Source organism: Dipodomys merriami, unplaced genomic scaffold (assembly GCF_024711535.1).
Source record: "Dipodomys merriami isolate MVZ:Mamm:240054 unplaced genomic scaffold, mDipMer1.0.p SCAF_54, whole genome shotgun sequence".
Classification (NCBI taxonomy): domain Eukaryota; kingdom Metazoa; phylum Chordata; class Mammalia; order Rodentia; family Heteromyidae; genus Dipodomys; species Dipodomys merriami.
The window spans coordinates 609,843-887,033 of NW_027206113.1; positions in this window are offsets into that span (position 1 = coordinate 609,843).

Consider the following 277,191-nt stretch of genomic DNA (forward strand, 5'->3'; position numbering starts at 1 on the left):
GCGAGATTCAATGGAGGGTCCGGCCAAAGGTGATGCCTACCATGGGCCTCCCGTACCTTTGGACACAGTCACAGCCACGAGGTTCCAGAGTGTCAATGGTCCTGATACCACCAAGGATGTGCAGAGGTGCTACCGACACGTGGTGCCCACTATGGACCCCAGCAAAAGAAGAAACCAGGCACCTCTGTGCCAAGATCCAACCACTGAAGCAGGAAAAGTCAGACTTGCAGGATCAATGGAAGAAAGAGAGGGAGAAGATAGCCCAGGTGAATGCAGCACCTAAAATGGAGCTAGAGATCCACAAGGCACCCATACAGAGGTTGGTTTCTGCAGAAAGCAATTTACAATGTGCACCCGCCTGCGTGCAGCAGGTGGTCAATGACACAGAAAGGGAGCACGAAGCTCTCACCAGCTGCCTGCAGGCCGCAGAGCAGTGCGTGGCAGAGCTGGAGATGTCGGCTTCTGTGGTTACTGATCACAGAATGAGACTGAAATGTTCTTTGAACAGCTGCATGAGGTGACCCTTCTGCTCAAGGAAGGCGAGAAGCTTCGATGACCTGGAGCAAGTGAACTCAAAGATACAGGAGAAGCTAGACGTGCTCTGGACAACAGGGAGAAAGGAATCTGCAAGTTCCAACAAGCACTGGTAGGGCATGAGGAACTGAAGAGACTACTAGACAATGTGAGCTGACTGGTGAGCACAGTGAATCTAGAGAGAGACACCTTCACAGAAGACCTGAGCATTGAGAGGTCCACGTGGAAGGAGGAGGCCCGGCAGCTGACCCAGCGGGTGAACCAACTGACCGAGGAGAAGGAGCGAGGGTCGAGGCAGATGTTCAGCGTAGAGAACACTGGAAGAGCCATGGCCCATCTCAGGCTGAGTGGCAGTTGCAGGCCCAGGCCTACTGCACACAGATGGAGTTGAAAAACCTGGAGGAATAACTTCACATCCAGGTCCAGGAAAACCAGAGGTTCCATCTCCAGAATGCAGAGCAGCAGGAACAATTGTGCAGACTGGAGGAGAAGGCCAAGGATTGGCAGGAGACCCCCGAGACCCCATGATGTGCATATGTGTGTGACAGACAGCTGGAGAAACAGCTGTCCCTGCTGTGGGAGGCTCTCCACAGGGTGAGCAGTGAGGAGGAGAAGCTCGCTAGCATCCTGGACACAGAGCAGCCGGTGAAGAAACACCTGCGGGAACAGCTGGTCCACACAGAGGAGAAGAGAGAGAATGGAAAGAAGTGGCTGAGAGAGAAAGAAAGCCAAGCATCTCAGGACCAGCAGGACAGTCCCTGGCCCTGCTGAAGGAGCTCAGAGCCATCTATGAGTGCCACATCTCCACCAATTAGCGGCTGAGCTCCGAGAAGGAGGCCCTGCAACAGCACATAGAGAGGCAGACCTAACTCCTGGAGCAGCTGAAGAAAGTGCACAGCCCGACCAACTGGGGAGACCAGGTAGTGCCCTCAAAGTGGCAGGACACTCTCAAGTGCCTGAAAGTAATCAGACCACAGGAGGAGTGGCTGCAGGCCCAGCTGAGCTTCCTGGCATTCCCTGGGGAAGCAGAAGTCTAAAACCCTGGAGAAGCAAAAGGTGAGGAGTCGACTCCCCCCCACGTGACCATTGCAGAGGATAGAGACATTCCCCAAACTGAGAGGGACATGGATTTGTGAGCACGCATAGTGGCTGAAATCCACAGGGGGAAACTCCTGCAGCAGGAGTGGCAGGCCTGCTGCAGGCACCAGGTTCACCTGGCAGCTCAGTGCCAGAGAAAGCTCGAGCCACAGGCCCTCCATCACATGAGCTGGCACCACAGCTGTGTGGGGATGGGAAGTGGGACACGTGGGTGTCCAAGAAGAAAATATACTTTGTCCACGACCTACCTGATAAGATGGACTTCCATAGTCCAGCGGGTGATCTTCAACATAGATGCAGCCAGCTGTCGGCACACATCACACTGTTGAGGAGTCCCTCATGGCATGTAAAGAGCAGATGTTCATTCTGGCTGAGCTGTGTCAGAAGAAACCTGAGCATGTGTACTATCTGTCCTAGGAGAAGATGGAGAAATGGAGAGCCGGCTGTGGGAGCCGTTGTCACTCGTCACAGGGGAAGACATGTACAACGGGCTCCAGATGCCAGCACAAGCTGAGCCTCCTGTCACTGCCGCCGCTTTGAATGACTCTAGGCTCCAGGGCAGGCGAAATGAGGGAGGAGCAGAAAGGTTTTAAAGAATTGCCACTTCAACACAGTGTGGAAACTACCAGAAGGGATATCAAGATTCTCAACCCCATAGAGGACTCCCCCACAAAGCACATCCTGCCGCAGCTGCCCCACATCCAGAGCCACCCACAGCTCACGGGCTCAGGTGAGGAACGGTCCTTCCCTTTCTTCTGTAGACTGATGTAGATGATGACTATGTGACATCATGATTCTCCAAAGCCTCAGCAGCCACCATAAGTAGGTGGCCAGGTGGCCTTTTCTCAAGCCTCCATCTGCTGGGTCATGGGAAGGGTAAACTGCGGGTCGGGTAGGGCAAAGGCTGCTGGAAGGTGACCTATATTCAAGGGACATCTAATGGTCTATTGGTGGCCAGGGAAGAGGCCCATGCTATGCTTATCACAAAGAAGAAATTGTTTTCAAAGGGAAAACAAGCCTCCAATAAAGATTTGTTCTTCCAGTCCTGGAGCTTGAACTCAGGTCCTGGTCACTGTCCCTGAGCTCTTTCTCTCATGGCTAGCACTCTACCACTTGAACCACAGGGCCACTTCTTGTTTTCTGATGGTTCATCGATGATAAGAGTCTCACACACTTTCCTGCTCAGGCTGGCTTTGAACCGTGATCCTCCAGATCTCAGCTTCCAGATTAGCTAGGATGACAAGCATGAGCCACCAGTGTCCAGCATTTGATACCTTTTGAAGGCATCTTGGCCAGTCTGCAAAAGGAGACCTAAAGGGCCTGGATAGACCTTGACCCAGTCAAGGAGCTGGATGGGGGAAGGCTGACCTTCTAGCCATTCTGTTCCCCAAAATTAAAGATGCCATGCGGTGTTGGATGCATCAAACACCTAGGCCAATAACCACCAGACTCAGTAGGGAAAAGGTAGAGAATACCCAAAGATTTCAGTGTAGATATCTTTGATTTTGCATGCATGTGGTGTGTGTGCATGTGTGTGTGTGTGTGTGTGTGAACTCAGGGCCAAGGCTCTATCCCTGAGTTTTCTTGCTCAAGGCTAGTGCTCTGCCACTTGAGCCACAGCCCCACTTGCTTTTCGATGGTTAATTGTAGGTAAGTCTCAAGGACTTTCCTGTCCACGGTGGCTTCAAAGCATGATGGGATCCCCAGGGAAACAAGAGTAAATACAACTGATACAATCCCTATGGTGGACAACTCCTGCCTCCTGATGGCTAGAGGTGGAACATGCGTCCCTCTGCCATCATGGAGGACTATCGTCCTCTAGAGTTCAATTTGGGGAAGTGACCAGGGACAACCTGACATTCGCTCACCCTGAGTGATGATTCCACAACAGATCTGTTCCACCCTAGGTGAAGAGAGCTCCAGGAGGCCCTGCTCCCAGGGGCACAAGGAAGTGAGAAGTCAGCTCCCGGCCCAGCTAAGAGCCTTTGCCCATGGACACCCCAACTTGGCCTTCCTGATTACCATAAGGCCTGTCAAAGAACAACCCCCAAAAAACAAACCAAAATTGGATCTGTGAATCAAAGTGGTAGAGCTCTAGCATTGAACCAAAGAGTTCAGGGACAGGGGCCCCAAGTTTTTAGTTCAAGACCCCCAGCTGACCTTCCCCCATAAAACACACATTAGCTAAATGTGAACAAGTAGGATTTGTGAAGTGTTTCTGAATAATGATGATACTGCAGAAAGCACCCTAATTCTAATGACAGCTGAACTTGTGACATACAGGTATGTGCTGAGTCCTTCACAGGGTGCTGTTTTCTGAGTCTATCCCACATAGGGTGTTTTTTCTTAGTGTTCAAAAACCATTCTGTGTGCTGAGTCATCCCAAAGGGTGCTATGTTCTGAGTCCTTGAGAAGAGTGGGCTGTGCTGGATTTTTCAAAGGGTGCTGTGTGCTGAGTCCATTACACAATGTACTTTATGCTGAGTCCTTCAAAAGTGTGGTATGCTAATTCATAACAAATGGTGCTATGTGCTGACCCCTTGAGAAGGGAGGGACAGGTGATTTTTTTCAATGGGTGCTGTGGGCCCAGTCCTTTACACAGGGTACTTTTGCTGAGTGCTTCAAAGAGGGCTGTGTGCTGAGTTACCTCAATGGGTGCAATGTGCTGCATCCTTGAGAAGAGAGGATGAGGTGAATGCTATATGCCGAGTCCTGTAGACAGTTCTCTGTACTGTCTTTCAAATATTGGTGTGTGTTGAGTTCTTCCACAAGGTGGTATGTGCTGAGTCCTTCAAAACTGTGCTATGTGCTGAGTTTTTCAAAGGGTGCTGTGCACTGAGTGTTTTACACAGGGGGCTACATACTCAGCCCTTCAAAGGGTGGTGTGTATGGAGACTTATCACAGGATGCTATGTGCTGAGTCCTGGGAAAGAGTGCTACGTGCTGAGTTTTTCAAAGTGTGCCATGCACTGAGTCCTATACACTGCATGCTATGGATTCCCTCCTTCAAAGGGTGCTGTGTGCTGAGTCATCCCAAAGGCTATTATATGCTAAGTCCTTCAAAGGGCACATTGTGCTGAGTCTTTTACTCAGGGTGCTTTGTGATGTTTTTTGAAGTATGCTGTGTGCTGAGTCATCCAAAAGGGTGCTATGTTCTGCGTCCTTGAGAGGTAGTTTTCCCCAACAATCTCTCTCAGTCTCTCAGTCTCTCAGTCTCTGTCTCTGTCTCTGTCTCTGTCTCTGTCTCTGTCTCTGTCTCTGTCTCTGTCTCTCTCTCTCTCTCTCTCTCTCTCTCTCTCTCTCTCTCTCTCTCTCTCTCTCTCTCACTGTGTCACTGTGCACATGTTTGATATGTGGAGTGGAGAGGCTTGGAGGAGAGTCTCCTCTTGTCGTGGGGCTGAGGGGAGATTCGATCCCCTGAGCAAGTGCTAGGGTTGGTGGGGAGTGCTGAGCTGAGGTGAGGCTGTAATTCCCATGGCCTGGAAGCCTTAGGGCCCAGTCAGGGCTGCTCTTGTGGGCAAGGGTAGGGGGTGGAGCCAAGAGGAAGAGGGGACTGGGCCAAGGGGAGGAGGAGGCAGGGCCCAGGGGCCTCACTGTGGAGGCAGCAGTGGCCAGGGTCTCACAGGGGCAGGTGCGCATGCGCAGAGGGTGTGAGGCGGCACGCGAGAGAAGTGGAGCTAGAGAGAGAGCGGAGAGTAGAGAGGACAGGCACGAGGGGAAGTGGCTTCACATGCTCTGTTCGTGGATGAATAGAAAAATAGCCAAAATGAGAAAAAGGCAACAAATGTACAGCCAAGAAGAATGTCGTTAGAATAAAGGTAGAGGCAATAAAGGTGCAGCCAAGTGTATAGGAAGCCTTGAACCAACACCCCCTTCCTGCAGGCATGCTTCCATGAAGCTTATGCTTTGTCTGGCGTGAACTCTCACACAGATTCAGCAGGAGGTGACATGGAATTTCTTCCTTTTTTATTTTTTACTTGAAGCTCATGAATGTCTTGGTGCACAGAAGAGACAAATCTAAAGATCATCCAGAAAATGACTGGAAATATAAGAATAAGTATTGCGTGAATTGATCTGACAATGGTAATTATAATTATTATATGAATCCAATCCAGAGGATTGAGGGCCTCCACGTTATGCTTAAATAACGCTGCCAAAGATTGTAAATTTTTTACATCTGAATGAGCTTTACTAACTGCTGTAATTTTGTCCTGTAAAGCCTCCATAACATTAGAGATATCTTTATCTATCCAAACTCCTAACAAATGATTTTTGGTGGCATTCCAATTAAAAGAAAAGTTATATTTTAGAGCAGTAACACAGATATATTTAAAACTAACCTGACATTTAACTGAGAGTTGTGTTTTTAAATTTTGAACTTCCTGACCTATAGACAGAACCACTTCCTCCAGAGCATTTATTTTCATTTCTAACTTTTTATCTATAATTTATTTTTTTACTAGGGCTAATGAAACATTTTTGCTTAAATCAGTAACAAAATGAGCAGTGTTTACTTCATTTACTAAGGCTGCTGTAGAAATCGCTAAAGAGCTAATTATTGTTATTAAAGCACTTATTCCTAAAATCAAGGCCGCAACAAAGCGTTTTGGCTGCAACATAATATCCAGAGTTTTCAACATTTGTAAAGCAGAATTTTTAAACCAAGGGTCATTTTATAGATCTACACGTAACATTACATACGAAGGTCTTTTTAAAATAAAAATTACAGAATATGTTTTACCCAGAGAAGAAGTAAGACAATTAGTAAAAATAAAATCCTTACAGCTAATATAATAAGATTTTCCTTGCTTAATAATGATTAAATTATCTAGTTTTCCAGCTAAAATTCCCATAGGATAACCCACACATGCTCTTACCCCAATTGCAGTTCTCTTAGTTTCTTTGGGCTTTTTCAGTAAAATCATGTTTTTTGCTGCAAAAAGTCTGAACAAATCCAGCTGAATGCCCGTCTTATTGTGAAAGGGAGAGTGACTCACCAAAATGGAAGCTACCCACCCTGGAGTGAGCCATTTTTTCAGGGGTTCCTCGTGCATATCAGGAGCATAGCCATTAAACTTTGATGAATTATGTTTTAAGTAGGAGGCATAATCATAATCGGGGTTAGCAATGGAAAAATCAAAAATACTATCTGGTGCCCAATGGGGTTGTAAAAAAGAGGCCTTTTGAAATCCACATTCCCACCATTTTGGTGAGGTAATTAATGCATCCCCAAATTGATCCTTGTCATGATATTTTTGTAGGCAGTTACCTAAATGTATATACCTCTTGGGAATGAAAAAGGATTCATTATAAGTATGAAAGCCTAATATCATCATGCCAATTTCCCACATCAATCTTTTTTGAACTTTTATCATTGGATTGAAAAAGGGCATCAGTAAAAAAAGTTCTATAGTTTATAGGCGAACACCCAGGGAGATTTTCTCCTGATAGCGTTATACAAATTGGAGTGGTATCTGTCATTCCTTCATAATTAATTGTTTGAGAAGTCATATGAGAATTAGAATAGTCCTCCAAACCCCCTAGCAGGTCACTATTATTTGTCATTACTTGTATTATATCTTCATCCCTCCCATCCCACGGGATATAGAAGATGAGGATTAGGTACATATGCCCAGTATTGTTCTCCTGAAACAGAGACTGACTGCACAGCAATAATGGCAAGCATAGCAAGAAACATATTTTCAACAGTGCTAGTCTTTCCCATAGAAACCACAATCTCCTCCGCAGAATGGGTGAGCTTCTTAATTTGTTCCCAGGTTGGTGGTTGAGCTTCTTTTGTTGTCTTTGCCTGTTGAGAAGAAAGGTGAAAACTTTTGAGTTTCTGCATCGTTTTCTTCATTTGCATCTTCTGGGTTTTTTTTTGTTTTTTGTTTTTTTTTTTTTGCTGGGTTTCTCTTATTTTTGTAGGGGCACACGAGTCGGTTGAGATTCCAGATGGGTGACTCGGCATCCTGTGGAAACACACATGTATACCCTCTTCCCGAGGTGATTAATACATCAGGCCCTTTCCAGGTGCCTGTGAGCAAATCTTTCCTTTTAACTTTTGGCTGAACTTTAAATCCAATTTCGCTCCAATGTTTTTGCATAAGTCTAAGTTTTTGGTCATTAGTATTAAGGTGACTAATTACAAATAAAGCATGATGGTTTCTCTAGTTAATAAGTCAGCCATCATATTTCCAAATGAAAGAGGTGGGAAACCACCATCTATTCCCTATAATGTAAGCTGGACCAAACTTAGTCATAACTGTTGTGGGAATCTTTCTTTTCCTTTTATTATCAGAGGTCCCTTTTTCTATAACTCTCTGTGCTTTTGGGATAAATCCTTCTGGTTTAGTTTAATCCATTAATTCTGTCTATTGTAACATATCTGGAAATTTTATATTTCTATATTTACTATGAGGGAGCCGCAAAACTGCTTTTGAATTTGCAGGAGTTTCTGGAGGCAGCGTCCCATCAGATGATATATTGATTGGGGAATTGTCCACATCTAATCTTTGGTCCTAGTCTTTATTATTTAGAGAAGCCGTCTCTATTGGACTGGAAAGAAACAACATGCTCTGTTCCCTGATCAATAGAAAAATAGCCAAAACAAGAATAAAGACAGCAAATGTACAGCCAAGAAGAATATAGTAAGAATAAAGGTAGAGGCAATAAAGGTGCAGCCAAGTGTATAGGAAGCCTTGAACCAACACCCCCTTCTGCAGGAATGCTTCCATGAAGCTTATGCTTTGCCTGGCATGATCTCTCAGGGAGACTCAGAAGGAGGTAATGTGGCAGATGGGGTCTGCTCTTAATCATGCAATAGATGTGGGATAATGAAACAAAACATGATTCTCTTTCATCATTACCCAATCTCCATGATGAAGGGAATCCTTCACTCTATTCAGTTTTGCAGCTGGGGAAAATGAGGCATGGAGAAGCCAGGTGATCTACTCATGACCCCCAGCGCACAGGAAGCTTGGCCTGACTTCTCTGCCATGCTCCCTAGGACAGTGGGTGCTATGCAGTCCACTTCTTATGGTGGGAAATCCACTGCTTGTCAGTCGTGGGGCTTGAACTCTGGGCCAGGACACTGTACCCAAGCTCCTCAGATCAAGGCTAGTGCTCTAGCACATGAGCCACAGAATCACTTCCGGTTTTCTGGTGGTTCTTTGAGGATAAGAGTCTCACAGACATTCCTGCCTGGGCCAGCTCTGAACCATGATCTTCATATCTCAGCCTCCTGTGTAGTTAGGATTATAGGCCTGAGCCACGGGCACCCGGCATTAAGTGTAATTTTGGCCTTATTTCTCTCTCTGTCTCTCTCCCACACAGGAACTGGTTGAATGGGTGTTGGAGGAGGTGGCCCAGCATCCCTATCTGGCTGGAACCCAAGGTGGTCCTTTCATTCTGGATGTGGGCTGTGGGTCAGGAGCTGTGTCCATCACCCTGTTGAACCAGCTTCATGAGGTAAGCCCCTCTGTGCACTGGGTGGACCATGATGGTTATGCATTGTCCATCCCATGAGTCCTTCCCCAAATCCCTCTGCAAGACCATTGAAAGAAATTGGATGAGGAGGCATTGTCCCCCTGCCCAGCACTATCCTGGGCCTCTGACCTTCACCCTCACCTATCTGGTCAGACCCTGGTTATAAGACAATGAAAACACTCAGTGTCTACTATCCTTTGCTAGTGTGTGTCATTTCAGTTAGGGGGGCGGACTGCAGAAGAAAGACCCTAGACCTGAAACCTCTCGGGGGACGTTTGTTCTTGTGACAGAGCCCAGTCATTGCTGTGGATAAGGAGGAAGCCACCATCAGACTGACCCAGAACAATGCTCAAAGATAGGCAGGCTGTTAAAGTATCAAACACACTCATGTCTGCTTCCCACTCCCAACTATGGGGTGCAGTGTGGGTGGCTCAGCCCTGGGCATAAGGGATTATAAATGGATGGTGGCAGTCAGGAGCTGGTGGCTCCTGCCCATCATCATGGCTATTTGGGAAGCTGAGGTCTGATGGTCGTGACTCAGAGCCAACCCGGGCAGGAGAGTCCGTGAGATTCTTATCTCCCAAGAACAACCTCTCCCTCAAAGCCCACACACACAAAAAGGCAGATTTGGTGTTGTGGCTCAAGTGTTAGAGCCTCAACCTTGAACAAAAGAAGCTCAGAGATAACCTGAATCCAAGCCCTAGGACTCACAAAATAATAATAAAATAAATGAACTGTGTATACCTTTTATCTGACGACCAAGACAGATGGATTCAGTCTTCTCGCTGGTTCCTGTAGCCAAAGGTAAGGGGCTTCCCTTGATGTTCCCCAAAACTTCTCTTTCTCTCCTTTATCTGTCCAGGTTCAGTTGCAGGGCATAATTCGGATCATCCCCCTGGATTTGACCTTAGGTACCCTCCCCCATTCGCCTTCCTTGGGGTGACTATCCTGGATGCACTCCCTGCTGGAAAGATGAGGTACCAGAGAGATGGGGGTAGGTATCCCCGACAAACTCCCACATACCCACACCCACACCCCCACACACACCACTAGGCTTACTCAGACTAGCCTTTTCCAAAGACCCTTTATCTCCTTGGATTAACTGACCTAGGAGAGGATCTTGATCCCCTGAAACTGATTATTTTAACTTGGGCTTGCTAGTTGAAACGGGAGCAAAAAAATAAAAGCCTTTGTTGCCCATCACCCGGGGCTAAGGCTCACACTGTCATCCTAGCTACTCAGGAGACTGAGATCTGAGGATCACAGTTTGAAGCCAACCATAAGCTAGAAAGCCTGTGAGACTCTACTTTCCATGGAACCACCAAAAAGCCTGAAGTGGAGCTCTGGCTCAAGTGGTAGAGCCCCAACCTTGAGCACGAAAATTCAGAGACAGCTCCCAGATCCTGAGTTCAACCCCACACAAGGAAATGGCCCCGTCTTCTTGCCCACAGACTGCCTGAGCTTCGAGGGCCCTATCTCGGAGTGTGTAAAACACCTGTCCCTGGGTGGTGTATCAGTGCCTTCTGAAATCCGGTGGTGGAAGCGAGCCCTTCCCCTTTGTGCATTCTCAACCCAAACTGGACGGAAGGCACCATGTGATAAGGCCAGAAGCCTGCAGAGCAGAGAGGTTCCAGCTCTGCCAAGGTGATCAGAATGGGCTTTTAGAGGCATCACTTGAAAAGAGGGTCTTGCTTAACAAGGAGGAGCTGACAGGAAGCACAGAGAGCAAAGTTGCAGCAGATGATGGACAACATAGCAGAGCGTGTTCATTTCCAGCCAGGACTGTTGGTGAGAAATACAGTAGAGATGTGCGAGACTGTCTGGAGACAGGCCCGATGGGTCACAGAAGAACAGCTATGCAGGGCTGGGATTGTGTCTTAGAGGTAGAGGGCTTGCCTAGCATGCAGGAAACCTTGGGTTTGATTCCTAGGTCCTGCATACACAGAAAATGTCAGCAGTGGCACCGTGGCTCAGGTGGAAGTGCTCACCTGGAGCCAAAGAAACTCGGGGATACCACCCAGGCCCCAAGGCCAACCCCAAGGGCTGTCAACATAAAACAGCTCTACAAGGGACCTTGGTGACCAGTGGATGGCTATGTCCTGTAACTCTTAATAGATCATGCATGCTTTGTGTTTCCTTCTTTGACAGAAGTGAGCTAGACACTCCTTCTGCCCTGGACACCCCGGGACGCATTATCAGCAACCCTCCCAACATCTTCCACTGGGACATGGAACAGCTGGCCCCAGAAATTCTCAGGTACTGGTTGGTTGGGGCAGGGGGATACAGGGAAGGCCCCAGAACTCCTAATGGGTCTGATCTGCCCTGGACGACCAGGCCATCCATAGGAGGCAAATGGTAGCTTAGACAGGGCTAGTGATGTGGAGGGGGCCCTTTAATGCCCATGGCCCCACCCAGATTCTGAGCCTTCCTTTGCTGTCCCTGAGGGAGGGAGAGGGGTGTTTAGGTGGTAGCGTCTAGAGGAGGACTAGCTGGAAATTCTGAAGGACTAGACACCTTTGGCCATGTGCTGGTGGCTCACACACCTGTCATCCCATGCCTGTCATCCTGGCCACTCGGAAGGCTGAGATCCAGAGGATCTCATTTCCCAGACCAGGCAGGAATGTCCCACCAGAGCCTCATCTCCAATCTACAACTGGCAGTTGTACTGTGGCTCAAGTGGTAGAGCACTGGCCTTAAGGAAAATTAGAATTCAGGGACAGTACCGAAGCCCCGAGTTCAAACCCCGCAACCAAAAATCAAAGAAAGGAAGGAAGAAAGAAAGACAACCCTTCCTTGCTTGCAAGAGATGTTGAAGTAGTGAGGTTGCTGTGGTTGGGAGACCAGGTGCTGGCCTCACTGTACAGACATTTCTAAGAACTCCCCAGGTTTGGCCCAGTGTGAAACCACAGTAGGATGGGTGGTGCCTTACCAAGAACTCCATAGGTCGTGGCCTGTGGCAGGCAGGGAATGGGTGAATGGGAGCAGGGGTGGGATATTAGGGTCAATTATATGCTCTCCATCCATGGAAGAATGGTTTTGGATGCTGGTGTCAAAGCCTGAACTGAAGGGTTGCATGTGGTTTGTGGCCTGACCAGATGGGTTTTCCCTGGGTCTAAGAAGGTGGCTGAAGCCAGGCGCCGTTGGTGGCTCACACTGTGTCATCCTAGATACTCAGGAGGTTGAGATCTGATTGATGATCGTGGTTCAAAGCCAGCTTGGGAAGGAAAATCTGTGAGACTTTATCTCCAGTGAACCACCAAAAAGCCAGAAGTGGCACTGTGACTCTAGTGGTAGAGGGCCCACCTACAGCTGAAGAGCTGAGGGATTGTGCACAGGCCCAGAGTTCAAACCCCATGACAGACAACCAAAAATAAGGTAGCTGAGATTTCTGCATAGTGGTGTGTACATTTAGGAAATTCCAGGCTGTGTTATGAGCCATTCCAGATGTGTGAGAGGCCATGAATTTTGTCTACAGTTGGTCTGAGGATAGTAGTGCCATCTTCTTGGGGGTGGGATGTTCAGGTTGCTCAGGGACTTCTGAGGCCTTGGGCTACGTGTGCGTGTGTGTGTGTGTGTGTGTGTGTGTGTGTGTGTGTGTGTGTGTGTGTGTGTGTGTGTGTTTCCCTCTTCTTTCTCTGTCCACATCCTGGGTCCCTGTTTGACTCTTTCTGCCTCAGATGGTGCCCCTCTTCCATGCCGACCTTGTCCTTTGCAAGGTCAACATTGAGTCCTAAATTGCCAGAGGCCTGCATTTCAGCTTTACTTTGAGACCCAAGTCTGGCCTGTCCAAATCTTTGGGTACCTCCAGGGGATTCTGGGCCAGCAGGGCCGGCTGGCATAGGCTCTCCCCTACCTCTGGGGGTCCTTAGTCCTGCGATGACCTGTTCTTTTTCTCAGCTGCGCCTCTGGCTGCATGTCCTCTCGTCAGGCTGGCAGTGGAATGGAGGAAAGGGGGTTTCTGGTGGCTCTGGCCAACTTGAGCTTGATAGCTGACTGAAGGCTGCCCAAGCAAGGAGGGTCCGGGGATACATGGGAGGTGAGGCCAAAGTGGCTTGGAAGTATCCGTTGGTGTCTAGGAAATGTCAACGTAACTTTTCGCAGGAAAGTCTCTCTTCCTGCCCCAGCTTGGCCTATCAGGTCGTTCTAGACAATTCTGGATGCCCAGAATACAGAGGCACAGACTTTAGATTCTACATACAGGGAACTGGGGCATGAGAAACTGGTATGGCCAATACCTCAATGTTCTGGGGCATTAGCCTTGACCTGGCTATGCTCCTCTTGTTAAAAGTTCTCTTAATCCAGTGCTGGCCACACACCAGCCACTTGTGGCAGTGCTATGAAAGTGGTATGAATGGAAGTGAGATCAAGGGTGACCGAAATCTGGATTTATGGCCTGATTGGGGGTGAGGTGGAGACAAAGGATGTCTGTAAAAAGAATCTTAGAGCTGGAACTCAGGGTCTAGACATTTTCCCTGAGCTTCCTTTGTTCAAAGCTAAACATATGCCACTTGAACCACAGCTCACTTTTCATCTTTTTTAGTAGTTTACTGGAGAGAAGTGTCTCACATACTTTCCTGCCTGGGCTGGCTTCAAGCTGCCATCCTAAGAGCTCAACATCGTAAGTAGGTAGGATTGCTGGTATGAACCATTGGGACCTGCTAAGGATGTTGTTGTGTGTGCTTTTTTGTGCATGAGTGTGTGTGTATGTGTGTGTTCGTGTGTCTACCAAGGCTTGAACTCAGAGCCTATGTGGTATCCTTTAGCTTGTTTGCACAAGTTTGGTGCTCTACCACTTGCACTACAGCACACATCAGCAACCAGCAGCCTCTGACTGTGTCTGGGCCATAGTAGTAAGTTCCATGGGACCTGCCCCTCCATCCGTGCACAGGACCACAGGACCAAGGGAAATGTCACTATGGATGCTCTTTTGTAGTCGGCCTACGACTGAAGACCTTCATTGGACCTCAAGCACTGGTGAGCCCTGGAACTCCAGGGATAGTGAATGCTACAAGCACCAGCCAGCCGGCTGTGGATTCCTGAACCCACAAGTCTTTCATGAGCCCAAGTCAACACCCACAGGAGGTGTGCCTGACAGATTTGCACTCTTGTGATATCTACGTGAGTAGGCTTTACCTGCCATGCCACCTTCTGCCCCTCCTGGCCCAGAACCGTGGTCTGAGACATTGATTTACTGCTCAGACCCACACTGCACCCATGACAGATTTCATTCTGTTGAGCCAGACAATGACCTCCATGCCTCAAGTCTGGACACTTTTCTGATAATGTGGCTCAATCTGTAGGCAAAAGCCTCCAAATGGGCTGCTCTCATGACTTGTAGGATACCTAGACATTGGGAGAAACTCAGGGGCCCACTGGAAAATACTCTGCTTAGAGCCACAAAGTGAGATCCAAGCAGGCCAGGTGTTGGTCATGGGTTGCTGTCACCTAGCTTCAGCTTACCACTTGAGCCAGAGGACCACTTCCAGGTTTCTGGAGTTTCAGAGTTCCCAGACTTTCCTGCCTGGGCTGGCTTTGAACCGCGACCCTCACATCTCAGCCTCCTGAGGAGCTAGGAGGACAGGCATGAGCCACCAGTGCCTAGCTGACTTGGCCTTTCACAACAGTGGACTAGGAGCTCCTGAAAGCTTTTCTTTATTTTTTTTGCCAGAACTGGCCTTGAAATCAGGGCTGGGCTCCGGTCTCCTAACCTTTTCCCTCCAGGTTGGCACTTTACCACTTGAGCCATAGCGCAATTTCTGGCTTTTGGTAGTTCACTGGCAAGAAGAGTCTCACTAAGTTTCCTCCTCTGAGCTGGCTTTGACCCACGATCTCTGAACCCAGTCTCCTGAGTAGCTAGGATTTACAGGAGTTGAACCGCTGTTAACATTGGGCTAGAAGCTTTTCTTAAGCAAGAGTTCTTCCCTGCGTTTGCCCTGACTCTTCAATGCAAAGGATGCCTGAGTGTCAGGAGCTGTGAAAAATAGGCTTCCAGCCACAAGAAATGTCGGGGATCCATGGTGAAAAGTCAAGCTAATCTTCCCCCGGGCCTCATTCTGGGAACCCATCCTCTTCCCTACCAGTGACTCAAGTACAAACCTTGACCCAGACTCGCATGTCCTGCCAGATTTGTCTGAAGCCACAGAACCTCCATTCCACCCACACCACCTGCTCTACACCACACCTCAGGACCTTTTCCCATGTTGTACCTTCTGCATGAGGCTCTCTATCCTGTTTCCTGCCTTAGAACTTCTGTGGAATTTTGGCACTGGTAATATCACTGGTTGGAGCAAGTCTTCCCTTCCTTTTTCCCTCGAGAGATGGAAATTGTGCAGGTTAACTGGCAAATGCTCTATCTTGGTGTGTGTGTGTGTGTGTGTGTGTGTGTGTGTGTGTGTCTGTGTGTGTGTGTGTGTGTGTGTGTGTGTGTGTGTGTGTGTGTCTGTGTCTGTGTCTGTGTCTGTGTGTCTGTGCCAGTCCTGGGGTTTGAATTCATGGCCTGGACACTATCCCTGAGCTTTTGTGCTCAAAGCTAGCACTCTACTCCTTGAATCCCAACTCTACTTCTGGCTTTTTGGGTGTTTAATTGGACAAAATTGTTTCATATAGGCTTTCCTGCTTGTAATTGTGATCTTCAGAATTTAGCCTCCTGAGTAGCTGAGATTACTGAGGTCAGCCACAAGCACCTGCCCTCTACCTCTTTCCTCTAACCTTGGCCCTCCTGAGTCCCAGATGAATATGTCTCACCAGGCTCCCTTTTATTTTTTGCCATTGTTGGGGCATGAACTCAGGGTCTGGGCAGGTTCCTTAGCTTCTTTTGCTCAAGGCTAGTCACAGTGCCACGTTTGGCTTTTTCTGTTTCTGTGGTACTGAGGAATTGAACCCAGGGCTTCGTGCATACTAGGTAATCACTCTACCACTAAGCCATATTCGAAGCCCAAGGCAGACTTGTAACAGGAGTTATGAGGGTGGGATTTATTGGCTTACCCTTTGGCATAGAAATCGCTGACTATTTCATAACTTTGCTAAGATTTGGGACCAGTCAATGACTCGGCAATGAGGAATGATGAATGAGTGAGAGCCACCAGGCCCTAGAAGCCTAGGCTCACATCCCACAGAGGGATGGAGAATATAGATCCAAAAACTTGGATCACTCCTGGAGGCAGTGGCAGGCTGCTAGGTGTCCCAATGGGACACCTCAGCTAGAACATAATGCATCCATTGCACACACCAGCCCAGGCAAAGCCTTCGGGGATTCAGTTATTAAATGACAGAGGGATGCTTTGTTCAAGCTGCCGGCTGATACTTAGTACTCTCTGAGGGCTTGTCCCAGCCGGCCCAGGTTGGGGCGGCTGGGTATGGGCAACCTGCTGAATGCCCATCATCCATACATCATCCATCCATACACAGAGACATGGAGTTACTGCTCCCTTTTTTTGAGGGGGGGTACAGTTGTGGGGTTTAACTATGAGCCTAGCTCCTTTTGCTCAGGGGAAGCACTCTGCAACTTGAGCTACAGCCCCACTCATGGAGTTATTTTTTTCATGTGATCTCTTAGAAATAAGAGTGTTGCCAACTTTCCTGCCCTGGCTGAATTCAAATTGGCATTCACTACATCTCAGCTTCCTGAGGAGCTAGGATTACAGACAGAAGCCGCTGACACCTGGGTTTCTTTTCTTCTTGTTCTTTTTTTAATCGTGGCAATCTGAAATCTTCAAGGTGTCATTCCAATGGTTTGCATTCGAAGTAAACTACCCAGTCCTGGAGATCAAATGCTAGGACTGCTACCCACAAATGGAGGGAGATCCTGACAAACTCATTCCTATTTTTGTGAATGCTAATGGAATGTTATAAAAAAAATAATTACATTTGCAGTTAATGCATGATTCTATTTTAGAATGCCACGCAAATATTATTGGATTTATGTCTTCCATTCTAGCACCATAATATGATTCCTGAAATGGAAGGATATTGACTAATTTTTAATTAATGTTTTTATAAGTATTCTACCATGATACTTCATTAAATAGTGGCATAATGTAATAACTAATTATTGGTAATAATATACATAATTGAAAATCCTCACATTCCCTATTTCTCTCTCTCTTTCTCTCTCTCTATACACACACACACACACACACACACACACACACACACACACACACACACATACATATTTATTCATGAAGAAGCCAATTTGACAAATTTTTGTCTTTTCTGTGAAAGTACGATGTATAATCCATATGCAAATATAATCTAGATGAAATGATGTAATAAATGAAGTGTTATATGTATAATACATAAGGGTATTAACAATAAGGGTAATAATAAATAAGGGTAATAAACTTTATACACATTAAACCCATGTATGTAAATAGATCTCATATAAGAATATTATGCTGAGGCTTTAATTCAAACCCTGGGAACTGGTCTGAATTTCTTGTCTTTAAAGTCAGTGAGCTTCCCCTTTACCCACAATGCTACAGAGTTACCCAGACCCTGAGTTCAATCCCAGGCCTGCCAGAACAATGATGCAAATTGCACGCCAGAGCCTTATTATTTATTTATTTACTTACTTACTTATTTGCCAAGCACGGGGCTTGAACTTAGGTCTTGGCAACTCTTCCACAGCCAACCCTGGGTTCCTAGGACCAGAGTTCAAATCTCAGAGCTGGCAAAAATAATAAGGAAAAGGATAAAATTGAGAAGTTCAAGAAAGTGGTTTTACTCTTTTTTCCTTTGAATTGTAACCATCCTGGGTCTAAATGACAAGGCCCAGAAAGTACACATGATCTTGGACTGGGGATTTGCATTAATGATGTGGAGAATGAAGGAAGGAGAATGGACTGGAAGAAGTAGAAGAAGGGCCTTCAAATCTGACAGAGAGTCAAAAACCTACTCCCTAAGACCAGAGAGTAGGGTTTTTCTACCCTGTTCCTCCCCTCTCCCCCATGAAACTGGCTCTCTATTCTTAACGTAAAGATACACTGAGGCTCCCTTCACCTGAGGGAAAAAGGTTAATTAGTCATTGTTTGAAGAGGCTGAGAAAAGCCTGACCCTGTTGTAACTCTAGCAAATGTTTGAGGTTTCCTTTTGCAGGCTATGCCTGGAATGAATAAAGTGGTTTTACAGCTCACTTCACTGTTGAGTTTGTACATTCTGCCTCCTAATCCTGCAGGCCTAGGTCTCTTCACCTAGCCCGGCTTTTGAAATTGTTTTTTGTCCTTCAAATTCAGTGTTACACTGGAGTTCTTCCTGCTAACAGGGCTAAGGCTTGGATCCTGAGAACTTCATTTGAACCCAGGATGGGAAAATAATATTTCTTTCCTGTTTCTATAGCTTGAGAACTCTAAGAACATTTAGAGTGCAAGTAACCTCTCATCACCAAGGGAAACACAGGAAGCTCTTGAACATCTGACCTTTCAGAAGTGGAAGTCAGAGTGTCGTAGACTTTCCTGCCCTGGCTGGCTTCACCCTGTGATCCTGACACCTCAGTCTCCTGAGCTAGAGTGATGGGCCTGAGCTACTGGTGCTGTGCTAGCTTCAGAACTGTAATGACATTGACAATATAAGTCAAGTGCTTATCACAAAGGGCTTGGGGAGCATATTATGCCTTTCAACATTGGACCTTTCAGAACCCAGTAGGACACAAGGTTATAATGTTAGAGTCTGAGAGGCTGGGCATATGGATCTGCTATACTTGAACCTTGAGCCCTGACTCCAACTCTGGTGTATATCAATGTTCATTTTCCAGAAAATCTTCTCATAGTTAGCAAATAGAAAAAGTACTTTGATTATCCCTCACTCTTTTTCCAGTTGTTTTTTTCATACTGAAGCCTGGGTGCTCTCCCTGCACCCTTCAGCTCAAGGCAAACACTCTACCACTTGAGCCACAGTGCCATGTGAGGTCTTTTGGTGATTCATTGGAGATAAGAATCTAACAGGCTTTCCTTGTGTAGGCTGTCTTGGAACTGTGGTCTGAGAAGCTAGGGTTTCAAGAATTCCCCACCAGCAACTGGCCTATTGTTTTTGCCAGTCCTGTGGTTTGATCTAAGTATCTGGGTACTGTCTCTGAGCTTCTTTTTCTCAAGGCTAGCACTCTACCACTTGAGCCACTCCACAGCTTCTGGGTTTTTCTGAGTATGTGGCACTGAGGATTCAAACCCTGGCATTCATGCATGCTCAGCAAGCTCTATACCACTAAGCCACATTCACAGCCCCACCCTTACAATTTTATCCCACAACTTGCCTATCCTCAAGAAAAGGCTTCTGAGTATAAATCATCTAAAGGAATCCCTATAGTAAGTTGTCAAAAGATAACTAAGACAAAGCTCATACTTGGGAGAGACTCTAAACATGTGATGACAGTGAATAATGCCTCCATTTAATTATTTATCATGTTTCAACATTTAATAAAGTATTAATGAATAACAAGTCAATGACCTGATTTATTGTGTATAATTTTATACTAGATGTACAAAACATAATAAATATTATGTGTATAATAATACTAAATACAATAAACTATACAATGAATAAAATACATACAAAATCAATAATTATAATAATCAATATATAATATGCATGCATATGTACATATATATCATATTTTACACATGTATAGAAATATTTTTTTACATTGAAGGGCCTCAATGCAGGCCCTGGGTACTCTAGCTTGATTTTCTTTTCCTCAAGGAGAGTGAGCTTCCCCTTCACCAATAGAGTAAAGAGTTACCCAGACGATGAGCTCAAATCCCTTCAATTCCAGAAATACTGGCTCCAAGTCCAAGACAGTAACTTAAAATTTTTAATGGAAGCACTTATGTTTATTCAGTTCCATACTGAACATTAAAAAAAAAAACCAATGTAGAATTTTGTACAGTTATTCAGATATCCTTCCCTTACCCCCAAAGTGCTTCTTTGAGCACTACATTATTTATGTATGTTTTTTATTGTAAAAATGTTGTACAGAGGGGTTACAGTTACATTAACAAAGTAATGAGTACATTTCCTATTAAGCATTGTTGCTTCCTCCTTTGTTCTCCTCCTACCTGTTTGATCTTCATCTGTCCCGCGGAAGATGGATGGGGTCCGTGGAAAGGTAAGTGTGTTGCTGGCCCATTCGCCAGCCTCCTGTAGTCCCGGAGACAGATGCAGCAGGGAGTCAAGTCAAGCAGGAACTCGTTTATCACCATGCAGCAAACAATTTTTAAAGCAAAAAACCGTGTGGCATGGAAGGGGAAGAAAAGGAACCAACCAATCACTGTAGAGGTCACCCTATCATGCACCTAAGCTTTCTATACTTTCCCTGCTGTCTTTCGAGCTATTCAAGTACAGACGTCACTTTGCCTGGTTGTGGTACACAGTCAGATTTTAACATAAACAACTCCGACTCTGCCCACTCAACTGCCTCTCAGCGCCACCTTTGCTCTCCATGTACCCTACAGATTCCTCCTTTTTGTTTTAATGGCAAACCCACCTCTTGCTGAGGTTCAGGTCAGGGCACCTCTTATGAGGTTCGCCCAATTGGCACCTCCTCTTTCCGTGGTTCACCTAAAGTATGGAGTAATCTTCAGCACTGAGCTTATCATGATAGACACGGAGAGCCATGCGTTGGATCTCTTGGGCTCCATCCTTTTCGATATAACCGCAAGGCCCACATCCTGCTCATCTTCCAGTTAGTTAGTTAGTTATCCTTTTTCCCTCCTCAGTAAAGTTAATAAACGTCAGCCCCACCACAGTTAGAAATGTCTGAAGCAGTTCGATTACTTCTGGGACATATATAAAGTCACTATCTTATAAGGTTGACCTCTTTAAAGCATGGGAACAGCCTGGATATTGGGGGTACCACACATGAGGCACAGTGCATCCTCGTGGGCCCCCACACTCAGGCCATCCTTGGTAAAGGGGGTCTCAATCTCCAACATCCCAGGATCCTCTAGCCAGGTCAAAGATGTCAAAATGAAGCTCAGGTCACCAGGTCGAAGGGACAGCTTCTCTTTTGGTGCTGTTGATTTCTCCATTTGATCACTGCCCAGGTCACGCATTGAGGTTGATGTGGATTCCGTAGGGCCATTGCCAGGACTAGGAGGGTCAGGACAGCCAACAGCTGGAGTATCACCATCTGTAATTGTTAAAGAACGCAAGAGCTTCTCAAGGGCTGATTGCCCTTGGGGATGGATAGTAATTATCTTTTTAGCTTTCCCTCTTTTAAACACAAGCCTCGACCAGCATAGCCGTTTTACTTTCCTTGTTGGTTAGTTTATCATTGGGCTTCTTCCTGTATAGAAGAAATGGGTAAAACTTAAAGTTCCTGGCTGGGATCCAAATGGGGGCTGTCTCCCCTATGGGAAAAACATATCTGAATCCCCTGCCCATGATAACTAGGGGGTCCGGTCTGCTCCATTGTTGTGTCAGGGGGGTCCTTCCACCTGACTTTCACTTGAGGCTTAGGATTTAGTTGTCCCCAGTGCTTCTGAAACCTGGATTCAATTGCCCCTTTTGAAAACTTTAAAGTGTTAATGGTAAACAAAGCTATCTGTAACTATATATGGGGGTTAACTCCCATTTCTTTCTATAATTGCTTGGCCTTGGAGATTATAAGGATTTTCTGTATGAGTAACATGCCATCTGTCAAAGAACTCTGACATTGGTTTACTAACAAAACAATGTCCATTATAGCTTTAACTTGTGCTAGTAGACCCAAGGTGGCAAAGCATTGAAGAAAATGTGCTTCTGAATGTTTAGTTCTTTCTCCTGCATGTGCTGTAGCCCAACATGCTCCTGAATAGGTATCTATAGAAACAAATATATATTTAAGCTTACCAAAGGCTGGAAAATGAGTCACATCAGTTTTCCAGAGGACATTGGGTTTGAGGCCTCTGGGATTTACCCCTGGTGGTTGTAGCGGGGATACTTTTAAGAAGGGCTGGCATATTTTACGGGTATGTACTATCCTTTTGAGGTCCTTTACAGGAATCTGAGGAAATCTATGTTGAAAACCTCTCCAATTATTGTGGGTTAAATCATGTAAACGGGTGGCCTCTTGTAACATTAAAGCTTGTGGACCAGTAGCTAACTGGTCTGTCCAATTATTGCCCATGGATAAAAACCCAGGAAGTTTTGAATGCCCTCTCAAATATTGAATATGAATAGGGGCTCCCCATCCATCTAATAGGCCCTTAAGGGTGTCCAAAATGGGAAAATAGGGTTTCCATCCAGCTTAATATGTGCCTGGGGAATATGAGGGAGCAAGTTAATCATATAAACTATCAGAATACAAATTAAGGGGTTTTTGAATGTCCCGAAGGACCATAATTACGGCAAACATTTCTTTTTATTGTGCTGACCCTTGACAAGGTTGAAATCTTTGTTGGCTTGGGGTCTTTTTTTGCTCCTCAAAGGCTGCATACGCAGAGCCTGTTTTACCTCCATCAGTAAAAACAGAGAAAGCACCAGGAATAGGTGTAGGAGAAAATAGAGAAGGCATTATGAGGGAAAGTCACCATAACCTGACGGTCCATTTAGATGACCCATAATGGCAGTCAATTTGACGTAGAAACCCTTCCAGGGAGAGAGCAAGTTGAGCATTGGCTCAAGTGAGCACTCAAGGTCTGCCATCTGAAAAGGAAAAACAATGGAGTGAGGGTCAAGGCCATAAGGCCTTTGGAATTGGGTCCTTCCCTTGACAATAGCAATCGGCAAGTTGGTCTGCCTGAGAGTACACTTGAGATGTGCCCCCCAGGGGAGTGTGAACCCACTCTAATGGCTCCCCTCCTTTGACTTAAAACTGCAGAATTCAATGTAACACCTGCAAACAATGAGAGGGAAATGGGCTTAAGAATAGAATACCTTTTCAGGGAAAGTACATCCAGGGATCTTTGGAACTGTAAAAATATTGCCTGATGGCTGCTTGTAATTATAATAACTTCTTGGGGTGTCCTGTCTTTTAGTCCGGTGAATAAGGGCACAAGACTATTTTAGGGATGGTAACCCATGGAAATAGCCAATTGATTTCCCATAAAAGACTTTGAAGTTGGGTTAGGGACAGAGATGCTGGAATATCCAGCAAAGGCTTAAGGGGGCTGGCCTGAGTCAAGGTAAAGTGGGATTGGAACACCTTAAAAGGAGGTACCATTTGAATTTTATTTAGGGCTATGTTAAAACCCCCCTTTTGTAATATGGTGAGAACCTGGGCTAGAAGTCCCTCCAGGCGGCCCAGGTCTTGGTGCCCCAGAATTATGTCATCCATGTAGGCATAAGCAAGGGAGGTGTCTGAACCCAGCACAGGCCCTGAAAGTGTGGCCAAGTATTGTTAGCAAAAGGCCAGGCTATTGGCCATTCCCTGTGGCAGCAATGTCCATTCAAACCCCCGATCAGGATGGGAAAAAATTAAGAGAAGGGATGGAGAAGGCAAATTTCTTTCAGTCATCCAGATGCAAGGGGATTGAAAAAAAACTATCTTTAATATCAATTACAACCAAGGTATATTCTGAAGCGGGAGTCCAGGGCATTCCTCTTAGGGAATTCCTACTAGCTCTATCCTTTCAGTTACCTTATGTAGATCTTGGAGCATAAACCAAGCCCGGATGCTTTTTGGATAACAAATACAGGTGTGTTCCAAGGACTCACAGAAGGGAGTATGTGCCCAAGTTTTATCTGTTCCTCCAACAAAAGTTGGCATGCTACAAGTTTAGGTTTGGTCAATGGCCACTGCTCCACCCAAATATGGCTTCTTAGTTTCCACCTAATGGGAGGTACTTGGAGGACAATTGCCTTTAGGATTGGGGGTGCACCCAAGTGGGTCCCTTATGTTCTTTTCTGTACTTATGAAAGTTAAAAAATTCTTTTTCTTAACTCCCTCTAGATCCTGTTTAAGTCTTTGTGATTCTACTCCATCCAGGATATCAGCATAGGATGTTCGATGATCTGTAGTGACCACAGCATCCATTTGTCTTAGCATGTCTTGCCTAGTAAATTGGTAGTGAGGATTTTTGTCAGTAAAGGGCATATCTTTCCCTGCTCACCATATAGGCTAGTCCATTTCATAAGGGCGACCGGCACTTTGGACTGGGTTTTGCCCCCTACCCCCAATATCGGGGGCCCGTGTGCAAGCTTCCAGTCCTAGGGAACTTCTTCCTCCCTGAGTATGGTTCAATCTGCCCTCATGTCAATTAGGCAGTGAAACTGCTTTACACCTATGAAAATACTCATTTTAGGGTGGAGTCCTCCCTCAGGGGGATGGTCCAATGAGCCTGGGTCGTCTTACAGCAGAGGGGATTCTTCCTTGAGCTAACGGGACTGGAGGATGCCCTTCCCCTAGTTTAAAGGCTTCCCATCTAAATCAAATTTGGATCAACAATCCTTTTTCCAATGGTATCCCTTCCGGCACCTGCGGCAGGGTGTAGGGAGTGGTTTGGACCCCCCGGGCTGGTTGGCAGTGGGTGGAGGGCAGGGGGGATTGTTTTGAACAGTCCCGCTTAAAGGGGACCTCCTGTCTGCATTTAAAACAAGTCCCTCTCCCTGATGGCCATGGGGTTCCTTGGCCCTGGGCTGCCAGAGCCTGGGTAAAAGCCTGCAGATGTCTGAGCCTGTAAAGGTAAAGATAGTGATTGGGCCTGGGGCTTTGTGTTCCACATCCTGGGAGGCCACCACCCATGTGCTCAGGGAACACTCTCTCAATCCCACGCAAGCTGTGTGGTGGTCTGCATTCATCCCTTCCTAAACCAGTAGCTTTACAAAATGATCTCGGAGGTCCCCTGCTGGCGACTTGCGGTGAACACTCTGTTGGACTCGGTCTAAAATATCAGGTAGAAGCTCACCCAGGTTTTGTCTCACTCCTGCTATGGGGGACTTAGTGGGTCCTTCATCCAATTAGTACCACTTGGCAAGTCTGGCCTGCCTCACGTGGTCGCAGTACGGGCCAGTTATTGAGTGATGTCTGTATCTTATTTTTATATATTATATTATTACCAATTATTTGTTATAAAATTATACCTCCATTAATTAATCACATTAAGAGACTTAATAAAGTATTAATTAATCAATGACCTATATTTATTGCTTACAATCATATACTGGAACGACTAGCTAATTAGTAATTTAATTAGTACATTTCAAATATTGTATTTGTATTCCTATAGATAGGAACAAGTTTCCTAGATCTTCAGCCGTGTGCAGTCCCGGGATAGAACTTAGGGACTAGGTGTCTGGGTTGGACTCAGGCTTCACTGACAGCCTCCAGCCTTCGACCATGCAAGGTCATGTACAATTTTCAAGCCAAGTAATTGAGATCCAGGAGGGTCACAGTACTAAGGAAACAAAGGTAAAACTGTTGTATAAAACTTCCTGGTTTGTTCCTCCTCCATTTTTGTTGGTTTGATGGGTTTTTTTGTTTTTTTGTTTTTGTTTTTTTTGCAATAGCTGGGAGTTGAACTTGGGTCCTAGGATCCCTGAATCATCTGTGGGGGTAAAAGCTGCACCCAGCCTAGGATAATCATGGTTTAAGACACAATAAAATGCTTCCTTGAGCAAAAGGAGCTCAGGGAAAATGTCTAGGCTCACAGTTCAAGCCTCAGGAATTGTCACAAAAAAAGAGCCAGTAGCTCCATGTGTCTGTGAATGTATTTGTATCCGTGAACATCCAGAGTCTCGATGAAGAAAGGCACACAGATAGGAAATTTGCTTTGAATAGAAAGATTTCATAGCACAGAGAGTACTTTCAAGATGGTGCATGTTTCCTCGCTCCCCTCAATGTTCCCAGTATAGCCTGAGGGGTTCTTCATACCCCAGGCTGCTGGAGAAAGTCAGTCTCATTGTTAGAACAGACAGAGAAAAAGCCTCACTCCTGTACAGCTGTGTAACAAACAATTCATGCGGGGCAATTAGGGAGGATGTGTGTGGGCAGGCTCTGAAGATCATGAGAAAAAGGCCTCTTTGTACCCCAATATTGGGTCTTCGTCTGTCCCACAAAAGACAGAAGGGGTCCTAGGAATGGTAAGTGTGGCGCTCGCCCATTCCCCAGCCTCCCTCAGCCCGGGAGACAATCAGACAGAGCGGGGAACTAAATCCAGCAGGTAGATAAACTCTTTTATTCCATCCTGTAAGGTTTTCAGAGTGTCTGCTTTGACTTCGAGGTCTTTGATCCATTTTGGAGTTTATTATGGTGCAGGGTGATATATAAGGATCTAGCTTTAGTTTTCTACATGTAGTTAACCAATTTTGCCAGCATCATTTACTGAAGAGACTGTCTTTCTTCCATTCTATTGTTTTAGCTCCCTTATCGAAGATTAGATGGCTATAGGTCTGTAGGTTCATTTCTGGGTTTTCAATTCTATTCCTTTGGTCCTGAGGTCTGTTCTTATGCCAATACCAAGCTGTTTTGATTAGTATGGCTTTATAGTAAAGTTTGAAATTTGGTATTGATATTCTTCCAGCAGTGTTCTTTCCATTGAGGAGCGTTTTTGCTATTCGGGGTCTTTTATTGTTCCATATGAATTTTTGGATTGCCTCTTCTATTTCATTGAAGAATGAGGTTGGAATTTTGAGAAGTATTGTGTTTAATTTGTAGATAGCCTTGGGAAATATGGCCATTTCCACGATGTTAATCTTGCCAATCCAGGAGCATGGGAGGTTTTGCCATTTTCTAAGTTCTGTTTTGATTTCCTTTTTCAAGATTTTAAAGTTTTCATCATAGAGGTTCTTCACTTCTTTGGTTAATTCCTAGGTATTTTATTTTTTGTGGGGTTATTACAAATGGAGTTGCTTTCCTAATTTCAGCCCCACTTTTCTCATTGTTGGCATACAGAAAAGCCATTGATTTTGGGGGGTTAATTTTTTACCCTGCTACTTTGCCAAAGTTTTGAATCAGCTTGAGTAATTTGGGAGTGGAGTCTATGGGATTCTTTAAATACAAGATCATGTCATCTGCAAAGAGGTTTTGCTGAATAGAGACTCGGAAACCCAACAAATCAAAGAAAGGTTGAAAAAATGGGATTGCATGAAGTTGCAGAGCTTCTGCATGGCAACGGACATAGCTAGCAAGATCAATAGAAAGCCCACGCATTGGGAGAAGATCTTCACTAGCCATACAACAGACAACAGTCTCATATCTAAAATATATTCGGAACTCAAAAAATTAAATCCCCCAAAAACAAATCCTCAAAGAAACAACTGCCCAATAAATAAGTGGGCGATAGACTTGAAGAGAAACTTGTCTGAAGAAGAAAGAAAGATGGCCAATAGACAAATGAAGAAATGCTCAACATCCCTAGCCATAAACGAAATGCAAATCAAAACACCATTGAGATACCCCCTCCTCCAGTTAGAATGGCAAAAATCAAGAACTCTAACAACAACAGATGCTGGAGGGGATGTGGAAAGAAAGGAACCTTACTTCATTGTTGGTGGGAATGTAAACTTGTTCAACCACTTTGGAAAGCAGTATGGAAGTTTCTCAAATGTCTTCACATAGAGCTCCCATATGACCCAGCAATCCCACTTTCGGGCATTTACCCAAATGTTTACAAACAAGGCCAAACTAAAGCTACCAGCACAACTATGTTTATTGCAGCATTATTTACCGTAGCTGAGATATAGAACCAACCCAGATGCCCCTCAGTAGATGAATGGATCAAGAAAATGTGGTATATATACACAATGGAATTCTATGCCTCCATCAGAAAGAATGACATTGCCCCATTTGTTAGGAAATGGAAAGGCTTGGAAAAAATTATATTAAGTGAAGTAAGCCAGGTCCAAAGAAACATAGGTCCCATGCTTTCCCTTATTTGCAATATCTAGTACATGTATGAGTCAAGCAAAAAAGGTCGGATAATATGATGTTAGGAAAATGAACCCTTAGAGATGTATTTTCATGTTTTTTTTTCTTTCATGCATGTGTTTCTAACACATTTATAAGATTATCTCTTTGTTGCTTTGTATGTCCCACCCCCACAGTACAACCCCTGTTTTCACTATATTTGATGTCAGTATAACTTGTGGAGGAGATGGGAAAAACAAGTCGTTTAAATATACAGGTGAACCTGTTGCAACAATGAGAAGTCCAATTGTCACATCGAAAACTAGCTTTACAACGTTGGTGCATAATTTTATAATATAATCATACACTACAAATGTAATTGTTACTTTACAACATTCCATTTGTATGGATGTGTATCGGAATGTATTTCTTAGGATCTCCCACCATTTGTAGGTGGCAGTCCTGAGATTCGCACCCCGGGCCTAGGTTGCTGGTTTTGGCTATGGCTTCCATGATAGTCCACCAAACTTCAGTAGTACAAGGTCATGTACATTTTTTGGGCCCTGTCATTTAGACCCAGGATGGTTGCAATGCAAAGGAATAAACTATGTAAAACCGCCTTCTGGAACTTCTCAGTTGTATCCTTCTCCTTTCCCCCCAACCCCCCCGCTCTTTGTTCTTCTTTTTTTTTCGGTGTTGGGCCCAGAAATCTGAATCTGGGTGCTGTCCATCAACCCTTCAGCTCATGACTATCACTCTACCATTTGAGCCATAGCACTACCTTTTCTTTTTTTCTGCTTATGTGGTGCTGAGGAATCAAACCCAGGGTCTTGTGCATGCAAGCTAAGTACTCTATTACTGACCCACATTCCCAGCACTTCTCCTTTTTTTTTTGCGAGTCCCAAGATTTGAACTCGGGTCATAGGATCTTAGGATGGGCTGTTGGTTCAGAGGCTGCACCCCAGCCTAGGATGATAGAAGTTGAGGCAGAGTTGCCACGAGCTGAGTTCAAGCTCCAGGCCTAGCCAAAAAAAATTAAGGCCCTGGATGGAATTTGCACCATTTTTCTGGAAGGCCTGGAATTTGAACTCAGGGCCTGGGCAATTTTGTGTCACTGTGGGGCAGAGGAAGCTCACTATCATTGAATACAACAATTTCAGCCCAGTTTCCAGGGCCCAAATTCAAGCCCCAGCACTGATAAATAATATTCATATATGAGATCTATTTACATACATGGGTTTATTCCCTATGATATTTATTAACCTTATTTTTTATTTTATTTAGTATTATTACATATATAACATTTATTTCATTTATTACATCTTATCACATGGATGCATTTACATATGGGTTATACTATACATCATATTGAGAGCCAGGACTTTCACAGAGAAGGAAAAAATGTGTCAAAATGTACTTCTGACTCCACATATAAAATTTTGGCCATGCTTGGACTTGAATTCACAGCCCACAATGCCCAATTCATGAAAAGGTCAGTGTAAAAAATAAGCCCTTTGCAAACTGAGCTGCCAGCCAGTTCTGAGGACCTGAGAACAAGCCATAGTAGTGGTTGATAGATATAGATATAGAGATAGAGATAGAGATTGAGATTGATATAAAGATAGATAGATGTGTAGTTTGCTATATATGAGAGAGAGACTATGTGAGGATATTAAATTATATATATTATAAATTATTATTAAATTATACCTCCATTTAATGAAGTATCATGGTTGAATACTTATTGAAGCATTAATGTAAATGTAGTCAGTATTCCTTAATTGGGACTATCACACCGTGGTGCTAGAATGGAAGACATAATCCAATACATTTTCTGTGGCATTGTATAAGAGAATCATGAACTAACTGCAAATATAATTATTACTTTTATAACACTCCATTAAATCTTCACATGAATAGTGAAGATTTTCTCAAGATCTCCCTCCATTTGTAGGAGGCAGTCCTGGCATTCGAACTCCAGGCCTGGGTAGTTTACTTCAAAATGCAAACCATTAGAATGACACTGTGAAGATTTCAGTTTGTCACAATGAAAAAAGAACAAGGAGAAAAGAAAGCCAGGTGTCATTTGTGCCTGCCTATAATCCTAGATCTTCAGAACTCTGACAGTTAGCGAATGGCAGTTTGAATTCAGCCAGTACAGGAAAGTCGACAGCACTGTTATTTCTGTGGGATCCCAGAAATAAATAAAATGCCATGGGTGTGGCTGTGGCTCAAGGACAGAGCAATACCTTTGAGCAAAATAGCTCAGGGAATGTGCTTAGTCTAATAATACAACCCTTGAACCTGCCAAAAAAAGTAACTCCCTGTCTCCCAATATATGTATGCATGTATTTCTATCAGTGAAGGTCCAGAATCCCTAAGATGAAAGGCACCAAGCTAGGAAAATTGCTTTGAATAAAATGATTTCATAGCACAGACAATGCTTTCAAGACAGTGCATGTTCCGCGGCTCCCTGATACCAGTGTAGTCTGAGGTTTTCTTGACACCAGGTACTGCTGGAGGAAGTCTGCCTCATTGTTGGAACAAGCAGACAAAATCCTCACACCTGTACAACTCTGTAACAAACAATTCCATCTGGGCCAATTAGTGAGCAGGAGTGTGGGTGGGCTCTGAAGCCTAGGAGAAAAAAGACCCCTTTGAATCTCAAGCTATCTCTCTCCTCAGCGCTATTTTGACAAGAAGCCTCCATTTGTGCCTCCTCCTGTGGAGGGCCAAGTTCCCTGCACTTATCCTGTCTTTGTTAGACTATGTTCCAGTATTGAAATAACTTGCTACAATAAATTCAAGGGTCCTTCTGGCAGACAACAAGGGAGCTGAACCTTATAAAATGATTCATGATTGGCAACGGTATCTTCCTAGTTTCTGGAAGCTTGCTAAATCTAAGAATATGTGTAATATCACAATGCTTCCTGTCATCTAGAGCTGGTGAAGCTCATCAAGTTTTAAAACTTTTGACCTCTCCTAGTTGGTCCCTGGGTGGCTAGGTTTTGGGGTTGAACACAGGGCTTGGGTGCTGACCATGAGCTCAGAACAGAAGCTCAATGATTTACCATTTGGTGTCACAACATCACTTCTGGTATCTGTGTGTGTGTGTGTGTGTGTGTGTGTGTGTGTGTGTGTGTGTGTGTGTGTGTGTGTGTGTGTGTGTGTGTGTGTGTGTGTGCATGAATGTGTGTGTGCATACACTTGTCCTGGAGCTTGAACTCAGGACCTGAACACTGTACCTGAGCTTCTCCTGTACAAAGATAGCACTCTACCACTTTAGCCACAGAGCCACTTCAGGCTTTATTCTAGTGATGTGGTACTAAATAATCAAGCCCAAGGATTCATACATGCAAAGCACTCTACCCTAAGACACATTTCCAGCAATCCACTTCAGGTTTCTTTCTTTCTTTCCTTGTAAGTCAGAAGAATTGAAGTCTAGGCCTGGGTGCTGTCCTTGCGCTCTTCAGCTAAATACAAGTGCTCTACAACTTGAGCTACAGCACCCCTGCAGGTTTTTGTTAATTCACTGGAGAGAAGCCTCTCAAGGAATTTCATGCCCAGGCTGGCTTTGGAAAGTGATCCTCACCTCTCAGGCTTCTGAGTAGCTAGGATGATGATGTGAGTTGTTGGCACCCAGCTTCCACTTCAAGTTTCTAAGTGGTGAATAGGAGATAATAGTCTCATGGGACCTTTTGTGTCTGGCATAGTTTGGAACCGAGGTCGTCAAATATCAGCTTCCTGAGTAGGTAGGATGACAGACATCAGCTACAGATGCCTAGACTGTAACACTCTGTTGCAAAACGGTTCTTGGCTCCCCATGGTGGGGTGTTGGCCATGAGCCCAACAGAGAAAGTTCAGTGGCTAGGTCCTGAGTTCAAGGGTCAAGACCAAGAAAAATAAACCAAAACAATTGTCTTCAGGAGACAACTCACTAGAGTTAGGTACATACACAATTGGTACTGACATTGGGACATATCTGAGCCTCAAGATTCTCATCTGCACAATCATCTGACTTCTGGAGCCCTTACAAGGACCAAGTGAAAGAATTTACCTCGTGAAGGACTCAGCACACAACACCTCATGAAGGACTCATCACATAGCTGTATCCCACAAGCTGTCAGTGTTAGGGTGCTTTCCTCAGTACCACCATTCTTTCAGAAACATAACAAACCACATAAAGTTCACATCTAATGATAAAGAGGAATGGGTTTTGGGGGGGAGGTGGAGTCAACCATGGGAATTTCAGTGAAAGTTTGGGGGTATTGTCCTATGATCTTTTGCTCAAGGCTAGAACTCTACCACTGTGTGCCACAGCTCAGAATTTCACCGACTTCCTATCAGGGCTGGGTTTTAAACCCACCAGTGTCAGATGTCAGCCCCCGAGTATCTTGTATGACAAAGGTGATGGAGCCAACACTATCTGGTTCTGTGGAGCTGGGTTGCAGCCATTTACCTCTGGCTAAGTCAGGTTAGATGGTAGCTGTCAGCATCAGACTTCTGGTTTGATCTGTGATGAGGTATTTGCAGTGTTACCGTTATATAGTTGCAGTCAGAACATTCTATCTTTTTTTGGTGCCATTCCTTGATGTTGAGTAAGTGTCTAGACACAGTCCGTAAGCTTTTATGCTCAAAGTTAGTGCTCCTTTGCTTGAGCGACAGCACAACTTCTGGATTTTTCTATGCACATTGTAGTGAGGATTGAACCCAAGGCTTTGTATGTACTAGGCAAGCACTCTACCACTAAGCCCCAGTAGTGCCAGTAGTGACAAGAGTATAAACAGATCAATTGTGTAGATTGGTAGATAGATAGATAGATAGATAGATAGATAGATAGATAGATAGATAGATAGATAGATAGATAGATAGATAGATAGATAGATAGATAGATAGATTGATTGATTGATTGATAGATAGATTGATCGATAGATAGATAGATGTGTAGATATGTAGATATGCATAAAGAGAGAGGGAATGTGAGGATATTTAATTATATACATTATTACCGATTATTAGTTATGAAATTATGCCTCCATTTAATAAAGTATCCTGGTTGAATACTTATAGAAGCATTAATTAAAAATTATTCAATATCCTTCCATTATGGGAAATCACACCATGGTGCTAGAATGGCAGATATAAATCCAATAATTTTTGCGTGGCATTCTAAAATAGAATCATGAATTAACTGCAAATTTAATTATTACTTTTATAACATTCCATTAGCATTCACATGAATAGGAATGAGTTTGTCAGAATCTCCTTCCATTTGTGGGTGGCAGTCCTGGCATTCGAAATCCAAGCCTGGGTAGTTTTCTTCGAATGCAAACCATTGGAATAACACCGTGAAGATTTTCAGATTGTCATGATTATAAAAAGAACAGCAAGAAGAAAAGAATCCCAGGTGTTAGCGGCTCCTGCCTGTAATCCTAGCTCCTCAGGAGGCTGAGATGTAGAAAATGCCAATTTGAATTCAACCGGGGCAGGAAAGTCTGCGACCCTCTTATTTCTAAGAGATTATAGGAAAAAAATATGAATGGGGCTGTGGCTCAAGGGCAGAGCAATACCCTTGAGCAAAAGGAGCTCAGAGACAGGGCCTAGGCTGATAGTACAACACGGAACTGTCCCCCCCCCAAAAGGAGGCAATAACTCCATGTCTCTGTGTATGGATGGATGATGTATGGATGATGGGCATTCAGCAGGTTGCCAATGTCCAGCCCCCCAATCTGGGCGAGCTGAGACAAGCCCTGAAGAGTACTAAGTGTGAACCAGCAACTTGAAAAAAGCATCCTTGTATGTCATTTAATAACTGAAGCTTGATGTTCTGGCTGAGGTGTCCTATCGGGACTAGAAGCTGGCCACTGCCTCCAGGGAGACGACAGTTCCTAGACTGTAGTAGTTGTCAAAGTTTCTGGCACCATATTCTCTATCCCTCTGTAGGATGTGAGCCTAGACCTCTGGTGCCTAGTGGCTATCACTCATTTATCATTCCTCATTGCCTAGTCACAGGCTGCTCCCAAATCTTGGTAAAGATATGAAATAGCGATTTCTATGCCGAAAGAGGTATGCCAATAAATCCCACCCTCATAACTCCCGTTAGAAGTGAGCCTTGGGCTGTGAATGTGGCTTAGTTGTAGAGTGCTTGCCTAGCATGCACTAAATCCTCTGTTCGATTCCTGAGTACCACAGAAACAGCAAAAGCCAAAAGTCACATAGTGGCTTAAGTGATACCCTTGAGCAAAAGAAGCTCAGGAACTTGCCCAGACCCTGATTTCAAGCCACAAGACTGGCACAAAAAGATGTGAACCTGGTGAGACATTTTTTCTGGGACTCAGAGGAAGGCCGAGGTTATATGTAAGAGGTAGGGTAGAAAGCAGGTGCTGATTGCTCACTCTTGGAAGCTACTCAGGAGGCTGAGTTCTAAGGATCCCAATTGCAGGCAAGAAAGTCTATATGAGAATATTTTCTCCAATTAAACACCCCCAAAGACAGAAATAGAACTGTGGTTCAAGTAGTAAAGTGCTAGCCTTGAGCACAAAAGCGTAGGGATAGGATAGCATCCAGGCCATTAATTCAAACCCAGGAGAGGCACACACAAACACACACACACACACACACACACACACACACACACACACACACACACACACACACACCACACACCACACGCACGCACACACACACACACACACACACACACACACACACACACACACACACACACACACTCACACCAAGATAGAGCATTTGCCAGTCAGCCTGCAAAAATTCCATCTCTACCAACTGAATATAACAAAAGAGGTAGAAGGGAAGCAAAGACTTGTTCCAGGAGGTGATATATCCAGTGCCAAAATTCTACAGGAGTTCTAAGATGTGGATACACGAAAGAGAGCCTCAGGCATTAGGTACAGCATGGACAAAGGTCTTAAGGTGTGCTGTAGAGCAGGTGGTGTTTTTGGAATGAAGGCTCTGTGGCTTCAGAAAAGTCTGGTAGGACATTCAAGTCTGGGTCAAGGTTTGTACTTGAGTCACAGGGCAGAAGGTGGGGTCCTAGAATGGGGCCCAGGGGGAAGATTAGCTTGGCTTTACACCAGGGACCCCAGCCATTTCCTGTGGCTGGGAGCCTATTTTACACAGCTCCTAACCCTCAGGCATCCATTGCATGGAGGAGTCAGGGCAAGAACTCTTGCTTAAGAAAAGCTTCTAGCCCAATGCCACCAGTGGCTCAAACCCTGTAAATCCTAGCTACTCAGTAGACTGAGATAGAGATCGAGGGTCAAGCCAGATCAGGAGAGGAAAGTTAGTGAGACTCTTCTTGCAAATGAACTACAAAAAACCAGAAATGGAGCTGGGGCTCAAGTGGTAGAGTGCCAACCTTGAGGGAAAAAGTTAAGAGACCAGAGACCAGACCCTGAGTTCAAGCCCAATACTGGCACAGAAAAATAAAGAATAGCTTTCAGGAGCTCCTAGTCTACTCTGGTGAAAGGCTAGATCAGTTGGGCACCTGTGGCTCATACCTGTCCTCCTACCTCCTCAGGAGGTTGAGATGTGAGGATCACAGTTCAATTCCAGCCTAGGCAGGAAAGTCCGGGAGACTCTGATCTCCAAGGAACCTCCAGAGGACCGGACGTAGTTCTGTAGCTCAAGTGGTAAGCTTAAGAGCTGGGACAGAGCCCAGGTCCAGAGTTCAAGCCCCTTGACCAACACCTGGTCTGATTGGACCTCACTCTGTGGCTCTAGGCAAAGTAGTTTCCAGTGGGGCCCCTGAGGTTCTCCCAATGTGTAGGTGTTCTACAAGTCTTGAGTGGAGCCTGTTTGGAGGCCATCTCCTACAGAGCGGGCCACAGTACCAGAGAAAGATCGAGCCTTGGGGCATGGAGATCATCAGAATTGCATGTGTCATGGGTGCAATGTGGATCTGAGCAGTAAATCGCCATCTCAGACCAGGATTCTGGGCCAGGAGGGGCAGGAGGTGCAAGTTGTCACACCAAGTAACGTCCACTCATCCGGGTATCACAAGTGTGTGAATTTGTCAGGCACACTTTGGGCAGGTGTTGAGTTGGGCTCATGAAAGCCTTGTAGGCTTAGGAATCCACAGGCAACTGGATGCTGCTTGTAGCAGTCGCTATCCCAGGACTCCCAGCGCTCGGAGTCCTGCTTTCCTCACCAGTGCTTGGGTGCAGATTAAGATCTGCAATCGTGGGCCGACTACAAACGATCATCCCTAGTGTCCTTCCCTTGGTCCTAAGGCCCCATGCACAGAAGGAGGGGTAGGTTCTATGGAACTTACTGCCATGGCCGAGACCCCTCAGCCCAAGAAAGACTTAGTGAGAAACCACTTGATTTGGCTTGAGAGTTTACTGTGACTATGCCTCAGGACTGCCCCCAGTTCTAGCTCAGCTCATCATTACTACCTTCCTCTGTATGTGTGTGTGTTTGTGTGTGTGTGGTGTGTGTTTGTGTGTGGATGAGCAAGTATGCATCTTGGTACTAAGGCTTGAACTCAGGGCCCAGGCTCTGTCCCTCACTTTTTTCATTCAGGGCTAGCTCTCTACCACTTGAGCCACATCTTTTCTTCCAGCTTTCAGGTGGTTCTTGGGAGAGGAGAGTCTCACAGACATTTCTTGCTGCGCTTCCTCTGAATGGCAATCCTCAGATTTCAGACTCCCAAGAGCTAGGAATATGAGACATGAGCTATTAGCATTTGGCCACACTTACCTTCTTGGCTAAAACAGACTACCTCTCTCCCAGCTAAGCACCTATCTACAGCCAGGCTTCAGACGAAACATAACCTCCTCCCCTGAGGACAAAGAAATGGGATCAGTTTGACCTTTGTGGTCTCCACACAAACAGGGGGTGGTGGGAGCTGTTATGGAGGTCAGAGATCTTGGCCAGGGCAAGTAGACAGCTGTTACAATAGAAGAGAGTATGAAAAGATATCCTTGCAGCTGGATGCCAGTGGCTATAATCCTGGCTACTCAAGGCTGAAACCCGAGGATCAATCAAGATTAAAAGCTAGCCTGGGTAGACTCTTATCTCCAATAAATCACCAAAAAGATGGGAAGTGAGCTACTGTAGTTCAAGTGGTACAGCACCAACCTTGTGCAAACAAGCTAAAGGATAGCACCTAGGCTCTGAGATTAAGCCCTGGGAAACACACACACACACACACACACACACACACACACACACACACACACACACACCACCTTAGCAGGTGCCCGTGGCTCATACCAGCAATCCTAGCTACTTAAGGGGCTGAGCTCTTAGGGTGGCAACTTAAAGCCATCCCAGGCAGGAAAATATGTGAGAAACTTCTGTCTACTAAACTACTAAAAAAGATGAAAGGTGAGTTGTGGTTCAAGTGTTAGAGTTTTAGCTTTGAGCAAAGGAAGCTCAGGGACAGTGCCAAGCTCTGAGTTCCAGCTCTAAGATTGTTTTTAAGACACCCCCCCACCCCAATCCGGCCATAAATCCAGATTTTGGTCATCCTAGATCTCATTTCTGATCCTGCCACTTCCACAGCAGAAGTAACTGGTGTGTGGCCATGGGCTAAGAAGTGAACTTACACAAGTGGGGCATAGCCAGGTCAAGGTTAATGCCCCCAGTACATTGAGGTACTGGTAGATACCAGTCCCTTATCCCACAGTTACCTGGTCCTGGAATCTAAAGTCTGTGCCTCTGTATTCTGGGCATCCGAAATTGTCTAGAAGGACCTGAGAGGCCCAGCTGGGCCCAGAAGATAGACGTGCCTGTGATAAGGTACCTTGACTTTTCCTTGATACTGACCAACACTTCCAAGCCACCTTGGCTTCACCTCCCATGTAGCTCCAGGTCATCCTTGCTTGGGCAGCCTTCAGTAAGCTATCAAGCTCAATCTGGCCAGAGCCACTGGAAACCAACCTTCTCCCACTCCACTGCCAGCCTGCTGGGAGTGGGACATGCAGCCAGAGGAAAAGGACAGAACAACGCATGACTGACCCTGCCACCCCAGAGGCAGGGGAGAACATATGCCAGCTGACGCAGCTGATTCAGAATCCCCTGGAGGCGGCCAAAGATATGGACAGCCAGACTTGGGCCCCAAAGACAAGCTGGTATATGCAAGTGTCTGGCAATTTAGGACTCATTGTAGACCCTGATATGGGGCTAAATGCAAGGTTGCCATGGAGGAGGGGCACCATCCGAGTTCAGGAAGAGGCAGATAGGCACCCTGGAAGTGGACAGAGATGAGGGAAATACACACACACACACACACACACACACACACACACACACACACACACACACACACACAAGGGTAAGGCAAGGCCTCAGCAGTCCCTGATCACCTGAACATCCTAACCCCCAGAAAGACGGCTCTACAGTCCTCATATCAAATGTAGACAAAACTCAGAGTCTCTCACACATCTGGAATGGCTCATAACTTAGCATGGCACTTCCTACTGTACACACTGCTATGAAGAAAAGTCAGCCACCTTATTTTTGGTTGTCGGTCATGGGGTTTGAACTTTGGGCCTGTGTGTAGTCCCTCAGCTCTTCAGCTGAAGGTGTGCACTCTACCACTGGAGCCATAGCATCACTTCCGGTTTTCTGGTGGTTCACTGGAGATAAAGTCTCTCAGACTTTCCTGCCCAAGCTGGCTTTGAACTGTCATCCTCAGATCTCAGCCTCCTGAGTAGCTAGGATGTCATTTGTGAGCCACGGGCAGCGCCTGGCTTCAGCCACCTTCTTAGACCCAGGGGAAACCCAACTTGTCAGGCCACAAAGCACATGCAACCCTTCACTTCAGACTTTGGCACCAGCATCCAAAACCATTCTTCCTTGGATGGAGAGAATAAAATTGACACTACCCTCCCACCCCTGCTCTCATTCATCCACTCCTTACGGAAGATAGGACACAACCTCTGGAGTTCTTGGTAAGGCAATGCACACACTGCTGTGACTTCACACTGGGGCAAACCTGGGGAGTTCTTAGAAATGTCTGTACAGTGAGGCCAGCACCTGTTCTTCCAACCACAGCAACTGCACCTCTTCACCATCTCTTGCAAGCAAGGGGTGCGTTCTTTTTTTGTTTGTTTGTTTGAGGGGCTTGAAATCATGGCTTGGGTACTGTCCCCGATGATGATTTGTGCTCAAGGTCAGTGCTCTGCCACTTGAGCCATGGCACCACTTTTGGTTGGAGATTGGAGATGAGACTCTCATGGGACTTTCCTGCCTGGGCTGGGAAACAAGATCCTCTGGATCTCAGCCCCCCAAGTAGCCAGGATGACAGGTGTGAGCCACCAGAGTGGGACTTATGGTTTCTCATTCCTTAGAATTTCCAACTCATTCTCCTCTAAACACTATCACCTAGACACTCCTCTACCTCCTTCAGGCATGGCAAATGGAAGCTCAGAATTGGGGTAGGGTCATGGGTATTAAAGGTCCCCCTTCATATAGCTACCCCTCTCTAAGATCCCGTCCACCTCCTCTGGATGGCCTGGTCTTCCGGGGCAGATCAGACCCACTAGGAGTTCGGCAGCCTGCCCTGTATCCCCCTGCAGAACCCAACAAGTACCTGAGAATTTCTGGGGCCAGCTGCTCCATATCCCGGTGGAAAATGTTGGGAGGGTTGCTGATAAGTGGGTCCAGGAGTGCTCAGGACAGAAGGAGTGTCCAGATCCCCACTGTCAAAGAAGGAGACACAATGCATGGATTGATCTACTAAGAGCTACAGGGCATAGCCATCCACCTGTCACCCAGGTCCCGTGGAATGCTGTTTTATATTGACAGTCCTGGGGCTTGACCTCGTGGCCCAGGCGCTGTCCCCAAGTTACTTTTGCTCGAGGCCAGCGCTCTTCCACCGGAGGCAAGGTGCGACTTCTGGCTATATCTGTGTATGCGGAACCTAGGAATCAAAACTAGGGTTTCTTGTGTGCCACGCGAGCCCACTACTGCTAAGACACAATCCCAACCTTGGAAAGCTGTTCTTCTGTGACCCCTTGGACCTTTCTTGGCACACTCTTGCACATATTTACCGAGTTTCTCACCAGCAGCCCTGGCTGGAAATGAACACACTCTGCTATGTTGTCCTTTATTTACCGCATCTTTGCTCTCTGTGCTTCTTGTCAGATCCTCCTTGTTAAGCAATACCCCATTTCAAGTGATGTCTCTAAGAAGCCCACTCCAAAAACCCTGGCAGAGGAGGTCCTTTTCCACTCTGAAAGCTTCCGGTATTGTCATGCTCTGCCTTCCAGTTGATGTGGGTTGAGAGCGCACAAAAGGGAAGGCTTGGCTTCCACCATCCAATTACTTTCTGAAGGACAGGTGCTGTATTTAACTCAGTGACAAGGCACTCGAGGCCCAGGCAATCTGGGGGCAACAAATGGGGCCATTTCTTTGTGTGGGCTTGAACTGAGGGTCTGGGAGCTGTCTCTCTGAGTTTTTGTGCTCAAGGCTGGTACTCTATCCCTTGAGCCACAGCTCCACTTCTGGCTTTTTGGTGGTTCCATGGAGAGTAGAGTCTCACTGACTTTTCAGCCTATGGCTGGCTTCATTTTTGATCCTCAGATCTCTGCCTTTCGAGTAGCCAGGTTGTCAGGTGTGATCCTGAGCCCGTGGTGACAGGCACCAGGGCCTTTCTTTTGAGCTTTTGTTTATCTCATGTCAACTAGCTAGACCTAGTTAAAATAATCATTTACAGGGGATGAAGTTCCTCTGCTAGGTCAGTTAATCCAAGGAGATAAAGTGCCTTTGGAGAAGGTTAGTCTGAGTTGGCTAGGTGAGTGTGTGTATGTGTTTGAGTATGAGTTTCGGGGATACCTACCCACATCAGTCTGCTGTTTCATTCTCCCAGTGGTGAGTACATCCAGGATCTCCACCCCAAGGAATGTGGGTATAATAGGGTTCATAAGGTCACACCAAGTATGATGATCTGAATTCTATCCCACAACTGAAGCCAGGAGAGATAATAGAGAGAAGGAGAGGTTTAGTGGAACATCAAGGGAAGCCCCTTACCTTTGGCTACAAGTACCAGAGAGAAGACTGAATCCACCCTTTTTGGTAGTAAGATAACAGGTGCCCACTATTCATGTATTTTTTTTGTGAGTCCTAGGTATTGGATTCATGTCCTGAGCTTCTTTGACTCAAGGCTGAGGTTCTAACCCTTGAGCGACAGCACCACATCTGCCTTTTTGTGGAGGGAGAGGTGGTTTATGGGAGATTAGAATCCCTCAGACTCTCCTGCTTGGGCTGGCTCTTAGTCATAACCATCAGTTCTCAGCCTTCCAAGTAGCCAGGATGACGGGTGAGAGCCACTGGCAACAGACCGCCACCATCCCCTACGGCCAGTGCTGGGCCACCCTCACTGCACCCCCCCTTGTTGTGAGTGGGAAGCAGACATGGGTGGGTTTGATATTTCAAAAGCCTACCTGCCTTTTAGCATTGTTCTGGGTCAGTCTGATGGCGGCTTCTTCCTTATCCACAGCAATGACTTGGCTCTGTCACAAGAACAAATGTTCCCCAGGAGATGTTAGTTCTCAGGTCTTTCCTCTGCACACCGACCCCCCCTCCCCGAAACAACACACCCCAGCAAAGCGAAGTAGACAGAGTGAATTCATTTTCTTATGATCAGGGTCTGGCCAGATAGGTGGCAGTGAAGATCAGAGGCCTGGGATCTTGCTGTGCGGTTGGACAACGGAACACTTCCTCATCCACTTTCCTTTAAATGTCTTAGCAGAGGGTAGTGGGGAAGGTCTCACCAGACAGACTGACAAGGAATAACCATCACAGTCTATCCCGGGTACAGAGGGGCTTACCTCAAGGAGCTAGTTCAACAGGCTGAGCGAGACAGCTCTTAAACCACAGCCCACCTCCAGAATGAGAGGGACACTGTGAGTCACAGCCACATGGGGACCCTGGGCCACCTCCTCCAACACCCATTCAACCAGTTCCTGTGAGAGAGTGAGAGAGAGAGAAAGTCAGAAATACAATTAAGCCAGCTGCCAGTAGCACAGGCCTATAATGGTAACTACACAGGAGGCTGAGATATGAGGATCATGGTTCATAGCCAGCCCAGGCAGGAATGTCTGTGAGACTCTTATCTCCAAAGAACCACCAGAAAACCGGAAGTGGTGCTGTGGCTCAAGTGGTAGAGTGCTAGCCTTTATCTGAGGAGCTTGGAGACAGCGCCCAGGCCCAGAGTTCAAGCCCCACAACTGACAATAAGTGGATTTCCCACCACAAGAAGTGGACTGAATAGCACTCATTGTCCTACGGAGAATGGCAGAGAAGTCAGGCTGAGCTTCCTGTCAGCTGGGGGTCATGAGTAGGTCACCAGTTTCTCTGTGCCTCATTTTCTCCAGCTACAAAACTCTACAGTGAAGGATCCCCTTCCTTATTGGATAGGGTAAGGATGAAAGAGATCCATGTTTTGTTTCATAATCCCATACTTGCATCGCGATAAATAATAGGCCCCATCTGAGCCCTTTCCAGGTATCTTCCTGTCATATGCTCACATAATTGCCAAGAACTATATCTGATGACCACTCCCTCAATGCCTGGTTCTGCCCCACAGATCCCCCTGTATTGATCCCTTCTTTCCTCACAACTGTCCTGTGAGGAGACTGAGGTCAGATGGTTTAGGCACAATGTAGAGCTTCAACTGTGGTCAAGGACCTCTATGATGAAAACTTTAAAATCTTGAAAAAGGAAATCAACACAGAACTTAAAAAATGGCAAAACCTCCCATGCTCCTGGATTGGCAAGATTAACATCGTGAAAATGGCAATACTTCCCAAGGCTATCTACAAATTCAACACGATACCTATCAAAATTCCACCCTCATTCTTCAAGGAAATAGAGGAGGCAATCCAAAAATTCATATGGAACAATAAAAGAACCCGAATAGCAAAAACACTTCTCAACGGAAAGAACACTGCTGGAGGAATATCAATACCAAATTTCAAACTCTACTATAAAGCCATAGTAATCAAAACAGCTTGGTATTGGCATAAGAACAGACCTCAGGACCAATGGAATAGAATTGAAAACCCAGAAATGAACCTACAGACCTATAGCCATCTAATCTTCGATAAGGAAGCTAAAACAATAGAATGGAAGAAAGACAGCCTCTTCAGTAAATGGTGCTGGCAAAATTGGTTAACTACATGTAGAAAACTAAAGCTAGATCCTTATATATCACCCTGCACCAGAATCAACTCCAAATGGATCAAAGAGCTTGAACTCAAAGCAGACACTCTGAAAACATTACAGGATGGAATAGGAGAAACCCTAGGTCTCCTTGGCTCAGGCCGAAATTTTCTGAATAGAGACCCGGAAGCACAACAAATCAAAGAAAGGTTGGACAAATGGGATTGCATACGGTTGCAGAGCTTCTGCAGGGCAAATGACATAGCTAGCAAAATCAATAGAAAGCCCACCGATTGGGAGAAGATCTTTACTAGCCATACAATGGACAAGGGTCTCATATCTAAAATATACGTGGAACTCAAAAAATTAAACCACCCAACAACAAATCCTCAAAGAAACAACTGCCCAATAAATAAGTGGGCGAAAGACTTAAAGAGAAGCTTCTCTGAAGAAGAAAGAAGGATGGCCAATAGGCACATGAAGAAATGTTCAACATCCCTAGCCATAAAAGAAATGCAAATCAAAACAACATTGAGATATCACCTCACTCCAGGTAGAACAGCAAAAATCAAGAACTCTAACAACAACAGATGCTGGAGGGGATATGGAAAGAAAAGAACCTTACTTCATTGTTGGTGGGAATGTAAACTTGTTCAACCACTTTGGAAAGCAGTATGGAGGTTCCTCAAAAGACTTCACATAGATCTCCCCTATGATCCAGCAATCCCACTTTTGGGCATTTACCCAAATGTTTACAAACAAGACCACACTAAAGCTACCAGCACAACTATGTTTATTGCAGCATTATTTACCATAGCTAAGATATGGAACCAACCCAGATGCCCCTCAGTAGATGAATGGATCAAGAAAATGTGGTATATATACACAATCGAATTCTATGCCTCCATCAGAAAGAATGACATTTCCCCATTTGTTAGGAAATGGAAAGGCTTGGAAAAAATTATATTAAGTGAAGTAAGCCAGGCCCAAAGAAGCATAGGTCCCATGGTTTCCCTTATTTGCAATATCTAGTATAGGTATGAGTCAAGCAGAAAAGATCAGATAATGTGATGTTAGGAAAATGAACCCTTAAAGATGTATTTTAATGTTTTTGTTTCTTTCATGCATATGTTTCTAACGCATTTATAAGATTACTTCTTTGTTGCTTTGTATGTCCCTCCCCCACAGTGTAACCCCCGCTTTCACTATATTTGATGTCAGTATAACATGTGGAGGAGATGGGGGCAAACAAGTCGTTTAAGGATTCAGGTGGACCTGTTGCAACAATGAGAAGTACAAAATGTCATGTCAAAACCAGTTTTACAATGTCGGTGGGGGGTGGAGGGGGGTATAATTGGGTGGGGGAGGGGGGAGGCTGGGAAGGGAGGTGAAGGGTAAACAAAGGAGGAGGCTGCAATGCTTGGTAAGAAATGTATGCATTATCCTGCCCATGTAATTGTAGCCCCTCTGTACAGTATGTTCTCAAATAAAATAAAATAATATTAAAAAAAAAAAGAATCAGCTGCCATGGATTAAGAGTTTGGGACAATCCATCTAACCATTGACTGAGCATGGCATTATATGTCTAGTATCTCAACTACAGAGGACCAGGCATGGTGACCAATTCCTGTCACAGGAGGACCGCAATCCAGCCCAGCCTGAGCATATATTGAGTCTCTATCTCAGAAATGACCAACACAGAAAGGCTTGGCTCCTGTGGTAGAAGACCTGACTGGAAAGCCTAAGGCCTTGAGTTCAAACCCTAACATACTGAAAATAATCAGAGGCCTGGTGCCAGAGGCTCATGCCTATAATCCTAGATACTCAGGAGGCTGAGATCTGAAGATCACAGGTCACTATTTAAAATAGGGTTGGCCTCTCCCATCAGACATCATGATGAGAAGACCCAGCGTCTGACCCATGCCAATATGCTCCATACTAACGGGGCTCACATCCATACTAAGAGCTGGCCACGTTCCTTGTTGCCCTGGAGAGCCACCCCCTGTGGGCCCCACCCCCAGGTCCTCCCAATGTCCCTCTGTCACCAACCAGGCCCAAGGGAGTGAACAGTTCCAGGGCACACAAATCCCTTCATCTTATAATTTAGCAGTCCTGACTCCCCTTCAAGTCTCACCCTTCCAGGCCCCCAGACCTCAGCCATAAAGCCCATTCATCCCCCAAAGGCAGCGGTTAGAAGTTATCAAAGATTCAGGTGCTCCTTTTTACAACCCACTTCTAAACACACACACACACACACACACACACACACACACACACACACACACACACACACACACACACACACAAAGCCAGCTCAAGTGGCTCCTGTCTGTCATCCTAGTTACTTAGGAGTCTGACATCTGAGGATCACTGTTCAAAGCCAGCTCATGCAGGAAAGTCTGTGAGGCTCTTATCTACAGTGAACCACCAAATAGCCAGAGGTGGAGCTGTGGCTCAAGAGTCAGAGCACTAGCTTTGAGAACAAAACTCAGCAACAGTACCTAGGCCCTGAGTTCAAGGCCAATTTTTCTACCTCCAAACACACACAGACGCAGACACAGACAGACAGACACACACAGACACAGACACACAGACACAGACACACAGACACAGACACACACACACAGACACACACACACACACACACACACACGTATATGCCAAGGCTTCAGAAGTCCCTGAGAATGGAACCATGAACTCCCTCCATTAGGGTCACATCCTATCCTCAAGAAGCTGGCACTCCTGACTTCAGACCCACTGTAGACAAAACAATGAGCCTCTCATGTATCTGAAATGTCTCACAACCCAGCATAGAATTTCCTACCATACACACTGCTATAAAGAAAACTTAGTCACCTCTTATTTTGTTTTTGGTCATGGGGTTTGGCCTCTAGGCCATGGTACTGTCCCTCAGCTTTTCAGCTGAAGATGAGTATTCCCCAATTGAGCCACAGCACTACTTCCTGTTCTCTGGTGGTCCATTGGCCATCGAATCTCACAGACTTTCCTGCCCAAGCTGGCTTTGAACTATGGTCTTTACAGCTTTATGAGTAGCTAGGATGACAGTTGTGAGCACCGGCGGCGCCCGGCTTCAGCCACCTTTATATACCCAGAGGAATCCCAATTCGTCAGGCCATAAACTTCTTGCAAAACTTCACTTCAGACTCTGACACCCAACAACCAAATCCATCCTTCAATGGAGAGAATACAGACACAATAATCCCACCCCTGCACCCATTCACCCAATCCCTGCCTGCTACAGGCCAGGTCCTCCTGAAGCTGTGGCTTCAAACTGGGGCAAAATTGGGGAGTTCATAGAAATGTATGTACAGTGATGCCAGCACCCAGTGTCCCAACCACAACATCCGCCTACCTGCCCCCACCTCCCACACTCTTTGCAGGCAAAGATGTCTTACTTTCTTCCATTTTTTCTGTTGTGGGGCTTGAACTCTGGGCCTGGGTGCTGTCCCTGATCTCTTCAGCTCAAAGCAAGCACTCAACTACTAGAGCCACAGCACCACTTCCTGTTTTCTGTCAGTTCCTTGATGACAAGAGTCTCAGGGTCTTTCCAGACCCGGCTGGCTTTGACATATGGTCCTCAGATCTCAGCTCCTGAGTACCTAGGATGACAGCCATGAGCTACTGGCATCCAGTGAAAGATATTTTCCATGTTGTCATCCTATCCCCTCAGGAGACTGAGATCTGAGGACTGTAGTTACATGCCACCCTTGACAGCAAATTCCATGAGAACACTTTATCTCCAATTAAACACCACAAAAAAGTTGGAAGTGGAGCTGTGGCTCAAATGGTAGTGTGCTAGCTTTCAGCATCAAAGCCAAGGGATAGGACCCAGTTCCTAGATTAATGCTTTTTCTTTTTTTTTATTATTTAAATTTTATATTATTTTATTTGAGAACATACTGTACAGAGGGGTTACAATTACATTGGCAGGATAATGCATACATTTCTTACCAAGCATTGCAGCCTCCTCCTTTGTTTACCCTTCACCTCCCTTCCCAGCCTCCCCCCTCCCCCCCACCCAATCATACCCTCCTCCCCCCTCACACCGACATTGTAAAGCTTGCTTTGAGATGACATTTTGTAATTCTCCTTGTTGCAACAGGTCCACCTGAATCCTTAAACGACTTGTTTGTCCCCATCTCATCCACATGTTATACTGACATCAAATAAAGTGAAAGCGAGGGTTACACTGTGGGGGAGGGACATACAAAGCAACAAAGAAATAATCTTATAAATGCGTTAGAAACACATGCATGAAAGAAACGAAAACATTAAAATACATATTTAAGGGATCGTTTATCTAACATCACATTATCTGACCTTTTCCGCTTGACTCATACCTATATTAGATATTGCAAATAAGGGAAACCATGGGACCTATGTTTCTTTGGGCCTGGCTTACTTCACTTAATATAATTTTTTCCAAGCCTTTCCATTTCCTAACAAATGGGGAAATGTCATTCTTTCTGATGGAGGCATAGAATTCCATTGTGTATATATACCACACTTTCTTGATCCATTCATCTACTGAGGGGCATCTGGGTTGGTTCCATATCTTATCTATGGTAAATAATGCTGCAATAAACATAGTTGTGCTGGTAGCTTTAGTGTGGTCTTGTTTGTAAACATTTGGGTAAATGCCCAAAAGTGGGATTGCTGGATCATAGGGGAGATCTATGTGAAGTCTTTTGAGGAACCTCCATACTGCTTTCCAAAGTGGTTGAACATGTTTACATTCCCACCAACAATGAAGTAAGGTTCTTTTCTTTCCATATCCCCTCCAGCATCCGTTGTTGTTAGAGTTCTTGATTTTTGCTGTTCTACCTGGAGTGAGGTGTTATCTCAATGTTGTTTTGTTTTGCATTTCTTTTATTGCTAGGGATGTTGAACATTTCTTCATGTGCCTATTGGCCATCCTTCTTTCTTCTTCAGAGAAGTTTCTCTTCACGTCGTTAGCCCACTTATTTATTGGGCAGTTGTTTCTTTGAGGATTTGTTGTTGGGTGGTTTAATTTTTTGAGTTCCAAGTATATTTTAGATATGAGACCCTTGTCCGTTGTATGGCTAGTAAAGATCTTCTCCCAATCGGTGGGCTTTCTATTGATCTTGCTAGCTATGTCATTTGCCCTGCATAGGCTCTGCAACCTTATGCAATCCCATTTGTCCAACCTTTCTTTGATTTGTTGTGTTTCCCGGTCTCTATTCAGAAAATTTCGGCCTGAGCCAAGGAGACCTAGGGTTTCTCCTATTCCATCCTGTAATGTTTTCAGAGTATCTGCTTTGAGTTCAAGGTCTTTGATCCATTTGGAGTTGATTCTGGTACAGGGTGATATATAAGGATCTAGCTTTAGTTTTCTACATGTAGTTAACCAATTTTGCCAGCACCACTTACTGAAGAGGCTGTCTTTCTTCCATTCTATTGTTTTAGCTTCCTTATCGAAGATTAGATGGCTATAGGTCTGTAGGTTCATTTCTGGGTTTTCAATTCTATTCCATTGGTCCTGAGGTCTGTTCTTATGCCAATACCAAGCTGTTTTGATTACTATGGCTTTATAATAGAGTTTGAAATTTGGTATTGATATTCCTCCAGCAGTGTTCTTTCCGTTGAGAAGTGTTTTTGCTATTCGGGGTCTTTTATTGTTCCATATGAATTTTTGGATTGCCTCTTCTATTTCCTTGAAGAATGAGGGTGGAATTTTGAAAGGTGTTTCATTGAATTTGTAGATAGCCTTGGGAATATTGCCATTTTCACGATGTTAATCTTGCCAATCCTGAAACATGGGAGGTTTTGCCATTTTTTAAGTTTTGTGTTGATTTCATTTTTCAAGATTTTAAAGTTTCCATCATAGAGGTCCTTCACTTCTTTAGTTAAGTTAATTCCTAGGTATTTTATTTTTTGTGGTGCTATTACAAATGGAGTTGCTTTCCTAATTTCACCCACACTTTTCTCATTGTTGGCATACAGAAAAGCCATTGATTTTGGGGGGTTAATTTTATAACCTGCTACTTTTCCAAAGTTTTGAATCAGCTTGAGTAATTTGGGAGTGGAGTCTGAGATTCTTTAAATACAAGATCATGTCATCTGCAAAGAGGGAGAGTTTTATTTCTTCTTTCCCTATTTGGATCCCCTTTATGTCTGCATCTTGTCTTATTGCTGTAGCTAGGCATTCTAATACTAGATTGAAGAGAAGTGGAGAGAGTGGGCATCCTTGTCTTGTTCCTGAGTTAAGAGGAAATGGCTTTAGTTTTTCACCATTGAGTATAATGCTGGCTGTAGGTTTGTCATATACAGCCTTTATTGTATTGAGGAATGTTCCATGGATTCCTAATTTTTCCAAAACCTTCATCATAAAGGGGTGTTGGATCTTGTCGAATGATTTTTCTGCGTCTATTGAGATAACCATGTGGTTCTTGTTCTTGCTCCTGTTGATGTGATGAATAATATTAATTGATTTGCGTATATTGAACCAGCTTTGCATCCCTGAAATGAATCTTGTTTGATCGTGGTGTATGATTTTTTGGATGAATTGTTGAAGTCGATTGGACAAAATTTTGTTGAGAAGTTTTGCATCAATGTTCATCAAAGAAATGGGTCTATAGTTCTCTTTCTTTGATGAGTCCCTGCCTGGGTTTGGGATGAGGGTTATGATGGCTTCATAGAATGTGTTCGGTAGTGAGCTTTCTCTTTCAATTTCATTGAAGAGTTGGAGGAGAATTGGTGTGAGCTCTGCTTTGAAGGCCTTGTAAAATTCCGCTGTAAAACCATCTGGTCCTGGACTTTTCTTAGATGGGAGGTCTCTTATTGCTGTTTCTATTTCAATGCTTGATATGGGCCTGTTAAGATAGTTTAACTCATCTTGGTTTAGTTTTGGCATGTCAATATTTGCTAGGAAGAGGTCCATTTCTGTCAAGTTGTCGAACTTATTAGCATAAAGTTTTGAGAAGAATTCCCTTATAATGTTCTGAATCTTGGTTTTTTCCGTGGTGATGTTTCCATTCTTATCTCTGAGTTTATTAATTTGGGTGTGTTCTCTTCTTTTTCTGATAAGATTTGCTTAGGCTCTGTCAATTTTTTTAAGTTTTTCGAAGAACCAACACTTTGTTTTGTTGATTCTTTCTATAGTTTTTTTGGATTCTAATTCATTTAAATCTGATTTAATTTTCATTATTTCTTTCGGTCTAATGGATTGGGGTTTATCTTGCTGCTCTTTTTCAAGGAGGTTTAGATGTGTCATTAAATTGCTAGTTTCAGATCTCTCCAATTTGTTGATGTAGGAGCTCAGACCTATAAACTTGCCTCTGAGTACTGCCTTTGCTGTGTCCCAGAGGAGTTGGTAATTTGTGTGTTCATTTTTGTTGAATAGCATGAACATTTGAATTTCCTTTTTAATCTCTTCCATGACCCACTCTTGATTTAGCAGTGTGTTGTTTAGCCTCCATGTGATACCGGACTTTCTTTGGTGGCTTTTGGTGTTGAGTTCTAATTTCATTCCCTTGTGTTCAGAGAGAATGCAGGGTATAACTTCAATGTTTCTGAATTTAGACAAGTTTGCTTTGTGGCCTAGAATGTGGTCTATTTTAGAAAACGTTCCATGTGCTGCTGAGAAGAACGTGTATTCTGATGCCGCTGGGTGAAATGTTCGGTATATGTCTGTTAAGTCTAGTTGATCTATGCAGCTGTTTAGATCTGCGGATTCTCTGTTGAGTTTTTGCCGAGTTGATCTGTCTAGTGGGGAGAGTGGTGTGTTAAAATCCTCAACAATTAATGTCTTTGCATCTATATGGGATTTGAGGGAAAGTAGTGTTTCTTTGATAAATTTGGGTGCTCCATTGTTTGGCGAATAGATATTTAGAATTGTAATATCCTCCTGAAGGAGAGATCCTTTAATTAGTATGTAGCGATCTTCTTTATCTCTTCTCACGATTTTTAATTTGAAGTCTATTTTATGTGATATTAAGATTGCAACTCCCGCCTGTTTATGAGGGCCGTTTGCTTAGTAGATTTTGTTCCAGCCTTTAACATTGAAAATGTGTTTGTTTTTACGGGCAAGATGTGACTCCTGCAGGCAGCAGATAGAAGGGTCTTGGTTTTTAATCCAACTAGACAGTCTATGTCGCTTAATTGGAGAGTTCAGTCCGTTAACGTTAAGAGATAGGACTGAGAGGTATTTGGGAGTTCCTGCCATGTTATCTACCTTCTTGAGGGCTGTGAAAACTGGGTTCTTCCTATGGTTCTTGGATTCTCAGTTTGGGTGCAGTTTGTTGGCCTTTATTGTGGTCTTGTTGGTTTTCTATGTGTAGGACATCTTTAAGAATCTTTTGTAGGGCTGGTTTGGTGGAGATGTATTGTTTCAATTTTTCTTTGCTGTGGAAGGTTTTTATTTGGCCTTCAGTTATGAAGGAGAGTTTAGCTGGGTAAAGTATTCTTGGTTGATAGTTGTTTGTTTTTAAGGCATGGCATAGGTCATTCCAGGCTCTTCTTGCTTTGATTGTCTCTGCTGAGTAATCTGAGGTGATTCTAATTGGTTTCCCTTTATAGGTGATTACCCTTTTCTCCCTGACAGTTTTGAGGGTCTTTTCCTTGTTCTGAGTTGATACTGTGTGGATTATAATGTGACGGTGGAATGTCCTATTCTGGTCTGGTCTATTTGGGGTTCTAAAGGCTTCTTGTATCTGAATAGGCCTATCTTTTTGCATGTTTGGGAAGTTCTCTGCTAGGATCCTGTTAAACAAATTTCCTAGACCATTAACTGCTATTTCTAGGTGCTCCTCTAGACCCATTATCCTTAAGTTAGGCCTTCTGATGGTGTCTTCCAGGTGTTGGATAGATCTATCATATTTCTTGGACTTGTCTTGGATAGTTGTATGTTTTTTTCTCTATAATATCTAGGCTGTCTTCAATCCCTGAGATTCGATCTTCTGCATGGTCTAACCTGCTGTCAAGATTCTCTACTTTGTTTTTTATCTCTTTTCCTTCTAATTGGTCAGCTTTGACGGCTTCAAGTTCTTTGTTGAAGCTCTGTTTTAGGTCTTGTATGAATCTCTTTACTTCCTTAATTTGGTGTTCAGTGTTTGTCCTCAAATCACTTAGTTGATTGGATATGGTTTCTTTGGACTCCCATTCCTTCTGTTGGGTTCCATTCAGCATTCCCTTTGTGGTCTCCCTGACTTCCTTCAGGTCTTTGTTAATGGATTCTATGGATGCCTTTAGTGATCTTTATGTGTTCTCTACCTGGTCTCTCAATTCCTGTATTACTCTTTGTTTAGCTTCCTCACGTTCGTCGGATTCCTGAAGTTCTCTTTGAGTGTTCTCAACCTGCTCACGCCATTCCTCCCTTTCTCTTTGAGTATTCTCAAGTTGGTCACGCAAGTCCTGTATCAGTTTTTGAGTAGCTTCCTCACGCTTATGATATTCCTGTATAAACTTCTGGGATGCCTCCTCTCTCTCCCTATCACGCTCATACAGAGTCCTTTGTAAGTTGTCAAACTTCTCATTTATCAGTGTTTGTAGAGCTATTTGGGAACTCTCCTCTGGATTGTTCATTATCTGATCTGACCCCTGATTATCAAGATTGGGAATTGAGATACCCGAATTTGCCATTTTTCGTGTGTTTTTCCGGCTTACTCTGCCCATTTGAGATGAAGATAGCACCAGTTTTGTTCTAGAACACTATCTTAAGGCAACCATCAACCAAAGTTTGCATTTGTACAGTCAATAGTCTACAGATACAATGTAGTTCAACATCTATATCTATTCAACATCAAACAACTATATGTTAAAGGATTTCAAACTGCAGAAAAGAATTTGGAAAACCAGAAATTATTAGGATTAGGGAGAGATGTGGGTAATAAATAGGAATAGATTGGTGTGGGGAGGCACAGGGAGAATTAACTATGTCCTAATCACAATGAAGGAAATGGGTTGGGTAGGATGCAAGTAGAGAGAGAGAGAAAAGGAAGAGACGGAAAGGGGAATGAAAAGAGACCAGAAAAAAATAGAAACGTAAAAATTAATGTTATTGTAGAGATTAAAAGACCATCTATTTAGAGAGGAATGTGAATATGTTGTGAGAAAGGGAGGGACATAGAGGAGATGTGAAAAACTTTAAGGATGGGATAGGGAGAAGAAAAGATCAGAAGTTCAGTAGAGCTAGACAAAAAACAAAAAGATAATTAAGAAAGAAAGAAAACGAGAAAGAAGATAAGAAAAGAAAGGAAAACGCTCATTCACATATTCCTAAAATAAAAATTAGAAGAGGAGAAAAAAAAAGTTACTGGAAATCAATTATTTTTTCAGAAGAGGCAAAAATTAAACATTAATAAAAGTTTTAAAAGAGAAAAAAATTTATAGATATATAGGGTAACAAAAAACAAAAAACAAACAAAAAAAAGAATAGAAGAAGAAAAAAAAGAAAAAAATGTCCTTTGATTTTTTTGGGGGGAGGGAGGGGTGGGAAGAATCCTGTATCTCCCTTTTGTCTGTAACCAGCCTTTTGTTGGAGTCTCTGGTCAGCTTGAGGTCCTGTGGCTTGATTGGTTTCTTAAGTCGGTTTGTTGGAAGAGGCAGAAAAATGCTCTGCTTTACCCAAGATTTTGAGATCCCCCTCCCAGGTTAGTTTTCTAGGAGGGTGATCTGCTTTGAGAATCACAAAAGAGGGGGATGCAGTGGTGAGGCTAGGTTCTGGGTAGAGTTGAGGCCTTTCAACAATCAGTAGCTTTTTCCTGGGGCTGTTTTGTGCAAAAAAAAAATCTCCCAGAGCCCAGCCTGGAGCCGTTCTCAGGGATTCTGTTTTTCAATTGATTTTTGAGGCTGCTAGAGGGAGGGGCAGCCTCTGTTTCTGGTTACCCAGTGAGGGAAGCCACTCCTATGGCTGGCGCCTGAGCTGGGTGACTTTTCCCTGGATGGAGCCGAGTCTGGCAGGTCACTTTGCCGTTAAGTTCTTGTGACCTGCTAAATGACTCATTTTATTCCAAGGTCTGGGTTGGAGCTGGCAGCTCCTCCGAGCTCTGTCGGTATCCAAGATGGAGATCACCGGAGCTGGGGGGGGAGGGGTGGCCTTCCCTCCTCTGCTCCCTGAGAAGGAGTGAGGACGTCGGGCTTCTACTCACGCCGAGTCTTGAATCCTGGGTCGTCTCTGGTCTGCAAGCTGCAGCATGAAGATGTCCGCTCTTTGTTGGTTCTTGCTGGTGTTGAGTAGAATCTGCTCGTCCGCTGCGTCTGGCTCCTTTGTCCCGGACTCTCTGTGTGAGCGCTCAGGTATGGGCCCCGGCTGCGGTCCATTCATGCTTTTTCTACCCACCCAAGAAAGAGAAGCAGTTGGGAACATGGGAGCTCGAAGTTAACACATAATACTCAAGACCCCAGAACAGGCCCCATCATGCTCTGATTCTTTAGATTCTATGTCCTACATCATGACAGTCTTAGATGGGACTGACCTTGCACCTATTTAGGACATTCAAGTACAATCTCATACTGAGGATCCCCTGACCTTATCAAAGACTTAGGATCTCTCACTGTACTGCCTCAATACTGAGCAGTGAGGTGAGTTCTAATTATCCAACCACAAGATGTGGGAACGAAAGGATTTCTGGGCCAAGGGTCTCTCTCTTGGAAAGGAGCAAAGGGCTCATCCATCCCAGGAATGTTCCTAGGTGGTGAGTATCCTCAAAGAAACAACAATGCTCAGAGCCTAGTGCCTCTAGTTTTCCCACCAGCCTCTACCCAACCTTTCCCCACCTTCAGTTGGCCCTCTCTGAGTCCGAGATCTGCCATCTAGAATAAAGGCTGAGCCAGCATAGACACCCACCTCTGCCTCTGAGAATGGCAATCACAGGGTCCTAACGCCCACTCGAGGAAGACTTGGGGCACCACTGAACCCGACTCCCGTCCTCATTCCCTGTCTGTCCTGTGCCAGAGGCATGCTTAGCTCTTTCTGTGGTCGAGAAATGAACACCAGGGATCTGACCTTCAGATTGAGCGTGGAAATCCCAGTCCCCAAAGTCGTACTGCACAGACATCCTGTGGTGGATGATAGCCAGGTGGTCAACGGGCACCAGGACATTTAATTGCAATGTGGCTGGGTTAAAAGCTCTATCAGTGATGGTCTAGGTTGACAGGCGAGGTCCTGACACACCTGAACAGGGATCATCCTCCCTCTTCATCTTCTTTTTTATCCCTTGCTCCCCCCTCTTGACACTCCATCACCCCAACACCTCCCTAGCCCTTAGACATTTCCTTCTTATCTGACCAGAAAATAAACTCCTTGGGGCCGGAGATGATTGAAACCTGATGACCCACCCTGAGCCCAAGGGTCCACTCGAGGCTGCTTCTCTCTGCAGTAAGTGACCACCAGGCTTCTGGATGTCATGAAGTTGCTGAGGGGTCTGTGGCTTGGTCCTACATACTGCCTTTATGCTCTGAAACTTTCCCCACAGAGATGTGAATGGTTGGCTCCTTGATCCAGGTACTCCAAACCAAGGCTTGCAGGTTCTTCCATCTTTCTTCCTTTATTCCTTTTCTCTCTCTGTAATTCCCTCCTCTCTCTCTTTCCTTTTTTTCTCTCACTCCTGGGCCTTGAACTCAGAACCTGGGTGATGTGCCTGAGCCTTTTTACTCAAGTCTAACAGACTAAAGCTTCAGCCACACATCCACTTCTGCTGTTTTCGTTTTGTTAGTTAGTTGGACATAACAGTCTTACAGGCTTTCCTGCCCCGGGCTTAAGCCTCTATCCTCCCATCTCAGCCTCTTAGTAGCTAGGATGACAGGTATGAAGCATCAGCATCCAGCTCAAACCAAGGTTTCTTCATGTACTGTGGAACCAGCACTGGAACTTTCATTGTCTATGGACCCCCTGGAGCCTGGCTCACACTGTAACTGTTTTTTGGACAAACAAATGAGCATCTTCCTACGACAATACTACAGAAAAATCCCATCTGATACAGGTAAGCATCCTGGGGGGGGGGGAAGCCTGATGTAGCTCTCCCACAGTTCTCTGTCCTCCCTCTTCCCACCCTCCTGGTGCCACTGCACTTAACTGTTTTGGCTCCGAGGAAGTGAGCCATGATGTGCTTGCTGGATTCCGGGGCCTCTGGGATGCCTATCTTCTCAAAGATCTCTGTCCAGCGGCTGACCATCTCTGTGGCACTCAATACCCCACACAGGTGTGAACGAGGTTGCCTTGAGCTGAAGGCCTGGTTGAAGGGGCCTCCTCTTCTCCCCCTGGGGCTAGCCAGGATATTCTATCATATCCAGCCCTCAAGATTCTTGTTGCAGAGAAAGGATCCCGGGTTTCTGAATCTCGAAGAGTCCAGTGCAGATGCTGGGAATCATCTCTGGTCACAGTTGGCAGGCTGGGGATGGTGAGATCACAATCTCTGCTCCCCCCGATGTCCTCAACTCTGGTGGTCACCCTAGAGAGAGCAAGAATAGAATCAACAGCTGCCAGAGAAAGGCAGTCAAGGCATGATGTTCATAGCAGGAGACCATCTGGCTAGGGAACTCTGCCTGTGGTGCTTTGAACGTCATTGTTGGTGGCTGAAATGGTCCGTCTAATTTGACCCATAATCCCAGGTGTTAGTGGAAATTGCCAGCTTCAAGATAAAACCCTGGAGAACATGGTATTTAATTTGTCCCAATCAAAGGGTTCCAAAGTCAGCTCTCCCCTTTTCCTTCTAGACAGCCTACAGCAACAGCAGGTAACAGAAACTGGCATTCAAAAGAGTTCCTGGAAGATGGCAGAGGAGAAGCTCGAGGCTCAACAAGCTCTCGCATAGAAAGCAGTTTTAGAGTACCAGTGTACAGTCCAAAGCCAGAGAATCACACCAAGTGTGCCTTCACAGGACAGAGAGTTAGGCCAGAGAGGGAAAATCCAGGCAAGGAGACAGATCTCAGCTCCTGCCAGCAGTGGCCGCTGCTTCCGCTGTGGCGGTTGCCCTACTGCCATACCTGAAAGAGAGACAGTCCGGGATGAAAGAGCCAGATGCGGCCGGCGAGTGGATTCCACTCAACACCAGCAAGAACAGATAAGGAGCAGCCATCTTCATCCTGTAGTTCGCAGACCAGACACGACCCAGGAACCACGATTCTGTGTGAGTAGAAGCCTGACGTCTTCACTTCTTGGCAGAGAGCAGAGGAGGGAAGGCCACCCCTCCCCCCCACCAGTACCGGAGATCTCCATCTTGGATACCAACAAAGCTCGGTGGAGCTGCTAGCTCCAACTCAGGCCTTGGAATAAAAGGAGTCATTTAGCAGGTCACAAGAACTTAACAGCGTGAACTGCCAGACTCAGCTCCACCCAGGGAAAAGTCACCCAGTTCGGGTGCCACCCTAGGAGTGGCTTTCTTCACTGGGTAATCAGAGCCAGAGGCTCCACCTACCTTTAGCAGCCTCGATATCAGTAAACAGAAACTCTGAGAGTGGCTCCAGGCTGGGTTGTGTGAGTTTCTCACAAACTAGCCCCCGGGAAAAGCTACTGTTTGCTGAAAGGCCAGAACCGAGCCTCATCACAGCATCTCCAAACTTGAGGAAAAAGCCATCTCCCTCTTTTGTGATAATGAAAGCAGACCCCCTCCCATTGAACTAACCTGGGAGGAGGATAGCAAAATCCTGGGTAAAGCAGAGCATTTTTCTGCCTGTCCAAACAAACTGACTTAAGAAACCAACCGAGCCGCAGCACCACAAGCAGACCAGAGACTGCAACCAGAGGCTGATTACAGACACAAGGGAGATACAGGATTTTTCACAACCCTCCCAAAAAAATCAAAGAACTTTTTTTTTCTTCTTCTTTTTTATACCTTTTACAAAAATTGTTTTTCTTTTCTAAAATTTTTTTTAATTTTTACCTTTTTTAAAAAAATTGTTTTCTAGAAACATTTTTTCCCTATAATCTTTATTTTAGTGATACATGTGTGTGTGTTTTTCTTTCTTTTTTCTCTGTTTTTACAAATTTTTTTTTCTTTTTGTTTTTTGCTTAGCTCGACTGAACTTCTGGTCTTTTTTTTCTTTCTTCCTTATCATTCTCACCTTTTTCTCTCTTTTGTTCTTCTCTATGGGACTTAATTGTTGTTCTGCACATCCTCACATAAACCCGTAGTTGACTCTTAGACCCTATCCCCCATTGTGTACACACTTAATCCAAAAATTTATTACTCAATTCAAAACCTCTGAGACTTAAATTCCTTAATAGCAGTACTACCTCTTTATACCTATATAATCTTTTAAGTATTTTTATTTTTAAGTTTTTCACATCTCCTTTATATCCCTCCCTTTCTCTCATTATATTCATGCTCTTTGAATAATTTGTTCTCAATTCTGCATATTATTAACTTTTATTTTTCTATTTTTTCTGGTCTCTGTTTTATTCCTTTCCTTTTCTTCTTGTTTTCTCTCTCTACTTTCATCCTATCCAACCAATTTCCTGCTTTCAGACTAGGACTTAGTTAACTCTCCCTGTACCTTCCCACATCACACTATTCCTAATTTTTACCCACAATTCTCCCTAAACCTAATAATTTCTGGTTTACCAAATTCTTCTATGCGGTTCATAGCCCATTAATATATAGTTGTTTGATGTTGAATAGAGGTACCTGTTGAACTAGATTGTATCTGCAGACTATTGATTGTGCAAATTCATCCTTTGGTTGATGCTTGCCTTAAGTTAGTGTTCTAGCACAAAACTGGTGTTATTTTCATCCCAAATTGGCAGAGTAAGCTGGAAAACCACAAGAAAAATGGCAAGTACGGGTATCTCCACTCCCACTCATGATAATCAGGGGACAGAACAGATAATGAATAATCCAGAGGAGAGTTCCCAAATAGCTCTACAAACACTGCTGACAAACATGATAAATGAAAACATTGAAAACATACAAAGAACTCTGTATGAGCGTGATAGGGAGAGAGGAGAAAAACAATACGTCAATTCAGGAAAAGATTGAAAACCTACAAAAGATTTCGGTATGAGCGTGCTACAGAGAGAGAAGAGGCAATCCAAAGGTTTATACAGGAATAACATGAGTGAGAGGAACCTACTCAAAAACTGATACAGGATTTGCGTGAGCACCTTGAGAATACTCAAAGAGAAAGGCAGGAATGGAGTGAACAGTCTGACAACACTCAAAGAGAACTATAAGAATGGTATGAACAGGAGGAAGCTAATCAAAGAGTAATACAGGAATTAAGAGAGCAGGAAGAGAATACACAAAGATCACTAAAGACATTCATGGAACTCATTAACAAAGAGCTGAAGGAAGTCAGGGAGACCACAAAGGAATTCTGAATCCAAGAACCATAGGAAGAACCCAGTTTTTGCAACGCCCAAGAAGGTGGATAACATGGCAGGAACTCCCAAATACCTCACAGTCCTATATCTTAACATTAATGGACTTAACTCTCCAATTAAGCGACATAGACTGTCTAGTTTGATTAAAAACAAGATCCTTCTATCTACTGTTTTCAGGAGTCACATCTTGCCCATAAAAACAAACACAATTTCAATGTTAAATGCTGGAGAAAAATCTACCCAGCAAACGGCCCCCATAAACAGACAGGTGTTGCAATCCTAATATCAGATAAAATAGACTTCAAATTAAAATTCGTGAGAATAGATAAAGAAGGTCGCTACATACTAATTAAAGGATCTGTCCTTCAGGAGAATATTACAATTCTAAATATCTATTCGCCAAACAATGGAGCACCCAAATTTATCCAAGAAACACTACTTTCCCTCAAATCCCACATAGATCCAAAGACATTAATTGTTGGGGATTTTAACACACCACTCTCCCACACTAGATAGACCAACTTGGCAAAAACTCAACTGAGAAAAAGCAGATCTAAACACCTGCAAAGATCAACTAGATTTAACAGACATCTACCGAATATTTCACCCACCAACATCATAATGCACATTTTTCTCAGCATCACATGGAACACTTTCTAAAATAGACCACATTTTAGGCCACAAAGCAAACTTGTCCAAATTCAGAAACATTGAAGGTATACCTTGCATTCTCTCTGACCACAAGGGAATAAAATTAGAACTCAACACCAAAAGCCATCAAAGAAAGTCTGGTAACAAATGGAGGCTGAACAACACACTGCTGAATCAGGAGTGGGTCATGGAAGAGATTAGAAAGGAAATTCAAATGTTCATGCTATTCAACAAAAATGAGCACACAAATTACCAGCTCCTCTGGGACATAGCAAAGGAAGTACTCAGAGGCAAGTTTATAGCTCTGAGCTCCTACATCAACAAATTGGAGAGATATGAAACCAACAATTTAATGACATATCTGAAACTCCTTAAAAAAGAGCAGCAAGATAAACCCCAATCCAGTAGACGCAAAGAAATAATCAAAATTAAATCAGAATTAAATGAATTAGAAACCACAAAAACTACAGAAAGAATCAACAAAACAAATTTGGTTCTTCGAAAAAATTAACAAAATTGACAGACCCTTAGCAAATCTTATCAGAAAAAGAAGAGAACACACCCAAATAAATAAACTCATAGATGAGAATGGAAACATCACCATGAAAACAACCAAGATTCAGAACATTTTAAGGGAATATTTCTCAAAACATTATGCTAATAAGTTTGAGAACTTGACAGAAATGGACATTTTCCTAGCAAATATTGACATGCCAAAACTAAACCAAGATGAGTTAAACCATCTTAACAGGCCAATATCAAGCATTCAAATAGAAACAGCAATAAGAGACCTAACAGCTAAGAAAAGTCCAGGACCAGATGGTTTTACAGCGGAATTATACAAGGCCTTCAAATAGAGCTCACACCAATACTACTCCAACACTTCAATGAAATTGAAAGAGAAAGTTCACTACCACACACATTCTATGAAGCTATCATAACCCTCATCAAAAAAACAGGCAGGGACTCATCAAAGAAAGAGAACTATAGACCCATTTCTTTGATTAACATTGATGCAAAATTTCTCAACAAAATTTTGGCCAATCGACTCCAACAATTCATCCAAAAACTCATACACCACGATCAAACAGGATTCATTTCAGGGATGCACAGCTGGTTCAATATACACAAATCAATTAATATTATTCAACATATCAACAGGAAAAGGATAAGAACCACATGCTTATCAAAATAGATAAAGAAAAAGCATTCGACAAGATCCAACACCCCTTTATGATGAAGGTATTGGAAAAATTAGGAATCCATGGAACATTCCTCAATACAATAAAGGCTGTATAAGACAAACCTACAGCCAGCATTATACTCAATGGTGAAAAACTAAAGCCATTTCCTTTTAACTCAGAAACAAGACAAGGATGTATACCCTTTCCACGTCTCTTCAATTTAGTATTAGAATGACTACCTACAGCAATAAGACAAGATGCAAACATAAAGGGGATCCAAAGATGGAAAGAAGAAATAAAACTCACCATTTTTTTGCAGATGACATGATCGTGTATTTAAAGAACCCCATAGACTCCACTCCCAAATTACTCAACCTGATTCAAAACTTTGGCAAAGTAGCAGGGTATAAAATTAATCCCCCAAAACCAATGGCTTTTCTGTATGCCCACAATGAGAAAAGTGTGGCTGAAATTAGGAAAGTAACTCCATTTGTAATAGCCCCTCAAAAAATAAAATACCAAGGAATTAACTTAACCAAAGAAGTGAAGGACCTCTATGATGAAAACTTTACAATCTTGAAAAAGGAAATCAACACAGAACTTAGAAAATGGCAAAACCTCCCATGCTTCTGGATTGGAAAGATTAACATCGTGAAAATGGCAATACTTCCCAAGGCTATCTACAAATTAAATGCAATACCTATCAAAATTCCAACCTCATTCTTAAAGGAAATAGAAGGGGCAATCCAAAAATTCATTTGGAAAAATAAAAGACCCAGAATAGCAAAAATGCTCCTCAATGCAAAGAACACCGCTGGTGTAATATCAATACCAAATTTCAAATTCTACTATAAAGCCATAATAATCAAAACAGCTTGGTACTTGCATGAGAACAGACTTCAGGAGCAATGGAATAGAATTGAAAATCCAGAAATGAACCTACAGACCTATAGCCAACTAATCTTCGATAAGGGAGCTAAAATAATAGAATGGAAGAATGACAGCCTCTTCAGTAAATGGTGCTGGCAAAATTGGTTAACTGCTTGTAGAAAACTAAAGCTAGATCCTTATATATCACCCTGCACCAGAATCAACTCCAAGTGGATCAAAGACCTCAGAGTCAAAGCAGACACTCTGAAAATATTACAGGATGGAATAGGAGAAACCCTAGGTCTCCTTGGCTCAGGCCAAAATTTTCTTAATAGAGACCCGGAAACAGAACAAATGAAAGAAATTTCGGACAAATGGGATTGCATGAAGTTGCAGAGCTTCTGCATGGCAAAGGACAGAGCTAACAAGATCAATAGAAATCCCACAGATAGGGAGAAGATCTTCACTATCCACACAACGGACAAGGGTCTCATTTCTATAATATACTTGGAACTCAAAAAATTAAATCCCCCAACAACAAATCCTCAAAGAAACAACTGCCCAATAAATAAGTGGGCTAAAGACTTTAAGAGAAACTTCTCTGAAGAAGAAAGAAGGATAGCCAATAGACACATGAAGAAATGCTCAACCTCCCTAGCCATAAAAGAAATGCAAATCAAAACAACATTGACATATCACCTCACACCAGTTAGAATGGCAAAAATCAAGAACTCTAACAACAACAAATGCTGGAGTGGATGTGGACAGAAGGGCACCTTACTTCATTGTTGGTGGGAATGTAAACTTGTTCAACCACTTTGGAAAGCAGTATGGACGTTCCTCAAAAGACTTCACATAGAGCTCCCCTATGACCCAGCAATCCCACTTTTGGGCATTTACCCAAATGTTTACAAACAAGACCACACTAAAGCTACCAACACAACTATGTTTATTGTAGCATATTTACCATAGCCAAGATGTGGAACCAACCCAGATGCTCCTCAGTAGATGAATGGATCAAGAAAATATGGTATATATACACAATGGAATTCTATATATCCATCAGAAAGAATGACATTGCCCCATTTGTTAGGAAATGGAAAGGCTTGGAAAAAATTATATTAAGTGAAGTAAGCAAAGCCTAAAGAAACATAGGTCCCATGGTTTCCCTTATTTGCAATATCTAGTACATGTATGAGTCAAGCAGAAAAGGTCAGGTAATGTGATGTTAGGAAAATGAACCCTTACATATGTATTTTAATGTTTTTTTTCTTTCATGCCTTTGTTTCTAACTCATTTATAAATTTATTTTTTTGTTGTTTTGTGTGTCCCTCCCCCACAGTATAACCCCTGCTTTCACTATATTTGAGGTCGGTGCAATTTGTCGAGGAGATGGAGAAAAACAAGTCGTTAAAGGATACAGGTGGACCCGTTGCAACTATGAGAAGTAGAAGTTGTCATGTCGAAAACGAACTTTACAACTTTGGTGCGGGAGCCGGGGGGTTGGGTGGAGGGGTGGGATGAGGCTGGGAAGTGATGTGAAGGTTAAAGAAAGGAGGAGGCTGCAATGCTTGATAAGAAATGTTCTCATTATCTTGCCTATGTAATGGTAACCCCTCTGTACAGTATGTACACAAAAAATAAAAATTAAAATAAAAAGAAAAGGAACTGGCATTCAGAGAGCCCTTGCTAACTTCCACGACCTGATACCGAGCAGGCTCCACAGGGGGAATGCAAGTGCCTACCACTACCCAGCTGGAAATCGCCCAGGTGGGACACAGATTGAAGTTTGCAGGAACCCAGAGATGATTTACCACTGGTACAATGCCCCGGGAGGGAATCCATGTCACCAGTGGGGGCCCAGAGCACCCTGCCCAGATTCCCATGGACACAGTCAATGCCCTGGGTAAGGTTGCCTTCTCTTCCTTGGTCGTGGTGAACCATGTGCCATATCACACCGTTCACCACTCTCCAGTCCCTGCTAGCCTCACAGCCCCTGACCTCCTCCCCCCCCCGCATTTACTTCCTTAATTATGTTTGGCAGACACATTCCCAACCCTTGAATTAGCTCCAAATATACACACGAGAGCAGACTGTCTGGCTAGAAGAGTATGGCTGCATTCACACTTGCCTCATGAGCCTTCTGGCTGAAGACAGAAGGACAGGTGTCCATTCTGGTCTGCAATTCACACAGGCCTCCTAGGGGAGACCCACACATGCCCAGCAGCTACTGTGGGCTATAGGAAATAGGGAAGAGATAGGTGGAAAGGATCGTCTACTGAAAATTTCTCCAAAGGAGCCATGAAACGTTCAAGGAGAAAACAAAAATTATGGCTGCACTCATAATTGGCATTGATGAAAAAATTAGAATACACACACACATACATATAAAATGCTTTTGCTCTTTTTAGACACATTGACTTAAATGTTTTCATTGTTCTCCCTGTTCTCCGAACTCACACACACACACACACACACACACACACACACACACACACACACACACACACACACACACACACACACAGAGGCACACACACAGGCACACACACATAAATCCAGACCTGTGACAGAAGACTCCTCCATGCAGCAACTGTAATTTGCCAACTGATCACTCAACCTGAGCACAGACAGGTATAAGGAGAAAGATGATCTCTCTCTGCTTCTCTCTCTCCCTCTCTGTCTCTCCCTCTCCCTCCATCCCGCTCTCTCTCTCTCTCTCTCATGCATACGCACACACACACATAGACGAACACACAAATAGACCCAGCAGTGTCTCTCCTGAGTTTGTTGGTTCCTCCTCTGGGACAAGATACAAGCTGGAGCACAGTGATTCCCTTGTCAAACTAGTGGCTCCCACCCAAAGGACCACCGCTCTAATAACGCAGAACCACTCTGCCTCTCCCTTTCTCAAGGGCCAGACACTTTCCCTTGGGAAAAACCAGCATTTACTCACCATTCACCCAAATCCCAGGCCAGGATTCTGTGTGAAGGTGTCCTGAGATAGGTGGATCCTCAGAGCCAGGACTAAAAGCAAGCAGGGTGGTCACAGTGTCCCAGAGAGGTTTCTGATCTGAGGTAGGGGCAGTGTTGGGAAATGCATGGGGTCCTAAAGGCTACATACATGGACAGACTCCCTACTTCCAGCCTAGATGCTTCTGCGTGACTTGGGGGATTCTTGTGAAGGACTAGGAGAGCAGATGAACTGTGAGCCAGCAGATGTTGGGAGAGCTCTGAAATGTGATCACCCTGTGAGAACTGTTGACAGCTGATGTGGGGGGCACAAATCAGGTATATGTGTGTCAGAGGGGGTGTGTTCTTCCCAGATATTCACCTTCTATCTGACTCCAAGTGCCCTCACATAACTAGTGGGCTTTTCCGTGACCCTCCTCAGGTGAAAGGGTGACCGAGCACAGAAGACAAGGGCTCACACAGCAAGGAGGGCCTATCTTTTGCATCCAACACCCACCACCCCCAGCAAAAAGCAAAAGACCCAAGAAGGCAGGTGTGGAGGTGCTGCTCCCCACCTCTGACTAAAGCCACCATGTTCCCACCAGGGAGAGGAAGGGTGCAGATGCGCAGCTGTGTGGCTCCCACTGTTCCAGGCCAAGAGCTCTGTGGCAACCCCTCCTCACCCATTCCTGCATTACCCCATTTCCTCGTACACCGGTTACTAGTGTGGAGGTGGGATCCCGGGGTCAACACCCACTCCCACTCTCCAACCCTGGGGTACATTTGTGGCAGGGACATGATAGGCTGTGGGGCGTGGGGCACACAATAGCAGGACAGGAGAGGGGAGGAAGGAGGGGTGGGTCCATGTCAGCAGGAGATGGTCTTTTGGCAGGAGGGTTCCCAGGGTTCAGGCCCATGGGGCAGCCACTCATGTGTGCTACTGGGAGAAGCTGTAGGCAGAGGCTCCAGAGGCATGCAGGCCCAGAGTCCAAGGACCGGGATCTGAGACCTACTAGGGTCTGCAAGCAAGCCAGGGGCGTGCCATCTCTGCTGGGCGACTTCAAGAGGCACCATGGGTCTGAGCCAAAAACACCATGTTTGAAATGCGATGCTGCAGGGATTGGGCAGGCTCGCATCTGCGAAGCATGGAGGGGGCTGCACATGGCCTCTGCTCCTCCTCATCAGCCAACACTGCCCCCGCCTCAGCCACCTCCACCACCATACTCCCTGGGCAGGGACCTCAGACTCAGGCCTGCCATGGCCACCACACCTCCGAGTAGCTGCCTGTGGCAATGTCCTGCTGCACAGGCTCCACATGTTCTGTGCTTCCCGCCAGGACCTGCGCTAAGATTTGGGATGTCGCCATCCCATAAAGCTGCTTGCCTTTGTGTGTGTGCTCTCTTCGATCTGCTTTCTCTCTCTGTCTCTGTCTCTGTCTCTGTCTCTGTCTCTGTCTCTGTCTCTGTCTCTGTCTCTCTCTCTCTCTCTGCCCTCATGCCTCTCCTGGGTTGCCTTGCCCCCACGGAATGCACTCGCCCCCCGCTGTGAACACAGTGTGCCCTGGGTCCTACCCCTCCTCCCCTTGCCATGCTCCCTTCCCCTTTGCCCCCGCCCCCAACCCTGCTGCAAGCCCAGCCCTGACTGGGCCCTAAGGATTCCAGGCCACGCAATTGTAGCCTCACATCAGCTCATCACTCCTCCCTAACCCCAGTACCTGCCCGGGGGATCGAATCTCCCCTCAGCCCCACCATGGGAGGAGACTCTCTTCCTTCCCCCTCCACTCTACACACCAAGCAGGTGTACAGTGACCCGTGTGTGTGTGTGTGTGTGTGTGTGTGTGTGTGTGTGTGTGTGTGTGTGTGTGTTTGTGTGTGTGTGCTTGTTGGGGATAACTGCCTCTCAAGGAATCAGAACATAACACCCTTTGAGTTGACTCAGCACACAGCACACTTCAAAAAACAGCCCAAAGCACCCTGTGTAAAGGACTCAGTACACAGCTCCCTTTGAATGACTCAGTATATAGTATACTGTCTAGAGTACTCAGCACACAGCATCCTTTGAATGAGGGAATCCATAGCCCACAGTGTAAAGGACTCAGACCATGGCATGCTTTGAAAAACTCAAGCACACAGCACTGTTTCCCAGGGACTCAATACATAGCATCCTGTGTTAAGACACACACAGCCCCCTTTGAAGGACTGAGTACATTGCACCCTGTGTAAAGCACTCAGTGCATAGCACCCTTCAAAAAACTTAGCAGATAGCACAATTTTGAAAGACTCAGCACATGCCACAGTGTGGAAGGACTCAGTACATACCACACTGTCAAAGGTCTCAGCCCAGAGCACTATTTGCAGGACAGTACAGAGCACCCTATTTTAAGGTCTTGGCACAAAGCACTTGAAAAATTCACCTCCTCCCTCACTTCTCAAAGGCTCAGCACATAGCAGCACCCTTTGGGGTGAATTAGCACACTGCACCCTTTGAAGGACTCATCATATAGTACGTTGTGTAAGGGACTCAGCACACAGCACCCTTTAAAAAAGCCAGCATGGCCCACTCTTCTCAGGGACTCAGCACATAGCACCCTTTGGGATGACTCAGAAAACAGCACCTTTTTGAGGACTCAGCACAAAACTCCATGTGGGAAGGCCCCAGCAAACAGCACCTTGTGAAGGACTCAGCACATAGCTGTATGTCACAATTTTAGCTGTCATTAAAATTAGGGTGATTTTTTAGTATCACCATTCTTCAGAAACACTTCACAAATCCTACAACTTTACTTTAGCCAACCTGTGTTTTATGGGGGAGGGTCAGCTGGGGGTCTTGAACTCAAAGCTTGGGGGCTCTGTCCCTGATCTCTTTGGTTCAATGCTAGAGCTCTAGCACTTTTACCCACAGCTCCAATTTTGTTTTTTGGGGGTTGTTCTTTGACCGGTCTTATGGTGATCAGGAAGGCCAAGTTGGGGTGTCTGTGGGCAAAGGCTCTTAGCTCAGCCTGGAGCTGACCTCTCCCTTCCTTGTGCCCCTGGGATCCGGGACTCCTGGCGCTCTCTTAGCCTAGGGTGGAACAGACCTACTCTGGCATCAGCACCCATGGTGAGCAAAAGTCAGCTTGGCCCTGGTCACTTCCCCCAATTGAAATCTAGAGGACAATGTCACGGCCTCTCATGTTCCACGTCTGGCCAGCAGGGGGCAGGAGTTGCCCACCATGGGGATTGTACCTGTGAGTTGTGTTTACTCTTGATCCAAGCCACCTTGGACAGGAAAGTCCTTGAGACTCCCACCTACAATTAACCATCATAAAGCAAGTAGGACTGTGGCTCAAGTGGCAGAGTACTAGGCTTGACCAAGAAAACTCAGAGATAGAGCCTAAGCCCCGAGTTCACACACACACACACACACACACACACACACACACACACACACACACACACACACACCACATGCATGCAAAATCAGAGATTTCTACACTGCAATCTTTGGGTATTCTCTACCTATTCCCCACTAAGCCTGATGGCTGTTGGCCTAGGTATTTGATGCATACAACACCAACTGGCATCTTTAATTTTGGAGAACAGAATGGCTAGAAGATGAGCCTTCCCCCATCCCAGCTCCTTGATTGGGTCATGGTCTATCCAGGCCCTTTGGGACTCCTTTCACAGACTTGACAAAATGCCTTCAAAAGTCATCACAAGCTGGGCACTGGGGGCTCATACCTGTCATCCTAGATACTCAGGAAGCTGCGATCTGGAGGATCATGTTGCCAAGCCAGCTTGGGCAGGTAAGTGTGTGAGACTCTTATCTTCGATGAACTATCAGAAAACACTCAACTGGTAGACTGCCAGCTTTAACCAAAAAGAGCTCAGGGACAGTGGCCAGGCCCTGAGATCAAGCCAGAGGAATGGAAAAACAAATCTTTGTTGGAGGCTTTTCTTTCCTTTGAAAACAATTTATTGTTTGAGATAAGCACAATATGGGTCTCTTCCCTGGCCACCAATGGGCTATTAGATGTTCCTTGAATTTGGGCCACTTCCCGGCAGCCTCTGCCCTACCTGACCTTCAGTTTATCCTTCCCATCACACGGCAGATGGAGGCCTGAGCAAAGGCTGCCTGGCCACTTATTTCTGGTGGCTGACGTGGCTTTTGAGAATCAGTATGTCACATAGAGTCATCATCCACATCAGTCTACAGAAGAAAGAAAGGGAACGCTCCTTGACCAAGCCTGCCAGCTGTAGGTGGCTCCGGATGTGGGGCATCTGCTGCAGGATGTGATCCATAGGGGAGTCATCTACAGGGTCGGGAACCCAGACCTTGCCTATGGCAGTTTCCAAGCTGTCTTGAATTTGCAATTCTTCAAAACCTTTCTGCTCCTCCCTCATTTTGCCCACCCCAGAGCCTGAGGCATCTGAAGCAGCTGCAGTGGTGGAGGCTCATCCTGTGCCAGCATCTGGAGCCTTCTATCCACTCCTTCCCCTGCAAGAAGGGACAGCAGCTCCCCCAGCTCTCTTTTCTCCATCTCCTGGGAGAGCCAGCACACGCGCTTGGCTTTCTCTAGACACAGTTCATCCAGGATGAACATCTGCTCTTTACACGCCATGAGGGACTCCAAGACAGTGCAGATGTGTGCCAACAGCTGGCTGCATCAATGGTGGTGCTCATCCGCTGGACTATGGAAGTCCACGTCATCATGCAGGTCATGGATGAAGCAGATTTTGTTCTCAGATGCCCTCTGTCCCACTTCCCATCCCCACGCCTGCTCTGGTGGCAGCTAATGGGGCAGGAGGCCTGTGGTTCCAGCTCTGTCTGCCACTGAGCTGCTGTGTGGTGATCCCTGCAAAGGGGTCATGTCTCCTTCCTCTGAGATGCTCAATTTGTGGAGGTGTCACCTCCTCAACTTTTGCTTCTCCAGGCCTCACAACCTATGTTGTCAGGCAGGACAATCGCTTCCACAATAACCCGCCATTAAAAAAATTAGCCCCCTGGTTTGCAATTCGTGCCATTTTTTCTGCCAGGCCTGGTATTTGAACTCAAGTCCTGGGTAAATATGCAGCACTGTGAGAGAAAGGAATCTGACCATGCTTGAAGACAAGCAATTCAGGCCTGTTCCGTATGTCTGAATTCAAGCTTCAGGCTGGGAAAACATACTCTTTATATCCATTTTAAAAACAGGAATTATACTTCCATACAGATATTCAGTACATATTGTGTTTGGTGTAGTTATTCATTTTATTTCTGGTTTTATTCATTTATTTAGCAATTATTTTATTGACTCTGATGACACCACTACCATTTATTACATTGTTTACATCCTATCACAGCATCCAGATTTGTAGATATGATATCCATCATGCCTGACACTCAGGACTCTCCCAGAAAAGGAAAACATGTGTCATACTCGGCTTCTTACTCCAAGATTATATTTTTGGCAGTGCTTGGATCTCAAGTCAGGGCCTAGCAGGCCCAATTCATGAATGGATGAGTGTGAGCACAGCAGCCTCTAGCCAATGAAGCTGTCAGGGGTTCCCAAGTGCTGAGATCCAGCCCCAGTTTTGGCCAAAACAGTGATACATGGATAGGCAGATGGTGGTATACAAATAAATACATATTGGAAAGGAGCACCAGATCTGTTTGTCTATGATTGAATCAAACCTACTATGTTCCTACCAACTCTTAGGCATTTATTATACTGCCACTGATGGAATATTATTCTTTTCATGTTCAATAAACTATTAATTAAGATCAATCCATATGATAGGATTATTGCATCCATTTTTAGACTACACTGAAGCATGAAGTACTCTTTCAATAGGTATTCCTATGCACAGGAATTAGTCTCTTGTGATCTCCTGCCATTGGTAGGTGTCAGGACCGGGATTTGAACCCAGGGCCTATGTTGACAGGTAGGCCTATGGTTTCCCTGATAGCTCACCAGCCTTCAGCAATGGCTGGTCAGGTCCAATTGCAGCTGTGTCATTCAGAACCAGGATGGTCATCATGTAAAGATAAAAAATGTAAACCCCCAGCCCTATGCAGCTCGCCACTTTTTGTGGTATCCTACTTTTTTTTTTCTTCATGCAAGCCCTCTGGGCCTAGGATCCCAAGATCGGCTATGGGTCCAGAGGTTGTACTCCAGCCTAGGGCGATCGAAGCTGAGGCAGAGTTGCACGACCTGAGTTCAACCCCTGTGTTGGCAAAATAAAGGTTAAATTAAATAATTAATTAATCATTTAACTAAATAAAAAATAAAGCTCCCTGGTTTGGAATTTCTGCGAGTTTTCTTTCCTAGCCTGGAATTTGAACTCAGGGTCTTGGTAAACGTGTCGCAATGTGAGGGAAAGATCAGAGTTGCCACTACTTGAGATCAAACCCTGTGCAAAGCCAAAAATAAAAAATTAAGTCAATGAGATCGGCAGGGGGAGTAGATGTGGAGATGGGAGGGAAGGGATGGTATGGGGAAAACAAAGGAGGAGGCAACAATGTTCAATAGGAAATGTGCCTTGCTCATTTAATGGAATCCATCTGTATAATATTTTTACAATAAAAAAATGAAAAAAGTCATGCTCAAAGAAGCCTTTTGGGGGTAAGGGAAAAATGTCTGAATAGATGTACAAAATTCTACACTGCTTTTTCTTAATGTTCAGTATGGAACTGAATAAGCATAACTGCTTGATTTTAAAAAATTTAGTCACTGTCTTAGAACTGGAGGCAGTATTTACATCATTGCTGGAATTTGATCTCACATTCCAGGTAACTCTTTTGCACCATGGGTGAACGAAAAGCTCAGTGTCCTGGAGGAAAAGAAATTCAGGCTAGAGTTCTGAATGAAGGACCTGCAATGGAAAAAATATTTCTATATATGTGTAATATATTATATATTTACATGTGTATGTTTATTACATATTATTATTTTAATTGATTTTGTATTTATTTTATTTTATACATTTTATAGTTTATTGTATTTAGTATTATTATACACATAATATTTATTATGTTTTGTAAACTTATTAGAAAATTATACAAAATAAATTAGGTCATTGACTTGTTTTTCATTAATACTTTCTTAAGTGTTGAAACATGATACATGATTAAATGGAGGCATTAGTCACAGTCATCACGTTTAGAGTCTCTCCCAAGTGTGAGCTTTTTCTTATTTATCTTTTGACAACTTCCTAAGGGATTTCTTTAGATGATTTACACTCAGAAGCCTTTTCTTGAGGATAGGCAAGTTGCGGGATAAAATTTTAAGGGTGGGGCTGGGAATGTTGCTTAGTGGTATAGAGCTTGCTCAGCATGCATGAATGACAGGGTTTGAATCCTCAGTGCCACATACTCAGAAAAACCTAGAAGCTGTGGAGTGGTTCAAGTGGTAGAGCGCTAGCCTTGAGAAAAAGAAGCTCAGAGACAGTACCCATACCCTAAGTTCAAGCCCCAGGACTGTGCGAAACAATAGGCCAGATGCTGGTGGCTCACAACTGGATACCTAGCTTCTCAGGAGGCTGAGATCTGAAGACCACAGTTCAAATACAGCCTAGGCAAGGAAAGCCTATTAGAATCTTATCTCCAATGAACCACAAAAATACCACATGTGGCACTATGACTCAAGTGGTAGAGTGTTCACCTTGAACTGAAGGGCTCAGGGACAGTGCCCAGGTTTGAGTTCGAGACACACAACTGGAAAAAAGTGAGGGTCAATCAACTTACTTTTCCTATTTGCTGATTAGGAGAACATTCTCTGGAAATGAATGCTGATGTACACCAGAATTGGAGTCAGAGCTCCAGGTTCAAGTGTAGCAAATCCATATGCCCAGACTTTCAGACTCTAGCATTACAACATTGTGTCCTACAGGGTTCTGAAAGGTCCATTGTTGAAAGGCTTAATATGCTCCCCAAACCCTTTGTGATAATCCCTGACTTGTATTGTCAATGTCATTACAGTTATGAACCTAGCAGAGCACCAGTACTTCACACATGTCATCCTAGCAGAGGTCTCAGGATCACAGGGTGAAGCCAGCCAGGGCAGGAAAGTCTATGACACTCGGACTTCCACTGCTGAAATATCAGAAGTTCAAGAATTTCCTGTGTTTCTGTTGGTGATAAGTACTTGCACTCTAAATGTTCTTAGAGTTCTCCAGCTATAGAAGCAGGAAAGAAACATTATTGACCCATCCTGGGTTCAAATGAAGTTCTCAGGATCTGAGCCCTAGCCTTGTTAGCAGGAAGAACTCCAGGGTAACACTGTATTTGAAGGTAGAAAACAGTTACGAAAGCCCTTCTTTCCTCCTGACATCCAAAACCAGATTCATCTATCATCTTTCTATGTATCTATCTATGTATCTATGTATTTGTATCTATGTATCTATGTTTCTATGTGTCTATGTATCTACCTACCTACCTACGTACCTATCTACCTAGCTATCTCTTTGCCAGTTCTTGGGTTGAACACAAGGCCTTGGCACTCTCTGTAGCTCTATACTACTTGAGCCACAGAACCAATTCTGGCTTTTTCTGTGTATGTGCTACTGAGGAATCGAACCCAGGACTTCTTGCATGGTAGGCAATAACTCTCAGGAATCCACATTCCCATCCCCTTCATCATTTTTTGTAATGGTAGTTTTTACATAAGTATGCTACCATTTTATGTTCCCAAGTTTAATTTTCTGAATATTGATTACTTCCAAGAAACCTCATCTTCTCTTTCCCTGCCTGGTTTGTGCTCGTTCCTGCATTGGCCTCAGTATAAAATGTAAATAAAGGCTGCTGAGGGTGACCTGCTTTAGCTGGATGGCTGCACAGATTGTTCTGTATGTCTATTTGTTGCCAGTCCCAGATCTTGAACTAAGGATCTGGGCACAGTCGATGAGCTGCTTTTGCTTAAGGCTAGCCCTCTACAACTGGAGCCATACGGCCCGAATTCTGGTTTGTTGGCATTGAAGTAGGAAAGGGGGCTCAATGACTTTTCTGCCTAGGGTGACTTTGACCATGATCCTCCTATCACAGCCTTATAAGTTTCAAGGAGGAATGCTGAGAGACACTTGTGTCTGCCTTATCACTGGTCTTGCTGATGTTCTTTGACAGACAGGTGAGTTCCCTATCCTCAGGTTTAAGTGGTGGGAGCTGGAGCCCACAGTTCGAATCCTGATCCTGCCACCTTCAAATGGCAGGAGAGCCTAAGAAACTCATTCCTATCCATATGAATATCAATGGAATGTGATGTTTGTCCTGATTGAATGGGCACTCCTTGAATCATTCTAGTATAAAATCATACACAATTATATTATAGGACACTGATCGATTTTAATTAATAAATTACGAAGGATTTAAACAATCACATTCATTAAATGGAGGCAGGATGAAATACCTAAGAATTGGGCATCACATATTATAGAGATGCCACTTTTTTTCTGAATGTAGTTTAGTATATGAAACTAGGATATATTATATCTGACCAGAAAATCAATTATTTAAACATTTTTTATCAGAAATGCTTAAAGCGAATTGTAGCGGTACATCCAAATTATGTATATTTGAAGGCAATGCTTGGTTAGTTCTCTTCTCACATTCCCCATCCCCATTCCTTTCAAGAGAATAATACACATTTCAAGGAAATACTTAGAATGTTTTGGAGAAATAGGTTGACTTTAAACCAGTGAGTTACTCTATGATGCATAATGTTATTTTATATCAAGAAAAGCTAAATTCTTACTTTATCATTTTCCTTAGGCTTTATATTCAGACTTAATTTCTGATAGGTGACAAAGATATAAACATTTTTAAACAGTGGCTAAATTTAGGCTGAGGAATCTAGGTACAATGATACTCATGCAGATAGGCCTCATCAGTCATGAGACCCTGATATCCAAATGTTAACCAATGCTTATGGTGTCATGCTTATGAGATTTTGTGTATTATAAACAGTAGCTATTAGAATTTTTTTTGTAATCAACATCATTTCACGGGTTAGGAACTGGAGTGAGACATTACACTCAGAACAAAAGCATCCAAAATTAGTTACCAATTTATACATCATTTAACACAATGTCTTAAAAATAGCAAACTAAAGGTAATAATTAATTAAAAAATCAACATTTACAATAAATACAGAATCAGTATGACTGATTTATCTTTTTTATTGTGAAAATACTTTACAGAGGGGTTACAATTACATGGGCAAATAATGAATGCATTTCTTATCAAACATTGTAGCCTCCTCCTTTGTTTCACCTTCCCATCCCTTCCCATCCTCCTCCCACATCCCATTCATCCTCCCCCCACCAAATTTGTAAAGTTCATTTTCGACAAAACGACTTTTACATCTCATTGTTGAAATGGGTCCACCTGTATCCCTATTTAAACGATTTATTTTTTCCCTTCCCCTCCACAAATTATACCGACATCAAATACTGTGAAAGCAGGGGTTATACAGTGGCGAGGGACATACAAAGCAACAGAGAAATCATCTTATAAATGTGTTAAAAAACAATCGCATGAAAGAAAAAAAAAACATTTGAATATATATCTTAGGGTTCATTTCCCTAACATCAACTAATCTGACCTTTTCTGCTTGACTCAGACATATACTAGTTATCGCAAATAAGGGAAACTATAGGACATATGTTTCTTTGGGCCTGACTTACTTCACTTGCTATCATTTTTTCCAAGTTTTTCCATTTCCTAACAAATGTGCAATGCCATTCTTTCTGATGGAGGCATAAAATTCCATTGTGTATATATACCATATTTTCTTGATCCATTCATCTACTGATGGACATCTGGGTTGGTTCCATATCCTAGCTATGGTAAATAAGGCTGCAATGAACATAGTCGTGCCGGTCGGTAGCTTTAGTGTGGTCATGTTTGTGAACATTTGGGTAAATGCCCAAAAGTGGAATTGCTGGGTTATAGGGGAGCTCTATGTGGAGTCTTTTGAGGACCCTTCATACTGCTTTCCAAAGTGGTTGAACAAGTTTACACTACCACCAACAATGTAGGAAGTTTCCCTTGTGTCCACATCCCGTCCAGCATCTGTTGTTACTAGAGTTCTTGATTATAGCCATTCTAATTGGGGTGAAGTGGTATCTCAATTTTACCCCAGTTGCAATAGGGCTTACATGATGCCTTTTCTTGTTATATGTTTAGTTAGGTCTTGATATTTAGTTGTAGAAGTTATGTTCTTTCATATATTTATTTGTCAGATCAAAAAGGAAATGAATTCCTTGCCAGAGTCAGCATCCATAGAAATGTTACAGATGTATCCTGCTACTTTGCCAAAGTTTCAAATCAGCTCAAGTAACTTGGGTCTTTTTCTGGATCTAACTAAATATGTGTGCAATTTTTTCAGTACTAGAAAATTTTGACCACCTTTTATTAAACTAGTATTTTCCAGTAACTACTTCTCTCTTTTCATGAGATTTTTAATTCATTTATATCATGTGTTGAAGTTTTCCTTTAGATAACCCACATTCAGTCTTCTACAAAGTGTAATTTGGAGTAATTTAAAATTATGTAGACTCATGTACACTGCTCAGATTGTATAGTTGCATATTTTTTTCTTGTTAAATCAGTAGGAATCAGTTTTCAATATGGATATTATTGGACTTATTCATTGCATTTCTGAATTTTTAAAATATGTCATGATTTTGTTATTTTATTCTTTTAATTTTGTGCAGATCTCAATTCTCATACAGTCACATTTGTTTTAAACAATTTTATCCATTCAAGAGATTTTCTATATTAGGTTCATCTAGATGAATTTAATTACAAATAACACAACCGTATTTTTGAGACACAGTTATCTTTTTGGCTCTACTCCAAGTTAACATGTATTTGAGTTATTTGTGCTTTCAAAAAAACTGGACACAACATGTTTTTGTTCCTGGGGGAGTTCTACTTTGTTCGTTGTTTTTTCAGTTGTGGTGACTTCAACATATGTGTGCATTGTATATAAATTGTTTTAGTGTCTATATTTTGTTTCATATAACAGAAAGTACAAAAAGAATCAGTGATTGAGAACTTTTCCAAATAGAATTCTAAGAGAGACACTTGAAGCTTTGTGACAACTGGGAATTGGCAGGTCATCAAAGAGGAGGGGTTAGCAGAATAACGGAGACATTGTTTGACATGATTTTAATTCTTCCTCCTCTTGCCTCACTATTTCTAATAGTGTTACTTCAAAGTCTTTAGTGGAAAGAAAATAATTTTGTCTGTATGAACTCAGAATTTTAGGTTCAGTTGGGACACACTACACATTCATATTTCATTTTAACATGAACAATTTTCATTCCTTCGTTTAAAATCACAGATGTGAATTTATAATGCTAAAATAACATCTACTAATTTATATGAAATGGTTCACTTTCCACTATATGTAATATACACTCTAACAATAATAGTGAGTAATATAGTATGTAATAATTGAGTGGATTTTTGTGAGATACTTAGTAATAATAAAACTTATATTTGATTCTATTGAAAAACTCACAGTTACATCTAAAAGTAACTCATAGTTATGAACTAATGCTGATAAAGTAAGATTGTTTCTTGGAAAAAGCCAGAAGTTTCAATAAGCTTGTTTTTTAAAAATTGTCTTGGATCTGCGCTTTGTTGACTCATGCCTGTAATCCTAGCTACACAAAAGTCTGAGATCTGAGGATAGTGGTTGAAAGCCAGCCTGGGCAGAAAAGTCTGTGAGACTCTTATCTCCAATATAACTCTTGAAAACTAGAAATGGTACTGTGGCTCAAGTCGTATAGTGGTATCCTTGAACTGAAAAGCTGTGGGACAGTGCCAAGGCTCAGAGTTCAAGCCCCATGACCGACAAAAAAAAAGTGACATGGATTTTTACTTTATAATTTCATGATTTTTATTGTAAAAATACACACAGAGGGTTTACAATTACATGAATAAGGTAATGATTACATTTCTTATCAATCATTGTTGCCTCCTCCTTTGTTTCCCCTTCCTATCCCTTCCAATTTCCCACTTTGCACCTCGCCACCCCACGCCAAAGTTATAAAGTTTGGTTTTCGACATAATGTCTTGTACATGTCATTGTTGCAATGGGTCACCCTGTATCCCTATTTGTTTTTCCCTTCCCCTCCCAAAATTATACCAACATCAAATATACTGAAAACAGGGGTTAAACCGTGGAGTAGGAACATAAAAAACAACAGAGAAATCATCTTATAAATACACTAGAAAAAAGAAAAGAAAAACAATTTGAGTCCTTACCAAGGGGTTCATTTCGCCTAACATCAACATATGTGACCGTTTCTGCTTGTCTCAGACATAAATTAGTTATTGCAAATAAGGGAAAACATGGGACCTATATTTCTTTGGGTCTGGCTTACTTCACTTAATTTTTTCCAAGTCTTTCCATTTCCTAAAAAATGGGGAAATGCCATTATTTCTGATGGAGGCATAGAATTTCATTGTGTATATATACCAGATTTTCTTGATCCATTCATCTACTGAGGGGCATCTGGGTTGGTTCCATATCTTAGCTATGGTAAATAATGCTGCAATGAACATAGTTTTGCTGGTAGTTTTAGTATATTCTTGTTTGTGATCACTTGGGTAAATGTCAAAAGTGGGATTGCTGGGTCATCAAGGAGCTCTATGTAGAGTCTTTTGAGGAACCTCCATACTACTTTCCAAAGTGGTGGAACAAGTTTACAATCTCACCAACATCCCGTCCAGGATCTGTTATTATTAGAGTTCTTGATTATAGTCATTCTAACTAGAGTGATGTTGTATTTCAGTGTTGTTTGGGTTTGCATTTCTTTTATGTCTAGGGAGGCTGAGCATTTCTTCGTGTGTCTATTGGCGATCCTACTTTCCTCTTCGGAGAAGATTCTCTGTAAGTCTTTAGCCCACTTATTTATTGGCCAGTGGTTTCTTTGAGGATTTGTTGTTGGGAGATTTAATTTTTTGAGTTCCAGGTATATTTTAGATATGAGACCCTTGTCCCTTTTATGGCTAGTGAAGATCTTCTCCTAATCCAATGGCTTTCTATTGATCTTGCGAGCTTTGTCCCTTGACATGCAGAAGCTCTGCAATTTCATGCAATCCCATTTGTCCAACCTTTCTTTGATTTGTTGTGTTTATGGGTCTCTATTAAGAAAATTTAGTCCTGTTCCAAGGATATCTAGAGTATCTCCTATTGTGTCCTGTAATGTTTTTAGGGTGTCTGATTTGACTCCGAGGTCTTTGATCCATTTGGAATTGATTCCGGTGCAGGGTGATATATAAGGATGTAACTTTAGTTTTCTACAAGTGATTAACCAAATTTGCCAACACAGTCTACTAAAGAGGCTGTCTTTCTTCCATTCTATTTTTTAGCTCCTTTCTCCAAGATTAAGTGGCTATAGGTCTGTGTGTTCATTTTCTGGGTGTTCAATTCTATTCCATTGCTCCTGAGGTCTGTTTTTGTGCAAGTACCAAGCTATTTTGATTACTATGGTTTTGTAGTACAGTTTGAAATTTGGTATTGATATTCCTTCAGCACTGTTGTTTCTGTTGAGGATTGTTTTTGCTATTCGGGGTCTTTTATTGTTCCATATGAATTTTTGGATTGCTTCTTCTATTTCCTTGAAGAATGAGTTTGGAATATTGATAGGTATCACATTGAATTTGTAGATAGCCTTGGGAAGTATTACCATTTTCATGATGTTGATCTTTCTAATCCAGGAGCATGGGAGTTTTTTTTTTTTTTTTACCACTTTCTAAGTTCTGATTTGATTTCCTTTTAAAGTTTTCATCATAAAGATCCTTCACTTCTTTGATTAAGTTAAATCCTAGGTAATTTATTTTTTGTGAGGTATTATGAATGGAGTTGCTTGTCTAATTTCAGCCACGCTTTTCTCATTGTTGGCATACAGAAAAGTCATTGATTTCTGAGAGTTAATTTTGTACCCTGCTACTTTGCCAAAGTTTTGAATCATCATGAGTAATTGCTGAGTGGGTCCATAGGATTCTTTAAATACAAGATCATGTCATCTCAAAGAGGGAGAATTTTACTTCATCTTTCCCTATTTGGATCCCTTTTTTATTTGCATCTTTTCTTATTGCTGTAGATAGTCATTCTAATACTAGATTGAAGAGAAGTGGACAGAGTGGACATCCTTGTCTCCTTCCTAAGTTAAGAGAAAATGGCTTCAGTTTTTCACCATTAAGTATAATGCTGGCGGTAGGTTTGTCATATACAGCCTTTATTGTATTGAGGAATGTTCCCTGGATTCATAGTTTTCCCAGAGCCTTCATTATAAAGGGGTGTTGGATCTTTTCAAATGCTTTTCCTGCATCTATTGAGATAACAATGTGGTTCTTATTCTTGCTCCTATTGATGTGATGAGTTACATTAATTGATTTGCATATATTGAACCAGATTTTCATCACTGAAATAAATACTGATTGATTGTTGTGTGTGAGTTTTTGGATGAAATGTCGATGTCGATTGGCCAAAATTTTGTTGAGGTGTGTAACATCAATGTTCATCAAAGAAATGGGTTTGTAGTTCTCTTTCTTTGATGAGTCCCTGCCTCGCTTTGGGATGAGGATTATGATGGCTTAATAGAAAGATTTCTGTAGTGAACTTTCTCTGTCAATTTCATTGAAGATTTTTTGGAGTATTCGTGTGAGCTCTGGTTTGAAGGCCTTGTATTATTCCTTTTTAAATCCATCTGATCCTGGGCTTTTCTTAGATGGGAGGTTTCATATTGCTCTTTCTATTTCTATGCTTTGTATGGTCATGTTACTTGATTTATCTCATCTTGTTTGAGTTTCTGCAAGTCGATATTAGCTAGGAAAATGTCCATTTCTGCCAGGTTCTCAAACTTATTAGCATAATGGTTTGAGAAGTATTCCCTTATAATGTTCTGAATGTTGGTTGTTTCTGTGGTGATGTTTCCATTCTCATCTTTGAGCTTATTTGGTTGTCTTGTCTTCTTTGTCTGGTAAGAATTGCTAAGGGTCTATCAATTTTGTTAAATTTTTTGAAGAACCAATTCTTTGTTTTGTTGATTCTTTATATGGAATTTTTGGATTCTAATTCATTTAATTCTGATTTAACTTTCATTATTTCTTTACATTTCTTGGATTGGGGTTTATCTTTGCTGCTTTTTTTAAGGAGGTTCAGATGTCTTATTAAATTGTTGGTTTCAGATCTCTCTAATTTATTGATATAGGAAATCACAGCTATAAACTTGCCTGTCTGTACTGCCTTTGCTGTGTCCCAGAGGAGCTGGTAATTTGTGTGTTTATTTTTGTTGAATATCATGAACATTTGTATTTCCTTTCTAATTTCTTCCCTGACCCATTTGTGATTCAACAGTGTGTTGTTCAACCTCCATGTGTTACAGGAATTCATTTGTGGCTTTTGGTGTTGAGTTCTAATTTTATTCCCTTGAATGCAGTTTCTCACCCTTTACTGTGGTCTTGTTTATTTTCTATGCGTAGAACATCTTTAAATATCTTTTGTACAGCTGGTTTGGTGGAGATTTATTGTTGCAAGTTTTCTTTGCAATGGACTCTTTTTATTTGACCTTTGGTTATGAAGGAGGGTTTAGCTGGGAACAGTATTCTTGGCTGATACTTACTTATCTTTAGGGCATGGCATACATCATGCCAGGCTCTTGCTTTATTCATCTCTGCTGAGAAATCTGAGGTTATTCTAATTCTTTTCCTTTTAGAGGAGACTGATCTGTTCTCCTTGACAGATTTAAGGATCCTTTCCTTGGTCTGAATTGATCCTGTGCAGATTACAATGTGACGGTGGGATGTTCTGTTCTGGTCTGGTCTATATGGGGTTCTAATAGCTTCTTGTATCTGAATAGGCCTATATTTTTGCATGTTTGGGAAGTTCTCTGCTAGGATTCTGTTAAATAAATTTCCTAGACCATTAACTTCTGTCTCCAGGTGCTCCTCTACTCCCAGTAGCCTCACATTCGCTTTCTGATGGTGTCTTCCAAGTGTTGAATAGATCATATTTCTAGGATTTGTCTTGGATAATTGTATGTTCTTTCTCTAAAATATTCAGGCTGTCTTCAATCCCCGAGATTCGATATTCTGCATGGTGTAACTTACTGTCAAGTCTTTCTACTTTGTTTTTTATTTCTTTTCCTTCTAATTGGTCAGCTTTGATGGCTTCAAATTCTTTGTTGGAGATTTTTTTTAGATATTGTTTCAAGTTACTTCCTTAATTTGGTGTTTAGTGTTTATTTTCAAATCACTTAGTTGATTGGTTATGGTTTCCTTGGACTCCCCTTCCTTCTGTTGGGCTCCATTCATCACTCCTTTTGTGGTCTCTCTGAATTGTTTCAGCTGTCTGTTTATCAATTCCATGAATGCTTGTATTGATCTTCGTCTATTCTCATCACACTCTCTCAATTCCTGTATTACACTTTGATAAGTTTCCTCACATTCACACAATTCCTCTAACTCTCTATGACTGTTTTCAGCATTCTCATGTTATCCCTGTATTTCTCTTTAACTGATCTCAACTGGCTTATGCAATTCCTGTTTTAATCTTTAAGTAGCTCCCTAATGCTCACAAGATTCCTGTATTAATTTTTGTTTGCCTCCTCTTGCTCTCTATCATACTCACACTGATTCCTTTGCAAGTTTTCAATTATTTCATTCACCATGTTTTCCAGCAGTGTTTGTAGAGCTTTTGATAACTCTCTCTGAATTATTCATTAACTGTTCTGTCACCTGATTATCATGAGTGGGAGTTCAGACACCTGGACTTGCCATTTTTGTTGTGTTCTTCCAGCTTATTCTGCCAATTTGGTATGAAAGTAACACCAATTTTGTGCCAGAATACTATTTTAAGGTAAGCATCAACCAGAGCCCTGTAGTCGCACAATCAAAATGGCTTCAAATACAATATAGTTCAACAAATACAAGCTATTCAACATCAGACAACCATGGATTAATGGGTTACAAACAGCAAAGAAGGATTTGCAAACCAGAAATTATTAGCTTTAGGGAGAAATGTGGGGGAAAATAGGACTAGAGGGATGTGGATAGATTAAAGGAGAGTAAATTTAACCAAGTCCTAATCTCTGAGAGGGAAATGGATTGGGCAGAATGATAGAAGAGATATTTTAAAGAAAAAATGGAAAAACAAAAATTCAAATTTAAGAAGTGAAACACAATTTATGTAAGTTTAAAGAAATGATATTGAGAGAAGAAAAGAATAGGACGAGAAGAGGGGAGGAGAGAAAGGAGACATGAAAAATTAAAAAATATTTTTTATATTGGTTACTAGAAAATTATGTAGGTATAAGGAAATAAAACTCCTCGTAAAGAATTTAAGCCTAAGAGGTTGTGAATTGAGTAATAAATTTCTGTATTAATTATGTACAAAATGGGGGATAAGGTGTAATAATTGACAACAGGTATATATCTTGGGATGAGCAGAATAGCAATTAAGTCATGCAAAAAAGAAAGAGAAAATATGAAAACAATAAAAAGGACCTCTTGGTCCTTTATTAAACACACATACACACATACACCAAAAAAAAATATGAGGAAAATATTTACAGAAATTAAAATTAAAAAAAATCATAAAAGAGTTCTTTGGTTTTTTTAGTTTTTTTAGGGGGGCAGGGAATGGGAAGAACCTGTATCTCCCCTGTGTCCATAACCAGTCTATTGGTCGAGTCTCTGGTCTGTTTGTGGTGTTTGGTTTTCCTATGGCTTGATTGGTTTCTTAAGTAAGTTTGTTTGGACAGAAAATGCTCTGTGTTAGGCAGGATTTTGTGATCCTCTTCCCAGGCTAGTTCAATGGGAGGGAGATCTGTTTTGAGTATCCCAAAAGAGGGAAATGGCAATTTCCTCTAGTTTGGAGAAGCTGTGATTAGGCTAGGTTCTGGATAGATTTGAGGCCTTTCAGCAAACAGTAGCTTTCCCCTGAGGGGCTAGCTCCTGAGACATAGAGTCCAGCTTTGAGCCATTCTCAGGATTTATGTTTACTGAATTTCAATTGTTTGTCTAGGCTTCTGTACGGAGGGACAGACTCTGGCTCTGTTTACATGGTGAAGAAAGTCACTTCTCTGTGGACAGAGCTCTCTCTGCCTGGGCGGGGTGACTTTCCTGGGTGGAACTGAGCCTGGCAGGTCCCTTCTAGTTCCTGTGACTTGCAAAATGACCCTTTTGTTTTCTTCCAAGGCCTGAGTTGGAGCTACCTGCTCAGCCGGACCTTTGTCAGTATCAAAGATGGAGATCTCCAGTGGTGGTAGGGGAGAAGGCTGGCATTCCCACCTCTGCTCCCTGAGAAGGAGTGAGGATTTCAGGGTTCTACTCATGTCAGAATCTTAGTACCTGGGCACTCTCTGGTCTGCAATCTGAAGGATGAAGGTATCTGCTCCTTCTCAGTTCTTGCTGGTGTTGAGTTGAATCCCCTGTCCGCTGTGTCTGGCACCTTTGTCCTGGGATCTCTCTGTTGTAGGGATGATGGCTATGGCCGCCGCTGCTGCTGCTGCAGCCACAGCAGCCATGGCTACTAGCAAGTGCTCAGATCTGTCTCCTTGACTGGATTTTCCCTTTCTGGACACACTCTCTGTACTGTGATGGCACATTTGGTGTGATTCTCTACCCTAGGACTGTTCACTGGAACACTAAAACTGCTATCTATGAGAAAGCTTGTTTAGCTTCCAGCTTCTCCTCCACCATCTTCCTCAGAAGTCCCTTAACACTTTATTATGACATGATATTGTGACATCATATTGACATTGTGATATTACTCTACCATTCTGTTTTCACACACCTATTATGACATCACATGCTAGAAACCTCGTGGGTTTTAGGACTTCTATTTCCTTCCTTGAATTCTTTTCCTCTTTGTAAACTAGTAGCAATTGAAATCAGACATGTGATTGTAATATTATAAACTCATAATGACATCACTATTCCATGGGTGACCTCATGACCACAGTGATATCACAAACCTATTGCATCATCACATTACCATTGTGACATCACCATCACATTGTGACGTTTTAATCAGTTATGACCTCTTAGCACCTTTGAAACAGCATATGGCCTTTGTGACAAAAAAATTCAGTTGTTTACCCATATATTCATTGTGGTCTAACAATTGAGATCAGTTATACCATTGTAATATTACAAACCCTTCGAAGCAGAATCACCAGTGTGAAATCATTAACTGGTCCTCCCCTCATAACTTTGACATGATGCCCTTGTGATACATAAGCCCTTTTTGCTCTGATAATCTGTTTTTTACTTATTTCAGGTATGACATGTGATATTAGAAATGCACTCTGATATCATGAAAATTATGTCATCACTTTGTCAGATATCATGCACATTGTAATCCATTGTGACATTACATACTTATTGGGAGTTCATAACGTTTGGGCCAATGCATAACTTTGTAGATATAACAATCCCATTCTGGATTTATATTCTCATTTGAAGTTAAGGAAAATTGAAGTCTAGCATGCCATTGTGACATCATCAATCCATTGTGACATCATAAACCTATTGTGACCTCATCACCATTATCGCATCACCAACTAATTATGACATCAAAATATTATTATGACTTGATATTGTGACATCATATTGCCATTGTGATATCATTGTCCCATTGGATATTGCAAACCTATTATGACCTCATAACATTTTACAAAATTCGAGGCCTTTGACACTATTAACTTGTAAACTCGTATACTTATGTTGCATAAAACACAAGACAATCTAATAAGGCACATTGAGGATAACTTTATTTACGCTAGTAATGGGACTGCATTTACCTTGTCCTGGGCTGTACACTGATTGACAAGCCAGCCCCAAACACCAAATCTCAGACCTCCAATGGGCAGCCCTGCACATAGTTAATTAGTGTGCAAACCACCAACCCCCCAAATTATCATCTCGAAACTCCATACTTCAATAGGTAAGGCTTTTTCCTTTTCTCTTGCTCCCTCTTTCTTTATAGACATGCCCTTCATTTTCCTTTTTCCCTTCCATCACTTCCTTCTTCTCTTTAGTCCTCTCCACTATCCACAGGCCTACACTTCTCTGGCCTGGTGGCCAATTGGCATCCTTCTCCTCCTGCACTCCCTCAAATTCCTCTTCTCCCAAGTCTTTCCCCTACTGCTATCTCACCACTTCCTTCCTTCAAGGTCTTCACTTGATTTTCTCCAATTCCATTGCGCTCACCATGCAGCCTATATATAGGTTGAACCCCTCCCAGACCCAGTGGGTCTCTTGCCTAACAGTTTTCAACCATCACTTCATGAACTGCGCATTCCTCAATAACTTCTTCACAGCTCATTTGAGGATTACATCCTACCCCTCTAGCAGCATGCCCTGTCCCCTTTTGTGGCATGACCCATGCACTCCTGTGGGCCAGGACATGGGGCCACATTGATTAGTGGGTCATGCTGATTATTAGGGCTTTGCTGCTTTATACATCCCCCACTGGTTTTCATGTCAAATCAAATCCTTGATTCCTTCTTACCAAATCCTAAAAATGCCCATCTCTCCACCTAATGAACAGGCTTAAAATGTAAATTTAATTGTAATCAAGTAAATTATAGAAACACACTAGTTATTACTAATTAACACTTAGTAAGTCTTATCCTTAAGGGACCCTCTGAGTGTCTGCACAGTCCATCTTGTAGCCTTTTCTGTATATGGGTCGACTGCCTATTTCACTAGAGACTGATGGATCTAATGCTGTTTTTCGTCCTAATATAATAGGCAACAGTGAAGTTAGCACGACCAAGTAAGATCCTTGCCACTTCGGTTCCAATTCAGGGGCATGATGCAGTTTTACAAACACCAGCTGTCCAGGTAAGGAAGAGTGGGTGGAGTTTCTTTTTTTTTCTTTTTTCAACTCAATTTCTTAGTTTATTTCATTTACTTTAGGTCTAGCTTTTGAATTTAATGCTGAAGTGAGACTTGCTATAGAATACACTACATTACTCTCCCCAAAGAAATTTTCCTTCCAACTGGATTTAATTTCTTATTTTATATTTGAACTTTTTTTTATCATCATCCTAATGTTTATTTATTTTTAAACAGTTTTTATTATTATTATTATCTTTAAGTAGTTTTACAAAGAAGTTCCCATCCTACAAAACAGTACATGAATACAAGGTGTCTGACAACATTGTCACTCATCCCTCATAACCCTTCCCTTCTCAGACGTTTTGAAAAAATTGAGATAGGTGATTGCATATATTTCACATATTTCACAGTATTGTGGAATTGTGATACTTAGTAAAGTCACAAACACTTTTTAACCTTGACAAGGCAAATTATTGTTATCATGGTCTAAAGTTTGTTAATTCTATGAGCTTGACAATCCAATTTATTTTTCCCACCTCAGATGATGTTTACATTTTTTCCTTTTGCTTAGTGTAGGCTATTCCTTCTTTCCCTCTTTCCCACTCATTCCTCCCTTCCCATCACTGTGTTTGGGTTGCTTAGTTATTTTTCTTCTGTATCCAGTGCAGCTGATGGGCCACTTTGTTGTATGTTGTTCCATTTTCCACTTATTGTGTTCCTCCTCCTGGCTTCCCTCCATTGCGTGCATATTTCTACCATCTACATGGTCAAGAACATGGAGTCATTAATGGTGATACAACAAAATGAGTGGCTGTCCTTTGTTTCTCGAGTCCTGTTTACTTTGTCATACCTTATTGCATTTTGACATTAGAATCCACATATCAGGTAGACCCTGTGCCGTTTGTCTTGTTGTTCTTGGCTTACCTCACTCAAATAATTTTGTCTAGTTCCATTTATTTCCCTGCAAATGCCATCATTTGGTCCTTTTTAAAGGCTGCATAGTATTCCATTGTATATAGGTACCACTATTTTTGGATCCACTTATCAGTAGTGGCTCATCTGGGTTGTTTCCAAATCGTGGCTATTGTGAACAGTGCTGCAATAATCATTGAGGTGTGTGTCTTTGTATACTGGTTCCTGTTGTTCATAGTAGATGCCTAGGAGTGGTAGGACCAGTTCATAGTAGATGTCGATATTTAGCTTTCTGAGGTACCTCCAGACTGCTTTCCAAAGTGGTTGTATTAATATACATTACCGCCAGCAATTCAGTAATGTTTCTCTTTCTTTGCATCTCTTCCAGCATTTGTCATTGGCTAAATTTAGGATGTGGGCCATTCTGAAAGGAGTAAGTTGGTATCTCAGATTTGTTTTTATTTGCATTTCTTTTACAACCAGGGATTATGAACATTTCATCATGTGTTTCTTTGCTGTTTTTTATCTCTTCTTCTGAGAAGTATCTCTTTAGCTCCCTTGACCATTTTAAGATTGGTTTGTTAGAATTATGAAGAGTTAGTTTCTTAAGTTCATCATATATAATGGCTATTAGACCTTGTCTAATATATTGCTGGCAAATATTTATTTTATTTTGTTTTAATTGTGAAAAAACTGTACAGAGAGTTTACAATTACATGGGCAAGATAATTGCTGGTAAATATTTTTCCACAATTATTTGGCTTTCTTTCTAGTTTGGTTGCTATCTTTTTATTGCAATATTTTTATTTTATTTTATTTTATTTAAGAACATACTGTACAGAGGGGTTACAATTACATGGGCAGGATAATGCATACATTTCTTACCAAGCATTGCAGCCTCCTCCTTTGTTCATCCTTCACCTCCCTTCCCAGCCTCCCCCCTCCCCCCACCCAATCATACCCCCCTCCCCACCCACACCGACATTGTAAAGTTGGTTTTGACATGACATTTTGTACTTTTCATTGTTGCAACAGGTCCACCTGAATCCTTAAACGACTTGTTTGTCCCCATCTCCTCCACATGTTATACTGACATCAAATATAGTGAAAGCAGGGGTTACACTGTGGGGGAGGGACATACAAAGCAACAAAGAAATAATCTTGTAAATGCGTTAGAAACACATGCATGAAACAAACGAAAAAAATTAAAATACATATTTAAGGGTTCATTTTCCTAACATCACATTATCTGACTTTTTCCGCTTGACTCATACCTATACTAGATATGGCAAATAAGGGAAACCATGGGACCTATGTTTCTTTGGGCCTGGCTTACTTCACTTAATATAATTTTTTCCAAGCCTTTCCATTTCCTAACAAATGGGGCAATGTCAATCTTTCTGATGGAGGCATAGAATTCCATTGTGTATATATACCACATTTTCTTGATCCATTCATCTACTGAGGGGCATCTGGGTTGGTTCCATATCTTAGCTATGGTAAATAATGCTGCAATAAACATAGCTGTGCTGGTAGCTTAAGTGTGGTCTTGTTTGTAAACATTTGGGTAAATGCCCAAAAGTGAGATTGCTGGATCATAGGGGAGATCTATGTGAAGTCTTCTGAGGAACCTCCATACTACTTTCCAAAGTGGTTGAACAAGTTTACATTCCCACCAACAATGAAGTAAGGTTCCTTTCTGTCCACATCCCCTCCAGCATCTGTTGTTGTTAGAGTTCTTGATTTTTGCTGTTCTAACTGGAGTGAGGTGATATCTCAATGTTGTTTTGATTTGCATTTCTTTTATGGCTAGGGATGTTGAACATTTATTCATGTGTCTATTAGCCATCCTTCTTTCTTCTTCAGAGAAGCTTCTCTTTACGTCTTTCGCCCACTTATTTATTGGGCAGTTGTTTCTTTGAGGATTTGTTGTTGGGTGGTTTAATTTTTTGAGTTCCAAGTATATTTTAGATATGAGACACTTGTCCGTTGTATGGCTAGTAAAGATCGTCTCCCAATCGGTGGGCTTTCTATTGATCTTGCTAGTTATGTCCTTTGCCATGCAGAAGCTCTGCAACCGTATGCAATCCCATTTGTCCAACCTTTCTTTGATTTTTTGTGTTTCCGGGTCTCTATTCAGAAAATTTTGGCCTGAGCCAAGGAGACCTAGGGTTTCTCCTATTCCATCCTGTAATGTTTTCAGAGTGTCTGCTTTGAGTTCAAGGTCTTTGATCCATTTGGAGTTGATTCTGGTGCAGGGTGATATATAAGGATCTAGCTTTAGTTTTCTACATGTAGTCAACCAATTTTGCCAGAACCATTTACTGAAGAGGCTGTCTTTCTTCCATTCTATTGTTTTAGCTTCCTTATCGAAGATTAGATGGCTATAGGTCTGTAGGTTCATTTCTGGGTTTTCAATTCTATTCCATTGGTACTGAGGTCTGTTCTTATGCCAGTACCAAGCTGTTTTGATTACTATGGCTTCATAGTTTAGTTTGAAATTTGGTATTGATATTCCTCCAGCAGTGTTCTTTCCGTTGAAGAGTGTTTTTGCTATTCGGGGTCTTTTATTGTTCCATATGAATTTTTTGATTGCCTCTTCTATTTCCTTGAAGAATGAGGGTGGAATTTTGATAGGTATCGCATTGAATTTGTAGATAGCCTTGGGAATATTGCCATTTTCACGATGTTAATCTTGCCAATACAGGAGCATGGGAGGTTTTGCCATTTTTTAAGTTCTGTGTTGATTCCGTTTTTCAAGATTTTAAAGTTTTCATCATAGAGGTCCTTCACTTCTTTAGTTACGTTAATTCCTAGGTATTTTATTTTTGTGGGGCTATTACAAATGGAGTTGCTTTCCTAATTTCACCCACACTTTTCTCATTGTTGGCATACAGAAAAGCCATTGATTTTGGGGGGTTTATTTTATAACCTGTCACTTTGCCAAAGTTTTGAATCAGCTTGAGTAATTTGGGAGTGGAGTCTATCGGATTCTTTAAATACAAGATCATGTCATCTGCAAAGAGGGAGAGTTTTATTTCTTCTTTCCCTATTTGGATCCCCTTTATGTCTGCATCTTGTCTTATTGCTGTAGGTAGGCATTCTAAAACTAGATTGAAGAGAAGTGGAGAGTGTGGACATCCTTGTCTTGTTCCTGAGTTAAGAGGAAATGGCTTTAGTTTTTCACCATTGAGTATAATGCTGGCTGTAGGTTTGTCATATACAGCCTTTATTGTATTGAGGAATGTTCAATGGATTCCTAATTTTTCCAAAACCTTCATCATAAAGGGGTGTTGGATCTTGTCAAATGCTTTTTCTGCATCTATTGAGATTACCATGTGGTTCTTATTGTTGCTCCTGTTGATGTGATGAATAATATTAATTGATTTCCATACATTGAACCAGCTTTGCATCCCTGAAATGAATCCTGTTTGATCATGGTGTATGATTTTTTGGATGAATTGTTGAAGTCGATTGGCCAAAATTTTGTTGAGAAGTTTTGCATCAATGTTCATCACAGAAATGGGTCTATAGTTCTCTTTCTTTGATGAGTCCCTGCCTGGTTTTGGGATGAGGGTTATGATGGCTTCATAGAATGTTCTGTAGTGAGCTTTCTCTTTCAATTTCATTGAAGAGTTGGAGGAGTATTGGTGTTAGCTCTGCTTTGAAGGCCTTGTATAATTCCGCTGTAAAACCATCTGGTCCTGGACTTTTCTTAGCTGGGAGGTCTCTTATTGCTGTTTCTATTTCAATGTTTGATATGGGCCTGTTAAGCTGGTTTAACTCATCTTAGTTTAGTTTTGGCATGTCAATATTTGCTTAGAAAAGGTCCATTTCTTTCAAGTTTTGAGAAGTATTCCTTATCATGTTCTGAATCTTGGTTGTTTCCGTGGTGATGTTTCCATTCTCATCTCTGAGTTTATTAATTTGGGTGTGTTCTCTCCTTTTTCTGATAAGGTTTGCTAAGGGTCTGTCAATTTTGTTATGTTTTTCGAAGAACCAACTCTTTATTTTGTTGATACTTTCTATAGTTTTTTTGGATTCTAATTCACTTAATTCTGATTTAATTTTGATTATTTCTTTCCGTCTGCTGGATTGGGGTTTATCTTGCTGCTCTTTTTCAAGGAGGTTTAGATGTGTCATTAAATTGTTAGTTTCAGATCTCTCCAATTTGTTGATGTAGGAGCTCAGAGCTATAAACTTGCCTCTGAGTACTGCCTTTGCTGTGTCCCAGAGGAGTTGCTAATTTGTGTGTTCATTTTTGTTGAATAGCATGAACATTTGAATTTCCTTCCTAATCTCTTCCATGACCCACTAATGATTCAGCAGTGTGTTGTTCAGCCTCCATGTGATACCGGACTTTCTTTGGTGGCTTTTGGTGTTGAGTTCTAATTTTATTCCCTTGTGGTCAGAGCGAATGCAAGGTATACCTTCAATGTTTCTGAATTTGGACAAGATTGCTTTGTGGCCTAAAATGTGGTCTATTTTAGAAAACGTTTCATGTGCTGCTGAGAAGAACGTGTATTCTGATGCTGCTGGGTGAAATGTTCGGTAAATGTCTGTTAAGTCTAGTTGATCTATGCAGCTGTTTAGATCTGCGGTTTCTCTGTTGAGTTTTTGCCGAGTTGATCTGTCTAGTGGGGAGAGTGGTGTGTTAAAATCCCCAACAATTAATGTCTTTGGATCTATATGGGAATTGAGGGAAAGTAGTGTTTCTTGCATAAATTTGGGTGCTCCATTGTTTGGCGAATAGATATTTAGAATTGTAATATCCTCCTGAAGGAGAGATCCTTTAATTAGTGTGTAGCGACCTTCTTTATCTCTTCTCACGAATTTTAATTTGAAGTCTATTTTATCTGATATTAGGATTGCAACTCCTGCCTGTTTATGAGGGCCGTTTGCTTGGTAGATTTTGTTCCAGCCTTTAACATTGAAAATGTGTTTGTTTTTACGGGCAAGATGTGACTCCTGCAGGCAGCAGATTGAAGGGTCTTGTTTTTTAATCCAAGTAGACAGTCTATGTCGCATAATTGGACAGTTCAGTCCATTAACGTTAAGAGATAGGACTGAGAGGTATTTGGGAGTTCCTGCCATGTTATCCACCTTCTTGGGGGCTGTGAAAACTGGGTTCTTCCTAAGGTTCTTGGATTCTCAGTTTGGGTGCAGTTTCTTGGCCTTTGTTGCGGTCTTGTTGGTTTTCTATGTGTAGGACATCTTTAAGAATCTTTCGTAGGGCTGGTTTGGTGGGGATGCATTGTTTCAATTTTTCTTTGCTTTGGAAGGTTTTTATTTGGCCTTCAGTTATGAAGGAGAGTTTAGCTGGGTACAGTATTCTTGGTTGATAGTTGTTTGGTCTTAGGGCATGGCATAGGTCATTCCAGGCTCTTCTTGCTTTGATTTTCTCTGCTGAGAAATCTGAGGTGATTCTAATTGGTTTCCCTTTATAGGTGATTAACCTTTACTCCTTGACAGCTTTAAGGATCTTTTCCTTGGTCTGAGTTGATCCTGTGTGGATTATAATGTGTCTGTGGGATGTCCTATTCTGGTCTGGTCTATTTGGGGATCTAAAAGCTTTTTGTATCTGAATAGGCCTATCTTTTTGTATGTTTGGGAAGTTCTCTGCTAGGATCCTGTTAAACAAATTTCTTAGACCATTAACTTAATTTTCTAGGTGCTCCTCTACACCCATTTTCCTTAGATTCGGCCTTCTGATGGTGTCTTCCAGGTGTTGGATAGACCTATCATATTTCTTGGACTTGTCTTGGATGGTTGTATGTTCTTTCTCTATAATATCTAGGCTGTCTTCAATCCTTGAGATTCGATTTTCTGTACTTTCTACTTTGTTTTTTATCTCTTTTCCTTCTAATTGGTCAGCTTTTATAGCTTCAAGTTCTTTGTTGAAGCTCTGTTTTAGATCTTGTATGAATCTCTTTACTTCCTTAATTTGGTGTTCAGTGTTTGTTCTCAAATCACTTAGTTGATTGGTTAAGGTTTCCTTGGACTCCCATTCCTTCTGTTTGGTTCCATTCAGCATTCCCTTTGTGGTCTCCCTGACTTCCTTCAGCTCTTTGTTAATGGATTCCATGAATGTCTTTAGTGATCTTTGTGTATTCTCTTCCTTCTCTCTCAATTCCTGTATTACTCTTTGATAAGCTTCCTCCCGTTTTTGGGATTCCTGTAGTTCTCTTTTAGTGTTCTCAGCCTGTTCACGCCATTCCTGTCTCTTTCTTTGAGTATTCTCAAGCTGCTTATTCAAATCCTGTATCAGCTTTTGAGTAGCTTCCCTATGCTTATGATATTCCTGTAAAAACTTTTGAAATGCCTCCTCTCTCTTCCTATCACGCTCATACAGAGACCTTTGTATGCTTTCAATCTTTTGATTCATCATATTTGCCAGCATTGTTTGTAGAGCTATTTGGGAATTCTCCTCTGGATTATTCATTATCTGTTCTGTCCCCTGATTATCAGGATTGGGAATTGAGATACCCAGATTTGCCATTTTTCTTGTGTTTTTCCGGCTTACTCTGCCCATTTGAGATGAAAATAGCACCAGTTTTGTGCTAGAACACTATCTTAAGGCAAGCATCAACCCAAGTCTGAATTTGCACAGACAATAGTCTACAGATACAATCTAGTTCAACAGATACATCTATTCAACATCAAACAACTATACGTTAATGGGCTAAGAACCGCAAAGAAGAATTTGGAAGACCAGAAATTATTAGGGTTAGGGAGAGATGTGGGTAAAAAAAATAGGAATAGATTGATGTGGGGAGGCTCTGGGGGAGTTAACTAAGTCTTAATCTCAAAGCAGGAAATAGGTTGGGTAGGATGAAAGTAGAGAGAGAGAGAAAAAAAAAGAAAGGGAACGGGAAAAGAAAAGAGACCAGAAAAAATAGAAAGGTAGAAATTAATAAAATTATGTAGAATCGATAACAATCTATTTAGATAAGAACGTGAATTTATTGAGAGAAGGGGAGGGATATAAAGTAGATGTGAAAAACTTAAAAATAAAAATGCTCAAAATATTATATAGGTGTAAAGAGGTAGTACTACTATTAGGGAATTTACCTCTTAGAGGTTTTGACTTGTGTAATAAATTTGTGGATTAAGTGTTTACACAATGGGGGATAGGGTCTAATAGTCAACTACAGGTTTATCTGAGGGTGTGCAGGACAAGAATTTAGTCACATAAAGAAGAACGAAAGAGAGGAGAAATTGAAAAGTATAAGAAAGGAAGAAGAAAAAGATGAGAAGTTCAGTAGAGCTAAACAAAAAACAAAAAGATAATTTAAAAAGGGAAAAGAAAAAAAAAGGGAAAGAAGACCAAAAAAGAAAGCAAAAACGCACACTCCCGTATCCCCAAAATAAAAATTATAAGAGGAAAAGAAACTTTCTGGAAAATATTTTTTTATCAAAAAAGGCAAAGATTAAAGATTGAAAAAAGTTTTAGAAAAGAAAAAAAATTTCTTTTTATATAAGGTATCAAAAATAAAAACTAAAAAAAAAAAAGAAGAAGAAGACGAAGAAGAGAAAAAAGGGGAAAAAAAACAACAAAGAAACAAAAAACAAAAAACAAAAAAACCGAAAATTTCTTTGATTTTTTTTTTTTTGGGAGGAGTGGGAAAAATCCTGTATCTCCCTTGTATCCATAACCAGCCTCTTGTTGGAGTCTCTGGTCTGCTTGTGGTCCTGTGGCTTGTTTGGTTTCTTAAGTCAGTTTGTTCGAACAGGCAGTAAAATGCTCTGCTTTACCCAGGATTTGGCGATCCTCCTCTTAGTTCATTGGGAGACATATTTGCTTTGAGAATCACAAAAGAGGGGGATGCAGTGCTGAGGCTTGGTTCTGGTAGCTTTTCCGGGGCTGGTCTGTGAAAACCTCACAGAGCCCAGCCTGGAGCCATTCTCAGGGTTTCTGTTTACTGATTTTCAATTGCTTATCAAGGCTGCTAGACGGAGGGGCAGCCTCTGGCTCTGATTACCCAGTGAAGAAACCAACTCCTCGGGCTGGCGCCTGAGCTGGGTGACTTTTCCCTGGGTGGAGCTGAGTCTGGCAGGTCACGCCACCATTAAGTTCTTGTGACCTGCTAAATGACTCATTTTATTCCAAGGCCTGAGCTGGAGCTAGCAGGTCCTCCGAGCTTTGTCGGTATCCAAGATGGAGATCATCGGTCCTGGGGCAGGGGAGGGGTGGCCTTCCCTCCTCTGCTCACTGAAAAGGAGTGAGGACGTCAGGCTTCTACTCACGCTGAGTCTTGGTTCCTTGGTCGTCTCTGGTCTGCGAACTGCAGGATGAAGATGTCCGCTCCTTGCAGATTCTTGCTGGTGTTGAGTAGAATCCACTCCTCTGCTGCATCTGGCTCCTTCGTTCCGGACTCTCTGTTGCTCAGGTATGGCGGCTGGGCTCGCCCACCACCGCCACAGCTACCCCCGCAGCGGTGGCTGCTGGCAAGGGCTCAGAAGAGTCTCCTTGCCTGGGTTTCCTTCTCTGGCCAAATTCTCTGTCCTGTGATGATTCACTTGGTGTAATTCTCTGACTTAGGACTGTTCACTGGAACTCTAAAACTGCTTTCTAGGTGAGAGCTTACTTAGACTCCAGCTTCTCCTCCACCATCTTCGGGGCTAGAATAGACGGATGGTGTCTAACTCTCCTTACTGCCCTGTCTTTCCTTTGGGGAATATGTAGAGCATTTAGAACCTGGTCCCTGTAAAAAAATGATGATTCAAATCGCGGAGTTTCTGAGTGCTCTATCTTGTTCTTTGCATCCTGAGTTCCTAAACACTTTTGACCACACTCATAATTAAAAGGAAAAAAAATTCACCTGTTATTGGAGACAGAAGGAGGAAATTTCAATATTTCTAGGATACAGAGCAGAGCTTCTGGGGAAAGATGGGTGCTGTGAATTTCTCTTTGGAGGGGTGTCTCTTCCCTGGGGAAGGTGTAGAGCCCTCTTTCCTGGGGGCCTTAAGACTGTTCTAGGGTCCCCATATTCTGAGTACTCTATCTTATAGTTTGTAAATGGGCTCCCTAATACTGGTCACTTCCCCCAGAATTGGAAGAACAAAGTTTGGACTGTTTACTGTGGATAGTGCAAGGGTCCTTAAGCCCTGTTAACATTCAGAGCACAGTTGCCTGGGACAGAACAATGCTTTCTATTTCTCCTAAGTGGCTATTCCCGCTTTTGGGAAAAGTTGAGAGCACTCAGAACGTGGAGACCTGAAAAAAATTCTCTTTATGGTCCCCATATTCTGAGAACTCTCTCTTGTTGTGTGCATCCTGTGCTCCCAAAACCTCCTCAGCTCTCCCAATATTACAAAGAAAACTTTTGACCTATGGCTGGTGATACCGAGAGGGGCTGTGAACCATGCCAGTATGCACATAGGAGCTACTAGAGACTGAAATATGCTGTCTATTTCTCTTTGGTGGCTTGTCTCTATATTATGGTAGGTGGAGAGTATTCACAATTGAGGTGCCAAAAAACACTTCTGTTTTAATGAACCCAAATTCTCAGCGCTCTATCTTGTCGTTATCATCCTGAGCTCCTTAACACTGCTCAGCAATCCCAGAATTGCAAGGAAAAAATTCGGACTGGTTAATGGGGATAGTGTGAGGAGGTTTCAGCCTGCCTAGGATGCAGACTGAAGATGCCTGGTATAGATCGATGCTGTCTAACTCCCCTTAGTGCCCTGTGTTTCCTTTGGGGAATGTGTAGAGGATTTAGAAACAAATCACCGGAAAACAATAATGTTTTAAATTGCCGAGGTTCTGAGTGCTCTATCTTGTTCTTTGCATCCTGAGTTCCTAAACATTTTTAACCTCTCCCAGAATTAAAGGGAAAAAGAAATCACCTTTTATTGTAGACAGAATGAGGCACTTGCTATATTGGCAGGATTCAGAGAAGAGCTTCTTGTGAAAGATGGGTGCTGTGAATTTCTCTTTGGAGGACTGTCTCTTCCCTGGGGAAGGTGTAGAGCCCTTCTTCCCTAGGGGTATTAAAACTGTTCTAGGGTTCCCATATTCTGAGTACTCTATCTTATAGTTTGTACCTGGGCTCTCTAACACTGGTCACTTCTCCCAGAATTGGGAGAACAAAGTTTGTACTGTTTACTGTGGATAGTGCAATGGTCACAAAGCCCTGCTAAAATTCAGAGCACAGTTGCCTGGGACAGAAAAATGTTTTGTACTTCTCCTAGGAGGCTTGTCTCGCTTTTGGGAAAAGTAGAGAGCACTCAGAACATGGAGACCTTAAAACAATTTTTTTATGGTCCCCAAATTCTGAGAATTCTCTCTTGTTGTTTGCTTGCTGTGCTTCCAAACCGTCCACAGCTCTCCCAAAATTGCAAGGAAAAAAGATTGTCTTGCGGATGGTGACACCAAGAGGGGCTTTGAACCATGCCAGGATGCACTCAGAGGCTGCTAGAAACCGAACGATGTTGTCTATTTCTCTTCGGGGGCTGGTCTTTTCTTTTTCGAAGGTATAGAGCATTCAGAACCCAGGCGCCATAAAACAGTTTTGTTTTAAGGTCCCCACATTCTCATTGCTCTATCTTGTCGTTTTCATTCTGAGCATCCTAACACTGGTCAGCCCACCCTGAATTGCAAAGAAAAAATTCAGACTTTTCACTGTGGACAGTGTAAGGGGCTTCAAGCTATGCTAGGATGCAGACCCTGTTGCCTGTGATAGAACCATGCTCTCTATTTCTCTTAGTTGCTTGTATCTCCTTTGAGGAATTGTAGAGCCTTCAGAACTTGGGCACCATACAATATTGTTTACCTCACCGAAGTTCTGAGTGCTCCATCTTGTCGTTTACATCCTGAGATCTGAAAATTTTTTCAGCCCTCCCATTGGTAAGGAAAAAAAAGGAACCTGTGATTGTAGACACGATGTGACAATTTCTGACTTGCTAGAATGCAGACCAGAGCTTCTTCGTAAGATTAGTGCTGTCAATTTCTCTATGGAGGCATGTCCCTCCTTTGGGGAAGTAGTAAACCCTCATTGCTTGGGGGCCTTCAAACTGTTTCAAGGTCCCCAAGTTCTGAGTGCTCTATCTTTTCTTGTTTTTAAATTTATTTATTTATTCAGTTGTTCATGTATTTTCTTTGTAAAACTGTGTACAAAGCGGATACAATTACATGGGCAAGATAATGAGTACATTTTTTTGCTCTGTAACATCCTCCTTTGTTTCCCTTTCCTATCTTTTTCCATCCTCCTCTTGCCCTCCTCCACAGTCCTCCCTGCTCCCATACCCCCCACCACTCACAAACCAAAGTTGTAAAGTTCGTTTTGGAAATAAGTACTTGTACATCGCATTTTTGTAATGGTTCCAACTGTGTCCCTATTTAAACGAATTGTTTTCTCGTCCCCTCCACAAATTTTACCGACATGGAGTACAGTGAAAGCAGTGGTTATACAATGGGAGAGGGACCTACAAAGTAAAAAAGAAATGATCTTATGAATGTGTCATAAACTGTCGCTTGAAAGCAAATGAAAGCTTTTGAATACATATCTTAGGGTTCATTTCATTAATATCACCTTATCTGACTTTCTCTGCTTTACTCAAACTTTCGTTTGCATGCTGAACTCGCAAACACTGGTCAGTTCTCCCAGAATTGGAAAAAAATTTGGACTGGTTACTGTGGATTGAAAGTATAAGGGGCTTTCAATCATGTGAGGATGCAGACCGGAGTATCCTGGGTTAGAAAAATGGGGTCTATTTCAATTAAGAGTTTTGTCTTGACTTTGGGGAAGTTGTATATCATTGAGAATTTGAGCCCTGAAAATCAATTTTTTTAAGGCACCGAATTTCTGTGTTGCTCTATCTTGTCGTTTGCAACCTGTGCTTCCAAACACTATTCAGCTCTCCCAGAATTGCAAGGAGTATAATTGGACCTGTTATTTTTGACAGTATATGGAACTTTCAGTCTTGCTAGGATGTAGATTAGGGCTCAGTGGGAAAGATCGGTGCTGTCCATATATCTTTGGAGGCTTGTCTCTACATTGGGGAAGGAGTAGAGCCTCCTCACTTTGGGACCTTAAAAATGTTTTAAGGTCACCAATTTCTGAGTGCTCTATCTTGTCGTTTGCATCCTAAGCTCGCTAACACAGATCAGCTCTCCCAAAATTGGATGAAACGAATTGGACTGTGCTCTGTGGAAAGTGTGAGGGGCATTAAGCCCTGATGGATGAAGACCAGAGTTGCCTGGGTGAGAGAAATGCAGTCTATTTCTATTTATCTGCTTTTCTCTCCTTTGGGGAAGGTGTAGAGTCCGAAGATGCCTGGGATAGATCGATGGTTTCTAACTCTCCTTAGTGCTCTCTCTTTCCTTTGGGGAAGGTGTAGAGTCCGAAGATGCCTGGGATAGACCGATGCTCTCTAACTCTCCTTAGTGCCCTGTCTTTCCTTTGGGGAATGTGTAGAGCAATTAGAACCTGGTCACCGTAAAAAATAATGATTTAAATCACGGAGTTTCTGAGTGCTCTATCTTGTTCTTTGCATCCTGAGTTCCTAAACACTTTTGACCTCTCTCAGAATTAAAAGGATAAAAATTCACATGTTATTGTAGACAGAATTAGGCACTTTCAATATTGCTAGGATGCAGAGCAGAGCTTCTTGGGAAAAATGGGTGCTGTGAATTTCTCTAGGGAGGGTTGTCTCTTACTTGGGGAAGTTGTAGAACTCTCCTTCCCTGGGAGAATTAAGACAGTTCTAGGGTCCCCATATTCTGAGTACCCTATCTTATCGTTTGTACCTGGGCTCCCTAACACTGGTCAGTTCTCCCAGAATTGGAAGCACAAAGTTTGGAATGTTTACTGTGGATAGTGCAAGGGTCATTAAGACCTGCTAAAATTCAGAGCACAATTTCCTGGGACAGAACAATGTTTTCTATTTCTCCAAAGTGGCTTGTCTCGCTTTTGGGAAAAGTTGAGAAGACTTAGAACTTGTAGACTTTAAAAACATTTCTTTATGGTCCCCAAATTCTGAGAACTCTCTCTTGTTGTTTGCATTCTGTGCTCCCAAACCCTCCACAGCTCTCCCAAAATTGCAAGGAAAAAAGATTGACCTGCGGATGGTGACACCAAGAGGGGCTTTGAACCATGCCAGGATGCACACAGGGGCTGCTAGAAACCGAACGATGTTGTCTATTTCTTTTCGGGGGCTGGTCTTTTCTTTTCTGAAGGTATGGAGCATTCAGAACCCAGGCGCAATAAAACAATTTTCTTTTATGTTCCCACATTCTTAATACTCTATCTTATCTTTTTCATGCTCAGCATATAAACTCTGGTCGGCCCACCCTGAATTGCAAGTGAAAAATTCGGACTTGTTACAGTGGACAGTGTAAGGGGCTTCAAGCCCTGCTAGGATGCAGACCGTTTTTGTCTGTGAAGAAATATGCTGTCTATTTCTCTTTAGTGGCTTGTATCTCCTTTGAGGAATTGCAGAGCCTTCAGAAGTTGGGCACCACACAATATTGTTTAGTCATCAAAGGTCTGAGTGCTCTATATGTCCTTTACATCCTGAGATGACAAAAAATTTTCAGCCCTCCCAGTGGTAAGGAAAAAAACAGAACCTGTGATTGTAGACAGGATGAGACACATTCTCTCTTGCTAGGATGCAGACCAGAGCTTCCTCATAAGATTGGTGCTGTCAATTGGTCTATGGAGACGTTTCCTTCCTTTGGGGAAGGAGTAAACCCTCATTGCTTGGGGGCCTTAAAACTGTTTCAAGGTCCCCAAGTTCTGAGTGCTCCATATTTCCTTGTTTTAAAATTTATTAATTTATTTATTTCTTCATTTACTTTTTTGTGAAATGCTGTCTATTTCAATTTGGGGGCTGGTCTTTTCTTTTTCGAAGGTATAGAGCATTCTGAAACTTGGTGCCATAAAACAATTTTGTTTAAGTTCCCCACATTCTCAGTGGTCTATCGTGTCGTTTTCATCCTGAGCATCCTAACACTGGTCAGCCCATCCTGAATGGCAAGGAAAAAATACGGACTTGTTACTGTGGACAGTTTAAGGGGTTTGAAGCCCTGCTAGGATGCAGAACACTGTTGCGTGTGATAGAACCATGCTGTCTAACTCTCTTTAGTGGCTTGTATCTCCTTTGAGGAATTGTAGAGCTTTCAGAACTTGGGCACCATACAATATTGTTTACCTCACCCAAGGCCTGAGTGTTCTATCTTGTCGTTTACATCGTGAGATCTCAAAAACATTTCAGCCATCCCAGTGGTAAGGAAAAAAACGGAACCTGTGATTGTAGACAGGATGAGACACTTTCTGTCTTGCTAGAAAGCAGACCAGAGCTTCTTGGGAAGATTTCTCTATGGAGGTGTCCCTCCTTTGGGGAAGGAGTAAACCCTCATTGCTTGGGGACTTCAAACTCTTTCAATGACCCCAAGTTCTGAGTGCTCCATGTTTTCTTGGTTTTAAGTTCATTTATTTATTTATTTGTTCATTTATTTTTTGTGAAAAAAATGAACAGAGGGTTTACAATTAAATGTGCAAGATAATGCGTTCATGTTTTACAAAGTATCCTATCGTCCTTCTTTGTTTCCCCTTCCCATCTTTTCCCATTCTCCTCCTGCCTTCCCCAACAATCCTCCCCGCTCCCATACCCCCCACCACTCACAAACCAAAGTGGTAAACTTCGTTTTGGACATAACGACTTGACCATCGCATTTTTGCAATGGGTCCACCTGTATCCCTATTTAAAAGAATGTTTTCCCATCCTCTCCACAAACTATACCGATATGGAATATAGTGAAAGCAGTGGTTATATAATGGGGGAGGGAATTCCAAAGTAAAAAAGAAATGACCTTATGAATATGTCATAAACAATCGCTTGAAAGCAAATAAAAAACATTTGAATACATATCTTAGGGTTCATTTCATTAACATCACATTATCTGACTTTGCTTTACTCAAACTTTCGTTTGCATGCTGAACTCGCTAACACTGGTCAGCTCTCCCACAATTGGAAGAAAATAATTGGACAGTGTACTGTGGATGGACAGAATAAGGAGCTTTCAGCCATGCTAGGATGCAGACTGGAGAAAGTGGGTTAGAAAGATGCGGTCTATTTCTATTTAGAGGCTTGTCTCTCCTTTGGGGAAGATGTAGATCATTGAGAATTTGAGCCCTGAAAAACAATTTTGTTTTAATGCGCCGAATTTCTGTGTTACTCTAAATTGTCATTTGCATCCTGTGCTTCCAAACACATTTCAGCTCTCCCAGAATTGCAAGGAATATAATTGGACCTGTTATTGTTGACAGTGTATGGAACTTCCCGTCTTGCTAGGCTGTCAAAAAGGGCTTAGTGGGAAAGATCGATGCTTTCCATATATCTTTGGAGGCTTGTCTCTCCATTGGGGAAGGAGTAGAGCCTCCTCACTTTGGGACCTTAAATCTGCTTTTAGGTCACAATTACTCAGTGCTCTGTCTTGTCGTTTGTATCGTAAGCACAGTAACACAAGTCAGCTCTCCCAGATTTGGATGAAACAAATTGGACTGGGCTCCGTGGACAGTGTGAGGGACATTAAGCCCTGATGGATGCAGACCAGATTTGCCTGGGCGAGAAAAATGCAATCTATTTCGATTTAGCGGCTTCCCTCTCCTTTCGGGAAGGTGTAGAACACTCACAACTTGGGGACCTTAAAGGAATTGTTTTAAGGTCCACAAGTTGTGAGTGCTCTTTCTTGGTATTTGCATCCTGTGCTCCCAAAACCTCCTCAGCTCTTCCAAAATTTCAAAGAAAATTTTCACCTATGGCTGCTGATACCGAAAAGGGATGTGAATCATGCCAGGATGCACATAGGAGCTACTAGAGACCGAAATATGCTATTACTCTTTGGTGGCTTTTCACTACATTAAGGAAGGTGGAGAGTATTCACTACTGAGTTGTGAAAAAATACGTTTGTTTTAAGGTACCCAGGTTCTGAGGACTTTGTCTTATCATTTTCATCCTGAGCTCCCTAACACTGCTCTGCAATCCCAGAATTGCAAGTAAAAAATTGGGACTTGTTAATGGAGACAGTGAAAGGAGGTTTAAGCCCTGCTAGGACAAGACCGAAGATGCCAGGGATAGACCTATGCTTTCTAACTCTCCTCAGTGCCATCCCTTTCCTTTGGGGAATTTGTAGAGCATTTAGAACCTGGTCACCGTAAAACAATAATGTTTTAAATCGCCGAGGTTCTGAGTGCTCTATCTTGTTCTTTGCATCCTGAGTTCCTAAACACTTTTGACCTTTCTCAGAATTAAAAGGAAAAAAATGTCAACTGTTATTGTAGACAGAATGAGGCACTTTCCATATTGCTAGGATGCAGAGCAGAGCTTCTTGGGAAAGATGGGTGCTGTGAATTTCTCATTGGAGCGGTGTCTCTTCCTTGAGGAAGGTGTAGAGCCCTCCTTCCTTGGGGGCCTTCAGACGGTTCTAGGGTCCCCATATTCTGAGTACTCTATCTTATCGTTTGTACCTGAGCTCCCTAACACTGGTCACTTCTCCAAGAATTGGAAGAACAAAGTTTGGACTGTTTACTGTGTATAGTGCGAGGGTCATTAAGCCCTGCTAAGATTCAGAGCACAGCTGCTTGGGACAGAACAATGCTTTCTATTTCTCCTAAGTGGCTTGTCTCACATTTGGGAAAAGTTGAGAGCACTCAGAACTTGGAGACCTTAAAACAATTTTCTTTATGGTCCCCAAATTCTGAGAACTCTTTCTTATTGTTTGCATCCTGTGCTCCCAAACACTCCACAGCTCTCAAAAAATTGCAAGGAAAAAAAGATTGACCTGCGGATGTTGACACCATGAGGGGCTTTGAATCATGCCAGGATGCACACAGGGGCTGCTAGAAACTGAACAATGTTGTCTATTTCTCTTCGGGGGCTGGTCTTTTCTTTTTCGAAGGTATAGAGCATTCAGAACCTTGGCGCCATAAATCAATTTTGTTTTATGTTCCCCACATTCTCATGGCTCTATCTTGTCGTTTACATCTTCAGCATCCTTATTCTGGTCAGCTCACCATGAATTGCAAGGAAAAAATTCGGACTTGTTACTGTGGATAGTGTAAGTGGCTCCTAGCCCTGCTACGATGCAGACCACTGTTGCCGTTTATAAAACGATGCAGTCTATTTCTCTTTAGTGTCTTGTATCTCCTTTGAGGAATTGTACAGCCTGCAGAACTTGGACACCATACAATATTGTTTACCTCACCGAAGGTCTGAGTGCTCTATCTTGGCGTTTACATCCTGAGATCTTAAAAAACGTTTCAGCGCTCCCAGTGGTAAGAAAAACAAACGGAACCTGTGATTTTAGAAAGGATGTGACACTTTCGTTCCTGCTTGGATGCAGACCAGAGCTTCTTGGGAAGATTGGTGCTGTCAATTTCTCAAAGGACGCGTGTCCCTCCTTTGGGTAAGGTGTAAACTCTCATTGGTTGGCGGCCTTAAAACTATTTCAAAATCCCCAAGTTCTGAATGCTCCATATTTTTTTATTTTTAAATTTATTTATTTATTTATTTATTCATTTATTTTTTTTGTGAAAACAATGTACAGCGGGGTTACAATTACATGTGCAAGATGATGAGTACATTTTTTATAAAGTATTGTAACCTCCTCTTTGTTTCCCCTTCCCACCTTTTCCCATCCTCCTCCTGCCTTCCCCCACAGTCCTCCCCCCACCCAAACTCCCTACCACTCACAATCCAAAGTTGTGAAGTTCGTTTTTGACATACCACTTGTACATCGCATTTTTGCAATGGGTCCACGTGTAGCCCTATTTAAACGAATTGTTTTTCCCTTTCCCCTCCACAAATTATACCAACATGAAATACAGTGAAAACAGTGGTTCTACAGTGGGGGAGGCACTTACACAGTAAAAAAGAAATGATCTCATGAATGTGTCATAAACAATCGCTTGAAAGCAAGTAAAAATCTTTTGAATACATATCTTAGGGTTCATTTCATTATCATCACCTTATCTGACTTTCTTTGCTTTACTCAAACTTTCGTTTGCATGCTGAACTCGCTAACACTGGTCAGCTCTCCCACAATTGGAAGAAATTGGTTACTGTGGATGGACAGTATAAGGGGCGTTCAGCCATGCTAGGATGCAGACCGGAGTAACCTGGGTTAGAAAGATGCGGTCTATTTCTATTTAGAGGCTTGTCTCTCCTTTGGGGAAGGTGGAGATCATTGAGAATTTGAGCCCTGAAAAACTATTTTGTTTTAAGGCGCCGAATTTCTGTGTTGCTCTATCTTGTCTTTTGCACCCTGTGCTTCCAAACACATTTCAGCTCTCCCAGAATTGCAAGGAATGTATTTGGACCTGTTATTGTTGACAGTATATGGAACTTTCAGTCTTGTTAGGATGTAGATTAAGGCTTAGTGTGAAAGGTCGGTGCTGTCCATATATCTTTGGAGGATTCTCTCAACATTGGGGAAGGTGTAGATCTTCCTCACTTTGGGACCTTAAAACTGTTTTAAGGTCACCAATTTGTGAGTGCTCTATCTGGTCGTTTGAATCCTGAGATCGCTACCACAGGTCAGCTCTCCCAGAATTGGATGAAACAAATTGGACTGGGCTCTGTGGACAGTGTGAGGGGCATTAAGCCCTGATGGATGCAGACCAGAGTTACCTGGGTGAGAAAAATGCTGTCGATTTCTATTTAGCGGCTTTTCTCTCCTACTAGAGACCGAAATATGCTCTCTATTTCTCTTTGGTGGCTTGTCTCTTCATTATGGAAGGTGGAGAGTATTCACAGCTGAGGCGCCAAAAAACAGTTCTGTTTTAATGTACCCATGTTTCATCCTGAGCTCCCTAACACTGCTCAGCAATCCCAGAATTGTAAGGAAAAGATTGGGAATGGTTAATGGGGACAGTGTGAGGAGGTTTAAGCCCTGCTAGGATGCAGACCAAAGATGCCTGGGATAGACCGATGCTGTCTAACTCTCCTTAGTGGCCTGTCTTTCCTTTGGGGAATGCGTAGAGCTTTTACAACGTCGTCACCGTAAAAAAAAAATAATGTTTTAAATCGCCGAGGTTTTGAGTACTCTATCTTGTTCTTTGCATCCTGAGTTCCTAAACACTTTTGGCCTTAATCAGTATTAAAAGGAATAAAAATGTCACCTGTTATTGTAGATAGAATGAGGCACTTTCATTATTGCTGGGATGCAGAGCAGAGCTTCTTGGGAAAGATGGGTGCTGTGAATTCCTCCTTGGAGTGGTGTCTCTTCATTGGGGAAGGTGTAGACCCCTCCTTCCTTGGGGGCCTTAAGACTGTTCTAGGGTCCCCATATTCTGAGTACTCTACCTTATCGTTTGTACCTGGGCTCCCTAACACGGGTCACTTCTCCCAGAATTGGAAAAAAAATTTTGGACTGTTTACTGTGGATAGTGCAAGGGTCATTAAGCCCTGCTAAGATTCAGAGCACAGTTGCCTGGGACAGAACAATGCTTTCTATTTCTCCTAAGTGGCTTGTCTCGCTAATGGGAAAAGTTGAGAGCACTCAGAACTTGGAGACACTAAAACAATTTTCTTTATGGTCCCCAAATTCTGAGAAATCTCTCTTGTTGTTTGCATCCTGTGCTCCCAATCCCTCTAAATCTCTTCAAAAATTGCAAAGAAAAAAGATTGAACTGCGGATGGTAACACCAAGAGGGTCTTTGAATCATGCCAGGGTGCACAATGGGGCTGCTAGAAACCGAACGATGTTGTCTATTTCTCTTCGGGGGTTGGTCTTTTCTTTTGCGAATGTACAGAGCATTCAGAACCTTGGCGCCATAAAACAATTTCGTTTTAATTTCCCCACAATCTCAGTGCTCCATCTTGTCGTTTTCATCCCGAGCATCCTAACAGTGGTCAGCCCACTGTTAATTGCAAGGAAAAATTTCGGACTTGATACTGTGGACAGTGTAAAAGGCTTCAATCCCTGCTAGGATGCAGACTGCTGTTGCCTGTGATAGAACCATGCTGTCTATTTCTCTTTAGTGGCTTCTATCTCCCTGGAGTAATTGTAAAGCCTTCAGAACTTGGGCACCATACAATATTGTTTACCTCACCGATGTTATGAGTGCTCTATCTTCTCGTTTACATGCTGAGATCTCAAAAACTTTTCAGCCCTACCAGTGTTAAGAACAAAAACCGAACCTGTGATTTTAGACAGGATGAGACACTCCCTGTCTTGCTAGGATGCAGACCAGAGCTTCTTGGGAAGATTGGTGCTGTCAATTTCTTTTTGGAGGCGTTTCCCTCCTTTGAGAAAGGAGTAATTCCTTATTTCTTGGGGGCCTTAAAACAGTTTCAAGGTCCCCATGTTCTGAGTGCTCCATCTTTTCTTGTTTTTAAATTTATTAATTTATTTATTTGTTAGTTTACTTTTTTGTGAAAACAATGTAGAGAGGGGTTACAATTACATGTACAAGATGAGTATATTTTCTATAAAGTATTTTAACCTCCTTCTTTGTTTCCCCTTCCCATCTTTTCCGATCCTCCTCCTTCCCTCCCCCACAGTCCTCCCCGCTCCCATACCCCTCACCACACACAAACCAAAGTTTTAAAGTTCATTTTGGACATAACGACTTGTACATGACATTTTTGCAATGCGTCCACTTTTAGCCTTATTTAAACGAATTGTTATTCCCCTTCCCCTCCACAAATTATACCGACATGAAATACAGTGAAAGCAGTGGTTCTGAAATGGGGGAGGGACTTACAAAGTAAAAAAGAAATGACCTTATAAATGTGTCATAAACAATCGCTTGAAAGCAAATAAAAAACATTTGAATACATATCTTAGGGTTCATTTCATTAACATCACATTATCTGACTTTCTCTGCTTTACTCAAACTTTCGTTTGCATGCTGAACTCGCTAACACTGGTCAGCTCTCCCAGAATTGGAAGAAAATAATTGGACTGGTTACTGTGGATGGACAGTATAAGGGGCTTTCAGCCATGCTACGATGCAGACCGGAGTAACCTGGGTTAGAAAGATGCGGTCTATTTCTATTTAGGGGCTTGTCTCTCCTTTGGGGAAGGTGGAGATCATTGAGAATTTGAGCCCTGAAAAACTATTTTGTTTTAAAGTGCCTAATTTCTGTGTTGCTCTATCTTGTTGTTTGCATCCTGTGCTTCCGAACACATTTCTGTTCTCCCAGAATTGCAAGGAATATAATTGGACCTGTTATTGTTGACAGTATATGGAACTTTCAGTGTCCTTATGATGTAGATTAGGGCTTACTGGGAAAGGTCAGTGTTCTCCATATATCTTTGGAGGCTTGTCTCTCCATTGGGAAAGGAGTAGAGCCTCCTCACTTTGGGACCATAAAATTGTTTTAAGGTCAGCAATTTCTGAGTGCTCCATCTTGTCTATTGCATCCTGACCTCGCTACTACAGGTCAGCTCTCCCAGAATTGGAAGAAACAAATTGGACTGGGCTCTGTGAACAGTGTGAGGGCATTAAGCCCTGATGGAGGCATACCAAAGTTACCTGGGTGAGAAAAAGGCTGTCTATTTCTATTTAGTGGCTTTTCTCTCCTTTGGGGAAGGTGTAGAACACTCACAACTTGGGGACCTTAAAACAATTCTTTTAAGGTCCCCAAGTTGTGAGTGCTCTTTCTTGTTATTTGCATCCTGTGCTCCCCAAACCTCCTCAGCTCTACCAATATTTCAAAGGTAACTTTGGACCTATGGCTGGTTATACCATGAGGGGTTGTGAACCATGCCAGGATGCACCTAGGAGCTACTAGAGACCGAAATATGCTCTCTATTTCTCTTTGGTGGCTTGTCTCTTCATTATGGAAGGTGGAGAGAATTCACAGCTGAGGAGCCAAAAAACAGTTCTGTTTTAAGGTACCCAAGTTCTCAGGGCTCTATCTTGTCGTTTTCATCCTGAGCTCCCTAACACTGCTCAGCAATCCCAGAATTGCAAGGAAAAGATTGGGACTGGTTAATGTGGACAGTGTGAGGAACTTAAACCCTGCGAGGATGCAGACGGAAGATGCCTGGGATAGACCGATACTGTCTAACTCTATTTAGTGCCCAGTCTTTCCTTTGAGGAATGTGTAGAGCATTTAGAACCTGGTCACTGTAAAACAATAACGTTTTAAATCGCCGAGGTTTCTGAGTGCTCTATCTTGTTCTTTGCATCCTGAGTTCCTAAACACTTTTGACAGTAATCAGTATTAGAAGGAATAAAAATGTCACCTGTTATTTTAGACAGAATGAGGCAATTTCAGTATTGCTAGGATGCAGAGCAGAGCTTCTTGGGAAAGATGGGTGTTGTGAATTTCTCATTGGAGTGGTGTCTCTTCCTTGGGGAAGGTGTAGACCCCTCCTTCCTTGGGGGCCTTAAGACTGTTCTAGTGTCCTCATATTCTGAATGCTCTATCTTATCATTTGTACCTGTGCTCCCTAACACTGGTCACTTCTCCCAGAATTGGAAAAACAAAATTTGGACTGTTTACTGTGGATAGTGCCAGGGTCATTAAGCCCTTCTAAGATTCAGAGCACAGTTGCCTGGGACAGAACAATGCTTTCTATTTCTCCTAAGTGGCTTGTCTCGCTAATGGGAAAAGTTGAGAGCACTCAGAACTTGGAGACACTAAAACAATTTTCTTTATGGTCCCCAAATTCTGGGAAATCTCTCTTGTTTGCATCCTGTGCTCCCAAACCTTCCACAGCTCTCCAAAAATTGCAAGGAAAACAGATTGACCTGCGGATGGTGACACCAAGAGGGGATTTGTACCATGCCTGGATGCACCCAGGGGCTACTAGGAACCTAACGATATTGTCTATTTCTCTTCGGGGGCTGGTCTTTTCTTTTTCAAAGGTATAGAGCATTCAGAACCTTGGCGCCATAAAACAATTTTGTTTTAAGTTCCCCAAATTCTCAGTGCTCTATCTTGTCATTTACATCCTGAGCAATCTAACTCTGGTCAGCCCACCGTGAATTGCAAGGAAAAAATTTGGAATTGTTACTGTGGACAGTGTAACTGGCTTCAAGGCCTCCTAGGATGCAGACGGCTGTTGCCTGTGATAGAACCATGGTGTGAGGGTTACGGTTATGATTAGGGTTAGGATCAGGGTTAGTGTTTGAGTTAGGGTGGCGTTGAGGGTGACGGTTAGGGTTAGGATTAGCGTTCGAGTTAGGGTGAGCTTGAGGTTGAGGGTTAGGGTTAGGATTAGGTTTAGGGGTTGGGATTGGAATTGGGTGAGGGTGAGGGTGAGGGTTAGGTTTAGGGTTAGTGTGAGGATAAGGGTTAGGGTGAAGGTTATGGTGAGAGTGAGTGTGAGGGTTAGGGTGAGGGTTACAATTAGGGTGAGGGTTAGGGTGAGGGTTAGGGTTAGGGTGGGGGTAACCGTAATGGTGAGGTTTAAGGTTAGTGTTAGGTTTAGGCTTAGAATGAGGGTAAGTGTGAAGTTTAGGGTTAGGGTTAGGGTTTGCTTGGGTGGGAGATATTGAGGGTTAGTGTTAGGGTTAGGGTGAGGGATAAGTTTAGGTTAGTGCTAGGGTGAGGGTGATTGTTGGGGTGAGGGTGAGGGTGAGGGTTTCGGGTAGGTAAGGGTTAGGGTTAGGTTGTGGGTGAGGATTAGGGTGAGGGTGAGAGTTAGGTTGACGGTTAAGGGTTAGGGTGAGGTTTAGGGTTAGGGTGAGTGTGAGGGTTCTGGTTAGGGTGAGGGTTCCGGTGAGAGCAAGGGTTAGGATGTGGGTGAGGGTTAGGGTAAGGATTAGGGTTAGAGTTAGGGTTAGGGTTAGTGTGAGGATAAGGGTTAAGGTGAGGGTTAGGATAAGGTTTAGGGTTAGGGTTAGGGTTAGGGTGAGGTTTAGGGTTAGGGTGAAGTTTAGGGTTAGGGTTAGGGTAAGGGATCGGGTTACGGTGATGTTTAGTGTGAGGGTTAGAGTGACCATGAGGGTTAGGGTGATGGTGAGGGTTAGGGTTAGGATTAGGGTTAGAGTGAGGGTTAGGGTTATGTTTAGGGTGAGAGTGAGGGTGAGGGGTAGTGTTAGGGTTAGGGTGAGGGTTAGGTTTAGTGTGAGGGTTAGGGTTAGGGTTATGATTATTGTTAGTGTAAGGATAAGAGTTAGGGTGAGGGTTAGGATGAGGGTGAAGGTTAGGTTTAGCGATAGGGTTAGGTTGAGTTTTAGGCTGAGGTTTAGGGTTAGGGTGAGGGTTAGGGTAAGGGTTAGGATGAGTGTTAGGGTTTGGGTGATGTTTAGGGTGAGGCAGGGTGAGGGTGAAGGTTAGGGTGAGGGTGATGGTTAGGATTAAGGTTAGGGTTAAGCTTGGGCTGAGGGTGACTGTGAGGGTGAGGGTTAGGTTTAGGTTTGGGGTGAGGGTTAGTGTTAGTGTGAGGGTTAGGGTGATGGTGAGCTTGAGGGGTTAGGGTCAGGGTGAAGGTGAGGGTGAGGGTTGCGGTTGGGATTAGGGTTAGGGTGAGTTTTAGGATTAGGATTAGGGTTAGGGTGAGGGTTAGTTTTAGGATTAGGATTAGGTTAGGATTAGGGGTATTTTTAGTGCTAGGGTTAGGGTTAGGTTGAGGGTGAGGGTGAGGGTTAGCATTAGGTTTAGGGTTAGTGTTAGGGTGAGTGTGGGGGTAAGGGTTAGGGTTAGGATTAGGATTAGGGTTAGGAATAGGCTGAGGGGGAGGTGAACGGGGTTGACAGATAGGTTTAAGGTTAGAGTTAGGGTGAGGAGTAGGGTGAGGGTGAGTGATAGGGTGAGGAAGTGGGGGAGGGGGAGGGTTTCAGTTAGGTAAGGGTTAACTTTATTGTTAGGGTGTGGATTAGGTGGAGGATGAGTTTTAGTGTGAGGGTTAGGGTTAGGGCGAGGGTTGGGTTAGGGATTGAGTGAGGGTTAGGTTTTGGGTAATGATTTGGGTGAGGGTGTGGGTTAGGGTGAGGGTTAGTGTTCGGGTGAGGTTGAGGGTTAGGTGTGGGTGAGGATTAGGTTTAGGGTGAGGGTTAGGGTGACGGTGAGTTTTAGGCTGATGGTGAGGATTAGGGTTACCTTTAGCGTGAGTGTTAGGGTCAGGGTTAGGGTTAGGATGAGGGTTATTGTGAGTGGTAGGGTTAGGGTTAGGATGAGGGTTAGGGTTAGTGTGAGGGTTAGTTTTAGTGTTAGGATTAGGGTGAGGGTTCGGTTAGGGTTAGGGTTAGGGTTAGGGTGAGGGTGAGGGTTAGGGTGAGGGTGAGGTTTGGGGTTAGGTTTAGGGTTAGAGTGAGGGTGGAGGGTGAGGGTTAGGTTTAGGGTTAGGGTGAGCTCTAGGGGGAGGGTGACGGTTAGGGTGAGTGTGAGGGTTTGGGTGAGGTTGAAGGTTCGTGTGAGGGTGAGGGTGAAGGTTAGGGTGTGGGTTAGGGTTAGCGTGAAGGTTAGGGTTAGGGTTAGGGTTAGGGTTAGGGTGAGGTTAAGGGTTAGGGTGAGGTTTAGGGTTAGGGTTAGGGTGAGGCTGAGGGTGAGGGTGAGGTTTAGGGTTAAGGTTAGGGCTAGGTTTATGGTGAGGTTTAGGGTGAGTGTTAAGGTTAGGATTAGGGTAAGGCTTAGGGTTCAGTGAGGGTGAAGGCTAGGTTTAGGGTGAGGATTAGGGTGAGGGTGAGGGTTAGGGTGAGGGTTAGGGTTAGGGTGAAGGTCAGGGTTAGGGTTAGTGTGATGGATAGGGTTAGGGTGATTTTTAGGTTGAGGGTGAGGTTTAGGGTGAGGGTGAGGTTTCCTGTGAGGTTTAGGGTTAGTATAAGGTTTAGGATTAGTGTTAGGGTGAGGGGATTGGTGAGGGGTAGGGTTAGGGTGAGGATTAGGTTTAGTGTGAGGTTAGGGTTAAGTTTAGGGTTATGGTGAGCGTAAGGTATAGGGTGAGGGATAGGGTGATGGTGAGGATTAGGTTTAGGGTTAGGGTTAGGTTTAGGGTTAGGGTTATGGTGAGCGTAAGGTTTAGGGTTAGGGTTAGGGTGAGGGTTAATGTTAGGTTTAGGGTTAGGGTGAGGTTTATGGTTAGGATTAGGGTTAGGGTTAGGTTTAGGTTGAGGGTTAGGGTTAGGGTGAGGATTAGGGTTAGGGTTAGGGTTAGATTGAGGGTTAGGGTTTAGGGTTAAGGTTAGGGTTAGAGTTAGGATGACAGTTATGGTGAGGGTTAGGGTTAGGGTCAGGATTAGGGTGAGAGTTAGGATGAGGGTTAGGTTTAGGGTTAGGTTTAGGGTGAGGATGAGGATTAGGGTGAGGTTGAAGGTTGGGGTTAGCGTGAGGGTTAGGGTTAGGGTGAGCGTGAGGGTGAGGTTGAGAGTTAGGGTTAGGATTAGGTTTAGGATTAGGTTTAGACTGAGGGTGAGGTTGAGGATGTGGGTTAGTGTTAGAGTTAGGATTATTTTTAGTGTTAAGGTGAGGCCTACGGTGAGGGTGAGCCTTAGGGTGAGTGTGAGTGTGAGGGTGAGGGTTAGAGTGAGGGTGACGGTGAGGGTTAGGTGAGGGTTAGGGTTAGGGTGAGGGTTAAGGTTAGGGTGAGGGTTATGGTTAGGGTAAGGGTTAGGGTGAGACTGAGGGTGAGGGTGAGGGTTAGAGTTAGGGTTTGATTTAGGTTTAGGTTGAGGGTTAGGGTGTGGGTTTAGGGTTAGGATTAGGTTTAGGGTTAGGGTGAGGGTTAGTGTGAGCAGGAGGGTGAGGGTTAGGTTTAGGGTAAGAGTGAGGGTTAGGGCTTGGGTGAGGGTTTCAGTTAGGGTGAGGGTTGGGGTTAGGGTTTGTTTAGGGTGAGGGTGAGGGTTAGGTTTAGGATTATGGTTAGGGTTCGGTTTAGAGTTAGGGTGAGGGTGAGGGTGAGCTTTAGGTTTATATTTAGGTTTAGGGTGAGGGTTAAATTTAGGGTTAGGTTGAGGGTTAGGGTTAGGATGAGGGTTAAGATTAGGGTTAGGGTTAGGGTGAGGGTTAGGGTGAGCTTTAGGGTTAGAGTTAGTGTTAATGTGACGGTTTGGGTTAGGGTTAGGGTTAGGGTGAGTGTACGGCTTAGGGTGAGGGTAACGGGGAGGGTGAGGGTTATGGTTATGATTATGGTTAGGGTTAGGGTAATGGTTCGGTTGCGGATTAGGGTGAGGGTGAGGGTGTTAGTGTGAGAGTTAGGGTTAGGGTGAGGTTTAGGTTTAGGTTTATGGTTAGATTTAGGGTGATGTTTAGGGTGAGGGTGAGCGATAGAGTGGGAGTGAGGGTTTGGGTGAGGGTGAGGGTTAGAGTGTGGGAGAGGTTTAGGGTTAAGTTGAGAGTTAGGGTGAGGGTTAGGGTTAGGGTGATGTTGAGGATGAGGGTGAGGGTCAGGGTTAGAGGTAGGGTTAGAATGAGGTTTAGGGTGAGGGTTAGGTTTAGGTTTAAGGTGAATATGAGGGTGAGGGTTAGGGTTAAGGTTAGGGTGAGGGTGAGGGTTAGGGTTAGGTTTAGTGTGAGGGTTAGGGTTAGGGTGTGAGTTAGGGTTAGGGTGATGTTTAGGGTTGGGTTTACGGTTAGGTTTAGTGTGATGTTTAGGGTGAGAGTGAGTGTTCGGGTGAGGGTGAGGGTTAGAATGATGGTTAGGTTTAGGGTTATGGTGAGGGTTAGGGATACGGTGATGTTGAGGGGGAGGGGGAGGGTTAGGGTGACGGTGAGCTTTTGGGTGAGGGTTAGGGTTAGTGTGAGTGTTACTGTTAGGGATAGGGTGAGGGTTATGGTGAGGGGTATGGTTAGGGTTAGGGTGAGGTTTAGGCTTAGTGTGAGGTTTAGTGTTAGTTTTAGGGTTATGGTGAGGGTAAGGTTTAGGGTGAGGGTTAGTATGATGGTGAGTTTTAGGGTTAGGGTTAGTGTTAGGTTTAGGCTGAGGTTTAGGGTGTGGTTTACTGTTAGAGTTAGGGTTATGGTTAGGGTTATGTTGAGACTTAGGGTGAGGGTTAGGTTTAGGGTAAGGGTGAGGATTACGATGAGTGTTTGGGATAGGTAATTGTTAGGGTTAGGTTTAGGGTGAGGATTAGGGTGATGGTGAGGGTGAGGGTTAGAGTTATGGTGAGGGTAAGGTTTAGGGTAAAGGTTAGGGTGAGGGTTAGGTTGAGGGTTAGGTTGAGGGTTAGGGTGACGGTTAGGTAAACGGTTAGGTTTAGGGTGACGGTTAGGGTTAGTGTGAGGGTTAGGGTTATGGTGAGGGTTAGGGTTAGTGTTTGGATTAGTGTTAGGGTTAGGATTAGGGTTAAGGTTAGGTTTAGCGTGAGTGTAAGGGTTAGCTTGAGTGTTAGTGTTAGTGTTAGGGTTAGGGTGAAGGTTAGGGTTAGGGTGAGGCTGAGGGTGAGAGTGAGGTTTAGGGTTAGGATTAGGTTTAGGGTTATGGTGAGGGTGAGGGTGAGCTTCAGGTTTATGGTTAGGGTTAGGGTGAGGGTTAGGTTTAGGTTTAGGGTGAGGGTTAGGGTTAGGATGAGGGTTGGGTTAGGGTTACGGTTAGGGTGAGAGGGAGGGTGAGCTTTAGGGTTAGGGTTAGTGTTAGTGTGAGGGTTAGGGTTAGGGGTAGGGTTAGGGTGAGGGTAAGTGTTAGGGTGAGGGTAACGGGGAGATTGAGGGTTAGGGTTATGGTTAAGGTTAGGTTTAGGGTTATGGTTAGGTTGAGGATTAGGGTGAGGGTGAGAAGGGTGAGGGTGAGAGTTAGGTTTAAGGTGAGGTTTAGGGTTAGGGTTATGCTTAGGTTTAGTGTGATGTTTAGGGTGAGGGTGAGGGATAGGGTGAGAGTGAGTGTTCGGTTGAGGGTGAGGGTTACAGTGTGAGTGAGGTTTAGCATTAGGTTGAGGGTTAGGGTGAGGATTAGGTTTAGGGTTATGGGTTAGGGTTAGGGTGATGTTGAGGGTGAGGGTGAGGATTAGGGTTTGGGTTAGTGTGATGTTTAGGGTGAGGTTTAGTGTGAGGGTTAGGGTTAGGATTAGGTTTAGGGTTATGGTTAGGGTTAGGGTGAGGGTGAGGGTGAGGGTTAGGTTTAGGGTTAGGGTTAGGGTGAGGGTGCGGGTTAGGGTTATGGTGAGGGTTAGAGTTAGTGTGAGGGTAAGGGCTAGGTTTAGGGTTAGTGTTAGGGTTAGGGTGAGGGTGAGGTTTAGAGTTAAGGGTAGGGTTAGGATGAGGGTTAGGGTAAGGGTCAGGCTTAGGGTAATGGTGAGGGTTAGTGTTAGTGTTAGGGTTATGGTTAGGTTTAGGGTTTGGGTGAGTGTTAGGGCGAGGGTGAGTTTTAGGGTTAGGTTGAGGGTTAGGGTTAGGGTGAGGGTTAGGGTTAGGGTTAGGGTGAGGGTGAGTGTTATGGTTAGGATTAGGGTTAGGTTTAGGTTAAGCTAATGGTGAGGGTGAGGGTTCGTGTTAGAGTTAGGGTTATCGTTAGGGTTACAGTGAGTTCTAGAATGAGGGTGAGGTTTAGGGTGAAGGTGAGGGTGATGGTGAGTTTTTGGGATAGGTAATTTTTAGGGTGAGGTTTAGGGTGAGGATTAGGTTGAGGGTGAGGGTTAAGGTGAGGGTTTGCTTTAGGGTGAGGGTCAGGGTTAGGGTTATTTCAATGGTTAGGGTTAGGGTGATGTTTAGGTTGAGTGTGAGGTTTAGGGTGAGGGTTAGGTTTCAGGTGAGGGTTAGGGTAGTGTGAGAGTTCGGGTTAGGGTTAGGGTTTTGGTTATGGTGAGGGGTAGGGTTAGGGTTAGGGTGAGTGTTAGGGTTACTGTGTGACTTAGGGTTAGGTTTAGCGTTATGTTGAGAGTAATGTTTATGGTGAGGGTAAGGGACAGTGTGAGGTTTAGGGTTAGGGTGAGGTTTAGCTTTAGGGTTAGGGTTATGGTTATTGTAAGGTTTAGGGTTAGAGTTCGGGTGAGGGTTAGGTTTTGGGTGAGGGTTAGGGTTAGGGTGAGAGTTAGGGTTAGTGTGAGGGTTAGGGTTAGGGTTAGGGTTAGTGTAAGTTTAGGTTTTGGGATAGGGTTAGGGTTAGGTTGAGGGTGACGGTTAGGTTTAGGGTTAGGGTTAGGGTGATAGTGAGGGTTAGGTTTTGGTTTAGGGTGAGGGTTAGGATGATTGTGAGGGTTAGGGTTAGGATTTGGGTTAGGGTTAGAGTAAGGGTAAGCGTTAGGGTGAGGGTGAGGGTGAGGTTTAGGGTTATCGTTAGGTTAAAGGTGAGGGTGAGGTTTAGAGTTAGCTTTGGGTTTATGTTGAGGGTGAGGGTGAGGGTTAGTGTGAGGGTAAGGGTGAGGTTTGATGTTAGTGTGAGGGTTAGGGTGAGGGTGAGTGGCAGAGTTAGGGTAAGAGTGAGGGTGAGGTTTAGGTTAGGGTTAGTGTTAGGTTTAGCATCAGGGTTAGAGTTAGGATGAGGTTTAGCGTTAGGGTTAGGGTTATGGTGAGGCTGAGGGTAAGGGTGAGAGTTAGGGTTAGGTTTAGGTTTAGGATAAAGGTGAGGGATAATGTTAGGGTTAGGGTGAGGGTGAGGGTTAAGTTTAGGCTTAGAGTGAGGGTGAGGGTGAGAGTTAGGTTGAGGGTTAGTATTAGAGTTAGGGTTATTGTGACGGTGATGGTTAGGATTACTGTTAGGGTTAGGGTTAAGTTTAGGGTAAGGGTTAAGTTGAGGGATAGGGTGAGTTTTAGCGTTAGTGTTAGGGTTAGGTTGAGGATTAGGGTTAGGGTGAGGGTTAGGTATAGTGTTAGTGTTAGGGTGAGGGTGAGTGTGAGGGTTAGGGTTAGATTTAGGCTGAGGTTGAGGGTGAGGGTGAGGGTTAGGGTGAGGGTGAGGGTGACGGTGAGGTTTTTCGTTAGGTAAAGGTTAGGTTTACGGTTAGCATGAGGGTTAGGGTCTGGGTGATGGTTCGGGTGAGGGTTAGCGTTAGTGTGATTGTTAGGGTGAGGGTTATGGTGCGGGGTATGGTTAGGGTTAGGGTTAGGGTTAGGGTTAGTGTGAGGGTTCGGGTTAGGTTTAGGGTTATGGTGAGGGAAAGGTTTTGGGTGAGGGTTAAGGTTAGGGTGAGGTTTAGGATTAGTTTTAGCGTTAGGGTTAGGTTTAGGGTGATTGTTAGGGTGAACGTTCGGGTTAAGATTGGGGTTAGGGTTAGGGTTAGGCTTAGGTTTAGGGTTAGGGTGAGGGTGAGGGTTAGGTTTAGGGTTAGGGTGAGGGTGAGGGTGAGGGTTAGGTTTTGCTTTAGGGTGAGGGTTAGGTTTAGTGTGAGGGTTAGGACTAGGGTTTGGGTTAGGGTTAGAGTTAGGGTTAGGATGAGGGTTAGGGTGAGGGTTAGGGTTAGGTTTAGGGTGAGGGTGAAGGTGATTGTTAAGGTTATGGTTAGGGTGAGGGTGAGGGTTAGGGTTAGGGAAAGGTTGAGGGTTAGGTTTAGGGTTAGGGTGAGGTTTAGGGTTAGGATGAGGGTTAGGGTTAGGGTTAGGGTTATGGTTAGAGTGAGGGTGAGCTTTAGGGTTAGGTTAGTGTTAGTGTGATGGGTAGGTTTACGGTTAGGGTTAGGGTGAGGATAAGGGTTAGGGTGAGGGTGAGGGTGAGGGTTAGGGTAATAGTTAGGTTTAGGTTTAGGATTATGGTTAGGTTGAGGATTAAGGTGAGGGTGAGGGTGAGTGTTAGGGTGAGAGTTAGGGTTAGGGTGAGGTTTAGGGTTAGGTTGAGGGTTAGGGTGAGGGAAAGGTTTAGGGTGAAGGTTAGTGTGATGGTGAGGGTTAGGGTAAGGGCTAGGGTTAGGTTTAGGCTGAGAGTGAGGGTGAGGGAGATGGTTATTGTTAGATTTACGGGTATGGTTAGGGTCACGGTGTGGCCTAGGGTGAGGGTGAGATTTAGGGTGTGGATGAGGTTTATGATGAGGGTTTGGGATAGATAGGTAATTGTTAGGGTTAGGTTTAGGGTGAAGATTAGGGTGAGGGTGAGGGTGATGGTTAGGGTTAGGTTTCGGGTTAGGTTTAGGTTTAGAGTTATGTTGAGGGTAAGGTTTAGTGTAAGGGTTAACGTGAGGTTAGGTTGAGGGTTAGGGTTAGGGTGAGGTAAAGGGTTAGGGTTAGGGAGAGTGTTATCGTTAGGGTGAGGGTGAGGGTTAGGGTTGAGGGTTAGGTTTAGTGTTAGGGTTAGGGTTAGGGTTAGGTTTAGCCTGAGTGTAAGGTTTAGCTTGAGGGTTAGGGTTAGGGATTTTGTGAAGGTTAGGGTGAGGATGAGGGTTAGGGTTAGGTTGAGGTTTAGGGTTAGGGTGAGTGTTAGGGTTAGTTTTAGGTTTAGGGTGAGGGTTAGTGTTAGGATTAGGGTTAGGGTGGGGTGAGGGTGAGAGTTAGTGTCAGAGTTAGGGTTATCATTAGGGTTTGGGTTAGGCCTAGTTTGAGGGTGATTTTAGGGTGAGGGTGAGGGTGAGGGTGAGGTTTTGGGATAGGTAATTGTTAGGGTGAGGGTTAGGGTGAGGACTAGGGTGAGGGTGTGGGTTAAGGTGATGGTTAGCTTTAGGGTGAGGTTTAGGGTTAGGGTTATTGTAATGGTTAGGGTTAGGGTGATGTTTAGGTTTAGGGTGAGGGTTAGGGTGAGGGTTAGGTTTAGTGTGAGTGTTCAGGTTCGGGTTATAGTGAGAGTTATGGTGAGGGGTAGGGTTAGGTTTAGGGTTACTGTGAGGGTTAGTGTTAGGGTTAGGGTTATGTTGAGGGTAAGGTTTAGGGTTAGGGTTAGGGTGAGGGTTAGGTTTAGGGTGAGAGTTAGGGTTAGGGTGATTGTTAGGGTTAGTGTGAGCATTAGGGTTAGGTTTAGGTTGAGTTTTAGGCTGGGGTTGAGGGTGAGAGTGAGGGTTAGGTTTATGGTATGGGATAGGGTTAGGGTTAGGGTAAGTGTTAGGGTGAGAGTGAGAGTAAGTGTGAGGGTGAGGGTGCAAGTGAGGGTCAGTTTTTGATTTAGGCAAGGTTTAGGGTTACGGTTAGGGTGAGGGTTAGGTTTAGAGTAAGGGTAAGGGTAAGGTTGAGGGTGAGGTTGAGGGTTAGGGTTATCTTTAGGTTTAGGGTGAGGGTGAGGGATATGGTTAGGTTTAGGTTTATGGTGAGGGAGAGGGTGAGGGTTAGGGTGAGTCTGAGGTTGAGGGTTAAGGTTAGGGTGAGGGTTAGGGCGAGGGTGAGTGGTACAGTTAAGGTGAGGGTGATGGTGAGGTTTAGGTTAGGGGTAGTGATAGGGTTAGGGTGAGGGTTAGGGTTAGGGTGAGGGTTAGATTTAGGGTTAGGGTTATGGTGAGGCTAAGTGTGAGGGTTAGGTTTAGGGTTAGGGCTAGGTTTAGGATAATGGTGAGGGTTAGGTTGAGGGCTAGTGTTAGGATTAGGGTTAGGGTTAGGGTGAGGTTGAGGGTTAGGGTTATGGTTATGGTTAGGGTTAGGGTTAGGGTGAGGGTGAGGGTTAGAGTTAGGGTTAGGGTGAGAGTAAGGGTTAGTGTTAGGGTTAGGGTGAGTGGTAGGGTGAGTGTTAGGGTTAGGGTTATGGTTATGGTTAGTGTTAGGATTAAGGTTAGGGTGAGGGTTAGGCTGAGGGTGAAATTTAGGGTTAGGATTAGGTTTAGGGGTAGGGGTAGGCTGAGGGTGAGGGTGAGTATGAGGGTGAGGGATAGGGTTAGGGTTAGGGTGAGGGTGAGGGCTATGTTGAGTGTTTGGGTTAGGTTGAGGGTGAGGGTTTGGTTTAGGTAAGGGTTAAGCTTATGGTTAGGTTGAGGATTAGGTTGAGTTTAAGGGTTAGAGGGAGGGTTAGGTTTAGGGTGAGGGTTAGGGATAAGGGTTAGGATGAGGGTTAGGGTTAGGTTTACGTTGATGGTTACGGTTAGCGTTAGGGAATGGGTGAGGGGAAGGGTAGGGGGAGGGTTAGTGTTAGGGTAAGGGTTAGGGTTAGTGTGAGGGTTAGGGTGAGGGTAAGGGTTAGGATGAGGGTTAGGGAGAGTGTGTGGGTGAGGGTTAGGGTTAGGGTTAGGTTTAAGGTGAGGATTAGTGTTAGTATTAGTGTTAGTGTGAGGGTTAGGTTTAGGGTGAGTGTTAGGTTTAGGGTGAGGGTGAGGGTGAATGTTAGGGTGAGGGTAAGGTTAAGAGTGAGGGTTAGGGTGAGGGTTAGTGTTAGGTTTAGGTTTAGTGTGGGTGATTGGGTGAGGGTGAGGGTGAGGATTAGGTTTAGTTTAAGGGTTAATGTTAGGGTTAGGGTTAGGGTGAGGGTGAGGGCTAGGGTTATTGTGAAGTTTAGGGTGAGGGTGAGGGTTTGTGTTAGGTTAGGTTTAGGGTGAGGATTAGTGTGACGGTGAGGGTTAGGGGGAGTATTTGTTTGGGTCAGGGTGAGGTTAGTTAGGGTTAGGGTTAGGCTGAGGGTTAGGTTTAGGGTGAGTTTTAGGGTGAGACTGAATGTTAAGGTGAGGGTGAGATTTCGGGTGAAGGTGAGAGTTAAGATGTTTGTGAGGCTGAGGGTTAGAGTTAGGGTTACGGTGAGGTCTAGGGTTTCGCTTAGGGTTAGAGTTAGGTTGAGGTTTAGGGTTAGTTTGAGTGTAAGGGTGAGGGTGAGGGTAAGGTTTAGAGTGAGGATTAGGGTGAGGGTGCGGGTTAGGTTTAGGGTTACAGTGAGGGTTAATGTGAAGGTAAAGGTAATGGTTAGGGTGAGGGTTAGGGTGACGCTAAGTGTTAGGGTTGGGTTTAGGGGGAGGGGGAGGGGGATCATGAGGTTTAGGGTTGGGGTTATGGGAAGGGTTAGGTTTTGGTTTAGGGTTAGTGTGAGCACTAGGTTGAGGGTTTTGGTTTCTGTTAGGGTTAGTGTTAGGTTGAGGGTTAGGGTGAGGGTGAGGGTTAGGCTTAGGGTGAGGTTTAGGGTTAGGGTTAGGTTTAGTGTGAGGGCAAGTGTGAGGGTAAGGGTTAGGTTTATGGGTAGGGTGAGGATTAGGGTTAGGGTTAGGGTTAGAGTGAGGGTTAGGCTGACGGGTAGGGGTAGGGTTAGGATGGTGGATAGTTTTAGTTTGAAGGTTAGGCTTAGTGTTAGGGTTTATATTAGGGTGAAGTTAACGGTTAGGGTGAGGGATAGGGTGTGGGTGAGGGTTAGGGTTAGCATTAGGTTTAGGATGAGGATTAGGGTAAGGGATAGCGTGAGGGTTAGGGTTAGGATGAGGGTGAGGATGAGGGTTAAGGTTATGGTGAGGGTTAGGTTTAGGGTGACGCTAAGTGTTAGGGTTGGATTTAGGGGAGGGGGAGGGTGAGCATGAGGTTTAGGGTGAGTCTGAGGTTTGGGTTAGGTTTAGGATTAGGGTTAGGGTTAGGGTTAGGCTGAGGGTGAGAGTGAGTGTGAGGATGAGGGTTAGGTTTAGGGTTACCTTTAGGCTTAAGCTTAGGATTAGGTTTAGGGTTAGGCTTAGGGGGTGATGTTAGGTGAGGGTTAGGGTTAGGGTGAGAGTGAGGGTGAGGGTTAGGGTTAGGGTTAGGTTTAGGGGGAGGGTTAGGGGGAGGGCAGGGTTAGGGTTAGAATTAGGGTGAGGGGTTGGGTGATGGTTAGGGTTAGGGTTATGGTGAGGGTTAGGTTTAGTGTTATGATTAGGTAAGCGTGAGGGTTACTGTTAGTGTGTGGGTTAGGGTTAGGGTTAATGTTAGGGTAAGGGTGAGGGTAAGGGTTAGGTTTAGGTTGAGTGTTAGGGTTAGTGTGAGGGTTAGGGTTAGGGTTAGATTTAGGATTAGGGTCAGGGTAAGGGATAGGGTGTGCGTTCGGTTTAGGGTTAGGGTTAGGATGAGAGTGAGGACTAGAATTAGGGTTTGGGTTAGGGTGAGTGTTAGGGTAAGTGTTAGGGTTAGGGATAGGTTCAAGGTCAGAGTGAGGTTAAGGTTTAGTGTGAGGTTTAAGATGAGGGTGAGGGTTAGGGTTAGGGTTCGGTTGAGGGTTAGGGTGAGGGTTAAGGTTAGGGTTAGGATTAGTGTGAGGGTTAGATTTAGTGTTGGGGTTAGTGTTAGGGTGAGGTTTACGGTTTGTGTGAGGGTTAGGATTAGGGTTAATGTTAGGGTTAGGGTTAGTGTAAGTTTTAGGGTTCACGTTCGGGTGAGGTTGAGGTTTAGTGTAAGGGTTAGGGTTCGGCTTAGTTATAGGGTGAGGGTGAGGGTTAGGTGGAGGGTTAGGCTGAGGGGTAGTGTTAGGGTTAGTGTGAGGGTGAGGGTGAGGGTTTCATTTAGGTAAGTGTTCGGGTTATGGTTATTTATAGGGCGAGGATGAGGTATAGGATTAGGTTCTGGGTTACGCTGAGGTGTAGGGTTAGGGTTAGTGTGAGGATGGGGGTGAGGGTTTCGGTTAGGTAAGGGCTAGAGATTGGGTTTGATGAGTATTAGGCTGAGGGTGAGGGTAAGAGTTAGGGTTAGTGTGAGGGTTAGGGTTAGGTTGAGCATTAGGTTTAGGGTGACTGTTAGGGTGACGGTGAGCGTAAGGGTGAGGGAGAGTTTTAGGGTTATGGTTAGGGTTAGAGTGAGGTTTAGGTTTAGGTTAAGGGATAGGGTGAGTGTTAGGGTGAGGGGTTGGTTAGGGTTAAGGTGAGGGTTAGGGTTAGTGTGAGGGTTAGGGTTAGGGTTAGGGTTAGGGTAAGGTTAAGGTTTAGGATGAGGGTTACGGTGAGGGTTAGGGTTAGGGTTAGCGTAAGGTTTAGGGTGAGGGTTAGGGTGATTGTTAGGTTTAGGGTTATGTTAAGGGTTAGGGTGAGGGTGAGGGTTAGGGTTACTGTTAGGGTGAGAGTTAGGGTGAGGTTTATGGTTAGGGTTAGGTTTAGAGTGAGCATTAGGTTGAGGGTTAGTGTTAATGTCAGGGTTAGGGTTAGGGTGAAGGTTAGGGTAATGGTGAGGGTTAGGGTTAGGGTTAGGTTTAGGTTTAGGGTGAGGCTTAGTTGAGGGTAAGGGTTAGCGTGAGGCTTAGGATGAGTGTGAGGGTGAGGGCTAGGGTTAGCGTTATGTTCAGGGTTAGGGTGAGGGTAAGGTTTAGGGTGAGGGTTAAGGTGAGAGCGAGGGTTAGGGTGAGGGTTAGGTTGAGCGTTAGGGTTAATGTCAGTGTTAGGGTTAGGGTGAGCTTTAGAGTTCAGGTTCAGGTGGGGTTGAGGTTAAAGGTAACGGTTAGGGTTAGGCTTAGTTATAGGGTGAAGGTGAGGTTTAGCATTAGGTTGAGGGTTAGGCTGAGGGGTAGGGTTAGGGTTAGTGTGAGGGTGAGGGTGAGGGTTTCAGTGAGGTAAGGGTTAGGGTTAGGGTGAGGATTAGGGTGAGGGTGAGAGTTAGGTTTAGGGTTAGGGTGAGGGTTAGAGTTAAGGTGAGGGTTAAGTTTAGTGTGAGGTTTAGGATTAGGGTTAAGTTTAGGGTGAGGTTAAGGTTTAGGGTGAGGGTTAGGGTGAGGGTGAGGGATAAGGTTAGCTTAAGGGTTAGGGTGAGGTTTAAAGTGAGGGTTAGGCTTAGGGTTAGGTTAAGGGTTAGGGTGAGGGTGAGGGTTATGCTTAGGTTTAGGGTGAGGGTTAGGGTGAGGGTTAGGGTTAGGGTTAGGTTGAGGGTAAAAGTTAATGTTAGGGTTAGGGTTTTGGTGAGGGTTAGGGTGACTGTGAGGTTTAAGTTGAGGGTTAGGCTTAGGTTTAGGGTGAGGGTTAGGTGAGGGAAAGGGTTATAGTGAGGGTTAGGGTGAGTGTGACGGTGAGGGTTAGAGTTAGGGTGAGGGTTACGTTGAGGTCGAGGGTTAGGGTTTGAATTAGGGTGAGGGGTTGGATGAGAGTTATGGGAATGGGTTATGGTGAGGGTAAGGATTCGTGTTACTGTTAGGGTTAGGGTGAGAGTTAGGGTTAGTGTGTGGGGTATGGTCAGTGTTAATGTTAGGCTTAGGGTGATGGTAAGGGTTAGAGTTAGGTTGACGGTTAGGCTTAGTGTGAGTGTTAGGGTTTGGGTTAGGTTTAGGATTAATGTAAGGGTAAGGGATAGAGTGAGGGTTAATATTAGGGTGAGTGTTAGTATGAGGGTGAAGACTAGAGTTAGGGTTTGGGTTAGTGTGAGGGTTAGGGTGAGGTTTAGGTTTAGGGTTAGGTTCAGGGTCAGGGTGAGGTTAAGTTTTAGGGTGAGGGTTAGGGTGAGGGTGAGGGTTAGGGTTAGTGTTCGGTTGAGGGGTTGTGTGAGGTTTAGGGTTAGTGTTAGGGTTAGCATGAGGGTTTGGATTTGTGTTAGGGTTTGGGTTAGGGTAAGTGTTAAGTTTTTTGTGAGGGTAAGGGTTAGGGTTAATGTTAGGGTTAGGGTGCGGATAAGGGTTAGGGTTCGGGTTCGTGTGAGGTTGAGGTTTAGGGTAAGGGTTAGGGTAAAGTTAGTTATAGGGTGAGGGTGAGGGTTAGGGTTAGGTTGAGGGTTAGCTGAGGTTTAGGGTTAGGGTTAGGGTTAGGGTTTGTGTGAGGGTGAGGATGAGATTTTCGGTTAGGTATGGGTTAAGTTTAGGGTTAGGGGAAGGATTAGGGTGAGGGTGAGAGTTAGGGTTAGTGTTAGGGTGAGGGTTAGAGTTAGGTTGATGTATAGGGTGAGGCTGTGGGTTTGGTTGAGGGTTAGGTTTAGGGTGAGGGGTTGGGTTAGGGTTAAGGTGAGGGTTAGGATTAGTGTGAGGGTTAGGTTTAGGGTTAGGGTGAGAGTGAGGGTGAGGTTAAGTTTAGGATGAGGGTTAGTGTGAGGGTGAGTGTTAGGGTTGGAGTAAGGGTTAGTGTGAGGTTTAGGGTGAGGGTTAGGTTTAGGGTTAGATTAAGGTTTAGGGTGAGGGTGAGGGTTAGGGTTCGGGTTAGGTTTAGGGTGAGGGTTAGGATGAGGGTTAGGGTTAATGTCAGAGTTAATGTTAGGGTGAGGGTTAGGGTGAGGGTGAGGGTTAGGTTTAGGGTTAGGCTTAGGTTTAGTGTGAGTGTTATGTAAGGATAAGTGTTAGAGTGAGAGTTAGGGTGAGTGTGAGTGTTAGGGTTAGGGTTCTGGTTAGGGTGAGAGTTAGGGGTACGGTTAGGGTTAGGGTGGGGGTAAGGGTAATGGTTATGGTGAGGGTTAGGGTGAGGATGTTTGTGAGGGTTAGGGTTAGGGTTAGCGTGAGGTTTAGGGTGAGGGTTAGGTTTAGGTTTAGGGATAGGGTGAGAATTAGGGTGAGGGTGAGACAGGTTTGGGGTTAGGGTGAGGGTTAGGGTGACGGTGAGTGTTAGGGTGAGGGTGAGTGTTAGGGTTACAGTTAGGGTTAGGGTGACGGTTAGGGTTAGGTTTAGGGATAGGGTGAGAGTTAGGGTGAGGGGATGGTTTAGGGTTAAGGTGAGGGTTAGGGTTAGTGTGATTGTTAGGGTTAGGTTTAGGGTTAGGGTGTGGTTAAGGTTTAGGATGAGGGTTAGGGTGAGGGTGAGGGTTAGGCTTAACGTAAAAGTTATGGTGAGGCTTAACGTAAGGGTTACGGTGAGGGTTAGGGTGAGGTTTAGGTTTAGGGTTAGGTTAAGGGTTAGGGTGAGGGTGAGAGGTAGGTTAGGGTTAGGGTGAGGGTTAGGTTGAGGGTTAGGGTTAATGTCAGGATTAATGTTAGGGTGAGGGTTAGGGTGATGGTGAGGTTTAGGGGTTAGGGTTAGGCTTAGGTTTAGGGTGAGGTTTAGGTGAGGGTAAGGGTTAGAGTGATTCTTAGGGTGAGTGTGAGGGTGAGGGTTAGGATTAGGGTTATGGTGAGGCTTAAGCTTAGGGTAAGGTTTAGGGTGAGGTTTATGGTGAGGGCGAGGGTTAGGGCTAGAATTAGGGTTAGGATTTGGTTGAGGGTTAAGTTTATTGTTATGGTGAGAGTTAGGGTTAGTGTTAGGGTTAGGGTTAGGGTGACTGTTAGGGATAGTGTGTGTGCTAGGGTTAGGGTTAATGTTAGGGTTAGGTGAGGGTAAGTGTTACAGTTAGGTTGAGGGTTAGGGTTAGTGTGAGGGTTAGGGTTAGGTTTAGGAATAGCATAAGGATAAGGGATATGGTGAGGGTTAGGGTTAGGATGAGGGTTAGGAAGAGGGTGAGGTCTAGAGTTAGGGTTTGGGTTAGGGTAGGTTTAGGGTGAGGGTTAGAGTTAGGGTTAGGTTCAGGTATAGTGTGAGGTTTAAGGTTTAGGGTGAGGTTTAAGGTGATTGTGAGCGTTAAGTTTAGGGATCGGTTGAGGGGTTGGGTGAGGGTTAGGGTTAGGGTTAGGGTGAGGGTGAGGGTTAGGATTAGTGTTAGAGTTAGGGTTAGGGTGAGGGTTAGGGTTTGTGTGAGGGTTAGGTTTAGGGTTAATGTTAGGGTTAGGGTGAGGGTGAGGGTTAGGGTTCAGGTTCGGGTGAGGTTGAGGTTTAGGTTAAGGGTTAGGGTTAGGCCTAGTTATAGGTTGAGGGTGAGGGTTAGGGTTATGTTGAGGGTTAGGCTGAGGCATAGGGTTAGGGTTAGTGTGAGGGTGAGGTTGAGTGTTTCAGTTAGGTAAGGGATAGGGTTAGGGTTAGGGTGAGGATTAGGGTGAGGGTGAGAGTGAGGGTTAGTGTTAGGGTGAGCGTTAGGGTTAGGTTGATGTATAGGGTGAGGGTGTGGGTTTGGGTGAGGGTTAGTGTTAGGGTGAGTGTTAGGGTGACGGTTAGGGTTAGGGTGAAGTGAGTGTTAGGGTTACAGTTAGCATTAGGGTGAGGGAAAAGGTTAGGTTTATGGATAGGGTAAGGGTTAGGGTGAGGGGTTGTGCTAGGGTTAATGTGAGGGTTAGGGTTAGTGTGAGGGTTTGTGCTAGGTTTAAGGTTAGGGTGAGGTTAAGGTTTAGGATGAGGATTAGGTTGAGGTTGAGGGTGAGGGTTAGGCTTAGCATAAGGGTTAGGGTGAGGTTTAAGGTGAGGTTTAGGTTTAGGGTTAGGTTAAATTTTATGGTGAGTGTGAGGGTTAAGTTTAGGATTAGGGTAAGGGTTATAGTTAGGGTTAGGGTTAGGGTAAGGTTTAGGGTGAGGGTTAGGTTGAGTGTTAGGTTTAATGTCAGGGTTAGGGTTAGGGTGAGGGTTAGGGTTACGGTGAGGATTAGGGTGATGGTAAGGTTTAGGGTGAGGGTGAGTGTGAGAGCGAGGGTTAGGTTTTGAATTAGGGTGAAGGGTTGGATGAGGGTTAGGGTTAGGGTTATGGTGAGGGTTAGAATTCGAGTTAGGTTTAGGGTTAGGGTGAGGGTAAGGGTTAGAGTTAGGTTGACGGTTAGGGTTTTGGTGAGGGTTAGGCTTAGGGTTTGGTTTAGGGTTAGGGTGAGGGTAAGGGTTAGGGTGAGGGTTAGGATGAGGGTGAGGGTGAGGTTTAGGGTGAGGGTTGGGTTAGGTTGAGGGTTTCGCTGAGGTGTAGGGTTAGGGTGAGGGTGAGGTTTTGGGTGAGTGTGAGGGTACGTGTCAGGGAAAGGGTTAAGGTTTGGTTGAGGGTTAGGCTTAGGGTGAGTGTTAGGGTAATGGTGAGGGTTAGGGTGAGGGTTAGGTTTAGGGTTAGGGATAGGGTGAAGGTTAGGGTGAGTGGTTGGGTTAGGGTTAGGGTGAGGTTTAGGTTTAGTGTGAGGGATAGGGTTAGGGTTAGGGTTAGGGTTAGTTTGAGGTTAAGGTTTAGGGTGAGGTTTAGGGTGAGGATGAGGGTTAGGGTTAGCATTAGGGTTAGGGTGAGGGTTAGAGTGAGGTTTGGTTTAGGGTTAGGTTAAGGGTTAGGTTGAGGGTGCGTGTTAGGGTTTGGCTAAGGGTGTTTGTTAGGGTTAGGTTTAGGGAATGGGTGAGGATTATGTTTAGGGTGAGGTTTCAGTTGACCATGAGGGTTAGGTTTCGGGGTAAGGTTACGGTGAGTGTTAGGGTTACAGTTAGGGTTATGTTTAGATTTAGGGTGATGGTTAGGTTGAGGGTTAGGGTTAATGTTAGTTTTAGGTTTAGGGTGAGGGTTAGGGTGACGGTGGGGGTTAGGGTTAGGGTTAGGGTTAGGGTGAGGGTAAGATTTAGGGTGATGGTTAGGGTTAGGGTGAGGTTTAGGGTTAGCATTAGTTTTAGGATGAGGTTTAGGGTGAGTTTAGGTTTAGGTTTAGGTTAAGGGTTAGGGTGAGGGTGAGTGTTAGGCTTAGGCTGAGGGTGAGGGTTAAGGTTAGGGTTAGGATCTGGGTGAGGGTTATGATTAGGGTTAGTGTTAAGTTGATGGTGAGGGTTAGGGTTAGGGTTAAGATAAGGGTAAGAGTTAGGTTGATGGATATGTTTAGGGTGATGGTTAGGGTTAGCATTAGGGTTAGAATGAGGGTTAGGGTGAAGGTTAGGTTTAGGTTTACGGTTAGGGTTAGGGTGAGGGTGACGGTGAGGGTTAGAGTTAAGTTTAGGGTTTGGGTTAGGATGAGGGTCAGGGTGAGTGTGAGGTTGAGGGCCAGATTTAGGATTAGGGCTAGAGTGAGGGTTAGGCTGAGGGTGAGTGTGAGGCTGAGGGTGAGGGTTAGGGTTAGGGTTAGGGATAGGGTTAGCATGAGGGTGAGGATTAGGTTTAGGATTAGTGTTAGCTTTAAGGGTAGGCTTAGTTTGAGTTTAAGTGTGAGGGTGAGGTTTAGGGTTAGAGTGAGGTTTAGGGTTAGGGTGAGGGGTAGGGTTAGGCTTAGGTTTAGGGTGAGGGTTAGGTTTAGGGTTAGGGTGAGTGTGAGGGATAGTTTTAGGATTAGTGCTGGGTTAGGTTTAGTCTCAGGGTGAGGGTGAGTGTGAGGGTGAGGGTTAGGGTTAGGGTCAGTTTTCGGGTTAGGGTTAGGGGGAGGGTTAGGGTTAGAGTGATTTTGAGGTTGAGGGTGAGAATTAGGGTTTGGGTGAGGCTGAGGTTTAGGGTTTGTGTGAGGGTTAGGGGTAAGATGAGGTTTATTTTGACAGTGAGGGTTAGGGTGACGGTGAGGGTTAGGGTTAGAGTTAGGGTGAGGGTTAGGGTGAGGTTTAGGGTTAGGGTTAGGGTGAGGTTTAGGTTTAGGTTTAGATTTAGGATGAGAGTTAGGTTGAGTGTTAGGGTTATGTTTAGGGTGAGGGTTAGGCTGAGGGGCAGGGTTAGGTTTAGGTTGAGGGTTAGTATTAATGTGAGGGTTAGGGTTAAGTTTAGTGTTAGGGTGAGGGCTAGGGTGAGGGTGAGGGTGAGGGTGAGGGTTAGGGATCGGGTGAGGATTAGGGTTAGGTTTAGGGTTAGAGTGAGGGTTAGGCTGATGGGTAGGGTTAGGGATAGGCTGTGGGATAGGTTTAGTGTGAGGTTTAGGGTTAGGTTTAGTGTTAATATTAGGGTTAGGGTGAAGGTTAGGGTTATGGTGAAGTTTAGGTTTAGCATTTGGTTTAGGATGAGGGTTAGGGTGAGGCTAAGGTTTCAGGTTAGGGTTAGGGTGAGGGTTAGGGTGAGGGTAAGTGTTAGGGTGAGGGTGAGAGTTAGGGTAAGGATTAAGATTATGGGGAGGGTTAGGGTTAAGTTTAGGGTTAATGTGAGTGTTAGGTTAAGGGTTTTTGTTAGTTTAGGGTTAGGGTTAAGGTAAGGGTTAGGGTCATGGTGAGGGTTAGGGTTAGGGTGAGGGTTAGGGTTAATGTTAGGGTTAGGGTGAGGGTTAAGGTGAGGGTGAGGATGAGGGTTAGTGATAGGGAAAGCGTGAGGATTAGGGTTAGTTTTAGGGTTAGGCTGACGGTTAGGCTGACGGTTAGGTTTAGGGTTAGGCTGAGGGATTGGTTTAGTGTGAGTGTTAGGGTTAGGGTTAGGGTTAGGTTTACGGTTAATATTAGGGTGAGGGTAAGTGTTAGGGTGTGGGCTAGGGTTAGGGTGAAATTTAGGGTTAGCATTCGGTTTAGGATGATTGTTAGGGTGAGGTTTAGGTTTATGTTTAGTGTTAGGGTGAGGGTGAGGGTTAGGGTTAATGTTAGTGTGAGGGTTAGGGTTAGGATGAGGCTGAGGGTTGGGGTTAGTGTTAGAGTGAGGATGAGGGTGAGGGCGAGGTTTAGGGTGAATCTGAGGGTGAGGATTAGGGTTAGGCTGAGGGTGAGAGTGAGTGTTAGGGTTAGCGTTAGGTTTAGGGTGAGCATGAAGGTGAGGGTTAGTGTTATGTTTAGGGTTAGGGTTAGTGTGAGGTTTAGGATTAGAGTAAGAGTTAGGGTTAAGGTAAGTGTGAGGGTGAGGTTTAGGTTGAGAGTTAGGGTTAGGGCTAGTGTTAGGGTTAGGGTGAGGTTTAGTGTGAGGGTTAGGAGTAGGAATAGGTTGAGGTTGAGGGTTAGGGTTAGGGTTAGTTTGAGGGTTAGGGTTAGGGTTAGGGTTAGGGTTAGGATTAGGGTGAGGGTGAGGGTGAGGGTTAGGGTTGGGTTAGGGTTAGAGTTCGGATGATGGTTAGGGTTAGGGTTAGGATTAGGGTTAGGGTGAGGATTAGGCTAGGGGTGAGGATGAGTATGAGGGTTATGTTCAGGGTTCGGGTTAGGGGTAGGAGTAGGGTTAGGGTTAGGGTGAGTGTTAGGGTTAGGGTTAGAGTTAGTATGAGGGTTAGGTTGTGGGGTAGAGTTAGGGTTAGTGTGAGGGTTAGGGTTAGTGTGAGGGTTAGGTTTAGGGTTAGGGTTAGGGTGAGGGTAAGGGTTAGGGTGAGCGTTTGGACGAGGGTCAGTTATAGGGTTAGGCTTAACGTTAGTATGAGGGTAAGTGTGAGAGTGTGGGCTAGGTTTAGGGTTAGGCTGAGTGTGAAAGTGAGGGTGAGTATGAGTGGTAGGTTTAGGTTTAGGTTGAGGTTTAGGGTTAGGTTGAGGATTAGGGTTAGTTTTAGAGTGAGGGTTAGGGTTACATTGATGTTTGGGGTGAGGTTGAGTGTTTGGTTGAGAGTGAGGTTTTCGTGAGGGTGAGGTTTAGGGTGTGGGTGAGGTTTAGATTTAGTTTGAGTGTTAGGGTGACTGTGAGGTTTAGGGTGAGGGTGAGTGTTAGGGTAACGGTTTGGGTTAGTGTGAGGTTTAGGGTTAGGTATAGTGATAGAGTGAGGGCTAGGGTGCTGGGTTGGGTTAGGGTTAGGGTGAGGGTTAGGGTTAGTGTGAGGTTTAGGGTTAGGGTTAGGGTTAGGGTAAGGGCTAGGTTGAGGTTAAGGGTTAGGGTAAGGGTGAGGGTGAGGTTGAGGTTAAGGTTTTGCGTTAGGTTTAGGGTGAGGTTTAGGTTTAGGGTTAGATTAAGGGTTAGGGTGAATGTGAGGGTTAGGTTTAGGGTTAGGGTGAGGGTTAGGGTTAGGGTTAGGGTTATGGTGAGGGTAAGGGTGCGGGTTAGGTTTTGGGTTAGGGTGAGATTAAGGGTTAGGTTGAGGGATAGGGTGAGGGTGAGGGTTAGATTTAGGGTGAGGGTTAGGTTGAGGGTAAGGATTAGGGTGAGGTTTAGGTTGAGGGTTAGGGTGAGGGTTAAGGTTAGGGTGAGAGTGACGGTTATGGTTACGGTTAGGATTAGGGTGATGGTTAGGTTAAGGGTTAGGTATAGCGTGAGGGTTAGGGTGAGAGTTTGAGTTAGCGTTAGGATGAGGATTAGGGTTAGTGTGAGAGTTAAGGTGAGGGATAGGTTTAGGGTTAGGTTCACAGTGATGGTAAGCATGAGGGTGACTTTAGGGTTAGAGTAAGTGTTAGGGTGAGGGTTAGGGTTAGGGTTAGGTTTAGGGTAATGGTTAGGGTTAGTGTTAGGGTGAGAGTGAGGGTGAGGTTTAGGGTTAGGGTGAGATTTAGAGTTAGGTTTAAGGTAAGGGTGAGGGTTAGGCTGAGGGTGAGGTTTAGGGTTAGGGTGAGGTTTAGGGTTAGAGTGAGGGGAAGTGTGAGGGTTAGGGTTAGGGTTAGGCTGAGGGTTGGGGTTAGGGTTAGTGTGAGGTTGAGGTTGAGGTTTTCAGTTAGGTAAGTGTTAGGGTTAGGGTTAGGTTGAGTTTTAGGGTTCAGGTTCGGGTGAGGGTGAGGTTTAGGGTGTGGGTGAGGGTTAGGTTTAAGGTGAAGGTTAGGGTGACGGCAAGGATTAGGGTGAGGGTGACAGGGCTACGGTTAGGGTTAGGGTGAGGGTAAAGTTTAGGTTTAGAGATAGGGTGATGGTTAGGGTGAGGGGTTGGTTTAGGGTTAGGGTGAGGGTTAGGGTTAGTCTGAGAGTTAAGGTTAGGTATACTGTTAGGTTTAGGGTGAGCTTCAGTGTTAGGGTGAGGGTGAGGGTTAGGGTTAGTGTTAGGATTAGGGTGAGTCTTAGGATGAGGGTTTGGTTTAGCGTTAGGGCAAGAGTTAGGGTGAGGGTGAGGTTTAGGGTTAGGTTTAGGGTGAGGTTTAGGGTTAGGGTTAGGGTTTGGGTGAGGGTGAGGTTATTGGTTATGCTGAGAGTTAGGGTGAGGGTGAGGGTTAGGGTTGGGGATGGTGTGAGGATTAGGGGTAGGTTTAGTGTTAGGGTGATGGTTGGGCCGACGGGTGGGTTAGGGTTAGGGTAAGGGATAGGTTTAGTGTGATTGTTGGGTTTAGGGTTAGGTTTAATGTTAGGGTGAGCGTAAGGGTTAGGGTGAGGGTTAGGGTTAGGGTGAAGTTTAGGGTTAGCACTTGGTTTAGGATGAGGGTTACGGTGACGGTTAGGGTTAGGGTTAGAGTGAGGGTTAGAGTGACGGTGAGAGTTACTGAAAGGGTTAGGCTTAGGTTTAGGGTGAGGTTTAGGTGAGGGTAAGTGTTAGAGTGAGTGTTACGGTGAGTGTGAGGGTGAGGCTTAGGATTAGGATTAGGGTTAGGGTGAGGGAGAGGGTGAGGGTGACGGGTAGGGTTAGGATTAGGGTTAGGGTTAGGGTGAGGGTGAGGGTAATGGTTAGGGTGAGGGTTAGGTTCAGGGTGAGGGTTATTGTTAGGTTTAGGGTGAGGCTTAGGTTGAGGGTTAGTGTTAATGATAGGGTTAGGGTTAGGGTGAGGGTTAGGGTGACGGTCAGGGTTAGCCTTAGTGTTAGGATTAGGGTTAGGGTGAATGGTTGGGTGAGGGTTAGTGTTAGGGTTAGGGTTAGGGTTAGGGTGAGGCTTAGGGTTAGGTTGAGTGTTAGGGTGAGGGTTAGGGTGAGGATAAGCTTTAGGGTGAGGATTAAGAGGAGGGTGAGAGTTAGGGTTAGGGTGAGTGGTTGGGTGAGGTTTAGGGTTAGGTTTATCATGAGGGTTAGGGTTAGTGTTAGGGTTAAGGTTAGGGTAATGTTTAAGTTTAATGTGAGAGTTAGGGTTAGGGTAAATGTTAGGGTTAGGGTGAGGTTAAGGGTTAGGGTTAGGTTGAGAGTTAGGGTTAGTGTGAGGGTGAGGGTTAGGGTTAGTGTGAGGGTAAGGGTTAAGGTTAGGGTGAGGGTTAGGGTAAGGGTAAGGTTTAGGGTGAGGGTTAGGGTAAGGGTGAATGTTAGTGCTAGGGTTAGGGTGCAGGGTTCGGTGAGGGTTAGGGTTAAGGTTAGGGTGAGGGTGAAGTTTAGGATTAGTGTTAGTGTTAGGTTTAGGGTGAGGGTTACAGTTATTGTGAGGGTTAGTGTTAGGGTTAATGTTAGGTTTTGGGAGAGGGTAAGGGTTAGGGCGAGGGTTCGGTTGAGGGAGAGGTTTAGTGTAAGTGTTAGGGTTAGGGTTAGGAATAGGGTGAGAGTGAGGTTTAGGGTTAGGTTGACATTCGGCTGAGGGGTAAAGTTAGGTTTAGGGTGAGGGTGAGGTTGAGGGTTTCGGTTAGGTAATGGTTAGGGTTTGGGTTAGCGTGAGGATTAAGGTGAGGGTGATGGTTAGGGTGAAGTTTAGGTTTAGGGTAAGGGTTAGGGGCAGGGTTAGGGTGACGGTTTGGGTTAGGTTGATGTATAGGGTGAGAGTGAGGTTTTAAGTGAGGGTTCGGGTTCGGGTGAGGGTGAGGGTTAGTGTGTGGGTGAGGTTTAGTGTTAGGGTGAGTGTTAGGGTGACGGTGAGGGTTAGGGTGAGGGTGAGTGTTAGGGTTAGGGTAAGGGTTAAATTGAGGGTTAGGGTTAGGATTAGGGATGGGGTGAAGGTTAGGGTTTGGGGTTGGGTTACGGTTAGAGTGTGGGTTAGGGTTAGAGTTAGGGTGAGGTTAAGGTTTATGTTGGGTGTTAGGGTGAGGTTGAGGGTTAGGGTTAGCGTTAGGGTTAGGGTGAGGGTTAGGTTTAGGGTTAGGTTAAGTGTTAGGGTGAGGGTGAGTGTTACGGTTAGGGTTAGAGTTAGGGTGATGGATTGGGTTAGGGTGAGGTTCAGGGTAGTGGTTAGGGTGAGGGTTAGGGTGAGTGTGAGGGTTAGGGTTAGGTTTAGTGTGAGGGTGAGATTTAGGGTGAGGGTTAGGGTGAGCGTGAGGGTTATTGTTAGTGTTAGGGTGAGGGTGAGGGTGAGGAGAATTTTTTGGGTGAGGGTTAGGGTGAGATTGAAAGTTAGGTTTAGGGTGAGGGTTAGGTTAAGGGTTAGGGTGAGGGTTAGGTTTAGGGTTAGGTTTAGGTTGAGGGTTAGGGTTAATGTTAGGTTAAGTGTTAGGGTGATGGTGAGGGTTAGGCTTAGAGTTAGGGTTAGGGTTATGATGAGGTGTTGGGTGAGGATTAGGGTTCATGTGAGGGTGAGGCTTAAGGTTAGGGTTAGGATTAAAGTTAGGGTCAGAGTTAGGTTTAGGGTAAGGTTTATCGTGAGGGTTAGGGTGAGGGTGTGGTTGAGGGTTAGGGTTAGGGTTAGGGTGAGGGTTAGGGTTAGGGTTAAAATTAGGGCGAGGGTTAGGGTGAGTGTAAAGTTTAGGGTGAGGATTGGGGTGAGGGTGAGGGTTAGGGTGAGGTTTAGGGTTCAGGTGAGTGTTAGGGTTAGGGTTAGCCTGAGGGTTAGGGTTAGGTTGATGTATAGGTTGAGGATGAGGGTTTTCGTGAGGGTGAGGGTTCTTGTGAGGGTGAGGGTTAGCGTGTGGGTGAGGGTTAGGGTTAGGGTGAGTGTTAGGGTGATGGTGAGGGTTACGGTGACCGTGAGTGTTAGGGTTATGATTAGGGTTGGTTTGAGGTTTATGGTTAGGTTAGGTATAGGGTGAGGTTTAGGTTGTGGGGTTGTTTTAATATTAGGGTGAGGGTTAGGCTTAGATTTAGGGTTAGGGTGAGGTTATGGGTTAGGGTGAGCGTTAGGTTGAGTGTGAGGGTTAGGGTTAGCGTTAGAATTAGGGTGAGAGTTAGGGTGTTGGTTTCGGTTAGGGTTAATGTGAGTGTTAGGTTTAGGGTGAGTTTAAGGGTTAGCGTGAGGGTTAGGGTTAGCGTTAGTGTTAGGGTGAGGGTTAGGGTGAGGGTTAGGTTTAGGGTTAGATTCAGGGTTAGAGTGAGGGTGGGGGTTAGTGTTAGCGTTAGGGTTAGGGTGAGGGTTATGGTTAGGGTTAGGGTTAGGGTGAGTTTGAGGGTAATGGTTAGGGTGAGGGTTAGGGTTAGGGTGAGTTAGAAGGTAATGGTTAGGGTGAGGGTTAGGGTGAGAGTGAGGTTTAGGGTTAGGATTAAGGTTAGGGTGAGGGTTAAGTTGAGCGTTAGAGTGAGCATGAGGGTTAGGGCTAGGGTTAGGTTGAGGGTGAGGGTGAGGCTACTGGTTAGGGTGAGGGTTAGGGTGTGGTTGAAGTTTAGGTTTAGGTTGAGGGTTAAGGTGAGGTTTAGGGTTAGGGTTAGCTTTAGGGTGAGTGTTAGGTTGAGGGTTAAGATTCTTGTTAGGGTGAGGGTTAGGGTGACAGTGAGAGTTAGGCTTAGGGTTAGGTTTAGGGTTAGGGTGAGGGCTTGGGTGAGGGTTAGGGTTAGGGTGAGGGTGAGGCTTAGGTTTAGGGTTAGGGTTAAAGTTAGTGTGAGGGTTAGGGTGAGGGTAAGATTTAGGGTGAGGGATAAGGTGAGGATGAGGGTTAGGGTTAGGGTTAAGGTGAGGGTTTGGGTGAGGGTAATGGTTAGGATTATGGTGAGGGTTACGGTTAGCGTTAGGGTTAGGGTTAGGTTGAGGGTTAGGGTTAGTGTGAGGTTTAGGGTTAGCGTTAATGTTAGGGTTAGGTTGAGGTTAAGGGTTAGGGTGAGGGTTAGGATGAGGGTGAGGGTTAGGGTTAGGGTTAGGGTTAGGGTGAGGGTTAGGCTTAGGTTGAGGGTTATGCTGAGGGGTGGGGTTAGTGTGAAGGTGAGGGTTAGTGTTAGTGTGAGGTTTAGGGTTAGGGTTAATGTTAGGGTTAGGGTTAGGATGAGGGTAAGGGCTAGGGTGAGGGTTCGGGTGAGAGTTAGGGTTAGGATTAGGTTTAGGGTTAGGGTGAGGGTGAGGGTTAGGATTAGGGTTAAATTGAGGGTTAGGGTTAGGGTGAGGGTGACGGTTATGGTTTGGATTAGGATTAATGTTAGGGTTAGCATTAGGCTTAGGGTAAGTGTGAGGGTGAGGGTGAGGTTTAGGGTTAGGCTGAGGTTTAGGGTTAATGTTAGGGTGAGGGTTAGGGTTAAGGTTATGTTTAGGGCAAGGTTTAGGTTTAGTGTGAGGGTGATTGTGAGGGTGAGGGTGAGGGTTTGGTTGAGAACGAGGGTTCGGTTGAGGGTGACAGTTAGCCTGTGGGTGATGGTTAGGGTTAGGGTGAGGGTGAGTTTTAGGGTTACGGTTAGGATTAGGGTTATGGTTAGTGAAAGGGCGAGGGTTAGGGTGTGGTGTTGCGTTAGGGTTAGTGTGAGGATTAGGGTTATTGTGAGGGTTAGGATTAGGGTTAGGATTAGAGTGAAGTTTAGGGTTAGGGTGAGTGTTAGGGTGAGGGTGAGGTTTAGGGTTAGCGTTACAATTAGGGAGAGGGTTAGGTTGAGGATTAGGTTTAGGGTTTGGTTAAGGTTGAGGGTGAGTTTTAGGGTTAGGTTTTGGGTGAGGATGAGGGTTAGAGTGAGGATTAGGGTTAGGGTTAGGTTTAGAGTGAGGGTTAGGTTGAGGCTTAGGGTTAATACTAGGGTTAGGGTGAGGGTGAGGTTTAGGATGACAGAGATTCAGGATAGGTTTATGTTGAGCTTTAGGTGAGGGTTAGGTTGAGTGTGAGGGTGAGGGTTAGGTTTAGGATTAGGGTTAGTGTTCGGTTTAGGCTAAGGGTTAGTGTGAGGTTTAGGGTTAGTTTTAGGTTTAGGGTGAGATTGTGCAAGAGGGTTAGGGATTGGGTGAGGATTAGGGTTAGGGTTAATGTCAGGGTGAGGGTTAGGCTGAGGGGTAGGGCTAGGTTTAGGGTGAGGGATAATTTTATTGTGAGGATGAGGGTTAGGTTTAAGGCTAGGGTGAGGTTTTGGGTTAGGGTGACCCTATGGGTTAGGGTTAGGGTTAGAGTGAGGGTTAGGGTGAGTGTGAGGGTGAGGGTTAGCTTTAGGTTTATGGTTAGTTTTAGGTTTTGGCTGAGTGTGAAGATGAGTGTTAGGGTTAGGGTTAGGTTTAGGGTGAGAGTGAGGATGAGGGTTAGTGTTTGGATTAGGGTTATGGTGAGAGTTATGCTGAGGGTGAGGGTGAGGCTGAGGGTGAGGGTTAGGGTTAATATTAGGGTTAGGGTGAGGTTTAGGGTTAAGTTTAGGGGTAGGCTTAGGGTGATGGTAAGGGTGAGGGTGAGGGTTAGGGTTATGGTGAGTGTTAGTGTTTGGGTGAGGGATAGGGTTAGGATTAGTGTGAGGGTTAGGGTTAGGGTGAGGGTGAGGTTGAGGGTTAGGTTTAGGAATAGTGTGAGGGTTAGGGTTAGGCTTAGGGTGAGGGTGAGTGTGAGGGTGAGGGTGAGGGTTAGGGTTAGGGTGAGGTTTCGGGTTAGGTCTAGGGAGTGTTTGGTTTTAGGGTGATGTTTAAGGTGAAGGTGAGGTTGAGGGTGAGGGTGAGGTTTCAGGTTAGGTTGAGGGTTAGAGTGTGGTTTTAGGTTTGGGTTAGGGAGAGGGTTAGGTTGACAGTGAGAGTTAGGGTGAGAGTGAGGATTTGGGTTAGGTTTAGGGTAAGGGTTAGGGTTAGGGTTTGGGTTAGGGTTAGTTTGTGGGTGAGGGTTAGGTTTAGGGTTAGGTGGAGGTTAGGGTTAGGGTGAGGGTTAGGATTAGGGTTAAGGATAGCTTGAGGTTGAGCGTTAGGGTTAGGGTTAGGGTTAGGGTGAGGGTGATAGTGAGAGTTAGGTTTAGGATTAGTGTTAGGTTTAGGGTGAGGCTTAGGGTGAGTGTGAGGGTGAATGTGAGGGTTAAGTTTAGGGTGAGGTTTAGGTTTCAGGTTAGGGTGAAGGTTAGGGTTAAGGTTATGGTGAGGGATAAGATGAGGATTAGGGTTAATGTTAGGGTTATTGTTAGGGTGAGGGCTAGTTTGAGGGTGAGGATTAGGGTTAGGGTGAGGGTTAGCGTGAGGATTAGGGTTAAGGTTAGGGTTGGGGTTAGGGAGAGGGTTAGGTTTGAGGGTAAGTGCTACGGTTAGGCTTCAGGTGAGGGTGAGGGTTAGGGTTAGGATTAGGGTTAGGGTTATGGGGAGGGTCAGGGTTAGGTTTAGGGTTAGGATGAGTGCTAGGGTGAGGGTGGGGTTATGGTTAGGGTGAGGATTATGGTTAGCGTTAGGGTTAGGTTGAGGATTAGGTTGAAGGGTAGGCTTAGGGTTAGGGTGAGGGATAGCTTTAGTGTGAGGGTTAGGGTTAGCATTAGGTTTCGGATTTGGGTGAGGTTGAGGGTTAGGGTTAATGTTACATTTTGTGTAAGCTTGAGAGTTAGGGTTAGGTTTAGGATTAGGGTTAGGTTTAGGGTTAGTCTTAGGGTGAGGGTGAGGGTAAGGGTTAGAGTAAGGGTTAGGCTTACGTTGATGTTTAGGGTGAGGGTGATGGTTTGCGTAAGGGTGAGTTTTCCATTAGTTTGAGGGTTAGGGTGTTGGTGAGGTTTAGGATTAGGGTGAGTGTTAGCGTGACGGTGAGGATTAGCGTAAATGTGAGTGTTAGGGTTACGGTTAGGGTTAGTGTGAGGTTGAGGGTTAGGGTTAGGGATAGAGTGAGGGTTAGGGTGCTGGGTTGGTTTAGGTTTAGGGTGAGGGTTAGGGTTAATGTGAGGTTTAGGGTTAGGGTTAGGGTTAGGGCTAGGGTGAGGTTAAGTGTTAGGGTGAGGGTTAGGGTGAGGGTTAGGGTGAGGGTTGTGTTTAGGGTTAGGGTTAGGGTGAGGGTGAGGGTAATGATTAGGGTGAGATTTAGCTTGAGCGTTAGGGTTAGTGTTATTGTTAGAGTGAGGGTGAGCATAATGATTAGAGTGAGGGTTAGGGTGAGGTTGAAATTTAGGGTTAGGGTGAGGGTTAGGTTGAGGGTTAGGGTGAGGATTACGGTTAGGGTTACATTTAGGGTGAGGATTAAGTTGAGGGTTAGGGTTAGTGTTAGGGTGAGGGTTAGAGTGACGGTGAGGGTTAGGTATAGGGTTAAGGTTAGGGTACGTTTGAGGGATTGTGTGAGGGTTAGGATTAAGTTTAGGGTGAGGGGTTGGGTGAGGGTTAGGGTTAGGGTTATGGTGTGGGTTAGGGTTAGGGTTAGTGTTAGGGTTAGGGTGAGGGTTAGGATTAGTGTGAGGGTTTGGGTTAGGGTTAGTGTTAGGGTGATGTTTAGGGTGAGGGTGAGGGTTAGTTTGAGGGTGAGGGTTTGGTTGAGGGTGAGGTTTAGGGTGTGGGTGAGGGTTATGGTGACAATGAGGGTTAGGGTTACACTGAGGGTTAGGGTTAGGGTGAGGGTTAGTGTTAGGGTTAGGATTAGGTTTGAGATGGTTAGGGTTAGGGTTAGATGAGGGTTTTGTTTAGGAGAGGGTTAGGGTTAAGGTTAGGGTTAGGGTGAGATTGAGGTTTAAGTTTATGGTTAGTTTAGGGTGAGGGTGAGGGTCAGGGTTAGGTTTAGGGTGAGGGTTAGGGTTAGGGTTAGGATGAGGGTTATGGTGAGGGTTAGGGTTAATATTAGGGTGAGTGTTAGAGTTAGTGTTAGTGTTAGGGTTAGGGTTGTGATGGTTAGGGTTCCGATTAGGGTTAGGGTTAGGGTTAGGTACAATGTGAAGGTTAGGTTAGGGTGAGCCTTAGTGTTAGGTTTAGGGTGAGTGTTAGGATTAGGGTTAGGGTTATTGTTAGTGATATGGTTAGACTGAGGGTGAGTGTGAGGGTGAGGATTAGGGTACGGTTTAAGTTTAGGGTTAGTGTGAGGGTTAGGATTAGGGTTAGACTTAGTGTGAGAATTAGGGTTAGACTTAGTGTGAGGTTAAGGATTAGGGTGAGAGTTAGGGTGAGGATGAGTGTTAGGGTTAGGGTGAGGATTATGGTGAAGGTGAAGGTGAGGGTGAGGGTTAGTTTTAGGGTTAGGATTAGAGTGAGGGCTAAGGTGAGGGTGAGTTTTAGGGTGAGGTTTATGTTGAGGGTGAGGGTTTGGGTTAGGGTTAGGTTGAGAGTTAGGATGAGGTTGAGGATTAGGGTGAGGGTTTTTGTTTTAATGAGGTTTAGGTTTAGGGTGAGGGTTAGGGTTAGAGTTATTGTAAGGGTTTGGGTTATTGTTAGGGTTAGGATTAGGCTGAGGGTGAGTGTGAGTGTGAGGGTTAGGGTTAGGTTTAGGTTTAGGGTTAGTGTGAGGGTTAGGGTTAGAGTTAGGGTTTGACATAGGGTGAATGTAAGGATTAGGGTGAGAGTTAGGGTGAGGATGAGGGTTAGGGTTAGGGTTAGGATTATGGTGAGGATGAGGGTGAAGGTTAGAGTTAGGGTGAGGGTGAGTGTGAGGGTTAGGGTTTAGGGTGTTAGGTTTAGGGTGAGTGTAAGGGTTAGGCTTTCGATGAGGGTTAAGGTTAGGGTTAGGTTGTAGGTAAGGGTTAGGGTTAGAATTATGGTTAACTTTGGGGTGAGGGATAGTGTGAGGATGAGTTTTAGGGTTAGGTTTAGGGTGAGGGAGAGGGTTACAGTTAGGGTTAGGGTTAGGGTGAGGGATAGGGTTAGAGTGAGTGTAAGGGTTAGGGAGAGGTTTAGGGTGAGGGTGAGAGTTAGAGTTAGCCTTAGGGTTAGGTTGATGGTTAGGGTGAGGGTTAAGGTTAGGTTTAGGGTTAGGGTGATGGTGAGGGTGAGGGTTAGGTTTCGGTGAGGTTTAGAGTTAGGGTGAGGTTTAGGGTTGGGTAAGGGTTAGAGTTAGAGTGAGGGTGAGGGTGATGTTTAGGGTGAGGATTAGTGTTAGGGTTAGGGTTCGGATTAGGGTTAGGTTTAGGGATATATGGAGGGTGATTCTGATGGTGAGGGTGAGATTTTGGATTAGGGTGAAGGTTAGGTTTAGGGGGAGGTTTAGAGTTAGGGTTAGTTTTAGAATGAGTGTTAGGTTGAGGGGTAGGGTTACAGTTAGGGTGAGGTTTAGGGATAGTGTGAGGGTTAGGGTTACATTTTGGGTTAGGGTTAGGGTGAGTGAGAGGGTTAGGGTTAGCCTGTGTGTTAGGGTGAGGTTTAGGTTTAGGTTTAAGGTTATTGTTACGTTAGGGGTAGGGTGAGGGTGATGGTTAGGGTTAGCGTTAGGGTGAGAGTTAGGGTAAGGTTTAGGGTCAGGCTTAGGGTTATTGTTAGGGTTAGGGTTAGGCTGAGGGTGAGGCTGACACTGAGGGTGAGGAAGAGTTTTAGGGTTCGGCTTAGGTTTAGGGTGAGGGTGAGTGTGGGAGTTAGGGTTAGGTTTAAGACTAGGGTTTAGTTTAGCCTAAGGGTGAGGTTGAGGGTGAGGGTGAGGGTTAGGGTTAGGTTTAGGGTTAGGGAGAGGTTTAGGGTTAGTGTGAGGATTAGGGTGAGTGTTAGGGTTAGGATGAGGGTTAGGGTGAGGTTTAGGTTTAGGGTTAGGGTGAGGTTTAAGATTAGTGTGAGGGTTAGAGTTAAGGTGAGTGTGAGGGTGAGGGTATGGGTTAGGGTGAGAGTTAGAGTTAGGGTGAGGGTTAGAGTTAGGGTGAGGGTTAGGGTTAGGGTGAGGGTTAGGGTTAGAGTGAGGGTTAGTGTTAGGGTTAGGGTTAGGGTGAGGGCTAGGGTGAGGGTGATGGTTATGGTTAGGGTTAGCGTTAGGAAGAGGGTGAGGGTAAGATTTACGTTTAGGATTAGTGTTAGTTTTAGGGTTAGTCTTAGGGTGAGTGTGAGGGTGAGGTTGAGGGTGAGGTTAGGGTGAGGGGTAGGGTTAGGGTTAGGGTGTTGGTTAGGGTTAGTGTGAGGGTCAGGGTTAGGTTTTTGGTTAGGGTTATGGTGAGGGTAAGGGTTAGTGTGAGGGTTAGGCTGAAAGTAAGGGTAAGGGTGAGGTTTAGAGTGAGGGTGAGTCTTAGGTTTAGTGTTAGGGTTAGGGTAAGAGTCAGGGTCAGACTGAGGGTTATGGTTAGGGTGAGGATTAGGGTTAGGGTGAGGATTAAGTTTAGGCTGAGTTTTAGGATTAGGTTTAGGGTTGAGGTTAGGGTTAGTGTTAGTGTTAGGGTGAGGGTTAGGGTAAGGTTTAGGGTTAGTGTAATGGTTATTGTAAGGATTAGGGTGAGGGTGAGGGTGAGGTTTAGGGTTAGGATTAGGATTAGGGTTAGGGTTAGCCTGAGGGAAACAGGGAGGGGGAGGGGGCGGTTTAGGGATAGGGTTAGTTTTAGGGTTAGGGTTAGCGTGAAGGTTAGGGTTAGGCTTAAGGTTAGTGTTATTGTTAGGGTTAGGGCGAGGGTGAGAAGGAGGAGAGGGGAGGGGAAGGGTTAGGTTTAGGGTTAGTGTTAGGTTTAAGGTGAGGGTGAGAGTGTGGGTTAGGGTTAGGGATAGGGTTAGGGTGAGGATTAGGGTTAGGGTTAGGGTTAGAGTTAGGGTGAGGTTTAGGTTTAGGGTAAATTTTAGGGTTAGGGTTAGGGTGAGGGTGAGGTTTAGGGTTATTGTTAAGGTTAGGGTTAGAGTGAGAATGGGGGTTAGGGCTAGCATTACATTTTGGGTGAGGGTTACAGTGAGGGCTAGTGTTAGGGTTAGGTTTAGGGTAAGGTTAGGATTATGTTAGGGTTAGGATGACGGTGAGGTTTATGGTTAGGTTAGGGAGAGAGTTAGGGTTAGGGTTAGGGTCAGGGTTGGGGTTATTATTAGGTTAGGGTTAGGCTGAGGGTGAGTCTGTCAGTGAGTGTGAGGGTGAGGGTGAGTTTTAGGGTTAGGGTTAGGTTTAGGGTGAGGGTGAGTGTGGGGGTTAGGGTTATGATTAAGATTAGGGTTAGGTTTAGGTTGAGAGTGAGGGTGAGTGTGAGGGTGAGGGTTAGGGTTAGGGTTAGGGCTAGGGTGAGGTTTAGGGTTAGTGTGAGGATTAGGGTTAGGGTGGGTTTAGGGTTAGGGTTAGGGTGAGTTTTAGGGTTAGGGTTAGGGTGAGGGTTAGGGTTAGTGTGAGGGTGAGGGTTAGGGTTAGGGTTAGGGTTAGGGTTAGGGTGAGGGTTAGGGTTAGGGTGAGGGTAAGGGTTAGGTTGAGGTTTAGGGTTAGGGTTAGGATTAGTGTGAGGGCTCGGGTGAGGGTCAGTGTTAGTGTTAGGGTCAGGGTTAGCGTTAGGGAGACGGTGAGTGTGAGATTTAGTTTTAGGATTAGTGTTAGGTTTAGGTTTAGGCTTAGCATTAGGGTGAGGCTGAGGGTGAGGGTGAGGGTTATTGTCAGATTTAGGGTTAGTGTTAGGGTGAGGGTAAGGGTTAGGTTGAGTGTTAGGGTTAGGTTGAGGGTTAGGGTTAGGGTGAGGATAAGGATTAGGTTGAGGTTTAGGGTTAGGGTTAGGGTTAGAGTGAGGGCTAGGCTGAGGGTCAGGGTTAGTGTTAGGGTTAGGGATAGCGTTAGGGAGAGGGTTTGGGTGAGATTTAGGTTGAGGATTAGTGTTAGTTTTAGGGTTAAGCTTAGGGTGAGGGTGAGGGTGAGGGTGAGCGATAGTGTCAGATTTAGGGTTAGGGTTAGGGTGAGGGTTAGGTTTATGTTGATGTTTAAGGTGAGGGTGAGCTTTAGGGTGAGGGTGAGTGTCCGTGTGAGGGTGAGAGTTAGGGTTTGGTGAGGGTTAGAGATTGGGTGAGGGTTAGGGTTGGGTAAGGGTTAGAGTAAGGGTGATGGTGAGGGTGAGGGTTAGGGTTAGGATTAGTGTTATGTTTAGGGTTAGACTGAGGGTGAGGGTGAGGGTGCGGGTGAAGGCTTGTGTTAGGGATAGAGTTAGGGTGAGGGTGATGGTTAGGGTTAGGGTTAGGGTTAGTATGAGTGTAAGGGTGAGGGTTAGGGTTAGGGTTACATTTACGGTTAAGGTTAGGGTGAGGATTAGGGTTAGAGTTAGGGTGAGGATTCGTGTTAGGATTGGTGTTAGGGTGAATTTTAGGGTTAGGATTAGCGTTAGGGTGAGGTTTAGTGTTAGGAAGAGGGTGAGGGTGCAGGTGAGGTTTAGTGTTAGGGTAATTGTTAGGCTGAAGGTGAGGGTGAGAGAGAGTTAGGTTTAGGATTAGGGTGAGGGTGAGGATTAGGTTTAGGTTTAGGGTTAGGCATAGGTTGATGGTTAGGTTTAAGTTTAGGGTTAGGGTGAGGGTGAGGAATAGTGTTAGGGTGAGGTTGATGGATAGGGTGAGGGTTAAAATTAGGGTTAGGGTGAGGAATAGGGTGAGGGTTAGGTGTAGGATTAGGGTTAACCTTCGGTTGAGGGTGAGGGTGAGAGTTAGGTTTAGGGTTAGTAGTATGGTTAGGTTTAGGCTTAGGGTAAAGGTGACGGTGAGGGTTAGAATTAGGGTTATGTTTAGGGTGAGGTTGTGGGTTATTGTGAAGGTGAGTGTTCGGGTGAGGGTAAGGGTTAGGGTGTGGGTGAGGGTTAGCATTAGGGTGAGGGTGAGGGTTAGGTTTAGGTTAGGGTGAGGGTGAGGGTGAGGGATAGGGTTAGGGTTAGGCTTAGTGTAAGGGTGAGGGTGAGTGTGAGATTTAGGTTTAGGGTTAGTGTTAGGTTTAGGTTTAGGCTTAGGGTGAAGGTGAGGGTGAGGGTGAGGGTTAGGTTTAGGGTCAGGTTTAGGGTTAGGGTTAGGGTGAGGGTTATTGTGACAGTGAGGGTTATCTTGAGGTTGAGTGTTAGGGTTAGGGTGAGGGTGAGGGTTAGGGTTAGGTTGAGTGTGAGGGTTAGGATTAGGGTTAGGGTGAGGGTGAGGGTTACGGTTACTGTTAGGGTGAGGGTTAGGCTTAGGATGACGGTGAGGTTGAGGGTGAGGGTTAGATTTAGAGTGAGGTTTAGTGTTAGGTTTAGGTTGAGCGTTCTGTTTAGGGTGATGTTTAGGTTTCGGGTGAGGGTTCGGGTGAGGGTGAGGTTTAGGGTGTGGTTGAGTGTTAGGGTTAGGGTGAGGGTTAGGGTGATGGTGAGGTTTAGGGTGAGGGTGAGGGTTAGCATTAGGGTTAAGGTTAGGGTGAGGGTTTGGGTTAGAGTTAGGGTTAGGGTGAGTGTGAGGGTGAAATTTAGGGTTAGGGTTATGGTTAAGGTTAGGATTAGTGTGAGCGTTAAGGTTAGGGTTAGGGTCAGGATTAGAGTGAGTACAAGGGTTAGGGTGAGGTTTAGGGTGAGCATGAGGGTTAGGGTTAGTGTTAGGGTTAGGGTGAGGCTTAGGGTGAGGGTGAGGGTGAGGGTTAGGGTTATGGTTAGGTTTCTGGTGAGGGTGAGGATTAGGGTAAGTTTTAGGGTTAGGGTTATGCTTAGTGGAGGGTTAGGTTCGGGTTAGGGTTAGAGTTAGTGTGAGGGTTGGGGTTAGGATTAGAGTTAGGATGAGGGTGAGGTTGAGGGTGAAGGTAAGAGTTACGGTTAGTGTAAGGCTGAGTGTGAGGGTGAGGGTGAGGGTGAGGATTAGGGTTAGGAATATGGTGAGGTTGAAAATTAGGGTTAGGATTAGGCTTAGGCTTAGGTTGAGGGTTAGGGTTAGTGTTAGGATTAGGGTTAGGGTTAGGGTGAGGGTGAGGGCTAGGGTTAGGGTAAGGTTTAGGATTAAGGTGAAAGTTAGGGTTAGAGTTAGGGTGACGGTTAGGGTGAAGGTGAGGGTTAGGATTAGGGTTAGGGTGAGGCTTAGGGTGAGGGTTAATGTCAGAATTAAGGTTAGGGTTTAAGGTGAGGGTGAGGTTGAGGGATACGTTTAAGGTGAAGGTGAGGGTTAGGGTGAGGGTTAGGGATAAGGTTAGGCTGAGGGTTAGGTTTAGGGTGAGGGTGTGGGTTAGTGTTAGGGTGACTGTTCGGGTGAGGTTGAGGGTTAGTGTGTGGTGAGGGTTAGGGTTAGGATGAGGGTTAGGGTGACGGTGAGGGTAAGGGTGAAGTTGAGGGTTCGGGTTAGGTTTAGGGTGAGTGTTAGGGTTAGGTTGAGTGTGAGGGTTAGGGTTAGGGTTAGGTTGAGTGTTAGGGTTAGGGTTAGGTTGAGGGTTAGGCGTAGGGTGAGGGCAAGGGCGAGGGTGACTGTTAGTTTTAGGGTGAGGTTTACGGTTAGGGTTAGGATGAGTGTTCGGTTTAGGTTGATGTTTAGGGTTAGAGTGAGGGTGGGGGTTGCGGTGAGGGTGAGGTTTAGGTTGTAGTTGAGGGTAAGGGTTAGGGTGAGGTTTAGGGTGACAGTGAGGGTTAGGGTGAGGGTGAGGGTAAGGATTGGGGTTAGGGTTAGGTTTAGGGTTTGGGTTAGGGTGAGGGTGAGGTTTAGGGTGTAATTTAGGGTTAGGGTTAGGATTAGTGTGAGAGAGGGTTAGAGTTAGGGTCAGGGTTAGTTTGAGGATAAGGGTTAGGTGAGGGATAGGGTTAAGTTGAGGGTTAGTGTGAGGGTGAGGGTTAGGGTTAGGTTTAGGGTTAGGGTAAGGGTGAGGTGTAGGGTGCGGGTTAGGGTTAGGTTTACTGTTAGGGTGAGGTTTAGGTTGAGGGTTGGTTTATGATTGGGTTAGGGTTTGGGTTAGGGACAGGGTGAGGGTGAGGGATATAGGGTGAGGGTTAGGGTTAGGGTGAGTGTTAGGTTTAGGGTTAGGGTTAAGCTTAGGGTGAGGGTTAGGGTTAGTTTAAGGGTTAGGTTTAGGGTTAGGGTGAGAGTGAGGGTGAGGGTTAGGGTTAGGGTTAACGTTAGGGTCAGCTTGAGGGTGAGAGTTAGGTTTAGGGTTAGTGATTGGTTTAGGGTTAGGCTTAGGGAGAAGGTGAGGGTGAGGGGGAGGATTAATGTTAGGGTGAGGGTTAGGGTTAGGGTGAGGTTGAGGGTTAGATTTAGGGTGATATTTAGGGTGTGGCTGTTGGTTAGTGTAAGGGTGAGTGTTCGGGTGAGGGTGAGGTTTAAGTTTAGGGTGAGGGTTAGGGTGATGGTGTTAGGGTGAGGTTGAGGGTCAGGGTTAAGTTTAGGGTGAGCGTTAGGGTTAGGGTGAGTGTGAGGGTGAGGGTGAGGGTTAGGTGTAGTTTTAGTGTTAGGCTGAGCATGAGGGTAAGGGAGAGGGTTAGGGTTAGGCTTAGGGTGAGGAGGAGGGTTAGCATTATTGTTACGGTTAGTGTTAGGGTGAGGGTGACGGTGAGGGATAGGTTTAGGGTGAGGGTGAGGGTTAGGGTCAGAATTAGTGTTAGGATTAGGTTTAGGGAAATCATGAGGGTGAGGGTTAGGGTTAGGGTTAAGGATAACATTAGGGTGAGGGTGATGGTGAGAGTTAGGTTTAGGGTTAGTGTTAGGTTTAAGGTTAGGCTTAGAATGAGGGTGAGGGTGAGAGTTATGTTTAGGGTTAGTGTTAGGTTTAAGGTTAGGCTTAGGGTGAGGGTGAGGGTTAGGGTTAGCCTGAGGGTTAGGGTGAGGTTGAGTGTTAGGGTTACAGTTAGGGTTAGGGTGAGGGTTAGGTTTTGGGTTAGGGTTAAGGTGAATGTTAGGCTTAGGGTGAGGGTGTGTGTGAGGTGAGGGTTAGATTTACGGTGAGGGTTAGGGTTATGGTTAGGGAGAGGGTTCGGTTTAGGGTGATGTTTTGGGTGAGGGTGAGGATTCGGGTGAAAGTGAGTTTTAGGGTGTGGTTGAGGGTTAGTGTTAGGGTGAGATTTAGGGTGACGGTGAGGGTTAGTGTGAGCGTGTGGGTTAAAGTTAGGGTTAGAATTAGGGTGAGTGTCTGGGTGAGGTTTAGGGTTAGGGTGAGGGTTAGGGTGAAATTTCGGGTTAGGGTTAGGATTAGGGTTAGGATTAGTGTGAAGATTAGGGTTAGCGTTAGGGTCAGGATTAGGGTGAGGTTTAGGGTGAGGGTGTGGGTTAGGGTGAGGGTTAGGGTTAGGGTTAGGTTTCCAGTGAGAATGAGTTTTAGGGTAAAATTTAGGTTAGGGATAGGATTAGGGTCAGGGTTAGGTTTGGGTTAGGGTTAGAGTTTTGGTGAAGGTTAAGGTGAGGGTTAGGTTTAGGATTAGGGTTAGGGTTAGAATGCGTGTGAGGGTAAGGGTTAGGCTAAGGGTTAGTGATAGGATTAGGGTGAGAGTTAGGGTGAGGGTGAAGTTTAGGGTGAGTGTTAGGGTTAGGTTGAGATTTAGGTTTAGGGTCAGGGTTAGAATTAGGGTGAGGGTTAGGTTTAGGGTTAGGATTAGGGTTAGGCTGAGGGTTAGCCTGAGGGTGAGGTTGAGGGTGAGTTTTAGGGTTAGGGTTAGTGTTAGGGTGAGTGTTAGGGTTAGGGTTAGGGTTAGGATGAGGGTTAGGGTGAGGGGTAGGGTTAGGTTGAGGGTGAAGATGAGGGTGAGATTGACAGTTAGTGGTAGGGTTACGGTGAGGGTTAGGGTTTGGATTAGGTTTAGGTTGAGGGTTAGGATTAGTGTGAGGTTTAGGGTTAGGGTTAAGGTTAGGGTTACGGTGAGGGTAAGGTTAGGGTGAGGGTTAGGATGATGGTGAGGTTTAGGGTTAGGTTTAGGGTGAGAATGAGGGTTAGGGTAAAGTTAGGGTTAGGGATAGGATTAAGGTGAGGGGTTGGGTTGGGTAGGGTTACTGTTAGGGTGAAGGTGAGGGTAAGGGTTAGGGATAGTGGTAGGGTTAGGGTGAGGATTAGGATGAGGGTGAAGTTTAGGGTGAGTGTTAGGGTTAGGGTGAGTTTTAAGTTTTAGTGTTAGGGTTAGAATTAGGGTGAGGGTGAGGTTTAGGGTTAGGATTATGGTTAGGTTTAGAGTTTGGCTGAGGTTGAGGTTGAGGGTGAGGTTTAGGGTTAGGGGTAGTGTTAGGGTGAGTGTTAGGGTTAGGGTTAGTGTTAGGATGAGGGTTAGGGTGAGCGGTATGTTGATGGTTAGAGTGAGGATGAGGGTGAGATTGAGGTTTAGCTTTAGGGTTATGGTGAAGTTTAGGGTGAGGATTAGGTTTAGGTTGAGGGTTAGGGTGTGGGTTAGGGTTAGGATTAGGGTGAGGGTCAGGGTTAGTGTGAGGGTTAGGGTTAGGGTTAAGGTTAGGGTTACGGTGAGTGTGAAGGTTAGGGTGAGTGTGAGTTTTAGGGTGAGGTTTATCTTGAGGGTTAGGGTTAGGGTTAGGGTGAGGTTGAGGTTTAGGTTTAGGCTTAGGGTTAGGGTGAGTGTTAGGGTGAGGGTGAGGTTTAGAGTTATTGTTAGGGTTAGGTTGAGGGTAGGGTGATGATTAGGGTTAGGGTTAGGGTTAGGGTTAGGGTGAGGGCAAGGTTAGGGTTAGGGTTTGTGTATGTGTTAGGGTTAGGTTGAGTGTTAGGGTTAGTGTGAAGGTTAGGTTTAGGGTTAGCGTAGTGTGAGGGTAAGGTTTAGGGTGAGAGTTGGGGTAGGCTGAGGGGTGAGGGTGAGGGAGAGTAAGGGTTAGAGTTAGTGTTACGGTTAGTGTTAGGATTAGGGTTAGGGTTAGGATGAGTGTTAGGGTGAGTGGTAGGGTTAGGATTAGGGTGAGGTTGAAGTTGAGGGTGAGGGTTAGAGTTAGGCTGAGGGTGAGGGTTAGGGTTAGGGGGAGTGTTAGGGTGAGGGTGAGGGTTAGGGTTAGGGTTAGGGTTATGGTGAGGATTAGGGTGAGGTTTAAGGTTAGTGAGAGGGTGAGGGTGAGGGTTAGTGTGTACTTAAGGGTTAGGGTGAGTCTTAGGGTGAGGGTGAAGGTTAGGTTCAGTGTTAGGGTTAGGGTGAGAGGTAGGGTGAGGGTTATGGTTAGGGTTAGGTTTAGGGTGAAGGTTAGGTTTGGTGTTAGGCTTGGGGTTTGTGTGAGGTTTAGGGAAAGGTTTATGGTTAGCACTAGGCTTAGGGTTTGGATGAGTGTTAGGGTTAGGTTGAGTGTGAGGGTTAGGGTTAGGGTTAGGTTGAGTGTTAGGGTTAGGGTTAGGTTGAGGGTTAGGCGTAGGGTGAGGGCAAGGGCGGGGGGGACTGTTAGTTTTAGGGTGAGGTTTACGGTTAGGATGAGTGTTCGGTTTAGGTTGATGTTTAGGGTTAGGGTGAAGGTGGGGGTTGCGGTGAGGGTGAGGGTTAGATTTACCGTGAGGGTTAGGGTAAGGGTTCGGGAGAGGGTTCGGTTTAGTTTGATGTTTCGGTTTCGGGTGAGGGTTCAGGTGAGGGTGAGTTTCAGGTTGTGGTTGAGGGTTAAGGTTAGGGTGAGGGTTAGGGTGATGGTGAGTGTTAGTGTGAGCATGAGGGTTAGGGTTAGGGTTAGAGTTAGTGTGAGGGTCTAGGTTAGGTTTAGGGTTAGGGTGAGGGTTAGGGAGAAATTTAGGGTTAGGGTTAGGGTTAGGATTAGTGTGAAGTTTAGAGTTAGGTTTAGGGTGAGGATAAGGGTTAGGGTGGGTTTAGGGGGAGGGGGAGGTTTAGGGTTAGCGTTAGTGTTCGGGTGAGGGTTAGGGTGAGGATTACGGTGAGGGTTAGGATTAGGGTTAGGATTCGGGTGAGAATGAGGTTTAATGTAAAGTTTAGGGTTAGGGATAGGATTAGGGTGAGGGTTAGCCTTGGGTTAGGGTTAGAGTTAGGGTGAAGGTGACGGTGAGGGTTAGGGTTCGGATTAGGGTTAGGGTAAGGGTTAGAGTGAGGGTGAGGGTGAGGGTTAGGGTAAGGTTTAGTAGTAGGGTTAGGGTGAGAATTAGGGTGAGGGTGAAGTTTAGGGTGAGTGTTATGGTGAGGGTAAGGATTTGGGTTAGGTTTAGGTTGAGGATTAGGGTGAGGGTTAGGGTTAGGGTTAGGGTGAAGGTTAGGATTAGTGTGCGGGTTCGGGTTAGGGTTAAGGTTAGGGTTATAGTGAGGGTAAGGGTTAGGGTGAGGGTTAGGATGATGGTGAGGTTTAGGGTTAGGTTTAGGGTGAGAATGAGGGTTAGGGTAAAGTTTAGGGTTAGGGATAGGAATAGGGTGAGGGTTAGGGTCGGGTAGAGTTAGAGTTATGGTGAAGGTGAGGGTCAGGGTTAGGGTTAGGATTAGGGATAGTGTTATGGTTAGAATGAAGGTCAGCGTGAGGGTTAGGGTAAGGGTTAGTGGTAGGGTTAGGGTGAGGATTAGAGTGAGGGTGAAGTTTAGGGTGAGTGTTAGGGTTAGGGTGAGGTTTAGGTTTTAGTGTTAGGGTTAGAATTAGGGTGAGGGAGAGGTTTAGGGTTAGTTTTAGGGTTAGGGTTAGGGTTCAGCTGAGGGTGAGGTTAAGGGTTAGGGTTAGTGTTAGGGTGAGTGTTAGGGTTAGGTTTAGGGTTAGGATGAGTGTTAGGGTGAGGGAAAGGTTTAGGGTTAGGGTGAGGATAAGGGTGAGATTGATGGTTAGGGTTAGGGTTAGAGTTAGGGTTAGGTTCAGGTTTAGGGTTTGGGTGAGGGTTAGTGTTAGGGTTAGGGTGAGGGTTAAGGTTAGGGTTAGGGTGAGGGTAATGTTTAGAATGAGGGTTAGAATGAGGGTGAGGTTTAGGGTTAGAGTTAGGGTGAGAATGAGGATTAGTGTAAAGTTTAGGGTTAGGGATAGGATTAGGGTGAGGTTTATGGTTGGGTTAGGGTTGGAGTTGGGGTGAAGGTGAGGGTGAGGGTTAGGGTTAGGATTAGGGATAGGGTTAGGGTTAGAATGAGGGTGAGGGTGAGGGTTAGGGTAAGGGTTAGTGGTAGGGTTAGGGTGAGGATTAGGGTGAGGGTGAAGTTTAGGCTGAGTGTTAGGGTTAGGGTGAGGTTTAGGTTTTAGGTTTAGGGTTAGAATTAGGGTGAGGGTGAGGTTTAGGGTTAGGATTATTGTTAGGTTTAGGGTTAGGCTGAGGGTGAGGTTGAGGGTGAGGTTTAGGATTAGGGTTAGTGTTAGCGTGAGTGTTAGGGTTAGGGTTAGGGTTAGGATGAGGGTTAGGGTGAGGAGAAAGTTTAGGGTTAGTGTGAGGATGAAGGTGAGATTGAGGGTTAGGGTTAGGATTATGGTGAGGGTTAGAGTTAGGATTAGGTTTAGGTTGAGGTTTATGGTGAGGGTTAGGCTTAGGGTTAGGGTGAGGGTTAGGGTGAGTGTGAGGTTTAGTGTAAGTGTTAGGGTTAGGGTTAGGGTGAGGTTGAGGGTTAGTGTTGGGCTAAGGTTAAGGGTGAGTGTTAGGGTGAGGCTGAGGTTTAGGGTTAGGGTGAGGTTACGTTTAGGGTTAGTGTAAGGGTTACGGTTAGGGTGAGTGTTAGAGATAGGGTAAGGGCTAGCGTTAGGGTAGGGTGAGTGTAAGGGTTAGAGTTTGGTTAGCGTTAGGCTGAGTGTTGAGCGTGAGGGTGAGGGTAAGGGTTAGGGTTAGTGTTAAGGTTAGTATTAGGCTTAGGGTTAGGATTAGGATGAGGATTACGGTTAGGGTGAGGCTTAGGGTGAGGTTGATGGTGAGGGTTAAGGTTAGGTTTAAGATTAGTGTTAGGGTTATGTTTAGGCTGAGGATGAGGTTGAGGGTGAGAGTTACGTTTAGGGTGAGGTGAGGTTTAGGGTGAGTATTAGGGTTAGGGTCAGTGTTAGGGTGCGAGCTAGGGTGAGGGTGAGGGTTAGGGTGAGGGTGAGGGTGAGGCTTAAGTTCACGGTTAGGATTAGGGAGAGGGTTACGCTGAGGGGCACGATTAGGGTTATTGTGAGGGTTACTTTTAGTGTGAGGGTTAGGGTTAGGTTTAGGTTTAGGGTGAGGGTTAGGTTTAGTGTGAGGGTTTTGGTTAGTGTTAGGGTTAGTGTTAGGTTTAGGCTGACGGTTAAGGGGAGCATGAAGGTGAGGTTTAGAGATATGGTTAGGTTAAGGGTGAGGGTTAAGGTGAGGGTTAAGTTTAGGGTTAGGGTGAGGGTTAGTGTGACGGTAAGGGTTACGGTTAGGGTTAGCGTTAGGATGAGGGTTAGGGTTAGGTTGAGGGTTAGGGTTAGGGTTCGGGTTAGGCTTAGGGTGAGGGTGATGGTGAGGGTTAGGGTTAGGGTTGGGTTGTGGTTTAGGGTTAGTTTGAGGGTAAAGGTGAGGGTGAGGGTAAGGTTTATGGTGAGGATTAGGGTGAGGGTGAGGGTGAGGGTTAGGGTTAGGGTTACGGTGAGGGTTATGGTAAGGGTGAGGGTTAGGTTTAGAGTGAGGGTTAAGGTTAGGGTTATGTTTATGTTGAGGGTGAGGATTAGGGTTTGGGTAAGCATGAGGGTAAGGGTTAGCATTGGGGTTAGGTTGACGGTTAAGGTTAGGTTTAGGGTTAGGTTGAGGTTTAGGATTAAGTTTAGGGATAGGGTTATTGTTTGCTTTAGTTTTAGGATGAGGGTTAGGGTTAGGGTTAGGGTTAGGGTGAGCCTCAGAGTGAGGGTTAGGGTTAGGATTAATGTTAGGGTTAGGGTTAGGCTGAAGGTATGTTTGAGTGTGGGGGTGAGGGTTACGGATAGAGTTAGGGTTAGGGTTAGGTTTACGGTGAGGGTGAGGGTGAGGGTTAGTGTTAAGTTTAGGTTGAGGGTTAGGGTGAGGGTGAGGGTTCGGGTTAGGGTTAATGTTAGGGTGAGGGTGAGGGTGAGGTTGAGGGTTAGGGTGAGGGTGAGGGTGAGGGTTAGGGTTAGGATTAGGGTTAGGGTTAGGTTTAGGCTGAGGGTGAGGTTAATGGTGAGGTTTAGGTTACGGGTTAGGTTGAGGGTTAGGCTTAGTGTGAGGGTAAGTGTAAGGGTGAGGGTGGGGGTTAGTGTTAGGTTTAGGGTGAGGGTGAGGGTTAGGGTAAGATTGAGAGATAGGTTTATTGTGAATGTTAGGGTTAAGTTTAGAGTTAGCGTGAGGGTGAGGATTAGGGTTAGGGTGAGGGTTAGGTTTAGGTTTACGGTCAGCGTGAGATTTAGGTTTAGGGTTAAGGTAAGGGTTAGGATGTGGGTGAGGGTTAGGGTTAAGGTGAGGTTTAGGGCGACTGTGAGGGTTAGGGTGAGTGGTTGTGTTAGGGTTATGGTTAGGGTGAGGTTTAGGGTTAGTGTTCATGTTAGTGTGGGTGTTAGGGTGAGGGGTATGGTTAGGGTTAGGGTGAGGTTTAGGATTAGTGTGAGGGTTAGGGTTAGGGTTAGGGTGAGGTTTAGGGTCAGGGTGAGGTTTGGGGTTAGCTTTAGGGTTAAGTTGAGGGTAAGGATGAGGGTTAGGGTTAGGGTTATGGTTAGGGTGAGGGTGAGGGTTAGGGTTAGGTTTAGGCTGAGGGGTAGGGGGATGGTTACATTTAGGGTTAGGGTTAGTTTCAGGATGAGGGTTAGGTTGAGGGTTAGGGTTACTGTTAGGTTTACAGTTAGGGTGAGTGTTAGGTTTAGGGTGAGGATTAGGGTTAGGGTTAGGGTTAGGGTTAGGGTAGGGTGAAGGTTAGGATGAGGGTTAGGGTTAGGGTTATGGTTAGGGTGAGGGTGAGATTTAGGGTTTGGGTTAGTTTTATGGTGAGGGTTAAGGTGAGGGTGAGGGATAGGGCGAGGGTAACGGTCAGGGTGAGTGTTAGGGTGAGGGTGAAATTTAGGGTTAGGGTTAGGGTTAGTGTGAGGGGTAGGGTGATGTTTACAGTTAGGGTTAGGGTTAGTTTTAGGGTGAGGATTAGGGTGAGGGATAGGGTTAGTGTTAGGTTTACAGTTAGAGTGAGTGTTAGGTTTAGGGTGAAGGTTAGTGTAGGGTGAAGGTAAAGGGTAGGGTGAGGGTTAGGCTTAGGCTGAGGGTGAGGGTGAGGGTTAGGTTTAGCTTTAGGGTTATGATGAGTGTTAGGGTTAGGGTTAGGTTTAGGATGAGGGGTAGGGTGAGGCGTAGGGTTAGGGTTAGGGTGAGGGTGAGGCTGAGGGTTAGGGTTAGGGTGAGGGTGAGGTTTAGGGTTAGGGTTAGGGAGAGGGTTAGGGGGAGGGGGAGGGTAAGGGATAGCGTTAGGGTGAGGGTAAGGGTGACGGTTAGGTTTAGGTTTAGGGTTAGAATGAGGGTGAGGGTTAGGGTGAGGGTAAGTATTAGGGTGAATATTAGGGTGAGGTGAGGGTTAGCGTTAGGATTAGGGTTAGGGTGAGGGGTAGGGTGAGGGGTATGTTTAGGGTAAGGTTTACGGTTAGGGTTGGGGTGAGGTTTAGTGTGAGGTTTATGGTTAGTGTTATGGTTAGGTTTTGGTTGAGTTTTAGGGTTAGGGTGAGGTTTCGTTTCAGTGATAGGGTTAGTGTAGGGTGAGGATAAGATTTAGGGTGAGGGTTAGGGTGAGGGAAAGGGTTGGGGTGGGGGTTAGCGTGAGTGTGTGGGTTTGGGTTAGGTTTAGTGTTAAGGTGAGGGTTAGGGTGAATGTTATTGTTAATGTTAGGTTTAGGGTGAGGGTGAGGGTTAGGGTGAGGGTAATGTTTTGGGTGAGGTTTAGGGTGAGGGTGAAGGTTAGTGTTAGCATTAGGATTAAGGTGAGGTTTAGGTTTAGGGTTAAGGTTAGAGTTAGCTTGAGGGTGAGAGTGAGGGTGAGGATTACGATTAGGGTGAGGGTGAGGGTTAGGTTTAGGGTGAGGTTAGGTTTAGGTGTAGGTTTAGGGTGAGGGTGAGGTTTAGTGTGAGGTTATCGGTTACTGTTAGGGTTAGGGTTAGGTTTAGGCTGACGGTTAAGGTGAGAGTGAGGGTGAGCGTTAGGGTTAGGGTTAGGTAAAGTGTGAGGGTTAAGGTGAAGGTTAAGGTTAGGTTAGGGTGAGGGTTAGCATGAGGGGAAGGGTTATGGTGAGGGGAAGGATTATGATGAGGGTTAGGGTGAGGGTGAGGGTTAGTGTTAGGGTTAGGATTAGGGTTAGGGTTAGGCTTAGGGTGAGGGTGATGGTGAGGATTAGGGTTAGGGATAGGTTGAGGTTTAAGGTTAGTTTGAGGGTAAAGGTGAGGGTGAGGGTAATGTTTACAGTGATGAATAGGGTGAGGGTGAGGGTTAGGTTTAGGGTTATGGTTACAGTATGGGTTAGGGTAAGGGTGAGGGTAATGTTTAGGATGAGGTTTAGGGTGAGGGTGAGGGTTAGGGTTAGGGTTAGGGTTAGAGTTAGGGTTAGGTTGAGGCTGAGGGTTAGGGTTAGGATTAGGGTTAGGCTGAGTATGAGGGTGACGGTGAGGGTTAGGTTGAGGATTAGGGTTAGGGTTAGGTTTAGGGTGAGGGTTGGGGTTAGGGTTAGGTTTATGATGAGGGTTAGGTTGAGGGGTATAGTTAGGGTTAGTGTGAGGTTATGTTTACTGTGAGGGGTAGGGTTAGGTGAGTGTAAGGATTAGGGTGAGGGTTAACCTGAGGGTGAGGTTTAGGGTTAGGGTGAGTGTTATGGTTAATGTTAGGGTTAGGGTTTGGGTGAGGGTTAGGGTTAGGGTTAGGGTTAGAGTAGGATTAGGGTTAGGGTTATGGTTAGGCTGAGGGTGTGGGTGAGGTTGAGGGTGAGGGTTAGGGTTAGGGTTAGGGTTGAGGGTTAGGGTGAAGGTGATGGTTAGGTTTAGGGTTAGGGTGAGGGTTATGGTTAGGATGATGTTTAGGGTGAGGGTGAGGATTAGGGTGAGGGTGAGCGTTTGGGTGAGGATGAGAGTTAGTGTATGGGTGAGGGTTAAGATTAGGGTTAGGGATAGGGCGACAATGAGGGTTGGGGTGAGGGTGAGGATTAGGGTTAGTGGTAGGGTGATGGATAGGGTTAGGGTTAGTGTTAGGGTGAGGGTTAGGGTGAGGTGTAAGATTAGGGTTAGGGTGAGGGTTAGGATTAGTGTTAGGGTTAGGCTTAGCTTTAGGTTCAGGTTAGGGTGAGCATAAGGGTTTGGGTTAGGTTTAGGGTGAGGGTGAGGGTTAGTGTTAGCCTTAGGTTTAGGGTGAGGTTTAAGTTTAGAGTTAAGGTTAGAGTTAGCCTGAGGTTTAGGGTGAGGGTTAGGGTTCGGATTAGTGTTATGGTTAGGTTTAGGCTGAGTTTGAGGGTGAGGGTGATGGTAAGGGTTACTTTTAGGGTGAGGTGAGGGTTAGGGTGAGGGTTAGGGTTAGGGTCAGTGTTAGGGTGAGGGCTAGTGTGAAGGTGAGTGTTAGGGTTAGGGTGAGGGTTAGGCTGAGGGGTAAGATTAGGGTTATTGTGAAGGTTACATTTAGTATGAGGGTTAGGGTTAAGTTTAGGTTTAGGGTGAGGGTTAGGTTTAGTGTGAGGGTATCGGTTAGTGTTAGGGTTAGGGTTAGGTTTAGGCTGACGGTTAAGGGGAGTGTGAGGGTGAGGGATAGGGTTAGGGTTAGGTTAAGGGTGAGGGTTAAGGTGAGGGTTAAGGTTAGGGTTAGTGTGAGAGTTAGTGTGAGGGTAAGGGTTAGGATGAGGGTTAGGGTTAGGGTGAGGGTTAGGGTTAGGGTTAGGGTTATGCTGAGGTTGAGTTTGAGGGGGAGGGTTAGGTTTAGGGTTAGTGTTAGCGTGAGTGTTTGGGTTATAGTTAGGGTTAGGATGAGGGTTAGGGTGAGGGGAAGGTTAAGGTTTAGTGTGAGGATGAAGGTGAGATTGAGGGTTAGGGTTAGGATTATGGTGAGGGTTAGGCTTAGGATTAGGGTTAGGTTGAGGGTTATGGTGAAGGTTAGGCTTAGGGTTAGGGTGAGGGTAAGGGTGAGTGTGAGGTTTAGTGTTAGGCTTAGGGTGAGGTTCAGGGTTAGTTTTAGGCTAAGGGTTAGGGTGACTGTTAGGGTGAGGTTGAGGTTTAGGGTTAGGGTGAGGTTAGTTTTAGGGTTAGTGTAAGGGATAGCGTTAGGGTGAGTTTTAGGTTTAGGGTGAGGGTTAGGGTTAGGGTAGGGTGAGGGTAAAGGTTAGGGTGATGGTTAGCGTTAGACTGAGGGGTGAGGGTCAGGGTGAGGGTAAGGGTTAGGGTTAGTGTTAAAGTTAGTATTAGGCTTAGGGTTAGGGTTAGGATGAGGGTTAGGGTGAGTGGTAGGTTTAGGATTAGGGTGAGGCTGAAGGAGAGGGTGGGGGTTAGGGTTAGTGTTAGGCTTAGGGTTTGGGCGAGTGTTAGTGTTAGGGTTAGGGTTAGGCTTAGGGTAGGGGGAGGATAAGGTTTAGGGTACAGTTTAGGGTTTGGGTGATGGTGAGATTTAGGGTTAGGGTTAGGGTGCATGTTAGGGTTAAAGTTAGGGTTAGAATGAGGGTTAGTGTTAGGGTGAGGGTGAGGGTTTCGCTTAGGTAAGGGTTAGGGTTATGGCTATGGTGAGGATTAGGGTGAGTTTGAGGGTTAGAGGGATGGTTAGGGTTAGGGTGAGGTTTAGGGATAGGGGTAGGGTGATTGTTAGGGTTAGGGTGATGTTTTGGGTCAGAGTGAGTGTTACCGTGAGGTAAGGGTTCGGGTGAGGGTTCGGGTTAGGGTGAAGGTAAGGGTTAGGGTGAGGGTGAGTGTTAGGGTGAGAGTGAGGGTGACCTTGAGAGTGAGGGTGAGGGTGAGGCTTAGGATTAGCGTGAGGGTTAGGGTGAGGGTAAGTATTATGGTGAGGGTGAGGGTTAGGGTGAGGGTGAGGGTGATGCTTTCAGTTAGGTAAGGTTTAGGGTTAGTGTTACGGTTATGGTGAGGGCTAGGTTGAGGGTGAGGTTTAGGGTGAGGATGAGGGTGAGGTTGAGGGTTAGGGTGTGGGTGAGCATTAGGTTTAGGGTGAGGGTTAGGGTAACCGTGAGGGTTAGGGTGAGAGTGAGGCTAATGTTTAGGGTTAGGGTTAGGGTGAGTATTAGAGTCAGGATGAGTGGTAGTGTGAGGGTTAGGGTTAGAGTTAAGGTGAGGTTAAGGTTCAATGTGAGGGTTAGGATGAGGGTGAGGGTTTGGGTTAGGTTGAGTGTGTGGGTTAGGTTGATGTTTAGTGTTAGGGTTAGGGTTAGAATGAGGGTTAGGTTGAGGTTTAGGGTTAGGGTTACTGTGAGGGTTAGGGTGAGGGTAAGGGTTAAAGTGAAGGTTAGGGTGAGTGTGAGGGTGAGGGTGAAGGTTAGGGTTAGGGTTCAGGTTAGGGTGAGTGTGAGGGCTATGTTGAGTGTGAGGGTTAGGCTGAGGGTGAGGTTTTGAGTTAGGTATGGGTTAGTGTTATGTTTAGGGTGAGGATTAGGTTGAGTTTGAGAGTTAGGGTTAGGGTGAGGTTTAGGGTTAGGGTTAGGGTGAGGGCTACGGTTAGCGTGATGTTTTGGGTGAGGGTGAGGGTTAGCATGAGGGTGACGATTAGGGTAAGGCTGAGGATGAAGGTGAAAGTTAGCGTTAGGTTTAGGGTGAGGGTTAGGGTGAGGGATACGGTTAGGCTTAGGGTGAGGGCTAGGCTTAGGGTTAGGGTGAGGGTGAGGGTGAGGGATAGAGTTAGCGTTAAGGTGATGGTTAGGGTTAGGGTGAGGGTGAGGGTTAGAGTTAGGGTGATGTTTTGGGTGAAGGTGTGGGTTAGTGTGAGAGTGAGTGTTTGGGTGAGTGTGACGGTTAGGGTGTGGGTGAGGCTTAGGGTTAGGGTGAGCTTTAGGGTTAAGGTTAGGGTGAGGGTTAGGGATAGGTTTAGCGTTAGGATGACGGTTAGGCTTAGGGGGAGGGGGAGGGGGAGGGTGAGAGTTAGGTTTAGGTTGAGTATTAGGGTTAGAGTTATGGTGAGTGTTCGGTTTAGAGTGTTGTTTATGATTAGGGTTCTGGTGAGGGTTCTGGTGAGGGTGAGGGTTAGGGTGGGGTTGAGGGTTAGGTTTAGGTTGAGGGTTAGGGTGATGGTGAAGTTGAGGGTAGGGTTAGGGTTAGTGTTAGCTGAGGGCTATGGTGAGGTTGATGTTTAGGGTTAGGGTTAGGGATAGGGTGAGGTGTACGATTAGGGTTAGGGTTACTGTGAGTATTAGGCTCAGGGGTAGGGTTAGAGTTAGCTTGAGGTTTAAGTTTAGTGTGAGGGTTAGGGTTAGGGTTAGGGTTTGTGTCAGGGTGAGGGTTAGCTTTACTGTTAGGGTTAGGGTTAGGGTGAGGTTAAGGGTTCGGGTTCGGTTTCGGGTGAGGTTGAGGGTTAGGGTGAGGGTGAGGGTTAGGATTAGAGTGAGTGTTAGGGTTAGCCTGAGGGTGAGGTTGATGGTGAGGGTTAGGTTTAGGGTTAGGTTGAGGATTAGGGTTAGTGTGAGGGTAAGGGTGAGGGTGAGGGTAAGATTTAGGGTGAGGATTAGGGTGAGGATGAGGGATAGGTTTACTGTGAGGGTTAGGCTTAGGGTTAGGGTTAGAGTGAGGTTGAGGATTAGAGTTAGGGTTAGGGAGAGGTTTAGGGTTAAGGTTAAGTTTAGGGTGAGGCTTAGGGTTAGGGTTAGGGTTAGGGTGAGGTTCAGCATTAGGGTTAGGGTTAGGGTTATTGTCAGCTTTAGAGTTATGTGAGGGTCAGGGTTAGGTTTAGGGTGAGCATGAGGGTGAGGGTTAGGGTTAGAATTAGGTTTAGGGTTAGGGTTAGGCTGAGGATAAGGTTGAAGTTGGGGGTGAGGATTAAGTTTAGGCTTAGTGTTAGGGTTAGGGTGATGGTTAGGTTTAATGTGAGCGTTAGGGTAGGGTTAGAGTCATGTTTAGGGTGTGGGTAATGGTAAGTTTGAAGGTTAGGGTGAGGGTGAGGGTTAGAGTTAGGGTTTTGTTTAGAGTGAGGGTGTGGGTTAGTGTGAGGGTGATTGTTCCGGTGAGGGTAAGGGCAGGGTGTGGGTGAGGGTTAGACTTAGGATGAGGGTGACGGTTAGGTTTAGGTTAGCTTGAGGGTGAGGGTGAGGGATAGGGTTAGGGTGAGGGAGTAGGTTAGGGTGAGGGTTAGGGTTAGGATTAGGTTTAGGGTGATTGTGAGGGTAAGGGTTAGGGTTAGGGTGAGGGTTAATGTAAGGGTGAGGGTGAGTGTGGGATTTAGGTTTAGGGTTAGTGTTTGGTTTAGGGTTAGTCTTAGGGTGAGGTTGAGGGTGAGGATGAGGGTTAGGGTTAGGGTGAGGTTTAGGGTTATGGTTAGGGTGAGGGTTAGAGTGAGGTTGAGCGTTAGGGTTAGGGTGAGGGTGAGGGTTAGTGTTAGGTTGAGTGTTAGGGTTAGGGTTAGGGTAAGGGTGAGGGTTACGATTAGGGTTATGGTGAAGGTTAGGCTAAGGATAACGGTGAGGGTGAGGGTGAGGGTTATTGTTAGGGTTAGGTTGAGGGTTCGTTTTAGGGTGATGTTAAGGTTTAAGGTTCGGGTGAGGGTTCGGGTGAGGGTGAGGTTTAGGGTGTGGTTGAGTGTTAGGATTAGGGTGAGGGTTAGGGTGACGGTGAGGGTTAGGGTGACGGTGAGGGTTAGCATTAGGGTTAAGGTTAGGGTGAGGGTTTGGGTTAGGCTTAGGGTAAGGGTGAGGGTCAGGGTGAAATTTAGGGTTAGGGTTAGGGTTAGGGTTAGGATTAGTGTGAGGGGTAAGTTTAGAATTAGGTTCACGGTTAGTGTGAGTATAACGGTTAGGGTGAGGTTTAGGGTGAGTGTGAGGTTTAGGGTTAGTGTTAGGGTTAGGGTGAGGGTTAGGGTTAGGGTTAGGGAGGGGGTTAAGTTTAGGGTTTGATTTCTGGTGAGGGTGAGGATTAGGGTAAATTTTAGTGTTAGGGTTAGGCTTAGTGGAGGGTTAGGTTTGGGTTAGGGTTGGAGTTAGTGTGAGGGTTGGGGTTAGGATTAGGGTTAGGGTGAGGGTGAGGTTGAGGGTGAGGGTTAGAGTTACGGTTAGTGTTAGGTTGAGGGTAAGGGTGAGGGTGAGGGTTAGGTTTAGGAATAGGGTGACGGTGAAAATTAGGGTTAGGGTTAGGGTTAGACTTAGGCTGAGGGTTTTGGTTAGTGTTAATCTAAGGTTTAGGGTTAGGGTGAGGGTGAGGGATAGGGTGAGGGGTAGGGATTGGGTTCGTGTGAAGTTTAGGTTTAGTGTAATGGTTAGAGTTCGGGTTAAGGTTAAGGTTATTGCGACGGTAAGGGTTAGGGTGAGGGTTAGGGTGAGACTGAGGTTTAGCGTTAGGGTGAGTTTTAGGGTGAGAGTTAGTGTGAGGGTTAGGTTTATTGTTAGGGTGTGGGTTAGCTTGAGGCTGAGGGTTAGGGTTAGGGTTAGTGTTGGGTGAGGGTTAGGGTGAGGTTTGTGGTTAATGTTAGGGTTAAGGTTACGGTGAGGGTAAAGGTTAGGGTTAGGGTTAGGGTGAGGGTGAGGTTTAGGGTTAGGATTTGTGTTAGGGTTATGATTAGGCTGAGTGTGAGGGTGAGGCTTAGGGTTAGGGTTAGAGTTACGGTTAGGTGAGGGCTAGGGTGAGTGTGAGGCTTAGGGTGAGGATGAGGGTGAGGGTGAGGGTGAGGGTGAGGGTTAGGTTTATGGAGAGGAATACGGTGGGGGTGAGGGTTAAGGTGAGGGTTAGGGTTAGAGTGAGGGTTAGGTTTAGGGTTCAGGTGAGGCTTATGTTTAGGATGATGTTTAGGGTGAGGGTGAGGTTTAGGGTGAGGGTGAGGTTTGCGGTGAGGGTGAGAGTTAGGGTGTGGGTGAGGTTTATTATTATGGTGAGTTTTATGGTGAGGGTTTGGCTGAGGGTGAGTATTAGGGTTAGGGTTAGGGTGAGGGTTAGGGTGAGAGTTAGGGTGATGGTTAGGATTAGGGTTAGGGTGAGGGTTAGGATTAGTGTGAGGGTTGGGGTTAGGGTTAGGTTTCGGGCTAGGGTGAGGGTAAAGGTTTTCATGAGCTTTAGGTTGAGGTTGAGTGTTAGGGTTAGCATTCACGTTATTGTGAGTTTTAGGTTTAGGGTTAGGTTTAGAGTTAGATTGAGGGTCAGGGTGAGGTTTATGGTTAGGATTAGTGTTAGGGTTAGGTTTAGGCTGAGGGTGAGGGTTACTGTTAGGGTGAGGGTGTCGGTTAGGGTGAGGGTTAGGGTTACTGTTAGTGTTAGGGTGAGGGCTAGTGTGAGGGTAAGAGTTAGGGTTATGGATAGGGTGAGGTTTAGGGTTAGGGTTAGGGTAAGGGTTAAGGTTAAGGTTAGGGTGAGGGTTAGGGTTAGGGTTAAGTTTTTGGATACGAGGAGGGTAAGGGTTAGGGTGAGGGTTAGGGTTAGGATGCTAGGTAGTTTGAGGGTGAGGGTTAGGGTGAGGGTTAGGGGGAGAGGGAGGGTAAGGTGAGGGGTAGGGCTAGGGTTAGGTTTAGCGTTAGGGTAAGGGTTACAGTTAGGGTTAGGGTTAGTGTTAGGGTTAGGGTTAGTGTAAGTGTTAGGGTTAGGGTGATTGTTAGGTCAGGCTGAGGGTGAGGGTGAGTGTTAGGGTGAGGGTGAGGGTTGGGTTGAGGGTGAGAGTTAGGGTGTGGGTGAGAGTAAAGATTAGGGTGAGGGTTAGGGTGACAGTGTGTGTTAGATTGAGGGTGAGGTTTAGGGTTTGGTTTAGGGTGAGGGTTAGGGTTAGGGTGAGGCTTACAGTTAGCGTGAGGTTGAGGGTTATGTTTAGGGTGAGGTGAGGGTTAGGGTGAGCGTTAGGGTTAGGTTCAGTGTTAGGGTGAGTGCTAGGGTGAGGGTGAGGGTTAGGGTTAGGGTTACGGATAGGGTGAGGCTTAAGGTTACAGTTAGGGTTAGGGTGAGGATTAGCCTGAGGGGTAGGATTAGGATCATTGTGAGGGTTACATTTAGTGTGAGGGTTAGGGTTAGGTTTAGGGTTTGGGTGAGGGTTAGGTTTAGTGTGAGGGTTTCTGTTAGTGTTAGCGTTAGGGTTAGGTTTAGGCTGACGGTTAAGGGGAGCGTGAGGCTGAGGGTTAGTGTTAGGGTTAGGTTAAGAGTGAGGGTTAAGGTGAGGGTTAAGGTTAGGGTTAGTGTGAGAGTTAGTGTGAGGGTAAGCGTTACGGTGAAGGTGAGGGTTAGGTTTAGGGTTAGGGTTAGGGTGCGTGGTAGGGTGAGGTTTAGGGTTAGGGTTAGGGTTATGGTTAGGGTGAGGTTTAGGTTTAGTGTTAGGGTTAGTGTTAGGGTGAGTGTTAGGGTTAGTGTGTGAGTTAGGGTTAGGTTTAAGTTTTGGTTTAGGGTCAGGGTAAGGGTTAGGTTGAGGGTTAGAGTGAGGTTGAGGGTTAGGCTAAGGGTTAGGGTAAGGATTTGGGTCAGGTTGAGGGTGAGGGTTAGGGTTAGGTTGAGGGTTAGGCTGAGTGGTAGGGTTAGGTTTAGAGTTAGGTTGAGGCTGAGATTGAAGGTTTCAGTTAAGTAAGGGTTAGGTTTAGGGTTAGCCAGAGGATTAGGCTGAGGGTATGGATTAGGTTAAGAGTTAGGTTTAGGTTGAGGGTTATGGTTAAGGTTAAGGTGAGGTTTAGGGTTAGGGTTATGGGTAGGTTTAGGTTTAGCGTGAGGGATAGCGTTAGTGTTAGGGTGAGGGTTAGGGTAAGGTTAGGTTTACGGTTAGGGTGAGGGATAGGGTCATGGTAAGGGTTAGGGTGAGAGTGAGGGTGAGGGAGAGGTTTAAGGTTAGGGTTAGGGTTGGAGTGAGGGTTAGGGTGAGGGTTAGGGTTAGTGTTAAGCTTAGGGTTTGGGTGAGTGTTAGGGTTAGGGTGAGGGTTAGTGTTACGTTTAGGGTTAGAGTAGGGAGAGTATAAGTGTTAGGGTGAGGTTTAGGGTGAGGGTGAGTGTTAGGTTTAGGGTTAGGGTTATGGTGAGTGGTAGGGTGAGGGTTAGGGTTATGGTTATGGTTATGTTGAGGTTTAGGGTGAGGTTTAGGTTTAGTGTTAGTGTTAGTTTTAGGGTGAGTGTTAGGGTTAGTGTGAGAGTTAAGGTTAGAGTTAGGTTTTGGTTTAGGTTGAGGTTAAGGGTTAAGGTGAGTGTTAGGGTGAGGGTAAGGGTTAGGCTAAGGGTTAGGGTAAGGATTTGGGTCAGGTTGTGGGTGAGGGTTAGTTTTATGTTGAGGGTTACTCTGAGGGGTAGGGTTAGGGTTAGAGTTAGGGTGAGGCTGAGGGTGACGGTTTTGGTTAACTAAGGGTTAGGTTTAGGGTGAGCCAGAAGATTAGGTTGAGGGTGAGGATTAGGTTGAAAGTTAGGTTTAGGTTGAGGGTTAGGGTTAGGGTTAGGGTGAGGGTTAGGGTTACGTTTAGGGATAGGTTGAAGTTTAGCCTGAGGGGTAGCATTAGGGTTAGGGTAAGGGTTAGGTTTAGGGTTAGGTCTAGGGTTAGGGTGAGGGATATGGTAAGGGTAAGGGGGAGGGGGAGGGGGAGGGTTAAGTTTAGGGTTAGGGTTAGAGTGAGGGTTAGAATGAGGGTGAGGGTTAGGGTGAGGGCTAGGGTTAGGGTGAGCATTAGGGTTAGGGTGAGGGTCAGGGTAAGGTTTAGGGTGAGGGTGAGGGCGAGGGAGAGGGTTAAGGTTAGGGTTAGGGTTAGAGTGAGGTTTAGGGTGAATATTAGGTTTAGGGTGAGGGTTAGGTTTAGGTTGAGGCTTAGGGTAAGGGTTAGGGTGAGGTTTAGGGTGAGGGTGAGGGTTAGGGTTAGGGTGAGGGTTAGGTATAGGGTGAGGGTTAGGGTTAGTTTTAGGGTGAGGTCTAGGGTGAGGGAGAGGGTAAGGGTTAGGGTTAGGGTTAGGTAGCGGACTAGTGTTAGGTTTAGGTTTAGGTTCAGGGTTAGCCTGAATGGTAGAGTTAGGGTTAGGGTGAGCTTTAGGTTTAGTGTGAGAGTTAGGTTTAGGGTTATGGTAAGGGTAAGGTTTCGGGTGAGGGTTAGGGTGAGGGTGAGTGTTTGGTTTAGCATTAGGGTTAGGGTGAGGCTTAGGGTGATCGTTAGGGTTAGGTTTAGGGTTAGCGAGAGGGTGAGGGTGAGGTTTAGGGTGAGGTTAATGGTGAGGTTGAGGGTGAGGGTTAAGTTTAGGGTTAGGGTGAGAATTAGTGTCAGGGTTAGGGTTAGGGTTAGGTTTAGGGTTATGGTAAGGGTTAAGTTAGGGTTAGGTTTAGGGTGAGGATTAGGGTGGGGGTGAGGGTGAGGTTGAGGTTGAGGGTAAGGGTGAAGGTTAGGGTTATGGTGAGGGTTAGGGTTAGGATTAGGTTTAGGGTGAGGGCTAGGTTGAGGGTGAGGGTTAGTTTTAGTGTTAGGGTTAGGGTGAGGGTTAGGGTTATGACTAGGTTGACGGTTAGGGTGAGTGGTAGGGTTTGGGTTCGTGTGAAGGTTAGGTTTAATGTAATGGTTAGACTTAGGGTTAGGGTTAGGGTTATTGTGACGGTAAGGGTTAGGTTGAGGTTGAGGGTGAGAGTGAGGTTTAGGGTTAGGGTGAGGGTTAGGGTGAGGGTTAGTGTGAGGGTTAGGTTTATTGTTAGGGTGTGGGTTATCTTGAGGCTGAGGGTTAGGGTTAGGGTTAGTGTTGGGTGAGGGTTAGGGTGAGGTTTGTGGTTAATGTTAGGGTTAAGGTTAAGGAGAGTGTTAAGCTTAGGGTCATATTTAAGGTGAGGGTGAGTGTTAGAGTTAGGATTTGCGTTAGGGTTATGATTAGGCTGATTGTGAGTGTGAGGCTTAGGGTTAGGGTTAGAGTTACGGTTAGGTGAGGGCTAGGGTGAGCGTGAGGCTTAGGGTGAGGATGAGGATGAGGGTGAGGGTTAGGGTAAGGGTTAGGGTTAGGGTTATGGAGAGGAGTAGGTTGGGGCTGAGGGATAGGGTGAGGGTGAGGGTTAGTTTTAGGGTTAGGGTGAGGATTAGGGTCAGGGTGAGGTTTAGGGTTAGGATTAGGTTTAGGGTGAGTGCTAGGTTGAGGGTGAGGGTTAGTGTTAGTGTTAGGGTTTGGGTGAGGGTTAAGATTAGGGCTAGGTTGTGGGTTAGGTTGAGGGGTAGGTTTTGGGTCGTGTGAAGGTTAGGTTTAGTGTAATGGTTAGAGTTAGGGATAGGGTTAGTGTTATTGTGACGGTAAGGGTTAGGGTGAGGGTGAGGGTGAGAGTGAGGGTTAGGGTTAGGGTGAGGCTTAGGGTGAGGGTTAGGTTTATTGTTAGGGTGAGGGTAAGTTTGAGGCTGAGGGTTAGGGTTAGGGTTAGTGTTGGGTGAGGGTTAGGGTGAGGTTTAGGGTTAATGTTAGGGTTAAGGTTACAGTGAGTGTTAAGGTTACGGTTAGGGTTAGGGTGATGGTGAGGGTTAGGGTTATGATTTGGGTTAGGGTTATGATTAGGCTGATTGTGAGGGTGAGGCTTAGGGTTAGGGTTAGAATTACGGTTAGGTGAGGGCTAGGGTGAGCGTGAGGCTTAGGGTGAGGATGAGGGTGAGGGTGAGCTTTAGGTTTACGGTAAGGGTTAAGGTTGGGGTTATGGAGAGGATTAGGGTGGGGGTGAGGGTAAGGGTGAGGGTCAGGGTTAGAGTGAGGGTTAGGTTTAGGGTTATTGTGAAGCTTATGGTTAGGATGATGTTTAGGGTGAGGGTGAGGTTTAGGGAGAGGGTGAGGTTTGGGGTGAGGGTGAGAGTTAGGGTGTGGGTGAGGGTTAAGATTAGGGTGAGGGTAATGGTGACTATGAGGGTTAGGCTGAGGGTAAGGATTAGGGTTAGGGTTAGGGTTAGGTTTAGTGTTAGGGTGAGGGTTAGGTTGAGGGTTATGATTAGGTTTAGGGTGAGGGTTAGGATTAGTGTGAGGGTTGGGGTTAGGTTTAGGTTTCGGGTTAGGGTGAGGGTAAGGATTTTGGTGAGTTTTAGGGTGAGGTTGAGGGTTAGGGTTAGTGTTCGCGTTAGGGTAAGGGTTATGGTTAGGGTTAGGTTTAGAGTTAGGTTGAGGGTGAGGGGGAGGTTTAGGGTTAGGATTAGGGTTAGGGTTAGGTTTAGGCTGAGGGTGAGGGTTACTGTTAGGGTGAGGGTGGCGGTTAGGGTGAGGGTTAGGGTTAGTGTTTGGGTTAGGTTGAGGGCTAGTGTGAGGGTGAGGTTAAGAGTTAGGGATATGGATAGGGTGAGGTTTAGGGTTATGGTTAGGGTAAGGATTAAGTTTAGGGTTAGGGTGAGGGTTAGGGTTAGGGTTAAGGTTTTGGATGCAGGGAGGGTAAGGTTTAGGGTGAGGGTTAGGATGAGAGTGTGGTTTAGGTTTAGGTTTAGGATGCTGGTTAGTTTGAGGGTGAGGGTTAGGGTGAGGGTGAGGTTTAGGGTGAGGGTGAGTTTTAGAGTTAGGGTTAGGGTTAGGGGTAGGGTAAGGTGAGGGGTAGGGTTAGGGTTAGGTTTAGGGTGAGGTTTAGGATGAGGGTTAGGTTTAGGGTTAGGGTTAGTGTGAGGATAAGGGTTAGGGTTAGGGTAATGTTTAGGGTGAGGTTGAGAGTTAGGGTGAGGGTGAGTGTTAGGGTTAAGGTGAGGGTTAGGGTTAGGGTTAGGGTGAGTGTGAGGGTGAGGTTTAGGGTTAGGTTTAGGGTGAAGGTTAGGCTTAGGATTTGAGTTAGGGTTAGGGTTAGGCTTAGGGTTAGGGTGAGGGTGAGGATTATGGTTAGGGTAAAGGTTAGGGTTAGGGTTAGGTTGAGTTTTAGTGTTAGGGTGATGTTTAGGCTGATGTTGACAGTTAGGGTGAGGGTGAGGGTTTTGGTGAGGGTTCGGGTTAAAGTGTGGTGAGGGTTAGAGTGAGGTGTGAGTGTGACGGTGAGGGTGAGGATTATGGTAAAGTTAAGGGTTAGGGTGAGTGTTACCCTGAGGGTGAGGGTTAGGGTTATGGTTATGGTTATGGTTATGGTTAGGGTTAGGTTTAGGGTGAGTGTGAGGGTGAGCGTGAACTTTAGGGTTAGGATTAGGTTTAGGGTTAGGGGTAGGCTTAGGGTGAGGGTGAGTATGAGGGTGAGGGAGAGGGTTAGGTTTAGGGTTAGGGTGAGGGGTATGTTGAGGGTTTGGGTTAGGGTGAGGATGGGGGTTGGGGTTAGGTCAGGGTTAGGGTTATGGTTAGGGTGAGGATTAGGTTGAGTTTGAGGGTTAGAGGGAGGGTTAGGGTTAGGGTGAGGGTTAGGGTTACGGTTAGGGTTAGGGTTAGCATGATGTTTTGGTTGAGGGTGAGGGTTAGCGTGAGTGTGAGGGTTTGGGTGAGGGTAAGGGTTAGGGTGAGGATGAGGGTTAGGCTTAGGTTTAGGGTGAGGGTTAGGGTTAGCGTTAGAGTTTGGGTGAGGGTGAGGGGCAGGTGTAGGTTTAGTGTTAGGGTAAGGGTTAGGGTTAGTGTGAGGGTTAGGGTGAGAGTAAGGTTTAGGGTAAGGTTTAGGGAGAGGGTGAGGGTTAGGGTTAGTTTTAGGGTTAGTGTGAGGGTTAGGGTGAGGGTTAGGGTTAGGTTTTGATTGTGGGTGAGGGCTAGGTTTAATGTGCGTGTTAGTGTTAGGGTGAGGGTTAGGGTAAGGGTGAGGGTGAGGGTTAGGGTTAGGGTTAAGGTTAGGGTTAGAGTTAGGGTGAGGTCTAGGGTTAGGGTGAGGGTTAGGCTGAGGGGTAGGATTAGGTTTATTGTGTTATTGTGAGGGTTACATGTAGTGTGAGGGTTTGGGTTAGGTTTAGGGTTAGGGTGAGGGTTAGGTTTAGTGTGAGGGTTTCAGTTAGTGTTAGGGTTAGGGTTACGGTTAGGCTGAGTGTTAAGATTAAGCGTGAGGGTGAAGGTTAGGGTTAGCGTTAGGTTAAGGGTGAGGTTTAAGGTGAGGGTTAAGGTTAGGTTAGGGTGAGGGTTAGTGTGAGGTTAAGGGTTACGGTGAGGGTTAGGTTTAGGGTGAGGGTTAGGGTTAGGGTGAGGGTTAGGGTTAGAGTTAGGGTTAGGCTTAGGGTATGTGTGATGGTGAGGGTTAGGGTTAGGCTTAGGCTTATGCTTAGGGTAAGTGTGATGGTGAGGGTTAGGGTTAGGGTTAGGTTAAGGTTTATGTTTAGTTTGAGGGTAAGGGTTAGGGTGAGGGTTAGGTTTGGATTTACGGTTAGGGTGAGGTTTAGGTTTATGGTAAAGCTGAGGGTTAGGATGTGGGTGAGGGTTAGGGTTAGGTTGAGGTTTAGGGTGAATGTGAGGGATAGAGTGAGTGGTTGTGTTAGGGTTATGGTAAGGGTGAGGATTAGGTCAGTGTTCGTGTTAGGGTGAGGGTTAGGGTGAGGAGTATGATTAGGGTTAGGGTGAGGGTTAGGATTAGTGTGAGGGTTAGTGTTAGGGTTAGGGTGAGGGTAAAGGTTAGGGTGAGGTTTAGGGTGAGTGTGAAGTTTTTGGTTAGAGTTAGGGAAAGTTGAGTGTTAGGGTGAGGGTTAGTGTTAGGGTTATGTTTAGGGTGAGGGCGAGGGTTAGGGTGTGTGTTAGGTATAGGGTGAGTGTTAGGGTGAGGGTGATAGGGCGAGGGTAACTGTTAGGGTGAGTGTTAGGGTGAGGGTGAGATTTAGGGTTAGGGTTAAGGTTAGAGTGAGGGTAGGGTGATGGTTACTGTTAGGGTTAGGTTTAGTTTTACTGTGAGGGTTAGGGTGAGGGTTAGGATTCGTGTTAGGTTACAGTTAGGTTGAGTGTTAGGGTTAGGGTAAGGGACAGGGTTAGGGTTAGGCTTAGGGTAGGGTGAGGATTAGGATGTGGGTTAGGGTTAGGGTTATGGTTAGGGTGAGGGTGAGGATTCGGGTTTGGGTTAGGTTTATGGTGAGGGTTAGGTTGACGGTGATGGTTAGGTCGAGGGTAATGGTTATGGTGAGTGTTAGGGTAAGGGTGAGATTTAGGGTTAGGGTTAGGGTTAGAGTGAGGTGTAGGGTGAGGTTTACAGTTAGGTTAGGGTTAGTTTTAATGTGAGGGTTAGGGTTAGTGTTAGGTTCATGTTGAGGGTGAGGATTAGGGTTAGGGTTAGTGTGAGGGTTAGGGTTAGCATCGGCGTTAGGGTGAGGGTAATATTTAGGGTGAAGTTTAGGGTGAGGGTGAGGGTTAGGGTTAGGGATAGGGTTAGAGTTAGGGTTACGTTGAGGCTGAGAGTTAGGGTTAGGATTTGGGTTAGGCTGAGGCTGAGTGTGAGGGTGAGGGTGAGGTTTAGGGTTAGGTTAGGGTTAGGTTTAGGGTTAGGGTTAGGGTGATATTTAGGGTGAGGTTGTGGATTAATGTGAGGATGAGAGTTAGTGTGTGAGTGAGAGTTAGGAATAGGGTGAGGGTTAGGGTGACAATGAGGGTTGGGGTGAAGTTGAGGATTAGGGTTAGTGTTAGGGTGATGGTTAGGGTTAGAGTCAGTATTAGGGTGAGGGTTTGGGTGAGGTGTAGGATTAGGGTTAGGGTGAGGGTTACGATTAGTGTGAGGGTTAGGCTTAGGTTTAGGTTTCGGTTAGGGTGAGGGTAAGGGTTCTGGTGAGGTTTAGGGTGAGGGTGAGGGTTACGGTTAGCGTTAGGATTAGGGTGAGGTTTAGATTTGGGGTTAAGGTTAGAGTTAGTTTGAGGTTGTGGGTGGGGTTTAGGGTTAGGATTAGTGTTAGGGTGAAGTTTAGGCTGAGGGTGAGGGTGAGGGTGAGGTTGAGGGTTACGGTTAGGGTTAGGGTGAAGGTTACGTTTAGGGTGAGGTGAGGGTTAGGGTGATGGTTAGGGTTAGGGTCAGTGTTCGGCCTAGGGCTAGGGTTAGAGTGAGGGTTAGGGTTAGGGTTAGGGATAGGGTGAGGGTTAGGGTTAGGGTACGGGTTAGTGTGAGTGTGAGGGTGAGGTTTAGGTTTAGGTTTGTGTGAGGGTTAGGCTTAGGATTAGTGTTAGGGGTAGGGTTAGGTTTAGGGTTAGGGTGAGGGTTCGGTTAGTGTGAGGTTTTGGGTGAGGGTGAGGGTTAGCGTGAGTGTGAGTGTTTGGGTGAGGGTAATGGTTAGGATGATGTTGAGGGTTAGGCTTAAGGTTAGGATGACGGTTAGGGTTAGCGTTAGGGTTTGGGTGAGTGGGAGGGGGAGGGGGGGTTAGTGTTAGGGTAAGGGTTAGGGGTCTTATGAGGGTTAGGGTGAGGGTAAGTGTTCGTGTGAGGGTTAGGGAGAGGGTGAGGTTTAGGGTTAGGGTTAGGTTTAGGGTGAGGGGTTGGGTGAGGGATAGGGTTATGGTTTGGGTGCGGGTGAGGGCTAGGTTTAAGGTGCGGGTTAGCTTCATAGTGAGGGTTAGTTGAGGGTTAGGTTTAGGGTGAGGGTGAGGGTTAGGGTTAGGGTTGGGTTTAATATTAGGGTTGAGGTTGGGGTTCGAGTTAGGGTGCGGGCTAGGGTTAGGGTGAGGGTGAGGTTTTGGGTGAGGGTTAGGGTGTGGGTGAGACAGTGTTAGGGGGAGGGTTAGGGTGATGGTGAGGGTTAGGGTGAGGGTGTGGGTTAGAGTTAGGGTGAGGGTGAGGGTTAGTGTGAGGGGTATTGTTAGGGTTATGGATAGGTTGAGGCTGGGGTTTCCGGTGAGGGTGAGGGTGAGAGTTTGGTTTAGTTAAATGTTATGGTTATTTTTAGGGTAAGGATTAGGGTTACAGTGAGGGTTACGGTGAGGGTTTGTGTCAGGGTGAGGGTCAGGGTGAGGGTTCAGGTTCGGGTTCGGGTGAAGGTTTGGGTGAGGGTTAGGGTGTGGATGATGGTTAGGGTTAGGGTGTGGGTGATGGTTAGGGTTAGGGTGAGTCTTAGGTTGATCGTGAGGGTTAGGGTGACGGTGAGAGTTAGGGTTATAGTTTGGGTGAGGGTTAGGGTTAGTGGGACAGTTAGGTTTAGGTTTAGGGTTAGAGTGAGGGTATGGTTTAGGGTGAGGTTTAAGGTGAGGGTGATGGTTTGGGTTAGAGTTAGGGTTAGGTTTAGGGTTAGGGTGAAGTTTAGGGTTAGGTTGATTGTTAGGGTGAGGGTGAGGGTTAGGGTTTGGGGTAGGGTGAGGGTTAGGGTTAGGGTTAGGGTTAGATTTAGGATGAGCATTAGTGTTAAGTTTAGGGTGAGCGTTAGGGTTAGAGTTAGGGTGAGGGTTAGCTGAGGGTGAGGGTGAGGGTTAGGTTTAGGGTTAGGTTTAGGGTGAGGATTAGTTTTAGCATTAATATTAGGGTGAGGGTTAGGGTGAGGGTGAGGGTGAGGCTGAGGGGTAGGGTTAGTGTAAGGGTGAGGTTGAGTGTGAGGGTGAGTGTTAGGATTAGGGTGAGGGGTACGGAGAGGGTTAGGGTGAGGGTTAGGGTTAGGGTTAGGGTGAGGGTGAGTGTGAGTGTGAGGGTAAGTGTAAGGGTGAGTGTTAGGGTGAGGGTTAGTGTTAGGTTTAGGGTTAGGGTGAAGGTTTGGGTGAGGGTGAGGGTGAGGATTAGGTTTAGTTTAAGTGTTAAGGTTAGGGTTAGGGTTAGGGTGAGGGCTAGGGTGAGGGTGAAGTTTAGGGTGAGGGTGAGGGTTTGGGTTAGTTTAGGTTTAGGGTGAGAATTTGGGTGACAGTAACGGGTAGGTTGAGGCTTTTGGTCAGGGTGAGTGTTAGGGTTAGGATTAGGCTGAGGGTTAGCGTTAGGGTCAGGATTAGGGTAAGGGTGAGTTTTAGGGTGAGGGTGAGAGTTACTGTGAAGGTGAGCTTTAGGATGTTAGTGAGGCTGCAGATAAGAGTTAGGGTTAGGGTGAGGTCTAGGGTTTGGGTTATGGTTATGGTTAGAGTTAGGGTTAGTGTGAGGGTTAGGTTGAGGGTTAGGGTAACGCTTAGTTTTAGGGTTAGGGTGAGGTTTAGGGTTAGGGTTAGGATGAGGGTTAGGGTTAGGGTGAGGGTTAGGGTTAGGGTGAGGGTTAGGGTTAGTGTGAGGGTTAGGGTTAGGTTTAGGATGAGGGTAAGTGAGGGTAAGTGTTAGGGTGAGGGTTAGGGTTAGGGTGAGGGTTAGGGTTAGGGTGAGGGTCTGGGTTAGGGTTAAGCTTAGGATTAGGTTTAGGGTGAGGGTGATGGTGAGGGTTAGGGTTAGGGTTAGGTTGAAGTTTAGGGTTAGTTTGTGGGTAAGGGTGAGGGTAAGCGTAAGGTTTAGGGTGAGGATTAGGGGGAGGGTGAGAGTGAGGGTTAGGGTTACAGTGAGGGTTAGTGTAAGAGTGAGGGATGGGTTTAGTGTGAGGGTTAGTGTTAGGGTTAGGTTTATGGTGAGGTTGAGGATTAGGGTTAGGGTTAGGGTGAGTGTTAGGGTTTGGTTTGGGGTTAGGGTGAAGGTTAGGGTTAGAGTTATTTTTACGTTGAGGTTTAGGTTTAGGATTAGGGATAGGGTTATTGTTAGCTTTAGAGTTAGGCTGAGGGTTAGGGTTAGCTTAGGTTGAGTGTGAGGGTGAGGGTGAGAGTTATGGTTAGGGTTAGTGTTAGGTTGAGGTTAAGGGTCAGGGTGAGCTTTAGGGTTAGGATTAGGGTGATGGTGAGGGTTAGGTTTAGGGTTAGGGTTAATCATAGGGTGAGGGTTAGGATTAGGCTAAGGTTTAGCGTTAGGGTGAGGGTGAGGGAAAGGTTTAGGGTTAGGGTGAGGATTAAGGTGAAATTTTGGTTTAGGTTAGGGTGAGGGCAAAGGTTAGGGTGAGGGTTAGGGTGAGGTTGAGGGTTAGGATAAGGGTTATTCTTATGATGATGCGTAGGATTAGGGTGAGAGTTAGGGTTTTGTTTAGAGTGAGGGTTAGTAGGAGGGTGGGGTTTACGGTTAGGGTTAGGTTGAGTGTTAGGGTGAGGGTGAGGGTTTGTATTAGGGTTAGTGTTAGATGAGGGCTAGGGTGAGGTTGAGGGTTAGGGTTAGGGTTAGGGATAGGGTGAGATTTAGCATTAGGGTTACGCTTAGTGTGAGGGTTAGGCTCAGGTGTAGGGTTAGGGTTAGCATGAGGGTTAGGTTTAGTGAGAGGGTTAGGGTTAAGATTAGTGTTAGGGTGAGGGTTAGGTTTAGTGTGAGGTTTAGGGTTAGGGTTAGGGTTAGGGTGAGGGTAAGGGTTCACATGAGGGTTATGGTGATGGTGAGTGATAGGATTAGTATTAGGGGTATGGTGAGGGTTTGGGTGAGGGTTAGGGTTAGGTTTAGGGTTAGGGTGAGGGTTAGCATGAGTTTTAGGGTTAGGATTAGGTTTAGGGTGAGGGCTAGGTCGAGGGTGAGGGTTAGGGTTAGTGTTAGGGTTAAGGTGAGGTTCAAGGATGGGGCTAGGTTGAGGGTTAGGGTTCGGGGTAGGGTTAGGGTTCGGGTGAAGTTTAGGTTTAGTGTGAGGGTTTGATTTAGGGTTAGAGTTAGGGTTATTCTGACCTTAAGGGTTAGGGTAAGGGTTAGGGTGAGAATGAGGCTTAGGGTTAGAATCAGTGTTCAGGTGAGAGTTAGTGTGAGAGTTAGGTTTAGGGTTAGGGTGAGGGTTAAGATTAGTGTGAGGGTTGGGGTTAGGGTTAGTGTTGGGTGAGGGTTAGGGTGAGGGTTGGGGTTAATAATAGGGTTAGGTTTAGGGTGAGGTTTAAGGTTAGGGTTAGGGTAAGGGTGAGAGGGTGGGTTAGGGGTAGGATTTGCATTAGGGTTATTATTAGGCTGAGTGTGAGGATGAGGGTTAGGCATAGGGCTAGAGTTAGGGTTACGAGAGGGCTAGGGTGAACGTGAGGCTTAGGGTGAGGATGAGGGTGAGGGTGAGGGTTAGGGTTAGGGTTAGGTATATGGAGAGGATTAGGGTGGGGGTGAGGGTTAGGGTGAGGGTTAGGGTTAGTGTGAGGGTTACGTTTAGGGTTAGGGTGAGGCTTATGATTAGGTTGATATTTAGGGTGAGGGTTAGGGTTAGGGTGAGGGTGAGGGTTGGGATGAGGTTGAGAGTCAGGGTGTGGCTGAGGGTTAAGATTAGGTTGAATGTTATGGTGACAGTGAGGGTTAGGCTGAGGTTGAGGATTAGGGTTAGGGTTAGGGTGAGGGTTAGGGTTAGGGTTAGTGTTAGGTTGAGGGTTAATGTGAGGGTTAGGATTAGGGTTAGGATTAGGGATTGGATTAGTGTGAGGGTTTGGGTTAGGGTTAGGTTTCGGGTTTGGGTGAGGGTATGGGTTTTGATGACGTTTAGCATAAGAGTGTGGGTTAGGGTTAGCATTAGCGTTAGGGTGAGGGTTAGGTTTATGGTTAGGTTTGGAGTTAGGGTGAGGCTGAGGTTGAGGTTAAGGGTTAGGATTAGTGTTAGGGTTAGGTTTAGGCTGAGGGTGAAGGTGAGGGTGAGGGTTACTGTTAGGGTGAGAGTGACGTTAAGGGTGAGGGTTAGGGTAACTGTTAGTGTCACGGTGAGGGCTAGTGTGAGGGTGAGGGTAAGGGTCAAGTTTATGTATAGGTTGAGGTTTAGGGTTAGGGTTCGGGTGAGGGTGAGGGTTAGGCTGAGGGATAGGGTTAGGGTTAGCATGAGGTTTAGGTTTAGTCTGAGGGTTAGGGTTAGGGTTAGGTTGAGGGTTAGGGTTAGGATTAAGGTTAGGGTTACGGTGAGCGTAAGGGTTAGGGTGAGGGTTAGGATGAGGGTGAGGTTAGAGTGAGGTTGAGGGTGAGAGTTATAGTTAGGGTTAGGGTGAGTATTAGGGTCAGTGTGAGGGTTAGGGTTAGGTTTAGGGTTAGTTTAAGGGTGAGAGTTAGGGTAAGGCTGAGGGTTAATGTTAGGGTTAGGTTTAGGGTGAGGGTTAGGGTGGGGGTGAGGAGGAGGGTTAGGGTGAAGTTTAGGGCTAGAGTGAGGGTTAGGGTTAGGATTAGGTTTAGGGTGAGGGCTCGGTTGAGGGTGAGGGTTAGGATTAGTGTTTGGGTTAGGGAGAGGCTTAGGGTTAGGGTTAGGGTGAGGGTTAGGTTGAGGGGTAGGGTTAGGGTTCGGGGGAAGTTTAGGTTTAGTGTGAGGTTTAGAGTTAGAGTTAGGGTTAGGGTTAGGTTGAGGGTAAGGGTTTGGGTGAGGGTTAGGGTGAGAGTGAGGGTTAGGGTTAGAGTGAGTGTTAGGGTGAGGGTTAGTGTGAGGGTTAGGTTTAGGGCTAGGGTGAGGGTTAGCGTGAAGTTGAGGGTGAGGATTAGGGTTAGTGTTAGGGTGAGGGTTAGGGTTAATGTTAGGGTTCGGGTTAGTGTGAGGGATAGGGTCAGGTTAAGGGTTAGTGTGAGGGTGAGTCTGAGGGTGAGGGTTAAGGTTAGGGTTAGGGTTAGAGTGAGGTTTAGGGTGAGGGTTAGGGTTAGCGTTAGGATGAGGGTTAGGGTGAGGGTTAGGGTTAGGGTTAGGGTGAGTGTTAGGGTGAGCATGAGGGTTAGGGTTAGGGTGAGGGTTAGGGTTAGGGTGATATTTTGGGTTAGGGTTAGGGTGAGGTCTAGGGTGAGGAGGAGGGTTAGAGTTAGGGTTAGGTATAGGGTGAGGATTAGGGTTAGGGTTAGAGTGTGGGTTAGGCTGAGTTCTAGAGTTAGTTTAAGGGTGAGGGTTAGGTTTACTGTGAGGGTTAGGGTTAGGGTTAGGGTGAGGGTAAGGCTTCAGGTGAGAGTTAGGTTGAATGTGAGTGTTGGGATTAGCATTAGTGTTAGGGTGAGGGTTAGGATGACGGTTAGGTCTAGTGTTGGGTTTCCGGGTGTGTGAGGGTGAGGGTTAGGGTGAGAGTGAGGGTAATGTTAAGGTTTGGGTTAGGGTGAGAATTAGGGTCAGGGTTAGGGTTAGGTTTAGGTGTAGGGTTAGTTTAAGGGTGAGAGTTAGGGTGAGGGTGAAGGTTAAGGTTTGGGTTAGGTTTAGGGTGAGGGTTAGGGTAACGGTGAGGGGTAGGGGAGGTTTAGGGTTGGGATTACGGTTAGGGTGAGGGTTAGGTTGAGGGTTAGGGTTAGGGTGAGGGTTAGGGTCAGGATGAGGGTTAGGGTTAGGGTGCGGGTTAGGGTTATGGTGAGGGTTAGGTTTAGGGTTAGGTATAGGGTGAGGTCTAGATTGAGGTTGAGGGTTACGGTTAGGGTTAGGGATAGGGAGAGGATTAGGGTTAGGGTTAGGGTGAGGGTGAGGGTTAGGCTGAGGTTTAGGTTTAGGTTCAGTTTGAGGGTTAGGGTTAGGGTTAGTGTTAGGGTGAGGGTTAGGTTTAGAGTTAGGTTTAGGTTTAGGGTTATTGTTAGGGTTAGGGTGAAGGTGAGGGTGAGGGTGAGGGTGAGTTTTAGGGTTAGGGTTAGGTTTAGGGTGAGGGTGAGAGTGAGGGTTAGGGTTAGGATTTGTATTAGGGTTAGGGTTAGGGTTAGGGTTAAGGTGAGGGTTAGGGTTAGAGTGAGGGTGAGGGTGAGGGTTAGGTTTCGGTTTAGAGGTAAGGTTAGGGTGAGGGTTAGGGTGAGGGCTAGATTGAGGGTAAGGGTTAAGTTGAGGGTAAGGGAGAGGGTGAGGTTTTGGGTTAAGGAAGGGTTAGAGTTATGTTTTGTCTGAGTATTAGGGTGACAGTGACGGTTAGGGTGAGGGTTTGGTTTAGGGTGAGGGTTTGGTTTAGGGTGAGGGTTAGGATTAGCGTTAGGCTCAGAGATAGGGTTACTGTGATGTTTAGGTTGAGGGTGAGGGTTAGGTTAGGGTAAGAGTTCGGGTGAAGTTGAGGATTAGGGTGTGGGTGAGGTTTAGGGTTAGGGTGATGGGGAGGGTTAGCGACAGGGTGAGGGTTAGGGTGAGGGTTAGGTTGAGGGTCAGGGTTAGGGTTAGGATGAGGCTTAGGGTGAGGGGTAGGGTTACGGTTAGGGTGAGGGTTAGGGTTAGTTTGAGGTTTGGGTTTTGGTTAGGGTTAGGGTGAGTCTAAGGTTTGGGTGAGGGTGAGGGTGAGGATAAGGGTTAGGGTGAGGTTTAGGGTTAATGTTAGGGTTAGGGTTAGTGTTATTGATGGGGTTAGGGTGAGGGTGAGTTGGAGGGGGAGGGGGAGCGGGAAGGTTAGGTAAGGGTTAGGTATATGGTGAGGGTGAGTGTGAGGGTTAGGTTTAGGATTAGGATTAGGGTTAGGGTTAGGCTGAGGGTGAGCGTGAGGTTTAATGTTAGAGTTAGGGTGAGTTTTAGGGTGAGGGTCAGGGTTAGGGATAGGTTGAGGATTAGGGTTAGGATTAGGTTGATTGTGAGGGTGAGGTTTAGGCTTAGGATTAGGGTTAGGATTAGGTTTAGGGTGAGCTTGGGTGTGAGGCTGATTTTGAAGGTTAGGTTTAGGGTTAGGGTTAAGGTTGGGGTTAGGGTTAGTGTGAGGGCTAGGTTGACGGTGAGGGTTAGGGTTAGGACGAGGCTTAGGGTGAGGGGTAGTTTTAGGGTTAGGGTGAGGTTTAGTTTTAGTGTGAGTGTTAGGGTTAGGGTTAGGGTTAGGGTTATGGTTAGGCTTAGGGTTAGTGTGAGGGTGAGGGTTAGGGTTAGGGTGAGGGTCATGTTGAGGGAGACGGTGAGGGTTTGCGATAGGGAAGGGTTAGTGTTATGTTTAGGGTGAGGATTAGGGTGACGGTGAAGGTTAGGATGAGTGTTTGGGTTAGGGTGAGGGTTAGGGTTAGGATTAGTCTCAGAGTTAAGGTTAGGGTCATGTTTAAGGTGAGGGTGTGTGTTCGGTTAGGGTGAGAGTTTGGGTGAAGGTTAGGGTTAGGGTGTGGTTTAGGGTTAGGGTTAAGGTTAGGGTTAGGGTGAGGGTTAGGGTTAGGGTTAGGATGAGGCTTAGGGTGAGGTGTAGTTTTAGGGTTAGGGTGAGGTTTAGTGTTAGTGTGAGTGTTAGGGTTAGGGTTAGGGTTAGGGTTAGGGTTAGTTTGAGGGTGAGGGTTAGGGTTAGGGTGAGGGTTATGGTGAGGTTTAGGGTTAGGGTGAGGGTTAGCGTGAGGGTTAGGTTTAGGGTTAGGTTTAGGGTGGGGGATATGGTCAGGGTAATGTTTAGGGTGAGGGTTAGGGTGAGGGTGAGTGTTAAGGTTAGGGTTAGGGTAATGTTGAGGCGTAGGCTGAGGGTTAGGTTTATGGTTGCAGTTAGGTTGAGGGTTAGGGTGAGGGTTAGTGTTAGGGATAGGGTGAGAGTTAGGGTTAGGGTGAGCGTTAGGGTCAGGGTGAGAGTTAGGGTGAGGGCTAGATTGAGGTTGAGGTTTAAGGTTAGGTTTAGGTATAGGGTTAAGGTGAAGGTAAGGGTTAAGGTTAGGGAAAATGTGAGGATTAGGTTTTGGTTTTAGGTTAGGGTAAGGGTTAGGTTGAGGTGTAGGTTTAGGGTAAGGGTAAGGGTTAGGTTTAGTGGGAGGTTTCGGGTTAGGGTGAGGGTTAGTGTCAGGGAAAGGGTTAGGTTTAGGGCAAGGGTTAAAGTGAGGTCTAGGGTGAGTGTGAGGGTTAGGGTTAGAGATATGGTGAGTATTAGGGTTAGTGTTAGGGTTAGGGTGAGGGTTAGAGTGAGCGTGAGTGGGAGGTTCAGGGTTAGGTTTAGGGTGAAGGTTAGGGTTAGGGTGAAATTTAGGATTAGGATTAGGTTTAGGGTGAGGTCTAGGGTGAGGGTGAGGGTTAGACTAGGGTTAGGTTTAGGGTGAGGTTTAGGGTTAGGGTTAAGATGAGGCTTAGGTTGAGGGTTAGGATTAAGGTTAGGGTGAAATTTAGGTTTAGTGTGAGGGTTAGATTTGGGTTAGGGTGAGGGTTAGCGAGAGGTTGAGGGTTAGGATTGGGATGAGTGTTAGGGTGATTGTTAGGCTGAGTGTTAGGATTAGGGTTAGGGTTAGGTTGAGGGTTTGGTTTAGGCTGCGGGTGAGTGTGAGGGTGAGGGTTTGGGTTAGTGTGAGGGGTAGGGGTAGCATTAGGGTTAGGGTTAGGGTGAGTGTTAGGGTTAGGGTGAGGATGAAGGTTAGTGTGAGGGGTAGGTTTATGGTTAGGGTGAGGGTTAGGGTTAGGGTTAGGCTTAGGGTGGAGGTAAGGGTTAGAGTGAGGGTTAGTGTGAGGGTGAGGGTTAGGTTTACGGTTAGGGTGAGGGATATTGTGAGGGTAAGGATTAGGGTGAGGGTAAGCGTGAGGGTTAGGGTTAGGGTTAGGGTTAGTCTAAGGGTGAGGCAAAGGGTGAGGTTTAGGGTTACGGTTAGGGTGAGGGTTAGGTTTAGGGTTAGGGTAAGGGTTAGGTTCATGGTGAGGGTTAGGTTTCGGGTGAGAGTTAGGGTTAGGGTGAGTGTTAGGTTTAGGGTTTGCATTAAGGTGAGGACTAATTTGATGTTGAGGGTTAGGTTTAGGGTTATGGATAGGGAGAGGATTAGGGATAGCTTAGGGTTAAGGTCACGTTTAGGCTAAGGGTAGGGTTGGGTTCAGTGTAAGGGTTAGTGTTAGGGTTAGCGTTAGGGTCAGGGTGAGGGTTAGCGTTAAGGTTAGGGTTAGGGTGAGGGTGAGTTTGAGGTTTAGGTTTAAGGTTCGGATGAGCATTAGGGTTAGGGTGAGGCTTAGGGTTTCCGTTAGCGTTAGTGTGAAGATGAGGGTGAGGGTGAGTGTTAGGGTGATGGTGAGGGTTAAGGTTAGGGTTAGGTTGAGGATTAGGGTTAGTATGAGGTTAAGGGTGAGGGTGAGGGTAAGGTTTATGGTGAGGATTACGGTGAGGGTGAGGGTTAGGCTTAGGGTTAGGGTTAGTGTGAGGGTTAGGGTAAGGGTGAGGGTTAGGTTTAGTGTGAGGGTTAGGGTTAGGGTGAGGGTGAGGGTGAGGCTCAGGGTTAGGGTTAGGGTTATGGTGAGGCTTAGGGAGAGGGTTAATGTTAGGGTTACGTTTAGGGTGAGGGTTAGGGTTAGGATTAGGGTGAGGGTTAGGGTGAGGATGAGGTTTAGGGTTAGGGGAGGGTGAGGGTTAGGATTAGGGTGAGGGTTAGGGTTAAGTTGAGGGTAAGGGTTAGGTTTAGGGATAGTTTGAGGATTAGGATATCGGTTTGGGTTAGGGTGAGGGTTAGGCTGAGGGGTAGATTTAGGGTAAGGATGAGGGTTAAGTGTAGTGGGAGGGTTTGGGTTAGGTTGAGGGTTAGGGTTCAGGTGAGGGTAAGGGTTAGGGTTAGGTTTAGGGTGAGGTTTAGGGTGACAGTTAGGGATAGGTTTAGTGTGAGGGTGAAGTTTAGGGTGAGCATGAATTCTAGGGTGAGGGTTAGGTTTAGGGTTAGGGTGTGGTCTAGGGTGAGGGTGAGGGTTAGGATTAGGGATAAGGATAGGGTGAGGATTAAGGTTAGGGTTAGGTTTAGGGTGAGGGTTAGGCTGAGCGGTAGGTTTAGGGATTGAATGAGGGTTACGTTTAGTATGAGGATTAGGGTTAGGGTTAGCATGAGCATAAGGGATCGGGTGAGGGTTATGGTGGGGTGAGTGTTAGGGTTTGCATTAGGGTTAGGTTGAGGGTTAGGGTGATGGTTAGGGTTTGCGTTAGGGTTAGGGTGAGGGTGAGCGTAAAGGTAAGGTTTAGGGTGGGGGTGAGGGTGAGGGTTAGGTTTAGGGTTAGTGTGACGGTTTGGGTCAGGGTTAGGGTTAGGTTTAGGTTTAGCGTAATGTTAAGGTGAGGTTTAGGGTTAATGTTAGGGTTAGGGTTAGGCTGAGGGTTAGGGTGACGGTGAGGGTGAGCGTGAGGGTTAGGGTGAAGCTTAGGGTTAGGGTGAGTGTTATGGTTAGGTTTAGGTTTATGCTGAGGGCTAGGGTGAGGGAGAGGTTTAGGGTTAGTTTTAGGGTTAGGGTGAGGGTTAGGGTAAGGGTTGGGGTGAGTGTTAGTGTGAGGGGTAGGGTTAGGGTTAGTGGGAGGGTAAGGGTTATGATGAGGTTTAGGGTTAGAGTGAGGGTTAGGGTTAGCGTGAGTGTTAGGGTGATAGTTAGGGTGAGGGATAATATTAGGATTATGGTGAGGATTAGGGTTACGCTTAGGGTTATTGTTAGGGTGAGGTTAAGTGGTAGGGTTAGGGTTAGTGCGTGGGTCAGGGTTGAGTTGCGTGTTAAGATTAGGGTTATGGTTAGGGTGAGGGTTTGGCTTAGGGTGAGGGTGAGGGTGAGTGTGAGTGTTATGGTTAGGGTGAGGGATAGGGTTAGGTTTAGGGGGAGAGTTCGGTTTAGGGTGATGTTTAGGGTGAGTGTGAGGGTGAGGGTTCAGGTGAGGGTGCGGGTTTGGGTTAGGGTTAGGGTTAGGGTTAGAGTGAGGTTTTGGGTTAGGGTTACGGTTAGGGTGAGTATTAGGGTTAGGTTTAGTGTGAGGGTTTTTTGTTAGGGTTAGCTTCATGGTTAGAGTGAGGATAAGGGTTAGGGTGATGTTTAGGGTGACGGTGAGATTTAGGGTTTGCATTAGGGTTAGGGTGAAAGTTAGGGTTAGGATTAGGGTTAGGGTTAGGGTGATGGTTAGGGCAAGGTTTCAGATGAGGGTAAGGGTTAGGGAGAGGGTTAGGGTTAGGGTTAGTTTAAAGGTGAGGGTGAAGATTAAGGTTGGTTTAGGGTTTGAGTTAGGGTGAGTGTTAGGGTTAGTGTTAGAGTTAGGGTGCAGGTGAGGGGTATTGTTAGGGTGGGGGTTAGGGTTAGGGTTAGTGTGATGGTGAGTGTTAGGGTTAGGGTTAGGGTTAGGATTAGTGGTAGGGTGAAGGGTAGGGTTAGGGTTACGGTGAGGGTTAGGGTTATGGTGAAGCGTAGGGAGTGGGTTAGGGTTAGGGTTACTGTTAGGGTGATGGTTAGGGTGAGGGTTAGGGTTAGGTTTAGGGTTAGGTTTAGGGTGAGGAATAGGGTCAGGGTAAGGTTTAGGGTGCGGGTTAGGTTTAGGTTTAGGTTTAGTGTTAGGTTTAGGGTTAGGGTGAGTGTTAGGGTTAGTGTCAGGGTTAGGGTTAGGGTTAGGTTTTGGGTTAGGGTGAGGGTATAAGGGTTAGGGTGAGGGTTAGCGTGAGGGTGAGGGTGAGGGTTAGGGTGCGGGTGAGGGTGAGGGTTAAGGTTAGGGTTAGGGTGAGAATTAGGGTCAGGTTTAGTGATAGGGTTAGGGTTACGGTAAGGGTGAGGGTTAGTGTTAATTTTAGGGTTAGGTTTAGGGTGAGGGATAGGGTTAGGGTTAGGGTTAGTATTAGGGTGAGGTCTATGGTGAGGGTGAGGGTTAGGGATAGGTTGAGGATTAAGGTCAGGTTTAGGGTTAGGTTGAGGGTTAGGCTGAGTTTTAGAGTTAGGTTTTGGGTGAGCTTTAGCTTTAGTGTGAGGGTTAGGGTTTGGGTTATGGTAAGGGTAAGGTTTCGGGTGAGGGTTAGTGTGAGGGTGAGTGTTTGGGTTAGCATTAGGGTTATGGTGAGGGTTAGGGTGATGGTTAGGGTAACCGTTAGGGTTAGCGTGAGAGTGAGGGTCAGGGTTAGGGTGAGGGTGAGGGTTGAGGTTAGGGTTAGGGTGAGAATTAGGGTCAGGGTTAGGGTTAGGTTTAGGTTTAGGGATAGGGTAAGGGTGAGGGTTAGGTTTAATGTTAGGGTTAGGTTTAGGGTGAGGATTAGGGTGGGGGTGAGGTTGAGGGTTAGCGTGAGGTTTAGGTTTAGTGTTAGTGTTAGGGTGAGGATTAGGTTTAGGGTTAGGTTGAGGGATAGAGTGAGTTGTAGGGTTAGGGTGAAGGTTAGGGTGAGGGGTAGGGTTGGGTTACGGGTGAAGGTTAGGTTTAGTGTGAGGGTTAGAGTTAGGATTAGGGTTAGGGTTATTGTGAGGGTTAGGTTTAGGTTTAGCGTTAGGTGAGGTGTAGGTTGAGGGTTAGGGTTAGTGTTAAGCTTAGGGTTTGATTGAGTGTTAGGATTAGGGTGAGGGTTAGGGTTAGGTTTAGGTTTAGAGTAGGGTGAGGATAAGGGTTAGGTTGAAGTTTAGGGTGAGGGTGTGGGTTAGGTTTAGGGTTAGGGTTAGGGTGAGTGGTAGGGTGAAGGTTAGGGTTAAGGTTAGGGTTAAGGTTATGGTTAGGGTGAGGCTTAGGGTGAGGTTTAGGTTTAGTGTTAGGTGTAGGGTTAGGGGGAGAGTTAGGGTTAGTGTGAGATTTAGGGTTAGGATTAGGTTTAGGGTGAGGATAAGGGTTAAGGTGAGGGTTAGTGTGAGGGTGAGGGTTATGCTAAGGGTTTCGGTAAGGATTTGGGTCAGGTTGAGTGTGAGGGTTAGGGTTAGGTTGAGGGTTAGGCTGAGGGGTAGGGTTATGGATAAAGTTAGTGTGAGGCTGATGGTGAGGGTTTCGGTTAAGTAAGAGTTAGGTTTAGGGTTAGCCAGAGGATTAGGGTGAGGGTGAGGATTAGGTTGAGAGTTAGGTTTAGGTTGAGGTATAGGGTTAGTGTGAGGGTTAGGGTTAGGGTTAGGGATAGGTTGAGCTTTAGCATGAGGGTTAGCGTTAGGGTGAAAGTGAGGGTTAGGTTTAGGGTTAGGTTTAGGTTTAGGTTGAGGGATAGGGTCAGGGTAAGGGTTAGGGTGAGGATGAGTGGGAGGGAGTGGTTAAGGTTAGGGTTAGGGTTAGAGTGAGGGTTAGGGTGAGGGTTAGGTTTAGGGTGAGGTTAGGGTGAGGGTTTGGGTTAGGGTTAGGGATAGTTTGAGCATTAGCATGAGGGTAATATTAGGGTTAGGGTGTGGGTTAGGGTTAGGGTTAGGATTAGGATGAGGGATAGGGTCAGGGTAAGGGTTAGGGTGAGGGTGAGGGTGAGGTTGAGGGTTAAGGTTAGGTTTAGGGTTAGAGTGAGGTTTAGGATGAGGGTTAGGGTTAGGGTGAGGGTGAGGGTGAGGTTTAGGTTTTGGTAAGGTTGAGGGTGGCGGTGAGGGTTAAGGTTAGGCTTAGTGTTAGGGTGATGGGTAGTTTTAGTGTGAGGGTTTGGGTTAGGGTTAGAGTTCCGGTTAGGGTGTGGGTAAGGGTTAGGTTGTGGGTTAGGGTGAGGGTCAGAGTTAGGGTTAGGGTGAGGGTTAGGGTTAGTGTGAGGGTTAGAGTTAGGGTTAGCATTAGGGTTAAGGTGAGGATAAGGATTAGGTTTAGGGATGGTGTGAGGTTTAGGGTTAGGGTTAGGGTTAGGATTATGGTGAGGGTGAGGGTGAGGGTTAGTTTGAGGTTTAGGGTTAGGGTGAGGGTGAGGGTGCTGGTGAGGTTTAGGGTTAGGGTTAGTGTTAGGCTGAGGGTGAGGGTGAGGGAAAGGGTTAGGATTTAGAGTAGGGTAAGGGTGAATGTTAGGTTTAGGGTTAGGATTAGGCATAGGGTGAGGGTTAATTTGAGGTTTAGGGTTAGGATTAGGTTTAGGGTGAGGATGAAGTTAAGGAATAGGGTTAGGTTGAGGGTGAGGGATAGGGAGAGGGTTAGGGTTAGGGTTAGGGTGAGGAAGAGGGTGAGGGTTAGGATTAGGGTTATGGTTGACCTTCGGGTGAGGGTGAGGATGAGAGTTAGGTTTAGGGTTAGTCATAGGTTTAGGTTTACGCTAAGGGCGAGGGTGAGGGGTACGGTGAGGGTTAGGGTTATGGTGAGGGTTAGGGTTAGGGTGAAGGTGAGGGTTACATTTAGGGTTATGTTTAGGGTGATGGTGTGGGTTAGTGTGAGGATGAGTGTTCGGGTGAGGTTAAGGGTTAGGTTGTGCGTGAGATTTATCATAGGGTGAGGGTTAGGGTGAAGGTGATGGTTAGGGTGAGGTTGAGGGTTAAGGTTAGGGTTAGGGTTAGTGTTAGGGTGATGGTGAGAATTAAGGTTAGGTTTAGTGTTAGGCTGAGGGTGAGGATGAGGGAGAGGGTTATGATTAGGCTTATGGTGAGGGTGAGTGTTAAGTTTAGGGTTGGGGTTAGGCTTATGGTGAGGGTTATGGTTATGGTTAGGCTTAGGGTTAGGTTTAGGGTTAGGGTGAGGGTTAGGATGAGAGATAGGTTTAGGGGGAAGGTGAAGGTTAGGGTGATGGTAAGGGTTAGAGTTAGGTTTAGGGTGATTGTGAGGGAGAGGGTTAGGGTTAGCGTGAGGGTGAGTGTGAGAGTTAGGTTTAGGGTTAGTGTTAGGTTTAGGGTAAGGCTTAGGTTGAGGGTCAGTGTGAGGGTGAGGGTTAGGGTTAGGGTGAGGTTTAGGATTAGGGATAGGGTGACGGTTAGAGTTAGCGTGACTGAGAGTTAGGATGAGGTTGAGCGTTAGGGTTAGGTTGATTGTGAGGATTAGGGATAGGGTAAAGGTGAGGGTTACTGTTAGGGTTAGGGTTAGGGTGAGGGTTAGGCTTAGGATGAGGGTGAGGGTGAGGGTGAGGATTAGTTTTAGAGTGAGGGTTAGTCTTAGGGTTAGTTTGAGGGTTCGGTTTAGGGGGATGTTTAGAGTCAGGTTCGGGTGAGGATTCGGGTGAGGGTGAGGTTTAGGGGGTGGTTGAGGGTGAGGGTGTGGGTGAAGGTTAGGTTTATGGTTAGTGTTAGGCTGAAGCTGAAGGTGATGGAGAGGGTTAGGTTTAGGATTAGGGTGAGGGTGAGGGTTAGGGTTAGGGTGAAGTTTGGGTTAGGGTTAGGGTTACTGTGAGGGTGAGGGTGAGGGATCATGTTAGGGTTAGGGTTAAGGTTCGGGTGACGGTGAGGGTGAGAGTTAGGTTTAGGTTTAGTCTTAGGTTCAGGTTTATGCTTAGGGTGAGGGTGAGGGTTAGGGATAGTTTTAGGGTTAGGTTTAGGGTGTTGGTTAGAGTTAGTGTGATGTTTAGGGTGAGGGTGTGGGTTAGTGTGAGGGTGAGTGTTCAGGTGAGGGTAAGGGTTATGGTGTGGGTGAGGGTTAGCTTTAGGGTGAGGGTTAGGGTGACGGTGAGCGTTAGGGTGAGGTTGAGCATTAGGGTTAGGATCAGGGTGAGGGTTAGGGTTAGGTTCAGTGTTAGGGTTAGGGTGATGGTGAAGGTTAGTTTTAGGCTGAGGGTGAGGGTGAGGGAGAGGGTTAGGGTTAGGCTTAGGCTGAGGGTGAGTGTTAGGATTAGGGTTAGGGTTAGGCTTAGGGTAAGGGTGAAGGATAGGGTTAGGGTTAGTGTTAGGGTGAGGGTGAGGGTGAGCGAAAGTGTTAGGGTGAGGGTGAGGGTGAGGTTGAAGGTGAGGGTTAAGGTTGGGGTTAGGTTTAGGGTGATTGTGAGGGTGAGGGTGAGGGTTAGGGTTAGGGTTAGAGTTAGGGTGAGGTTTAGGCTTAGGGTGAGGGTCAGGGTGAGGGTGAGGGTTAGGGTTAAGGTGAGGTTTAGGTTTAGGTTTAGGGTGAGGTTTAGGGTTAGGGTGATGTTTAGGGTGATGGAGTGCGTTTGTGTGAAGGCGAGTGTTCGGGTGAGGGTGAGGATTAGCGTGTGATTGAGGGTTAGATTTAGGCTAAGGGTTAGGGTTAGGGTGAGGGTTAGAGTGACGGTGAGGGGTAGGATGATTGTTAGGGTTAGGATTAGGTTTAGGGTGAGCATGAGGGTTTAGGTTAGGGTTAGGGTTAGGGTGAGGCTTAGGATTAGTGTGAGGGTTAGTGTTAGGGTTAGGGTCAGGGTTATTGTAAGGATAAGTATTAAGATGAGGTTTAGGGTGAGGGTGAGGGTTAGGGTTAGCCTTACGCTTAGGGTGAAAGTTAGGGTGAGGGTTAGTGTTAGGGTTAGGTTTCTGGTGAGCGTGAGGGTTAGGGTATGGTTTAGGGTTAGGGATAGCTTAAGGGAGTGTTAGATTTGGGTTGGGGCTAGAGTTAGGTTGTAGGATAGATTTGACTTTGTGTTAGTGAGGGTGAGTGTGAGGCTTAGGTTTAGGATAAGGATTAGGGTGAGGGTGAGGGTGAGGTTTAGGATTAGGGTTAATGTTAAGCTGAGGGTGAGGGTGAGGGTGAGGTTTAGGGTTAGGATTAGGGTGAGGGTGAGGGTTAGTGTTTGGGTTAGTGTTAGGGTGAGGTTGAGGGATAGGGTTAGGGTAAGGGTGAGGATTAAGGTGAATGTTAGGGTTAGGTTTAGGGTGAGGGTTACGGTGAGGGATAGGGTGATTCTTAGGGTGAGGGTGTGGTTTAGTGTGAGGGTTAGGGTTAGGGTTAAGGTTCGGTTTACGGTGAGGTTGAGGATTAGGGTTAGGGTGAGGGTTAGGGTGATGGTGAGGGTTAGGGTGAGGTTGTGGTTTAGGGTTAGGGTTAGTGTGAGGGTTAGAGATAGGTTAGGAGTTAGGGTTAAGGTTCCATTCGGGGATAGGGTTAGGGTTAGTGTTAGGGTTAGGGTTAGGCTTAGGTTGAGGGTGAGGGTGAGGGTGAGGGTTTAGTTTTAGAGTGAGGGTTAGGGGTAGAGTTAGGGAGAGGGTTCGGTTAGGGTGATGTTTATGATTAGGGTTCTGGTGAGGGTGAGGTTTAGGTTGTGGATGAGGGTTAGGTTTAGTGTGAGGGTTAGGGTGACGGTGAGGGTGAGGGTTAGGTTTAGGGGTAGTGTAAGCTGAGGGCTAGGGTGTGGTTGAGGTTTAGGTTTAGGGTTAGTTATAGGGTGAGGTGTAGGATTAGGGTTAGGGTTAGTTTGAGTGTTAGACTCAGAGGTAGGGTTAGGGTTAGCGTGAGGGTTAGGTTTAGGGTGAGGGTGAGGTTGAGGGTTAGGGTGAGGGTGAGGGTTAGTGTTAGGATTAGAGTGAGGGTTGGGGTTAGGCTTAGGGTGAGGTTGATTGTGAGGGTTAGGCTTAGGGTAAGGTTGAGGGTGGGGGTTAGGTTTTAGGTTAGGCTTAGGGTTAGGATTAGGGTGATGGTTAGGTTTAGTGTGAGGGTTAGGGTTAGGGTTAGGTTGGGGTGTGGGTAAGGGTTAGGGTGTGGGTTATTGTGAGGGTGAGGGTTTGGTTTAGGGTGAGGGTTAGGGTTAGTGTGAGGGTTATGGTTAGGGTTAGCATTAGGATTAGGGTGAGGATAAGGATTAGGGTAAGGGGTGGTGTGAGGTTTAGGATTAGGGATAGGGTGAGGGTGAGGATTAGGGTGAGGTTTAGGGTTAGGGTGAAGGTGAGGGTGTGGGTGAGGCTTAGGGTTAGGGTTGGGGTTAATCTTCGGGTGAGGCTGAGAGTGAGTGTTAGGTTTAGGGTTGTTCGTAGGTTTCGGTTTAGGCTTAGGTTTAGGCTTAGGGTGAGGGTGAGGGTTATGTTTAGGGTGAGGGTGAGGGTTACAGTTAGGGTTATGTTTAGGGTAAGGGTGTGGGTTAGTGTGAGGGTGAGGGTTCGGATGAAGTTAAGGGTTAGGGTGTGGTTGAGGGTTATCGTTAGTGTGAGGATTAGGGTGACGGTGAGGGTTAGGGTGAGGTTGAGGTTTAGGGTTAGTGTGAGGTTGAGGGTTAGGGTTTGGGTTAGTGTTAGGCTGAGGGTGAGGGTGAGTGAGAGGGTTAGGATTAGGGTTAGGTGAGAGTGATTGTTAAGTTTAGGGTTAGGTATAGGGTTAGGGTGAGGGTTATGGTTATGGTTAGGGTTAGGGTTAGGTTTAAGGTTAGGGTGAGGGTGAGGGTGAGGGTGAGGGTTTGGAAGAGGGTGAAGGTTAGGGTTAGGGTTAGGTTTAGGGTGATTATGATTGTGTGGGTTAGGGTTAGGGTTAGGGTTATCATAAGGGTGAGGGTGAGTGTGAGTTTTAGGTTTAGGGTTAGGGTTAGGTTTAGGGTTAGGCTTAGGGGGAGTGTGAGGGTGAGGGTGAGGGTTAGGGTTAGGGTGAGGTTTAGGATTAGGGTTAGGGTGAGGGTTAGGATTAGTGTGAGGGTTAGTGTTAGGTTAAGGGTCAGGGTTATTGTAAGGATAAGGGTTAGGATGAGGTTTAGGGTGAGGATGAGGTTTAGAGTTAGCGTTACGGTTAGGGTGAGGGTTAGGGTGAGGGTTATTGTTAGGGTCAGGTTTCTGGTGAGCGTGAAGTTTAGGGTATGTTTTAGGGTTAGGGTTAAGGGAGTATTAGATTTGGGTTAGGGTTAGAGTAAGGTTGAGGGTTAGAGTTGGGTTTGGTTTAGAGTTAGGGTGAGTGTGAGGGTGAGGCTTAGGGTTAGGATTAAGATTAGGGTGAGGGTGAGGGTTAGGATTAGGATTATTGTTAGGCTGATGGTGAGGGTGAGGGTGAGGATGAGGGTGAGTGTTAGGGATAGGGTTAGGGTGAGGTTGAGGGATAGGTTTAGGGTAAGGGTGAGGATTAAGGTGAAATTTAGGGTTAGGTTTAGGGTGAGGGTGAGGATGAGGGTTAGGGTTTTTAGGGTGAGCGTTATGGTTAAGGTGAGGGTTAGGGTTAATGTTAGAGTGAGGGTTAGAGTGAGGCATAGGCTTAGGCTTAGAGTGATGGTTAGGGTTAGGGTTAGGGTGAGGGTGAGGGTCAGGGATAGTGTTAGCGTGAGGGTGAGGGTTAGGGTGAGGTTTAGTGTTAGGGTGAGGGTGAGGAAGATGATGAGTGTTATGTTTAGGGTGAGGGTTAGGGTTAGAGTTAGGGTGAGGGTTCGGTTTAGGGTGATGTTTATGATTAGGGTGAGGGTAAGTGTTCTGGTGAGGTTGATGTTTAGGTTGTATTTGAGGGTTAGGGTTAGGGTGAGGGTTAGAGTGACAGTGAAGGTGAGGGTTAGGGTTAGGATTAGTGTTAGCTGAGGGCTAGGGTGAGGTTGAGGTTTAGGGATAGGGTTAGGGTGAGGGTGAGGGTTAGGGTGAGGGTTAGGTTAAGGTTTTGGGTAAGGTTTAGGGTGAGTTTGAGGGTGAGGAGTAGAGTTAGGGTGAGGGTTAGGCTGAGCAGTAGAGTTAGGGTGAGGGTTAGGGTTAGGGTTAGGGAAAGGGTTAGGTTGAAGGTGATGCCTAGGTTTAGGGTTAGTGTGAGGGTAAGGGTTAGGGTGAGGGTTAAGATGAGGGTAAGTGATAGTGTTAGGTTGAGGGTAAGGGTGATTTTTAAGGTTAGGGTTAGGGTTAGGGTTAGTGTGAGGATTAGGGTGAGGGTAAGTGTTAGGGTGAGGATGGGGGTTAGCTTCTGGGTTCGGGTGAGGGTTAGGGTTAACGTTAGGGTTTGGGTGAGGGATAGGGTGAAGGGTAGAGTTAGTGTTAGGGTAAGGGTTAGGGTTAGTTTGAGGATTAGGGTGCGGGTCAGGGTTAGGGTGAGGTTTAGGGTGAGGGTGACAGTTAGGGTTAGTGTTAGGGTTAGGGTTAGGGTTAGGGTGAGGTTTAGGGTGAGTGCTCGATTTACGGTGCTTGTTAGCGTTAGGGTAGGTTTAGGGTGAGGGTTAGGGTGAGGGTGAGGGTGAGGGTTAGGGTTAGGGTTAGGGTTGGTCTAGCGTTAAGGGGAAGGTGAGGGTGAGGGTGAAGGTTAGGTTTAGTGTTAGGGTTAAGGTTAGGGTTAGAGTTAGGGTGAGGGCTAGGGTTAGGGTGAGGGTGAGGTTTTGGGTGAGGGTTAGGGTGTGGATGAGTCTTAGGGTTAGGGTGTGGGTGAGTCTTAGGGATAGGGTGAGGGTTAGGGTGATAGTGAGGGTTTGAGTGAGGGTGTGCGTTAGGGTTCGTGTTAGGGTGAGGGTTAGGGTGAAGGGTATGTTTAGGGTTATGGTTAGGGTAAGGGTGGGGTTTAGAATGAGGGTTATTGTGAGGGTTTTGGTTAGATAAAAATTATGGTTAGGTTTAGGGTGAGGATTAGGGTGACGGTGAGGGTTAGGGTGAGGGTTTGTGTCATGGTGAGGGTTAGCGTTAGGTTATGGTTAGGGTTAGTTTTAGGTTGAGCATTAGGGTGAGCGTGAATGTTAGGATGAGGGTTTGGTTTACGGTGAGGTTTAGGTTTAGGGTTAAAGTGTGGGTTAGGGTGATGGTGAGGGTTAGAGTGAGGGTGTGGGTTAGGGTTACTTTTAGGGTGAGGGTTAGGGTTAGGGTGAGGGTGAGGGTGAGGGTGAGGGTTAGAGTTAAGTTTAGGGTGAGTGTTAGGGTTAGGGTGAGGGTTAGGTTTAGAGTTAGTGTTAGGGTGAGGGTGAGGTTGTGGTTGAGGTTTAGGGTGAGGGTGAGGGTTACGGTTAGTGTTAGGATTAGGGTTAGGGTTAGGGTTAGGCTGATGTTGAGGGTGATGTTGAGGGTTAGGTTTAGGGTTTGGTTGAGGGTTAGGCTTAGTGTGAGGGTAAGGGTGAGGGTGAGGGTAAGGTTTAGGATGAGGCTTAGGGTAAGGGTGAGGGATAGGTTTACTGTGAGTGTTAGGGTTAGGGTTCGAGTTAGCTTGAGGGTGAGGATTAGGGTTAGGGTTAGGATGAGGGATAGGGTTAGGTTGAGGTTTAGGGTGAGTGTTAGTTTTAGGGTTAGGGTGAGGTTTAGTGTTAGTGTTAGGGTTAGGGTTATTGTTAGCTTTAGAGTTATGTGAGCGTTAGGGTTAGGGTTAAGGTTCAGATGAGGGTGAGAGTGACACTTAGGTTTATGGTTAGTCTTAGGATTAGGTTTAGGCTTAGGGTGAGGGTGAGGGTTAGGGTTAGGGTGAGGGTTAAAATTAGGGTTAGGGTGAGGGTTAGAGTTAGGATGATGTTTAGGGTGAGGGTGGGGGTTAATATGAAGGTGAGTTTTAGGGTGATGGTAAAGGTTAGGATGTGGATGTGGGAAAGCATTAGGGTTAGGGTTAGGTTGAGGGTTAGGGTTAGGGTGAGGGTGAGGGTGAGGGAGAGGGTTAGGGTTAGTGTTAGGCTGATGGTGAGGGTGAGGGAGAGGGTTAGGGTTAGGGTTAGGCTTACGGTGAGTGTTAGGGTTAAGGTTAGGATTAGGGAGAATGTGAGGGTGAGGGATAGGTTTAAGGTGAGGTTGAGGGTTGAGGTGAGGGTTAGAGTGAGGTTAGTTTTAGGGTGATTGTGAGGGTGAGGGTTAGGGTTAGGGTAAGGGTTAGTGTAATGGTGAGGGTGAGGGTGAGAGTTAGGTTTAGGATTAATGTGAGGGTTAGGGTGAGTGTAAGGGTTAGGGTGAGGTTTAGGGTGTGGTTTAGGTTGAGAATGAGTGTTAGGGTGAGGTTTTGGGTTAGAGTGAGTGTTAGGGTTCGTGTTAGGCTGAGAGTTAGGGTTAGGGTGATGTTTAGGGTGAGGGTGAGTATTAGGGTGAGAGTGAGATTTCGGGTGAAGATGAGGGTTACTGTGTGGGTGAGGGTTAGGGTTAGTGTGAGGGTTAGGTTGAGAATGAGGGTTAGTGTGAGGGTGAGGGTTAGCGTTAGGGTTAGGGTTAGGGTGAGGGGTAGGGTTAGGGTTATGGTGAGGGTTAGGTTTAGGGTGAAGGTTAGGGTTAGTGTGAGGGTTAGGGTTAGGATGAGGGTGAGGGTAATTGTTACGCTGAGGGTTAGATTGAGGGTGAGGTTTAGGATTAGGGTTAACCTTAGGGTGAGATCTAGGGTGAGGGTTAGGTTTAGGTTTCAGGTTAGGGTTAGGATGAGTGTTAGGGTGAGGGTTAGGATTTGGGTTAGTTTGAGGGTTAGGGTTAAGGGTTAGGGTAAGGGTTAGGGTGAGGGTGAGGGTGAGGGTTAGGGTAACTCTTAGGGTTAGCGTTAGGGTGAGGGTGAGGGTTAGGGTAAGAATTTGGGTTAGGGTTAGGTTTAGGCTTAGGGTGAGTGTGAGGATGAGAGTTAGGATTAGGGTTAGTGTTAGGGTGAGGATTAGGGTGAGGGTGAAGTTTAGGGTGAGGTTTAGGGTTAGTGTAAGTTTTAGGTTTAGGATTAGGGTGAGGGTTAGAGTTAGGGTGATGTGTAGGGTGAGGGTGAGGGTGAGGGTTAGGGATAGGGTTAGGGTGAGGTTGAGGGTTAGGGTTAGAGTTAGGGTTAGGTTGAGGTTTAGGGTGAGGTTTAGAGTTAGGGTGAGGTTGAGGGTTGGGGTTATGTTTAGGGTGAGAGTTAGGTTGAGGGTTAGGGTTAGGGTTAGTGTTAGAGTGAGGGTGAGGGTGAGGTTGAGAGTTAGGGTGAGCGTGAGTTTGAGAGATAAGGTTAGGATTAGTGTTAGGTATAGGGTTAGGCTGAGGGTGTGGATGACGTTAAGGGTTAGGTTTAGGATTAGGTTGAGCGTTAGGGTACGTGTGAGGGTTAAGGTTAGGGTTAGAGTTATGTTTAAGATGTTGCTAAGGGTCAGGGTGTGGGTTAGGGGGAGTGTGAGGGTTAGGGTTTGTGTGAGTGTTAGGGTTAGTGTGAGGGTTAGGGTTAGAATTATGGTTTGGGTGTGGGTAAGGGTTAGGGTGTGGGTTAGGGTGAGGGTTAGAATTAGGGATAGGGTGAGGGTTAGGGTCCGTGTGAGAGTTAGGCTTTGGGTTAGCGTTAGGGTTAGGGAGAGGATAAGGATTAGGGTTATGGATAGTGTGAACGTTAGGGTTAGGGTTAGGGTGAGGGTGAGGATTAGGGTGACGTTTAGGGTTAGGTTGAAGGTGCGGGTGAGGGTGAGGTTTAGCGTTACGATTAGTGTAAGGGTGAGGATGAGGGTGAGGGAGAGGGTTAGGCTTAGGATAGGGTGACAGTGAGGGTTAGGCTTAGTGTAACGGTTAGGGTTAGGGTTAGGGTAAGGTTTAGGGTGAGTTTGAGGGTGAGGAATAGGGTTAGGGTGAAGGTTAGGTTGAGCAGAAGGGGTAGGATGTGGGTTAGGGTGAGGATTAGGGTTAGGGTGAGGGTTAGGGTGATAGCTAGGGTGAAGGTGAGGTTAGGGTGAGGGTGAGGGTTAGGGTTAGGGTGAGGGTTAGGGTTAGTGTGACGATGAGTTTGAGGGTTATGGTTAGGGTTAGGGTTAGGGTGAGTATTAGTGTTAAGGTTAGGGTTAGGATGAGGGTTAGGGTGAGTTGAAGGGTTAGTTTATGGTAAGGGTTAGGGTTAGTGTGAGTATTAGGTTTAGGGTTACTGTTAGGGTGAGGGTAAGGTTTGGGTTGAGAGTAAGGTTTAGGGTGAAGATTAGGGTTAGGGTTAGGGTTAGGGTGAGGGGTAGGGTGAGTGTTAGGTTTAGAGTTAAGGTTAGGGTTAGGCTTAGTGTGAGGGTTACGGTTAGGGTTAGGATTAGGGTGAGATTGAGTGTGAGGGATAGTGTTAGGGTGAGGGTGAGGGTGAGGGTGAGGGTTAGAGTTGGGGTTAGGTTTAGGGTGATTGTGAGGGTGAGTGTTAGGGTTAGGTTTAGGAGAAGGGTGAGGGTGAGGGTGAGAGTCAGGTTTAGGGTTAGTGTGAGGGTTAGGGTGAGGGTAAGGGTTAATGTGAGGGTTCGGGTGAGGGTTAGGGTGAGAATGAGGGTTAGGGTGAGGTTTTGGGTTAGACTAAGAGTTAGGGTTTGGGTGAGGCTGAGAGTAACGGTTAGGGTGATGTTTAGGGTGAGGCTGAGCATTAGGGTGAGAGTGAGAGTTCGGGTGAAGATGAGGGTTAGGGTGTGGGTGAGGGTTTTCGTTAGGGTGATGGTTAGGTTGACAATGAGGGTTAGCGTAAGGGTGAGGGTTAGGGTGAGGCTTAGCGTTAGGGTTAGGTTAGGGTTAGGGTGAGGGGTAGAGTTAGGGTTATGGTGAGGATTAGGGTTGGGGTGAGGGTTAGGGTTAGTCTGAGGGTTAGGGTTAGGGTGAGGTTTAGGTTTAGGATTAGGGTGAGGGTTAGAGTTAGGGTGATGTGTAGGGTGAGGGTGAAGGTGAGGGTTAGGTTGTGGGTGAGGGTTAGGTTTAGGGTTATGGTGAGGGTTAGAACAGGGTTAGATTGAGGTTGAGGGTTAGGGTTAGAGTTAGGGTTAGGTTGAGGGTTAGGGTGAGGTTTAGAGTTAGGGTGAGTATGAGGGTTAGGTTTAGGTTTAGGGTGAAGGTTAGGTTTAGTGTGAGTGTTAGAGTTAAGGTTAGGGTGAATATGAGGGTTAGGGTTAGCTTCTGGGTTCGAATTAATGTGAGGGTGAGGTTGAGGAATAGAGTTAGGATTATAATTAGGGTTAGGGTGAGGGTTAGAGATATGTTTAATGTTAGGGTTAGGATTAGGGTGATGGTGAGGTTTAGGGTGAGTGTTAGGGTTAGGGTTAGTGTTAGGGTGAGGGTTAGGTTGATGGTAAGCGTGGGGGTGAAGTTGAGGGTGGGAGTTAGTGTTAGGGTTAGGGTTTGATTGAGGTGTAGTGTGAAGTTTAGGTTTAGGGTTAGTGTGAGTGTAAAGGTTAGGGTGAGGATAAGTTTTAGGGTAAGGGTTAGAGTAAGGTTTAGGGTGAGTTTGAGGGTGAGGAATAGGGTTAGGGTGAGGGTTAGGCTGAGCAGTAGGTGTAGGATGAGAGTTAGGGTGAGGGTTAGGGTTAGGGTTAGGGTGAGGGTAAAGGTTAGGGTGAGGGTGAGGGTTAGGGTTAGGGTTAAGGTTAGCGTGAGGTTAAGGGTTAGGGTCAGGTTTAGGACGAGGGAAAGGGTTAGGGTTAGGGTGAGGGTTAGGGTGATGTTTAAGATTAGGGTTAGGGTTAGGTTAGGGTTAGGTTGAGGTTTAGGGTGAGGGTAAGTGTTAGTTTAAGGGTGAGGGTTAGGGTGAGTTTTAGAGTTAGGGTTAGGGTTAGGTTTAGGGTGAGGGCTAGGGTGAGGGTGAGGGTTAGGGTGAGTGTGAGGGTTAGGGTGAGGTTTACCCTGAGGGTGAGGGTTAGGGTGAGGGTGAGGGTTATGGTTAGGGTTACGGTTAGGGTGAGTATTAGGGTTAATGTTAGGTTCAGGATGAGCGTCAGGGTGAGGGTTAAGGTTAGGGTTAGTTTGAGGGTTAAGGTGAGGGCTAGGGTAAGTGTTAGGGTGAGGGTGAGGGTGAGGGTTAGGGTAACAGTTAGGGTTAGGGTTAGGGTGAGGGTGAGGGTTAGGGTTAGGTTTAGGTTTAGGGTTAGGGTTAGGCTGAGGGTGAGGGTTAGGATGAGAGTTAGGGTTAGGGTCAGGGTGAGGATTAGGGTGAGGCTGAAGTTTAGTGTGAGGTTTAGGGTTAGGGTGAGGTTTAGGTTTAGGATTAGAGTGAGGGTTAGAGTTAGGGTGATCTGTAGGGTGATGGAGAGGGAGAGGGTTAGGTTGTGGGTGAGGGTTAGCTTTAGGGTTATGTTGAGGGTTAAGGTTAGGGTTCGGGTGAGGTTGAAGGTTAGGGTTAGACTTAGGGTTAGGTTGAGGTTTAGGGTGAGGTTTAGAGTTAGGGTGAGGGTTGAGGGTCAAGGTTATGTTTAGGGTGAGGGTTAGGATTAGGTTGAGAGTTACAGTAAGGGTGAGGGTGAGCATCAGGGTTAGTGTTAGCTTCTGGGTTCGAATTAAGATGTGGGTAAGGTTGAGGGTAAGGGTGTGGGTGAAGGTTAGGGTGCAGGTTAGGTTTAGGTTTAGGGTTTGAGTGAGGTGTACGGTGAGGTTTAGGTTTAGGGTTAGTGTGAGGGTAAGGGTTATGGTGAGGATAAGTTTTAGGGTGAGGGTTAGGGTAAGTTTAGGGTAAGGTTTAGGGTGAGTTTGAGGGTGAAGAATAGGGTTAGGGTGAGTGTTAGGCTGAGCAGTAGGGATAGGATGAGTGTTAAGGTGAAGGGTAGGGTTAGGGTTAGGGTGACGGTAAGGTTTAGGGTGAGGGTGAGGGTTAGGGTTAGGGTTAGGGTTAGCTAGAGGGTAAGGGTTAGGTGGAGGGTTAGGATGAAGGTAAGGGTTAGGGTTAGGGTGATTGTTAGGGTGATGTTAAAAGTTAGGGTTAGGGTTAGGGTTAGGGTGAGGGTAAAGTTTAGGTTGAGGGTGAGGGTTAGGGTGAGATTTAGGGTTAGAGTAATGGTTAGGATAAGGGTGAGGGCTAGGGTGAGGGTGATGGTTAGGCTGAGGGTGAGTGTTAAGGTTAGGGTGAGGGTTACCATGACGGTGAGGGTTACGTTGAGGGTGAGGGTTATGGTTAGGTTGAGGGTTAGGGTGAGTATTAGGGTTAAGGTAAGGTTTAGTATGAGGGGTAGGGTTAGTGGTAAGGTTAGGTTTAGGGTGAGGCTTAGGGTTAGTGTGAGGGTTAGGTTTAGGGTTACGGTTAGGATTAGGGTAAGTGTCGGGGTGAGGTTAATTTTAGGGTGAAGATTAGGGTTAGGCTTAAGGTTAGGTTGAGGGGTAGGGTGAGGGTTAGGGTTAGGGTTAGGGTTAGGATTAGGTTTAGGGTGCTGGTTAGGGTTAGGGTGAGGGTTAGGGTTATGGTTAGGGTTAGGGTGAAGGTGAGGGTGACGGTGAAGTTTAGGTTTAGGTTCAAGTTTAGGGTTAGGTGTAGGCTGAGAGTGAGTTTGAGTATGAGGGTCAGCGTTAGGGTTAGGGTTAGGGTTAGGGTTAGGGTGAGGGCTATGTTGAGTGGGAGGGTTAGGGTGAGGGTGAGGGTTTGGATTAGATAAGGGTTAGGGTTATGGTTATGGGGAGAATTAGGTTGAGTTTGAGGGTTAGAGGGAGGGTTAGTGTTAGTGGAAGGGTTAGGGTTAGGGTTAGGGTGAGGGTTAGCTTTAGCGAGATGTTTTCGGTGCGAGTGAGGATTAGCGTGAGGGTGAGGGTTTGGGTGAGGGTAAGGGTTAGGGTGAGGATGAGGGTTAGGGTTAGGGTTAGGGTGAGGGTTAGGGTTAGCGTTAGGCTTTGGGTGAGGGGTAGGTTTAGTGTTAGGGTAAGGTTTAGTGTTAGGGTAAGGGTTAGGGTGAGGGTAAGGGTTAGGGTGAGGTTTAGGGTAAGGATGAGTTTTAGGCTAAGGTTTAAGGTCAGGTTGAGGTTGAGGGTTAGGATTAGGGTGAAGGTTAGGCTGAGGGGTAGGGTTCGGGTCAGGGTTAGGGTCAGGGTGAGGGTGAGTGTGAGGGTTTCAGTTAAGTAAGGGTTAGGTTTAGGGTTAGCCAGAGGATTAGCTTGAGGGTGAGGATTAGGGTGAGGGTGAGGGTGAGGGTTAGGTTTAGGGTTAGGGTTAGGGTTAGGGTGAGGGTTAGGGTTAGGTTTAGGGTTAGGGTGAGGGTTAGGGTTAGGGTTAGGGTTAGGTTTAGGAATAGGTTGAGGGTTAGCGTGAGGGGTAGCGTTAGGTTGAGGGTGTGAGTTAGGGTTAGGGTTAGGGTTAGGGTGAGGGATAGGGTCAGGTAAGGGTTAGGGTGAGGGTTAGAGTCAGGGTTAGATTTAGGGATAGGGTGAGGATTAGAGTTAGGGTTAGGGTGAGGGTGAGGGTTAGGCTGAGTGGTAGAATTATGGTTAGGGTGAGGGTTAGGTTCAGTGTGAGGTTTAGGGTTAGGGTTAGGGTAAGGGTAAGTGTTCGGTTGAGGGTTAGGGTGAGGGTGAGTTTTTGGGTTAGCATTAGGGATAGGGTGAGGTGTAGGATTAGGGTTAGGGTTAGTGTGAGTGTTAGGCTCAGGGGTAGGGTTAGGGTTAGCCTGAGGTTGAGGTTTAGTATGAGGGTTAGGGGTAGGGTTCGATTTTGTGTTAGGGTGAGGGGTAGGTTTAGTGTAAGGGTTATGGTTAGGCTTAGGGTTAGGGTGAGGTTAAGGGTTCGGGTGAGGGTTAGGGTGAGGGTGAGTGTTAGCGTTATTATTAGGGTTATGGTGAGGGTTAGGGTGAGGGTTATGGTTAAGATTAGTTTTAGGTTGAGGGTGAGGGTGAGGGTGAGGGTTAGGGTTTTTAGGGTGAGCGTTAGGGTTAGGGTGAGGGGTAGGGGTAGGGTTAGTGTTATGGTGAGGGTGAGTGTGAGGTTGAGGGTTAGGGTGAGGGTGAGGGTGAGGGTTAGGGTTAGGATTAAAGTGAGGGTTAGGCTTAGGCTGAGGGTGAGGTTGAGGTTGAGGGTTGGGTTTAGGGTTAGGTTGAGGGTTAGGGTTAGTGTGAGGGTAAGGGTAAGGGTGAGGGTAAGTTTTAGGGTGAGGATTAGGGTTAGGGTGAGGGATAGGTTTAGTGTGAGGGTTAGGGTTAGGGTTAGGGTGAGGGTGAAGATTAGGGTTGGATTAGGGAGAGGTTTAGTTTTAGGGTTAAGGTTCGTGTGAGGGTTATGGTTAGGGTTTGAGTGAGGTTTAGGATTAGGGTTAGGGGTAGGGTTATTGTTATCTTTAGAGTTATGTGAGGGATAGTATTAGGGTTAGGTTTAGGGTGAGCATGAGGGTGAGGGTTAGGGTTAGGATTAGGATTAGGGTTAGGGTTAGGCTGAGGGTAAGGTTGAGGGTGGGGGTTAGTGTTAAGGTTAGGCTTAGGGTTAAGGTTAGGGTGATGATTAGCTTCAGTGTGAGGGTTAGGGTTAGGGTTAGAGTAACGGTTAGAGTGTGGGTAAGTGTTAGGGTTAGGGCTGGTGTGAGTTTTTGGTTTGGGTTTAGGGATAGGGAGAGGGTGAGGGTTAGGGTTAGGGTGAGGTTTAGGGTTAGTGTGAGGGTTAGGGTTCGGGTTAACATTATTGTTAGGGTGAGGACTAGGTTTAGGGTTAGGCATGGTGTGAGTTTTAGGTTTAGGGTTAGGGTTAGGGTGAGGGTGAGGGTGAGGGTTAGGGTGATTTTTAGGGTTTGGGTGAGGGTGATGGTGGGGGTGAGGGCTAGGGTTGTTGTTGGTGTAAGGCTGAGGTTGAGGGTGAGGCAGAGCGTTAGGTTAAGTATTGGGGTGAGGGTGAGGGTTAGGTTTAGGGTTAGGGTGAGGCAAAGGGTGAGGGTTAGGGTGACGGTGAGGGTTAGGGATAGGGTTAGAGTTAGGGTGAGGGTTTGGGTTAGGTTTAGGGTTAGGGTAAGGGTTAGGGTGAAATTTAGAGTTAGGGTTATGGTTAGGGTTAGCATTAGTGTAAAGGTTAGGGTTAGGGTTAGGGTCAGGGTTAGGGTGAGGATAAGGTCTAGGGTGAGGTTTAGGGTGAGGGTGAGCTATAGGGTTAGCCTTAGTGTTAGGGTGAGGGTTAGGGTGAGGGTTAGGTTTAGGTTTAGGTTTCAGGTGAGAATGAGGGTTAGGGTAAAATGTAGGGTTAGGGATAGGATTAGGGTGAGGGTTAGGTTTGGGTTAGGTTTAGAGTTACGGTGAAGTTGAGGGTGAGGTTTAGGGTTAGGATTAGAGTTAGGGTTAGGGTTAGACTAAGGGTGCTTGTGAGGGTTAGACTAAGCATTAGTGTTAGGTTTCGGGTGAGGATTATGGTGAGGGTGAAGTTTAGGGTGAGTGTTAGGGTTAGGGTGAGGTTTAGATTTAGGATTAAGGTTAGAATTAGGGTGAGGTGAAGTTTAGGTTTAGGATTAGGGTTAGGGTTTGGGTTAGGTTGAGGGTGAGGTTGAGGGTGAGGTTTAGGGTTTGGGTTAGTGTTAGGGTGAGTGTTAGGGTTAGGATTAGTGTTAGGGTGAGGAGTATGGTTAGGGTTAGGGTGAGGATGAGGGTGAGATTGAGGGTTAGTGCTAGTGTTCTGGTGGGGGTTAGGGTTAGGGTTAGGTTTAGGTTGAGGGTTAGGTTGAGGGATAGGGTGGGGGTTAGGGTTAGGGTGAGGGTGAGGGTTAGGATTAGTGTGAGGGTTAGGGTTAGGGTTAAGGTTAGGGTTTCGGTGAGGTTAAGTTTTAGGGTGAGGTTTAGGATGAGGGTGAGGTTTAGGGTGATGGTTACATTGAGGGTGAGTGATAGGGTCAGTGTGAGGTTTAGTGTAATTGTTAGGGTGAGGGTTAGGGTTAGGGTGAGGCTGAGATTTAGGGTTAGGGTTAGAGAGAGGGTTAGGGTGAGGGTGAGGGTTAGTTTTAGGGTTAGGGTTATGAGGAGAGTTCGGGTGAGGCTTAGGTTTAGGGTTAGGTTTAGGGTGAGGCTGAGGGTGAGGTTTAGTGTTAGGGTTTGTGTTAAGCTGAGGGTAAGGGTGAGAGAGAGATTCTGGGTTATGCTTAGGGTGAGGGTGAGGTTTAGGGTTAGACTTAAGGTTAGGCTTAGGGTGAGGTTAAAGGTTAGGTTTTGGGTTAGGGTGAGGGTGAGGGTGAGGGATAGGGTTAGGGTGAGGATGAGAGTTAAGGTGAGTGTTAGGTTTAGGGTGATTCTGATGGTGAGGTTGAGGGTTAGGGTTAGGGTTAGGGTGAGGGTAGGATTAGGTTGAGTGTTAGGGTTAGGGTTAGGGTTAGGGTGAATTTTAGGGTTACGGTTAGGTTTACGGTGAGGGTTAGGTTTAGGGTGAGGTTGAGGGTGAGGGTGAAGTTTATGTTTAGGGTGAGGGTTAGGGTTATGTTCTGGGTTAGGGTGATGGTGAGTGATAGGGTGACGGTGAGAGTAGGGTTAGGGTTAGGGTGAGGGTGAGGGTGAGGTTGAGTGTTAGGTTTAGGGTTAGGGTGAGCGTTAGTGTGAGTTTGAGTGTTAGGGTTATGGTTAGGATGAGGGTGAGGGTTAGGGTTAGGGTTAGGGTTACGGTGAGCGTTAGGCTTAGGAAGAGGGTGAGGGTGAAGTGAGGGTTAGTTGTACGGTGAGGGTTAGGGTTAGGGTTACGGTGAGGGTTTTGTTTAGGTTGATGTTTCGGGTCAGGGTGAGGGTTTGGTTGAGGGTGAGTTTTATGGTGAGGTTGAGGGTTATGTTTAGGGTGATGTTTAGGGTGATGGTGGGGGTTAGGGTGAGCGTGAGGTTTAGGATTATGGTTAGAGATCGGGTGAGTGTTTGGGTTAGGTTTAGGGATAGGGTGAGTGTTAGGTGGAAAATTTTGGGTTAGTGTGAGAATGAGGGTTAGAGTAAAGTTTAGGGTTAGGGATAGGATTAGGGTGAGGGTTAGAGTTGGTTAAGGTTAGTGTTAGGGTGAAGGTGAGGGTGAGGGTTAGGGTTAGGATTAGGGTTAGGTTTAGGGTGAGGGTTAGGTGAGGGTAAGTGTTAGAGGGAGGGTTAGCGTGAGTGGGAGTGTGAGGTTAGGGTTAGAGTGAGGGTTAGGCTGAGGGTAAAGTTTAGGGTGAGGATTAGTGTGAGAGCGAGAGTTAGGTTTTGAATTAGGGTGAAGGGTTGGATGAGGGTTAGTGTTAGGGTTATGGTGAGGGTGAGGATTCTGGTGAGGGTGAGGGTTAGTGTGTGGGTGAGGGTTAGGGTGAGGGTGGGGGTTAGTGTTAGGGTGAGGGTTAGGGTTAGGGTGAGGTTTAGGCTTTGTGTCAGGGTTAGTGTTAGGGTTAATGTTAGTGTTAGGGTGCGGGTAAGGTTTAGGGTTCGGGTTCGTTTGAGGTTGAGGTTTAGGGTAAGGGGTAGGATTAGGGTTAGTTATTGGGTGAGGTTGAGGTTTAGGGTTAGGCTGAGAGTTAGGCTGAGTGTTACGGTTAGGATTAGGGTTAATGTGAAGGTGAGGATGAGGGTTTTGGTAAGCTAAGTTTTAGGGTTAGAGTTATGATTACGATTATGGTGAGGGTGAGATTTAGGGTTAGGGTTAGGGTGAGGGTTAGGTTTAGGTTGATATATACAGTGAGGGTGAGGGTTTGGGTGAGAGTTAGGGTTAGGGTGAGTGTTATGGTGATGGTGAGGCTTAGGGTGAGTGTGCGTGTTAGGGTTACAGTTAGGGTTAGTGTGAGGGTTAGGGTTAGGGTTAGGGATAGGGTGAGGTTTTGGGTGAGGGTTTGGGTTTAGGTTAATGTGAGGGTTAGGGTTAGTGTGAGGGTTAGGGTTAGAGTAAGTATTAGGGTGAGGTTTAGGGTGATAGTTAGGTTTAGGGCTAGTTTAAGGGTTAGGGAGAGGGTGAGGGTTAGGGTTAGGGTTATGTTGAGGTTTAGGGTGAGGGTTAGGGTTAGGGTTAGGTTTAGGGTGTGGGTTAGGTTGAGGTTTAGGGTTAATGTCAGTGTTAGTGTTAGGGTGTGTTTAGGGTGACGGTGAGGGTTACGGTTAGGGTTAGGGTTAGGCTTAGGTTTAGGTTGAGGGTTAGGTGAGGGTGAGGGTTAGGTGAGGGTAAGGGTTAGAGTGAGGGTTAGTGTGAGTGTGAGTGTGAGGGTTAGGGTTAGGGTTAGAGTGAAAGTTAGGGTTAGGGTTAAGATTAGGGTGAGGGTGAGGGTAATGGTTATGGTGAGGGTTATGGTGAGGGTGTGGGTGAGTGTTAGAGCAAGTGTGAGGGTGAGGTTGAGGTGAGGGTAGTGCTTATGGTGAGGGTTAGGGTGAGGTTGTGGGTGAGTGTTAGGGTTAGGGTGAGAGTTATGGTAAGCGTTAGCATTAGGCTTAGGTTTCGGGTGAGGGTTAGGGTTAGGGTTAGTTTCACGGTCAGGTTGAGTTTAAGTTTTAGTGTGAGGTTTAGGGTTAGTTTTCGGTTGAGGGATTTGGTGAGGGTTTAGGATTAGGGTTAAGGTTAGGGTGAGGGTTAGGGTTTGTGTGAGGGTTAGGGTTTGGATTAATGTTAGGGTTAGGGTGCGGGTAAGGGTTAGGGTTCGGGTTCTTGTGAGGTTGAGGTTTAGGGTAAGAGGTAGGTTTTTTGTTGGTTATTGGGTTAGGTTGAGGTTGAGGGTTAGGTTGAGGGTTAGGCTGAGGGTTGGGGTAAGGTTTAGGGTTAATATGAAGATGAGTATGAGGGTTAGGTTTAGGGTGAGGGTTAGGCTTAGGTTGATGTATAGGGTGAGGGTGAGGGTTTGTGTGAGAGTTAGGGTTAGGGTGAGTGTTAGGGTGATGGTGAGGGTTAGGGTGAGTGTGCGTGTTACGGTTACGGTTAGGGTTAGGGTGCGGTTAGGGTTAGGTTTAGGGATAGTGTGATAGTTAGGGTGAGGTTTTGGGTTTAGGTTAAGGTGAGGGTTAGGGTTAGTGTGAGGGTTAGGGTTAGGGTTAGGTTGAGGTCAAGGTTTAGGATGAGGGTTAGTGCAAGGGTGAGGGTTAGGGTTAGAGTAAGTATTAGGGTGAGGGTTATGTTTAGGGTTATGTTAAGGGTGAGGGTGAGTCTGAGGGTTAGGGTTAGGGTTATGGTGAGGATTAGGGTGAGGCTTATGGTTAGGGTTAGGTTTAGGGTGAGGGTTAGGTTGAGGGTTAGGGTTAATGTCAGTTTTAGGGTTAGGGTGAGGTTTAGGGTGACGGTGACAGTTAGGGTTAGGCTTACTTTAGGGTGAGGGTTAGGTGAGGGTAAGGGTTAGAGTGAGGGTTAGGGTGAGTGTGAGTGTGAGGGTTAGGAATAGGGTTAGGGTGAGAGTTAGGGTTAGGGTTAGGGTGAGGGTGAGGCTGATGGTTATGGTGAGGGTTAGGGTGAGGGTGTGGATGAGTGTTAGGGTTAGGCTGAGGGTTAGGGTAAGGGTTAGGGTTAGGCTTAGGTTTAGGGTGAGTGTTAAGTGAGGGTAAGTGTTAGACTGATGGTTAGGGTTAGGATTAGGGTTACGGTTAGGGTTAGGCTGAGTGGGAGGGTGAAGTTTAGGGTTAGGGTTAGGTTTAGGGGGAGATTTAGGGTGAGGGTTAGGGATAGGGTGAGGATTAGGGTTAGGGTTAGGTTTAGGGTGAGGGTTAGGTTGAGGGTTAGGGTTAATGTCAGTTTTAGGGTTAGGGTGAGGTTTAGGGTGACGGTGACGGTTAGGGTTAGGCTTACTTTAGGGTGAGGGTTAGGTGAGGGTAAGGGTTAGAGTGAGGGTTAGGGTGAGTGTGAGTGTGAGGGTTAGGGTTAGGGTTAGGGTGAGAGTTAGGGTTAGGGTTAGGGTTAGGGTGAGGGTGGGGCTGATGGTTATGGTGAGGGTTAGGGTGAGGGTGTGGGTGAGTGTTAGGGTTAGGCTGAGGGTTAGGGTAAGGGTTAGGGTTAGGCTAAGGTTTAGGGTGAGTGTTAAGTGAGGTTAAGTGTTAGACTGACGGTTAGGGTTAGGATTAGGTTTAGGGTTAGGTTTAGGCTGAGTGGGAGGGTGAAGTTGAGGGTTAGGGTTAGGTTTAGGGGGAGATTTAGGGTGAGGGTTAGGGATAGGGTGAGGATTAGGGTTAGGGTTATGGTCAGGGTGAGGGTTAGGCTGAGGGTTAGGATTAGGTTTTGGGTGAGGGATAGGTTTATTGTGAGTGGTAGGGTGAGGGTTAGGGTTAATGTTAGGGTGAGGGTTATGGTTAGGATGAGGGTTAGGGTTAACATTAGGGTTAGGATGAGGGTTAAGGTGAGGGTAAGGGTTAGGGTTAGGGTTAGGGTGAGGGTGAGCGTGTGGATTAGGGTTAGGATTAGGGTTAGTGTTAGGGTGAGGGTGAGGGTAATGATTAGGGTGAGGGTTAGGGTGAGGGTGAGGGTTAGTGTTAGGGTGAAGGTGACGGTTAGGCTGAAGGTTAGGTTTAGGATTAGGTTTAGCGTGAGGGTTAGGTTGAGGTTTAGGGTTAATGTTAGGGTTAGAGTTAGGTTGAGGGTTAGGGTGATGGTCAGGGTTACACTTAGTGTTAGGGTTAGGGTTAGGGTGTGGGTTAGGGTTAGGATTAGGTTTAGGGTGAGGGTTAGGTTGAGGGTTAGGGTTAATGTCAGTGTTAGGGTTAGGTTTAGGGTTAGGGTGACGATTAGGCTGAGGGTGATGTTTAGGTTGAGGGTTGGGGTTAGGATTAGGTTTAGGGTGAGGGTTAGGTTGAGGGTTAGGGTTAATGTTAGGGTTAGAGTTAGGTTGAGGGTTAGGGTGATGGTCAGGGTTACACTTACTGTTAGGTTTAGGGTTAGGGTGAGGGTTAGGGTTAGGTTTATGGTGACGTTTAGGGTGAGGGTTAGGGTTAGGATTAGGTTTAGGGTGAGGTTTAGGTTGAGGGTTAGGGTTAATGTCAGTGTTAGTGTTAGGGTGAGTGTTAGGGTGACGGTGAGGGTTAGGGTTAGTGTTAGGCTTAGGTTTACGGTGAGGGTTAGGTGAGGGTAAGGGTTAGAGTGAGGGTTAGGGTGAGTGTGAGTGTGAGGGTTAGGGTTAGTTTTAGGGTGAGAGTTAGGGTTAGGGTTAGGGTTAGGGTGATGGTGAGGCTAATGGTTATGGTGAGGGTTAGGGTGAGGGTGTGTGTGAGTGTTAGGGTTAGGGTGGGGTTGAGGGTGAGGGTGAGGGTAATGGTTATGGTGAGGGTGTGGGTGAGTGTTAGGGTTAGGGTGAGGTTTAGGGTAAGTGTTAGCGTTAGGCTTAGGTTTAGGGTGAGTGTTACGTGAGGGTAAGGTATACTCTGAGGGTTAGGTTGAGGTGAGTGTGAGGGTGACATTTAGGGTTAGCATTAGGGTTAAGATGAGGGTTAGGCTGAGGGTAAGGGTTAGGGTTAGGGTTATGATTAGGTTTAGGGTGAGGGTTAGGTTGAGGGTTAGGTTAATGTTAGGGTTAGAGTTAGGTTGAGTGTTAGGGTGACGGTCAGGGTTACACTTAGTGTTAGTGTTAGGGTTAGGGTGAAGGGTTGGGTGAGGGTTAGGGTTTGGGCTAGGGTGAGGCTTATGGTTAGGGTGAGGCTTAGGGTGAGTGTTAGGGTAACGTTTATTGTGAGGGTTAGGGTGAGGGTTAGAGTTAGGGTTATTGTGAGGGTTAGGCTTATTATTAGGGTTAGGGTTATGGTGGTTGTTAGGTTTAGTGTGAGTGTTAGGGTTAGAGTTATTTTTAGGGTTAGGGTCAGGGTTAGGGTTAGTGTGAGGGTTAGGGTAAGGGTTAGGGTAAGGGTTAGGGTGAGGGTTAGGGTGAGGGTAAGATTTAGGGTGAGGTTTAGGGTGAGGGTGAAGGTTAGAGTTAGGTTTAGGGTGAGGTGTACAGTGAGGGTTAGGTTTAGGTTTAATGTTAGGGTGATGGTTAGGATTTGTGTTAGGGTTAGGGTTAGGTTAAGGGTTAGGGTTAGTGTGAGTGTTACGGTTAGGGTTAATGTTAGGGTTAGGGTGAGTGTAACGTTTAGGGTGAGGTTTCGGGTGAAGATGAGGTTTAGTGTAAGGGTTGGGGTTAGGGTTAGGAATAGGGTGAGGGTGAGGTTTAGGGTTAGGTTGAGGTTAGGCTGAGGGGTAGGGTTAGGTTTATGGTGAGAATTACTGTGAGGGTTTCGGTTCGGTAATGGTTAAGGTTTGGGTTAGCGTGAGGATTAGGGTGAGGGTGATGTTTAGGGTGAGGGATTAGGTTTAGGGTTAGGGTTAATGTTATGGTGAGGGTTAGGGTGATGGTGAGGATTAGGCTCAGGGTTAGGGTTAGGATTCTGGTGAAGGGTTTGGTGAGGGTTAGGGTTAGGGTTAAATTTAGGGTGAGGCTTAGGGTTAGGGTAAGTTTTAGAGTGAGGGTCAGGGTGAGGTTTTGGGTTATTGTTAGGGTGAGTATTATGGTTAGGATTAAAGTTAGGGCGAAGTTTAACGTGAGGGTCAGGTTTAGGGTGAGGATTAGGGTGAGGCTGAGGGTTAGGGTGAGTTTTAGGGTTAAGGTGAGGGTTAGGTTTAGGGTTAGGGTGAGGGTTAGGGTTAGGTTGATGTATAGGGTGAGGATGAGGGTTTGCATGAGATTGAGGATTCTGGTGAGGGTGAGGGTTAGTGTGTGGGTGAGGCTTAGGGTTAGGGTGAGTGTTAGGGTGACAGTGAGGGTTTGGGTGAGGGTGAGTGTTAGGGTTACGTTTAGGGTTAGGTTGAGGGTTAGGTTTAGGGTTAGGGATCGGGTGAGGGTTATGGTTTGGGGTTGGGTTAGGGTTAGGGTGAGGGTTAGGGTTAGGGTTACGTTTAGGGTGAGGTTATAGGTTAGCGTAAGAGTTAGGGTGAGTGTGATTGTTAGGGTTAGCGTTTGGGTTAGGGTGAGAGTTAGGGTGTGGGGTTGGGTTAGGTTTAGTGAGAGGGTTAGGTTTAGGGTGGGTTTAAGGGGTAGGGTGAGGTTTAGTGTTAGCGTTAGGGTTAGGTTGAGGGTTAGGTTTAGGGTTAGGTTAAGGGTTAGGGTGAGGTTGGGGGTTAGAGTTAGGGTTAGGGTGAGGGTTAGGGTTAGGGTGAGTTTGTGTGTAATGGAGAGGGTGAGGTTTAGGGTGAGGATGAGGGTTAGGGTTAGGTTTAGGGTGAGGTTGATTGTTAGTGTGAGGGTTAGAATGAGCGTGAGGTTTAGGGTTAGGGTTAGGGTTAGGTTGAGGGTGAGGCTTAGGTTTAGAGTTTAGGTTAAAGTTAGGCTGAGGGTTAGTGTGAGGGTAAGGTTTAGGGTGAGGGTTAAGGTGAGGGTGTGGGTTAGGGTTAGGTTTAAGGTGTGGGGTTGGTTGAGGTTTAGTGTTAGGGTTATGGTGAGGGTTAGGGTTAGTGTTAGGGTTAGGGTTAGGGTGAGGGTTAGGATTAGTCCGAGGTTTAGGGTTAGGTTTATTGTTAGGGTTATGGTGAGAGTAAGGGTTAGCGTTGGGGTGAGTGTTAGGGTTATTGTTGGGGTTAGGGTTAGGGTTCGATTTAGGGTTAGGTTGAGGGTAAGGGTTAGGGTGAGGTTTAGAATGAGGGTGAGGGTTAGGGTTATGGTTAGGTTTAAGGTGAGGGTTAATCTTAGGTTGAGGGTTAGGCTGAGGGGTAGGGTTAGGGTGAATGTGAGGATTGCTTTTAGTGTGAGTTTTAGGGTTAGGGTTAATATTAGGGTTACGGTGAGGGTAAGGGTTAGGGTTAGGGTGAGGGTTAGGGTTAGTGTGAGGGTTAGGGTTAGGGTGGGGTTTGTGTGAGGGTGAGGGTTAGGATGTGGGTGAAGGTTAGGGTTAGGGTGAGTTTTAGGGTGACGGTGAGGGTTAGTGTGAGGTTGAATGTTAGGGTTACGGTTAGCGATAGTGTGAGGGTAAGTGTTAGGTTTAGGCATAGGGTGAAGGTTAGAGTGAGTGATTGGGTTAGGTTTAGGGTTAGGTTTAAGGTGTGGGTGAGGGTTATGGTTAGGGTTAGTGTTAGGATGAGGGTAAGGGTTAGGGTTAGGGTGATGATTTGGTTGAGTGTTAGGGTTAGGTTTAGGTTTAGTTTGAGGTTTAGGGTTAATGTTATGATAAGGGTTAGGGTGAAGGTTAGGGTGACGGTCAGGGTTAGGCTTAGTGTTAGGGTTAGCGTTAGGGGGATGTTTGGGTGAGAGTTAGCTTTAGCGTGAGGGTGAGACTTAGAGTTAGGCTTAGGGTTTGGGTTAGGGTGAGGGTTAGGATGATGGTAAGTTTTGGGGTGAGATTTAGAGTGAATGTGAGGGTTAGGGTTAGGAATAGGGTGAGGGGTTGGGTGAGGGTTAGTGTTAGGGTTATGGTGAGGGTTAGGGTTAGTGTTTGGTTTAGGGTTAGGGTGAGGGTAAGGAATAGGATGAGGTTTAGGGTGAGGGTTAGCATGAAAGTTAGGGTTAGGTTTAGGGTTAGGGTTAGAGTTAGGGTGAGGTTGAGGGTTATTGTTTGCATTAGGATTAATGTTAGGGTTAGGATTAGGCTTAGGGTGAAGTTGAGGGTGAGGGTGAGGTTTAGGTTTAGGTTTAATGTTAGTGTGAGGGTTAGGGTTAAGGTTATGTTTAGGGCGAGGTTGAGGATTAGTATAAAGGTCAGTGTGACTGTAAGTGTGAGGGTTTGGGTGAGGGTGAGGGTGAGGGTGAGGATTCGGGTTAGCATGTAGGTGAGGGTTGTGGTTAGGGTGAGTGTTAGGCTGACTGTGAGGGTTAGGGTGAGTGTGAATGTTAGGGTTACGTTTAGGGTTAGGGTTAGGGTGAGGGTTAGGGTTTTGGGTTGGGTTAGGGTTAGTGTGAGGGTTAGGGTTATTTTGAGGGTTAGGGTTAGGGTTAGGGTTAGGGTTAGGGTGAGGTTAAGGGTTAGGTTGAGTGTTAGGGTGAGGGTGAGGGTTAGGGTTATGGTTAGGATGAGGGTTAGGTTGAGGGTTAGCTTTAGCATTCGGTTAAGGGTTAGGGTGAGGGTGAGGTTTAGGTTTAGGGTTAGTGTGAGGGTTAGGTTTAGGGTTAGGATTAGGGTTAGGGTGAAGTTGAGGGTAATGGTTAGTGTTAGTGTTAGGGTGAGGGCGAGTGTGAGAGTTAGGATTAGTGTTAGGATAAGGGTGAGCTTGTGCTAGAGTTTTAGGGAGAGTGTGAGGAGTAGGGTTTGGATTAGGGTCAGTGTGAGGGTTAGGTTGACAGTGAGGATCAGGTTTAGGGGTCAGGTTAGGTTTAGGTTGAGGTTTAGGTGAGTTTAAGGTTTAGGGTGAGGGTTAGGGTTAGTGCGAGGTTGAGGGTTAGGGTTAGGATTAGGGTTAGTGTTACGGTTAGGCTGAGGGTGAGTGTGAGGGTTAGGGTTAGTGTTAGGTTTAGGGTGAGTGTGTGCAAGAGGTTGAAAGATAGGGTCAGGATTAGGGTTAGGGTTGGGATCAGTGTGAGCTTTAGGCTGAGGGGTAGGGCTAGGGTAAGGGTGAGGGATAATTTTATTGTGAGGGTGACGGTTAGGGTTAAGGCTAGGTTGAGATTTAGGGTTAGGTTGACGCTATGGGTTAGGGTTAGGGTTAGGGTGAGGGTTAGGGTGAATGTGACTGTGAGGGTTAGGTTTAGAATTAGTGTTAGGTTTAGTGGTAGGCATAGGGTGATGGTAAGGGTGAGGGTGAGGGTTAGGGTTAGGGTTAGGGTGAGGGATAGGTTTAGGATTAGGGTGAGGGTTATGGTTAAGGTCAGGGTGAGGGTGAGGGTTAGGTTTAGGATTAGTGTGAGGGTTAGGTTTAGGCTTAGGGTGAGGGTGTGTGTGAGGGTGACGGTGAGGGTTATGGTGAGGGTTAGGTTGTGGGTGAGGGATAGGTTGAGGGTTAGGTTGACCGTGAGAGTTTGGGTGAGTGTGAGGATTAGGGTTAGGTTTAGGGTGAAGGTTAGGGTTAGGGTTTGGGTTAGGGTTACTTTGAGTGTGAGGGTTAGGTTTAGAGTTAGGTGAGGGTTCGGGTTAGGGTGAGGGTTAGGATTAGTGTTAGGGTTAGGTTGAGGGTGTGTGTTAGGGTTAGGGTTAGGGTTAGTGTGAGGGTGATGGTGAGGGTTAGGTTTAAGATTAGTGTTAGGGTTAGGTTTAGGCTTAGGGTGAGTGTGAGTGTGAGGGTGAGGGTTACGTTTAGGGTGAGGGTTAGGTTTCAGGTTTGGGTGAGGGTTAGGGTTAATGTTAGGGTTAAGGTTAGGGTGAGGTTTAGGTTGATGGGTAGGCTTAGAGTCAGGTTAAGGGATAGGTTTAGTTTGAGGGTTAGGGTTAGCATTAGGTTTAGGATGAGGGTTAGCGTGAGGGTTAGGGTTAGGGATAGAGTTATTGTGAGGGTGAGGGTGCGGTTAGGTTTAAGGTAACGGAGAGGGTTAGGGTAAGGGTGAGGCTAAGGTTTAGGGTTGGGGGTAGGGAGAGGGTGAGGGTGAGAGTGAAGTTGAGTTTTAGGGTGAGTCTTAGGGTGAGGGTTAGGGTTAGTATAAGGGTTAGGGTAAGGGTTAGGGTTAGGCTGAGGGTGAGGGTGAGGGTTAGGTTTAGGGTTACATTTAGGGTGAGCGTGAGTGTGAGGGTTAGGTATAGCATGAGGGTTAGGGTTAGATTTAGACTTAGGGTGAGTGTTAGGGTTAGGGTTAGAATGAGTGTTAGGGTTACATTGATGTTTAGGGTTAGGGTGAGGGGTTGGGTGAAGGTGAGTTTTCGGTGAGAGTGATGATTAGCGTGTGGGTGAGGTTTAGGATTAGGGTGAGGCTGAGGGTTAGGGTGAGGGTGAGTGTTAGGGTTCCGGTTAGGATTAGTGTGAGGTTTAGGGTTAGGTTTAGGGATATAGTGAGGGTTAGGGTGCTGGGTTGGGTTTGGGTTACGGTTAGTGTGAGGGTTAGGGTCAGTTTTAGGGTTAGTGTTAGGGCTAGGGTGAGGTTAAGGATTAGGGTGAGGGTTAGGGTGAAGGTGAGGGTTAGGTTTAGCGTTAGGGTTAGAGTGAGGGTTAATGTGAGGGTTAGGTTTAGATTTAGATTAAGGGTTAGGGTGAGGGTGAGGGTTAGGGTTAGGGTAAGGGTTAGGATTAATGTGAGGATTAGGGTTAGGGTTAGGGTGAGGGTGAGGTTAAGTGTTAAGATGAGGGTTAGTGTGAAGGTTAGTGTGAGGGTTAGGGTTAGGGTTAGGGTTAGTGTAAGGGCTCGGGTTAGGTTTAGGGTGAGCTTGAGGGTGAGGGTTAGGAATAGGAATAGGGTTAGTTTTAGGTTTAGGCTGAGGGTGAGGGTGAGGGTGAAGATGAGGGTTAGTTTTAGGGTTTGGGTTAGGGTTAGGCTTATGATTAGTGTTAGGGTTAGAGTTAGGGTGAGGGTTAGGGTTTGTGTGAGGGTTAGGGTTAGTTTTAATGTTATGCTTAGGGCGAGGGGGAGGGTTAGTGTTTGGGTTCGGGTGAGGCTGAGGTTTAGGGTAAGGTTTAGGGTTAGGGTTAGTTATAGGGCGAGAGTGAGGTTAAAGGTTAGGTTGTGGGTTAGGCTGAGGGATAGGGTTAGGGTTATTGTGAGGGTGGGGGTGAGGGTTTCGGTTAGGTAAGGGTTAGGGATAAGGTTAGGGTGAGGATTAGGGTGAGGGTGAGATTTCGGGTTAGGTTGATGTATAGGGTGAGGGTGAGGGTTTGGGTGAGGTTTAGGGTTAAGGTGAGTGTTAGGGTGAAAGTGAGGGTTACGGTGAATGTGAGTCTTAGGGTTACGGTTAGGATTAAGGTGAGGGTTAGGGTAAGGGATAGGGTAAGGTTTAGGGTGAGGGGTTGGGTTAGGGTTAAGGTGAGGGTTAGAATTAGTGTGAGGGTTAGGGTTAGGTTAAGGTTAGGGTGAGGTTAAGTTTTAGTGTGAGGTTTAGGTTGAGGGTGAGGTTATGGTTAGCGTAAGGGTTAGGGTGAGGTTTAAGGTGATGGTTAGGTTTAGGGTTAGGTTAAGGTTTACGATGAGGGTGAGGGTTAGGGTTAACGTTAGGTTTAGGGTGAGGTTGAGGGTTAGGTTTAGAATTAGTGTTAGGTTTAGAGGTAGGCTTAGTGTGATGATAAGGGTGAGGGTGAGGGTTAGGATTAGGGTGAGGTTTAGCGTTAGGGTGAGGGATAGTGTTAGGATTAGGGTGAGGGTTAGGGTTAGTTTTAGGGTGAGGGTGAGGTTTAGGTTTAGGATTAGTGTGAGCATTAGGTTTAGGCTTAGGGTGAGGGTGAGGGTGAGGGTTAGGGTTAGGGTGATTTTTCGGGTTAGGGTTAGGGTGAGGTTTAAGTTTAGGGTGATGTTTAGGTTGAGGGTGAGTTTTAGGGTGAGGATGAGGGTTCGGGTCAGGGTGAGGGTTAGGTTGAGGGTGAGGATTAGGGTTAGGGAGAGGATTGGGTTGACAGTGAGAGTTAGGGTGAGGGTGAGGATTAGGGTTAGGTTTAGGGTGAGAGTTATGGTTAGGGTTTGGGTTAGGTTTATTTGGGTTAGGTTAGTATTAGGTTTAGGGTTAGGTGGGGGTTAGTGTTAGGGTTAGGGTGAGGGTGATGGTGAGGGTTTGGTTTAGGATTAGTATTAGGGTTAGGGTTAGGCTTATGGTGAGTGTGAGGGTGAGGGTGAGGGTAAGGTTTATAGTAAGGGTTAGGTTTCGTGTTAGGGTGAGTGCTAGGGTGAGTGTTAGGGTTAGTGTTAGGGTGAGGGTTAGTGTGAGGATTAGGGTTAATGTTAGGGTTAGGGTGAGGGTTCGGTTGAGGGTGAGGATTAGGAATAGAGTGAGGGTTAGCGTGAGGATTAGGGTTAGGGTTAGGGTTGGGGTTAGGGTGAGGGTTAGGTTTGAGGATAAGTGCTACGGTTAGGCTAAAAGGTGAGGGTGAGGGTTAGGGTTAGGGTTATGGTTAGGGTTATGGGGAGGGTCAGGGTTAGGTTTAGGGTTAGGGTGAGGTCTAGGGTGAGGGTGATGGTGAGGGTTAGGGTTAGGGACAGGGTGAGGATAAGGGTTAGCATTAGGGTTAGTGTGAGGGTTAAGTTGACTGGTAGACTTAGGGTTAGAGTGAGAGATAGGTTTACTGTGACGCTTAGGTTTAGCATTAGGTTTAGGATGAGGGTTAGGTTTAGGGTTAGGGTTAGGGTTAGAGTTAGGTTGAGGGTGAAGGTGAGGGTCAAGGTTAAGGTAATGGTGAGGGTTAGGGTTAGGGTGAAGCTAAGGGTTAGGGTTGGGGGTAGGGTGATGGTGACAGTGAGGGTGAGTTTTAGGGTCAGTCTGAGGGTGAGGGTTAGGGTTAGTATTAGGGTTAGGGTCAGGCTTACAGTTAGGCTGAGTGTGAGGTGAGGGTTAGGGTTAGGGTTAGATTTAGAGTGAGCATGAGGGTGAGGGTTAGGGTTAGGATTAGGGTTAGGATTAGGGTTCAGCTTAGGTTGAGGGTGAGCGTTAGGGTTAGAGTGAGGTTTAGGGTTACGTTGATATTAAGGGTGATGGTGAGGGTTAGGGTGAGGGTGTTTTCCGTGAGGTTTAGGGTTAGGGTGTGGGTGAAGTTTAGAATTAGGGTGAGTGTTATGGTGACGGTGAGTGTTAGGGTGGGGGTGAGTATTAGGGTTAAGGTTAGGGTTAGTATGAGGTTTACGGTTAGGGTTAGGGATAGAGTGAGGGTTAGGGTGCTGGGTTGGGTTAGGGTTAGGGTGAGGGTTAGGGTTAGTGTGAGGATTAGGGTTAGTTGTAGGGTTAGCGTTAGGGCTAGGGTGATGTTAAGGGTTAGGGTGAGGGTTAGGGTGAGGGTGAGGGTTAGGGTTAGCGTTAGAGTTAGAGTGAGGGTTAGAGTTAGGGTTAGGTTTAGGGATAAATTAAGGGTTAGGGTGAGGGTGAGGTTTAGGGTTAGGGTTAGTGTGAGAGTTATTTTGAGAGTTAGGGTGAGGGTTAGGTTTAGGGTTAGATTTACGGTGAGGGTTAGGTTGAGGGTTACGGTTAGTGTTAGGGTGAGAGTTAGAGTGAAGGTGAGGGTTAGGCTTAGGGTTAAGGTTAGGTTACGTGTGAGGGGTTGTGTGAAGGTGAGGATTAGGTTTAGGGTGAGGGGTTGGGTGAGGGTTAGGGTTAGGTTTATGGTGAGGGTTAGGGTTAGTGTAATTGTAAGGGTTAGTGTGAGGGTTAGGATTAGTGTGTGGGTTAGTGTTAGGGTTAATGTTAGGGTTAGGTTGAGTGTAAGTGTTATTGTTAGGTTGAGGGTTAGGTTTAGTGTGAGCGTTAGGTTTAGGGTTAGGGTTAGGGTTTGGGTGAGGTTAATGGTTAGGGTGAGGGTTATGATGAGAGTGAGGGTTAGGTTTAGGGTTAGGGTTAGGTTTAGGGTGAGGATTACGGTTAGGTTGAGGCTTAGGCTGAGGGGTAGGTTTAGGGTGAGAATGAGGGTTTGGGTGAGGGTGACGGTTCGGTTGCGGGTAAGGGGTAGGGTTTGGTTGAGGGATAGGTTTAGGTTGAGTGTTAGAGTGACGCTGAGGTTTACGGTGAGCGTTAGGTTTAGGGTTAGGGATAGGGTGAAGGTTAGGGTGAGGGAATGAGTTAGGGTTAGGGTGAGGGTTAGGTTTAGTGTGAAGGGTGAGGGTTAGGGTTAGTGTTAGGGTGACCTTTAGCATTAAGGTTAGGTTTAGGGTGAGGGTGAGGGTAATGATTAGGGTGAGGGTGAGGGTGAGGTTGAAGGTTAGGGTTAGGGTGAGGGTTAGGTTGAGGGTTAGGGTGAAGGTTAGGGTTAGGGTTAGGTTTAGGGTGAGGGTTAAGTTGAGGTTTAGGTTTGGTGTTAGGGTGAGGGTTAGAGTGACTGTGAGGGTTAGGCTTAGGGTTAAGGTTAGAGTACGGTTGAGGGTTTGTGTGAGGGTTAGGATTAGGTTTAGGGTGAGTTGTTGGGAGAGGGTTAGGGTTAGGGTTATGGTGAGGGTTAGGGTTAGTGTTAGTGTTAGGGTTAGGTTTAATGTTAGGGTTGGGGTGAGGGTAAGGGTTAGGGTTAGGTTGAGGGTTAGGTTTAGTGTGAGCGTTATGGTTAGGGTTCGGGTTATGGTTAGGGTGAGGTTAATGGTTAGGTTGAGGTTAGGATGATGGTGAGGGTTAGGTTTAGGGTTAGGATTAGGTTTAGTGTGAGGGTTAGGTGTAGGTTGTGGTTTAGGCTGAGGGGTAGCTTTAGGGTGAGGGTGAGGGTTTGAGTCAGGGTGAGGGTTCGGGTGAGGGTAAGGGTTAGGGTTTGTTTGAGGGTTAGGTTAGGGTGAGTGTTAGGGTGTTGGTGAAAGTTAGGGTGAGGGTTAGGTTTAGGGTTATGGTTAGGGTGAAGGTTAGTGTGAGGTTTTGGGTTAGGGTTAGGGTGAGGGTTAGGTTTGGTGTGAGGTTAAGGTTTAGTGTGAGGGTTAAGGTGAAGGTGAGGGTTAGGGTTAGCATTAGGGTTAGGATATGGGTGAGGGTTATATTTAGGGTGAGGGTTAAGGTGATCATGAGGGTTAGGGTTAGGGTTAAGGTTAGGGTGCGGGTAAGAGTTAGGGTGATGTTTAGGTTTAGGGTGAGGTTTAGGGTAAGCATTAGGGTTAGGATGACGGTTAGGGTGAAGTTAGGTTTAGGGGTAGGTTAAGGGTTAGGGTGAGGGTAAGTGTTAGCGTTAGGCTGAGGGTGAGGTTTAGGGTTAGGTTTAGGATATGGGTGAGGGTTATGTTTAGGGTGAGGGTTAAGATGATGGTGAGGGTTAGGGTTAGGGTTAGGGTGAGGGTAAGAGTTAGGGTGATGGTTAGGGTTAGGGTGAGGTTTAGGGTTAGCATTAGGGTTAGGATAAGGGTTAGGGTGATTGTGAGGGTGAGGTCTAGGGTTAGGATTAGGGTTAGGTTGAGGTTTAGGCTGAGGGTGAGGGTGAGGTTTAGGGTTAGGGTTAGGGTTAGCATGAGGGTGAGGGTTAGCTTTAGGATTAGTGTTAGCTTTAGGGGTATGCTCAGGGTGAGGGTAAGTGTGAGGGTGAGGTTTAGGGTTAGAGTGAGGTTTAGGGTTAGGGTGAGTGATAGGGTTAGGGTTAGGGTTAGGGTGAGGGTTAGGTTGAGGGTTAAGGTTAGGGTGAGGGATAGGTTAGGATTAGTGCTGGGTTACGGTTAGGATTAGGGTGAGGGTGAGTGTGAGTGTGAAGGTTAGGTTTAGGGTGAGTTTTTGGGTTAGGGTTAGGGTGAGGGTTAGGGTTAGGGTGCTTTTGAGGTTGAGGGTGAGGTTTAGGGTGTGTGTGAGGGTTAGAGCTAGGATGAGGGTTAGGTTGACAGTGAGGGTTAGGGTGAGGTGAGGCTTATAGTTAGGGTTAGGGTGAGGGTTAGGGTGAGGTTTAGGTTTGGGTTAGGGTAAGTGTTAGGGTGAGGGTTAGGTTTAGGATGAGAGTTAGGTTGAGGATTAGTGTTATGGTTAGGTTGAGGGTTAGGTGGGGCAGGGTTAGGTGTAGGGTGAGGGTTAAGGTTAGTGTGAGGGTTAGGGTTAAGTTAGGTTTAGGGTGAAGGCCTGGGTGAGGGTGCGGTTTGGGGTTAGGGTTAGGTATAGGGTGAGGATTAGGGTTAGGTTTAGGGTTATGGTGAGTTTTACGCTGATGGGTAGGGTTAGGGATAGGCTGTGGGATAGGTTTAATGTGATGTTAAGGGTTAGGGTGAGGGTTAGGGTTAATATTAGGGTTAGGGTAAGGGTTAGGGTGAATATTAGGGTTATGGTGAAGTTTAGGGCTAGCATTCGGTTTAAGATGAGGGTTAGTGTGAGGCTAAGTGTTAGTATTAGGGTTAGGCTGAGGGTTAGGGTGAGGGTAAGTGTTAGGGTGGGGGTTCGTGTGAGGGTGAGAGTTAGGTTTAGGATTAGGGTTATGGGTAGGGTTAGGGTTAAATTTAGGGTTAGTGAGAGGGTTAAGGTAAGGGTTTTGGTTAGTGTTAGAGTTAGGGTTAGGGTGAGGGTTAGGGTGAGGGTGAGGGTTAGGGTTAGGGTTAGGGTTATTGTTAGGGTGAGGGTTAGGGTTATGTTTAGGGTTAGGGTGAGGGTTAGGTTGAGGGTGAAGGTGAGGGTTAGGGTTAGGGATAGGGTGAGGCTTAGGATTAGGTTTCGGGTTAGGGTGAGGGTTAGGCTGAGGGTTAGGGTTAGGGTTAGGCTGAAGGATTTGTTTAGTGTCAGGGCTAGGGTTAGATTTAGGTTTAATATTAGGGTGAGAGTAAGTGTTAGGGTGAGGGTTAGGGTTAGGGTGAAGCTTAGGGTTAGCATTCGAATTAGGATGAGGGTTAGGGTGAGGGTTAGGGTTAGTGTTAGAATGAGGGTGAGGGTTAGGGTTAATGTTAGTGTAAGGGTTACGGTTAGGTTGAGGCTAAGGTTTGGGGTTAGGGTTAGAGTGAGGGTGAGGGTGAGGATGAGGTTTAGGGTGAGTCTGAGCGTGAGGGTTAGGGTTAGGTTTAGGGTTAGGATTAGGGTGAGGCTTAGGGTGAGGCTGAGGTTTGGGTTCGGGTTAGGGTTCGGGTTAGGTTTAGGGTGAGTGTGAGGGTGAGGGTTAGGGTTAGGATTAGGGTTAGGATTAGGGTTAGGCTGAGGGTGAGGGTGAGGGTGAGGATGAAGGTTAAGTTAACGGTTAGTTTTAGGGTTAGGGTTCGTTTGAGGGTGAGGGTTAGGTTTTGGATTAGTGTAGGGGTTAGGGTTAGGCTTAAGTTTAGGGTGAGGATGAGGGTGAGGGTGAGCATTAAGGATAGGTTTAGGGTTAGGGAGACGGTGAGACTGAGGGTAAGGGTTATGTTTAGGGTGAGTGTTAGGTTTGGGTGAGGGATCGGGTAAGGGTTTGGGTTACGGTTCGCTGAGGGTGAGGGTGAGGTTTAGTTTTAGGGTTAGGGTTAGGTTTTTAGTGAGGGTGAGGTTTAGCTTTAGGATTAGTATTAGCGTTAGTTTTATGCTTATGGTGAGGTTGAGGGTGAGGGTTAGGGTTAGGGTGAAGTTTAGAGTTAGGGTGAGGGTTAGGTTTTGGATTAGTGTTATGGTTAGGTTTAGGCTTAAGTTTAGGGTGAGGGTGATGGTGAGCATTAAGGATAGGTTTTGGGTTAGGGAGACGGTGAAGCTGAGGGTTAGGGTTATGTTTAGGGTGAGGGTTAGGTTTGGGTGAGGGATCGGGTAAGGGTTAGGGTTACGGTTCGCTGAGGGGGTGAGGTTTAGTTTTAGGGTTAGGGTTAGGTTTTTAGTGAGGGTGAGGTTTAGCTTTAGGATTAGTATTAGCGTTAGTTTTATGCTTATGGTGAGGGTGAGGGTGAGGGTTAGGGTTAGGGTGAATTTTAGAGTTAGGGTGAGGGATAGGTTGAAGGTGAGGGTGAGGGTGACGGTGTGGGTGAGGGTTAGGTTTAGGGTTAGAGTGAGGGATAGTGTGACAGTGAGGGTTATGGTGAGGGTGAGGTTTAGGGATAGGGTTAGGGTGAGGTTTAGATTTAGGGTTAGGGTTAGGTTTAGGGTGAGGGTGAAGTTGAGGATTTATGTTAGTGTTTGTGTTATTGTGAGGGTGAGGGTTAGGTTTAGGATTAGTGTTAGTGTTAGGGTTAGGCTTAGGGTGAGATAGAGGGTGAGGGTGAGGTTTAGGTTTAGGGTGAGGGTTAGGGTTAGGGTTAGGATGAGGGTTAGCTTTAGGGTGATGGTGAGGGTTCCGGTTAGGCTGAGGGTTAGGGTGTGTGTGAGGGTTAGGTTTAGTGTGAGGTTTAGGGTGTCAGTGATGTTTAGGTTGAGGGTGAGGGTTAGGGTTAGGGTTAGGGTTACGGTGATGTTTAAGTTTACGGTTAGGTTTAGGGTTAGGGTTAGGGTGAGGATTAGGTTTAGGGTTAGGGTTAGGATTAGTGTGAGGTTTAGGATTAGGGTAAGGGTTAGGGTAAAGGTAAGGTTGAGGGTGAGGTTTAGGTTTACTTTGAGGGTTAGGGCTAGTGTTAAGGTTAGGGTGAGGGTTACGGTGATGGTTAGGATTAGGGATAGGTTGAGGTTGAGGGTTAGGGTTAAGTTTAGTTTGAGGGTTAGGGTTAGGGTGAGGGTTAGGCTTAGGTTTAGGGATAGGGTTAGTTTAGGGTGAGGATGAGATTGAGGATTAGGTATAGGATTAGGATTAGGGTTAGGGTTAGGCTGAGGATGAAAGTGAGGGGTAGGGGGAGAGTACGGTTACAGTTAGGGTTAGGGTAAGGGTTAGGGTGAGGGTTAGGGTTAGGGTTAGGGTTAGGGATATTGTTAGGGTTAGGGTAAACGTGAGGGGGAGGGGGAAGGGGAGGTTTAGGGTTAGGGTTTGGTTTAGGGTGAGGTTGAGAGTGAGGGTTAGGGTTAGGATTAGGATTACGGTTAGGATTAGGATGAGGTTGAGGGTGAGGGTGAGGGAGGTTAGTGTTAGGGTTAGGGTTATGGTGAGGGTTAGGGTGAGGGTTTGAGTGATGCTGAGGTTTAGAGTTCCGGTTAGGGTTAGGGTGAGAGTGAGGGTTAGGGTTAGGATTAGTGTTAGGGTTAGGTTTAGGCTGAGGGTGAGGGTGAGTTTGAGGGTTAGAATTAGGTTTGTGTTAAGGTTAGGATGAGGGCTCTTGTGAGATTGAGGGTTAGGGTGAGGGTGAGGGTGAGTTTGGGGGTTTTGTTGAGGTAAGGGTTAGGGTTAGTGTGAGGGTGAGGGTGAAGGTTAGGGATAGGGTGAGGGTGAGGGTTAGGGTTAGGGTTAGAGTAAGAGTTAGGGTGAGGATTAGTATGATGGTGAGGGTTATTGTTAGGGTGAAGGCTAGGGTGGGGGTGTGGCTTAGGCTGAGGGTGAAGTTGAGGGTGAGGGTGAGGTTTAGGGTTAGTGTAACGTTTTAGTTTAGGGTTAGGGTGAGGATTAGTGTGACATGAGGATTAGCTTGATGGTAAGTGCTAGGGTGAGGGTTAGCGCTAGGGTTAGGGTAAGGGTTCGGGTGAGGGTGAGGTTTAGTGTGAGCGTGAGGGTTAGGGTGAGGGTGACCGTTCGGGTTAGGGTTAGGGTTAGGCTGAGGGTGAGTGTTAGGATTAGGTTAGGGTAAGGGTTAGGGTCAGGGTGAGGGTGAGGGTTAGTGTTAGTGTGTTGGTTAGGGTTAGGTTTAGCATTAGGATAAGGATGAGAGGGAGAATTAGGTTTAGGATTAGTGTTAGGTTTAAGGTTAGGCTTAGGATGCCAGTGAGGTTGAGGTTTAGGGTTAGGGATAGGGTGAGCGTAAGTGTGAAGATTAGGGTTAGGGTGATGTTTAGGGTTAGTGTTAGGGTTAGGGTGAGGGTATGGTTAGGGTGACGGTTAGGATTAGGGTTAGGGTTAGGGTGAGGTTTAGGGTTAGGGTTAGGCTTAGGCTGTGAATGAGGGTGAGGGAGAGGGTGAGGGTTAGGTTTAGGGTGAGGCTTAGGGTTAGGGTTAGGGTGAGGTTTATGTTTAGGGTGATGTTTAGGGTGAGGGTGAGGTTTATGGTGAGAGTGAGGGTTAGGTTGTGGGTGAGGGTTAGGGTTAGGTTTAAGGTTAGGTTGAGGGTTAGTGTTAGGGTTAGCATTATGTTTAATGTGAGGGTTAGGGTTAGGATTCAGGTTAGGGTTAGGTTAAGGGTAAGTGTTATGGTAAGGCTAGGGTTATGGTGAGAGTTAGGGTTAAGGTTAGGGTTAGATTGAGGTTGAGGGTGAGGGTTAGGCTTGTGTGAGGGTTAAAGTTAGAGTGAGGGTTATGGTTGGATTAGGGTTAGAGTTAGAGTGAGGGTGAGGGTGAGGGTTAGGGTTAGGATTAGGGTTAGGGTTAGGGTTAGACTGAGGGTGAGGGTGAGGGTGAGGGTGACAGTTTTTTTTAAAGTGAGGGTTAGGGTTAGGGTGAGGGTGAGGGTAAGCGAAAGGGTTAGGGATAGGGGTAGGATGAGGGTTAGATTGAGGGGTAGGGTTATGGTTTGGGTGAGGGTTACAGTTGCTGTGAGGGTTAGGTTTAGGTTTAAGGTTAGGGTTAGGGAGAGGGTAAGGCTTAGTTTAGTGTGAGGGTTAGGGTTAGGTTTAGGTTTAGGGTGAGGGTAAATGTTAGGATGAGTTTTAGGGTGAGGGTGAGAGTTAGGCTTAGGGTTAGTGTTAGGATTAGTGTGGGGGTGAGGGTGAGGGCGAGAGTTAGTGTGAGGTTTAGGTTTAGGGTTAGGGTGAAGCTTTGAATGAGAGTGAGGGTTAGGGTTAGGGTTAGGGTTAGGTTTAGGTTTAGGCTGAGGGTGAGGGTGAGTTTGAGGGTTAGGGTTAGGGTTGGGTTAAGGTTAGGGTGAGGGCTATTGTGAGTGTGAGGTTTAAGGTGATTGTGAGGGTGAGAGTGAGGTTTTCGGTTAGGTAAGTGTTAGGGTTTGTAGAGAGCTGCGAGAGGCCGCACCTGGAAGATGGCGCCGGCTTCCGCCCTCTGCCTTCCCGATGGCGAGTGCTCTCGTGGTAAACAACTCCTTATATGGCTAAGGCAAAGAATCTGGCTTGTTTCCGCGCACCTGAACCTATTGGTGGTTCCAACTTGGCGTATGAGGGTTGGCTACCCAGCGGGTACTTAAGGCTGTGGGGAATTCTCCCCGGGGTTGGGGTCAGAAGATTACTCATAGGTCCTGAATAAACTGCAGAGAGAAGAGTTCGGTGTCACGTCTTCCTTGCTGGTCGAGGCGGTAGCGACACGTGGTGGCCCGTACGGGGATTCAGGCATAACCCCAAAGAGGACTCAGAACTCTCTGCGGTCAGGGTGGTGCACCGGTAAGTTCCCAGGTAAAAGGGGAATCCGCGACAAAAGCGGGGGTAAGTCCCCAGGTAAAAGGGGGAATCCGCGACAAGAGCAGGGGGATTTTTGCTCTTCTCGGTAGATAAAGAGAGAGCGAGAACCCGGGGCTAGTCAATAGAGTAGCCAAAAGTGAAAGTAAAAGTTTGTTTACCAGCTTTAAATGTTTAAAACATGGGCGCTTCTTCTTCGCACCCAATTTTTTTGGCTCTCAATGAGCTACTGCACTCAAAAAAGTTAAAAATAAAAAAGAGTACTTTAGAGAGATTTTTGAATGAATGTGACATCGTTGCCCCGTGGTTCGCTGTCTCCGGAAGCCTCATGGTGGCCTCTTGGGAGAAACTAGGGAGGGACCTAGATTTTGCCTCTGAACAAGGAACGCTTAAGAGCGGAGTGAGACCAATATGGAAACTGATAAGAGGCTGTCTCGAGGACCAGCGTTGCAGTGAGGCGTTAGAGAATGGTCAGGCCGCCCTAGAAATGCTGCAGGAAGAAAGATCGGAAAGGGCAGACAGCGAAAAGGAGGAGAGCAGGGGGGGGTTATACCCCGATTTTGCCAAACTAGAGACCTCTGAGTCTACAGACTCAGAGGAACTACAATCACTCATAGAACAAATAGAAAAAACAAAGATAAGAAAGAGGAGGAAAGGGAAGGAGAGAGAGGACCCAGATAAAGACGAATGCACGCCCTTCGTGCACCGCCCCACACCTTCGGCCCCTCCGCTCTATGCGGAGGACACCGGAAGTGGCAGCCCCGGCTGTTCTTTCAGCCCAGGCGTGTGGAAAGCGGTCAGAACCGAGTTACATCTAGCCTGTCCAATATTTCAGGATCCACAGGGACAGCGGTATCATGAACCCTTAGATTTTAAGGTTATAAAATCTTTAGCTGAGTCTGTGCGGACATACGGAATCACAGCCTCCTTTACTGTAGCCCAGGTGGGGGCCCTAAACAGACATTGCATGACACCCGGTGATTGGAATGGGCTCGCACGAGCTTGTTTGAGCCCAGGTCAGTATTTAGATTGGAAGGCCTTTTTGATTGAATTTGCTAGTGAAGAGGCTGTGGCCAATCAGGCTGGGGGAAACCCAGCTTGGGACAGAGATATGCTGCTTGGACAGGGGAGATTCGCCAATCAGCAGATAGGCTACCCGGTTCAAGTTTATGAACAAATCAATAAAATTGGCATAAAGGCATGGAAGGCCTTACCAAATAAAGGCGAGGTGAGTGGCAATCTCACCAAAATCCTGCAGGGCTCTATGGAGCCATTTTCGGACTTTGTTGCCCGTATGGTCGAGGCTGCTGGCAGAATTTTTGGTGACCCAGACGCAGCCATGCCATTAATTAAACAGCTTGTTTACGAGCAGTGCACTAAGGAATGCAGAGCCGCCATAACCCCATATAAGAATAGGGGACTAGAAGCATGGATGAAAGTTTGCAGAGAGCTGGGCGGACCACTAACTAATGCTGGATTAGCTGCTGCTGTGGTGCAATTAACCCAGAAGAAAGGAGGAGGCTCAGGTGCGTGCTTTAGATGCGGCAAGATGGGACACATAAAGCGTAATTGCCCTGAAAGAGGAAGTGTGATAGAAACAGGAAAGGGACAACAGCCTAAGCAGCCTGGGCTGTGCCCTAGATGTAAAAGGGGGAAGCACTGGGCAGTTGAATGCCTATCTGTGAAAGACATCAACGGTCGAACCTTAACGCAGGCCCATTCAAAAAATGGGCAGCAGGGCCCCCGCCCTCAGGGCCCGCTAATATATGGGGCAGTCGAGAACCAGGACAGGAGCTACTACCCAGAACAGTGGCCGACCCTCCGGCACCCCAAGGACCGCGGAGAGCCACTGCGGACTCAGCAGGACTGGACCTCCGTGCCACCACCAAACTCATATTAACTCCCTGAATGGGGGTCCAGTTAGTTGACACAGACTTCCAAGGACCCCTTGAGCCTGGCACGGTGGGATTGTTGATAGGGAGGTCATCCACAATTCTGCGGGGCCTTAAGGTGCATCCTGGTGTGATTGACCCAGACTATACTGGAATTGTAAAGATTATGGTTGAATCTCCTAAAGGAATTTTAGCCATCTCCCCAGGAGATAGAATTGCTCAGCTTTTGATTTTACCCAGTTTACATGACCATTTTGCGGCTCAGCCCAAGCTAAGAGGAAAAGGGGGTTTTGGATCCACGGGAACAGACTTAACATTCCTGTCTCTTGATTTGGACCAAAGACCAGTTCTTGAACTCAATGTTGATAATAAGAAAATTTTGGGCCTTTTGGATACTGGGGCAGACAGGAGCATTATTGCCAGAAATGATTGGCCATCAGGATGGCCTGTACAAGCGTCCTCCCAAACCTTACAAGGTCTGGGATATGCTAAGGCCCCTGACATGAGTGCGAGACAGCTGCACTGGAGTGATGAAGAAGGACATTCCGGTATAATACAGCCTTATGTGTTAGAGCTCCCGGTTTCCTTATGGGGCAGAGACCTTATGAAAGAAATGGGATTTAAATTAAGTAATGACTATTCCCCTGCATCAGGACATGATGGTGCGTATGGGTTATCACCCCAGTTTTGGACTAGATAAATTTCTACGAGGGAACAAGGAGCCTATTAAAGTGTACCAGAGAAACCACAGGCAGGGCTTGGGTTTTTCCTAGGGGCCACTGGGGGAGGGATCCCCATATCCTGGAAAACGGAGGAGCCGGTGTGGGTGCCTCAGTGGCCACTTTCCTCTGAAAAATTAACTGCCGCCAGGACGTTAGTACAGGAACAGTTAACCCAAGGACACATTAAACTATCAGTATCCTCGTGGAATACACCCATTTTTGTTATTAAAAAGAAGTCTGGAAAATGGCGTTTGTTACACGATTTACGAGCCATCAATAACCAGATGCAAATTATGGGCCCCGTACAACGAGGCCTACCTTTGCTTTCTTCCCTGCCTGCCTTTTGGCCCATTATTGTGATTGATATAAAGGATTGTTTTTTTTCTATTCCCCTACATGATCAAGACAGTGTGAGGTTTGCTTTTACTATTCCCTCCTGCAATCATGCCAGATAAAAGATATGAGTGGGTAGTTTTGCCTCAGGGGATGGCCAATAGTCCTACTATGTGCCAACTTTATGTGGATGAAACTCTTGCCCCTCTTAGACAAAAATATCCCAAATTAAGATGCATTCATTATATGGATGATATTTTACTAACTGCAAAGAGTAAACATATGCTGGAAAAGGCGTATGTGGATTTGATTGAGATGCTAAAGTACAGAGGACTGTTTATAGCTCCTGAAAAGGTACAGCAGGACCAGGTTATAGATTACTTAGGAGCGAAAATATGTAAAAATTGCGTTACTCCACAAAAGGTAGAGTTGAGAAAAGATAATCTAAAAACCTTAAATGATTTTCAAAAATTGTTAGGAGATATTAATTGGGTTAGAAGCTATTTAAAGCTACCAAATTATGAGTTGAGACCCCTTTATGCTATATTACAAGGAGACTCTGCTTTGGATTCTCCTAGACAGTTAACCAAAGAGGCAAGAGAGACTTTACATAAGATAGAAGAGAGATTACAAAATGCCTGCTTACAGAGAATACAGGAAGACAAGAGTATTACCCTGTGTATACTCCCTACCTTGTCTCAACCTACTGAGTTGTTGTGGCAAGAAGGCCCGTTGTTTTGGATTCACCCGAAAATATCACCAGCCAAGTCCATTGAATATTACCCTACTGCTGTGGCTGGTGTTGCACTCTCTGGAATTCAACAATGCTTACAGTATTTTGGAATTGCCCCGTCTACCATTATAGTTCCTTACACCAGCCATCAAGTTCAAACTTTGTATGCTACTATAGATGATTGGGCTATTTTACAATGTAGCTTTACTGGACAAATAGACAACCACTTTCCAAAACATCCCCTTTTGGGGTTTTTCAAGGAACACCCAATTATCTTTCCTAAGGTAACGTCTTCTCAACCTATTGTAAGTGCCCCTAATGTATTTACTGATGGCTCAAAAACGGGATGTGGTGTATACATGGTTGAGGCACAACGACCGGTACAACACCAGTTTCAGCCCGGTGCTCCTCAGATGGTAGAGTTAAAAATTGTTATAAAAGTTTTTGAAGCATGCCCGTTTTCTTTTAATTTAATATCTGATTCTGCTTATGTTATTAATGCTCTCAAGGTTTTAGAGGTTGCCGGACCTATTAAGAGTTCCAGTCCGGTTGGTCCATTGTTTCAACAATTACAACAGTTGATTTGGCAGAGAAAATCATGCTTTTATCCCTTGCATATTCGGGCTCATACGGGCCTGCCAGGACCCCTGGGCAAAGGAAATGATGTAGTGGATCAATGGACCAGATAAGAATGGGTATTTATTAGCTCTGTCTTAGACAGAGCCAAAACCTTTCATAAAACATTTCATGTTAATGCAAAAGCACTACAACAAAAATTTCAAATTTCTCGAGCCGATGTGAGACAGGTGATATTATACTGTCCTCGATGTGTAATTTATCAGCATCCGCCTAGTGTTGGGGTTAATCCCCGGGGGGGTTGCTCCCGCTAAAAGTTTGACAGATGGATGTGACTCACATCTCTGAGTTTGGACACCAAAAATATATACATGTGTCTGTGGACACCTGTTCAGGTGTTATACATGCCACGCCCTCGGCTGGAGAAAAGGCACGCAATGTTATTGCCCATTGTTTGGAGGCCTGGGCAGCCTGGGGAAAACCTTATCAACTTAAGACTGACAATGGACCTGTGTACACAGGACAACAGTTTGCCTCCTTTTGTCATCAAATGGAGGTGCAACTTATACATGGTTTGCCCTACAATCCCCAAGGCCAAGGCATTGTGGAACGTGCTCACCGCACGATAAAAGAGTGCCTACAAAAACAAAAGGGGGGAATTGGCCATGGCCGTACCCCAAAGGAAAGACTTTCTCTTGCTTTATTTACTATTAATTTTTTAAATTTGGATGCTCAGAGTCAATCCGCAGCAGATAGACATAATGAACCTTATGGCCCAGCAAAAGGGATGGTAAAATGGAAGGATGTCTTGACAGGGCTCTGGCGTGGGCCCGATCCCGTACTGACACGGGCACGAGGCTCTGTTTGTGTTTTTCCTCAGGACCAACAAGATCCGGTGTGGGTGCCTGAACGCCTCACTAGAAAAGCCCAGTGTGAAGAGGCACGAGATGCGGGGGGTGATGGTCCTCCTGCTCATCCTTGCGATGGTGCAACCGGGAAGACCAGTACCGAGATGAGGAACCCTTTCTGTGTTCCCGAGACCGATGCCCATACGACATGATGCATAACTGTTTCCTTGATTACAGCCAATTCGGGTTCTGGTACCGTGACTGGTGTTGTGGCAACTGCTACGGGTTGCGGCGGCCAAAGTGTTAAACCTAATTCTTCTATTACTCACAGGCCTACCTCTGTGTGCGTGTATCCCCCATTTTTGTTCATTGTGAGTATGGAAGAACTTACCTCGTGCAGTAACCCAATGCTGGAATGCCTCAAAGTTTAAATATGCTTTAGTTACCCGCATGCCTCATTGGGTGCCTGTGCCTGAGGATGCTCCTAATGCTATGACCCAATCATCTTAAGGAGAGGGGCTGGGAAGGTGGCTCAATGGTAGAGCACTTCCTCTGCATTCATGAGGCCCTGGGTTCAATTCCCCAGTACCATATAAGCAAAAAGAAGAGAAAAAAGCCGGAAGTGGTGCTGTAGCTCAAGTGGTAGAGCGCTAGTCTTGAGCTGAAGAGCTGAGGGATAGATCCCAGGCCCAGAGTTCAGGCCCAGGAAAAAACCTATTTAAAAAACGCTGCAAATTTGTCTAAACAGTTGTCTAGTTATCTTTTAGGTAATTGAACTGGGGAGTTCGACAGCGTGATGGAACAGCTCAGGGTTGCCATCGTCATGGTGAACTCGACCTGAGTGTATGCCAGATTGGTGGAGGGGTTATCTTCATGGCTCTCCGCTGCTATGAATCATCTTAAGGAATGGGCGGGTTTAGGAGCCCTGACAGGCCTTCTGGTGTTAGCCTCCTTGGTATGTCTGTGGTGCATTTGCCAAATTAGAGGTTCTCAGCGTCGCAGTGCAGCCATGATTATCCATGCCTTTACAGTCATTGGAACAGGTCAGTCCCCCCAAGCATGGCTTGCCACCCTAAAACAATGAACACAGATTGCAAAGCCAAAGTACTGCAGTCGAGAGGCATGAGTTTTGCCCTCGAGGAGAGCATGTTTGATTGCACACGGGTTCGATTCGCCTTTTCCCGTCCTTGTGAAAAACGAATCAATGGACAATCTGAGTCATCCCTAGAGAAGGTACCCTCTGGGAGAAGGCTTGAATGCAGTCCTTGCATTGCACAACAGGGATGAGACCTCTGTTCTCATCTGTGTTCTTTAAACAAAAAAGGGGGAACTGTAGAGAGCTGCGAGAGGCCGCACCTGGAAGATGGCGCCAGCTTCCACCCTCCGCCTTCCCGATGGCGAGTGCTCTCGTGGTAAACAACTCCTTATATGGCTAAGGCAAAGAATCTGGCTTGCTTCCGCGCACCTGAACCTATTGGTGGTTCCCACGTGGCGTATGAGGGTTGGCTACCCAGCGGGTACTTAAGGCTGTGGGGAATTCTCCCCGGGGTTGGGGTCAGAAGATTACTCATAGGTCCTGAATAAACTGCAGAGAGAAGAGTTCGGTGTCGCGTCTTCCTTGCTGGTCGAGGCAATAGCGACAAAGGTTAGGGTTAGGGTGAGGATTTGGTTGAGGGAGAGGGTTAGTGTGAGGGTTAGGGTTAGGGTGAGGGTTAGGGTTAGGGTTAGGGTGAGGGATAGGGTTAGGGTGATATTAAGGATGAGGGTGAGATTTAGGGTGAGGGTGAGGGTGAGGGTGCGGGTTAGGGTTATGGTTAGAGTTTGGTTGATGGTTAGGGAGAGGGTGAGGGTTAGGGTTAGCGTTAGGGATAGGGTGAGAATTAGGGTTAGGGTTAGGTTTAGGGTGAGGGTTAGGCTGAGGGAAATGGTTAGGGTTAGGGTGAGGGTTAGGTTTAGTCTGAGGGTGAGGGTTAGGGTTAGGGTTAGTGTGAGGTTAAGGGTTAGGGTGAGTCTCAGGGTGAGAGTGAGGGTTAGAGTGTGGGTGAGAGTTAGGGTTATGGTGAGTGTTAGGGTGATGGTGAGGGTTAGGGTGAGTGTGAGGATTAGGGTTAGGTTTAGTGTGAGGGTTATGTGTAGGGTGATGTTTAGCGTGAGGGTGAGGGTCAGGGTGAGAGTGAGGGTTAGGGTGTGGGTGAGGGTTAGGGTTATGGTGAGGGTTAGGATGATGGTGAGGGTTAGGGTGAGGGTGAGGGTTAAGGTTAGGTTTAAGGTGAGGGTTAGGTTTAGGGTGAGGGTTAGGGTGATGTTTAGGGTTAGGGTGAGGGTTAGGTTTAGGTTTAGGGTGAGGGTTATGTTTAGGGTGAGGTTTAGCATGTGGGTGAGGGTCAGGGTGAGAGTGAGGGTTAGGGTGTGGGTGAGGGTTAGGGTTATGATGAGGGTTAGGGTGATAGTGAGGGTTTGGGTGAGGGTGAGGGTTAGGGTAAGGTTTATGGTGAGGGTTAGTTTTAGGGTGAGGGTTAAGGTGAGGGTAAGTGTTAGGGTGAGGGTTAGGGTTAGGGTGAGAGTTAGAGTGAAGGTTAGAGTTAGATTGAGGTTGAGGGTGAGGGTTAGGGTTGCATGAGGATTAGAGTTAGAAAGAGGGTTATGGTTGTATTAGGGTTAAAGTTATGGTGAGGGTGAGGGTTAGGCTTAGGTTTATGGTGAGGGTTAGGGTTAGACTGAGGTCAGAGTGAGGGTGAGGGTGATGGTTTTTTTTAAGGTGAGGGTTAGGGTTAGAGTGAGGGTGAGGGTAAACGAAAGTGTTACGGTTAGGGGTAGGATGAGGGTTAGATTGAGGGGTAGGGTTATGGTTAGGGTGAGGGTTAGGGTTAATGTGAGGGTTAGGGTTAAGTTTAGGGTTAGTGAGAGGGTAAGGCTTAGGTTAGTGTGAAGGTTAGGTTAGGGTTAGGTTTAGTGTGAGGGTAAGGATGAGGGTGAGGGTGAGATTTAGGCTTAGGGTTAGTGTTAGGATTAATGTGTGGATGAGGGTGAGGGTGAGAGTTAGTGTGAGGTTTAGGGTTAGGGTTAGGGTTAGGGTGAGGGTGAGGGTTTGAGTGAGGGTGAGGGTTAGGTTTAGGGTTAGGTTTACTGTGAGCGTGTGGGTTAGGGTTGGGATTAGGGTTACGGTTAGTGTTAGGCTGAGGGTGAGGTTGAGTTTGAGGGTTAGGGTTATGGTTGGGATAAGGTTAGGGTGAGGGCTATTGTGAGGGTGAGGGTTAGTGTGGGGGTGAGGGTGAGGGTGAGGTTTTCCGTTAGGTAAGTGTTAGTGTTAGGGTTAGCGTGAGGATTTGGTTGAGGGAGAGGGTTAGTGTGAGGGTTAGGGTTATGGTGAGAGTTAGGGTTAGGGTTAGGGTGAGGGATAGAGTTAGGGTGATGTTAAGGATGAGGGCAACGGTTAGGTTGAGGGTGAGGGTGAGGGTGCGGGTTAGGTTTTCGTTTAGAGTTAGGTTGAGGGATAGGGTGAGTGTGAGGGTTAGGGTTACTGTTAGGGATAGGGTGAGAATTAGGGTTAGGGTCAGGGTTAGGGTGAGGTTTAGGTTGAGGGGAATGGTTAGGGTTAGGGTGAGGGTTAGGTTTAGTCTGAGGGTTAGGTTAAGGGTTAGGGTTATGGTTATTTTGAGGTTAAGCGTTATCGTGAGGGTTAGGGTGAGGGTGAGGGCTAGGTTTAGTGAGATGGTTAACTTTAGGGTGACAGTTAGGGTGAGGGTGAGGGTTAGGGTGAGGTTTAGGTTTAGGGTTAGGGTTAGGGTGAGGGTTATGTTTAGGATGATGTTTAGAGTGAGGGTGAGGGTCAGGGTGAGAGTGAGGGTTAGTGTGTGGGTGATGGTTATGTTTAGGGTTAAGGTGACGGTGAAGGTTAGGGTGAGGGTGAAAATTAGGGTTAGGGTTAGGGTGAGGGTTAGCGTTAGTTTTAGGGTTAGGTTGAGGGTCAGTTTGAGGGTTAGGGTTAGGGTTAGCATTAGGATTATTGTGAGGGTTAGGGTTAGGGTTAGGGTGAGGGTAAGGGTTAGAGTGGGGGTTAGGGTGAGAGTTAGGGTTAAGGTTAGGGTTAGATTGAACTTGAGGGTGAGGGTTAGGGTTGGGTGACTGTTAGAGTTAGAGTGAGGTTTATGGTTGGATTAGGGTTAGGGCAAAGGTTTGGGTTAGGGAGAGGGAAAGGCTTAGGTTAGTGTGAGGGATAGAGTTAGGGTTAGGTTTAGTGTGAGGTTAAGGGTTAGGGTGAGGTTTAGGGTGAAGGTGAGAGTTAAGCTTAGGGTTAGTGTTAGGATTAGTGTGTGGGTGAGGGTGAGGGTGAGAGTTAGTGTGAGGTTTAGGGTTAGCATTAGTGTTAGGTTGAGGGCTAGGTTGAGGGTGACGGTTAGGGTTAGGTTTTGGGATAGGGTGAGAATTAGGGTTAGCATCAGGTTTAGAGTGGTGGTTAGGCTGAGGGGAATGGTTAGGGTTAGGGTGAGGGTTAGGTTTAGTCTGAGATTTAGGGTTAGGGTTACGGTGAGGGTTAGGGTAAGTTTTAGGGTGAGGGTTAGGTTTAGGGTGAGGGTGAGGGATAGGGTGAGGGTTAGGTTTAGTGTTAGGTTTAAGGTGAAATTTAGAGTTAGGGCTAGGCTTAGGATGTGAGTGAGGGTGAGGGTGAGAGTGAGGGTTAGGTTTAGGGTGAGGCTGAGGGTTAGGGTTAGACTGAGGGTTATGTTTAGGGTGATGTTTAGGGTGAGGGTGAGGGACAGGGTGAGAGTGAGGGTTAGGGTGTGGGTGAGGGTTAGGTTTAGGTGAGGGTCAGGATGACGGTGAAGGTTAGGGTGAGGGTGAGGATTAGGTTTAGGTTTATGGTGAGGGTTACCATTAGTTTTAGGGTTAGGGTGAGGGTTAGGGTTAGGGTTAGGTTTAGGGTGAGGTAAGTGATAGGGTGAGGGCTAGGTTTAGGGTGAGAGTGAGGGTTAAGTTTAGGGTTTGATTGATGTTGATGGTGAGGGTTAGCGTTGGGTAAGGTTTAGAGTTAGAGTGAGGGTTATGGTTGGATTAGGGTTAGAGTTAGGGTGAGGGTGAGGGTGAGGGTTAGGGTGAAGGTAAGGGTAAGGGTGAGGGTTAGAGTGAGGGTGAGGTTGAGTTTAGGGTTAAGTTTAGGGTGAGGATTAGTTTTAGGGTGAGGGTTAGGGTGAGGGTTATGGATATTGTTAAGGATAGGCTGGGGGTGAGGTATAAGCTGAGGTTTAGCGTGAGGGTGAGGGTTAGGGTTAGGGAAAGGGTGTGGGTGAAGGTTAGTGTTAGAGTTAGGGTTAGGGTTAGGGTTAGGGTTAGGATGAGGGTGACAATTAGTGTGAGGGTAAGGTTTAGGCTTATGGTTAGGGTGAGGGTTAGGGTAAATGTGAGGGTTAGGGTGAGGGTTAGGATAAGGGTTAGGTTGAGGTTTAGGTTGAGTGGGAGGTTTAGGGTTTTGGTTAAGTTTAGGGTGAGAGTTAGGGTGAAGGTTAGATTTAAGGTTACGTTAGGGTTAGGGTGAGGGTTAGGGTGAGAGTGACAGTTAGTTTTAGGATTAGTGTTAGTTTGAGGGTAAGGCTTAGGGTGAGGGTGAGGGTGAGGTTTACGGTTAGGGATAGCGTGAGGGTTAGGGTGAGGGTTAGGGATAGGGTGATGTTTAGGTTTAGGGTTAGGGTTAGGGTTAGGGTTAGGTTTAGGATATGAGTGAGGTTGAGTGTGAGGGTGAGGGTAAGGTTTAGGGTGAGTCTTCGGGTTACAGTTCGGGTGATGGTAACATTTATGGTGATGTTTAGTGTGAGGGTTAAGGTCAGGGTGAGAGTGAGGGTTATGGTGTCGGTTAGGGTTAAGGTTAGGGTGAGGGTTAGGCTGACGGTGAGGGTTAAGGTGAGTGTGAGGATTAGGGTTAGGGTTAGGGTGAGGGTTAGGGTTAGTTTTAGGGTTAGGGTGAGGGTTAGTTTTAGGGTTAGCATTAGGATTAGTGTGAGGGTTAGAGTTAGGTTTAGGTTTAGGTTTAAGGTAGGGGTTAGGGTGAGAATTAGGGTTAAGGTTAGGGTTACATTGAGGTTGAGGGTGAGGGTTAGGTTTGGGTGAGGGTTAGAGTTAGAGTGAGAGTTAGGGTTGGATTAGGGTTATAGTTAGGGTGGGGTGAGGGTTAGGGTTAGGATTAGGGTTAGTGTTAGGGTTAGACTGAGGGTAAGGGTGAGGGTGAGGGTGGCGATTTGGGTTATGGTGAGGTTTAGGGTTAGGATGAGGGTGAGGGTAAGCGTAAGGTTTGGGTTAGGGGTAGGATGACGGTAGGTTGAGGGGTAGGGTTATGGTTAGGGTGAGGGTTAGGGTTATTATGAGGTTTAGGGTTAGGGTTAAGGTTAGGGTTAGGGAGAGGGTAAGGGTTAGCATGAGGGTTAGGTTGTGGGTGAGGGTTATTTTTAGGGTTAGGATGATTGTTACTGTGAAGTTTAACATTAGTTTTAGGATTAGGGTTAGGGTGAGGTTTAGGGTGATAGTAAGGTTTAGGGTGAGCGTTAGGGAGAGTGAGGGTTAGGGTTAGGGTTAGGATTAGGGTGAGGCATAGGGTGAGTGTTAGGGTTAGGGTTAGGGTGAGGGTTAGGGTCACGGTGAGGGTTAGGTTTAGGGTGAGGGTTTGGGTTAGGGTGAAGGTTAGGATTAGGTTTAGGCTAAGTGTTAGGGTGAGAGTTAGGGTTAAGGTTAGGGTAAGATTGAGGTTGAGAGTGAGGGTTAGGGTTGGGTGAGGATTAGAGTTAGAGTGAGGGTTAGGGTTGGATTAGGGTTAGAGTTAGGGTGAGGGTGAGGGTGAGGGTTTGGGTTAGGATTAGGGTTAGGGTTAGGGTTAGAGTGAGGGTGAGGGTGATGGTGAGGTTTAGTGTTAGAGTTAGGCTTAGGGTGAGGGTGAGAGTGAGTTTTAGGTTTAGGATTAGGATTAGGGTTAGGCTTAGGCTAAGCTTGAGTGTGAGAGTAAGAGGGAGGGTGAGGGTTAGGGTCAGGTTTAGGGTTAGGGTGATGGTTAGGGTTAGGTTTTGAGTTAGGGTGAGGCTGTGGGTGAGGGTGAGGGTTAGGGTGACGGTTAGGGTTAGGGTTAGGGTGAAGGTGAGGTTTAGGTTTAGGATTAGTGTTAGGGTTAGGGTTAGGCTGAGGGTGAGGGTGAGGTTGAGGGTTTGGAATTAGTGTGAATGTTAGGGTGAGGGCTAGGGTGAGGGTCAGGTTTAGGGTGAGGGTGAGGGTGTGGCTGAGGCTTTCGGTTATGTAAGGTTTAGTTTTAGGGTTAGGTTGAGGATTAGGGTGAGGGTAAGTGTTAGCGTGAGGGTAAGTGTTAGGGTGAAGGTTAGTGTTAGGTTGAGGGTTGGGGTTAGGGTTAGGGTGAGGGTTAGGGTTAGGTTTAGGGTGATGTTTAGGATGAGGGTGAGTGTTAGGCTGAGGGTGATGGTTCGGGTGAGGTTAAGGATAGGGTTAGAATTAGGGTGAGGGCTAGGGTGAGGTTGAGGGTTAGGGTTAGGGTTAGTGATAGGGTGAGAATTAGAGTTAGGGTTAGGGTTAGGGTGATGGTTAGGCTGAGGGGTAGGGTTAGGGTTAGGGTGAGGGTTATGTTTAATCTGTGGGTTAGGGATAGGGTAGGGTTAGGTTTAGGGTTAGGGTAAGGGTTAGGGTGAGGTTTAGGGTCAGGATGAGGGTTAGTTTTAGCATTAGGGTTAGGGTGAGGGATAAGGTTAGGGTTAGGGTTAGGGTTAGGGTTAATATGAGGGTGAGCGTTAGTGTTAGGTGAGGTTGAGTGTTAGGATTAGAGTTAGCGTTAGGGTGAGGGTGAAGGTGAGGCTGAGGGTTAGGATGAGGGTGAGGCTGAGGGTGAGGTTGTGGTTTAGGGTTAGGGTTAGGGTGAGGGTGAAGGTTAGTGTTCAGATTAGTGTCAGGGTTAGGTTAGGCTGAGGGTGAGGTTGAGAGTGAGGGTGAGGGTTAATGTTAGGGTTAGGGTGAAGGTTAGGGTCAGTATGGAGGTTAGTGGTAGGTTGAAGGTTAGGGTTAATGCTAGGGTTAGGGTTAGGGTAAGGGTTAGGTTGAGGGTTAGGGTTAGGGTGAAGTTTAGGGTTAGGGTGAGGCTTAGGGCTTGAAGTAGGTTAAGGTGAGGGCTAGGGTGAGGGTGAGGGATAGGGTTAGGCTTAAGGTTAGGGTAAGGTTTAGGTTTAGGGTTAGGTTTAGGGTTAGGCTAGGGGTAGGTTTAGTGTTAGTGTGAGGTTTAGGTTTAGTGTGAGTGGTAGGTTTAGGGTTAGGGTTAGTGTAAGGATGAGGTTAAGGATTAGGGTGAGGGTTAGTGTTAGGGTTAGGTTTAGGGTGAGTGTTAGGGTGAGTGTTAACTTTAGGATTAGTGTTAGGATTAGGGTTAGGCCTAGGGTAAGCGTGAGGGTGAGGGTGAGGTTTAGGTTTTGGGTGAGGGTTAGAGTTAGGGTGAGGTTGAGTCTTAGGTTTAGGATTAGGGTTAGGCTGAGGGTTAGGGTTAGGGTTAGGGTGAAGTTTAGGGTGAGGTTTATGGTTAGGGTTAGTCTTAGGATTAGTTTGAGGGTTAGGGGGAGGGTAAGGGTTAGGGTCCTGGTTAGGGATCGGGTTACAGTTATGGTTAGGGTTAGGGTACAGGGTAGAGTCAGGGTTAGGGTGAGGATTAGGCTGAGGGCTAGGGTAATGGTTACGGTGAGTGTTAGATTTCGTGTAAGGTTTAGGGTTAGGGTTAGTGTTAGGGTGAAGTTTAGGGTTAGGGATAGGGTGAGGGTGAGTGTTAGGCTGAGGGGTAGGGTAAGTGTTTGGTTGAAGGTTAGGGTTAGGGTTAGGGTTATTGTTAGGGTTAGGGTGAGGGTGAGGGTGAGGTTGAGGGGGAGGGTGAGGTTTAGGGTTAAGGTTAGGGTGAGGGTGAGAATTAGGGTTAGGATTAGGGTTAGGGTCAGGTTTAGGGTGACGGTTAGGCTGAGGGGTAGTGTAAGGGTTAGGGTGATGGTTAGATTTAGTGTGAGGCTTAGGGTTTGGGTTAGGGTTGGTGTTAGGGTGAAAGATAGGGTTAGGGTGAGGGTGAGTGTTAGGCTGAGGGATAGGGAAAGGGTTGGATTGAGGGTTTGGGTTAGGGTTAGGGTGATTGTTAGGGTTAGGTTTAGGGTGATCATGAGATTTCGGATTAGGTTTAGGATTAGGATTAGGGTTAGGGTTAGGCTGAGGAGGAGGGTGAGGGGTAGGGGGAGGGTTAGGGTTAGGGTTAGGCTCAGGGTTATTGTTATGGTTAAGGTTAAGGTGAGGGTAAGGGGGAAGGGGAGGTTTGGGTTTAGGGTTTGGTTTAGGGTGAGGGTGAGAGTTAGGGTTAGGGTTAGGATTAGGATTAGAGTTAGCATTAGGATGAGGTTCAGGGTGAGGGTGAGGGAGAAGGTTAATGTTAGGGTTAGGGTTAGGGTGAGGGTTAGGGTGAGAGTTAGGTTAGTGTGACGGTTAGGGTTAGGCTTAGGGCTAAGGTGAGAGCTAGGTTTAGGATTAGGGTTAGGGTTAGGTTTAGGCTGACGGTGAGGGTGAGTTTGAGGGTTAGGGTTAGGGTTGGGTTAAGGTTAGGGTGAGGGCTATTGTGAGAGTGAGGGTTAGGGTTTGGGTGAGTGTGAGTGTGAGTGTTTCGGTGAGGTAAGGGTTAGTGTTAGGGTTAGGGTGAGGGTGAAGGTTAGAAATAGGGTGAGGGTGAAGGTTAGGGTTAGGGTTAGAGTAGGAGTTAGGGTGAGGATTAGTATGACGGTGAGGGTTAGGGTCAGGGTGAAGTTTAGGTTTAGGTTTAGGGTTAGGGTGAGGGCTAGGGTGAGGGTGAGGGTTAGGCTGAGGGTGAAGGTGAGGGTGAGGGTGAGGGTTAGGGTTAGCGTAACGTTTTAGTTTAGGATTAGGGTAAGGATTAGGGTGACTTGAGGATTAGGGTGTCGGTAAGTGTTAGGGTGAGGGTTAGCGCTAGGGTTAGGGTAAGGGTTAGGGTTAGGGTTAGGGTTCGGGTTAGGGTAAGGGTGAGGGTGAGGGTGAGGTTTAGTGTGAGCGTGAGGGTTAGGGTGAGGGTGACCGTTCGGGTTAGGGTTAGGGTTAGGGTGAGGGTGAGTGTTAGGGTTAGGTTAGGGTAAGGGTTAGGGTGAGGGTGTGGGTGAGGGTAAGTGTTAGTGTGTGGTGAGGGTTAGGGTTAGCATTAGGGTAAGGATGAGAGGGAGGGTTAGGTTTAGGATTAGTGTTAGGTTTAGGGTTAGGCTTAGGGTGAGGGTGAGGTTGAGGTTTAGGGTTAGGGATAGGGTTAATGTTAGGGTGAGGATTAGGGTTAGGGTGATGTTTATGTTTAGTGTTCGGGTGAGGGTTAGGGTTAAGGTGAGGGTTAGGGTTAGGGTGAAGGTTAGGGTTTGGGTTAGGCTTAGGCTGTGAATGGGACTGAGGGTGAGGGTGAGGGTGAGTGTGAGGGTTCGGGTAACGCTTAGGGTTATGGTTAGGGTGAGGGTTATGTTTAGGATGATATTTAGGGTGAGGGTGAGGGTCATGGTGAGAGTCAGTGTTAGGGTGTGGGTGAGGGTTAGGTTTAGGTTGAGGGTTAGTTTGACAGTGAGGGTGAGGATTAGGGTTAGGTTTAGCTTGAGGGGTAGGGCAAGTTTTAGGGTTAGGGTGAGGGTTAGTGTGAGGGTTAGGGTTAGGATTAGGGTTAGTGTGAGGGTAAGTGTTAAGGTGAGGTTTAGGGATTAGGGTTAGGGTGAGGTTTATGTTTAGGGTCATGTTTAGGGTGACGGTGAGGGTCATGGTGAGAGTGAGGGTTAGGGTGTGGGTGAGGGTTAGGGTTAGCATTAGAATTAGTGTGAGGGTTAAGGTTAGGGTTAGGGTTAGGGTGAGGGTAAGTGTTAGGGTGAGGCTAGGGTTAGGGTGAGAGTTAGGGTTAAGGTTAGGGTTAGATTGAGGTTGAGGGTGAGGGTTAGGGTTGGGTGAGGTTTAGATTTAGAGTGAGGGTTACGGTTAGATTAGGGTTAGACTTAGACTGAGGGTGAGGGTGAGGGTGAGGGTGACGGTTTTTTTTAAGGTGAGGGTTAGGGTTAGGGTGAGGGTGAGGGTAAGCGAAAGGGTTAGGGATAGGGGTAGGATGAAGGTCAGATTGAGGGGTAGGGTTATAGTTAGGGTGAGGGTTAGGGTTAGGTTTAAGTTTAGGGTTAGGGAGAGGGTAAGGCTTAGGTTAGTGTGAGGGATAGGGTTAGGGTTAGGTTTAGGGTGAGGGTAAATATTAGGATGAGGTTTAGGGTGAGGGTAAGATTTAGGCTTAGGGTTAGTGTTAGGATTAGTGTGGGGGTGAGGGTGAGGGTGTGAGTTACTGTGAGGTTTAGGGTTAGGGTTAGGGTTAGGGTTAGGGTGAAGGTTTGAGTGAGAGTGAGGGTTAGGTTTAGTGTTAGTGTTAAGTTTAGGGTTAGGCTGAGGGTGAGGGTGAGTTTGAGGGTTAGGGTTAGGGTTGGGTTAAAGTTACAGTGAGGGCTATTGTGAGGGTGAGGATTAGGGTGAGGATGAGGGTGATGGTGAGGGTTTCGGCTAGGTAAGTGTTAGGGTTAGGGTTAGGGTGAGGATTTGGTTGAGGGTGATGGTTAGGGTGAGGGTTAGGCTTAGGGTTAGGGTGAGGGTTAGGGTTAGGGTTAGGGTGAGGGATAGGGTTAGGTTGATATTAAGGAAGAGGGTGATGGTTACGGTGAGGGTGAGGGTTCGAGTGCGTGTTAGGGTTACGGTTAGAATTAGGTTGAGAGCTAGGGTGAGGGTGCTGATTAGGGTTAGTGTTAGGGATAGGGTGAGATTTAGGGTTAGGGTTAGGGTAAGGGTGAGGGTTAGGCTGAGGGGAATGGTTAGGGTGAGGGTGAGGGTTAGGTTTAGTCTGAGGGTTAGGGTTAGGCTAAGGGTTAGGTTTTGTGTGAGGGTTAGGGTCAGGGTCAGGGTGAGATTGAGGGTTAGGTTGTGGGTGAGAGGTAGAGTTATGGTGAGGGTTAGGGTGATTGTGAGGATTAGGGTGAGTTTGAGGATTAGGGTTAGGTTTAGGGTGAGGGTTATGTTTAAGCTGATGTTTAGCGTGAGGGTGAGGGTCAGGGTGAGAGTGAGTTTTCGGGTGTGGGTGAGGGTTAGGGTTATGGTGAGGGTTAGGTGATGGTGAGGGTTAGGGTGAGAGTGAGGGTTAGGGTTAGGTTTAGGGTGAGGGTTAGGTTTAGGGTGAGGGTTAGGGTGAGGGTTAAGGTTAGGGTGAGGGTTAGGTTTAGGTTTAAGGTTAGGGATAGGTTTAGAGTTGGGGTTAGGGTGAGGGTTAGGGTTAGGGTGATGGTTAGGTTTAGGGTTATGGTTAGGGTGAAGTTTAGTGTTAGGGTTAGGCTTAGGCTGTTAGTGAGGATGAGGGTGATGGTTAGGTTTAGGGTGAGCTTTAGGGTTAGGGTTAGAGTCAGGGTTATGTTTAGGGTGATGTTTAGGGTGAGGGTGAGGGTCAGGGTGAGAGTGACGGTTAGGGTGTGGTTGAGAGTTAGGGTTAGGGTGAGGGTGGTTAGAAATAGGGCGAGGGTGAAGTTTAGGGTTAGGTTTAGAGTACGAGTTAGGGTGACGATTAGTATGACGGTGAGGGTTAGGGTCAGGGTGAGGGTTAGGGTTAGGGTTAGGTTTAGGGTGAGGGCTAGGGTGAGGGTGAGGGTTAGGCTGACTGTGAAGGTGCGGGTGAGGGTGAGGTTTAGGGTTAGCGTAACGTTTTAGATTAGGGTTAGTATGAGGATTAGGGTGACTTGAGGATTAGGGTGATGGTAAGTGTTAGGGTGAAGGTTAGCGCTAGGGTTAGGGTAAGGGTTCGGGTGAGGGTGAGGTTTAGTGTGAGCGTGAGGGTGACCGTTCGGGTTTGGGTTAGGTTAGGGTAAGGGTTAGGGTGAGGGTGAGGGTGAGGTTGAGTGTTAGGATTAGGTTTAGGGTGAGGGTTAGGGTGAGGGTTAGGGTTATTGTTATGGATAGGGTGAGGGTGAGGTTTAGGTTGACTTTTAGGGTGAGGGTGAGGGTGAGGGTTAGGGTTAGGGTAAGAGTGAGGGTGAGGTTTAGGGTTAGAGTTAGGGTTAGGTTTAAGGTTAGGGTTAGGCTGAGGTTGAGAATGAGGGTGAGGGTGAGGGTTAGGCTTAGGATTAGTGTCAGGGTTAGGGTTAATGTGAGCGTTAGGGTGAGGGTGAGGATAAGATTTAGGTTGAGGGATAGGGTGATTGGGAGTTTTAGGTTTAGGGTTACGGTTAGGGTGAGGGTTAGGGTGAGGGTTAGGGTTAAGTTTAGGTTAGGGTTAGGGTGAGGGTTAGGGTGAGAGTGACAGTTAGGTTTAGGATTAGTGTTAGGTTTAGGGTTAGCCTTAGGGTGCGGCTGAGGGTGAGGTGTAGGGTTAGGGATAGCAATAGGGTTAGGGTGAGATTTAGGGTTAGGGTGATGTATAGAATTAGGGTTAGGGTTAGGGTGAAGTTTAGGGTTAGGGTGAGGGTTAGTTTTATGGTTAGGGTTAGGGTGAGTGTTAGGTTTAGTGTTAGGTTTAGGCTGTGAATGAGGGTGAGGGTGAGGGTGAGAGTTAGGTTAGGGTGAGGCTCAGAGTTAGGGTTAGGGTTAGGGTTATGTTTATGGTGATGTATAGCGTGAGGGTGAGCGTCAGGGTGAGAGTCAGGGTTAGGGTTTGGGTTAGGGTGAGGGTTAGGGTGATGGTGAGGGTTAGGGTGAGTGTGAGGATTTGGGTTATGATTAGGATGAGGGTTAGGGTTAGTTTTAGTGTTAGGGTGAGGGTTAGTTTTATGGTTAGCATTAGGTTTAGTGTGAATGTTAGGGTTAGTGTTAGGGTTAGGTGTAGGGTAAGGGTTAGTGTGAGGGTATGGGTTAGGATGATAGGGTTAAGGTTAGTGTTAGATTGAGGTTGAGGGTGAGGGTTAGGGATGGGTGAGGGTTACATTTACAGTGAAGATTTGGGTTGGATTTGGGTTAGAGTTAGGGTGAGGGTGAGGGTTAGGGTTAGGATTAGGATTAGGGTTAGGGGATAGACTGACGTTGAAGGTGAGGGTGAGGGTGGCGGTTTGGGTTAGGGTGAAGGTTCGGGTTAGGGTTAGGGTGAGGGTAAGCGTGAGGGTTAGGGTTAGGGGTAGGATGAGGGTAGCTTGAGGAGTAGGGTTATGGTTAGGGTGTGGGTTAGGGTTACTATGAGGTTTAGGGTTAGGTTTAAGGTTAGGGTTAGGGAGAGGGTAAGGGTTATCATGATGATTAGGTTCAGGGTGAGGGTTAGGGTTAGGGTTAGAGTCAGGGTTACTCTGAGGTTTAAGATTAGTGTTAGGATCAGGGTAAGGGTGAGGATTAGGGTGATAGTAAGGGTTAGGGTGAGGGTTAGGGAAATGGAGGGTTAGGGTTAGGGTTAGGGTTAGGGTGAGGCGTAGGGTGAGGGTTAGGTTTACGGTTAGGTTTAGGATGAGCGTTAGGGTGAGGGTTAGGGTTAGGGTTAGGGTGAGGGTGAGGGTTAGTGTCGCAGTGAGGGATAGGTTTAGGGTGAGGGTTAGGGTTATGGTGAGGGATAGGATTAGGGTGAGTGTAAGGGTTAGGCTGAGAGTTAGGTTTAATGTTAGGGTTAGATTGAGTTTGAGTTTGAGGGTTAGGGTTGGGTGAGGGTTAGGGTTGGATTAGGGTTAGAGTTAGGGTGAGGGTGAGGGTGAGGGTTAGGATTAAGATTAGGGTTAGGGTTAGGGTTAGACTGAGGGTGATGGTGAGGGTGAGGGTTAGGTTTAGAGTTAGGTTTAGGTTTAGGGTGAGGGTGAGAGTGAGTTTTAGGGTTAGGATTAGGGTTAAGGTTAAGCTTAGGCTCAGGTTGAGGGTGAGAGTCAGAGGGAGGGTTAGTGTTAGGGGTAGGGTTCGGGTTAGGGTTAGGGTGAGGGTGAGGTTTAGGGTTAAGGTGAGTTTTAGGGTTAGGGTGAGGGTTAGGGTTAGGTTTAGGGTTAGGGTGAGGGTGTGGGTGTGGGTGAGGGTGAGGTTTAGGGTGAGGGTTAGGTTTAGGGTTAGGGTGAAGGTGAGGTTTAGGTTTAGGATTAGGGTTAGGGTTATGGTTAGGCTGAAGATGAGGTTGAGTTTGAGGGTTGGGATTAGTGTGAAGGTTAGGGTGAGGGCTAGGGTGAGCCAAAGGGTTAGGGTGAGGGTGAGGGTGCGGGTGAGGCTTTCAGATAAGTAAGGGTTAGTTTTAAGGTTAGGTTGAGGATTAGGGTGAGGGTGAGGGTTAAGGTAAGGGTTAGGGTTAGGGTGAGGGTTGTGGTTAGGGTTAGGGTGAGGGTTAGGTTTAGGTTTATGGTGATGTTTAGGATGAGGGTGAGTGTTAGGGTGATTGTGATGGTTCGGGTGAGGGTTAGGGATAGGGTTAGAATTAGGGTGAGGGCTAGGGTGAGGTTTAGGGTTGGGGTTAGGGTTAAGGATAGGGTGAGAATTAGGGTTAGGGTTAGGGTTAGTGTGAGGGTTAGGATTAGGGTTAGGGTGAGTGTTAGGTTTAATCTGAGAGTTTGGCTTAGGGTAGGGTTAGGGTTAGGGTTAAGGTACTGGTTAGTGTGAAGTTTAGGGTGAGGATGAAGGTTAGTTTTAGCGTAAGGCTTAGGGTGAGGGATAAGGTTAGGGTTAGGGTTAGGGTTATGGTTAATGTGAGGGTGAGCGTTAGGGTTAGGGTGAGGTTGAGGGTTAGGGTGAGGGTTAGGATTAGGTTTAGCAGTAGGGTGAGGGTGAAGGTGAGGCAGAAGGTTAGGGTGAGGGTGAGGGTGAGGGTGAGGGTGAGGTTTAGGGTTTGGTTAGGGTGAGGGTGAGGGTGAGGGCTAGGGTTAGGGTGAGGTTGAGGGTTAGGGTTAGGCTGAAGGTGAGCGTGAGGGTGAGGGGGAGGGTTAGTGTTAGAGTTAGGGTGAAGTTTAGGGTCAGTGTGAGTCTTAGGGTGAGGTTGAGGATAAGGCTTAGGTTGAGGGCTAGGCTGAGGGTGAGGATTAGGGTTAGGGAAAGGATGAGGGTTAGGGTGAAGATTAGGGTAAATGCTAGAATTATGGTTATGGTAAAGGTTAGGGTGAGGATTAGGGTTAGGGTGAAGTTTAGGGTTAGGTTGAGGCTTAGGGTTTGGATTAGGTTAAGTTGAGGGCTACGGTGAGGGTGAGGGTTAGGGTTTGGCTTAGGGTGAGGGTAAGGTTTAGGTTTAGGGTTAGGTTTAGGGTTAGGGTGAGGGGTAGGTTTAGCGTTATTGTGAGGTTTAGGTTTAGTGTGAGTGTTAGGTTTAGGGTTAGGGTTAGTGTTAGGATGAGGGTAAGGATTAGGGTGATGGTTAGGTTTAGGGTTAGGTTTAGGGTGAGTGTTAGGGTGAGTGTTAACTTTAGGGTTAGTGTTAGGATTAGGGTTATGCCTAGGGTGAGGGTGAGGGTGAGGGTGAGGGTTAGGTTGTGGGTGATGGTTAGGGTTAGGGTGAGAGTTAGGGTGAGGGTGAGGCTTAGTGTTAGGATTAGGGTTAGGCTGAGAGTTAGGTTTAGGGTTAGGCTTAGGTTGAGGGTTAGGGTGAGGTTTAGGGTTAGCGTTAAGCTTGGGATGAGTTTGAGGTTTAGAGTGAGGTTAAGGGTTAGGGTCCGTGTTAGGGTTCGGTTTAAGATTATGGTTAGGTTTAGGGTGCAGGTTAGAGTCAGGGTTAGGGTGAGGATTAGGCTGAGGGGTAGGGTAAGGGTTAGTGTGAGGGTTAGACTTCGTGTAAGGTTTAGGGTTAGGGTTAGCGTTAGTGTTAGGGTGAAGGTTAGGGTTAGGGTAGGCTTAGGGTGAGGGAGAGGGTGAGAGTTAGGTTAGTGTGAGGGTTAGGGTTAGGGTTAGGGTTAGGGATAGGGTGAGGATTTGAGTGAGGGTGAGGGTTAAAGTTAGGGTTAGTTTTAGGGTGAGGGTGAGGGTTAGGGTTAGGATTAGGGTTAGGGTTAGGTTTAGGCTGAGGTTGAGGGTTAGGGTTAGTGTTTGGTTAAGGTTAGGGTGAAGGCTATTGTGAGAGTGAGGGTTAGGGTGAGGTTGAGGGTGAGTGTGAGGGTTTCGGTGAGGTAAGGCTTAGGCTTAGGGTTAGGGTGACTATTAGGTTGAGGGTGAGGGTTAGGGTGAGAGTTAGGGTTACAGTGAGGGTTAGGGTTAGTGTTAGGGTGAGGGATAGGGTTATGTTGATGTTTAGCATGAGGGTGAGGGTTAGGGTGAGGGTGAGGTTTCGGGTGCGGTTTAGGTTTACAGTTAGATTTAGGGTGAGCGCTAGGGTGAGCGTGAGGATTAGGGTTAGGTTTAGGGATAGGGTGAGAATTAGGGGTAGTGTTAGGATTTGGTGAGGGTTAGGCTGAGGGGAATGGTTAGGGTTAGCGCGAGGTTTAAGTTTAGTCTGAGGGTTAGGGTTAGGATTAGGGTTAGTGTGAGCTTATGGGTTAGGTTGAGGGTTAGTGTGATGGTGAGGGTTAGGGTTATGGTTAGGGATAGGGTGAGAATTAGGGTTAGGGTTAGGGTGAGGGTTAGGCTCAGAGGTAGGGTTAGAGTTTGGGTTAGGGTTAGGGTTAGGGTTAGGGTTAGGATTAGGGTTACGGTTAGGGTGCAGGTTAGGGTTAGTGTTAGGGTGACAGGGAGTGTGAGTGTTAAGTTTAGGATTAGTGTTAGGGTTAGGGTTAGTGTTAGGGTGAGGGTTAGATTGAGGGTGAGTCTTAAGTTTATGGTGAAGTGTAGGGTGTGGGTGAGGGTTAGGGATAGGGTGAGGGTTAGGGTGATGTTGAGGGTTAGGGTGAAGGTGATGGTTAGGGTTAATGTTAGCGTGAGGTTTATGGTTAATGTGAGGGTAAATGTGAGGGTGAGGAAAAGGGTTAGGTTGAGTGTTAGGATGAGTGGGAGGTTTAGTTATAGGGTTAGGGTTAGGGTGAGGGTTAGGGTTAATATTAGGTTAAGGTTAGGGTGAGGGTTAGGGTTAATGTTTGGGTTAGGGTTAGGGTAAGTGTTAGGGTGAGGGTTAGGTTTAGGGTGAGGGTTAGGGTTAGGGTGAGTGTTATGATTAGGGTTAGGGTAAGTGTTAGGGTGAAGATTAGGCTGAAGGGTAGGGTTAGGGTTAGGGTGAGGGTTAGGTTTCATGTGAGTTTTAGGGTTAGAGTTAGGGTTAGGGTTAGGGTGAGGGTGAGGGTTAGTGTTAGGGTTAGGATTAGGATTAGGGTTAGGGTGAGGGTGAGGGTGTGGGTGAGGTTTAGGGTTCGAGTTAGGTTTAGGGTGAGGGTGAGAGTCAGGTTTAGGGTTAGGATTAGGATTACGGTTAGGCTTAGGCTCAGGTTGAGTTTGTGAGTAAGAGGTAGGTTTAGGGTTAGAGTTCGCGTTAGGGTTAGGGTGAGTGTGAGGGTTAGGTTTAGGTTGAGGTTTAGGGTTAGGTTGAGGGTTAGGGTTAGGTTTAGGGTTAGGGTGAGGTTGTGGGTGAGGTTGAGGGTTAGGGCTAGGGTTAGGGTGAAGGTGAGGTTTAGGTTTAGGATTAGGTTTAGGATTAGGTTTAGGCTGAGGGTGATTGTGAGGGTTATTGTTAAGGTTAGTGTGAGGGCTAGGTTGAGGGTCAAGGTGATGGTGAGTGTGAGGGTTTCGCTTAGGTAAGGGTTAGTTTTAGGTTTAGGTTGAGTATTACGGTGAGGGTTACGGTTAGGGTGAGGGTTGGGGTTACGGTTAGGGTGAGGGTTAGGGTTAGGTTTAGGGTGATGTTTAGGATGAGGGTGAGGGTTAGGGTGAGGGTGAGGATTCGGATGAGGGTTATGGATAGGGTTAGAATTAGATTGAGGGCTAGGGTGAGGGTGAGGGTGAGGGTTAAGGATAGGGTGAGAATTAAAGTTAGGTTTAAGGTTAGTCGGAGGGTTAGGGTTAGGGTAGGGTTAGGGTTAGGGTTAGGGTAAGGGTTAGGGTGAGGTTTAGGGTGAGGATGAGGATTAGATTTAGCATTAGGGTTAGGGTGAGGGATAAGTTGAGGGTTAGGGTTAGGGTTATGGTTAATGCGAGGGTGAGGGTTAGGGTTAGGGTGAGGTTTAGGGTTAGGGTGAGGGTTAGGATTATGGTTAGGGTTAGGGTGAGGGTGAAGGTGAGGCTGAGGGTTAGGGTGAGAGTGAGGGTGAAGGTGAGGTTTAGAGAAAGATTTAGGATTAGTGTGAGGGAGAGGGTTAGGGTTAGGATTAGGGTTAGGGTTAGTGTTAGGCTGAGAGTGAGGGTGAGGGTGAGGGTGAGCGTTAGGGTTAGGGTGAGTGTTAGGGTCAGTGTGATTCTTAGGGTGAGGGTGAGGGTAAAGTTTACATTGAGAGTTAGGGTGAGGTGGAGGGTTAGTGTTAGGTTTAGGATGAGGCTTAGAGTGAAGGTTATGGTTAATGATAGGGTTAGGGTTAGGGTAAGTGTTAGGGTGAGGGTTAGCTTTATGGTGAAGGTTAGGGTTAGAGTGAGGGTTAGGGTTTGGATTAGGGTTAAGGTGAGGGCTAGGGTGAGGGTGACGGTTAGGGTTAAGCTTAGGGTGAGGGTAAGGTTTAGGTTTAGGATTAGGGTTAGGGTTAAGTGAGGGGTAGGTTTAGGGTTAGTGTGAAGTTTAGGTTTAGTGTGCCTGTTAGGTTTAGGGTTAGTGTTAGGATTAGTGTGTGGTGGAGGGTGAGGCTGAGGGTTACGGTGAGGGAGAGGGTGAGAGTGAGGATTAGGGATAGGGTTAGGATGAGGGTGAGTGTGAGGGGTAGGGTTAGGATTAGGGTTAGGGTTAGTGTTAGGCTGAGGGTGAGGTTGAGGGTGAGGATTAGGTTTAGGGTTAGGTTGAGTGTTAGGGTCAGTGTGATTCTTAGGGTGAGGGTGAGGTAAGGGTTACGTTGAGAGTTAGGGGGAGGGGGAGGTTTAGTGTTAGGTTTAGGATGAGGGTTAGGGTGAAGGTTAGGGTTAAAGATAGGGTTAGGGTTATGGGAAGGTTTAGGCTGGTGGTTAGCCTTAGGGTGAAGTTTAGGGTGAGGGTGAGGTTTAGGGTTTGGATTAGGGTGAGGGTAAGGTTTAGGTTTATGATTACGGTTAGGGTTTAATGAGGCGTAGGTTTAGGGTTAGTGTGAGGTTTAGCTTTAGTGTGAGTGTTAGGTTTAGGGTTAGTGTTAGGATTAGTGTGTGGGTGAGGGTGAGCGTTAGGGTGAGGGTTAGGTTTACGGTGCGGGTTAGGGTTAGATTGAGGGTTAGGGTTAGGGTGAAGTTTAGGGTTAGGATTATGGTTAGGGTGTGGGCTAGGGTGAAGGTGAGGGTTAGGGTTAGGTTTAGGGTTAAGGTGAGGGTTAGGGTTAGGTTTAGGGTTAGGGTTAGTGTGAGTTGCAGTTTTAGAGTTATGGTTAGGGTTAGGTTTAGTGTGAGTGTTAGGGTTAGGGTTAGGTTTAGGGTGAGGGTAAGGTTTAGAGTGAGGGTGAGGTTTAGGGTGAGAGTGAGTGTTAGGGTTAGCGTGAGTGTTAGGGTGAGGGTTAGGGTGAGGATTAGGGTTAGGTTGAGGATTTCGGTTAGGTAAGGGTTAGGGTTAGGTTTAGGGTAAGGGTTAGGGTGAGGGTTAGCGTTAGGTTGAAGGTTAAAACTAGGATGAGGTTGATGGTGAGGGTGAGGGGGAAGGTTAGTGTTAGGGTTAGGGTTAGCTTTATGGTGAGGGTGAGGGTTAGGTCAGTGTGAGGATTAGGGTTAGGGTTAGATTTAGGGTGGATGTAAGGGATAGGGTGAGCTTGAGGGTGAGGGTTAGGCTTAGGGTTAGTGTTAGTATAAGTTTATGGGTGAGGGTGAGGGTGAGGGTTAGGGTGAGGTTTAGGTTTAGGGTAAGGGTTAGGGTTAGGTTGAGGGTTTGAGTGAGGCTGAGTGTTAGGGTTAGGGTTAGGGTTAAAGTGATGGTTATGATTAGGGTTAGGATTAGGGTTAAGGTTAGGGTTGTTAGGCTGAGGGTTGGGGTGAGGTTGAGGGTTAGGGTTGGGTTAAGGTTAGGGTGAGGGCTATTGTAAGAGTGAGTGTTAGGGTGAGGGTGAGGGTGAGGGTTTCTGTTAGTTAAGGGTTGGGTTGAGGGTTTGGGTGAGGATTAGGTTGAGTGTGATGGTTAGGGTGAGGATTAGGGTTAGGGTGAGGATTAGGGTTAGGGTTAGGGTGAGGGATAGGGTTATGGTAATGTTTAGGATGAGGGTGAGTTTTAGGGTGAGGGTGAGGTTTCGAGTTCAGGTTAGGGTTTGTGTTAATATTAGGGTTAGGGTTAGGGTTAGGCTGAGGGTGAGAATGAGTGTGTGGGTGAGGGTTAGGCTTAGGGTTAGGGCGAGGGTTGTTGTTAATGTGAGGGTTAGGCTGAGGGTGAGGATAAGGGTTAGTTTGAGGGTTAAGGTGAGTGGGATGTTTAGGGTGAGAGTTAGGGTGAGGGTTAGGTTTAAGGTTAGGTTAGGGTAAGTGGTAGGGTTAGGTTTAGGGTGCGGGTTAGGGTTAGATTGAATGTCAGGGTTAGGGTGAGGTTTAGGGTTAGGATTATGGTTAGGGTGCGGGTTAGGGATAGGCTTAGGGTGAAGCAGAGGGTTAGGGTTAGGTTTAGGGTTAGGGTTAATGTGAGTTGTAGTTTTAGGGTTATGGTTAGGGTTAGGTTTATTGTGAGTGTTAGGGTTAGAGTTAGGTTTAGGTGAGGGTAAGGGTTAGGGTGAGGGTGAGGTTTAGGGTGAGAGTGAGTGTTAGGGTTAGCGTGAGTGTTAGGGAGAGGGTTAGGGTGAGGGATAGTGTTAGGGTGAGGGTTAGGGTTACGGTAAGTTTTAGAATTGGGGTTATAGTTAGGGTTAGGGTGAGGGTGAGTGTGACGGTGAGGGTGAGGATTAGGGATAGGGTTAGGATTAGATTGAGGGTGGGAGAGAGGGTTAGGGTTAGGATTAGGATTAGGGTTAGGGTTACACTAAGTGTGAGTGGGAAGTGGAGGATAAGTTTAGGCTTAGGGGAAGATTTAGAGTTAGGGTTACCGTGAGAGTTAGGGTTAAACTTCTTGTTAGGATTAGGGTGAAGGTGAGGGTGAGGGTTCAGGTGAGGGTTAGGTTTAGGGTTAGTGTTAGTGTGAGGGCTAGTGTGAGTGTGAGGATTAGGTTTATGGTTAGGGATAGGGTGAGAATTAGGGTTAGGGTTAGTTTTCGGGTGAGGGTTAGGTTTAGTCTGAGGGTTACGGATTGGTTTAGGGTTAGGTTTAGGCATAGGGTGAATGTAAAGGTTAGGGTGAGGGTAAGGTTTAGGGTTAGGTTTAGGGTGAGGGTTGGATTAGGGTTAAGGTTTTTGTTAGGGTTACTGTGAGGGTGAGGGTTAGGGTTAGGGTTAGGATTAGGGTGAGGGTGAGAGTGAAGCTGAGGGTTAATGTGAGGGTGAGGTTGAGGGTGCGTTTGAAGGTTAGGGTTAAGGTGGGGGTAAGGGTAAATATTAGGATAAGGATTAGTGTTATGATTAGGGTTAGGCTGAGGATGAGCTTGAGGGTTAGGGTGAGGGTTAGTGTGAGGGTTAGGGTGAGTGTAAGGGTAAGGTTTAGATTGAAGTTAGAGTGAGGGGGAGGGTTAGGCTTAGGGTTAGGGTGAGGATGAGGGTTAGAATGAGGGTTAAGTTTAAGGTTAGCGTTAGGGTTAGGGTGAGGGTTAGGGTTAATGTTAGATTTAGGCTTGTGGTAAGGGTTAGGGTGAGGGTTAGGGTTAGGGTGAGGGGTGGGTTTAGGGTTAGGGTGAGGGATAGGGTTAGGGTTAGGTTTAGGGTTAGTCTTAGGGTTGGGGTGATGGTTAGGCTTAGGTTGAGGGTTAGGGTTAGGGTGAGGGGTAGGTTTAGGGTTAGGTTCATTGTGAGGTTTAGGGTGAGGGTAAGGTTTAGTGTTAGGGTTAGCTTGAGAATGAGAGTTAGGTATACCGTAAGTGTTAGGGTGAGGGTTAGGTTGAGGGTTAGGGTTAGGGTTAGGGTGAGGGTGAGGGTTAGGGTTAGGTTTAGAGTGAAGTTAAGGGTTAGGGTTAGGTTTAGGGTGAAGGTTAGGGTTAGGTTTAGGGTTAGGTTTATTGTTCGGGTTAGGTTAAGGCTGAGGGTGAGGGTGATGGTGACCGTGATGTTGAGGTTTAGGGTTAGGTTTAGGGTTAGGGTGAGGGTGAGAGTGAGGGATAGGTTTAGGATTAGAATTAGGGTTAGTGTTAGGCTGAGGGTGGTGGTGTAGGTGAGGGTTAGGATTAGGGTGAGTGTTAGTGTTAAGGTTAGTGTGAAGTTTAGGGTTAGTGTGCGAGTGAGGGTTAGGGTTAGGGTGAGGGTTAGGGTTAGGGTTAGGATGAGGGTTAGGGTTTGTGTGAGGGTTAGGGTTAGGGTTAGGTGAGGGTAAGGGTTTGGGAGAGGGTTAGGGAGAGGGTGAGTTTAATGGTTAGGGTGAGGGTAAGGGTAAGGGTGAGGGTTAGGTTGTGGGTTAAGGTTAGGCTTAGTGTTAGGGAGAGTGCTAGGGTGAGGGTGAGAGTTAGGGTTAGGTTTAGGGTTAGGGTTAGCCTTAGGGTGAGGGTGGGGGTGAGAGTTCGGTTTAGGATTAGTGTTAGGTTTAGGGTTAGACTTAGGGTGAGGGTGAGGGTGAGGGTAAGGGTTAGAATGAGGATTAGGGTTAGGGTTAGGGTGAGGGTTAGGTAAAGGTTGATGTTTAGGGTGAGGGTGAGGGTTAGGATTAGGGTTAGGATTAGGGTGAGCATTAGGGTTAGGGTTAGGGTTAGGGTGAGGGTTAGGTTTAGGGTGAGGGTTAGGGTTAGGGTTAGGGTTAGGATGAGGGTTAAGGTTAGGGGGAGGATTAGTGATAGTGTTAAGGTGAGGGTGAGTGTGAGGGTTAAGTTTAGGATTAGTGTTAGGGTTAGGGTTAGTCTTATGTTGAGGGTTAGGGTGAAGGTGAGGGTTAAGTTTAGGGTGAGGGTTAGTGTGTGGGTGAGGTTTAGGTTTAGGTTGAGGTTTAGGTTGACAGAGGCTTAGAGTGAGGGTGATAGTTAGGCTTAGAGTTAGGGTGAGGGATAGGGTTAATGTGAGGGTTAGGGTGAGGGTGATGATAAGGGTTAGGTGGAGGGTTATGATGAGTGGGAGGTTTAGGGTTATGGTTATGGTTAGGGTGAGTGTTAGGGTGAGGGTTAGACTTAAGGTTAGGTTAGGGTTAGGGTGAGGGTTACGGTTATTGTTAGGGTTACGGTTAGGGAAAGTGTTAGGGTGAGTGTTAGGGTTAGGTTGAGGGTTAGGTATATGGTGTGGGTTAGGGTTAGAATGAGGGTTAGGGTTAGGTTGAGGTTTAGGGTTAGGATTATTGTTACGATGAGGGCTAGGGTGATGGGGAGTGTTAGTGTTAGGCTTAGGGTTAGGGTGAGGGTTAGGGTTAGGGTTAGGGTTAGGGTTAGCATGAGGGGTAGTTTTAGGGTTAGGGTGAGGAATAGGTTTAGTGTGAGTTTCAGAGTTAGTGTTAGGGTTAGTGTGAGTGTTAGGCTGGGGGTAGGGTGAGGGTTATTGTTAGTATTAGTGTTAGGGTTAGGTTTAGGGTGAGGTTTAGGGTTAGGGTTAGGTTTACGATGAGGTTGAGTGTGAGGGATATTGTTAGAATTAAGATTTAGTTTAGGTTTAGGATTAGGGTGAGGATTAGCGTTAGAGTTAGGTTTAATGTGAGGGTTAGACTAAGGATTAGGGTTACGTTTTGGGTGAGGGTAAGGTTTAATGTGAGGGTTAGGGTTAGGATTAGTGTTAGGGTGAGGTTTAGGGTTAGGGTTAGGGTTAGAGTTGGGGTTATTGTTAGGGTTAGGGTGAGGGTGAGGGTGAGGTTTAGGGATAGGTTTAGGTTTAGAGTGATAGTGGGAGTGAGTGTTAGAGTTAGGATTAGGATTAGTGTTAGGGTTAGGCTGAGGATGAGTGGGAAGGGGCGGGGGAGGGTTAGGGTTAGGGGTAGGTTTAGGGTTACAGTGAGAGTTAGATTAAAATTATTGTTAGGATTAGGGTGAGGTGATGGTGAGTGTGAGGGTTCGGGTGAAGGTTAGGGTTAGGGATATAGTTAGGGTGATGGCTATGGTTTATGTGAGGGTTAGGCTTATGGTGAGGGATAGGGTGAGAATTAGGGTTAGGGTTAGGGTTAGGGTGAGGGTTAGGTTTAGTCTGAGGGTTAAGGTTAGGTTTTGGTTTAGGTTAGGCTTAAGGTGAGGGTAAGGGTTAGGCTGAGGGTTAGGGTGAGGGTGAGGTTTAGGGTTAGGTTTAGGGTAAGGGTTGGGAGAGGGATAGGGTTAGGGTTAGGGTTAGGGTGAAGTGAGGGTTAGGGTTAGGGTTAGGGTTAGGGTGAGTGTGAGAGTGAGGCTGAGGTTTAGGGTGAGGGTGAGGGTGAGGGTGAGTTTGAGGATTAGGGTTAAGGTGAGGGTAAGGGTGAGAATTATGGTAAGGATTTGGTTTAAGATTAGGGTTAAGCTGAGGCTGAGCTTGAGGGTGAGGGTTAGGTTTAAGATTAGGTTTACTGTGAGGGTTAGGGTTAGGGTTAGGGTTATGGTGAGGGTAAGTGTTAGGGTGAGGGTTAGGTTTAGGGTGAGAGTTAGGGTTAAGGTTAGGGTTACATTGAGGTTGAGGGTGAGGGTTAGGGTTGGGTGAGGGTTAGTGTTAGATTGAGGGTTATGGTTGGATTAGGTTTAAAGTTAGGGTGATGGTGAGGATGAGGGTTAGGGTTAGGATTAGGGTTAGGGTTAGGGTTAGAGTGAGGGTGAGGGTGATGGTGAGGGTGATCGGTTTTTTTTAAGGTGAGGGTTAGGGTTAGGGTGAGGGTGAGGGTAAGCGAAAGTGTTAGGGTTAGGGGAATGATGAGGGTTAGATTAAGGGGTAGGGTTATGGTTAGGGTGATGGTTAGGGTTACTGTTTGGGTTAGGGTTGGCGTTAAGGTTAGGGTTAGGGAGAGATTATGGCTTAGGTTAGTGTGAGGTTTAGGGTTAGGGTTAGGTTTAGGGTGAGGGTAAGGGTTAGGGTGAGGGTGAGGGTTAGGGTTAGGGTTAGGGTGAGGGTGAGGGTTAGGGTTGGGATTAGGGTTAGGGGTAGGGTTAGGCTGAGGGTGAGGGTGAGTTTGAAGGTTAGGGTTAGGGTTGGGTAAGGTTAGGGTGAGGGGTATTGGGAGGGTGAGGTTTAGGGTGAGGGTGAGGGTGAGGGTGAGGGCTAGGTTTAGGCTGAGTGTTAGCTTTAGGGTGAGGGTTAGGGTTAGGGTTAGGTTTAGGTTTAGGGTTAGTGTTAGGGTGAATTTTAGGGTTGGGGTTAGGCTTAGGTTGAGTGAGGGTGAGGGTGAGGCTGGGGGTTAGGTTTAGGGTGAGGCTTAGTGTTAGGTTTAGGGTGAGGGTTATGTTTAGGATGATGTTTAGGGTGAGGGTGAGGGTCAGTGTGAGAGTGAGGGTTAGGGTGTGGGTGAGGGTTAGGGTTAGGGTGAGGGTTAAAGTGACGGTGACTTTTAGGATGAGGGTGAGGATTATGTTTAAGGTTACTGTGAGGGTTATCGTTAGTTTTAGGGTTAGGGTGAGGGTCAGTTTGAGGGTTAGGGTTAGGGTTACCATTAAGATTATTGTGAGGGTTAGGGTTAGGGTTAAGGTGAGGGTAAGGGTGAGAATTATGGTAAGGATTTGGTTTAAGATTAGGGTTAGGCTGAGCCTGAGCTTGAGGGTGAGGGTTAGGTTTAGGGGTAGGTTTAGGGTGAGGGTTAGGGTCAGGTTTAGGTTTAGGATTAGGGTGAGGGTGAGGTTTAGGGATAGGGTGAGAGTGAGGGTTAGGGTTAGGGTTAGAGTAAGAGTTAGGGTGAGGATTAGTATGACTGTGAGGTTTAGGGTCAGGGTGAGGGTTAGGGTTTGGGTTAGGGTGAGGGCTAGGGTGAGGGTGAGGGTTAGGCTGAGGGTGAAGTTGAGGGTGAGGGTGAGGGTTAGGGTTAGCATAAGGTTTAACTTTAGGGTTAGGTGAGGATTAGAGTGACTTGAGTATTAGTTGATGGTAAGTGTTAGGGTGAGGGTTAGCTCTAGGTTTAGTGTGAGGGTTATGGTGAGGGTGACGTTTCTGGTTAGGTTTAGTGTTAGGGTTAGGGTTAGGGTGAGGGTGAGGGTTAGGGTTAGGTTAGCGTTAGGGTTAGGGTGAGGGTGAGGGTTAGTATTAGTGGGTGGGTTAGGGTTAGGGTTAGCATTAGGGTAAAGATGAGAGTGAGAGGTAGGTTTAGGATTAGTGATAGGTTTAGGGTAAGCCTTAGCGTGAGGGTATGGGTGAGGTTTAGGGTTAGGGATAGGGTTAGGGAAAGGGTGAGGTTTTGGGTTAGGGTGATGTTTAGGGTTAGTGTTAGGGTTAGGGTGAGTTTTAGGGTTAGGGTGAGGATGAGGTTTAGGGTTAGGGTTAGGGTGAGGGTTAGGGTTAGGGTTAGGGTGAGGGTTAGGTTTAGGGTTAGGCTTAGGCTGTAAATGAGGGTGAGGGTGAGGGTTAGGTTTAGTGTGAGGCTTAGGGTTAGGGTTAGGGTTAGGGTTAAGTTTAGGGTGATGTTTAGGGTGAGAGTGAGGGTCATGGTGAGAGTGAGGGTTAGGTTGTGGGTGAGGGTTAGGCTAGGGAGAGGGTTAGGTTTACGGTTAGCCTTAGGATTAGTGAGAGGTTTAGGTTTAGGGTTAGGGTTAGGGTGTGGCTAAGTGTTAGGGTTAGGTTTAGGTTTAGGGTGAGAGTTACGGTGGGGGTTAGGGTTAGATTGAGGTTGAGGGTGAGGGTTAGTTTTGGGTGAGGGTTAGAGTTAGAGTGAGGGTTATGGTTGGTTTAAGGTTAGAGTTAGGGTGATGTTGAGGGTGAGGGTTAGAGTTAGGATTAGGGTTAGGTTTAGGGTTAGACTGAGGGTAAGGGTGAGGGTGAGGGTGATGTTTTTTTTAAGTTGAGGGTTAGGGTTAGGGTGAGAGTGAGTGTAAATGAAAGGGTTGGGGTTAGGGGTAGGATGAGGGTTAGATTGAGTGGTAGGGTTATGGTTCAGGTGAAGGTTAGGGTTACTGTGAGGATTAGGGTTAGGGTTAAGGTTAGGGTTAGGGAGAGGGTAAGGCTTAGGTTAGTGTGAGGGTTAGGGTTAGGGTTAGGTTTAGGGTGAGGGTAAGGGTTAGGGTGACGTTTAGGGTGAGGGTGAGAGTTAGTCTTAGGGTTAGTGTTAGGATTAGTGTGTGGGTGAGGGTGAGGGTGAGAGTTAGTGTGAGGTTTAGGGTTAGGGTTAGGGTAAGGGTTAGGGTGAGTATTTGAGTGAGGGTGAGGATTAGCGTTAGGGTTAGGGTTAGAGTGAAGGTTAGGGTTAGGTTTGGGTTTAGGGTTAGGGGTAGGTTTAGGCTGAGGGTGAGGTTGAGTTTGAGGTATAGGGTTAGGGTTGGGTTAATTTTAGGGTGAGGGCTATTGTGAGGGTGAGATTTAGGGTGAGGGTGAGGGTGAGGGTTTCCGTCAGTTAAGTGTTTGGTTTAGGGTTAGGGTTAGGATTTGGTTGAGGGAGCCGGTTAGGGTGAAGGTTAGGGTTACAGTGAGGGTTAGTGTTAGGGTGAGGGTGCGGGATAGGGTTAGGGTGATGTTTAGGATGAGGGTGAGATTTAGGTTGCGGGTGAGGGTTCGGGTGCGGGTTAGGGTTACGGTTAGATTTAGGTTGTGGGATAGGTTGACTGTGAGAGTTAGGGTTAGGGTTAGGGATAGGGTGAGAATTAGGGTTAGGGTCAGGGTTATGATGAGGGGAATGTTTACAGTTAGGTTGAGGGTTAGGTTAAGTCTGAGGGTGAGGGTTAGTGTTAGGGTTAGGGTTATTGTGAGGTTAAGCGTTAGGGTGAGGGTTAGGGTGAGGGTGAGGGCTAGGTTTAGGGTGAGGGTTAGTTTTAGGGTGAGGGTTATGGTGAGGGTTAGGTTTAGGGTGAGGTTTAGGTTTAGGGTTAGTGTTAGGGTGAGGTTTAGGGTTAGGGTTAGGCTTAGGCTGTGAATGAGGGTGAGGGTGAGGGTGAGGGTTAGGTTTAGGGTGAAGCTTAGGTTTAGGCTTAGGGTGAGGGTTATGATTAGGATGATGTTTAGAGTGTGAGGGTCAGGGTGAGAATGAGTGTTAGGGTGTCGGTGAGGGTTAGGTTAGGGTAAGGGTTATGGTGATGGTGACGTTTAGGGTGAGGGTGAGGATTAGGGTTAGGTTTAGTGTGAGGGTTAACGTTAGTTTTAGGGTTAGGGTGAGGGTCAGTTTGAGGGTTAGGGTAAGGGTTAGCATTAAGTTTATTGTGAGGGTTAGGGTTAGGGTTAGGGTTAGGGTGAGGGTAAGGGTTAGGGTGAGGGTTAGGGTTAGGTTGAGAGTTACAGTTAAGGTTAGGGTTAGATTGAGGTTGAGGGTAAGGGTTAGGGTTGGGTGAGGGTTAGAGTTAGAGTGAGGGTTATGGTTGGATTAGTGTTCGAGTTAGGGTAAGGGTTAGGGTGAGGGTTAGGTTTTGGGTTAGGGTGAGGGTTACGGTTAGAGTTAGGGTTAGGGTGAATATGAGGGTGAGGTATAGGTTTGGTGAGGGTAAGAGTTAGGTTGTGGGTAAGCATTGGGTAAGGGTTAGAGTTATGGTGAGGGTGAGGGTGAGGGTTAGGGTTAGGATTAGGGTTAGGGTTAGGGTTAGACTGAGGGTGAGGTTGAGGGTGAGGCTGAGCTTATGGGTTAGGGTTAGGGATACCGTTAGGGTGATGGTAAGGGTTAGGGTTAGGATTAGAATTAGGGTGAGGGTGAGGGTCAGGGTTAGGTTTAAAATTAGGGTTAGGGTTAGGGTTTGGCTGAGGTTGAGGGTGAGGGTGAGGTTTAGGTTTAGGGTTCGGGTGAGGGTTAGATTTAGGGTTAGGGTGAGAGTTAGGGTGAGGATTATGGTTATGGTTAGGGTTAGGGTGAGTGTCAGAGTGAGTGTTAGGGTTAACGTGAGGTTTAGGGTGAAGTTGAGGGTTATGATTAGGTTTAGGGTGAGGAGTACGGTGAGGGTTAGGGTAAAGGTGACGGTGAGCTTTAAGTTGAGGTTGAGGGTTAGGGTTAGGGTTAAGGTGAGGATTCGCCTCAGGGTGAGGGTTAGGGTTAGGGTGAGAGTTAGGTTTAGGGGAGGGTTACATTTAGGGTTAGGGTTAGGGTGTGTGCTAGGGTGAAGATGAGGTTTAGGGTTAGGGTTACGGTTAGGGATAGGGTGAGGATTAGGGTTAGGGTTAGGGTTAGGGTTAGGCTGAGGGGTTGGCTTAGGGTTAGGGTGAGGGTTAGGTTTAGTGTGAGAGTTAGGGTTAGGGTTAGGGTTAGTTTTAAGATGAGGGTTAGGGTTAGGTTTAGGGTTATTTTTAGGGTTAGTTTAAGGGTTAGGGTTAGGGTTAGAATTAGGATTAGGGTGAGGTTTAGTGTTAGTGTTAGGGTTAGGGTTAGGATTAGTGTGAAGATTAGTGTTAGGGTTAGGGTTAGGCTTGGGGTGATGGTAAGGGTTAGGGTGAGGTTTATGGTGAGGGTGAGGTTTAGGGTTAACATTAGGGTTACGGTGAGTGTTAGGGTGAGGATTAGGTTTAGGGTTAGGGTTAGGGTGAGGGTGACGCTTAGGGTTAGTTTTAGGGTGAGGGTGACGTTTAGGGTGAGCGTTAGCCTTAGGGTTAGGGTTAGGGATAGGGTGATGGTGAGGGTGAGGGTTATGTTTGGTTGAGGGTTAGAGTGAGGGTGATGATTAAGGTTGGGTATGGTTAGAGTTAGGGTGAAGTGAGGGTGAGGGTGAGGGTAAGGATTAGTGTTAGGTTTAGGGTTAGGCTGAGGTTCAGGGTGAAGGTGAGGTTTAGGGTTACGGTTTGGGTGAGAGTTCGGGTGAGGGTTAGATTTAGGGTTAGGGTGAGGATTATGGTTATGGTTAGGGTTAGGCTGAGTGTCAGGGTGAGGGCAAGTGTTAAAGTGAGGTTTAAGTTGAAGTTTTGGTTTAGGGTTAGGGTTAGGGTGAGGAGTACGGTGAGGGTTAGGGTTAAGGTGATGGTGAGCGTTAAGTTGAGGTTGAGGTTTAGGGTTAGGGTTAGGTTTTGGGCTAGGGTCAGGGTGAGGGTTAGGGTTAGGGTGAGGGTTAGGTTTAGGTTTACGTTTAGGGTGAGGGCTAGGGTGAGGGTGAGTTTTAAGGTTAGGGTTACGGTTATGGATAGGGTGAGGATTAGGTTTAGGGTTAGGGTTAGGATTAAGGTTAGGCTGAGGGATTGGCTTAGGGTTAGGGTGAGAGTTAGGTTTAGTGTGAGAGTTAGGGTCAGGGTTAGGGTTAGTGTTAGGTTGAGGGTTAGTTTAGGGTTAGGGTTATTGTTAGGGTTAGTGTAAGGGTTAGGGTTAGGGTTAAGTTAGGTTTAGGGTGAGGGTTAGGGTGACAGTGAGGGTTAGGTTGAGGGTGAGGATTAGGGTTAGGTTTAGGGTGTGGTTTAGCATTAGTTTTAGGGTTAGGGTGAGGGTTAGGTTGAGGGTTAGTGTTAGGGTTAGCTTTAGGATTAGTGTGAGGGTTAGGTTTATGGTTAGGGTTAGGGTTAGTGTGAGGATAAGGGTTAGGGTGACTGTTAGTGTTAGGGTGAGAGTTAGGGTTAAGTTTAGGGTTAGATTGAGGTTGAGGGTGAGGGTTAGGGTTGGGTGAGGGTTAGAGTTAGAGTGAGGGTTATGGTTGGATTAGGGTTAGAGTTAGGTTGAGGGTGAGGGTGAGGGTTAGGGTTAGGGTTAGGGTTAGACTGAGGGTGAGAGTGAGGGTGAGGGTGACGGTTTTTTTTAAAGTGAGGGTTAGGGTTAGGGTGAGGGTGAGGGTAAGCGAAAGGGTTAGGGATAGGGTTAAGGTTAGGATGAGGGTGACAATGAGGATGAGGGTGAGGGTTAGGGTTAATATGAGGGTTACGGTGAGGGTGAGGATAAGGGTTAGGTTGAGTGTTAGGGTGAGTGGTAGGTTTAGGGTTAGGGTTGGATTTAGGGGTAGGATTAAGATTAGGTTAGGGTTAGGGTGAGGGTTAGGGGGAGAGTGACAGTTAGGTTTAGGATTAGTGTTTGGTTTAGGGTTAGGCTTAGTGTGAGGGTGAGGGTGAGTTTTAGGGTTAGGGATAGCGTTAGGGTTAGGGAGAGGGTTAGGGTGATGTATAGGGTTAGGTTTAGGGTGAGGGTGAGGTTTAGGGTTAGGGTCAGGGTTAGGTTTAGGGTTAGGGTTAGGTTGAGGGTTAGGGTTAGGTTGAGGTTTAGGCTGTGAGTGAGGGTGAGGGTGAGGTTGAGGGTGAAGGTGAGGGTTAGGTTTAGGGTGAGTCTTAGGGTTAGGGTGAAGGTTATGTTTTTGGTGATGTTTAGGGTGAAGTTGAGGGTGAGGGTGAGAGTGAGGGTTAGGATATGGGTTAGGGTTAGGATTAGGGTGAGGCTTAGGGTGACAGTGAGTGTTAGGGTGAGTGTGAGGATTAGGGTTAAGGTTAGGGTGAGTGTTAGGGTTAGTTTTAGGGTTAGGGTGAGAGTTAGGGTTAGGGTTAGTTTTAGGGTTAGTGTGAGGGTTAGGATTAGGTTTAGGTTTAGGGTAAGGGTTAGGGTGAGGGTATGGGTTACGGTGAGATTTAGGGTTAAGTTTAGTGTTACTTTGAGGTTGAGGGTGAGGGTTAGGTTTGGGTCAGGGTTAGAGTTAGAGTGAGGGTTAGGTTTGGATTAGGGTAAGAGTTAGGGTGAGGGTGAGGGTTAGGGTTAGGATTAGGGTTAGACTTAGGGTGAGGGTGAGGATTAGGGTGGCATTTTGGGTTAGGGTGAGGGTTAGGGTTAGGGTTAGGGTGAGAGTTAGGGTTAAGGTTAGGGTTAGATTGAGGTTGAGAGTTAGTTTGAGGGTTGGGTGAGTGTTAGAGTTAGAGTGTGGGTTATGGTTGGATTAGGGTTAAAGTTAGGGAAAGGGTGACTGTGAGAGTTAGGTTTAGGTTTAGGTTTAGGGTTAGGGTTAGGGTTAGGGTTAGGGTTAGGGTTAGGGTTAGGGTTAGGATGGGTTAGGGTTAGGGTTAGGGTTAGGGTTACGGTTATGGTTAGGGTTAGGGTTAGGGTTAGGGTGAGGGTGAGGGTGAGGGTGAGGGTGACGATTTTTTTAAGGGGAGGATTAGGTTTAGGGTAAGTTTTAGGGTAAGCGAAAGTGTTAGGGTTAGGGGTAGGATGAGGTTTAGATTGAGGGTTAGGGTTATGGTTAGGGTGATTGTTAGGGTTACTGTGATGGTTAGGGTTAGGGTTAAGGTTAGGATAGGGAGAGGATAAGGCTTAGGTTAGTGTGAGGGTTAGGTTATTGTTAGGTATAGGATGAGGGTGAGAGTTAGGCTTAGGTTTATTGTTAGGATTAGTGTGTGGGTGAGGGTGAAGGTGATAGTTATTGTTAGGTTTAGGGTTATCCTTTGGGTTAGGGTTAGGGTGAGGGTTTGAGTGATGGTGAGGGTTAGGGTTAAGGTTAGGGTTAGAGTGCGGGTGAGGGTTAGTGTTAGTATTAGGGTTAGGTAAGGTTTAGGCTGAGGGTGAGGGTGATTTTGAGGGTTAGGGTTAGGGTTGGGTTAAGGTTAGGTTGTGGGCTGTTTTGAGGGTGAAGGCTAGGGTCAGGGTGAGGGTTAGGGTTCAGTTTAGGGATAGAGTGAGGATTAGCATTAGGGTTCGGTTTAGTGTAAGGGTTAGGCTGAGGGGTAGGGTTATCTTTAGGATGAGGGTAAGGTTTAATGTGAGGGTTAGGGTTAGGGTTAATGTTAGGATGAGGGTTAGGGTTAGGGTTAGCGTTGGGGTTATTGTTAGGGTTGGGTGAGGGTGAGGGTGACGGTGACGGTGAGGTTTAGGGATAGGGTTAGGTTTAGAGTGAGGGTGGGAGTGAGGGTTAGGGTTAGGATTAGGATTAGGGTTAGGTTTAGGCTGAGGGTGAGTGGGAAGGGGAGGGGAAGCTTAGGGTTAGGGGTAGGTTTAGGGTTAGGATTACAGAGAGAGTTAGGGTTAAAATTATTTTTAGGATTAGGGTGAGGGTGAGGGTGAGATTTCAGGTGAGGATTAGGGTTAAGCAAAGAGTTAGGGTGAAGGATAGGGTGAGTGTGATGGTTAGGGTTATGTTTAGGGGTAGGGTGAGAATTAGTGTTAGGGTTAGGGTTAGGGTGAGGGTTCGGCTCAGGGGTAGTGTTAGGGTTAGGGTGAATGTTAGGTTTAGTCTGATAGTTATGGTTAGGGTTAGCGATAGGGTTACGGTTAGGGTGAGGGTAAGGGTTAGGTTGAGGGTTAGAGTGAGGTTTAGGTTTAGGTTTAGGTTTATGGTGAGGGTTGGGTGAGGGTTAGGGTTAGGTTTAGTCTTAGGGGGAGATGGAGGCTTAGGGTTAGGGTGAGGATGAGGGTTTGGGTTATTGTTAGGTTTATTGTGAGGGTGAGAATGAGGGTAAGGGTTAGGTTTAGGTGAGGGTGAGAGTGAGGGTTAGTGTTAGGATTAGGATTCAGGATAGATTTAGTCTGAGGGTGAGGGGGAGGTGGAGAAGGCGGGTTAGGGTGTGGGTTTGGTTTAGCGCTAGGGTTTGGGTGAGGGTGACGTTTAGCATTAGGGTTAGGGTGAGGGTAAGGGTTAGGGTCAGCGTTAGCATTAGGGTTAGGGTTAGGGTTAGGGTGAGGTTGAGGGTGAGGGTTAGGGTTGGTTGAGGGTTAGAGTGAGGTTGAGAAGTAGGGTTTGGTTATGGTTAGAATTAGGTTGAGGTGAGGGTGAGTGTTAGGGTTAAGATTAGGGTTAGGGTTAGGGTTAGGGTTAGACTTAGGGTGAGGGTGAGCATGAGGGTTTGGGTTAGGGTGAGGGTTAGGGTTCGGGTTAGGGTGAGGGTTAGGGTCCGAGTTAGGGTTAGGGTGAATATGAGGGTGAGGGTTAAGATTGGGTGAGGGTTAGAGTTAGGGTGAGGGATAGCGTTGGGTAAGGGTTAGAGTTATGGTGAGGGTGAGGGTGAGGGTTAGGGTTAGGATTAGGGTTAGGGTTAGGGTTAGACTGAGGGTGAGGTTGAGGGTGAGGGTGAGGGTATGGGTTAGGGTTAGGGTTAGGATTAGGGAGAGGGTAAGGGTTAGGGTTAGGATTAGAATTAGTGTGAGTGTGAGCTTCAGGGTTAGGGTTAGGGTTAGGCTGAGGTTGAGGGTGAGGGTGAGGTTTAGGTTTAGTGTTCGGGTGAGGGTTCGGGTGAGGGTTAGATTTAGGGTTAGCGTGAGGGTTAGGGTGTGGGATACGGTTATGTTTAGGGTTAGGGTGAGGGTCAGGGTGAGGGTAAGGATTAAAGTGAGGTTTAGGGTGAAGTTGAGGGTTATGATTAGGTTTAGGGTGAGGAGTACGTTGAGGGTTAGGGTTAAGTTGAGGGTGAGCTTTAAGTTGAGGTTGAGGGTTAGGGTTAGGATTAGGATGAGGGTTAGGGTCAGGGTGAGGGTTAGGGTTAGGGTGACAGTTAGGGTTAGGGGAGGGTTAGGTTTAGGGTTAGGGTTAGGGAGTGTGCTAGGTTGAGGGTGAAGTTTAGGGTTAGGGTTACGGTTAGGGATAGCGTGAGGATTAGGGTAAGGGTTAGGGTTAGGGTTAGGCTGAGGGGTTGGCGTAGGGTTAGGGTGAGGGTTAGGTTTAGTGTGAGAATTAGGGTTAGGTTTAGGGTTAGTGTTAGGGTGAGGATTAGGGTTAGGGTTAGGGTTATTGTTAGGGTTAGTGTAAGGATTAGGGTTTGGGTTAGAGTTAGAGTTAGGGTGAGGTTTAGTGTTAGTGTTAGGGATAGGGTTAGGATTAGTGTGAAGGTTAGTGTTAGGGTTAGGGTTAGGCTTAGGGTGAGGATAAGGTTTAGGGTGAGGTTTATGGTGAGGGTGAGGTTTAGAGTTAACGTTAGGTTTGGGGTGAGTGTTAGGGTGAGGGTTAGGTTTAGGTTTAGGTTTAGGGTGAGGGTGATGTTTAGGGTTAGGGTTAGGGTGAGTGTTAGCGATAAGGTGAGCGTTAGCGTTAGGGTTAGGGATACAGTGACGGTGAAGGTGAGGGTTATGTTTGGTCGAGGGTTAGAGTGAGGGTGACGATTAGTGTTGGGTTATGGTTAGAGTTAGGGTGAATAGAGGGTGAGGGTTAGGGTAAGGATTAGTGTTATGTTTAGGGTTAGGCTGAGGTTGAGGGTGAAGGTGAATTTAAGGGTTAGGTTTCCTGTGAGGGTTCGGGTGAGGGATAGATTTAGGGCTAGGGTGAGGCTTATGGTTATGGTTAGGGTTAGGCTGAGCGTCTGGGTGAGGGTAAGTGTTAAAGTGAGGTTTAGGGTGAAGTTAAGGGTTAAGGTTATTGTTAGGGTGAGGGTTAGGGTTAAGTTGAGGGTGAGCGTTATGTTGAGGTTGAGGGTTAGGGTTAGGGTTAGGATGTGGGTTAGGGTGAGGGTGAGGTTTAAGGTTAGGCTGAGGGTTAGGGTTAGGAGAGGGTTAGGTTTAGGGTTAAGGTTAGGGTGAGGTCTTGGGTGAGGGTGAGGTTTAGAGTTAGGGTTACGGTTAGCGGTAGGGTGAGGATTAGGTTTAGGGTTAGGGTTAGGGTTAGGGTAATCCTGAGGGGTTGGCTTAGGGTTAGGGTGAGGGTTAAGTTTACTGTGAGAGTTAGGGTTAGGGTTAGGTTTAGTGTTAGGTTGAGGGTTAAGTTATGGTTAGGGTTATTGTTAGGGTTAGTGTAAGGTTTAGGGTTAGGGTTAGAGTTAGGGTTAGGGTGAGGTTTAGGGTGAAGGTGAGGATTAGGGTTAGGGTTAGAGTGAGGGTTAGCATGACTTTTAGGGTTAGGGTGAGGGTTAGTTTGAGGGTTAGTGTTAGGATTAGCATTAGGATTAATGTGAGTGTTAGGGTTAGGGTTAGGGTAAGGGTAAGGGTAAGGGTTTGGGTGAGGGTTAGGGTTAGGGTGAGAGTTAGGGTTAAGTGTTGGGATAGATTGAGGTTGAGGGTGAGGGTTAGGGTTGGGTGAGGATTAGAGTTAGAGTGATTGTTATGGTTGCATTAGGGTTAGAGTAATTTTGATGCTGAGGGTGAGTGGTAGGGTGAAGGTAAGAGTAAGCATGAGGGTTAAGCTGAGGGTGAGTGTTAGGTTTAGGGTTAGGCTTAGGGTGAGGTTGAGGGTGAGGTTAAGGGTTAGGTTTAGGGTGAGGGTTAGGTTTAGGGTGAGGGTTAGTGTGAGGGTTTGGGTTATTGTTAAGGATAGGATGAGGGTGAGGTTGAAGCTGAGGTTTAGCAAGAGTTTGAGGGTGAGATTTAGGGTTAGGGTAAGGGTGAGTGTGAGGGATAGGGTTAGAGTTGGGGTTCGGGTTCGGTTTAGGGTTAGGCTGAGGGTGACAATGAGGGTGAAGGTGAGGGTTAGGCTTAGGGTTAGAGTGAGGGTTAGGGTTAATGTGAGGGTTAGGGTGAGTGTGAGGATAAGTGTTAGGTTGAGTGCTATGGTGAATGGGAGGTTTAGGATTAGGTTTAGGGTGAGGGTTAGGGTGAAGGTTAGGGTTAGCGTTAGGGTGAGGGTTAGGGTGAGGTTTAGGGTTAGGGATAGCGTTAGGCTTAGGGTGAGGGTTAGGGTTAGGGTGATGTATTGGTTTAGGGTTAGGGTTAGGGTGATATTTAGGGTTAAGGTGAGGGTTAGGTATAGGATTAGTGTTAGGTTTAAGGTTAGGCTTAGGGTGAGGGTGAGAGTGAGGTTTAGGGTTAGGGATATCGTTAGGGTTAGGGTGAGAGTTAGGGTTAGGGTGATGTATAGGGTTAGTGTTAGGGTTATAGTGAGGGTTAGGGTTAGGGTGAGGGTTAGGTTTAGGATTAGGGTTAGGGTGAGGGTTAGGTTTAGGGTTAGGTTTAGGCTGTGAGTGAGGGTGAGGGTTAGGTTTAGGGTGAGTCTTAGGGTTAGGATTAGGGTGAGGATTATGTTTACGGTGATGTTTAGGGTGAGTATGAGGGTCCAGGTGAGAGTGAGGGTTAGGATATGGGTTAGGGTTAGAGTTAGGGTGAGTGTTAGGGTGATGGTGAGGGTTAGGGTGAGTGTGAGTATTAGGGGTAGGTTTAGGGTGAGGGTTAGGGTTAGTTTTAGAGTTAGGATTATTCTTAGGGTTAGGGTAAAGGTGAGGGGGAGGGGGAGGGGGAGGTTTAGTGTTAGGGTTTGGTTTAGGGTGAGGGTGAGAGTGAGGGTTAGTGTTAAGATTAGGATTATGGTTAGCATTAGGATGAGGTTGAGGTTGAGGGTGACGGAGAAGGTTAGTGTTAGGGTTAGGGTTAGGGTGAGGGTGAGAGTGAGAGGTTAGTGTGACGGTTAGGGTTAGGTTAGGGTTAGGGTTAGGGTGAGTGTTTGAGTGACGGTGAGGGTTAGGTTTAGGGTTTGGTTTAGGGTGAGGGTGAGGGTTATGGTTAGCATTAGGGTTAGGTTTAGGTTTAGGCTGAGGGTGAGGGTGAGTTTGAGGGTTAGGGTTAAGGTTGGGTTAAGGTTAGGGTGAGGGCTATTGTGAGAGTGAGGGTTAGCGTGAGGGTGAGGGTGAGTGTGAGGGTTTCGGTGAGGTAAGGGTTAGGGTTAGGGTTAGGTTTACAGTGAGGGTGAGGGTTAGGGATAGGGTGAGACTGAGGGTGAGGGTTAGGGTTAGGATTAGAGTAAGAGTTAGGGTGAGGTATAGTATGATGGTGAGGGTTCGGGTCAGGGTGAGGGTTAGGGTTAAGGTTAGGATTAGGGTGAGGGCTAGGGTGAGGGTGAGCGTTAGGCTGAGAGTGAAGTTGAGGGTGAGGGTGAAGGTTAGAGTTGGAATAATGTTTATGTTTAAGCTTAGCGTGAGGATTAGGGTGACTGTAAGTGTTAGGGTGAGGGTTAGCGCTAGTGTTAGGGTGAGGGTTAGGGTGAGGGTGAGTTTTAGTGTGAGCGTGAGGGTTAGGGTGAGGGTGACAGTTCAGGTTAGGGTTAGGATTAGGGTTTGGGTTAGGGTTTGGGTGAGGGTGCGGGTTAGGGTGAGGGTGAGGTTTAGGCTTAGTTTAGGGTAAGGGTTAGGGTGAGGGTGAGGGTGAGTATTAGTGTGTGGGTTAGCATCAGGGATAAGATGAGAGTGAGAGTTTGGTTTAGAATTAGTGTTATATTTAGGGTTAGGCTTAGGGTGAGTGTGAGGTTGAGGTTGAGGGTTAGGTATAGGGTTAGGGTAAGGGTGAGGATTAGGGTTAGGGTGATGTTTAGGGTTAGTGTTAGGGTTAGGGTGAGAGTTACGGTTAGCGTGAGAGTCAGGGTTAGGGTGTGGGTGAGGGTTAGGGTTAGGGTGAGGGTAAGCGAAAGGGTTAGGATTAGCCGTAGGATGAGGGTTATGAGGGGTAGGGTTATGGTTCTGGTGAGGGTTAGAGTTACTGTGAGGGTTAGGGTTAGGGTTAAGGTTTGGGTTAGGGAGAGGGTAAGGCTTAGGTTAGTGTGGGGGTTAGGGTTAGGGTTAGTTTAAGGGTGAGGGTAAATGTTAGGGTGAGGTTTAGGGTGAGGGTGAGAGTTAGGCTTAGGGTTAGTGTTAGGATTAGTGTGTGGGTGAGGGTGAGGGTGAGAGTTAGTGTGAGGTTTAGGGTTAGGGTTAGGGTGAGGGTTTGAGTGAGGGTGAGGGTAGGGTTAGGGTTAGGGTTATGGTGAGGGTGAGGTTTAGGGTTAGTATTAGAGTTAGGGTAAGGTTTAGGCTGAGGTTGAGGGTGAGTTTGAGGGTTAGAGTTAGGGTTGGGTTAAGGTTAGGGTGAGGGCTCTTGTGAGGGTGAGGGTGAGGGTAAGGGTGAGGGTTTCGGTTAGGTAAATGTTAGGGTTAGGGTTAGGGTGAGGATTTGGTTGAGGGAGAGGTTTAGGGTGAGGGTTAGAGTAAGGGTGAGGGTTAGGGTTAGGTTTAGGGTGAGGGATAGGTTTAGGGTGATATTAAGGATGAGGGTGAGATTTAGGGTGAGAGTGAGTGTTCGGGGGTGGGTTAGGGTTACGGTTAGAGTTAGGTTGAGGGCTAGGGTGAGGGTGAGTCTTAGGGTTAGAGTTAGGAATAGGGTGAGAATTAGGGTTAGGGTCAGGGTTAGGGTCAGGGTTAGGCTGAGGGGAATGGTTAGGGTTAGGGTAAGGGTTAGGTTAGTGTTAGGGTGAGGGTTAGGGTTATTGTTAGGGTTAGGGTTAGGGTAAGTGTAAGGTTGAGTGTTAAGGTTAGGGTGAGGTTTAGGTTTAGGGTTAAGATTATTGTTTGGGTGAGGTCTAGGGTGAGGTTGAGTGTTAATTTTAGGCTTAGGTTTAGGTTGAGGGTTAGGGTTAGGTGTAGGGTTAGGGTTAGCATGAGGGGTAGTTTTAGGGTTAGGGTGAGTGTTAGGTTTACTGTGAAGGTTAGGGTTAGTGTTAGGGTTAGGGTGAGGGTAAAAGTTAGGGTGAGGGTGAGGATTAGGTTGAGAGTGAGGGTTAGGGTTAGCGTGAGTGTTAGGGTCAGGGTTAGGGTGAGGGTTATTGTTAGGATTAGGGTTATGTTTAGGGTTAGGGTTAGGGTTAGGGTTAGGTTTATGTTTAGGGTTAGGTTTAGGGTGAGGTTGAGTGTGAGGGATATTGTTCTAATTAGGATTAGAGTTCGGTTTAGGAATAAGGTGAGGTTCATGGTGAGGGTTAGGTTTAGGGTTAAACTGAGGGTCAGGGTGAGGGTTAGGGTTAGGTTTAGGGTTAGGGATAGGGTGAAGATTAGCATTAGGGTTAGGTTCAGTGTGAGGGTTAGGCTGAGGTGTAGGGTTATGTTTAGTGTGAGGTTAAAGTTTAATGTGAGTGTTAGGGTTAGGGTTAGTGTTAGGGTGAGGGTTAGGATTAGGACTAGGGTTAGAGTTGGGGTTATTGTTAGTGTTAGAGTGAGGGAGATGGTGAGGGTGAAGTTTAGGGATAGGGTTAGGTTTAGAGTGAGGGTGGGAGTGAGGGTTACGGTTAGGATTAGGATTAGGGTTAGGGTTAGGATGAGGGTGAGTGGGAAGGGGTGGGGAATTGTTAGGGTTAGGTGTAGGTTTAGGGTAAGGGTTAGAGTCAGTGTTAGGTTAAAGTTATTGTTCGGATTAGGGTGAAGGTGAGGGTGATTGTGAGGGTTCGGGTGAAGGTTAAGGTTAGGGATAGAGTTAGGGTGAGGGCTAGGGTGAGTGTGAGGTTTAGGGTTATGGTGAGGGATAGGGTGAGAATTAGGGTTAGGGTTAGGGTAAGGGTGATGGTTAGGCTAAGGTGTAGGGTTAGGGTTAGGCGGAGGGTTAGGTTTAGTTTGAGGGTTAGGGTTAGTTTTGGGGTTAGGGTTAGTCTTAGGGTGAGGGTAAGGGTTAGGGTGAGGGTTAGGGTGAGGGTGAGGTTTAGGGTTAGGTTTATGGTAAGGTTTGTGTGAGTTCTAGGGTTAGGGTTAGGGTTAGGGTGAGGGTGAGGGTTAAGGTTAGGGTGAGAGTTAGGTTGAGGGTGAGAGTGAGGCTGAGGGTTAGGTTGAGGGTGAGGGTGAGGGTGAGTTTGAGAGTTAGCGTTATGGAGAAGGTAAGGGTGAGGCTTACAGTAAGGATTTGGTTTAAAATTAGGGTTACGCTGAGGGTGAACTTGAGGGTGAGGGTGAAGTTTAGGGTTAGGGTGAGGGTGAGGGTTAGGGTTAGGTTTAGGGTTAGGGTTAGGGTGAGGGTGAGGGTTAGTGATAGCGTGAGGGTGATTATTAGGATTTGGGTTAGGGTTAGAGTAAGAGTTAGGGTGAGGATTAGTATGAGGGTGAGGGTTAAGGTCAGGGTGAGGGTTAGGTTTAGGTTTAGGGTCAGGGTGAGGGCTAGGGTGAGGGTGAGGGTTAGGCTGAGGGTGAAGGTGAGGGTGAGGGTGAGGGTTAGGTTTAGCGTAATGTTTATGTTTAGGGTTGGAGTGAGGATTAGGTTGACTTCAGGATTAGGGTGACGGTAAGTGTTAGTGTGAGGGTTAGCGCTAGTGTTAGGGTGAGGGTTAGGGTGAAGGTGAGGTTGAATGTGAGTGTGAGGGTTAGGGTGAGGGTGAAGGTTCGTGTTAGGTTTACCGTTAGGGTGAGGGTTAGGGTTAGGGTGAGGGTGAGGGTTAGGGTTAGGTTAGGATTAAGGTTAGGTTGAGGGTGAGGTTGAGTATTAGTGTGTAGGTTAGGGTTAGGGTTAGCATTAGGGTAAGGATGAGAGTGAGAGTTAGGTTTAGGAATAGTTTTAGGTTTAGGGTGAGGCTTAGGGTGAGGGTAAAGGTGAAGTTTATGGTTAGGGATAGGATTAGGGTTAGGTTGAGGTTTAGGGTTAAGGTGATGTTTACAGTTAGTATTAGGGTTACTGTTAGGGTTAGGGTTAGGGTGAGAGTTAGGTTTAGCGTAAAGGTTAGGGTGAAGTTTAGGCTTAGGGTTAGGCTTAGGCTGTGAGTGAGGGTGAGGGTGTGGGTGAGGGTTAGGTTTAGGTTGAGGCTTAGGGTTAGTGTGAGGGTTATGTTTAGGGTGATGTTTAGTTTGAGGGTGAGGGTCATGGTGAGAGTGAGGGTTAGGGTGTGGGTGAGGGTTAGGGTTAGGGTGAGGATTAGGGTGACGGTGAGGGTTAGGGTGAGGGTGATGATTAGGGTTAGGGTTAGGTTGAGGGCTAGGTTTAGTTTTAGGGTTAGGGTGAGGGTTAGTGTGAGGGTTAGGGTTAGGGTTTGCATTAGGATTAGTGTGAGGGTTAGGGTTAGCTTGAGGGTTAGGGTTAGGTTGAGGGTGAGGGATAGTGTGAGGGTTAGGTTAGGGTGAGAGTTAGGGTTAAGGTTAGGGTTAGATTGATGTTGAAGGTGAGGGTTCGGGTTGGGTGAGTGTTAGAGTTAGAATGAGGGTTAAGGTTGGATTAGGGTTAGAATTAGTGTGAGGGTGAGGGTGAGGGTTAGGGTTAGGATTAAAGTTAGGGTTTGGGTTAGACTGAGGGTGAGGGTGAGGGTGACAGTTTCGTTTAGGGTGAGGTTTATGGTTAGTGTGAGGGTGAGGGCAAGCATGAGGGATATGTTCAGGGGTAGTATGTGGGTTAGATTGAGGGTTAGGGTTATTGTTAGTGTGAGGGTTAGGGTTACTGTAAGGGTTAGGGTTATGGTTAAGTTTAGGGTTAGGGAAAGGGTAAGGCTTAGGTTAGTGTGAGAGTTAGGGTTAGGGTTAGGTTTAGGGTCAGGGTAAGGGTTAGGGTGAGGTTAAGGGTGAAGGTTAGAGTTATGGTTAGGGTGAGGGTTAGGGTTAGGTTGATGATAAGGATGAGGGTGAGGGTTAGGCTGAGGGTTCGGGTTCGGTTGCGGGTTAGGGTTACGGTTAGAGTTAGGTTTAGGGATAGGGTGAGGGTGAGGTTTAGGGTTAGTGTTAGGGATAGGGTGAGAATTAGGGTTAAGGTCAGGGTTAGGGTGAGGGTTAGGCTGAGGGGAATGGTTAGGATTAGGGTGAGGTTAAGGGTTAGGTTTAGATTTAGGGTGAGGGTTAGGGTTAGGGTTAGGGTTACTGTTAGGGTTAGGGTAAGGCTGAGTGTGAGGGACAAGGTGAGGTTGAGGTTGAGGTTTAGGTTTAGGTTTAGGGTTATAGTGAGGGTGAAAGTGAGGGTTAGGTTTAGGATTAGAAATAGGGTTAAGGTTAGGCTGAGGGTGAGGGTGACAGTGAGGGTTAGGATTAGGGTTAGTGTTAGTGTTAGGATTAGGCTGAATTTTAGGGTTAGTGTGAGGGTTAGGGTTATGGTTAAGTTGAGGTGTAGGATTGGTGTTAGGATGAGGGTTAGGGTGAATGTGAGGGTTAGGGTTAGGTTTAGGATGAGGGTAAGGTTTATGGTGAGGGTTAGGCTGAGGGTGAGGTTTAGGTTTAGGGTGAGGGTAAGGGTTAGGGTGAGGGTTAGGGTGTGGGATAGGGTTAGGTTTAGGGTTAGAGAGTGGGCTAATGTGAGGGTGAGAGTTAGGGTTAGTGTTAGGGTTAGGGTTAACCTTAAGGTGAGGCTGAGGTGAGATTTAGTTTTAGGATTAGTGTTAGGTTTAGGGTTGTGCTCAGGGTGAGGGTGAGGTTGAGTGTGAGGGTTAGGGTGAGGGTTAGGGTTAGGGTTTGGGTGAGGGTTATGGTTATGGTTAGGGTTAGGGTGAGGGTGAGGGTGAGGGTGAGGGTAAGGATTAATCTGAGGTTTAGAATGAAGTTGAGGGTTAGGGTTAGGGTTAGGGTGAGGAGTACAGTGAGGGTTAGGGTTAAAATGAGGGTGAGCATGAAGTTTAGGTTGAGGGTTCCGGTTAGGGTTAGGGTGAGTGTTAGAGTCAGGTTGAGGTTTAGGGTTAGGGTGAGGGTAAGGGTTAGAGGAGGGTTAGGTTTAGGGTTAGGGTTAGGGTGAGGGCTATGGTGAGTGTGAGGTTTAGGGTTAAGGTTAGGGATAGGGTGTGGATTAGAGTTAGCGTTAGGGTTAGGGTTAGGCTGAGTCATTGGCTTAGCTTTAGGGTGAGAGTTAGGTTTAGTGTGAGAGTTAGGGTTAGGGTTAGGGTTAGTGTTATGGTGAGGGTTAGGGTTAGGGTTAGGGTTATTGTTAGAGTTAGTATAAGGGTTAGGGTTAGATTTAGGGTTAGGGTGAGGCTTATGGTTAGGGTGAGGTTTAGGGTTAAAGTTAGGGTTAGGTTGAGTTTTAGGGTATGGTTTATGTTTAGGGTTAGGGTTAGGGTGAGGGTGACGTTTAGGGTTAGGGTTCGTGTGAGGGTTAGGTTTAGGGTGAGCGTTAGAGTTAGTGTTAGGGTTAGGGTTAAGGTGAGGATGAGGGTGAGGGTTAGGGTTGGTTGAGGTTTAGAGTGAGGGTGAGGATTAGGGTTGGGTTATTGTTAGAGTTAGGGTGATTTGAGGGTGAGTGTTAGTGTTAAGATTAGGGTAGGCTTAGGGATAGACTTAGGGTGAGGGTGAGGGTGAGCATCAGGGTTTGGGTTGGGCTAGTGTTAGGGTGAGGGTAAGGGTTAGAGTTAGGGTTAGGATGAATGTGAGTGTGAGGGTTAGGTTTGGGTGAGGGTTAGAGTTAGGGTGAGGGTTAGGGTTGGGTAAGGATTATTGTTATTGTGAGGGTGAGGGTAAGCATTAGGGTTAGGAATAGGGTTAGGGTTAGGGTTAGACTGTGGGTGAGGTTGAGAGTGAGGGTGAGGGTTTGGGTTAGGTTTAGGACTACGGTTAGGGTGAGGGTTAGGGTTAGGGTTAGAATAAGGGTGAGGGTGAGGGTCAGGGTTAGGGTTAGGATTAGGGTTAGGTTTAGGGTTAGGCTGAGAGTGAGTGTTCACGTTCGGGTTAGGGTTAGGATTCGGTGAGGGTTAGGGTGAGGGTTAGGGTGAGGGTTAAGGTTAGGGTTAAGCTTAGGGTGAGAGTTAGGATTAGTGTTAGGGTTAGTGTTAGGGTGAGGGTTAGGGTTTGGTTTAGTGTTAGGGTTAGGTTTAGGTTTTGGGTGAGGGTTAGAGTTAGGGTGAGGTTTAGGGTTATGAGAGGGTTAGGTTTACGGTTAGGGTTAGGGTGATGGCTTGGGTGAGATTGAGGTTTAGGGTTAGGGTTACAGTTAGGGATAGGGTGAGGATTAGGGTTAGGGTTAGGGTTAGGGTTAGGCTGAGGGGTAGGTTAGGATTAGGGTGAGGGTTATGTTTAGTGTGAGTGTTAGGATTAGTGTTAGGGTTAATGTTAGGGTGAGGGTTAGGTTTAGCGTTAGGGTGAGGGTGAAGGTGAGGGTGAGTGTGAGAGTGAGGGTGAGGGTGAAATTTAGGGTTAGGGTTAGATTTAGGGTCAGGGTGAGCGTGAGGGTTAGGGTTAGGATTAGGATTAGGGTTAAGGTTAGGCTGAGGGGGAGGGATAGGTTTAGGGTTAGGGTTAGAGTTAGGGTGCGGTTGAGTGTTAGGGTTAGTGTGAGTGTTAGGTTTAGGGTTAGGGTGAGGTAAAAGTTTAGGGGTAGGATTAGGTTGAGTGTGAGTGTTAGGCTTAGGGTTAGGGTTAGGATTAGTGTGTGGGTGAGGGTGATGGTTAGATTTAGGGTTAGATTTAGGTTTGGGGTGATGGTTAGGGTTAGGGTTAGAGTTAGGGAGAGGGTGTGGGTGAGGGTGAGGTTTAGGGTTAGGTTTAGAGTTAAGGTGAGTGTGATGTTGAGGGTTAGGTTTAGGATTAGGTTTAGGGTCATGTTAGGGTTAGGCTGAGGTTGAGGGTGAGGTTGAGGGTTAGGGTTAGGGTTAAGGTTAGGGTGAGGGCTTGGGTGAGGGTGAGGGTGAGGTTGAGTGTGAGGGTTAGGGATAGGATGAGTGTTAGGGTTAGGGTTTCCTCTAGGGTTATGGTTAGGGTAAAGTTTAGGGTTAGAGTGAGCGTTAGGGTTAGGGTTATGTTTAGGGTGAGGGTAAGGGTTAGGGTGAGGATTAGGGTGAGGGTGAGGTTTAGGCTTAGGATTAGGTTTAGGATTATTGTTTGGGTGATGGTGAGGGTTGGGGTTAGAGTGAGGTTTAGGGTTAGGCTGAGGCTTGGGTTTAGGTTTAGAGTTCGGATAAGGGTGTGGGTGAGGGTGAGGGTTAGGGTTAGGGTGAGGGTGAGGGTTAGGATTATTATTAGGCTTGGGTTTAGTGTTAGGCTGAGGGTGAGGGTGG